The sequence below is a fragment of the Nyctereutes procyonoides genome, unplaced genomic scaffold (genome assembly GCF_905146905.1).
Source record: "Nyctereutes procyonoides isolate TBG_1078 unplaced genomic scaffold, NYPRO_anot_genome, whole genome shotgun sequence".
Classification (NCBI taxonomy): domain Eukaryota; kingdom Metazoa; phylum Chordata; class Mammalia; order Carnivora; family Canidae; genus Nyctereutes; species Nyctereutes procyonoides.
In genome coordinates this window covers 47757151-47963136 of record NW_026575140.1, presented here as the reverse complement: position 1 = coordinate 47963136, position 205986 = coordinate 47757151, and the positions used below count along the sequence as shown (strand labels likewise).

Below are 205986 nucleotides of genomic sequence, written 5' to 3'. Positions count from 1 at the left end.
CCAACCCCCCCCCCCATCACTAATCTCCCAAGCAGCCTATGGAGAAGCATCACCAAGCTCCAGGTAGAGCTGATGCAATTGAGGACAAGAGTTGGCCCGACAGCCCACAGCAGGTCATCAGAGCTATCACTCCAACAGATCTGTCTTGTTCTAAAGAGCAATCTAGGAAGTGAGGTTTGTCCAGGCCCCAGCCCCCTCCAGCTCCTGGACAGGCCCTGTCCCGGAGCTTCACCCAGCCCCCTTGCTTGGTGTTGGGAGAAACTGAGGCCCAGAGAAGGCTCAAGGCCTGCCCGCGCGCCCCCGCTGCAGTGGGCCAGACGCGGCTGTGCCAGGGGTCGGATAAAAGGAATGATTGGAGGGCGCACTGGCGGAGGGGCCGGTTGCGGGTAGGTCTGCGAGGCGGAGGGGCCGGTTGCGGGTAGGTCTGCGAGGCGGAGGGGCCGGTTGCGGGTAGGTCTGCGAGCCCGACCCCGGAGCCGGGTCCCAGCAATCTCCAGGTGGGGTGGGGCCCGTCTACCCCGGGGGCGGGGCCTATCGGCAGGGCCCCGCCCCCGCCCCCGCCCCGCCCTCCCTGCAGAGCCACAGCGGGGGAACCCAGTTTCCGAGGAACTTTTCGCGGGCGCCGGGAGGCCACCGGGGCCGGGCGGGGACGCGGACGCGCGCAGCGGCGGCAGCGGGCCGGGGCCGGGGGACGCGGCGCTCCCTGCGAAAGTCCGTACGCGGCGGCGGCGGGCCCGGCGGGCGGCCCGGAGGAGGCGACTGCGCCATGGACGAGCCGCCCTTCAGCGACGCGGCCCTGGAGCAGGCGCTGGCCGAGCCGTGCGAGCTGGACGCGGCGCTGCTGACCGACATCGAAGGTACGTCAAGGGCCGGCTGGGCTCCGCGCGAGCGTGGCGCGCCGGCGGCGTGGGGCTTTGTCTCCCGGGGCGCGGGGTCGGGCACCGGTCCCGGCTCTGTGCTTGTGCGCGGGGCTTCCCCGTGCCTCTGGGCTGCGCGCCGTGGGCCCCGTTGTGCAGACCGCGCCGACCCCCCCCCGCGCCTCCCCCCCCGGCCTCTCGGGCCGCGCCTCGCCGGGTCTCTTGGAGGCTCCGGGCCGGGCACGTGCGCCTCTGGGCGTCCGGGGCCCCGCGCGGCGCGGCCAGGGAGTCCTCGGTCCAGGGGCGGCCGCCGCGAGCCCCGGAGACCTGGGCGGTTCCGAGGCCCCGCCCCCGCCCCGGCCCTGACGTAAGCGCGGGGTTACTCACGGTCATTCCCTCCGGCGAAGAGTTCAGCTCGGCGCGGAGCTCACGCGCATGCGCGCAGCGCTTCCCCTGGCCCCTCCTCCCGCTCCTTTTCGCCCCCGGCGAGTGCTCCCGGTCCCGGCGCAAACGTTTAGTGAGCATCTACTGAATACCAGGCCGTGTACTAGGCATCGGGGGTTCACAGGTCGACCTGGGCTCCTCCTTTTCTTGGGAGCACGGAAATTCTCAAGAAAACTCGCAAACGGATATTTAGTTGCCCGGTGGTGGTGCAGGGGTGGGGGAGACCTCTTTTTTTTTTTTTTTTAAGATTTTATTTATTTATTCATGAGAGACACAGAGAGAGGCAGACACACAGGCAGAGGGAGAAGCAGGCTCCATGGAGGGAGCCCGATGTGGAACTCGATCCCAGGACTCCAGGATCATGCCCTGGGCTGAAGGCAGGCATTAAACTCCTGAGCCACCCAGGGGTCCCTGGGGGAGATCTCTTTGAGCAGACGTTTGAGCTGAGACTTGAAGGTCAGGTCAGGACCCCCTGGGAAGGATGTTTTCCCAGTCCGCCGAGGGCTCAGCACGGGCCAAGGCCCCGAATTTGAGGAGTTAAGAGGAAGGCACAGGAGGGGAGGTTGGGACAGTTGGCAAAAAAGAGGATCCTCTGCGCCAGAGGGCAGAGCTGTGGTGGAGCTGCTGAGCAGAGCCGGTGTACTCACCCCTTCAAAAGTATCTTGTTTGCTAGACAGAGAAGGGGTTTGAGAATGGTGCGGCAGGTCCCAGTTGGGAGGCTGTTGCCCCATTGTGTAGAGAGGACAAACCACAGCCCCCAGCAAATGGCCCTCCATGGTTGCTCTGCAGTTTCGGCATCACTGGCCAAGTGTCACTTGGTCGATGGGGAACTTGAAGCCAAGAGCACAGGACACAGACCTCCGACTACCTGGACAGTAGTGTCCATGGAGCTTGTGGCCACCTGGGGTTAACAAACAGACACTTCTAACTCACTCACTCCTGCCCTACCGAGGCGGTGCATATGAGCCCAGCTGGCTGCCAGCCTGGGGCCTTATCAGCTTGCCTTCCCCGAGGACCAGGCAAGGGGAGGGTGTGGGAGGAGAGACTTAAATTGTGGGGCTTTCCCAAAGCAGCCTTCCTCTTGGCCCTGCCCTGGAGTGATGAACCCCAAATCCCAGGCCCTGGAGAAATCCAAGCCTAACTCAACCAACAATTCCAAAAGCCCTGGACCCAGTGGGTACAGCTTGAAAGGCACATGACCAGGTGGTGAGTTCCTGGGCTTTGGGGTCGGGACTTGAATCTGGACACTACTCACTTACTTTGCCATCCTGCCCAAGCTCTCTGAATCTCTGAGCCTGTTTCCCACTCGGGATATGAATGCTTCCCTTCCTAGGGGAGTTGGGGCAGTAGAATCAGGGCAGGTGTATCAGGGCCACAGGTCTGGCATAGACTTTTCTCACGGACTCATTTGCAGAAGCATTATGTCCTGAGGCCCAAGGGGTTGTTTGGGGTTGGGGGCAATTAAGCACCAGCTCTAAAGAATTTTTTTTTTAATTTATTCATGAGAGACACAGAGTGAGAAGCAGAGACATAGGCAGAGGGAGAGGCAGAGGCAGGCTCCTTGCAGGGAGCCTGATGCGGAACTCCATCCCAGGACCCTGGGATCACGACCTGAACTGAAGGCAGACGCTCAACCACTGAGCCACCCAGGTGCCCCTAGGCACCAGCTCTAATCTGGGAGAGACGGCAGACAACTGCAGCCTCTTGCTGGGGTGGCCATGAAGTTTGCCTACCACGGCAGGGTGTTTCTTGGTTTTTATCCAAACTTTCTTTTTTCCTCCCAATTACACAACAAATCTCTTTGCATTGTAAAAAAATTAGAAAGTTCAAGTGAGCAAAAAGAGAAAATAAAATCTTCCTTAAACCGGTCATGCAGAGATAAGCTCTGTTAATTATGTGCGGGATTGGATTGTTTCCTGGTGTGTGTGTGTGTGTGTGTGTGTGTGTGTGTGTAATGACTATACACTCATGATCCACCTTTTAAAAAACAACACCTTCAAGGTATCATTTACCTGCTATAAGATTGATCCAGTTTGGGATCTCTGGGTGGCGCAGCGGTTTGGCGCCTGCCTTTGGCCCAGGGCGCGATCCTGGAGGCCCAGGATCGAATCCCACGTCGGGCTCCTGGTGCATGGAGCCTGCTTCTCCCTCTGCCTATGTCTCTGCCTCTCTCTCTCTCTGTGACTATCAGAAATAAATAAAAATTAAAAAAAAAAAAAAAGATTGATCCAGTTTAAGTGTACAGTAAGTTTTTACGTTGACTAAGTTGTGTGACCATCACCAGTTAGTTCTAGAGCATTTTCATCACCACAGTAAGATCCCTCTTGCCTGTTCACAACCACTCTCTGGTCCACACTCAGTCCCAGGCAACCGCTAATCTATACTTTTATAATTTAGAATAGGGTCCATTGGCTCACAACAGATTGTAACCTGCTTTGTTCCATGTCAACAGCCAGACAACAATCAAGTTCCCTGGTTTGCTCACAGATGGACATCCATGTTGTTTTGTTCTTATAAACTGCACTGCAGTAGACACCCCAGGCCAGTCTTTGCTTGGATGGATCCTCTGTTAGTTTCATAGGTGGAAGCTCTGGGAGGGGAATTTGATGCTCAGAGGATAGGCCTAATTTTGAGACTTTTACCCTGCCTTTGGAGTGAGGCTGATTCAAGGTCTAGAGAGAAGTGAGTTGGGGGTGGGACGGGCAGGGCCCGAAGGTTTCCAGGTCCCCTAAGAGGAAAGACGGTTGTGAGGTGGGCCAGGCAGGCCTCAAACTACTGGAGGGGTAGATGGACTGGGTCCAGAGGCAGTGGGGAGTTTTGAGGGCATGGGGGCAGGGCAGTGCTATGCTTGGGTTATATGTTGGAAGCTCCCCCTGGCAGCTGAGGTAGAGGATCACAACAGAGGATCACAACTGTATCCTAGGCTTCTAGCTGACCAGTGAGCCCTCCTGACAACCCTAAGTGGGTAGACTTAAGATCTTCATCTTACAGATGAGTTCCTTGAGGCACACAGAGAGGTCAAGTGACTTGCCTGAGGTCACACAGCCAGAACATGGCAGGGCCAAGATTCATACTTAGGCGGTGGACTCCAGAGCCCATGCTCTTATCTGCTCAGCTCCTAAGAGTGGGGTAGGGGTAGAAAGCGATAGAAGAGGGAACCCCGGGTATCTGGGTGGCCCAGTCGGCTGAGTGTCTCTTGATTTCGGCTTAGGGTCGTGATCTCAGAGTTGTGAGATGCATTGGGCTCTGTGCTCAGCAGAGAGTTGGCTTTTCTCCCTCTGCCCCTCCCCTCACTCGAGTGCGCATGTGTGTGTACGCTCTCTCTCTCAAGTAAATTTTAAAATCTTAAAAAAAAAAAAAAAAAAGAACAGACAACCCAGGAGGCAGCTCCACGTGGGGCTATGCTGGGGGCCTGGGAGTAGGTCACAGAGGTCAGAGGCCAAGCCGCCGCTTCCCCCTCCCAGTCCAGTGTGGCCTTTGAGTCATGAGACTGAGACTGTCACCAGGGAGCAAGGCTAAGGGCCTTGGGCCCCACCCAACCCTGCTGCCTGCCTTTGCCAAACCCTCTGTCATGTGAACGGGTATTGGGGTGGAGCTGCCAGCACAGCCCTTAGCTCTGTGGGTGAAGGCACTGACCTGGCTCCAGCCCCATGACCTCTGGTATGTCCTGTGCTTTGGGGTCCCTGTGGCTATGGGTGGAGGGGACCTGAGTGCAGCCCTGTGCCATGTTTGGGATTATTGTTAAGCCCGAGGCAGGCATCCCCTCTTTGCTGATTAATATATCAGATGTCGCACCTGCTTTAAGTGCAGAAGAGGCGAACGGAGATGGGGTTCTGACTGGGCCCTCCCCACCTATGGGGTTGCAGGGGGATGCTGGCCTGGCTGAGGAGTCGCCCTGGGGACTGTGGTTTATCTGAAGCGTTTGGTAGGACGGTCCATCTGTCCTCTGCCTGGATGCCCCCACCTTCACTGTTTGTGTAGCCAGGGTAGCCTTGCCAGGTCTCACTCCTCCCCACCGCAGCTCGGCCCAGGCAGTGCTTTCTGGGGCTCTCGCAGCCCTGTGGTCCCTCCCAGGCGCCTAGATAAACCACAGGAGGGCCTGCTCCCAGGGCCTGTGCCTGTCTGGCACTTTTCTGGGTCCAGGCCAGTCCTGATGGAGAGAACCCACTGGGGGCCATTCAGCCAGCCCCCGCCTCTCCCCATGGCATCTCACGCCCAGTCCTTTCCCCAGTGGGAAAAGCTTGGGCTCTTCTTAGAAAACACGGCTCAAGGGGTGCCTGATGGCTCAGTCAGTTAAGATTCTGACTCTTGGTTTCAGCTCAGGCCATGATCTCAGGATTGTGAGATCGAGCCCTGACATGGGCTCCATGCTGGGTGTGGAACCTGCTTAAGATTCTTTCTCTCTCCCTCTGCCCGTGCGCCACCTCCCCACCCCCCGCATGCATGCACACTGCCACACACTCTCTAAATAAAAAAGAAAAGAAAAAGGAAACACAGTTTGTGCTTACTGCTCAGCTCCCAGCTCTGGGCATAGAACTCCTCAGTTCCCAGGGATCCCTGGGTGGCACAGCGGTTTGGCGCCTGCCTTTGGCCCAGGGCGCGATCCTGGAGACCCGGGATCGAGTCCCACGTCAGGCTCCCGGTGCATGGAGCCTGCTTCTCCCTCTGCCTGTGTCTCTGCCTCTCTTTCTCTCTCTGTGTGTGACTATCATAAATAAATAAAAATTAAAAAAAAAATTAATGGGATCCCTGGGTGGCGCAGCGGTTTGGCGCCTGCCTTTGGCCCAGGGCGCGATCCTAGAGACCCGGGATCGAGTCCCACGTCGGGCTCCCGGTGCATGGAGCCTGCTTCTCCCTCTGCCTGTGTCTCTGTCTCTCTCTCTCTGTGTGTGTGTGTGACTATCATGAATAAATAAATAAAATCTTTAAAAAAAAAAAAATTAAAAAAAAAAAAAAGAACTCCTCAGTTCCCAAATGACCATGGCTCCCCAGTGCCCCCAAGATAATGTTCCCGTGTCTCAGCATTGCATTCCAGACCTGCAGGGTTTGCCGGACCTGTCTCTTTGGGGGATGGAGAGAAGCATGCTGGGAGTAGGTTGAGATGTCTGGGAGTTACCTCCTGTCCGATGGTCACCTCTCTGGACACAAACATCCTGAGTGACCTGGTCAGCCCAGGTAGGGTCACCATTAGACAGAAGCCTGGCATCTGGACTTTGCCCTGCCAACAGGTGCAACTCAGGTGGGAATGGCAGTGCTGGCCAGAGGAAGTATCTCTGGCTTTGTCTCTTGCCAGCCACAGGCCCTGTGGATGTGACCTTTGAACCCCAGACCTGACTGGGATGGCATACTTCTGAGACCTATGTCCCATGTGGCTACACGAAGAGGGTTGTGTGAGGGCAGGGGAGAGAGGCTCAGAAATGGGTTTGGGGCTCCTGGAAGGGGGGTTGAGGCTGGGTCCAGTTGTGTGTGGTTCCCCAGCTGGGTCTAGGACTTGGAGGGAGGTGGGGCAGGCATGGGAGTCCATCCCACCTGGAAGAGTTGGTGGCCTAGAAAGGCCCATCCTGACCTGGAACACTGCTCAAGCTCACCCTTTCCTCCTAAATGACCCCCCAGTTATCTCCCAGCAAGGCTGCCCCCTCCTAGGGCTCTGGGGTTCCCGTTGGAGCCCAGGGTCTTCAGATTCAACCCCTGTTGTGTGACCATGAACAAGTGGCTTAACCTCTCTGGCCTTCAGGTACTACGAATAATAGTAGAATCATCTTCTTGGAGTTTTGGGCATCAGATGAGCTCATTTAGGTCAAGGGCTTAAGCAGCACATGGCCAATAGTAGCCCTCAACCAATTTAGATCACTTAACTAGGACCTGGCACCTAATATGTTCAGCTTAACAAATGTTAGCAGACTATCCAAGGAGCCTATGTTGAAAGTTTCTATGGGCTATGGTTTCAAGTCCTGAGTGGCCACCATTTGATTCTGGGTCTCTGCTTGGGAGAGAAGGTGGGGCTGGTCAGGGCTAGTTGGGCGCCCCTCCCCCTCCCCCTGCCTGACCCCTAGGTGAGCAAGCACCCTGTCCTTAGCTATCATTAAAGATAAAGAGAGTAGAGCTGGAAGGACACTTCTTCTTCTTTTTTAAAAATATTTTATTTATTCATTCATGAGAGACATAGGCAGAGAGAGAAGCAGGCTCCATGCAGGGAGCCTGATGTGGGACTCAGTCCTGGGACTCCAGGATCATACCCTGGGCTGAAGGCAGATGCTTAACCGCTGAGCCACCCAGGCTTCCCTGGAAGGAGACTTCGAGATACCTTGTCACCTCCTCACCCAGCAGTACAAATGAGAAAGAGGTTTTTGTTGTTATTGTTGTTTTTTTATACTTTATTTATTAGAGAGAGAGCACAAGCAGTGGGGAGAGGGAGAAGCAGACTCCCCATTGAGCAGGGAGCCCCACACTGGACTTGATCCCAAGGCCCTGGGAATATGACCTGAGCCGAAGGCAGATGCTCAACCACTGAGCCACCCAGGCATCCTGGATCAGAGATCTTGAAACACCTGACTCACCATAGTTCCCTAGCTGCCCAACCTGTGGCTCAAGCCAGGTGGTAACTTAGGGGTATGAAGGAGTTAGAGACCTGTAGAAGCAGCAGGAAGGCCAGACCCAGCAAGGATTGCTTCCCAGGCAGAAGAATCTGCTGAAGAAGCTTTGTTTCTAGCTGGCAGAGGAGGGTGGGGGCACAGCAGGTGTTTGTGAGCCTCTGCTCATGTGATAGTTTGTTGCACAAAACATCTCAAGGCAGCCTTGGAAATACAAATTAAAGCACCTTTGAGGTTCCAGTCACACAGTTCCCAGGGCTAAACAAAGCAACCAAAAGTAAATAAAAATTATAACACCCAGTGCTGGTGATGCAATGAGGAAATGGGACACATTGCAGGGGAGGTTGTAAAGGGTGTCTCTCTTTGCCAGGGAGCAGCCCATACTAAGCCCACTTCAGGTTTAAAATGGGCTGCAGGGGAAAAACTCAAAAAGGGGAAATAGATGTAATTTATATAAAGAAATGTGCAACACTACTATTTAGACCGGGAACAGTTGCTCAGCAATAGGACACAACTCCCAGATTGCCACTGTTCAGTCCCATGGGTTGGTTTTCAGCTGCCCGAATGATAAGTATGTGACCTGAGCCCATACCTATGACAAGATGTCCGAATTGGTGCTGACCAGCATCTTGCTCAATGGCCATCTTACAGGTCATGTGCAGGGTCATTTGGTCTGGGTGAAGGGGAGCTAGTGTGTGGGGTGACACAGATGAGGGGAGACTCTGAGAAGGCAACATCAGAGCAAGTTTTGAAAGAGGAGCAGGAATTTGCTAGGTAGACAAAGGATAATGGGAAGGACATTTCTGGCAGAGGGAGCAGCCTGGGCGAACGTATGGTGGCACTGAATTGCATGATCACAGTGATCGTGAGTCACAGCGAGGGCCCATGGCTAGAGACCAGTGGGGGGGGGGTGGCTATGTGGACCCCTGACTCTGGTCCCCTCTGTGCTCTGCCTTGTGCTGAGTGCTGCTGGTGTCATGAGCTGGTCGAGCCCTAGCCCTGCCTTGAGGGGTTCCCAGCCAAGGCCTGGCCGCTAACAGTGGTCAGGAAGGCCCGGGAAGGGGCAGTGTCAGAGCTGAGCCTCCACACACACCTTGTGGTTGAGATGCACACTGCCAGCAGGCTGGGGCAGAGCCAGGCTGGGGCTGGGGCTGTCTCCTGTCCTGGGCAGGCTGGAGCTGATGAGTGTGGGCTCGGGTCGGTTGACCCGGGTTTGAGTCCTAGATTCTCTACTTGGCAGTGGTGGGCCCTTGGACACGCGGCCTCTCTCTGAGCCTGTTTCCTTGTTCATCTAGAGGGCTCATGCCCAGGTACACCTGGGGCTCCAGCCATGGGCCCATCCCATTCCAGGAAGAGGCACTTGTCCCCCCCAGGAGGCCCTGAGTACACAAAGGCAGTCTGTCTCTGTTGCATACATGACTGGCTGAAGACATGCAAACCTGCTGACCTGAGTCCTCAGGAGGATCGAGGAGGCATGGGTAGGAGCAGCAGGGATGAGTGGCAGGCAGGGCATAGCCCTGGCTTCCCAGGATGCTGGGTGAACGCCCACCCCTGCTCTGAGCCCATCCCGAAGCGGGCAGAGGCAACGCTCCAGGGGTCCCATAAGCCCTGCCCATGCCCTCTCCTGCGCTGGTGCTGCTTTTATACTGTTCCCTGTTCTTCACACTTGTGCCACCCTTTGTGATTTGCATTGCGCTGGGCAGTTTGCACACCCCTTTCCTGCCCATTTCCTGGAGTATTGGTGTCCTTGGCTCAGGAGACAGACAAACTCCTGTTGGAATCCCAGCTCCTTGGCTGCCTCCCTGACTTCTGTCTCCACCTTTGTTCCTTCTGCTCCAGCCACCCTGGGCTCCTTGCCGTCTCATCAGCCTCATGCCAAGCTTGTTCCCACCTCAGGGCCTTTGCACTTGCTGTCCCTTCTGCCCGAAGCCTTCCTTCCTCCTGGCCCCCTCCCTTGTTTCATTCAGGCATCTACTCAGATGTTGCCTCTTCAGGGAGTCTGGCTGCTGATCTCATCGGTAGTGGCCCCTCACCCTCTCTTCATACTGCCTCGGTTTCTCTGTGGTGCCCATCAGCATCTGCACCCACATTCTTCCAGGTATTTGCTGACTGTTGGTCACCGGAATGTAAGCTTCATGAGGGAAGGTCTCTGTGCAGTGTCCCTGTAGCCCCAGTGCCTGGCACAGGCCTAATACACAATAGACGCTTAAGAAAAGGCAGTAGTGGGGCACCTGGGTGGCCCAGTCAGTTGAGTATCCATCTCTTGATTTCAGTGCAGGTCATGATCTCAGGGTCGTGAGATGGAGCCCTGGGTCCAGCTCTGTGCTCAGCATAGAGTCTGCTTAGAACTCTCTCTCCCTCTCCCCCTCCCCATCAGCTTTCTCTCTGTGTCTTTCAAATAAATAAATCTTAAAAAAAGAAAAAAAGAAGAAGAAGAAAAAGAAAAGACGTAGATATTGTCAAGAGAGACAAATCTAGGCATCATGGACCAGGCCATGAGAGGGAGGTGGTGAGCTCCCTATCCTGAGAGGCATGCAAACATAGCCTGTTTGAGGTTCAAGGCCCATACAGGCTGGATGGGAGGGAGGCTCCTGTGATGATCAGAGCTGGGGTCCTGCCAGTTTGTGGTGCTGGGTCCTCCCAAGATTTGCATCCTGGCCTCACAGAATAAACAGGCCAGAGAATAAAAGCCTGTCCCATATCTGCCTTCCAAAGGTGGTTTGAAGGTAGAGCCAAGGAAGGAAGGGGGTCAGGTTTCCTGTTGGGCCCTGATAGAATCAGGGCAGGACTGGAAAGGAGAGCATAAAGGAGGAATCCAGGCTTGCGGAGGAGGTGCAGAAGGTGAGCGATTGGAGGGGTGTGAGGTGGGCCCACTGAGGCTCAGAGTCTATGCCTCTTCTTCCTTGTTCTCTGGGGAGTGCATGCAGGAGCCACACTGAGTCCCTCTCTGCTGGAAGGCCAGGGCTCAGCTCACGAGAATCATCCATGAGATGGGAGCCGTGGGGCCTTGGGGGCCATGTCTTGGCTTCCAGGGCTGGCGTGGGTACCTCTCCTGCCTCACTCCAGTCCCAGCCTGATTTTCTCTCCATAAAACAAGCTCCATTGTCTATGGAGTTCCGACTTGAACATTGCAAGTGTTGGGCCACTCACTACCTGCCTTAACATTTCTAGACCATTCCATTTGCTGTACAGGGACTAATCCCCCCCCCCTTTTTCCCCCTTTTACAAATATTTTATTTATTTATTTGTGAGAGACACACGCAGAGAGAGAGGCAGAGACACAGGCAGAGGGAGAAGCAGGCTCCCTGCGGGGAGCCCAATGCGGCACTCTATCCCAAGATCAGGACCTGAGCCAAAGGCAGACCCTCAACCACTAAGCCACCCAGGCATCCCAAGGGACTAATCTTTATTGAGATCTTGCTGAATGCTGGGTGCTTCATACACTTGCTCTTCTTGGGGGGCAGAGGAGGGAGAGAGTGAGAGTGAGAGCATGAGCTGGGGACAGGGGCAGGAGCAGAGGGCAGAGAGAGAGAGAATCTTAAGCAGGTTCCACATCCAGCATGAAGCCCAGTGCTGGGCTTGATCTGACGGCCCTAAGGTCATGACCAAAGCCAAAATCAAGAGTTGAACACTTAACCCACTGAGCCACCCAGGTGCCCTGATATATTTGTTGTTTGTTTTTTTTTTTAAAGATTTTATTTATTTATTCATGAGGGACACAGAGAGGGAGAGGCAGAGGGAGAAGCAGACTCCATGCAGGGAGCCCGGTGTGGGACTTGATCCCAGGTCTCCAGGATCATCCCCTGAGCTGAAGGCAGGCGCTTAACTGCTGAGCCACCCAGACATCCCTACATTTGCTTTTATTATTTTATTTTACTTTCATTTTTTAAAGTTAACATGCAGTGTTATGAGTTTTAGGGGTACAGTATGGTGTGTCAGCAACTCTATACATTACCCAGCACTCACCATGCTAAGGGTACTCTTGATCCCCATCTCACCTACCTCACCCATCCCCCACCCACTTCCCCTCTGCTCACCACCAGTTTGTTCTCTAGAGTTAAAAGTCTGTTTTTTGGCTTGTCTCTTTTTCCTTTGTTTATTTTTTTTAAATTCCACATATGCATGAAATCATATGGTATTTGTCTTTCTCTGACTTACTTCACTTAGCATTACACCTTGTAGCCCTGTAGATCTATCCATGGTGTCGCAAATGTCAAGACTTCATTCTTTTTTATGGTTGAGTAATACTCCAGAGTGAGAGTGTGTGTGTGTGTGAGTGTGTGTGTGTCTACACTGTATCTTCTTCATCCGTTCATTGTTGATGGACAACCTAGGCTGCTTGCATAATTTGGCTGTCATAAATAATGCTGCAGTAGACACACTTGTCCTTCTAGAACCTCACTGGTGTCACCTCTGGAGACATGGGGTGGAGGCTCAGAGAAAGGGAGTGATTTGCCTGAGATGACATGGCAAGTGAGGCACAGGGGGCAGGTCTGCCCCCTGGATGGATGGGGGAAGGGGGCTGTGGGGTTTGCTCTCACATTTCCAACCCCAGTCTTAGATCTGGCACCCAGCTTCTGCTGGCAGATTAAGCTCCAGAGGAGAGAGATGGGGGGCTGCTCAGGCCAAGTTCAGGGAAAGGCTGGCCCCTTATATGCCACCAGGTGCCTCGTGGCACCCAGGCCCTCTTTCTCGCTGCATCTCAGAAGCCTTCCCTGACTCGGGCTACCCTCAGGGGGACATAGACCAACCATTCTCCCTCCTACCTCAGGATGAAATGGGGGCAAAGCATAAAGATGTGAGGAATGGAAACAGGCAAGAAAATGTGGTGAAGGGAAGAGAAGGATGAGTCAGGAAGGGGGTGGCCCAGGCTTATACTCTCAGGGCTGCCTCTGGCCCTGGTCCACTTGCAGGTCCTGCCACAGTATGGGCTGCACAAGTGGGGACCATGGTAAGAAAAAACAGAGCTGTGAGGGTCTGCTTTTGAAACTCGTGCCTGGAATTCAGGCCTTGGTGTCTAACCCGTTTTTGGTTACTCTGGTGAGGTCAGAGCCTTTTCAACAGCAGTGCTTTGTTTTTTTGTGGGGGGGAGTTGAGGGAAAGTGTGAGCACCCACAAGCTGAGGAGAGAGGGAGATGGAGGTGCTGGAGAAGTTCTTTATCCTTGGCACCCCCTAAAAGGCATGGAAAGGTCTAGAAAGATTGGGAATTGGATGTGTGTGAGGGAGATGAGGCAGTTTCTTTGTTTAGGCTGGTGGAGAGGGAGAGAACTTGGGGCTGGAGTCCCTCTTGGCCCATGCTGCTCGGTTGGCATACCTGCCTGCCCAGGCTTCATCCTCCCTCTGAGGCCACAGGGGCCTGGGAACCAGAGGCTGGGGCAGGACTTGCTAGTGGTCTGTTTGGCCACAAGAGCTCAAGGTGACAACCTGGGCAGCTGGCCATACTTTGTTCATCTGTATGTGTCGAACTTTGACCTTACTCAGAGGTACTGCCTAGGGGAGGCACTCCTAGGTACCTCCTCAAAAGACCCCCAGAGCCTGTCACCCTAGGGCTGCACCCCTGCGTCCCAGGGATTAGGCTGTCTCCTGGCCTCCCAGGACCCTACAGGCAATAAGTGAGCCAGGTTTGGCCCTCAGGGACTGCTGGGAGCAGGCTGTGAGACCTCAGGGGCTGGAGCTGACTTTGCAGACCCCCTCCCCCCATCCCAGACCCTGGTCTCTCGGCAAAAGGATATCTGCACAGAGAGACAGGAATCAGGTGCAAGGATTATGGGAATGTGTACTTTGGGAGGAGGGGATCCCTCACTCTGGGCCTCAGTTTCCTGGCAGTGACCTGTTCTTAGGCGTCCATGTGGTGGGGGGTGCCCCAGGAAGAGGAGGTCCCCACATCCACCACCAGCAGCCCTTGGCGGTAATTCAGCGCTTCGTGGTCCTGAGCGCTGCACCCATGTTCTTTTTCACTTCTCCCATTCGAGGCCAGAGAGATGTGATGATCCCGTTATCTAGAGAAGTAAACTGAGGCCTAGCGGTGGAGACCTGCTCAGAGCGCCAGCGGTGTGTGAAGAGTGTTGGGGCATCCGTGCCGGGGCCTCCCGGTCCCGCGTCCACTCCGCAGCCCTCCTCTGAAGTGCTAACGGAGGTGGTTGGAGCTGGGGGCGTGGCGGGGCTGTGACCGCCAGTAACCCCGGCGGCTGTCGGCGCCGAGCGGGTTAAGGGCCCTCGCCCGCGAGTAACCCCGGCCCCATTCAGCGCCGCGGGGTGAAACCCGAGCTCGAGCCGCCGTCGGGGGTGGGGCGGGGGCAGGGGCGGGGCCCTAGTGAGGCAGCGGCGCGGCCGCTGATTGGCCGCGCGCGCTCACCCCATGCCCGGCCCGCGGCCCCGAGGGGCGGGGCCTGCGGGGGCGGGGCCTGCGGGGGGCGGGGCGCTCCGCGGGCTTTATAGCGCGGCGGAGCCCTGACAGGTGAAGTCGGCGCCGCGCGGAGACCGGCAGGCCAGCCGCCGGGGCGCCCCGAAGGGGCGGCGGGCGCGGGCCACGGAGCCATGGATTGCACATTCGAAGGTATTTTTTTGGAGGACTCCCCACCCCTTTATCACAGAGCCTCCACCTCCGCGGCGGGGTCACCATCCCCGGTTTCCTCAGAGGGGGGCGTGTGTGCAGCGGCGGTGGACTCCCTGCAGAAAGAGCTGGTTCCCGAGGGGCGGGGGCGGCTGCCAGCTCCCGGCGCCCACTGGAGTTGGCGGGCCGCCCCCACCCTCAGTAGTTACCCCCACCCCGGCGTCTGGAGTGAGAGAGCGGCTTTCCAACGACCTCGGCCCGCTCTGAGGCAGCGGGGGCAGAAGCAGGGAGGAGGCCACTTGTCCCCTGTCCCTCGGAACCAAATCTGGGACCCCAGTCCTGGATTGAGTCAGCTTTGCTTTCAGGGCCTCAGTTTCCCCCATCTTGTCAGAGGGGCTCATGAGGGTGGGGGTGAGGGATCAGGGCCCCGCCAATGAAAGTGCTATAAGCCTTTAGGCTGGGCTTGGACTCGAAGGGCCCACAAGGTGTTTGCCCTGGAGGGCCCAGGGGGACTGAGCCTGGCACCCCCATCACGGGCTCTGGGAGGCCGGAGGAAGGTCCCCTCCTGCATAAACTGCCCTGCGTGGCCACCTGTCAGTAGGCAGGAGGCAGGCAACCGTGAGGCCTGCTGCGGGCCAGCTTCCTGCTCTGCCAAGCCTCGCAGCAGCCCTGCCATGAAGGGCTTCATCTTGTTTTGTTGTACAGATGAGGAAACTGAGGCTCAGTGAGAGGAGGCAGTTGGCCCAGGCCAACTGGGGATCTTGTGGAGCACTTTAACCCAGTGGGTGGCTGTCCCTAGTGGGTTAGAGGGCCTCAGGCCAACAGCCAGGCAGCTAGTCGTCACCTGCCAGCTAGGGGAGAGGCTGAAGCAGTCGCTGGGAGTGTGTCCCAGTCTGTACGAGGAGGAAGGAGTCGGTACGGCCAGCATTCTGTTTTATAGGGGGGAAACTGAAGCCTTGAATAGCTTGGTCCTGAGGCTGCTTGGCCATAGACGTGGTCTGGGCTCGTGCCCAGAACATGGAGGGACACACTGGTTGGCACATACGTGGCCGGCAGCTGGGTCAGCCCTAAGCCTCGGTCTGTTCCACGGAGGAATGGGTTGGTGTTGGCAGCTCTCAAGTCAGCCGTCTAGAGCCCAGACCCCAATTCTGCCTCAGCATAGGTGTGGGGCAAGGTAATGGGCCTCATGGGGTGCTGACCTCGTCGGGCTGTTGTACAGGCTGTTTGATACATGCGAAGCACCAGGCACTGCTCCAGATGTCACAGGTGCCCAAGAAAGGGCTTTATGTCTGGGAGCACGGGCTCATGTGGGTGGCTTTCTATTTCTGCATCATTGCCCCACATATCCAGCTGTGTGGACAAGAGGCATGCAGTGTGTGATGCCCTGTACTGGGGCCATCCCCCTGCCCCACTGTCACTCACTCAGCCTCTTCTTCTTTCTCCAGACATGCTTCAGCTCATCAACAACCAAGACAGCGACTTCCCGGGCCTGTTCGACCCACCCTATGCCGGGGGTGGGGCAGGGGGCACAGACCCTGCCAGTCCTGATGCCAGCTCCCCAGGCAGCTTGTCCCCATCTCCTGCCACAATGAGCTCTCCACTGGATGGATTCCTGGGGGGACCCAAGGCGACACCTCCACCCTCGTCCCCTCCCCAGCCTGCCCCCACCTCACTGAAGATGTACCCACCTGGGCCTGCTTTCTCCCCTGGGCCTGGCATCAAGGAGGAGCCACTGCCGCTGACTATCCTGCAGCCCCCAACCCCGCAGCCCCTGCCAGGGTCCCTCCTGCCCCAGAGCTTCCCGGCTCCAGCCCCACCACAGTTCAGCTCTGCCCCTGCATTGGGCTATCCCGGCCCCACTGGAGGCTTCTCCACAGGTAAGGGTGTGTGTGTGGGGACAACAGGAGTACAGAGAGGAGGGTCTACTATGGCCTCCATAGAGGAATTTGCAGGTTTTAGAGATCGGGCCTTTGCTCTACTGCCTCAGACGCCCCCGTTACTAGCGGTTCTTGTGTTCTTGCTATTGTTGGGTGAAGCACTGCCTCCCATTCTGTCGGGGTGTCCACATCAGTGCTGCCCTTCCAGAGACAAGTGCGTGGCTGGAATGCTAGCACATTTGCATCAGAGCTCTAGGCAGGGGTTGTCCCCACAGGAAACTGAAGCGTGAGGGGTGATGACTCATCACAGGTCATAGGGTGATAGGGTCCTGAGGGGTGGGTTGAAAGGGGTTAGGGTAGCCTGTGTCCGCAGCCCCAGCCTTTATCTCTGCAGGGACCCCTCCAGGGAGCACCCCGCAGCCGCTGCCTGGCCTGCCACTGGCTTCCCTGCCAGGGGTCCCGCCCGTCTCCTTGCACACCCAGGTCCAGAATGCGGCCCCCCAGCCGCTGTTGACAGCCACAGCCAACCCCACAGCAGCCCCCGGAACAACCACTGTGACCTCGCAGATCCAGCAGGTCCCGGTGAGGAGGTCTGGCCAGGTGTCGGGGAGGTAGCAGCCCCTAGTGCAGACTCACAGCTCTTGGCTAAGGCCTCTCCCACTCCCAGGTCCTGCTGCAGCCCCACTTCATCAAGGCTGACTCTTTGCTTCTGACAACCATGAAAACAGACATGGCAACCACTGTGAAGGCGGCGGGTATCAGCTCCCTGGCCCCTGGCACGGCTGTACAAACGGGGCCCTTGCAGGTGGGTAACATGGGGAGGGCAGGAAGTCAGGGCTCTGTGCATGAGCATGCCCAGCTGTTAACCTGTGCCTGGCCCTTCAGACCCTGGTGAGCGGAGGAACTATCCTGGCGACGGTACCACTGGTAGTGGACACTGAGAAGCTGCCCATCAACCGGCTAGCAGCTGGTGGCAAGGCCCTGGGCTCGGCTCAGAACCGTGGTGAGAAGCGGACAGCCCACAACGCCATTGAGAAGCGCTACCGTTCCTCCATCAATGACAAAATCGTGGAGCTCAAGGACCTGGTGGTGGGCACTGAAGCAAAGGTGCGGGCCGAGGCGTTCAGAGACACTCTGGGCTGACCCCGGGGAAGGAGGGGACCGGAAGAACCAGGACTGAGCCTGGGCCATGGGCTTAAGCAACTCTTTGGGCCTGGCCAGTGCCATTGATTCGGCTGAACCTTATGGAGGGTGCCCTGTGTCCCAGGGGCTAATCTGGATCCTGGGGATACAGCAGTGAACAGACAGACAAAAATCCTGCTGTCTGGAGACTGATATTCTAGTGGGGATCTAGTGGGGGATGTGACAGGGGGGCGGTGGTGTGTGATGATCAACAGGATAAATAAGTAAGCATTAGAGCTGCCCGATGGGGATAAGTGCTGTGGAGGAAAACAAAGCAGGAAGAGGGGCGGTGAGAGCTGCACATCTGAAGCACCTCAGAAAGGTGATGTTACATAAGCAAAGACCTGGAGGAGGTGAGGGAGTTAGCCAGATGCTGTTGGATGTCTTTGATGTATTAATTCTTATGCCTATCCAGGGAGATAGGTTCTACTAGGGGAAGAATATTCCATGTAGAGGGAACAGCAGGTGCAAGGGTCCTGAGGTAGCAGTATTGTGAGGCAGCCCCACTCCCCCTTGCCTTGGTGCCCACTTGCCAGGCCTGACTGGCCCCTGTTCTCTCTCCCTCCCACCCCCTGCAGCTGAATAAGTCTGCTGTCTTGCGCAAGGCCATCGATTACATCCGCTTCCTACAACAGAGCAACCAGAAGCTCAAGCAGGAGAACCTGAGTCTCCGCACTGCTGCCCACAAAAGCAGTGAGTCCTGGCATCACCCTGCCCCTGGCTCTGCACTGCCCCACCCCAACTCTCATGCCTGCCCCTTCAGCTCTGACCCCCGGGCCCCGATGTGGGCCCCAGCTTGGCCCTCAAGAGCTAGACCGACTCCCAGTTCCGCCCTCTCCAGGGCCCTAAGCTGTTTTGGGGTGGGGTATCTAGCCTTCACCCCCGGCCCTGTTCCTTTTGGGCCTGCAGAGTCACTGAAGGACCTGGTATCAGTCTGTGGCGGAGGAGGAAATACAGACGTGTCCATGGAGAGCGGGAAGCCTGAGGTGGTGGACACACTTAGCCCGCCACCCTCGGACGCCGGCTCACCGTCTCAGAGCAGCCCCTTGTCCCTGGGAGGCAAGAGCGGTGGCAGTGCCGGCAGTGGCAGTGACTCGGAGCCTGACAGCCCAGTCTTTGAGGATAGCCAGGTTGGGCCCTGCTGTGTCCCCCCGTCTGTCTCCCCCTCAATCTCTGAGCCCCAGGATGGGTGTAGGAAGCAGCCCCTAATGTATCCCATCTCCCATGTGACAGAAAAACCGGCCTGTAGCCATGTAGGGGGCTCCCACAGTGAGGCTGGGTAGGGTGCCCATCCCTCCCTCCTGTTGCATCCTCTCTGGGCACCTTGTGCCCTGCCCTGGCGAACCTGCCCACCCCTTCCAGGTGAAGCCGGAGCAGCTGCTGTCCCCCCACAGCCGGGGTATGCTGGACCGCTCCCGCCTGGCCCTGTGCACCCTTGTCTTCCTCTGCCTCTCCTGCAACCCCCTGGCCTCCTTGCTGGGCAGCTGGGGTCCCCCCAGCCCCTCGGATGCCGGCAGCACCTACCATGGTCCTGGCCGCAATGTGCTGGGCACCGAGGGCAGAGGTAGGATAGGCCCAGTCCAGGTTATCCCTGGGGTGGGGGGAAGGGGTACTCGGGTATCTATCCAAAGCCTATGGAGCCAGGTCCCCAGCCCTTCTGTCTGCCCCTAGATGGCCCTGGCTGGACCCCGTGGCTGCTGCCCCCGCTGATCTGGCTAACCAATGGGCTGCTGGTGCTCACCTCCTTGGCGCTTCTCTTCATCTATGGAGAGCCGGTCACGCGGCCCCACTCTGGCCCTGCTGTGCGCTTCTGGAGGCATCGCAAACAGGCTGACCTGGACCTGGCCCGGGTAAGGGGCTGGATCCAGGGACTGGGGGTTGGGAGATTGGGCGGGACCGGGACCTGGGGTGGCACTTGGGCAGGGGCTGGGTGGCACTCCTCTTCCCTGCCCCATACTCCCTGCTCTTGTCTACCCTGCAGACTCCTGCTGACTGGGGGACACCAGGGTCATGGTGGGGAGCCCAAGGTGGGAGGATCTTCAGAGCAGGAGGGGTATGGTGTGCTCAGATGCTCTGACCCTCCATTGCTCACCTGGAAAACCCCATCCCAGGGAGACTTTCCTCAAGCTGCACAGCAGCTGTGGCTGGCCCTGCGGGCCCTGGGCCGGCCGCTCCCCACCTCCCACCTGGACCTGGCCTGTAGCCTACTCTGGAACCTCATCCGCCACCTGCTGCAGCGTCTCTGGGTGGGCCGATGGCTGGCAGGCCGGGCAGGGGGCCTGCAGAGGGACTGTGCCCTGCAGGCGGACGCCCGCACGAGCGCCCGGGACGCGGCACTCGTCTACCACAAGCTGCACCAGCTGCATACCATGGGTATAAAGGATGGGGGGCTGGGCTGGAGGGGCTCCCGCTGCCCTGACACCATACCCCTGCCTTATGGCCTGCCCATCTTTCAGGGAAGTACACAGGCGGGCACCTCACTGCCGCCAATCTGGCACTGAGTGCCCTCAACCTGGCGGAATGTGCAGGGGATGCTGTGTCCGTGGCCACGCTGGCTGAGATCTATGTGGCCGCTGCGCTGAGGGTCAAGACCAGTCTCCCGAGGGCCTTGCATTTTCTGACAGTGAGTGGGTGGTGGGCTGGTGGGGGCAGGACTGGGGACTTGTCTTTGCAGCTCTTTCCAGTGGCTCCCTGGGCAAGGGGCTGCCCAAGAGGAGGCAGTGGGTTCCAGATGGTCTCCAGGCCCAGCTGGGCTCAGCCCTCGGTCTGGTCTGGGTTTGGAGTCCCTGTCTGGGTCCCTTGTGACAGCCCAGCTCCCTTCCCTCACAGCGCTTCTTCCTGAGTAGTGCCCGCCAGGCCTGCCTGGCACAGAGCGGGTCGGTGCCTCTTGCCATGCAGTGGCTATGCCACCCTGTGGGCCACCGTTTCTTCGTGGATGGGGACTGGGCCGTGTGCAGTTCCCCAAGGGAGAGCCTGTACAGCTTGGCCGGCAACCCAGGTGCTCTCCCATCCCCATGCCCATCCCCTGACCCCCTACCTCCTTTGTTCCCCTTTCCCCTTCCTCATCCTCATTCCTGTCCCGTCCCTTATCCCTGCGTCTCTGATGTCCCCCTCCCATCTGTTGTTACTGTGGAGGGGCTTCAGGAACAGGAAGGCTGGGTCTGTCTCAGTTGGGGCTCTTCAGAAGCAAAGAGGGAGACAGGAATTTGGGGGCAGGTGGTTGATTGGAGAGGTGATCCTAGGCAAGACCATTGTACAGTAAGGAGATCAAATGGAGAGAACAGAGCTGCTAAAGGCATTTTATTAAGTAGATTATACTGTCCAGGGTTGGTTATCCTATCCAAGGGCAGGCCGGGAAGATTTATCTGTCCCACCCACGTGCCCAGGAAAGAGCCCTTGGTGTGGAGAGGTAAATGTGGAGAGGAGGGGTAGGGCCCTTCCTGCCAGCCCGCTCACCCACTCCTTCCCACAGTGGACCCCTTGGCCCAGGTGACCCAGCTGTTCCGTGAACATCTCTTGGAGAGGGCACTGAATTGTGTGGCTCAGCCCAGTCCCAGCCCTGGATCAGCTGACGGGGACAGGTGAGTGTCCCTGTGCTCCCCTACCAGGCAAGCGCCCTCCACGGGAGAGTCTGAGAGTGGCTATGTACCGGGCCGCGTGTGAGTGGCCGCGTGTGAGTGGCGGGAGCTGGGCTATTGACCACACGCTGTGTGGCCTCAGGAGCATCTCACTTCCCCCTGGGGTCTGTTTTCCCACCAGCTTGCCAAGAAGAGACACAGAGCTGGGAGGTCAGGCTGTGCTCTGGTGGGGGGTGAGGAGGGCTGAGGCTTTCCCAGGACCCCCCCCCACCTGTCCTGACAGCCAGGCCTCTCTTCTGACACAGGGAGTTCTCTGATGCCCTTGGGTACCTACAGCTGCTAAACACCTGTTCTGATGCTGCCGGGGCTCCTGCTTGCAGCTTCTCCATCAGCTCCAGCATGGCCACCACCACTGGTGAGCCCCCAGACCCCTGCCCCGGGGACCCCCGGCTTGGCCCCAGCTCTACACCAATTCAGCTTGGTGCAGGGTGGCTGAGTTCCTGGGAGCCTCCCCACCTACACCCCTTGCTCCCTGCAGGCACAGACCCCATGGCCAAGTGGTGGGCCTCACTGACCACCATGGTGATCCACTGGCTGCGGCGCGATGAGGAGGCAGCCGAGCGGCTATACCCGCTGGTGGAGCACCTGCCCCGTGCCCTGCAGGAGTCTGAGTGAGTACAGGCCAGATTCTCCCGGACTCTCCAGCCTTCTGTGCAGTCAGGGTCACCACCCTTGAAGCCAGAACCAGGGCAGTGGGGAGTGTAGTGAGGGCCTGGGCCATGTCTGACCATCAGTCCTCTGCCCTGGCCCCAACAGGAGACCCTTGCCCCGGGCAGCTCTGCACTCCTTCAAGGCTGCTCGGGCCCTGCTGGGCCGCGGGAAGGCAGAGTCTGGCCCAGCCAGCCTGGCCATCTGTGAGAAGGCCAGTGGGTACCTGCAGGACAGCCTGGCGACCACACCAGCTGGGAGCTCCATTGACAAGGTGAGGGGTGGTGCCAGGGGCCTGGTAGGTCTGGGGTGGGGGTCCCTGCCTTGCCATCCCCTGGATGTTCGCCCTTGGGCTGCAGAAGATGCTGGGGTCAGCCTGACAGTAGGGGTTGGGGCCCTGGCCAGCCTTGTCTCTCTGGCTAAGGCTTGGGTCCCGGTGGAAGAGCGGCTGCCACCCTCGGGTCCCAGTCTCCCCCCACAGGAGGACGGGTGGTGTGAGGGGTCTGGCAGAGGCCTCTTCCGAGGCCGCTTCCCAGCAGGCGGCAGGCGTGGGGGCCTGGAGAGGCGGGCGGCCCCGCGGTGCATTGCTGTTGCATTGCACGTGAGTGACGCGGGTGCAGTGCCTCGGCAGTGCAGCCCGGAGCCGGCCCCTGGCACCGCGGGCCCCCACCCGTCCCCTCCCACAGCCGGAGCCCACCCCCGTGACCCCTGCCCTGCCCCCCACCCCAGGCCATGCAGCTGCTCCTGTGTGACTTGCTCCTGGTGGCACGAACTAGTCTGTGGCGGCGGCAGCAGCCGCCCGCACCCACCCAGGCCTCGCAGGGCCCGGGCACCGGGGCCCAGGCTTCTGCCCTCGAACTGCGTGGCTTCCAGCGGGACCTGAGCGGCCTGAGGCGTCTGGCACAGAGCTTCCGGCCCGCCATGCGGAGGGTGAGTGCCCATGGGGCCCCTCGGCTCCCAGTGGGGATGTGAGGCAGCAGGGGAGGGAGGGGAGGCCCGGCGCAAACCCCAACTCTCCTGGCCCCCTCCTGCCCAGGTGTTCCTGCACGAGGCCACGGCCCGGCTAATGGCAGGGGCCAGCCCCACGCGGACGCACCAGCTCCTGGACCGCAGCCTGCGGAGGAGGACAGGCCCCTGCGGCAAAGGTGCGCGGGGCCAGGGTGGCGCTGCTCCGGGGCTGGGGGCGGGGAAAGCCCGAACAAACGGTGATGGATGCCCAGCGCTACTGTGTCTGCGGCAGAGACCCAGGGACTTGGTGGTGGTTGCCTGATGGCGATATCCTACCCGAGAAAGTCCACGGGGTCCACCGTCACCCGTGGGATGGGCGACTATGCGCGAGTCCGGTGGATGCGACAGGTCCTGCCTGTGCGCCGGTGGGCGGAGCCAGCCTCCCTAGCCCCGCCCCTGACATCCTGCGGTGTGCGCAGGCGCAGTGGCCGAGCTGGAGCCACGGCCCACGCGGCGGGAGCACGCCGAGGCCCTGCTGCTGGCCTCCTGCTACTTGCCTCCCGGCTTCCTGTCGGCGCCCGGGCAGCGCGTGGGCATGCTGGCCGAGGCGGCGCGCACGCTCGAGAAGCTCGGCGATCGCCGCCTGCTGCACGACTGCCAGCAAATGCTCATGCGCCTGGGCGGCGGGACCACGGTCACCTCCAGCTAGATCCCCGTCCGCGGCCCCGCCGGGCCGGAGCCTCGACGGCCAGAGGCAGCGCTGGAGACCCCGAGTGTCCACGGTGCAGCTACGTACCGCACTGTCTGCGGGGGCAGGGGGGTTGGGAGGCATATAGGGGCTTTTGCTGCCTCTTGACCTGGTTCGCCGGAGGGGGCGCGACCCCACCCCCCCACTGCACCCCAACCCGACGAGCGGCGGCCAGCGTGGTGCTGACCTCTGGTGGCCGATCGGGGGATTGCAGGGGCTCCTTGCCCTGCAGGCACCAAGTGGCTTTTCCCTCTCCCGCGTCAGGGAGGGGTACATTTCACTGAGCTGAGGGGGGCCTACTCCAAGGCGCCTCTCTCCCTTCTGGAGAGACTTGTACATAGTGTAGATCAGGGTGCACCAGCCTCCTGACCTCTGAGGCTCAAGTGTTACGTTGCCTTTTGCAAACTTTATTTTCATAGGTTGAGAAGTTTTGTACAGAGAATAAAAAATGAAATTATTTATAATCTGGGTTTTGTTTCTTGGGGGAGGAGGGTGTGTGTTTTAGCTGATAGACTAGGGGACCAGAGGGTCCTTTGGGCCTCCCCCTCCTGGCTTCCCCAGCACCAAGACAGAGGTTTCCACTGCCATCAGTCCTAACGGCCAGAAACTTCCCCTTCCATGTGGGAGTCCTGTCCGTTTAGGACCTCCAGGTGACCGGGATTCCACCCATTTCTGGGCCACAGGGTTGGGCTGTATCAACCCTTAATCCTTAAGGGCTATTGTGGGCTCAGCTGCCCCTTCCCACCTCCCTGCTTGTACTCCCATCAGTGCCCAGGCTGGCAGGCAGGGATGACATGGTGGCCTTAGGGATCTATTGTGATAGGAGCTACAGTCTGGTATCCCCATGTCTGGGTCATTCGCCTCACCTCCTCCACTCCACCTGTCCTGGGTTCTTGGGGAAGTCTTCCCCGCCCCCATCACAACCTAAGACCCTGAGGCCACACACAGGGAGTGTGGTGGATCGGTGTCCACATAGCAGGGGCTTGTCTCCTGTACCTGCAGTGACAACCAGAATCCATGACTGCCCACGTGTGCCCTGATGAACCTTCCTCTCCAGCCCCCCAGTCCCCACCCCCCCACCTAAGGCCCGGCCCCTTTTCCCAGCGGAATCTGGTTAGAATCCACGGGCTGCAAACTTCCAAAACAATCGTTGTATCTTTATTGACTTTTTTTTTTTTTCTGAATGCAATGACTGTTTTTTACTCTTAAGGAAAATAAACATCTTTTAGAAACAGCTCGATACACACAATCTTCAGTGTGAAGCAATATACTAATAAGAACACTAGTCGTCTTAACATTTACAGTCTTCATATATATTATATATATGTATATGTATACATATATATACACTATATAACGAGGCCAGATATAATACACACGTTTACCATTTTACAGTCATATGTACAGGAAGTTGCTAGGGCGGCCCCGGTCTGGGGGCTGCGTCAGGCCTATCGAAGCGTGGACAGAGCTGAGGACACGGACGGACAGGCGGACGGACTGGCGGGGACTGGCTTGGGCCCGCGGTGGCTGCATGGGGAAGGCGGGCATCGCCGCGGCCCCCTTCCCGGCAAGGGCCCCGTGCTGAGGGACGCACGACGCGTGGCGGCGGCGACACACGGGAGAAGCGAGCATGTTCCCAACATATATACATTCTATGTAACATATATATAGAGGGGTACACAGGTTTGTACACGAATCTAGCGCTGTCTCTGCTCCCGTGCCGAGTGGGCGCTGCGGTCCCCGGAGACGGGTGGTCCTGCAGAGGGATGGTCACGCGTCCACCGGAGGCGCGCTCTGCTCGCCACTCCTTTCCTTCGTGTTGGGGGGGGCGCTCCAGGGGTGGGGCGGAGGACTGGAAAGGGGACGACACAAGCCAAGGGGGTGCCCCAGCCCCGCCCACCCCCGGGGAGCCCGCACCCCCTGAGCATGGGTCTGGGACTTCCCCGGCTCTGCCCAACCCACGCCAAGTGGTGGCCGAGGCTGGGCGGGTGGGAAAGGGCGCTGGCACGCGATTGGAAAGGTTCCTTCCCAAGCCCCCGGCCTCCTACCCTACGCGGCCGGCCTAGTCCTCTCCAGAAAGGCTGGGGCTCCTTCCCCACCCCCACCCCTCGCCTCGGAGCCTGGAGCCGCCCTCCGCCACTTCTGGGGCCCTTCGGACCCCCACCCCCACCCCCAGGGCGCCCAGCTGCAGGCCACGCCGGCTGCGGCGGCGGCAGCACCCACGTGGAATGTGTGCCACGTCGTCTTGGAACCGCCAGGGGAGAAGCGTGTCCCCAGGTTAAAGGCGTCTCCAATCCCCGCCGGAGCCTGGGTGCCCCAAGGAGTCTGGCCGCTCCGCGGGCTCCCCCTCTCCAAGCCTGGCCCGGGGTGTGGGCGGGAACGCCCTGTGTCGTCCTGTTCCGGGAGCAGGCGGCTCCGGAACGTGTTTTCTTCCCAACCCGGGACCGCAAGTTTCAGCTCTAGGCGGCCAGATCCAAGATCCGGAATCCGGATCAAGGATCGGCTCTGGACCCGCGCTGGGAGCAGCTCAAAGGCCCAGGGGCTGCGCAGGCGGCTCCTCTCCTCGGCGGCGGCGGGCGGGCGGCAGGCGGGCTTCGGCGGCTTCTCTGGCCGTTGGGGTCGATTACAACGGCAGCCTCTGCGGGAGAAGAGACGCCCGAGCGCGGGTTATCCCGGGCGGCGGACACGTGCTCGGGGCTAATTCCTCCCAGCCCCGCCCCCGGCGTAGCTCCGCCCCCGCACGAGGCCCGGCCCCGGGCGGGAGCCTCCCTGGGAGGCCGCAGGCCTCTGGTCAGGCCCAACGTTTCTCTACCCCACCCTGCCTCCGTCGCCTCCGTGCCCATCGTCCCGTGCCCCTGCCTGCCCCTCCTGTCCCTCACCCGGGGTGGCTCCCTCCTTCAGGACCTGTTTCGTTATAAGGCGGTCTTTATGATCAGCGTGTGCCAACCTGCCCCAAAGGCTGCAGATAAACCGCGAATAATAAGGTTTTGGGGGTGGACAGGTGGGGGCTGGGTCCTGCTGCGGGTCCCCAGGGCAGGGTGGGGAGAGGGGAGGGGCTCCCCTCCAGCCAGGACCCCCTCCAGGGAAGGCTTGAGGTCACCTACCTTATGTTTGGGACACTTCAAAGAAAAGTTCTCTTCCATGAATATGCAACCTGCCACCAAAAAGAAGTTTGGGTGGTTAGGGCGGCTGCTGGTGTCTGGTCAGGGGGCCAGGCGGGGAGGGGACCCAGTGCCTGTGAGACTCTGGGCTATAGAGCTTCTTTGCAAAAAGTAAAGCAGACTCTGCTTGAACTTTTCCAAGGTCTAAACTCCCGTCACGGCTGAAGGTGGCCTCCACCTGCCTCCTGCCCCACCGGCCGGTGGGTGCTTGCTCTCCTCTCACTGGAAGGTCACTCGGGAGGACAGCCCTGACTCCCTGGCTACAGCAGACCCCCCCACACCTATCTCTCTCCCGCCCCTGCCCCACCATCCTCGCTTGGCTGCACTTGTCACTTCCTCCTAGAAGTCTCTATTCTGGTTACTTGCTCATGGTCTCTGGCCCACGGGAAGGCAAGCTTCGTGCCTTTGTGCCAGCTCTGCCTTTTGCCCCGGATGCATGCCCAGCGCCTAGAAGGCCTTGATACCCAGTGGGTTGATGGACGGGGCAGAGCAGTCACCGGTCTGGATTCAAGTGTTAGCTACTTCTTTGAGCTTGCTCTCCACATCTGTAAAATGAGCCCGATGCCACCTGTGTCTCTAGCATGGGGACTGAGGAGGGCAACGTATATAAGCCACCTGCACGTGTGTGACTCAGCGTGTGCACTCAGGTCGTGGGTTTGTCCCTGGCAGGGAGGGGGCGAGAAGGGGAGGCAGACCTGAGTCTGGGGGCAGGGGGAAGACTGGGGACTTGGGTCTGAGTGAATCCCAGCTGGCCCTGGTCAGCCCAGGGGAACAGAGGATGGCTGAACATGGCCAGTTCCTGCCGCCCACTTTGGCCCAGGGGTGCGCTGTTATCCCAGCCAGTCCCCACTCCACTGCTTGCTGCCACCTCGGGAGGCCCTGACTTCTGCCCCAGGAGGCCCGTCTGCCAGTCGCCTTCTGGGCTCACCCCCCTCCCTCCCATGCCCTACTGGCTGGCCATTGTTCTGAACAAACCCCAAACCCATAAATAGCCAGAGGCCTGAGCTGGCCAAGCAGGTCCTCCCCTTCCAGCACATTCCTCCTGCTCAGGCTGTGGCTCTGTGCCGGGCATCAGGACAGCCTGGTGGCTGGTGAGCAGGGTGGGGAGGCAAGGGCAGATTCACGGACCGAGGGCAGGGCTGGGAAGGCTCCAGGCCTGCGGCTGTCCCCCCTTTTTTCCAACCAACCCCTGCCAGAAGCTGGGGAGCCTCAGACTGGAAACTGCCTGTGAGTTTCTGCACTTTAGGGCGAGTGGCTGGAGATAGATCATGAGTTTTTCCTCTTCCCTGTGCTCGGGCAAGCCCAAAGCGGTTGTGAACTCACAGCCTCCGCAGAGCACTGAGCTATAAAACCCGGCCTGCTGCACACGTGGTGTCCCCGCCCCCCACCCCACTGCAGGCCCTACCTCAAGGGCTGGGGTATCCGCAAGGGGAGGGCAGGAGGTCACCGCTTCCAAAGCCGGCCTGCTGGGCAACCCCCAACACCCACCCTGGACATGCTGAGGGGAGCCGGAGGGAAGGGCCAGGTCATCCATTCCTGGTGCCTGTCCTGGTGTCTGCACCTGGGGAGCCTGGGGCCCCACTGCCCAAGTGGCCCCAGGCCCCGAGTGTGGAAAGGCTGAGACAGGCCCCGTGGCATGCGGGCTTCTGCCCACGGTTCTGAGTCACTGAGCCCCAGAGAGGTGCTCCGCAATGGGATTGAATGGACTGGGTTTGCGGGGTGGGGGCTGGGCAGGAGAGGGTAGAGGGGGTGCCTGAGGTGCCCTGAGGTCTGAAAGCCTGACACCTGGAGAGCCCCACGGACCTCTGTTTGGCAGATCCCGGGCTTGGGTAGGTGCACGGGGCTGATGAAGGCCTGGGGCTCCCGCCTGCCAGACACTGGATGGCTTGCCCAGCCCAGGCCCTCAGATCCTCTGCTCTCCCGCCCCTCCTGCTTGGCCATGGGCGCCCTCCCAAGGGCGCCCTCCTTGCCACCCTGGAGCGCCCGGTCACCTTGCCTTCCGGCTGCCTGGCTCACTTTCTCCCAGCTTGTCTGGCTGGTGCCCCCACCCTGAATCGCCGGCCTCTGCAAAGCGGCTTGGGAGCTCCTCCGGGGCAGAGTGGAGTCTCCAGGGCGCTGAGTTGTGTGGTGTGCAGCCTAGCCCACGGGGCATGAGTGCCCACAGGGAGCTGGAGGGGCTGGCCAGTGGGGCCGGAGCCCAGGAGCTCCTATAGCCTCAGCACAGCCCGGTCCTGCCTCATAGCCGCCCCCCAGCATGCAGAGGTCGGGCATCTGGCCCCATACCTCCCTCTGTCTCCCCCAGCCTCAGGCCAGAGCATTCAGTGCCCCTGAAGTCTCCACAGCAGCGAGCCTCTTCCCCACCGGGGTGGCTGCTGTATGCCATCAGCTGTGATCGAGTCAGTGTCTCACGTGGCCAGCTTCCAGGCCCCCTTCCTGAACCAACCCCTGGGGCTCTATGGACATCCCTATTATATGGGGGGATCCTTCGAAGATGTCATTTCAAACAGCCTGGTATGTACGTTCCACCACTAACCAGCTGCTGTGCACCTCCTCTGACCTGGCCGGGCCTGGCACCAATGTCACCTCCTCCTCCAAGAAGCCCTCCTAGATTCCCTCCCAGCTCAGACAGGATGTGTCTCTCCCATGGCACATGCACACTCCACCCTGTCTGGTCTCCAGAACTGTGGGCAAGGATCATGAGTTTCCTGTCCTTCCCAATCATACGTGAGACCCCAAGGGGCTGGACAGTACTGGGCTGAGAGAGAGGGCACGGCCTGGTCTGTCCGTGCTGCTCGGTGCGGCCACGGGTAATGCGGCCTGTCTGTAAAGAGGCAACAGGGATCGTGCAGGGGCCTGGCACGGACTGGGGGCTACATTAATCATGGCAGAGGGAGGGATGCGACTCGTGGGAGCTGTCACTGGGGTAAGGGCACGTGTCTGGGGAGGTGGCCGAGTCCACGTTAAGATCTGGTCCATCTGGTCCATGCTGCTCAGAGCGGCAGGGCAGCCAATGAGGAGCCTCACATCCTGCTCTAGCCAGCCCCTCACCGCTCGGAGCTAGCAGGTCACCCCGGCCAAAGAACTGTCACCGCTTGGTCCTGATGTGCTCCTGCGGATGGCTTAGTTGGGGCCACTGCTGGCCCCGGACCAAGCGGGCAGGTGGGGTGGCACAGGGAGGGGTTCCTTTGGCCTGGGGCACAGCCAGCAGGCACTCAGTTGCGGAGGAGGGGTCCCCAGGCCGTGGGAGAGCCTGCTGGAAGCGGTCTCCGCTCTGCCATACATGAGGCGGGGGCAGGGGGGCAGGGGGAAGCGGCCAGAGTTGGGGTGGGGGCTGGCCCCAACAAGACTGGGTCTGCACAGCCTGGGCGGTGTTGGCTGTACTGCTCCCTGCTCCCAAGAGCCCCAGCAAGAAGAGATGAACGAGCTGGGGAGCCGAGTGCACAGGCATCATGAACCCGCCCAAATCCTCGGTAAGGACAGCCCGGGCCTTGAATCCGGGCCAGAGCGGCCTCGCACGCCACCCAAGACAGGCCCTCGTCAGGACCACGATTCAGCAGATGTAGTCTGTTTTTTGAATGAAGTAAGGACTGTGTGTGAGCTTGGGTTTTCCTGTGTGGCCGATGAGGCTTGGGACTCCCGGATCTCTCCGGCCCGTGCGATCCGCCATTCCGTGCGCCTGGTGATAGCAGGTGCTCGGTGAAGGCTGTGCTACAGGTGAGAGTGAGTGGGAGGAGAGGACGAGGGGGAGAGAGGGTGTGGGGAGGCCTGGTTCGGCCTCCAGACCCCATGGCCGGTCAACCCCTGCAACTAATATTGCCTGTAGCCAACCGGACTGAACCTCCCCTCCTCCTACCTCATTTGGTTTTTGTTGAAGTCTATTTTTACCCAGTGAACTATTCAGTCTTCAAAGGCCCGGCCCCAGTACCCCTTCCTCTCTGAGGCCTGAGAGCCTCCCCAGCCCCTGGCACTCCTAAGCACTCCTAAGCTCCTGGCTCTTGGGCTACCCTCCAGCCTGCACTGGGTGCCTTTGGGTGTTCCTAGAGCGGGTGGCTTGAGACTGATGAATCTCCTGCAGTATAGGTCGCAGTCGAGAGAGGTCCCTAAGAATTGGGGCAGGAGAGGAGGGAAGCCGAGGGGGTCAGATGGGGAGATTTCAGGGGGCAGTGCCCAGGGTCCCCTCTAGGGCCTTCCTGGCCCTGGGGCCCGGCTCTTACCCGCATCGCTGGCACACGGGTAATGGTAGGTGTGGGTGCATCCTTTGTGGCAGCACCCGATGGTGGCCCCGGCTTCTTGGCAGCTGGAACAGGTCTGGGGAGGAGAGAGGGAAGATGGGGTGAGTCTGTGGCTGAGGAGACTGGCAGGCCCCTCATGGACCCCCACCTCCTTTCCCTGAGAGGGTCCCTGGGGATCCCTACCGGGCACAAGTGCCCCGGGGGCTGACTCTGTGGCAGCCCCAGGCTAGCACCTTGGATGAGGGGACCCTGTTGGTGCGGGGAATGTCAAACCTCGCCAATAAATGTCTAACCTCATGGGTTCAAATCCCAGCTCTGCCATTCTGCGTCGCGTGACCTCAGCTGGTCAAACTCTCCATCCCACCTGTGCAGGGGGGCCCGCCTCCCCCGGCAGGACAGTCGCGAAGAGCAAGGGGGAGACGCCACGTGCCCAGCAGATGAGGCGAAGCTGGCTGTGGCTACAGCGGGTGCTGAGGGGGGTTCTGTGTGCAGGGCACCGGGGTGTCCCTCCCACAGGCTCCGCCCCATAGCCCTCGAGGCGGTAGGAGTCAGGAACCGCACTCTAGACGGTGAAACTGAGGCTTCCATTCCAGGCGAGCATGAACGCAATCGTCATCATCTTCTACCCTTTCTGGCACCACACAAGCACTGAGCCCAGAATGGAGCTGTCCCACCTGCCGAGAGGCCACCCACTCCCCAGGTCCATGAAGGAGAGGACACAGTCTCCCAACAGGCCGAGCTGACGTGCCCCAGGCCTAGCCCAGCTGTCTGAAGAGGGACGCAGCCGGGACAGCTGGGCAGGGCCAAGGTGGGCCCCTGAAGAGCAAGACAAAATCTGTGGCCTGGAGAGGGACAGGCAGGGCCCCAAATCACACAGACTCCAGAACTGCAGCCTCGCTGTACGGGCCGGGGAGTAGATACAGCGGGGAGCAGGGCAGTGGCAGGCCCAGGCCCCGGAGCTAAGCCACTGGGACGGGTAGTTCAGGATGTGCCCCACGTGCCTGGAAGCAGCCTCCTCATAACCAGATGATGTTGATACTATCATAATTCCACCCAGGTTACCAATGAGAGCTCAGAGAGGCTGAGCAACCTGCCTGAGGGCACACAGCTCACGTAAGTGGCTGAGCTGGACTTTGAGCTGGCAACCACCACCTCGTACTGCTCCAGGGGGGGGGTGGGCTCCATCGCTGGGGGAGTGGGGAGGTGCAGGGAGGTGGGGGGGTTGGTATATTCTGGAACATCAGATTTTCATACAATGCCTTTAGATGGGCCGCTTCCTTCTGGTCAAGGCTGAGACCTCCTGGGGCAACTATTCACTCAATTTCTGGCCCACAAAGGGGCAATAAAGCGGGAGTGGGGGCCCAGACCAGGGCCAAGCCCTCAGGTGGTTTGTTGGGGAACAGCCAGAGGAGCAGCTTTATGCCACCCCACTTGCACTGAGGCCCCCCCACAACCCATGAGCGGCATTCCAGACACGAAGAAATCGAGGTACAGAGACAGAGGTCTTGCACCCTTCCGACCCCAGCACCCGGGCTCTGAGCCCCTGCTCCCCTCAGGGCTTGTGGACCTGCCGTAGATCCCAGGCTGGTGGAGGGGTGTTGCTACCCACTTCCTAATAAATATGCCTGCATCGCTGGCATCCATGGGCAGGCCTCACCCGGAGAGGAGATGGGGTGCACAGTAGTTCTGGGTGAGGGGCAGCAGGTTTGTGGGGGTTCTCAGGAGTGGATAGAGAAGAAAGAGGGCTGTCTCCGCAGAGAGCAAAAGTGAGGCCAAGGTACTAACAAGCATGCCAGGACTGGGCCCCTCCTGTGCACTGGGGAGGTGGCCCTGCGGCCTTTCTGATGGGGTGTGGCCATCCAAGGCCCCCAGAGTGCAGTGACTTGCTGGAGTCACAGAACACACCCTCAGCAGAGCTGAGATTTGAACCCGGGTCTGTGTGTCTCCAAGGGAGCGTGCAGCCACTGAGCTGTCAAGGCAAGGAACAGCCGTAAGGAGGCCGAGGCTGCAGGAGGGGAGGGCACAGAGTCCTGACCCTCAGGATTCCCAGAGCCAGCCCACCTCTCCAGGATGTTCTGGGGCCATGGTCTGCTCCTCTGGGTGGGGAGACGCTGCTTTAATGTGCCCCTCTGAGGCTCACACCCTGGCCCCAGCCCTAGCCCAGGACCATCTCTGGAGGGCAGCCTGTTAGATTCCATTTGAGCTGCCTCAGGCGAGGTAGGAAGATGCAGGGGGTGAGCGGGGAGGCCTGCTGGGGTGTGTCTTCCCTCTACCCCAACCCCACGGACCTTCCCGGGGGATGCCCCCAGGGGCGGGAGGCCACTAGGCCACTTCTGACATAGGATGCAGCAGACCGAGATGGGCCACCTGGGCGGAGTTCCAGCTCCAGCACGCAAGGGCTGTGTGACACCTGGAAAGCACGGTGCCACTCTGACCTTCGGCTCTCTCATCAGTCCAGCAGAATGTGAGTGCAGGTCCCTGAGGTGAGACCAGAGCACCCAGAACAGGCTGGGGCAGGTGAGCAGCTTATTAGCCCATCACGATGGGTACAGGTGACTTGGAAAAGACTGGATCGAGCCCCGGCTCAGAGAAGCATATAGAAGCAACCCAGCCTGGCCCAGAGCCCTGGAGGCAGGGAAGGCCCTGGATGTGGGGCCTGGTGGGGCGCCTGTCGGAGGAGGGAACTGGTGATCTGAGGCTATCACTTTTTAATGATGGAGGAGACTTGAGCCTATTTCAGGATGGCTGGGAAGGAGCCAAGAGCCAGTGACAGAGAGGGAGAGAGAGAGAGAGAGAGAGAAACGGGGGTGGGGGGAGGAGAAGCATGAAAGTAGTAGGTGTCCTGTTGGAAGTAGGGTTTCCTCTGTCAGGCTAGGGGCCACTGGGCAGGACATCTGGGCAGGGAGAAGTCAGTGGAAGGTCGGTGCAGGAAACCAGGGGAGACCGAGGCCCTCAGGTACAGGAGCTGGTCCCAAGGGGAGGGGGGATGCAGGAGGTGGGATGGGCGGAGCGGGTGGGGGCAGGGACGAGATGGCAGAGGAGGCGCTGCAGAGCCAGGGAACATCACATCACAGGAGTGGCCATCAGTGTGTGTGTGTGTGGGGGGCAAGAGCACAGGCCCAGGGAGAGGATGCTGAGCCCCCATCCGGTCCCAGCTGCCTGCACCCTCCGGCCATCTGCACCCCTAAGGGAGAGTAAAGAGCAAGGTGGTGCCCCGGCACCTGGAATGGCTAGCGTGCCGCAGCTTGGCCGCTGTTACGGGTTCTAGCAGGGGACCGTTGCTAAGCGCTCAGGCAGGCCAGCTTCCCAGGGGCAGGACCTCACTGAGCCCCGACAGCCCCTGTGCACCAGGAGGCACCGTGCCCACCAGAGATGAGGATGTGCAGGTTCAGAGCGGTGAGCCCGCGCCCAGAGGCGCACGGTGGGTGATGGGCAGTGCGGGAATCTGAGCCAGAGGCTGCCTGAGGTCTTGCTCATGGACCTCCATGACTGGAGGGCCTTCCTGAGCATTCTGTGACGGTTGGTTAGAGGTCCCCAGACCACCCTGCCCAAGGGGCCGCAATCTGACCACGTGCTGGGAGGTTTTCTCTCTAAGCCCAAGCTCCACCTCAGTGGCCAAGCAGACAGGTGAGCACTGGAAATGGGGTGCCCTACCTTTTTAGGCCCTCCTGATGTTCGATTTTGGGAGGCCGCCCGTTCTTTGGGGCCTTGGCATGTCAGCTGGTGGCACAGGGCAGAGTCAGGTGGGCAGTGGGTGGGGGGCACTGGAGCAGGAAGGTGCAGGGTGTGTGTGTGCTGGGTGCCAGGCCGGGCAGGCCAAGGGGCTGAAGAGGGAAGTCGGGCCCAGGGGTGGGCAGGCGTGTCCTGCCTCAGCCTCAACTCCACCCCAAAACTCCCCAGACGGGTATTTGTGATCGTAGGTGTGTCTGGCCCAGACCATGGCTCTGGAAAGATGAGGGAGCTTCCCAATGGTCCACCTGCCTGCCTGCCTGCCCGTCACGTAGACCCCGAGCTCCCCACCCCAGCTGGGCTGGACTCTTACCATGTCCACGGCCACCTTCATGGCCTCCTGCAGCCCAAAGAGCTTCCCAGCTACCAGGTAGACCCCGCCCGTCCACACGGCGCAGGCCTCGTGCACCCAGTGCTCCTGGGTGTCCCCGCTGGGCTCAGCCAGTGGCTCCTTGCTGCATTCGTGCTTGCGGCTCTTGTCGGCCGGGGCTGCCTCCTCGCCACCGTCCCCCCGAGCGTCACAGCAGTAGCAGCTCTGTAGCCGCCGCGACAGGCCCCGGGCACTGGTGCGCAGTGAGCCCTGCTTGGCGGGGTCGGCCGGGCCCTCGGGCCTCGGGGGTTTGCCAGCGGCGGTGGCGCCGGTGGCGGCCACACACTCGAGGTCTTTGAGTGTTCTCTCGAGGGGCGGCGAGGCCTCCTCGCAGGTGCCCTCCGGCCGCACCTTCTCCTTGAGTTTTGGCTTCTTTTTGGGGAGGCAGTGTTCGGGGTAGTAGGGCCCACAGAGGTCCCCGAGGTCCTTGAAGTTGGCCGGGTTTTGGCAGAGGCAGCAAACAAGGCAAGAGGTACTCAAGGCCTTGGAGACCACGGGCCCCAGATGCATGGTGGAAGAGAGGGGCAGGGAGGGCCGTGGCTGCAGGACAGAGGCTCCAGGGAGCGTGGCCAAGGAGGCCCCGGTCGCATCCAAGGAGAACGAGCATGAGGATGAGGAAGAGGAGGCAGAGGAGGAAGGCTTCCTGTGGGGCTTGGGCTCCTCCCCTGGGGAATTGACAACAGTGCATATGGTGGTGAACGCGTCTCGCTTCTCCACCCGCACAAAGGGTGAGAAGGCTGGGGTGCGGCTGTCCGCTCGAAGCCGCTTGCAGGAGGAAATGTACTTGAGGCGGATTTCAGGCTCTGCAGGATCCAGGGGCAGCACCTGCTGCTGCCGCCGCCGCTTGGCACGGCCCTTACAGGGTGAGGAGGTGGTGTTCTTGGCCCGGCCCCGGGTGAGTCGCTTTCGCTTGGAATAGCTGCTGTAGTTGGCATGGCCTGGCTGCTTCTGTGCCCTTGTCTGGGGCTGACAGGGCCGGCCCTCAGGGGACTGGGAGGTCAGGCCCAGCTCCTCCGTCTTTGGCTTCTTGCCTCCTCCACCAGAGCTGTCCTCCCCACCCCCCTGAGCGCCGTTGGCCCTGTCTCGGGGGGTCAGGAGCAGAGCCGGGCCTAGATGGGGCCGCTTCTCCAGGGGACCTTTGGGGAGTCCAAGGGCTCCAGCCCTGCCTTTCCGGCTTCTCTTCTTAGGCGCCAGGGCAGTCCCCCCAGGCAACAGGGCCTCCGGGGACGTGAAGGCCTCAGTTTTGAAACAGTCAGTCGAGGACAGTTTCTTACTGTTTAGGAGTTTGCCTTTTAAGGATCTGTTGGTCGGATTTCTGCATAACAGGTCGGCCCCAGGGGCTGCTGGGAGCTTCTGCCCAGCGCCCACATTTAAGAGACCTTCTCCTGCCCCAACTGGGCTGCCCCCGGCACTCTTGAGCCCACGGTCCTTCTCAGGGAGAGCTGGGCTCACAGGGTTACCCGGAGGGGCCCCCGGCGCTTTGCACGCAAACTTCTTCAGGCTGGGCGAGGTGATCTTCTGCACGATGGCCTCCAGCTTCAGGCCGCGGCCCTTCCGGGGCGGAAGCACCTTGGTCTTCATCGCCCCCTGGAAGGCCGCCCTTGAGGCCAGCTTCAGGCAGGCGTCGGGGGCCTCTGGGGGTGGGGGCTTCACAGCGGGCTCACTGTTGCCCTTGGGGGGCTTAGCCTTCTTGGGAGAAGACATCCTCTTGAAGAGGCTGGAGGGGTCCTCGGCCCCCTCCTCCTTCACGTCCCCCCCACTGCCGCTCCGTAAGACCAGGTTCCGCTTCTTGGTGGGGACAGGCGCCAGGAAGGACGACTTCCTTTTGAGCGCATGGAGGGGCCGATCGGAGAGCTTGCTGCCCGCCCCTGGCTTGGGGACCCTTGCCCGCTGGCCGGCCCTGCCCTCCTTCTGGGGGCTGCCCGAGACCTTGAACGTGGCCGGCAGGTGGTTGTTGGCCAGGAGCTTCTTGGTGGCTCGGCAGTTGGGGAGCCGGCTCTCTGAGGGCCGCCGCCTCTTGGAGTGGAACACCTCCTGGGTTTTGGTGCGGGACCGCAGGATCATAGAGCGCTGGTCCTTGCCCGGGGTGCCGGGAGAGTCTGTCTCCTTGGTCTTGGAGCCCATGGGGCTGCTATCCGAGGCCACCGGCAGGGCGGCCGGGTTACTGGGGCTGGACGCCGCCTTGGGTGATGGCTTGCCCACCCGCTTGCCAGACTTGAAGGCGGCTCGCTGCTTGCCTCCCAGTTTGTCCGGGGGGGCAGGTGTGGTGGTCAGGCCTGGGGGCCCGGGTGTGCGGGGCTCGCTCAGGGCGGTGAAAGAGCGCGTGCACATCCTGGGGAGCCCTTCCGAGGCCCCCCGTCCTGGGGCTCCTGCTCCCTCCATCTGCCCCTGTGGGGGCCCTGTGCAGGATTCAGGGAGCAAGAGGTCTTTGGGCAGCACTGGAGCCCTGCATGGGGAGTCCTCGGCCTCGGGCAGACCCCGATGTACCCGCCGGCTCCGTAAGCTTTTGCCGCGTGGCACGGGCTCTTTCTTAGCAATGGGGGCCTCGGGCACAGCAGGCTTGTTCGGCTTCTGGGCCAGGGAGGCATCCGGGGCCAGGGTGGCTGAGTCCCCCGGAGCTAGCACACTGTCAGGGCCTTCTTCGCCCGGCTTCATGTGGGACAGGGAGGACTCAAACCAGCTCTGGACCTTTGACTCGGCGCCCACAGTCGGGCCCAGCAAGATGACAGAGTCCCCAGAGAGGTGGCACGGGGGGCCCCAGCCAGTCTTGCTGTCCAGCACCTCCTCTGCTTCCTCCTTGGTGCACATCAGTGGGGCCTTGGGCGACAGCGGGTCCTGCAGGCCAGGCCTCTGCTCAGGGCTGCCCAGGAGCTCACACAGGGAGGAGTACTCCTCCTCCGCCTCCAGGTCCTCTTTCCGACCGGTGGGAGGCAGTAGGGGCAGGTCCCCAAAATCGGTGGCAGAGCAGCAGTGGCGGCTGTCGTCCAGCCACCGGTCGGCCTTGGCCACCTCGGGGCACTGCAGCAGCCCACCCACCTCCTCCTTCACCCCGCCCGCCTCCTCCTGCTCCGAGTCCCGAGGCACAGTGGCCTTCTCCCCCGGGGGCTCCTCCTCCTGGAAGCCTGGGCAGGCCGAAGCCTCGTGGGCACTCTCCTTGCCCACGCCATCCGCGGCCTTCCCACCCTGCTCCAGGCCCTTGGTGAGCTCACTGGGGTGCAGGCCCCACCGGGGACACGCATCCCCCAGGTTCTCCTCGGGCCAGGCAAAGGGGTTGGCGCTGTCCGCCGAGCTGGCGGTGGTCGTGTCCGGGAAGCAGTCAAAAGCGGCTGCGGCGGGGTCTGCCGTGGCTGCCCCGAGGGTAGACTTGGTGCCGAAAGAGAGGGCCCCGGTTGTCTTCTTGGGGTCAGGGGCGGCAAAGCCCACAGAAGGGTCTTCAAACAGCCCTGGGCTGAAGTCCTTGGCGCTGCCACCCTTGTCCAGCTGCAAGGACTCAGGCAGGGCCTCTGGCTCCCCTGGCCGTGACCACGCATTCTTGGCCACTGAGTCCAGGCAGGCGCTGTGGTTCTCCAGCGAGAAGGGAGGCTTGCTGGCGTCCTTGGCCAGGCTGGGCGCCTCGGCCCAGGCCTTATCAGCCTTCTCGCCAATGGCCTCCTGCAGCCCGAGGATCTCAGAGGCCAGGTCCTCCTGGGCCAGGGCGCTGAGCAGCAGCCGCGGGCAGTCCCGCTCACCTGCCACAAACTTGGAAAAGCTGTCGAGCGGCAGGGTGCTGTGCAGGCTCTGGAAGGAGTCATCGGATTTGGTGGACATGTCGTCAGGGGAGGTCACGGAGCAGGTGGACACTGACTCGGGCTTGGCCTTGGAGTTGCTGTTGACCCTGGCGGGGCTGCTGCGGGCCTGGTTGCAGTAGAGGAAGCTGCGCTCCAGCGGGTCCTCGGAGCCGCTCAGGTAGTCGGCCTCGGGCGGCTCGGCATGCGTGGACTGCGGCGTGCTGCTCAGCGGTTCAGACAGCGGCGTGCCGGCCGGCTCGGCTGAGTAGCCGCTGCCCTCAGGGCTGCAGTGCTGGCTTTTGTGCTGTTCTGGTGTCCTGGACACCAGGTTCTTGACGCTCTTTTTCTGTGGCGCCGCGGTCTTGGAGAGCAGCAGCTGCTGGACGGTGTTGGATATGTTCTCTACCTGGGATGTCAGAGCTGTGAGGCTCTGCAGGCTGAGGTCCGAGAGCAGGTTCTCAGGGAGCTTGTCCTTCTGCAGCGGCTTGCAGTTGCCAGCCTGGGTGTCCACCGAGCTAGCAGCGTCGGTCGGGGACGGGTTGAGCAGGGGCATGAAGTGGCTGTGGTCCGTGATGCCCGCGGGGAAGGCCCCAGTGCTGAGTGGCTGCTGGTTGTAGGGAAAGTTCTCCAGGTTGGGCATCAGCGGTGACGGGGTGGAGCTGTAGGAGGGCGAGCGGCCCACAGAGCGTGCGGGCGAGTGGCTGGAGCTGGGGCTGAAGGTCTGGTAGTACTGCTCTGGAGTCCTGACGGCCGCGTCCGGCTGACAGTAACCCGGGCCCTGCTGCCCGTAGTGTTGGTACTTGGCAAGGTTTTGGTAATGGAGGGTTTCCTGGGCATGGTGCCGGCTCTGGAGGGCCTGCTGCTGCTGCTGCTGCTGCTGCTGCTGCTTCTGCTGATCGTAGCTCAGGCGGCCAGACTGGTAGGCGTGAAGGTTCTGGACCCGCTGCCCAGGGGCCAGGCTGGCATTGGCGGCCAGTGGCCTGTCGTGGGGCTGGGTGGATGGTGCGGTGCAGCTCTTGTAGGAGTGGGTGCCCTGCCCGCTGCCCTGGCCCCCCTGGCCACTGGATGAGTAGGTGGAGGAAGCAGGGAAAGACTGTGAGTGCTGGGGGAAGTGGCCACCCTGGGGGAAGGGCAGAGGCGATGCCATGTCGTTCTGCAGTTTTTGCCTCTGGAGTTTGGGGTATGCCAGGGGCTGCTGGGGCTGTGGCAGCTGCTGCTGGACATGCAGGGAGTGAGTCCGAAAGGGCAGCTGGGCGCCCTGCTCTGGGTATTGCCTGCCAGGGGGCACTGCGGCCTTTTTCATCAAGTTGTCATCATATTTGCCCACGCCCCCTGGCAGGGGCTGCGGCTGGGGGGGCGGCGGCTGGGGGGCCCCCCAGGCCTGCAGGCTCTCCTCGCCCGAGTAGCGGCCGGGGTACGGGCTGCTGTCCTGCACGCTGTAGCCAGAGAAGGCCGGCCTGCCCTGCAGGGACTGCTGGGAGGGCAGGCCCTTGCTGCCCCGCGCGGGGCCCGCCGGTGTGCCGGCGCTGCCGCCCTCGTAGCCGGGGTACGGCTGCGGGTTATAATAGTCCTTGGCCAGCAGCCGCTGCCGATCGCAGCTCAGCCCGGCCTGGCTCGGCTGTCTGTAATTCTCCAGGCGAGATGTCTCCTGTGAGGTCTGCTGGTAGTTCTGTTGTTTGCCATGGAAACCACACCTTTCTCGAAAAGACTGCATGACTCGGGCTGGTTATCTGTGAAAAGAGAAAGGGAGAGAGGGAGGGGGAGGGGAGGGGGCGGGGGCGGGGAGGAGGAAGGAGAGGGGGAGCGATTCAGACGGGCCATTTCCCTTCCGCTAGGAGAGCCTGCCTCCCACCCCTCTCCCCGCAGCTCTAAACGGTCTCCCCTTTGCCTGAGCCTCCCCACCAGCTGTGCACATATTGACAACTTCTGTGTCAGGGAGGTGTGCGCTGTAATTCCCGCTCCGACATCACCCCGCTGCCAGCTGAGCCTGGCCAAGGATGGCCGCGGGAGGCGCCTAAACCCACTGCCCTGTGCCCCGTCGCCCCCCTGGGAGCCGCCACCCCACCCTGCTCCAGGCCAGCTCCTCCCCTGCACCCCACCCACCACTCCCAGCGCTTCCCTGCCAGCAGAAGCATTTAGCTGAGCGATTCCCGCTCCCCTGTCCCCCGGGGCCAGCTGGGTCCTGCAATGGAGTCCCAGTGCGGCGGTGTTCAAGCTTGATCCAGCCAAGCCAGGAGAGAGGAAGGTTCGTCCCTGCCCCGAGAAGCCACTCACCAAAGCCCGTGGAGAGCGCGTACGTACACACACACACACACACACACACACACAGGCACACGCACAAGCACACACAGGCATACAAGCAAGCCCGCGCACAGGCGCGTGCCCTTGTGTGTGTGCGCGCGTGCGCGCGCGCGCGCGCGCGCGCGCTCACACACTCACACACACACACACACACACACACACACACACACACACCTCCTCTATCACTGCCATGCCATCTGGAATCTGTCTGTTCCTTCTAGCAGACGTCGATTAGGGGCTGTGGAGCCATTGTAGGCATAAAACGTCCCCTTCTCTGACTCCCAGTAACGCAGGACAGCGGCACCTGCCTCCTGTTTTGATATCATAGGTGCGTAAACAGATTACGTGGCCCAGAGTGAGGGAGTGCATGCTAATGGGGGACGGAGCCGCAGTCCCTTGGCCACAGAGGAGAGCTCCACAGTTGGGTGGGAAGCAGCCCTAGCCCTCCTGGGCAGCCCCTCCCGTCTCCATCTCCACGGGGTCAGGACCAGGGCACACCAGGCCAAGAGCCCATCTGTTTATGATTTTAGGGGCTCGGGGCCCCTGGCGAGGTCTAACCAGCCCCAAAGCAGGATCTTGGATCAGGAAATGACCCCGGCGAGGGGGAGGGCCCTTTGGGGCAGAGCAACTGGATTCACAAAACAGGCTGGCCTACAGTGTCCAGGCTAAGAGGTTCCCCTAACTGACTGACTGGCCAAGTCACCCTAGAAGGCCCTCAAAGGGGGGGGGGGGCAAGGAACGTTTCAGGATCATGAGAAATCACATCGAAGAGTTTGGCAGTCAGCCAGAGAGGCCCAGGGAGATCAGGATTTACCCACAATCATGCTGCTGGTGGGTGAGCCAAGGGGCAGAAAGCAAGGCCCAGGCCCCCAGGAGGGTACCTGGGACTTTACAGTTCCCAGCTGTTCCCAACACCAAAAGGGGAAGGGGTGGCCTGCCTCCCACAACATTCTGGGGCTATAGGAGGGACAAGAAAGGAATGAAGAGAAACAGAAGAGAGACATACATAGATATGAGAAAGAGGGGGCTCCCCCAAGAGGTCCAGCTCACTCTTCTCTTTCCTTTCTCAAGCACTGGGGCTGACCAGGGAGGGACAGGGGAGGGGTTCCATCCAGCTGAGTGGGGCAAGTCCAGGGCAGCCAGAAGCCCCCAGGAGCCCTGTTAGCACAGCCCGGGCCCACCTTCCCTGACCTCGGCAGTCAGCTGACCCGGACTCAGGCACAGAAACACTGGGGTTGCTGCGAGAGGGGACCAGGGACCCACAAGGCCAGCCCCTGCCCACCAAGCTCGTCAAAGCCAGCAGGCCCCACGACAAGCACAGCTCGGTGGCCTTCCCGCCCGCCTCTCCTGGGTTTTATCACAGGCATCCCCAACAAGGAGAAATGTGCCCGCCCTTCTGACCCACTTCAGTCCCATCCCTGGCGGCTTGGATCAAACATTACAGGAGGCGCCTGCTGCGACACGCCAGCCCAGAGGAGCTGGAGGCGGCGCTCGGCTCTGGCCTGGTGGCTCCCAGCCAGGTAGGCAGCCCCGTGCCTCCCGACCTCCGACCTCCACAGAGGAGGGTGCAGGCCAGACTGCCCGGGCCGGGCCGCTCGGGAGGGCGGGCGGCCCCCTTCCACCCTGGGGCAGAGGAAATGAGCAGGCGTACAACCTGGCTGGCAGTGGAAGTCACATTTATTAGGGTGTCACTGGCTGGCGGGCAGGGTCAGCAGCAGCCCCTGGCAGGGAGGGCCTGCTCCAGAGGACGCAGCGCCGCACTCCGCCTCCCGGCCCGTGTTTATGAGCCCAGAATGCGCAAACCCAGGCCCGCTCTGGTGGCGCAGCCTCGTATATCTGCACAAATTACATTTCGGCTTTTATGAGTCCCAGGTCGCTCCCATTTCCTGCTGAGTGTCCTGTGGATATCATTAACATTTCTACAGCTTTTTCTTTTATTTTTTATTTTTCTTCACATTCTCCAAAATGCATTACCAAAAACATCACTTAAAAAGAGAGAGTGCTATGACCAGTGTCCTCTCCCCACCCCCCTTAATCAGTCCAGCTGCTGCATCTTTTAATTTAGCCGAGCGGTATTAAAGGCGGGTTTCCCAATACACACGAGCAGCTGGATGCGGTGAAAGCATCTATCTCTAAGAAAAGACAGTTCAATTAAAATACAAGGAGCCCAGTGCCTGATGGAGAACTCAGGCAAAAATGCTCACCCCAACATCACCCTCCAACCCCAGGCGGCGGGGAGGGGGGTGAGGGAGGGTTGCAGGAACAAAGGCATGGCATCAAAGCCAGGATCTCCGCCCAGTTCTGGCTCTGGGAGCCAAGGGGGTCGACAGCTCTGCCAGGAGAAAATGGGGCTCTGCCTCTTTAAGAGCTGCCTCAGGCCTGCCACAGGCTCTGTTGTTATTAATTATTATGATTATGAAAAAAATAAAAATAAAAAAAATATTATGATTATGATTACTTTTCAAGAGCACTAGGACAGGATGAGGAGTGGGGAGACAGGCAGGCAGCAGGCAAGGGTGGGCAGCAGCAGGAGAGGGGCCCCAAAGAAGCCCCATTAGCAGAGATGGTGACCTTTGAATCTAGGGAGGGGGCAGAGGGGACAGACTGGGAGTTTGGCCTCAGTGGGTTCAGCTGGAGGGAGATGTTAGGGGCACCCCCTAATGCACCCTCATGGGGCTCCTTCGGGTCCAGTCTAGCCTCCCCATCCTTGCTTACCCCACCTGCCCTTGTGGACACTTGGGCAAGGGCTGAGCCCCCGAGTTCTTGAGGGGAGGGGGGGTAAGTCAGCCTGGAGTGTCCTCTAGATAGCAGGTGAAATGCTTAGGACAGAAGTCCCTTAGGACAACTCCTGGAAGACAAGTCTTGCCAGGCCCCCGGCCCGTAGGGAGCAGAGCAGGCTCAGACAGACATGCTCTCAGGGCCGCACACAGCACAGAGCGGGTTCAGGGCCCTAGGACTTCCTTCAGCACTGCAATGGGGCTCACTGCCGCTCCCCCTCCATCTCCTCAGCCAGGAAATGGGGGTGGGGAGCCAGGGTGAGCCTAGCCCTCTGCCCTCCCGTCAAAGGCACTGGTGGGGGGGGCACCCTTGGCTGGGAGTGCTTACTGGGTACAGCTTTGCTCAGTTAGCACTTTGACTATTCTGGCCTTCTGGAGGAAAAGGTGAGGTTTGGAGGGCAAGAGACCTACCTTGAAGGCCACCCACAGTGCAGTTCCTCTCTCTAGGTGACCAGACCCAGAGAGTGTACCTCCCCTCCCCTGGACCCCACACCAAGAACTCCCACTCAGAGGAAGGCACTGGAGGAAGACAGCAAGAAGGTGATTGAAGGGGAGGGCAGAGATCTCTGTAGCCTCTGAGGCCCTGAAGGCCAGGTCACCCTCTTTTATTTGGGACCAGGGAGGACCCAGTCAGGGAGGTCCACTCATGAGCAGCAGTGGTCACTGGCCACTTACTGTCACCCCTTAACTGCTGTCCCTGGGCCCACAGTCCCTCCAGTGCCCCGGGTCAGGGAAATGGGCGTGGGGGCGGGGGGCAGAGCTGCCGCAGCTCCCACAGGCCACCAGTGGAGCCCAGCTAGGGCTGGAGGTTTTCCTGAGAGAGGGGCAGGGTAGGAGACAAAGAAGAAGACAGAGGGAGGAAGGAAAAGAGTGGACTGGGAGAAAGAAGGTTTCTGTCCCCAAGCAGTGGCTGTGAGGCCACTGGTTCCATCCCATCCACTTACCCAAGGTTGTTTTATGACCCGGTTTCCTGATTTGTAGCTGTAGGGGAAAATGTAAAAACCCAACCACTCCAGGCCTGCAAACTACAGGGAAAGAGAAAGTTGCCTGGGTCAGGAGGCTAGGGATGGGGCCCGGGGGTGTCCAGGGAGGAGTGAAGGAGGCAGGATCACCTGGAGCCTCCCCTATCAGTGTGAGTGATGAATACCAAGTAGGAAACCTCGAATAAAATAATAAATCACTAGCCAGCTTTCCTGCTGTCCTGTGGGGTCTCCATTGAATCCTAAGGGCCTGGCTCGAAGATGGGAAGGGATGAGCTTCCAGAGTCCACAAAACAGACAGCCAGGCCCTGCAGGTCCCAGAGACAGGTTAGGGTCTTTGGCCCTAGGGGCTGATGGGGAGGTGAGCCAGTGGGAAGAGCCCTGCTTGGGGCAGAGGGGGACCATCCTGGGGCATAAAGACTCCCAGAGAGCAAGACAGTCCCCATCTCAAAGGAGGGCCTCTCAGGACCACCGCATACAGGCAATAGCCCCAACACACTCAACATGCAGCCCTCCTCACTTGTGGGCCCCCATGTGTGCCCCACGGGAGAACTCCATGGGAGTCCAGCATGCACCTCTACAGGGCCTTGGAGAGGGGGACCTGGGGGCTGGAGGTCCTGAACACTGAGGGGCAGGCTAAGGGGTGAGAAGTGCAAGAAGCCAGAAGACGGCCTCAGCACTCTCTCCAGATGTGGGGCAGGCCCCAGGCCAGGCTCTGGGGCTGAGGCTAGGAACCCCAGGTGAGGCAGGATCTCAGAGCTCTTTAGAGGAAGTCTGAATGAGGAGCAGAGGCTTCTGGGCTCTCCAGATGTTTGGAAAGCCTTCCTTGGAAGCCTACCAACGCTATCTCCTCCAAGGTTCCAACTGCAAAGGCCTCAGAGACCCTCCTAAGGCTGGTGAAGGTCCTGTTCTCAGGGGTCTAACCCACGAGGAGGATGCCTCACCCCTGGGGCATCCACAGGGTGTACGAGCACGAGTGCGCTGGTTTCTGGAAGTGCCAGGCCCAGTTAGGAAGCCACAACACCATTTCCAGGAGTAACCTGCGGGAGTCCCACAGCCCATAGACTGGGCAACAGCACCCATATCTCAACTTGGGTGCCTGCCTTCTAAAGTTGAGCCCATTCTGCAGCCACACCCCACTGCCGAGCTGTGTGGGTTCTGAGATGTGGTGGTCAATGGGCCCCCAGACCTGGGCCTTCGGAGCCAGAGGGGCCCCGCGGTCCAGGTGGCCAGCCAGGCATTCCCCTGTTGGGAGTTGTGGGGTAGCAAGAGGGGACTCAGCAGCAGCCACACTATTGCAATTCCAGAGCCCCCCCTGGGGGCCGGGGAGACTCACCTATTATCCCCTCCATACTCAACCAATCTCTTACAGACAGTAATTGGTTTTAGATAATTTTATTCACCATTCCAGAAATAAGCAATCACCTCTCCCCATTGCTGTCAAAATGCGGACAAGGTGGTGGGGCGGTCCTGAGTGCTGAGAAGTCATGAGCTAGGAGGCCTGCAGTTTGATGGCCTACATATTTGGGACCTCAGGTCAGCAAACCAACAGGCTGGCTCAGAGGCTGCCATGGGCATCTGAGGGGACCCACTAGGGGCCTCCCGAGATGTTCCTGGCCTTGTAGGCAGCTGCACAATGAGGATAGGACAAGATCTGTGTGTCCGCTGCCTGAGCGGAGGCAAAGGAGAGAGCCGAACCTCCCCCCCCAGCTGTCCCTGTGCGCTACCCCACGGGCCCCGAGGGACCATGACTGCTCTGCCAAAATGGCTTCATAAGCTAGTGGCCTGTCTGGCTGCTTCCTCCGCTGGGAACAGTATTCTGGTATTTCCACGGCTTGCTTCCTCAGCTCGAAGGCTTTGCTCATGTCACCTCCTCAGGTACCCCTCCCCAGCCACCGTGTTTGGAAGACCACCCCCTGTACTACTCCTCCCCTATTTCTATCAAGTGCTCACTTCCCTGTAATAAGCCATGTGGCTGGCTGGCTTTATGACTGGTCTCTCCTCTTTAGAACTACAGTGCCATGGGAGCAGGCATTTTGGCCGGTTTTGTTCACAGCTATATCCCCATATCCCAGAACAATAAATATTAATTGAATGAATAATGCGTAAATGTCATATTAACCCTATGAAAATATCCAGAACAAGCTGTCGATGGCAGTAAAGAGAACGGGTGGGTGGGCATGGGGGCTTATTGCCACAACTCCTCACGCATTTGACAAAGAACCATCTCCTTTGGGCCTGGCTGGTGAGGCACCCAAGTGAAACGAGCGGGTAGGGATGGAGGCAAAGCGAGGGCCCCCGGTCCCAAGTAAAGTGAGGGGGAGCCCCACGGAACTCCAGCAGGCTGCTGCCTCATGGGAATGCGAGCGCCAGAGCCTCTGAGGGCATTTTGGTTTTTGATTTTTTTTCTTAATAAAAAAAAATAAGTCTCTCATCTTAATGCTACTGACCAAATAAAAAGTTTAACACCCTAGGGTTGAAGAGAACCCGTCTGTGGGCTGCAGCTCATCACAAGCTCCCAGGTGTCAAATACTGATGTAACTGGTGCACAGCGATCTTTGCAAGGGCAGAGCCAGGGCCTTGTCAGGAGGAGAATCTGAGCACCTAGCAGGTTGTCAGTGACCCAGAACCTTCCCTGAGCCCTGGAAGGAGTCCCGAGACCAGCAGGAACCAGTGAAGCCATGGAATGGAGCAGCTCGGTGAACGCCTGTGGCCCTGGGGGAAGGTAAAGCTCAGAGGTGCCCAGAGGTGGAGGAGCCACAAGGCAGGGAGGCAGGAGACCTGAGGGCCCCAGGGGTGGTAAGAACCTTTGGAATATTCCACCCCAGGCACCAGATGAGGGCCTGCCCTCACCCCCCCCCGACCCCCACCCCTGGGCACTTTGCTGGGTCCCTGCAGGGCTCCTTGGTGCCACTTATCACAGTGGTAATTACATAATTAATGGTATAATGAGCTGTTTTACAAGTGCCTCCCTCACCAGAATGTAGCCTGATGAGGGCAGGGGCTTCTTCATCTGTTTGGTCCTAACCTCCAAGTGCAGAAACTGTCTCGAGTAGGGGCCAGTTAAACGTTGCCTGGACATCTGGGCAGATGGGATGGATGAGGGGCTCAGCTCTGGTCTGGGTGCACTGTTTAACCTCACCACAGCTCCAAGGGCAGCTGCTCAAAGAGAAGTGTGATGATGACAGTCCTGAAGGCCATCCAGGACACGTACAGTAGCCAATCAGGAAGAAAAGTCCAAGCTTCCGCTCTGTCCTCCACACCCCCGGGTCACAATTCCTCCCTCCCTCCTTCGTCAAGCCCATTTCTGTTCAGCTTACAGTTGGGTGGGGTGGGGTGGGGTGCTGAGGATCCAGAGGAAAAAGTGGCATGACCCCTGCCCTCCCGGAGCAGGCAGGCAGGCAGACAGAAGCTTAAGAGGCTGCAGGGTGAGAGTGGAGGTGGTCCAGGGAGGCTGGCAGGAGGGGGCATAATGATCTGAGGAAGGGTGAGGGCCCACCAGGTGGAAGAAATAGCCTGAAGCTGGACGCAGGACACAGCAAGTGGGGGCACCTGCACTTATCTTCTGTCCACCACCTCAGGTGACCCGGATGCCAATGGTCAGATGCCCTCTACTCTCATGGCACCAACCCCTGGGCAATCCTGCAAAGTCACCTGGATTTGTTAGCTGCCTGTACGGCTGCTGGGGAGCCGGTACTTTTCCATGTGCCTCTGGGGCCCACCCCATCTACGGCCCAAGCTGGAGAGGGGTCTCTGACCTGGTGCTGCCCACATCTCCCTCTGCCTCTCACCCACGAGTCCAGCTGCTTAGCAGCAGTGAGCCACCAGAAGGCACTTTCTATAGAGCATATTCTAGGTCAGACTGCCCCCTCGTTTTGCAGAGGGATTCACAGAAGCCCAGGGAGGGTCAGTGACTTGTCCAGGAGGTCCAGCGGGGCTGAGGTCCCTCTACAGCTCTGCACCCCTTGGTCAACCAGAAAATGAACTCAAGAGCTGGAAGCCAAAAGGCATAGGGGTCAAGGTTCTCCTGTTGGACACCCCAGATCTCCGGAGGAGCCAGGCAGTGCTCCCCCCTTCCCTAGCCTGGGTGGGAACAACCCCTCCCTTCCCTGCCTTTCGACACCCCTGACACCCCTTCGCGCAGCACCCTGACAGTTGGAGAGGCGCAGCCCGCCAGCCCCTCCCGGCCCGTTCCACCTGGGGGAGCCAGGGAATTGGCGCCCCCTCCCCCCAGCCCCCAGGGGAGGAAGCCGCCTGTCAGGCCGCCACGGCGTGTCAAATCCTCTTGCTGCCTAATTGTGAGACGGCGGCGTTTAAAGAAACGCTTTTCTGGCCGCCTGCCACACCGCAAACTGCTTGGTATAATTTTATTATTAAGGAGAGAGAAAAAGAGGGAGGGGGGTTGGGAGAGAGAGAGAGAGGGAGGGAGAGAGAGAGAGAGAAAGGGAGAGAGGAGGAAATTGCTTAGTCCAAGTCAGCTGGTGGAGTATTCTGCTCAATGTGAAGCGGGGACGGCTTTCCAGTTGGCAAGCTGACTCCGTTAATTGCGCATTCAGTCTCTACTTAGGGTAATTGAAACGAAGCGGGGCCCAGGTCTGACAATTAGGGTCTGCGACTAGGCCATTAACCCTTTCCGCCGCCGCCGCCGCCTCCGCCTCCGCCTCCGCCGCCCCCGGTGGGCTGCACGCAGCCCTGCAAGCGCGGGGAGGGCGGCCGGGCACCCCCGAGACGCGGGGCCGGGGCGGGGGCGGGGGCGCGCACTGCGGCAGGGGCTGCGGGCGGGCGCCCAGCGCGCGCAGGGTTAACGCGGTGCCGCCGCGTCCGGGAGCCCGGCGGGGGCCGAGCTGGGGCTGGGGGCGCCGCGCGGGGTGTGTGGGGGTTGTTTGCGGCCTCGCCGCCCCTCTGCAACAGATGTTTCAGCCGTGTAAGACAAAGGCAGAGCGCCTGCTGCTGCCGGGAGAAAATCCGCAGGACTCCCTCAGGGGCAGGTAAAATTTCACCTTCTATTTGTGTTCCCCCCTCACACCCCCGCCCGCCCCCGCCCGCTCCCCGGTCTCTGCGCCAATCCGGAAAGCGCCACCAAAGACGCCGCGCCGCCTCCTCCGCAGCCCAGCCCGCTGACCCCAGCAAGGTCACGGCGACCTCGGGCTCCGCCGGCAGCGCGCCCGCCCGTCCTCCGCTGGCGAGGGGTGCCTCTCCGCGCCCGGCCCCCTCCCGGGGTGCCTCTCCGCGCCCGGCCCCCCGTCCGAGACGCGCGACGATCGGCGGCGCAGGGAGAGGCAGGAAGGGGGCGCTGCGCTCGCCACGAGGCGGAGGCGGCGCCGGACGCCGCGCGCCTCCCTCCTGCCTGCGCCGGGACCCCGGGGGGCTCTGCCCCCCCAGCCCCCATCATTCATCTCCCTGATTCCCGCTGTATCCGCCCTCGGAAGTCAGCCGAGTGAAGCAGCTGTTCCTTGCACACTCCACTTGACCAGAGATGATGATAAATGAGGCCCGGGCTGCGTCGGGGACGCGGCGGCGGCCGCCAGGGGCGCGCAGGGCGGGGCGTGCGGCCCGCAGCCCCCTCCCCGCGCCCCGGAGAGGCCGAGGACGCGGAGGACGGAGGCCGAGGGGCACGACCCGAGGGCCGCACTAACCTCGCGGCGCCCGGCGCGGCCCCCGCACCCCGCTGCCAGCGGGCGGCGGCGGAGGGGCGCGGGGCACGCGGGGTCCGGCGCGAGGCCCTGTCCTCCCCGCCGCCCGCGCCGCAGTCCCGCCCCGCCCTGCCCCCACCCCTTCCCCGAAGGCCGCGGTCCCCACGGCGCCCTCGCCCCCTCCACCCCCGTGCCTCAAACCTATTAACGCTCGTAAATAATGAATAATGGAGCGCTTCCCTCCAGCCGCGCGGGGCTGCGGGCGGGGGCCGCTGCCAGCTGCGCCCGGACCTGGGGAGGGGGCGCCCCCCGGCCGGGTGCAGGGGGCCCGGGCGCGCGGCCCCGCACACGTGCAGCCGCGGCGCGCAGGCGGGCACCCCGCCCCGCGGAGGAGGGGGAATCCCGCGCTGCCCTCCCCAACGCCACCTCCCCTGGAGTCCTCTGGCACCGAACGAGGCGAGAGAGCGCGCGCGAGCTTCCCAGCCGGAGAGGGTTATTTTTAACCTGCCCCCCTTTCTATATCTGCCTCTCGGGTTTGCGCGCCCGCCCGCCCGCTCCACCAGCCGAGGACGCGGGCTCCTCACCTCGCGCGGCGGCTCCGGCCTCTGAGCGCCTCCCCCGGCCCGCGGCCCCCGCCCCTGCGCGGGCATCGCGCGGCTAAATCTCAGCCTGGAAAGGACCGATTAGGAGCCGCGTGCCTTTCTGCGAAATATTGGAACCGGGTGGGGTGGGGGCGGGGAGCCCGGCGCTCTCGTCCCCTCGCCTCCCTCCCCGCTCGCCGTGACTGCGAGAGGCGGCTCCGGCGCTCCCTCCGCAAAACAGGGGGCGGCCAGGCCGGGGCGCCGAGCCCCCCTCTGCTTTTCGCCCTTCGCTCCCCAACGCCCACCCTTCAGTCATCGACAAAGCTGGAGCTTCTAACGCACCGACCCTCCGGCGGCGGCGGCGCCAAGCGGGGCGCTGCCTCCCCCATCTCGGCCTCCTCCCTGAGCCACTCCAAACAAACACACCATTTAAACGGCAGCGGGCTTGCACACCAACTTCAAGGCGGACCCCGCCCGCGCCCGTGCCCAAGGCACACCGGGGGGCCCCCTTCCCCGGCCTGCTCTCCCTCCCCTCGGCCTTGGCCTCCTCAGCCCGCCCCCCCCCGCGCCCCTCCCTCCCATCCCCTTCGCGCCCAGCAGCCCAGACCCCCGCTCCACCCCTCTTCCTCAGGGGAGCGAGGCGGCAGGAAGTTCACGTCCATTCCCATTACCTTGCTCTCCGAAAGGCCACCCACCCAAACCCCAGCCTGTCCTTACCCCCAAAGGAGGGGGCAGCAGAGGAGCTGGCTGGGCTCAGAAACCCCCTCCAGGCTTTGACTGGATCAGTCACTTGACATTTTCCAGACTCTGCTCACGCCCAATCCTGGAGACCCACAGGCACAGGGCCCCCTTAGGAACCCCCCCCTCCTGAATGAGGTGGGGTGAAAGACATAGGCTACAAAATACAGGGGAAAACTGTGGAGGGAGTGGTGGGCTGAGGAGGAAGGGCGTTCCAGCGGCAAGGAGCTGCCTGGCTTAGTGGCAGGAAAGAACACAGAGTATTTGGGAATCTGAGCCGGATTTCTCTCCCCAGCTTAGCTGGAGGGTGGGGGAGGGCCCGGCCCCCACCCCAAGGGAGCCACCCCTGGCGGGGATTATGGTAAGAAGCCTGGCAGGCTGGGAGGGAGGGGATGGGGAGGAGGGTGTGAAGATGCCTGTGGATTACAGATGTGAGGATAGCAGGTGCCACCGGGTTTATCTGATGATACCTTTGGGCCAGTGGCTGAAGCTGGGGGGCCCAGCCTGCCCTGGAGGTGAGGCAGGTCCAGAGGGCAGGAGAGAGAGGGCCCCCTACCACATGCAGGCTCTGGCAGGGCAGAGTGGGGGTTCTCAAGGAGCTTCACCCCTCCCACCCCAGCCAGCCTAGATACTGAGCCTGGGGCCATCCTCAGATCTAGAAAGTTCTTGGTAACCTCAGACTATCTGATTGGGTATAATAGCAGCTGCAGCAGACAGCATGCTGTCTGGCCCCCTCCTATGGCCAAGGTGCCTTGATAGATTTTACTTCTAACCCTCAAATTGCCTTTCTAGGGGATGACGTCACCTCTCATTTCACAGCCCTGGAAACTGAGCTCTAGAGCACGGAAGGGGCCATCCTGGGGGCCTTTCCCAGACCCCCTGTGGGCAGGGCCTCGACCTGGTTTGCTCTGCTTCCCGGCAGCTGGGCATCATGGAGGTGCCTAGGGGTTTTAGGGTGCAAGATCATGAGGTCCTGGTTTGCCCCCTGGGAAATTTCAGGAAACTGGTTTTCTCGAGAGAAAGAAAGGAGAGGGAGTTGGTGTGGTGGGGAGCTGGAGAGAGGAGTCACAGTGCCCACCACCACCAACTCCTCGGGGCAGATCTGGTTACCCAAGGCGCCAGGCTCCCTGGTGAGGGTCCCCAGGTGGGGGTTTGGCTCCTGGGGCTGCAGGGTTATTGTCAGTGAGGCCTGGAGTCCCCATGGCGTCGTGTATTCATCTGTAGCCCAAACACAAATCTCACACACTGTACCACTGCTCTTCTAATGAGTACAGCTGTTGTGATGGATAGGTCACAAACTCATTGAGGGCCTAGCAGCTCTGGGTGGTTATACCCCCCTGACCCCAAGAATACACTAACAGCTCCTATTTTGATAGGACAGGCATCTCCAGCCCGCCACTGGGTGCAGAGTAGGGGACCTCTACGGATGAACTGGAATGACGGGGCCACCCCATCCTCCTGGCTACCACTAACCTCCCCTCCACTGCCCTGGCTGCCCCCCATTGCCAGGAAGGGAGCTTCTACTTCTGGGCAAGTTTGGATGGATGGCCTGCTGCCCCCCCCCCCCTGCAATCCCTGGTGGGGGACGGGGAGACCTGGCCGGCCCCTCAGACATGTAGCCTGGTGACCAGAAGCACTGACCTTTGGGGAAAGTGAACCACCAGTCACTGCCCCAGAGGCTGGGCTGGCGGCAGCCTGGGCCTGCTTGCCTCAGGATGGAAAGTATTTGCCTTTGGTTTTCAGCCGCCGCCTCCCTCTGCCTGATTTCCTTCTATTCCACACAATCATGAAATGTGAAGGTACTTAAGGGTAAAAATGAAGAGGGGCAGCTGTCGGAGGCCAGTGGCCGGCCGTTTTGAGCAGCATTATTTTTCTCCCAAGGTGGACGGAAGACTCTCTGCCGCCAGCCTGGGCGCTGAGCTCCTGCACCCAGAGTCCCCGGCCTTGGCCCACCCTCCTCGGGCCTCCCCTCCAGCCGCACCAGGCCCTGCCAGAACTGCCCCCCCTGCTGGCCCCCAGTCCCTCAGCATCTGGGGGAGAGAGCCGCTTCCAGCTGTACACCAACTCTGCCTGACCCCGGCGCTGTCTTGTTCTGGAAAGTTGCAGGAGAATCCTTCCCGGCTTGTTCTGTGGTAGTGGTGACTGCGTGGGGAGCGGCAGGCCTCTCTTGCTCCCCAGGGATGTCAGATTCTCAAGGGCCAGGCCAGCCAACTGTGGGGGCTCACAGGCGGCTGGCCGTGTGGCTCTGGGGTGCAGGGAGGCACATCTTCCCTCAGCTCCACCCCGACTGTAAATGCCTCTGCCCTGATGCCACACAGCTCTGGGTTCAAATCCCACTTCTGCACGCGATCTGCTGGCTGGCCCTGGCGATTCACTTAACTGCTCTGCGTGTTCCTCAGCTGAAACCTTACTAACACCACACGTATAGGGTTAACACGAAGACAGGACGATACGCTGTGCTTGGCACCTGGTAGCTGCCCAAGGACGGGAAGTAACTTGCAGCGCCTCTGGCACCGTCCATGGGGGCAAGGGCCAAGTGTACTCTGTCTCCCGGGGAGCTGTGTGTGTCTGAGACAGAGCAGGTCCTCTGGCAGGTAGGGCTTTATGGGGAATAATGATTACCGCCCCCCTCAAGCTGGGAGGCTTCTGGGAACTGATAATTAAGGTTTGTCCCCAGACTGTGTCATGTCCCCCATGGTGGGTTATCTTCCCAGCTGGAGTTCCGGTGTTTCTCATATACTATGGCACACATCTCCACACATCTTACTAAGAGGCAGATTTTATTGCAGTGGGCCAGGGGTGGGGCTGGGGTCCTGCAATCAAACAGGGTCCTGGGCCACTCTAGCTAGAATGAGATCCCAGTCCTCGGACACTCTTGGTCCCACTGAGTCCTGGAGGCTGGACTCTGTGAGAGCTATACGTCCTGTCCTGTCCTCCTGAGGACCCAGGACCAGGTTCTGGTTCCGCAGCTCTGAGCCCCACGTCTCAGAGCTGAGTCCCTGCAGGGGCGAGAGCAGCCCCCAGGACTCTGCATTTGGCATCACTTCCCAGCAGCAATACACTGATAAAAGGCAGCTTCACGTTGCTAAGCTCAAGACCACTTCAAGGCCAGGCTTCCTGGGCCCCAGAGTTCCCATCGGCGCAGTGGGAAGCACAGATAAAGTGATTCTACACTTCCCATCGATGGTTCCCCATGCCCTCTTCAGTTCCCTGACCCCTTCCAAAGGTACAAGTCTCAACCCTAGCACCAACCCCAGGGGCAGACCCCCTAGGGTTGGCAGTCCTGGGGATACAGAGGTCACCCAGCCTGACGATGAACAGCACCCAGTTCTTGCTGGCTGCCCTTTTGTGCCAGGCACTATCCCAATATGCACTTTGCATCTACACATCTCATCCTCATGACAGCCTGGTTGGGGCTGAGGGGGAAGTACCATTATCACCCTTGTTTTATGGATGACACTGGGGCTCAGATTGCTGAAACCCACCTTATGAGGTCCCACCACTGGTCAGGGGTTCAGGGTCTGCAGTGACTGGACTCCCATCCTTTCCAGCCTGCCCCTGCCACCCTCCAAACATACATAGCCTTTGAGGATTTCCTTATGGGGAAGAGCAATTAGATTTTCTAGGCCTGGAGCAGGTGTGGATGGGGTACACTGCATCTACCCGGCCAGTTCAGGTGTGGGAAGCAAGGCAGTACAGTCTCTCCGGAGAGTTTTTCAGCAATACAGACCCAAATGAAAACTGCATGTGCTCTCTGCCCTGCAGTCTTGCTTGCAGCCTGGCCCAGAGAGTTCTGCACAGGGAGGCAGTGAAAGCCTGGAGATCCCCTAAAGTGTCCATATGAGGAGGATGAGGGACATGTACTTGGGGAATTCCACACAGTGCAGTCTAGAGAGTAAGGAAGGGCTCCGTGTGCTGATGGGGCACAGTCTGCAAGTTGGGGAGAAAAGCCCAGGATTGAAAGTTGTGAGATGCTACGCTGTATAAAAGGGAGGAGTGTATTTGACTTTGTTTTCCATGAGCATGTCACCCTCACAAAATGATTTTAACACTTATATGGATAAATCTCCACCCCCTGGGCTTTGCGAGGTGGCTGAAGGAGCCTGGTTTGGGGCTCTGGTCTGGCATGGCTCTGTGCCAGCTGTTGGGTGCTCGTCCAGAGGGTCATGTGACCTCCACTTCCTCATCAGGAGGATGGCATGAGGCCCAGCTGCCAAGAGGAGTCAGCACCCCATGTCCTGCACTGGGCACTGGGCACGATGGGGATCATTCCCCCACTTCACAGGTGGCTCCAAGTGGTCGGGGAACAAACTTGAATCCCCTGTAGTTGGTGTTATTTCTGGGTGCGTGGCCTTGGGGGACACACAGGCCAGGACTGGCTCTGGCTCGAGCCATGACAGTGGCTGCTGCCACCAGGGCTGCTGATCAACCCCCAGCACACAACCACTCCTGGTGCTACGTGTCCCTGAATGTTCCAGTCCATTTCCACCCACAGCGTGCATCCTTTAATCGCCAGAACGAAGGCAACACACATAAAACTTAGAAGCAAAGGCCAATCTTTCACGGCCCAAAGACTCGGCCACAAGGGCCTGGCTGAGAGGGGAGCAGCCTGGGAGAGTGTGGGGCTGAATTCTGGCCTGGATACCATTGAGCTGTGGGCCCTGGCAGGCGACTCTAGCACCGTGCCTCAGTTTCCTCAGGAGGAAGCAGGAGGAAAAGTAAGTGCCCCAAAGGGTGGGTAAGAATTAAATGAGAAAGTCAACAGTTGTTCAAGCCATGCCTGGCAAAGGAGGGCCCAACAAGTGAGCTGTTATTTCTAAAGGGTAAATATTTATATAATTTTTTATAACAGAGGGAAAGTTCAGGAAAATCCCTGACTGGTCCTAGTTGGCTTGGAGGTGGGGCCAGAGGGGGGCAGGAGCTCCTGGGAGTGACCAGAACCTAGCTCTGGCGCCCCGGCCCCAGGAGCAGCTGATCCCTGCGCGGGCAGGCGGACACAGTGTCCTAGCACAGGCAGGCAGTGGCCAGAGCAGGGCCAGCCGTCTGTGTTCCCTCGCTGGCAGGTCGGGTGGAACAGACTTGGCCAGAGGCCCCTACAGCCCTGGGCCCGTGGAGCGAGGGCTCAGAAAGGGCCCTGTGTTCCACCCTGCTCTGGGGCTGGCTTTTTCCAGACCAGAGCCTCATGAGTCTCTGGGAAGAACATCCAGTCCCGGGGGCCCTGCACTGACTTTTCTGTGTGACCCCAGGTGAGTCACCGCACCTCTCTGGGCCTTTGTTTCTTTACCGGTTAAATGTGGATAGTGATAGCACCCTCCTCATGGGGCCCAAGAGGAAAATGGACATGAAAGTGCTCTGTCATCACCATCCTCACGATTAATCTGCACAGGGTGCTTATGTGTGCAGGACCCTGTTTTAAGAAGCAGTCTATGGGGGCAGCCCGAGTGGCTCAGTAGTTTAGCGCCACCTTCGGCCCAGGGCGTGATCCTGGAGACCGGAGATCAGGTCCTGCATCGGGCTCCCTGCATGGAGCCTGCTTCTCCCTCTGCCTGTCTCTCTGTGTTCTCGTGAATAAATGAATGAAATCTTAAAAAAAAAAAAAAAAAAAAAAAAGGAAGCAGTCTATGGGGGCGCTTGGGTGGCTCAGCCTGTTAAGCGCCTGCCTTTAGGTCAGGTCATGATCCCAGGGTCCTGGGATAGAGCCCTGCATTGGGCTCCCTGCTCAGCATGGAGCCTGCTTCTCACTCCCTCTGCCTGCCACTCTGCTACTCTACTTGTGCTCTCTTCCTATCAAATAAATAAAATCCTTAAAAAAAATTTTTTATAAAGAAGCAGTCTACATATTTTAACTCATCTTACAGATGAGACAACAGAAGCACAGAGAGGTTAGATCACTTGTCCAAAGTCACACAGCTTATAAGGAGCCAGAAGTACTACAGTAGGTCAATAAGGGGAAGTCAAACACTATTATTATAATCCATGGCTGTGAGGGTCTAGGATCTGGAAGCTTTGAGCTCAGTGTCTGGAGGCAGCTTTGGCCAGGGAAGGAGGGCCCAGGAAGGAGCCCTGTGTTGTGGTTGGCTGTGATGTTCATGCCAGGCGCTGGGGCAGAAGGTGCTGTCCCAGGCAATGGGATTTTAATTCTCATATTTCCTGGGTGCCCTCCATAAGCTGGGCATTGACAGAAGTGCCCTGCCTGCCACATCATTTTAATTCCAAGAGTAACTGCAAGCAACACGTGGGCACCCCCATTTTGCTGACTGGCACAATTAAGGCCTGGAAGCAAAGGGAATTTCTTGGTGAGAAGCAACATTTGGACTTAAACTCAGCTCATCTGCATCTAAGCCTGCTATGCAGGGCAAGGATCCTGGTCAAAAGCAAGAGCAGTGGGCACCAGACACTCCCCTGAAGAAGGGAGACTTTTGGAACCTGCAGGGGCCCCACAACACTTGTTCCATCCCATGCACTGACCTTGGAGCATCTGATCTGCTGCGCCTGGGCCGATGCCTTCACTTCTGCTCACCCTGAGCCTCCTGACTAGCCACAGGTACTGTAGGGTGACCGACAGGGTCCACAGGGTAGACCATTTTACAGGCAGGGAAACTGAGGCCCACTGAGGGGTGGGGATTTGCTCCATGGCTCAGAACTACTTTCTGGTACCTATGGGCTCCCCTCACGGACCACAAGATCCCTTCATTCACCCTCACGCCCATCCATCCATCCATCCATCCATCCATCCATCCATCCAAGTAGTCACTGAGAGCCCCCAGCATGCCACAGAAGTGCTAGGGGCAGAGACAGCTGTGGGTTTCAGAAGCAGTAAGTGCCAAAGCCCAGGAAGGGCCTCTAGATCATACCAGAGTGGGAATAGGGGATTAGAAAAGACTTCACAAAAAAAAATAATAATAATAATAAAAACACAAAAAAATAAAAAATAATAAATAATAAAAAAGAAAAGAAAAGACTTCACAAAGGAAGAGAGGGATGGTGAAGGTAATAAAAATGTGACCATGGCTTTTGTAAGTTGAATGTGGGTGAGGGGCGAGGGATGAGAAACGGGCAGGGTCCATGTGCCATAGCCCTTGTGGGCCATGTGAAGATCTCGGGCCTTGTGCCCAGGACAATGGGGAGCCATGGGGGCTAGCAAAGGAGTGAGTGACACTATCGGACACATGTGCTGTAAGTTCCCAGCACTACAGTGATGGATGATGGACTGGTGAAGGTGGGGAGACGGAGGCAGGAGGCTAGGGGAGGGGAGCCAGCCAGAGGAGCAGGTATTCCAAATGCTGCTGGGGGAGAAGAGGTGACAACCCTGGGGTTTGTCCAGAGCCCATTCTCCCACTAAGCAATGGTGGCCTCCTGCACCGGGAGGCACGGCCTTTCCCGCTCACCCGGGCCGGCCCCACAGAAGCTCTGCGGTGCGCACGGCCAGCCCGAGCCTGGTGCACGGCGACTGGCGAGTCAGAGCTGGTCAGACCTGAGGGGGCAGAGCGTGTGGCTGAGTCCCAACAACAGCAAGGCGGCCAGGCAGCGCAGCGGCTCCAGGCCCACGTGGCCAGCCTCTTCCCTGTGCTCTCATCGGGGACAGCGCAGCATCCGAGGCTGCCCTGGCGCTGCTGTCTGGTGCCGTGGGCCCAGCTCGTGGCACGGTGCTGGAAGGCCAGTGCTGGCGACTTGGGAGGGAGTGTGGTTCCCGTGGGACAGGGGTGACTCTGGGCCCTAGCCCCCTACAGGCCAGCTTTCCTGGCAGGTAAGTGCCAGCCAGCTCCTCGGGCACCTGCCCCTCATTGGGAAACAGGCGGTGGGCAGTGGCCGTGTGCTAACACGAGCAGGGAAGGCCCCAAGCAGCCTTCCTTGCCGCCCTTCTGCGCAGGCACTATCTTTACTCCTGTCCTTCCTTTTCAGGCCAACACGCTCCTCTCCAGGGTTGGATGGGCCATGAGATCCATGCAACATGCCCCCATCCCCTGAGCTCCTTTGTCACTTTCCCAGCCACCCTCAGAGCCACCGCTGGAAAGATTTCATCTTCTCAAACAAACTGAGTTTACAGATCACCCACTTGTTCTCTCTTATGGGGCTCCAACAGCTAATTGGGGCCTTCGATGGATGTGAGCAAGCCAGGGATTCACGGGCCGCAGGTCTGTTGAATTGAACAAGGGAGTGGGTGGATGGATGGATGGGTGGGTGGGTGGGTGTTGGTTTGGTGGGTGGATGGATGGGTGGGTGGGTGGGAGGTGGGTGGAATGGAATGCCAGCCCCTAAGTAAAGCCATTGCTATTTTTGTTAGCTTGAGCAAAACACGATTTCACTAAGTTGTGCTACCTTTCATGATCCCTGGGGCTGGGAAACAGAGAGGGGAGCAGCCCTGCCAGGCCACACAGGGAGGGGCCGCTGGACACCCTGGCTCCTTCCTCCCCACGTTGTGTCATCCCACCTCCTCCAAAGTCCCATTTTCTTGCGCCCTGCCTGCCTTGAGGTTCCCACAGACCCCTGGGAATTCCCCTGACCTGTACATGTCCCCAGGCCCGGGGTCCCAGGGGGCCCCTCCTTGGGGACCAGAAGGGCGGGTGAGGAAGGAGGGGAAGCTGCCTGCCACAGCCCGCCCAGCAGCTTTGCAGAGCGGGGGAGAGCAGGGCGTTTGTCATCTGCTGAGGACGGTGGGGATGGTTTAAGGTGAAATTTAAGCCCATTAGTGCTTGGCTAATGACATCAGCAGAAAGGCGAAAATGAAGGCAGGGTGTGTGAGCGCCCATAAATTGTCAGAGCTGGCGCCGCCTCCGTCCTTGGGCCTGGCTCCCCGGCCCCTCCGCCGGCCTGGGCCGAGTCCCCACACCCCCCACCCCAGCCGGTCCCTGTGTCCCCGGCGGGCCCTGCCCCGGCCAGGCCAGGCCAGGCCATGCAGGCCGGTGCCCCGGGGTCAACGTGCGGCTGGGGCCTCCGCCAGGGCGTGAGAAAGGAATCGGCCAGGGAGCCCAAGCGTGCAGGCAGCATCTTCTTAATCTCCCTCCTTTTATAACTTCTGTCTTTTTTATGCACACGCAAGGATCCCGGCTCAGCCGCTGGCATCTCTTCCCCGGGCTAATCCCTGACAGCTCTGTTTATGTCTCCCATAATTCTCCAGTTTTATGGGTTTTTTTCGGGGCCATTAAGCTCCCAGCCACAAGCTCCTTCCCCTGCCCCCGCCTGTCTTTGTCCTTGAGGCCTGGCAGCCCCACCGCCCTTTGGGAGACAGGCTGTCCTCCCCCAGCAGGTAGACAAGGACCTCGGCCAGAGGACTCGCTCAGGATGGCCCTGGAGATGCAGACTTCTGGTCCACAGGCCCTCCTGACACTGACTCCCCTGTCCCTCCCATCACAATCGTGTCCCTTCTGGCCACACCAGGGTCCCAGAGGGTCTAGCAAAGGGCTCTGGCCCTGGGCCACACCCACCTCCCCAGGGTCACTGTTCCTCAATCCCATCCCTTGCTTTCTGCCCCATGTCCTTCTGTGGTCTGTCTCTGAGGCTTCAGAGTCCTCAGAGCGGGGGTGGGGGTTGGGGCTGGGCGTACCCTGCCCCAGGGTTCCTCATCAGACCCCCCTTCCCATCCTCATAGCCATAGCCTAGAATCTGGCCTCATCACCTCCTGCAAGGAAGTCCGTGACCATCTCCAAGCTGGGTTTCCAGGTTCCCAGCCTCAGCCCTGTGTGGTCTGTCACAAGCTCTGCTCAGGGCACTCCCCTATGATACAGCCTTCAGTGGCTCCTCGGTACTTTCACCTGCCTGAGTTCCCATTCTCAGTGTGGTGCTCAGGCCTCTCCATCCCCAGCGCCCTGCAGACAGCTCCTGCTGCCCTGCACTGCAGTCTGAGATCAGACCTCAGCTGTCCCCAACAGGCACTGTCCCAGCATCAAGCCAGTTCACGCCTCCCGGCTGCCCTTTCCCAACCCTGCAGGTCCATATGCAAGGCAGCAGAGGTCCCTGAGAGCCTTCCTTGCCCCTGGATCCACACAGCCCCTTTCTATAACTCCTACATCTTGTGGGTGCCTTGTCCCCTCAGATTGGACACCTGGCTTCCTGCGTCAGCGTCACCCCACAAAGGCCGACAGGAGATGTTTAAAGGCAGAGCCTTTCCTTGACTCCCTCTGATTGCTGGGTACACCTCCTGCCGATCTCACTCTGGGGCCAGCACCCTCAGCAGGGAGACTGCAGGCACTCTGATACCCTGGCTCATTCCCCTCATGAAGGCACAGGAAGTACTCCCTCCCTCTCTGTTCTTCCTCTGCTCCCTCTTTTCCCTTCTGCTGAGCTGCCTTTACAGCCAGAGGCCCCCAGCCCCGCTGTTTTGCCTGTGGTGTCCCAGATGTCCCTTCCCTGTGCACGCAGGTGGCCCAAGTCCCACCTGTGCTGGGGCTGCTGCCCTGCCCCCACCCCAAGCCCCTGGCCTCCTGCACAGCACATGGCCCGGACCCCGCTCCTCTCCTCTCCCTGCACGGATGGGTGCTGTGGGGGACCCGTGGGGGGAGACCCTCTCCTGCTCACGTGTGCTCGGGTGGCCCGAGTGCTTGGCTCACTTTCAATCGATTCCAACCTGAGTCGTCTTGCGTCTCCCCAGTGTGTCTGGCCGCAGCTCGGCAGGCCCCCTGCTCTGCCCCTGCCTGCCCTGGCTGGCGTTCCACCCAGACGACTTCCTGTCCTTGGCAGCCTTTCACGCTGCACTAGCAGCCCCCGGTGTGACAGTCGGGGCCCTCCTCGGCGCTTGGCTCCGTGTGTGCCCCGGGCACAGCCCCAGACCTCACAGGGCTGCATGCTCCTCTGAACAGGGATCGGGAGGGGGCGTCCTGGCCCTGACTGTACCTCACAAAGAGCCCTGAGCACAGACAAACCGTGGGGTGCCAAGCCAGGCAAGCCCATGGGCTAGTGTGAAGAAGCCCATGAAGAACAGGGCACGCTTACGAGCAAGGCACCTGCTCCAAAAGAGCGTATCTCAAGACAGTGACCGCAGAGCACCAGAGTGAGCCTGGGGCATTTCTGAGTGCAGGCCCACGAAGCCAGGCCTGGTGAGCAGACTGTCACTGCACCAGCAACCACCCCCTGGCCACGTCCCCCAGGCCCCAACACTGCAGGAAAGTTATGATTTAATCCACAAGCCACACCCGAGAGGTCACAGATACCCTGACTCGTAATAGTAACAACAGTTCCCGTTTACTGAGCACTTACTATGTGCTAAGTGCTTGGCGCTGTTAAGCCAACAAACTGTCACAGCTACCCCGTTCTATAGCTTGTGAGATCTTTGCCCAAGATCATGCAGTGAGAAAGGCTGGAAGCAGCAGTGAGCCCAAGCTGCCTCGACTCCAGGGGCCAGCTCCCAACAGCACCGCACGGCAGGCAGGAGCGCCAGCCCCGTGCCCACTCTGCCACAAACATCACTGGGCTCTCCTGGGGCACGAGCCCGGAGCAGACAGGCTACCGTGGCAGGTAAAACACCTACACTCCTGATAAGGGCTCTGAGTGCAGCCCAACCCACCGCCCTCAATCGCTCCTTGTGGAGATGCAGAAGCAGGCTCAGGTAGGGTGACCCACTCTCAAAAGGTCATGTGGCACAGCAGCACCCCTAAGTCCCGGCCCCCAGCAGCCCTGCTTCCAAAGACCCTTCTCCACCCCTCAGGCAAATGCTCACGATCTGATGCATAATGAAAAAGGCAGGATGCAAAAGCGGATGTTCAACATGATCCTAATTTTGTTCAACAAACTGGGTGGAAATGCATAAAAATGCTTCACACCAGCGTCTCCTCCTCAGAGGGGCTGGAGGGGACTTGTTTCCTTCTCATTCGCTCTGTGGTATTTTCTGTATTTTCTCCAGTGAGATAAGATTTTTTTTTTTTTAAAAAAAAAAAAAGACCAACAGCTCTGAGTTTTTAGAATGAACAGGGAATAGGAGTCTGTGGAACCAAGTTCTGGTTAATAGAGAGTTGCCATAGATACCAAGCAGGGATTTACATACTCCCCAAGAACCAGAGCACAGCAGGCTAGTTTTGGGGCCCAAGCTGGTCTGGGTGTCTCTTTGCTTCACTGTGGAAGGCTCAGAAGGTTCTGCAGGCCCGGGAGGCCTGGGATTATTCCTGGGCTGTCCCTGCCTGGTTCCCCAGGGAAGCCTGAGTGTTCTGGGTGGTGTGGGCTCCAGGAGCTAGGAGTCTAGTTGGCTATGATGCGTGCCCCAGTGTGTACCTGGTCTGCAACTCTGGCCCTCACTATCCCCACCTCATTCTGTCCTCCTATCCTGGAGGCCTCCCTCAACCTCGAATCCCACCCACATCACAGTCTATCAGACCCCCATGACCCCAAGATCCACAAGACCAGCCTCCTGCTCACTCCCCAACAGCTGACCCTCCTTGCTACCCTTTCTGGCCTCAAGCCAATGCCCCTAGTGTTGTCTGGGCCTCAGAGATCACGGCTCCTTCCCTGTCTCCACAGCTTTGCACCTTCCCTGTCTGAACACCTTCCCTCGAACCTGCTCGGCCCAGAGCAGGTGGCTGTGTCAATCCTTCTAGGTCCCCAACCCCCCGGGGCCCAGTGCAGTGCTCCAAGAATCCATCAACAGTCCCCCGTGCCCTTCGGAGGTGGGGCCCCCAGCAACCCTCTGCTGACGCTGGGCCTTCTGCAGACAGCTCCGAGCCACCTCCTGCCCAGAGAGCCCCCTGGGTCTCCGGCCTGAGAAGAGCTGACAGCTCCTTAATAAAAGTGGGCCACAGACGCGCCTGAGTGACATCGTGCCAGGCCGAGAGGCGGCGGCTTGCATCAAAGCCTCATTTTTCTCCTTCCTGTTAGGCACTGAAACAATTTACATAAAGAGCCCCACATGTGTCGGTGACAAAGATTCATTTCTTCTCATGACTGGCCAATGTCCCCCTCTCTGTCCACTGCTTCCCCAGGCACCCCCCTTGGGCGCCTGGCCCACTTCCCCAGGGGTGGGGGGGTGTCCGAGACCACCTCTGGGTCACCCAGACGCCAGGCCAGGGGAGGCCACCCAAGAGAGTGACCGTGCCATATCTTTATTAGAACAGACACCCACCAACCCTTCAGGGCTTAGGGGTGGGGCCGTCTGGACAACCAGACGGGTCTCAGGATCTCAGCAGAGCCTTGTTCTGATCTCAGAGGAATAACAGGGTTCTGGCAGGACAAGGGTTGGCCACACACAGCAGCTTCACATGCACCTGTGTATGTTCATGTGTGACACAGCCCCACCGAGCAAATCACCCACCCAGCATTGCACACCAGGTCTAGAACCAGGTCTTCCCAGCACTGAGGCCTGAGCTCTCAGCCTCCAGGTGTAGGTCCCCCCTCTGCTCAGCTCTTGTGAATGAGGGCTGGCCAGGCAGAGAGACCTGGGTGGGTGGACTCCAGACCTGGGTGGGTAAAGCTCCCAAACGGTCCTGTCTCCCAGTGGCTGAAGCCTAAACCCCCCCTTCTCCTGGCTTCATTTTGGGCAAAGAATTACCCTCTCTTGACTTCTCTGTTAAGAAGTGCAACCCCAAGAAGTAACACAGCAGGTCTCAGCATCCTGTGAGCCTGTGACCCTGGCCCCTTGGTCCTGTGCAGCCAGGAGCAGGGAGTAGGGGGAGGCTCAATGAGCTGGGCTCCCCTGGGAGTCCCCTCTGCTGACTCACTGGATGGCCTCAGGCTTCCTGCATGTCAGGTGGGCGAGGAGGCATCAGGTGGGCAAGGAGGCACAACTGGATGACTGGGGGGCGGGGGTGCTCTTCACACATGCGCCTGGCAGATGTGAGTGCCATGCGCTAAAATATGATACGATTATTCTTGCCTGCGTACTAGAACGTGCTATGTCACTGCATGACTCACATGGCTAAGGCCTGCAGGCTATCGTCTGGGGCTGAGCACGTGGCTCCATGGCAGGGGGGAGGCCTTTTTTTACGGGATTTTAGGGGGTACCAACAATACAGGATTTTCACCTTACATTCACAATATAGACGGCCCAGTCCGGCAGACGATGAGGCTGCACTGGGGACGTTTCCGGATTCTGAGGTTCAGGGGGCTGAGGGCCTGGCCCACCCTTCGTACCTCTATTCATTCCTGGCCTGGCTCACTCTCTTGGGGTCCCCCTGCTGCCCACAGGAGCCACCATGACTACGAGACCACTACAATTCCATTTCCAGGCAAACGGCTCATGTGAATGCTATGCAGGGGCACATCCCCCCTCCCCCCCGCCACACAGAATGTTCTAGAATGTTCATGGCAGGTTTACTCATAAGATCCTTAAACTGTAAACTACCCAAATGGTCACCAAAGGTGAAGGCATGAACACCCTGGCAGTTGTGCACAACGGGATACTATACAGCAATGGCAAAGACGAGGGCTGTACACAACATGGGCAAGACCGCTTGCCGAGTGGAAGAACATGGGCAGATGAGATTGCCTAGGGATGAAATCTGCAAGCTGACGAACGGATCCTGGGCAGGCGATGCCTGGTGGGGGCACTGGGGGCTTTTCGGGAGCTGGTGCTGCTCTTTCTCTTGCCGTGAGTGCCGGTGATATACAAGCTGTGTTCAGGTTGTAGCACTTCGTTGCCTGTTCATTTGTGCCCTTCTCTAAGCCAGTCAATAAAAAGTTCAGCATTAAAACAGAGGAGACTTCAGCCTCCTTTCCTCAGTGCCTCCCGAGGCTCCTCACGTGGCGTGGGGTGAAGCACGGGATCCGTTTTGGCTTGTGTGGTCAATGTCCGCACACCAGCAAATATCTATCTCCTGGTCCTCTGGGCCACAGGTGGCATGTGCACCTGCCCCCCATAAGTCAGGGTGGGTGCAGCCCGCTCTGGTCAGTGGAATTCAAGTGACAGGGACAAGTGCTGCTCTAGGGAAGAGCTGCCCAAGTCCATATGGCTCTGTCTCTCCCTCAGTGACGTGCCAGTGTTCCAGAAGGCTGCTGCTCCGTCTGCTTGGATCCCTCGGTGACAGCAGTGAGTAGTCCCTCTGCTGCCTGGTCACAGACAATGCGCTGGCGAGGAATAAGCCCCGTTTTAAGGTGCTAATATTTCGGGGGATGTTCGTTATGCGGCACAACTAGCCCATCCTGCCTGGTATACCAGGCGTTCAAGGCTCTTTGTAGCCTGTCCCAACAACCTCTCTGGCTTTGTGAATTAGAAACATTCTGGCTGTGAGCATGCTGGGACATCATTGTACAAATGCACCCGGTTTTTTCATGTCCTGTGCCCTTGGCACTCCATGGCATCCCTCCCCTGTCCTGCCTCCCGGGCTGACTGCCACTTGTGGCAGCTCCCCCTTCTGGATCCCGCGGCCCCAGCTGAATCACCCCCTCTTGCTGCTGTCAGCGGCTCCTTGAAGGCAGGTGTCGAGCCAGTGAGCAATCATTATTTCCCACAAAAACAAGCAAGGAGGGGAGTAAAGACACACAGGCTTGACCTCCAGCTCCTCAGGAGGGACGCGAAAGGCGGCTCCCTCGTGAGGGATCACAAAGCCATGTGCAGCCGGGAGGGAGCCGGGTGCATCTCTAGGCCCCCTCCAGCAGTGTCCAAGCTCCTCCGCCAACTCCTGCCGCTTGGGGCGGCTTGTCTTACACCCCTCCCCGCTACTCACCTTTCTACAGGCCTCCCCCACCCCTGCCTGCCTGAGGGGAAGTTTGGGGTACAAGGAAGGAAACAGTGCTGCTGATTAACCTATTTTACATGATACAGATTGGAACCCCAGGGAAAGAACATCCCCCCTCCCGCCCCCCCCAAGGCCTCCATTTGAGGCCACGTGACAAGGGATCCCAGCTCAGCACCGCCTCGGATTCCCAGCTACAAATGCTGCCAGGGAACCTCCCAGAGCAGCAGGGTTTCTGAGTGGCCAATCACTGGGTAGCCCTGGGGGAACCTCAGTTGTGTCTTGCTCCAGCCGGTGACAGCAGAGGGCTGAACGGGAGCCACACAGGACAGGAGTCTGGGGGTGCATCAGGGAGCCAGTCAGCCGCAGAAGCAAGGGCCTCCTGGACCCTGTGTCCCTAGGGCTCTGGATCCACTGAGTTGTCTCCACCTGCTCTCCTCCCCACGGTCCCAAATGCCCAGCCAGTCACAGCAGGGAGGGCTCCAAGCAGGCACCTGTCTTTCTCTGTGTTACCACAGGGGAGCTTGGAAGCCCAGACAGGGTGGGCCATTTGCTCTAAATCACACAGGAAAGCTACTACAGTGGGCTGGCTTTCCCGCCTTGGCAGAGGGCTCCCTGGCTGCCGGGGGTGTAGAACTTGCCCTCAGACCAGACTGAACCCCATGGCTTAGCCTGCGCTGTTCTGGGAAGCCACCCCTCTCCAGCTTCATCTCCCACTCTGTCCCACGTGTTCTCAGCCACTGGCTCCCACTGGCTCCTCGTGCACATCAGGCCCCTATCTCCAGGCCTTTGCATACACCCTTCCCTCTGCCCAGGTCCCTAAATCCTTCTCTGCTCAAAAGCTGCCTCTTCCCGGAAGCCCTCCTTGACTGCCCGCCTGAGTGAGCCCTCTACCCCCATAGTTCTTACCACTCTCTGAAATCACCTCCCTTGGGTATTTGTTGGCCCTCACTTTGTTTTTTTTTTTTTTTTTTAAGATTTTATTTATTTATTCATAGAGACACACAAACAGAGAGAGAGAGAGAGAGAGAGAGGCAGAGACACAGGCAGAGGGAGAAGCAGGCTCCATGCAGGCAGCCCGACGTGGGACTCGATCCAGGGTCTCCAGGATCACATGCTGGGCTGCAGGCAGCGCCAAACCGCTGCACCACCAGGGCTGCCCTCCCTTGGGTATTTGTTGACTCACTTTTTGTCTGTCTGCCCCAAGGATTGTAAGCTCCACGAGGCAGGGTCCTCGATACCGTGAGGAGCTACCTGCACCTACGGGCTCTTTCATGCCCCCCAACCCTCGAACATAGTGGCTGCGATCCTGGGGTGTGCCTCCCTGCTCTTGGCTGCCCGGCAAAATGCTAGCAGGCCTCCTCACCTCAGCTCAAGATCAGCAGCTCTCAACTCTCACTGTGACTTTGCAACAAACACCTTCCTGGCTTCCCTCCCAGCCCCTTGCCACTGCCCACCGTCGCGCTGGTCACTTGCCTGTCAGGATCTGCAGCTGTCTGCCTCCCAGCGAGCTGCAGCTTCCAGTTCCCTCACTACACCCCAGTGCTGGGCACACAGTAGGTGCTCAGAGAAAGCCAAGGACGTGGGCGGATGGCTGGACTGGTGCCATGTGATTCCAGGGGCCGATGCTGGTGGCTGGACATGTGCCAGGGACCTATGGGACAGCTTTTGCGAGCTTGCTAGGCACCAGGCACTGTGCTCAGGCTGTTCACATATGGATCCCCTCTCTCAACACTCAAGACAACACGGGTGTTGTCACCACCCTCAATGCAGAGATAAGGACGCTGAGTACGGAGAGGACGAGGCATCAGCCCAAGGTAACACAGCCAGGAAGTGGGGAAGCCCGGACTTGAACCCAGGTCTGTTTGACTCCAAAACATGTGCTCTAGTGTGCCGAGGGCCACTGCCATCCAAGCACGTAGTTCTAGGACACTCCAGGGGCTCTGGGCACAGGACTCCTCCTGAACTCCTATTCCATCTGCCTACAGACATACCTTGTTGCTAAACCGCTCCTCCCAGAAGTCAATCCCCAAATTCTGGGAGGTGAGGGCTTCTTCCTGGAGCTTTCCTCAGTATGGCCCTGGGCTGCTGCCACGCAGGGTGGACAGAGCCATCATTTGGCACCTTAGGAAACCAAGGCTCAGAGAGGTTAAGGGATCTGCCTCTGGACACACAGCTGGATCCCAACTCCGGCTCTGAGAAGTCATATGGCTTCTGGGTGGGGGTGGGGGCTCTGGGAGTGGGACTGAGCTGCATGGGCCCCTCTCCAGGGCAGAGAAGCCTGGAGCCAGGGCAGCGACAGAGCTGCCGTCAACCCCCAGCATCTAGAAGCTACCAAAAGGCCAAGGGGTACTGGACTGAGCCAAACTTTTGGGTATAGTCTGGATGGTTTTGGCCTTGATGCCAAGCCTCCTCTGGGTCTCTGGTTTCTAGAGCCTTTCTCAGGTTTGCTGGACCGTCACTGTCTACCCCTTTCTTTCTTTCTTTTCTTCTTTCTTTCTTTCTCTTTCTTTCTTTCTTTTTTCTTTCTTTCTTTCTTTCTTTCTTTCTTTCTTTCTTTCTTTCTTTCTTTCTTTCTTTCTTTCAGATTTTACTTATTTATTCATGAGAGACACAGAGAGACAGAGAGAGAGGCAGAGACATAGGCAGAGGGAGAAGCAGGCTCCATGCAGGGAGCCCGATGTGGGACTGGATCCCAGGTCTCCAGGATCACACCCTGGGCTGAAGGCGGCGCTAAACCGCTGAGCCACCCAGGCTGCCCACCTCCCTTTTGATCATTGTAGTGTTGAACACATACCCACATGTCCTGAGCACTTGTCCGTGTCTCCCCCAAGCATGGCAGCACTGTGGGGGCAGAACCCTATCAAGATCTCCAGGGCTGCCTACACAGGGTTCTGACCAGGTGGGATCCCTTAGCAAATGTCTGTTAGATAAGTGAACGGACCGTTATGCATTTACTTCCCTTCTGTAATGTTGCACAGGCTGCCTCCTCCTTGTTTTTTAAAAAAGATTTTATTTATTTATTCATGAGAGACCCAGAGAGAGAGAGAGAGAGAGAGAGAGAGAGGCAGAGACATAGAGGGAGAAGCAGGCTCCATGCAGGGAGCCCAATGTGGGACTCAATCCCAGGACTCCAGGATCATGCCCTGGGCCGAAGGCAGACGCTAAACTGCTGAGCCACCCAGGCATTCCTTAGGAAGCCCTCCTTGAACACCCTACCCCCTCCACCCTAACCAGTGGGAGCCCTTAGTAAGCACAGATCTCACCTCAAGTCTCAATTTAACCCCAGAGAGCTAAATCGCAGAATCCCTGTGGGCTCCACCCAACTTCGGCTCACTCACCTTTGGGGATGGAGTGCTCACTTCTTTCTCTAATTCTTCATTCAGCACCTACTGGGTGCTAGCCTCTGTGCGGGGTGCAGGGTGCAGCAGCAGGACAGCCATGGCTTCTGCCCCGGAACAAGCACCAACATTCTAGGTCAGCTGGGTCCCCTCCGGGTGGCTCAGCTCCTGGCAAACTTCACCCCTGGATATGTGAGGACATGGGGAACTATTCCCGATGCATTAAGTGAGAAAAGCAGGTCACCACAGGGATACAGAAGGAATATGGTGCCACTTCTGTCTTAAAAAATGTATAACTGCCTGGTTCTGGAGCAACTAGGCCCAAAATGTGACCCGGCCATCAGTAGGTGGTAAGATCCCAGGGGAGCCTTATTTTCTTGCAACTCTTGTCTATCTGCTGAATTTTCCACAATGAACGTATATTATTCGTCACTAGGGGGGACTTCTGCCAATCGACGCCTCCTCTTGGCTGGGCTGAAGTCTGCGTCCCGGTTTGTGTCCTGCTTTCTGGAGCAGCACAGAGTAAGTGAGAGAACTTGTAGGAAGGGGTCTGCAGGCTCCCTGCCTGGGGGCCTGTCCTTCTCCTGGGGATCTGTCCTTCACCCAACCCTCACCGGGGCCCTCACCGGCCCCAAGAGCAGAGGCCTCACATCCTGCCAGTGCTTTGCTTCCCACGTGGAGCCTGTACTCATCTGGCCCCCCTCTGTGACCACAAGTTCCCCAGGGCAGAGACCACAGGCCCAACATGGGGCTGGGCATACAGTAAGTGCGTAATAACAGCTTGCACAGAGTGGCCTCTGCTTCATGCCTGGCGAGTGGTCTCACCTCTCCAGGACAATGAATGTGCTAACGACAGCATCTGCAAACGGTAGCGATTTGCCCACCCCAACATCCCTAAACTGGAACCAGAGAGATGACATCTATGGCTCTTCTGCAAGCCCAAATCTGTCTTTGTTCCTCCCCAGTCTAAATCTCCCATAGCTCCCCAATGTCCTGAAATAAAACCCCCTGCCCCAAGTTTGCAACTAAAGTCTTATGCCCTCTGGCTCCTGGTCCCTCCCCAGGTCCTCTCCTCCACCAAAACAGGTCAGCCTATAATGCACCTGCCAAAGGGTCTGCTTCATGCCCCTGGGCCTTTGCATATGCTAGTCTCTCTATCCAGAAGAGCCAGACCCACCCCTACTCATCCTTCAAAACCCTGCTCAGGTGGCGGCTCCCGTGAAGAGTCCTTCCTGATCCCTTACCCTGCCCCAGATCTGGTGAATCGCCCCTCCTGCTCCTGCTCTTCAAACACACATTGATTATCGCACTCAATGCAATTAGGGGTTGACAAGTCTGTCTCCTACCAAACCGGATGCGACGGGGACTGGGCCTTTTTGTCTTTGTTTTAAATCCCCGGTGCCCAGATACCGCCTGCAGACAAATAGGCACTCAGGAGTGTCTCACTGACAGGTGGGTGAGTCGGTAAACAACATCTGCACGGCCCTTTACAGTTTACGAAGCCTTTTCCCGTCCTCCCATCTCACTGGGCTCCTCTCGCCAGGGTGGTGGGGAGGGAGGCTCCTGCTGCATTAAAGGGCCTTGGGGGCCCCTCTCGTGGCCAGGGCTGGAGTTTGAGGTTTGCCGGGCACCTCCCGCAGGGCTCACAGAGAGCGGCCGGACCCCCTTTCAGCAGGAAGCTGACTGTTTCCCCAGTGGGGAGGGGGCTGCCACCCACCCCCAGGGAGCCGCCGGCAGGTGCCCAGGTGGGGCCAGGTCAGGGAGAGGCTGGGGTGAGGCCGCCAGCCCGCCCGGAGCTGTGGGATGCGGAGGGCTGGAGCAGCTCCACCAGCGAGTCTTGGTAACAGTTGCTATGTAAAACGCTCGGAGGGGGAATTTACTGTCAGCGTTAATAATAGATGAAGGTTTCAGAATTTTTGATGCCTTACGTTCTAAGCCGTTTGATTTATAATGTCTCTGGAAAGGGAGAGCTGAGGGTGGGGGCGACGGAGGAGGCCCAGAGGCGTGAGCCGGGAGCTCATGTCCCCGCCACCTTCGCCAGGCCGGGAGGGAAGCCGAGGCCCACGGGGAGGAGCCCCAGGATCCAGATGCCCGACGCTGCCCCGGTCCACGGGAGGAGAAACTAAGTCTCAGCCCCTCCCGCCCTGCGCCTGGGGTTGTTTTGGTGGATTACTGCTTCTCCTTTTAGCGCGAGCAGGTGTATCTCAAGTAGTCTCCGGAAGCGGCACTGATGGGCGCCTGTGGCGGGGGCTGTGTGGGGCTGATTACAGGCGCTAGGAAGGCAAAATGCAAGTCCCAACTTCCCTTCTGCTTAGCTGCAAGCTGCGGCTGTTGTTGAGTCGGGGGAAAAATATCCTCCCTCAGAGAGCAGGCAGCACGGCTGGGCAGGAAGCAGGGCCCGTTTGCTGGGCTCCTCAGAGCCTGGCAGGGGGTGGAGAGGGGAGCCAGGAGGGGGCAAGGGCATGAGGGGCTGTTTTCTGATGCAGGAGGACAGGCCCCTCTGTGGCCACTGGGTCTGCCATTCAGTCCCCCAGACATACACCCGCACATGCACTTGAGCGTGGGCTCAGGCCACCCCCACCTGTGGCGAGGCCGCTCCCCTGCTGGGGTGACCCTAAACTGAACTGGTTTTAGAGAGGGTGCCTTCCCTTTGGGCTTTCCCACCAAGCCTTTGCCCACGCTGGTCTTTTCATCTAGACTTCTCTCATGCCTGTCCTAACCCTCTTTGACCTCTCACCCCAGGCTAGGAAATCTTTCCTGATTCGGCAGCCAGATGGGCTCTCTCCTCCCTGGATCTCTAAGCACCTGATCTGAGGGCCAGAGAAACTGGGCCTGGGCACCCAACACCCTCTCACCTTGACAGCTCTGTCCCGAAAGTCATGTCATCTCCCACCTAGAAATATAGGTGTGTCTGGGCTCATTCCTCAGGCCCTGAACACTTCCAGGAGCCCACCCTGACCACCACTGCAAGCAGGTGGGAGAAGCCTGCCCCTCTCTGGCCTCTGTTTCCCCTTGCAGGGGTCTGGTGCCCTGTGTTCACCACAGGCCTGGTGCAGACCCACAGGCAGCCGTGGGGCTGGTAGCAGAGTGACACCCTCTCCCCCACAGACATCCTCTTGGGGCAACACGTGAGGACCCAAAACCTCTGAGGAGCTGTGGGCATGCTGTTAAGAATCGTAACTGTGACCAGAAAACCTTCCTTACTGGCTAAGCCCCTCACCACACAGAGAGAAGCCTGCTCCAACCACATCAACAGCAGCCCCCTCCCTGGCTCCCCATCCTGCCTCCCTGCTTCATCACTGATTGGCTCACCTGCTTTTGTCAGTGCCTCTCATTCACACATGAGCTTCACAAACAAGGGTTTTTGTCTGTGTTGGCCACCACTGTGCCCTCAGCACCTGGGATAGCCTGGCATACAGCGGGTGCTCACCAGGCGCTGAGCTGAATGCATAAAGAAAGGAAGAAAGGAATGAACACTGCCTGAGCCCTCACATAAACCGGGGCCGGCCTGAGGGCATGGGGCTCAGCAGCAGGGTGCAAGGGCCTGGGTACACAGGCTTGCCCCTTACCCCCAGCACTTTTTCATCCTGCATGCATGCACCCAAGCTGCACCCAGGCGTCCCTGGACACCCCCTACCCCAGTGCCTGCGCTGGGCTCTCAAGTGTCCCAGGCTCCAGAGTGCCCTCAAGTGGGAACACTGGAACTGCCATCCCAAGGGGAGCCAGGGCACACAGATCCACCCACAGGCTCTGAAATAATCACCTCTGCCACAAATGGAGGCCGCCCTGGCCCTCCTGACCCTCCAGAGCTGCTGGGACTCATGCAAGGACTGGGGCATGGAGGGCTTCCCAGGGTTGGCAGCGCTGCTGGGCACCGTGCCTGGGGGCAGAGGCTTCTCCTGGGAGATAGGCCTCCTGCCTGCCTGGGAGAGCTCTGCCTGGCTGGACCCCACCCTACTCCCATGTCACATTCCTCCAGGAAGTCAGCCCCTGCAGGAACTATGGGTATCACTCACTCACCAAATACTATAAGGCCCTCCTCTGAGCCAGGCCCTGTGGGGTACATGCTGGGGACACCGAGGAACCAGACACAGCCTCCAGCTGGAGGGCACCCCAAGAGACACACTGGTTATCTGTGTGAGAGGGTGTGGGGCAGGTCTGCGGTATGCCAGGTGCAGGGTAGGAGCTGGGCTTTGTTTGGGGAGCCACGAGGTGACTCAGTCATATCTGCAGGTGAAGGGCTTGGGGGACAGCATGGCTAGGCCCCGGCTAAGAGGGATGAGCAGAAAAGGAGATGGGGGAGGGGATGATGCCCCTTTCCTGGCTCAGGAAAGCACCCCCTGAGAGTGCTGCCTGGGGAGGGGACTTTAAGCAATCAGGGACCCCAGACATCTTCAGGGTCCTTTGTCCTCAGAGGGCAGGGGTCCCTGAGGAGGCTGTGTGTGGCCCATTAGGTGGGGAGGGTCTGATGGTCTCCAGGAGAGGGGACCCCAGTGTGGAGAGCTCTGTTTCAGTGTCTGGCAGCCTCTGACCTCCCGGAGCTTCATGGTCTGGGCTCTGTGGCCCTTTGGCAGGCTGAGCTGGGATGGCAGGTCACCGAGGGTGGCCGCAGGGACCTTGGCAAACAGGAAATGCCAACTCACCCTTCGAGTCGGCTCCAGGAGCTGATGCTCCCCTTGGCCTGTCTGTCTAACCCCAGGCCTACGCCTCTCCTTCCTGCTCCAGCTCCTCCCACCCCCAGGCCTCCCAGTCTTGCTGCTTTCACCCACCCCACTCCTATGATGGTCTAGAAGTAGAGCCGCTAGGAGCCTAGAGCCCACTTCATCAGCCACTCATCACGCGTCCCTTCATTCAACAAAGCTGCATTTTATGCTGCCAGGCCCTGCATCTAGGGCTCTCAGTTCAGCATTGGGGTGCTGCCAGGCTGTTGGGGAGACAGTGCATCCTCAGGCCTGCCAGACTAGGGTGGCAGCACTGTGACAGGAAAGCCCAGGCTCTGTGAGCCGAGAGGAGGCCTCTAACCAGTCCAAAGGTCAGGGAAGGCTTCCAGGAGGCCAGCTGCATGGTGTGAGGTAGTGTCGGGTATGGCTTGAGCGATTGCGTCTCACCCTCCTTGGCCTCCTTTCTGTTCCAGTTGAGCTTCTGTTCATCAAGTCTGCCTGATAGGTAGATCTCGACTCCCAGTACCAGCTGCCTCAGAGCCTCTGTTTTTCCGGCATATAGAATGGACCCAATGAGTCACTCAGGTCAACTGGGTAAATATTTACATAGTAGGTGCTCCCCTACCTACTATTCTTCTCCCCTACTCTGTGCTGAGACACAGGCCCAGGTGCCTTGACCACTTTCCTATCCCAACTGAAGCCTGTGGGCAACCCCCAATGCCTGGTAAAAGCCCAGGATTCTAGAAGGACCAAAAGCCAAGCCTCAGTGGGTGAGGGCTGCTGGGTCATTCGTTGTGGCTTTAATAATGAGGTTTACGGAAGGTTTTCTAGTCAGCAATAACGTGCATAATTTTTGTGACTTCATTAGTGCCACTAACCTGAGTTGTCATGGGAGGCAGGAGGGCAAGTGAAGATGGGGGTTAGGGTGTGCAATTATGATGCTTTTGTACAAAATAGGAAAAGACATCCCAGGTACCAGGCTGCACAGCTTAGCTAGTGGAGTATAGGCTGGATTTCTGCCAGGAACCCTTGTGCAATGTACAACGCATACAATTGTGCCCTTTGGCCCTAGGTTCAGGTGTCAACATGGAGGCCTTTCCCCAAACAGGTCTGTCCTGCTTTTCAGACCACTCAAACCAGGTGTGAGAAATCAGAGCTTCCTGAAATCAGATGCAAAGTCTGTGTGTATGTGGGTGCACAAGCACATTTTTTTCTGAAGACGATGCAGAACTGTTTCCTAATTCTCAAAGGGTTCAGAGTCCCTAAAGTCTAGACTTGAATCTGGGTCCAGGATCTGGGATACAGAGTCATAGAGGGGTCTTGCTGGAGCCTGGGAAGGGATTTGAATGTGTTCAGGGAGACAAACATTTGTCATTCTGTTTCTCAAAAACTGACTTAAGGTTTTTTTAAGGATTTCATCTTTTTTTTTTTTTTTAATTTATTTACGATAGTCATACAGAGAGAGAGAGAGAGGCAGAGACACAGGCAGAGGGAGAAGCAGGCTCCATGCACCGGGAGCCCGACGTGGGATTCGATCCCGGGTCGCCAGGATTGCGCCCTGGGCCAAAGGCAGGCGCCAAACCGCTGCGCCACCCAGGGATCCCTTTTTTTTTTTTTTTTTTTGATGAGTGGAGGGGCAGAGGGAGAAGGAGAGAGAGAATCTTTTTTTTTTTTTTAAGATTTTATTTATTTATTCATAGAGACAGAGAGACAGGCAGAGACACAGGCAGAGGGAGAAGCAGGCATCATATAGAGAGCCTGACGGGGGACTCGATCCAGGGTCTCCAGGATCACGCCCTGGGCTGCGGCGGCGCTAAACCGCTGCGCCACCGGGGCTGCCGGAGAGAGAGAATCTTAAGCAGGTTCCATGCCACTCTGCCCAGAGCCCAACCCTGGAGATCATGATCTGAGAGGAAATCAAGAGTCAGATGCTGGACAGCCCCGGTGCAGCCCCATGCAGAGTCCTGCTTCTAACTTCTGCCTCTCTCTCTGTGTGTGTCTCTCATGAATAAATAAATGAAATCTTAAAAAAAAAAAAAAAAAAAGTCAGATGCTTAACTGACTGAGCCACCCTGGACTTAAGAAAGATTCTGAGCATCAAAACCACACAGTCTTGGAAAAGGGATGATTCCTGGGCCCCACCCCTTAAGATATGTGATTTGGGGTGGCCCGACCCCAGGAATTTGCCCCTGATGCGAACTCCAAAGCTGCTGAGGCTCTGATTTAATACCAGCTTGTTGGCTCTGCTGTAAGTTGTTATTTTTTCTTTCGGTATTGGTAGGGAACAATATATACACCCTGAAGTCCATCAAAACCCCACAAAGGATATCCATGGATAACTGTAACTCAATCCGTGACTTCAACTCCCTCTTCATTGCCAGAGTGGGGTAGGAACTGCGGAGGTTTTGTCGCTCCCACCCCCTCAAGCCAGGGAAGGGCATGGTGAGAGTTCCACAAAGGAGAAGTCAGATGGCTGGGCCTCCCAGGAGTTTCTGGCCCCAACGGGTGCTGCACAGCCCTCACCAGCTCATGTCTATTTCATGCCTGCCTCCCCGGGCCAGCCCCAGGGCTCCCCATCTGGCCAACACAGTGGGCCATTCACCAGGGGCACACACCAACCCAGGCTCCTCCGGCCTGGGGTCCAGGCCAGACACTCACCCCATGGCCTGGCCTTGGACACAAGCTCTTCTGTGTCTGGGAGTGAAGGAGCATCTGTCTCCCTGTCTCCCAAGTCCCAGAATCCAGCACTGGGCCTGCCAAGGAGGCCTTTGGGCCGGTCGATGAATGAATTCATTCAACAATACAAATTGAGCACCTACTGTGCGCCAGGCAGCAGGCAGCTCCCGCCCCCGCCCCCGCCCTGCGTCCCGTGTGGGAGGAGGAGGTGCAGACAGAGGTACAAGTTTGAGGGAGAGGACAGGAGCTGTTAAACACTGCTGGGCGAGTGGTGTACGTGGGAAGCTCCCTGCGGAGGGAGGAATGAGCCGGGGAAAGGGAAGTAGGGCGTCGAGGGGCAGAGAACGGGGTGCGGGCCGGCGTTAAGGATGGTGGTCAGCCCCTGGGCCCGGGCCGGTCTGCAGGCCTGGACCACCACGTGCTGGCCCCGTCGGGCCGCTCACGCTCAGCCCCGGGGGGACCACAGGAAACTACAGCCGCAGGCACGAGGCGCCCTTTGTCGGGGGCCGCCATCATGGCGCACTCACCCCCAAACCCAGCTCCCGGGGCTGCGGTTCCGGAAGCCCCGCCCTTCTCCAGCAGCGCTCGCCAGCCTGTTAATCACGGGCCGCGCGCGCCCGAGGAGCGACACGCCTCGCCCGGGTGCCCCGCCCACGCGAGTTGGCCCCGCCCACTTCCGGAGCCGGGCGGGGCTCCCGGGCGGCCCCGCCCCCCGCAGCGTGACGGCTAATCAGGGACGGCGGCCCGGGTTGGGGGCTGGGGCTCGTGCGAACACAAAAGGCAGGAAATACAAGGCGTCTGTGGCGCTGTAACCATGACTACCCGCGCCCTCGCGCCGCCCCGCGCCCCGTCGTGGGACCGGCCCTCCGACAAGGAGTGCAGGGTGCTAGAGATTGGCAGAGAGCCTCCCGCACTCCGCTGGGCCGCCCCCCACCACGTGGCCGCGGGACCCGGGGCCTCCACTCCTTCATCAGTGAAATGGGGTCACAGTCTGCCCAGGGCTGAATTCACTCAACACTTATTGAGTACCAACTGTCTTGATCTAGAGATCCACCAGAGATCCCTACATAGGACAGCTTAAAACAAAAAGTCTGGGGCACCTGGCTGGCTCCGCTGGTAGATCTCTTGACTCTTGCTCTTAGGGTGGGATTATACTGTGGGAGGGGCGGGAGGGAAGGAGGCAGCCAATAAGCAAAAATATATATGGGTAAAGTGTACAGGACATTAGGAGGTGACTAAGTGCTTTGGTGGAAACAGATTGGAGTAAGAAGAGTGGGAATGTGACGGAGACGGTTTGTAGTTTTTAAATAGGGTGATCTGGTAGGTCTTATCCAGGTGACACTTGAGGGTAGGCTAAAGGGGAGAGCGAATCAGCTGCACGGCTACCTGCCATGAGAGCACTGGAATCAGAGCCAGAGCAAACAGCCAGTACGAAGGCCCTACGGCATCAGTGTGTATGATGGAGAACAAGGAGGCTATGGTGTCCACAGCTGAGTGAACAACCAGAGAGGAGGAGACGAGGCCTGAGGTGACAGGAAAAAGATCCAGGCCCCTTCAGGGCCTCAGCAGGTGCTAAGACTAGTCAATATTTGCTCCTTTTCCCTTCTCACCTTCTTCCTTTTATGTCCTTTCCTCCTCCTTCCTCTTCTTCTCTTTCCATGCCTCCTCTCCTCCTCCTCCACAGACTAGGAGACATTCCCTCTTCAGCATAGGTTGGAAGGACCTGGGTCACTGGTCTGGGCAACAAACCTGGCTCTAGGGGCAAAGGCAGAGACAGGAGCAAAGAAGCCAGACTTCCTCAGCCTTTCACAAGCTGTTACCCCTGCCTGGAATGCCCTTCCCATCTCTCAATCTGAAAAACTAGCACCTTAGCCTTCAAGGGACAATCAAATGTCACCTCCTCCGGGAAGCCTGGGCTACCTGGCTTGGGAAGATGCCACTCCCCAGAGCTATCCTCCATACAGACTAGATCGCAGGACTGACCAACATCCCCCTGCAACTTTCCCATTAGGGGCATTTGTCCTCTCTTCGCATGATGTGAGAGGCAGGGGGCTGCTAAGTGGCAGAAAGGCCAGCAGGAGAGCACCTGCCAATCGTAAGGGGTTGAGAGACAAAACCAGAGTGGACAGCCAATAGTTGGTAGACACGTGTGTGTCTTCCCAGTGTGTGGGAGGGCCAGTCCTGCCTTACCCCAGTAGCCATAGATGGGGCCTGGCAGAGGTCCAGAGCTGGGAAGGGGGTGAGGAACAGAAGCCCTCCAAAAAATGGACAGCTAAAGTGATGGAAGAGTGCTGAGCCCTCAGAGGGATGGACCCCTCCACCTCCCCGGGCAAGGGCAAAACCTTCACAGACCAGGACAAAGGGAAGCCAGCAACTGCTACTCAGCTTGCAGGCAGTTTATTTCTTCTGGACACTGGCCTGCTCCCTTAAATACCTGTGCAGAGGCTTGAGAGTGAGACACCGGTGGTGTGTTTCTAGGAACTACTTCGGACAGTACTTGGGACTTCCTTGAGTCCGCTCTAGCCCTTCACAGTCATCTGAGACCCAGCCCCCTCATTTGTGAACAGGAACAACGATAATACTCGCCTGGCATGGTTGTTATGCAAACTAAATGTGCCAGTGTGAGACCTCCGTAAAGACTCCGTAAAGGCTGGCTCTGGTGGTTAGAGACCAATATAGTAACCCGAACGCCAAGCTTCGGAGTCATCAAAACCGGGATACACAATTGGACTACATTTCCCAGCCTCCCTTGCAACTGGGCATGGTCACATGACTTGAGTTCTAGCCAATGGAATGTGAGCAGGAGTGACGCACCTATTCCAGGCTTGAGAACCACGGTGAGGTCACAGGGTAAGGCTAAGGCCTGTCACCCCGGGGGCAAACCATCCACCAACCAGAAACTCTCGCTATCCTCACGCATGGCGAATAAACTTCTAGAAATGTTAAGGTTTGCCTGTTACTGCAACCAGCCTTATTCTAAGTAGGACAGGGGTTCACTTACCCATTTGCTCATTTACTCATTTAATAAGTATTTTTGAAGGCCTGTATGTCACATATTAGGTGCTAGGGAAGCAGGGGGTGGTGAGTCCTGCCGTTGTGGAGCTTACTTAGTGTGCAGAGGAAGGCTGTCCTCAGTAAATACTAAGGGCAGGGATACTGGGACAGGGAGGCTTCCCTTAGATGAGATCTAAAAGAGACGAGAGAGGGGAGGGTAGAGCTCAAGGTAGAGAAAGTAGCAGTGGTGAAGGTCCTGCGGGTGTAAGGGAACGCAGGCCACTTCCTGGAACGGAGAGGAGGAAAGATCGACGACTCCCTTCTGAGCCTCAATATTCTCATCTTTAAAATGGAAGCCACGCTAGTAACAGTCTCTCACAGGGCATCTCTGGATCTCAGAGGAGAAAGCACCACAGGCAAGGTTCTGCTGGGTGCTTGTTCATTCTGGATTTTACTGACAGTGGGCAGAAAGGCCTCTGCCTGATATCTGGGGGCGGGAGGGAGGCTGAGCAGGGCTGTCTCTGGGGCTCAGGAGGCAGAAGCAGGGAGGGAGAGTTGCTGATATTAAAGCTCCTGCTACTCGGGCTAAATATCAAGGATGTCTCCAGCCGGGAGAGCCATTAGGCAGCAGCCAAAGTGCTGGCTCTCTGGGGAGGCGGGCAGGACTGTCCCGGGAGGCAGCTCAGTGAGCTGGTGCTAAGAGCGGGAACTCTGTTAACGGGCAGATGCTGGCTGCCATTCAACCTCTTTATGGACAGGGACACTGAGACGTGCATTGCAGGATTTGTGGAGAGGTCCAGGAGGCCCCCGGGGCCTGATGTGTTGGGCATTTCCCTGATGCTTGATGCCGGCCTGACTGCTGTCTCCCAGGGTCAAAAGCAAGAAAACACATACCAGATCTTGGAAATATGCCTGATGCCAGGTACCTAGAGACAAGCAGGTGGGGGTGGAAGGTGAGGGGAGTGTGGGCAGGGGAGCTGAGCCCCCACAGTGAGACCACTGGAGCTCCTTGCAGTGGGACATCACCCCACCTCACATACCTGCTGTGGCTCCCTAGCTTTCTGCTGCCAGCATTCAAGGCTCTCCATGACTCAGGCCCACCTCTGCTTACCCTGGCATTACAGACCTTCATGCCCCAGCTGCTCCCACTGCCATGCTTTTGCATTTGCTGTTTCTGCCAGGTATGCCAGACTCACCTCCCATCCTCTAACATCTTTTCTGTCATCTTTTAAGAACCACTTGGAGTTCTAATCCTGGCTGAGTGAGTTGGCCAAGCAGCCTCCCCTCTGATACTTAGCTTACTCATCGAGAACATGCGGAAGCTATTTCCTACCTCACAGAGTTGTTGGTGCAAATTAAACACGACAACGTATGTGAAAAGCACCTAATGGCATGTGGCACAAAGCAGTTATTTAAAAAGCAGACAAAAAAAAAAATTTAACCAGTGGCACTTAGCAATAGCACCTCTTCCAGGAAGGCTTCCCTGACCACACAGCCTGGTTTGGGTTAGGTGCCTTCTTGTTGGTCCCTACCTTCCCGGGCAACCTGTGGCTTGACACCACACAGTACAGCAGCGACTTATTTGGGCATCTGCCTGTGTCCCGACTAGACTGCAAACACCTCCAGATCAGGGGCATCCCTGGTGGATGCCAGGCCACAAAGTCAGTGTTGGATGAGTGGGTAAAAAAGGGGTAGATGGCACTGGCCCAACCTCAGGCTGCTCATGTATCCCAAGAACTAAAAACAAGCCTAGATTGCCCCTGGGAGGTGAGAGGATAAGCATCTCAAATGCCCCGGAACCCCAAGATTGCCAGCATCTGTGCCTAGGACCAGCTTGCCAGGACATTGCTCTGTCAAGCTGCCCTCCAGCTCTGCCCAGAGCAGTCCTGACCTCACCCCAGGCTCCCATCTCCTACCCGGGTTGCCACTAATGGCAGCTTCCAGAGATGGGGACAAGCCTACTCCTTCTCCCTCATCCTCTGCCAAGCTGCCGGTCAGCCAGTGGCCAAGTGCCAAGCAGCCAGCCTGAGCTCAGGGCTGGCTGGAGAGGGGGTGATAAAACATCCCAGGTGGCCCCAGGGGCTTGGAGAGGCGATGTGTGTGGGGTCCATGAGCTGTCTCTATTTCTTCTAGAAACCTCAGGGGTACTGTGCATTTACCCAAATGAGGCCACAGTGACACAAATCTAGCAGCGCCCCTTCTCTGGGCCAGAAGGCTGCCAGCTCGAGGCCCTGCTGGCTATCTTCCCCACCCAAAGCTCGGATAGGCAGTTATGGATGTCTTTGATTAATAAGAAATGGGGGCAATGAATTAATCATTATGTAATAAATGCAGTTTGTTTGGCAGCGGTATCTTTCAAAAACATGGCTTGTGTGTATGAGAAATAATGAAGGGGTCCCTCGATAAACACATATGGCACTCTGGGGGAGGCTACAGTTTTTGCCCTAGATGTCCCTGTACTTGGGGGGGGGGGCGGTGACAGCCACAGGCACCTAAGGGGTGACCAGAAGTCCATAGAGAGACAGAGGCAGGCCGGCCGGCCAGGCGGCAGCAGGTGGGTGGGCATCGGGCAGAGAACGGTGGCGTAGGACAGGGGTCCTGGGCTCAGCCACGTGCTCCACCCTCCTGCCCGGCGCCACGGACAAAACCGGCGGCTTCCCTCGTCCTGGGTCGGCCGCCCGCCTCTCTCTGAAAGGGGAGGCATGAACAGATGTTTCCTTGAATCAGGAAAATAACGTTGGCTCCCAGATGGGCCGCGTCGCGGAAGCGCGTCCTCTCCCTCCCTCCCTTTGTGACAAAGTCTTTCTTTCTGGGGAGCAGCTGAGCGTCAGAGGGTGGTGGGTGGCGGCAGTGGCACCAGCGGGGCATCTGCGGCTCGGTCATCACCCGCGTCCCCGGAGGAGGACTTGGAAAGCACAAAGGCCTCCGCTCGCTGCCGTGTGCAGCGCCGGTCGCCAGGTGCTGGCGGAGGGCGCGCTGCCCGGAGAGGGGGAACGCGGGCCTGCGGCGCCGGCGCTCCGCGAGCCGAGAGTCCGCGGGGGCCGGGAGGCGGGAGGCGCGGGCCCCGCCCCCCCGCGCGGCCGCCCACGTCAGGAGCCGCGCACCGTCCGTCCCGGGGGCGCGCCCCGGGCCCCGCCCTCCCCGCCCGCGTCCAATCGCCGCGGGCGCAGGCGCAGCCGCCCCCGCCCCCGCCCCCGCCGCCGGGCCCGCCCTCCCCTCCCGCCACGTCCCGGCCCCCGGCGCTGCTCCGCGGCGCCCCGACCTCCGCGCGAGTCTCCGGGGGCGGGGGAGGCTGTGGGGGGCTCCCTGACCCCTCCCGCTCCCCCTCCTGCAAGGTCTCCTGGGCGGAGGCCGCGGCCAACCACCCACACCGGGCCGGGTCACTTCTAGGCCTCAAAGCCCGCGGTGGCTCCCATTTCAGAAGCAAGTAGAGACTCCGGCCCAGGCGTCCAGCCCCCCCGCCCCCCGCGCACACACGCTGCGCGCCGCCGCCCAGCTCTCACGGGTGGCTTCGATCTCGCAGTCCTGCCGGGATCCCAAAGCGCCTGTTGTTCCCCAACGACCCCCCCCCTCGAGTGCATTTCCCGCTCCCCTTCTCCTTTTCTCTCCCTAACACTTACAAGCGTTTGTACAGGCCCAGTTCAAACCCCACGGCCCTGTCGAGCCCCTCCTGACTCCCGACCCTGGCAATTAACTCACTCCTTGGTGCACCCCCTCTCACCTCATCAAAGGGTAATTTATCAGGTTCCCAGCAGAACCCAGAGCGCCCCCTAAAGGCAGAGCCGAAGCCTGAGTCGTCTCTAAATGCTAGGAGTTCTGCACACAGTAGGTGCTCTATGAAGATTTACGTGTTTGTGTGCGTGTGTGTGTGTGTGTGTGTGTGTGTGCGCGCGCACAAATGCTCCGGCACGAGCACACAGAATTCAAAGCCCCACGTTACACGAGGAAAAGTATTGGCCTCCAAGGAAACCTCAGTGCAGACGAACTCTGACCTATTCGTGTACCTCCCACATTTCTTCCTTTTCTATTTACAACCATCATGTCTCTCCTTTTGTCATTAATTTTAAGATTTTTATTTATTTATTCATGAGAGACACACAGAGAGAGGCAGAGACATAGGCAGAGGGAAAAGCAGATTCCCTGTGGGGAACCCCATGCAGGACTCAATACCGGGACTCACACCCTGAGTCCAAGGCAGATGCTCAACCACTGAGCTACCCAGGTGTCCCTCTCCAAAATGATCCGGAATGAGAACCACACCAAGCCCACTCTGGGGACATGAGCTGGTATGGACCTGTTCTCTGTAAGGGCTTGCCTTCCTGGCTGCTAACACGCCTGGCCACCCTGGGTGTGCCAAGATGATCTGGCCCAGGTTACAGGGCAGCCAACAGAGGCTCAGGGCAGGGAAGGTCATCCAGGGCAGAGGAGCTGGCATTTGAACCATGGAGAACCTGAAACCCATGATACCCCAGACTGCAGCTGGGTCTCCCCCAGACAAGCTGGCTGTCAATGAGAAAGTGGGGCTGATCCTGGCAGGCCTACAGGGACTCCAAAGTCAGCACGGGCACAAGTGCCACTATTCATGAAGTCATTCGTGTCTCAAAGGTGACCTATCTCACTGCTCAATTGAGAATCTTAGGAACCAACCTCTCCTGCTGATCCCCTCACCCATTCCCACTTCCCTACCCACCCCAAGCCCATCAGCTCTCCCACTGCCCAGCTGCAGAAAGGACCAGCCCCCCAGCCAGCCTAAAGAACATCCCTGATATTGCTAAGCCTGGTAATGGTTCCCAGTCCTGGCTGGCATACAGTGGTACCTGAGGGGCTTGTTATAGTTCCAAATCCTGACCACCCCCAGGGACTGTGTGATTCAGGCAGGCCCAAGGGCAATATGCTGGGTATTTCTGTGTGTCTCTTCCCAAGTGCCCAACTGGATGAGCCCCAGGCTGCTCCCACATCTGCTGGCTGAAGTGCAGAGGCACAGTGCCTGGGAGTTGGACATGGGGCAGGGGCGGGAGGGGTGGGGAGCTGCCTCCATGCCTCCACACTGGGGTCAGTCCCAGAAAGCATGCTGTGTGTGAGATCTGCTATCCTACATGCCCTGACATTTCCAGTGGCATAAATCAGTCTGACAGTGCCCAGGTGCCAGCAGTGACAAATTGCTGGGGGGCAGGGCAGCTGTGCCCCTGCATGTATTTGCTTGGGGGCCTCCTCACCCCCGAGCAACACTGGAACTGTGGGGGTCCCTGGCACACAGAAGGGGCACAAGGGATGTTTGGGGGCATGGAACCGAGTACAGAGTCCTTCCAAATCATAAAGGCTACCTACCATTTATCACATGCCCACCTATGGTAAGTATTCTGCCTACATGAGCTTGCTTAAAAACTGGGACTGGAGGGATCCCTGGGTGGCGCAGCGGTTTGGCGCCTGCCTTTGGCCCAGGGTGCGATTCTGGAGACCCCGGATCGAATCCCACGTCGGGCTCCCGGTGCATGGAGCCTGCTTCTCCCTCTGCCTATGTCTCTGCCTCTTTCTCTCTCTCTCTCTCTGTGTGACTATCATAAAATAAATAAAAATTTAAAAAAAGACAGGGCACTTATGTAAGGCCCTACTGCGTGCTTCTGTGGCCCAGGTAGGACAGCAGGCAGGGGGATGACTCAGGAGCCCCACAGTGCTACAGGGCAGTGTGTGTGGAAGGGTCCCCCCTGGACTAAAGCCTGAACTGGACCTATGGCACAAAATTCCCAGTGACAGGAGGAAGGGCTAAAGAATGCCCCCCCCCGCCCCCCTGACTCTGGGGACTCAGGCATGGAGCTGTGGGGACAGAAACTCCCAATTTTACACACTTCTGTTCTGTCTTGCTTTAAAAAATAACAACAAAACACATGTTTTAAAAAGAGATGGATTCTTGGCCAAGCTTCCAGTGAAACCAGTGCCAGGGGTGGTTGGGGGGGGGGGCGGGGGACAGGGAGCAGGACGGGGTTTGTAAATCCTTCCAGATAGGTGACTTCAGACTCTGGAGAGCATGGATTCATGCATGCAGTCATGCGTTCATTCATTCGACAAAGATCCGACCCTCTGAGCATGCTGCCAGCTACCCCAGGCCTGAGCACTAAGAATTCATGCATTCATTCATGCCACAAATATTTATTAGGTGTCTGCTATGAGTCTTGGGGCCTCAGTGGTGAGCCTGGAACCACCCCCAGCCCAGGGCAGGGTGGGCAGGGCAGGCAGGGCAAAGCCACGTGGCACTGCCTGCAGTCTGCCCCAAAGTCCCTGTCCAGCAGCATCACCTGTGGCCACGGAAGCCCTCCCCCCCGCCCCCCATTCCCAAGCCGGCAGGCACCCAAGATGGGAATTATGGTCTCTACAAGAGACACTGACACGAAGTTGGTTACTGCCTTTTCAGCAAACGTAATTCCTTTTTATTAGAAAATTAAAGGGTAGGACCAGCTTGCCAAAAGCCAAAAGAGCTGAAATGTGCTTTCCTAAGATATGCAGCGTCTGATAAAACGGATTTGCTTGTCTCTCTCCTTTTCCACCGTCATCTCCCCTTGGCCAGCCTCGCCTCCATTCACTCCCCTTCTACTGGCACCGAAGCAATGGCCGTGAGCTTGGCGGAGGCCAGGAGGTCCAGCACCCGGGGGAAGGGATGTGGGGAGTGTGCCTTTGTTTCCCAGGCACAGGACAGGAACCAGGTGCTCTGTGCTGAGCCCCACTACCCGGGATTAAGCCTTTCTAGAATCACCTTGGGGATTCTTGAGCTTTCCTGAGATGCAAAGGCTGCCTGTGGCCTCTTCTAAACTCACGGTGTCAGGAGGGAAAGGCAGGAACAATAAAGGACGAGGCTCCTGAGAAACAAGCTCATCCATCTGGAGACCTGGGAGCAGGCGGCTCCAGACGGAGCAGCGGAGGGAGGCGGGCAGGGCAGGGCGCAGTGGAGAGGACCGGTCCCTCCCTGCCACACAAAAAGCAACTATTCAAAACCACCCAGGGAGTTCTCTCTTATTGAAAAGTCCTTGATTCTTCCTTTTCTGCTGCAGAACTCAGGAACAAGGGGCCCCGTCTTATTAATGGGGTGATGGAGGGGCCCAGGAGGGAGGGTCCTCTTGCCCAGGAAAGTGGCCGAACCCGCCCCACGAGTCATTAGAGCTGGTAACTAAGGTAACTCCAGAATCGGATTTTCTTCCCCCTAATCTCTTTTTCTCCTTTTCCCTTTCTTCTCCTTTATTCCTCTGCTTCCTGGCTTGGAGGGGACCTCAGAGGGTGGTGGGGAAGATGCAAGTGCAGGAGTGCGTCTGAGTGTGTGTATGTGTGTGCGTACGTGTCTGTGCGCCTGCACACGCCGAATACTAAAATGACCACCACGCTCTTGGCTTTTGATGCTCTCAGGGTAGGGACCTCAAGGTCTAGTCTCAGGTGCGGCTGCTCCTGCCCTATCTTTGAGCACATGCCCCCCACCCTCAGCCCCACCCCCCAGCCCATTCCGCTTTGCCTCTTCCCTGTTGCCAAGGGCAGATCCATCCCCTGCACTCCCACCTTGAGTAACAAAAGGCCGAGATGGAGTTCCCGTTCACCTGATCTGAGTGAAGTCTTTGCTTTGGCCTGTCTAGTAGTGGCCACTTTGTTCTGGGGAAAACCCAGAGAGGGTCTGCCTTGAGGCCTGTCAAAGTGGGCAAAGGGGTAGGGGGTCAGAAATAATTGCAAAAAAATAGCATTGTCTCAGAGGTCTGTGCTGCCTGGACCTCTCTGCTTGGGAGCTGTTGTCTGCGGGGGCCAGTCCGCACCCCAGCCTGGCCACTGATGGCCATGTGCCTAGTGCAAGTTCTTTTACTCTCTGGCCAGGCTTTCCTGCTTTACGTGCAGAGAGGTAGGAAGCCCCTGACGCAGTATCAGGTCTCTCCCCAAGCTGGCCATCTCCAGGGCTGAGAGGGGACATTCCACTTTTCCAACAGAGTGGATGTGAAGCACGGTGGGGGGGGGGGGCGCATGACCCCAATTCTCCAGGGGCAGTCATGGTAGGGCTCAGAGCCTCTGGAAGGTGTTTCAGAGGAAGAGAGCTCAGCACTGGCCCCCGGGACCCAGGGTTTCTCCAGGATGAGGAGGAGCTGGGAGCCCCTGGCCCCAGGACTGCAAAAGTCTGCATGTTTCTGTACACCCCCTTTCCTCCTAAACACAGAGGTCCCAAAGGGTCTCCCAAGGCTGTAGGTGGACACCAGGGCAGCACGGGGTCTGACCCACGTAGGTGAGCAATGCCCAGTGGCTGAGGGCTGCAGCACCAGGAGGTTTCCTGTTTCCCCCAGTGGCGAGAGGGAGTTGTCTGTACAGTAAGGTGAGTCATGTCAGCTTTGCTGGCTCTGTGCATGTGGGTGTGGGGCTGCCCTCCCTCTGGACCCGAGGTGACAAGGTCAGCTCAGCAGCCGACTGACAGGGGCTGGACTGGCGCCTGGGACCCACCCAGGTGGCCTCTGGGGTGCCCTCGCTGCTGCTCCAGGCCCCTCCAACCCCCACTGTCCAGAGAACCAAGCCCAACAACTGGCGGGTGGTGGCCGAAGGCCTCAAAATCCCCAAGCAGTGGGGCAAGGAGGGCCATTGTGGCAGCGAGAGGTCAGGGGAAGGGGCAGGTATTGGAGTATGTCTGGAGCTGAGCCAGAACAGAGCTCCCTAAGTGTTGCAGGCGGAGGGGGCCTCGGCCCAGGCAAGCGGCTGACATTCTCAGTGGGGTCAAGCTCAGGCCCCAAGGCCCCCCAATCCTGGCTGTGAGATCATCTCTGGCATCCTCATCCCTCCCCGTGTCTGTCCTCCTCCCCTCCCTCCAGTCACAGGACTACAAATGCACTGGTGCCTTCCTCTCTTCCCCAGCTCCTGGAGCTGACCTGTCCCTTCCATGCATCTATCTCTGTCCCTCTTCTCCTTGGAGGGCACCCGCAGCCCACCCTTCCCTCCAAAGATGGGCGTGAGCTTCGAGATCCAGGGGTCAGGCGAGCTGCAGTGACATGGCCTCGTTGAGCATGGCTCTCACCTCAATGGGTTTTCCAGAGAGCTCTTAATGGATGCGTGATGCTCAGTGTGTGTGCGTGGGAGCCGCATGTGCGGAGGAGGCAGCCACCTCTGGATCCCTCTCCCCACCCTGTCTTTACTCCAGAAGGCCTTAGTCTACCTTGTCACAAAACCTGGCCACCCAGGGGTGGAGAAGGCCCCAGGCAGGGAGCTCCCTTGACAGACAGTTTTGGATGCTGGGAAAGCACCGTCTCAGTCACAACACTGACATCACTGCCATTCCCTGAGCTCCTACTGCGTGCAGGGTGCTGGCCTGGGCCTGCTCAGGTTTCAGCACACTTATTCATAACCACAGAGACAGGGACAGCCTGGGCCTGCAGCCTTGAGCACCTGGCAGCTTATTTCAGCCCTGAAAACTCCCATCAAGCTGACCACAAATCCCATTTCTCATTTGGGGAAGACTGAGACCCTGAGGGCAAGCACCAGGGCCTGGGAGCAGCAGGGGTGGGGGTGAAGGAACAGAATGACCACAGTTGCTCCCGTGTGATGGGACCTGAGTTGGCCTGAGTCTGGACGGAAGCCTGTACATTTAGTCCAAGCACCTCAGAGCTGCCACTCAGAAGCTCACGGAAGGCTGGACCCTTGGTCTGTCTGGAGCCCATGGCTTTTCCCAGCTTCCTACTGGCCCCTGGAGTCTTCTGCTTCCACCAGCAGACAGGCCTCAGGCCCTGTGGGGTGGCAGGGACCACCCAGGTAGAGAAAGAGAGAGAGAGAGGCAGAGGGAGAAGAAGGGGGGGAGAGGTAGTGTGTGTGTGTGTGTGTTGTGTGTGTGTGTGTGCGTGTGTGTGTGTGTGTGTGTGTGTGTGGTGACCCAGCGCCCAGCCCGGATGCTCCGCCCAGCCTGACCGCAGCTGGGAAAACAGCCTCCTCAGCTGCCCCCACCAGCCACAGCCCACCCCACCCCACCAGGCCAGCTGCCTCACCCAGCCCTGAACCAGGAACTGGGCCTGCCGCCATTGTGGCCTGCTCTGCCTGAGTCACGGCCCCCCAGGCCACCTCCTCGGATCCCCGCCAGATGTGGGAGGAGGCAGTGGCTCTCCTGGCTGCCCATTCCCTCATGCTACCCTGGCTCACAATCCCCCAGCACAGGCTGCCCCCAATGGTACACCTGCCTTGAGCCATCTTCTTCCTCTCCATCTCAGAGCAGGTGAAAGGTTCAGCTTTTTAACTGCAGTTTGCCAGAACTGACCCAAACCACAGTCCACCCTTGCCCCTCATCTCTTTGAGAGGCGGCCCTCCACCCTGTGCCCACCACCAGTTTGGGGCCTGTAGGCTGGCACTGCCTCCGGCCTTCTAGGGGCCACGGAGGGGGCTCCCCGCCCTCTCCCACCCTACCAGGCTCCCTCCCCCACCTCACACTTCTAAGGCAGGATCACTGAGGCTGAAATTTCAATTAAGGAAGAGAAATAATTACTCTGGGGCTCCAGGCCGGCTCAAGTGGCGACAGGCCTCTCTATAGCCGGTTCCTTGGAGTTGGGGGGAGGTGCCTGGCACCCCCCACTCCCCGCACCCCTGGTCAGCTGGGGCCTGAGCAGGGACCTGGGCCTTCACCATGTGTAGCCTTGGAACCCCCTTCCCTTCTGTTAAAGCAAGGCCAACCTCAGGGCTGCTCCAAGGTGGGAGGTGGTGGTGGGGGCAGATACTGGCTTGAGAGAGGGTGGAGGAGGCTCCTGGCAGAGGGGGCTGGGGAGCAAGCCTCAGATGGCTCCAAAGAAATTGAATTAAATTAAATTTAACCATTCAGTCACTGCCTGTTCCTGCAGTGAGCCTGGAGGCTGCCAGGCCCCCACACGGATGGGGGCAGGGACCCCAAGAACAGGACTCACAGGCCCTGTCCTCCCCTGGGGAGGATTCCGAAAGAGGCCCAGAAGGGGTGGCTCTGGAAGGTCCCCAGAAGGCCTGCTCTGCCCCTTATAGGAGGAGTGGGCCTGGGCAGGAGCGTCCCCTCTGGACCTCAGACCCATCTCCTATAAGACAAGGGTCACAGGTAGGGGGGTGTTCCTGGCCCACCATGAGACCCTCCCCCACCTACTACTCAAGAGGCTAACAGCCAGCTTTATTTAGCAATGGCAACCTCATCTCCCAGAAAACACCATCTCCAGAAATATCCCATCTTCAATCCTTTCCTGAGAATGACACGTTTCTCTCCAGAAATGCTTGGTTTGAATCCAGAAATTCTCAGCTCCAGAACGTTCCATCTCCAGAAATGTCTCATCTTATCTCCAGAAATCCTCTCTCATCTTCAAATACAATCCATCTCCACAAATGCCAGTGCTCTCTATAAAGGCTCCATCTTAGTTCCAAGAATGTTCTACTTCCAGAAATATCACATCCCATCTCTAGAGATGTTCCATTTCAGCTCCAAAAATACCTCAAATCCAGAAATGCCCTATTTTATTCCCAGAAATACTCCTGCATCATCTTAAAAAACACTACACTTCCAGAGGTACTACAGTTTACCTCTAGAAATAGCCTATTTCCAGAAATGTTTCATCTCTAGCAATGTTTGGAATCCAGAAAGGCCTCATCGTTACTCCAGAAAAATGCCCTCCCCCCTCCAGAAATGTTCATACTTCATCTCCCAAAATGCCATTTCATCTTCAAAACTGTTCCTCCTCCAGAAATGCTTTCCATCTCCTCTCTAGAAATGTCCTAATCCTGTCCCCAGCCGTGCTGTGTCTCATGTTCTAAAGACATTCCAACTCTGGAAATGTCCCTGCTTGTATCTGGAAATGCCCGTGGCAGCTCCAGGAAGGTCTCCCTGTCTGGCCCAGATGCTGTAGAAACTTAGAAACCCACTTCGTTCAGGATGTTCTGGGGAGGGGCTGTGCAGTGACCAGGAGGCCTCCTCTTGCTCTCCCTCCCTTATCCCTATGGTCCCCTGGGGATCTCTCAGCCACATGCTGGGCCTGCTTTTGTGCCAGGAGCAAGGATGAGGTCAAGACCTGGACTGGTAGGGGTCAAGTTCCTGTAAGTGGGGGTGTTGGTGGTCAGGGTTTGGGGCAACTGGGAGCCCCTGAGGTCTGGCCTGGGGCAAAGGTGGTGATGGGGGTCTGGGGTGGGGAGAAATGGACCAGGAAGGAGTTGGTGGGGGTCTTGGCACAGCCCCCCAACAGATATACCCTGGCCAGAAACACATTCACCAACCCAAGTGCACTCATTCACATTTGTTTTTTTGTTTGGTTTTTGTTTTTAAGATTTTATTTATTTATTCATGAGAGACACACAGAGAGAGGCAGAGACACAGGCAGAGGGAGAAGCAGGCTCTATGCCGGGAGCCTGATGTGAGATTCGATCTCGGGACCCCGAGATCATGCCCTGAGCCAGAGGCAGACGCTCAACCACTGAGCCACTCAGACATCCCACTCATGCACATTTGATGGCCAATCCCCACACAGCGCACACATGCATACTCCCAGCCTGCCTCCTGCCACTCTGAGCCACACACATTACACACTCTCAACATGCATACCACGCTCAGCACTTGCAGCCCTGCCCATGCAAGAACACAGAACATCTACAAGTGCATACACACAATGCAGACACACAGATGAGTCCACCATCACACTACATACACTGTGACACACTACCATCCTCATCCTCACTCCCTGGGGCTCTCTGAACGAAGTTCCGGGGACACCAAGGTGCAGAAGCCCGCTGTCAGTCCCTCTGGCCAGTCTAGATTGGCAAGATGGAGAAGCCTCAGTGATTGCTGCATGTCAACTGGTGTGTGTGTGTGTGTGTGTGTGTGTGTGTGTGTGAGAGAGAGACTCCCAGGGCTAAGACTTGGGCTTAGAAGGAACTGCAAAAGATAGGAAAGTACACATTTGGCCTCTACTAAAAAGCTGTTAAGATGGGACACTCCTTGCCCCTTGGAATAGCCACTCTAAATGACAGAAGTTCCTCTTTGGATAGGGCCAAAATCTTGCACTGTCACCTCTGTCCCCACAGCATTGTGTTCTGGAGTCACAAAGTCCATGCCCTGCTGACGCCACCTGGGAGACTCTTCTTTCTGCCCCTTGACAGGCAGGGAGGTAAGGGGACCTGGAGATGGCTGAGTGGAGGATGACTCAGTACCAGCATGCGTGCGCACGCATGCGTGCGCGCGCGCACACACACACACTACACCTCCATGCCCTGAACGCACACACAGCAAGGGAGGAGATGGCCCCTGGTCCCTACCAGGTCTGTCCCTGACACCTCTGTGGGTGGAAGTTCTCAGAGCCTCTAGGTGTGTGGGAGGGAAAAGGGGCCCTGAATCCACGATCTGTGTTCCCAGAAGTGTTGGTAGCTCTGGTCTGCTCCCACAGGACAGTAATTACCATTTATTAAGCCTCCCGATTTAGAATCAGCCTCAATTAACTGAAGCCTCCCGAGCCCCCTTTTGGGATCCTTTGGGCCCAAGGGCAAATGCTGAATAGAGCTTGAAGGTGCCCTTTGATGTGCCCTCAGCACGGGTCCCTTTGTCTACCATCTCGTCAACTGGCCAGCTCTTGCCTACCAATGGGGCTCCCATGTCTGTCCCACCATCCCGCTTGCAGTCCCTCTAGGTCCTGGACACTGTTCCTCTCTCTCCCTAGACCTCCTCCTCTAGCAACTGAGATTTTCACTCAAAAATGTGAGGGAATAAAAAAAGCCAAATAGTCCAGCATGATCCAAATGAACACGTGGTCCCAGGGCCCAGGATGGGAAAGAGCTTGCAGGCCTGGCCCCCCTCCCCCGCCCTGCCCCTGCCGGGTATCCCAGCTCCCAGGAGCAGCGGGCCTTCTGGAGAGGTCTGCATTGGTATTCTCTGTCCCTCACAGCCCAAATTACACCAGCTCTCCTGGGACCCTTTTATAGCACGTTGTCGCTTCAGCAAAAGGTTATGTACGAGAACATCGAAATCCCTCCCGCATATTAACTAAAAGAGCATTTTTAAAAAAATGCACAGGAAAAGGCAGCTCACCTAAGAGCCATTTTTTATGGTATTTTAGGTCAGAATGTGCACTGGACCTGTGGTCAAGAATTGGATCCTTGTCAGAATCCCGGCCTCGCTGGGACCCAGGGCATGTCACCTCACCTCTCTGCCCTCTGCTTTTCTCCGTCCACTAGCGTGAGAAGAAAAGCCCCCACAATGGTGCTCTAGTCAGGGATGCTCTGAGGGGCATATGAACGATTGGAATGAAGGAATCTTGTTATGGAATCAGCAGAGTCCAACTGGTGTCATCGCTCAGGCTTCAGCCTGCTCGTAGGTAGCAGGCAAGGAGACCTCCGTATTTCTCAAGTACTCTGTGCCCTCCTTGCACCTCCCTGTTTTTCCCCGGCAGTTCCTACACCTGGGGGCACCCTTTCCTTTTTTTTTTTTTTTTTTTCCCTGCCTGGAGAATTTCTGGAAAACATCTTCAAAACACAGTTTGGAATCAGTTCCCTGGTTCTGACATTTCACAGATGAGGTCCAAAGCTGTAATGTGCCCAAGATTGGTGGGCAGGGGTGCCAGGATGAGAACCGAGGGCTATGCAGGGGGCGGGGCAGACTCGATGGCATAGGGACTACACAGAAATGGGCAGAAGGTGGTAGCCCATCTCAGCTCTGCCTGCAGCCCCCTGTGGGCATGTGGATTTCTAGTTTGAGAGATGGGAAGAGTAGGATTTTTATGTGAAATCTCAAGTTATATTTAAAACCCTGGGGCGCCTGGTGGCGCAGCTGGTTGAGCATCTGACTCTTGGTTTCGGCTCAGGTCATGATCTCAGGGTCATGGGATCAAGCCCCGCATGGGGCTCAGGGCAGAGTCGGCCTGGGGTTCTCTCTCCCTCGCCTCTCCCCTACCCCGCATGCGCGCTCTCTCTCTCATAAATAAATCAATAAATCTTTAAAACCATGTGCTGGTCAAACTGTGCCCATTTGAGGGAGGGGTACAGCCAACAGTCTCTGGTTTGGGGTCTCAAGCCCTGGTCTCTCCACCTCTTCCTGGAGGAAGGGAGGTGAGCGTATAGAAGAGGTAGTGGAATGGGGAGTAGAGGAGTTAGGGCAGGGGTGAATGCTGGGCAGTGACCTCTTTGGGCCTCTGTGTGCTCTTCTGTCACACAAAGATGATACCAGAAGCCTTCCTCTAGCATGTGAAAGCTGAAGCCCCCCCTAACATGACAAAGTGCTCACAAGGTACTTCTAGGATGAATGAGGGAGGGCGTGGGAATTCTCAAGGGTTACTTACCTCCACTGTCAGGATTTGTCCTACTGGCCAACCCGACTGTTGGGGCTACAAGGAACCCTAACATAATCTGAGCCCTTTACAGATGAGGAGATGCCCTGAGAAGAGCAGCTCTTGACTGGCATCACCAACCAGGTAAGTGAACGACAGCGTCAGTCTGGGATGACCAGACTTCCACTCCCCAAGGCAGTGGTATCCACTATCTTCCTGCTCCTCCCACAAACAGAAGACCCCAAACATGAGGAATGTCCAGAGGGGTGCAGGAAGGTCTGCCCTGCTGGGCCTTCCACCACAAACATCCAGCAAGGAGGGCTATACTCAAACACAGCCCTGGGTTCATCCCCGGCCCACCTTTTTAGAGCCCAGAGGGCCTGGAGCCAGAGGTAATTGACTTCTTCAAGCCTTGATTTCTTCATCTTGAAATGGGAGATGGCGGGATCTTCCCCCAGCAGGAAAGGGTTGAAGATTGGAAATAATAAAGTGCTCAGGGCCCAGCATGGGGGTGGGGGTCCGGGCCTCACTGAAAGTCCACTCTGAATACCAGGATTCCAGATGTTATTCATGTCACCCCGGACTCCAGGCTGCCCTTGTCCCCAGTGCTCCTCTTCCTGTCTTCTGTGGGGCTCTGGGTACCACTCCTCCCTCTGTGCTGAGCCTTCTTTTAGGGAATTACAATCTGTTGGGCTTTAATTACTGGTCCCCAAGGAATTCCACCTCTTCCCCCAGCAAGAGGTAATAATCCCTCCCAGGGTTCAGACACCGCATGCCTGGGCGGAGCTGCAGCCCAAGCAGGAGTTGGGGAGCAGGACCAGGCCCCAGCTTCCCGGGAGCAGGTCCCATAATGGCTCTGAGCAAGGAGGGAGGATGCCCAGCATTTAGAATCAGAGGCCCCAGTTCTGAGAGAGGACACTGGGCCCTTGAGATGCTCACCGAAGGCCAAAGGTCATGCAGCCCCACCTGGGGTCTTTTCTGATTCTCTCCAGCTTTTCTCCTCATTGGCTCATTTTCCACCTCCAGCCTGGGCTCCAGCTGTGTCCCCTGCTTTGAGGATAAAACGTTTCCCACTTCTCCCTTCCTGGCAGTCAAGGCTTCAGACTCCTTTTCAGCCTCCACTCCTGCCTCTGCCTCCCCAGTTTCTAACCTCTGACTTTCTAGAGCTCTCCTGGCTCTCTCATGCCTCCAGGCCTCCTGGCATGCTGTGTAGCACTGCAGTCCTTCCTGGGGTCAAATTCTTCCCCTTCCAGAGCCAGGGCCCATGTTCTCTCCATCAGGAGGCCCACCCTGACTCTCCCTGGGCCTGGCCTCAATGTGCCTCCCCTGGGCTGTCAGCGAACATCTGCTGAGTGCTGCATGAAGGACTGAAGTAATGAAACTCGACTTATAAACCAGGTGCCCGTCAGATGCCTGCTGCTCCCCTCCCTCCCCACCAAGCCCCGGCAACAGCAGCAGCTGTGGGAATTCAGCCGTGCGTGTAGAAGACGGGTCAGGCCACGGTGAGCCACACAGCCAGGGTCAGGCTGACCTGTTCCAGTAGAGTCCCCGCACCCCTGTGCGTGAGTCCTCTGCTCTCATACTCTCACTCCTAAGACCACTAGCCAGGGCCAGGGTGAGGCTGGCACCGCGCACAGTTCTCAGGGCCCTGCAGGCTGAGGTTCAAGGACAGGTGTAGTGGCTCCTGGGTAACAGCTATTCAGCTGAGAGGCTCCAAACTAGTGGCTGGAGTGTGTGTGTGTGTGTGTGTGTGAATTTGGCCACAGGTGGGTCACTAGATTCGGCGACAAGAGGAACAAACCAGGAAATGTGATGTAAACATCTGAATCCTGGGCACCCTGGGCTGCATCTCCATCTGCCGCCCTGGTGGAGCTGAGCTGCTGTACCCCACAAAGGCCAGCCAGGCCCCCACACCCTCATTAGTTTTGCCCACTGGCCCCCGCGGGACTGAGAGGTTGCCGGCCCCTGCATTATGCAAACATGAGTACAGCTTCTGATCACTACGGCGAGGTAATAGGTTTGCATTTTAAGCAAGGCTTTCAGTGCTTTGACCCTTGGCTGTGACCAAAGAAGTCGTTTCAGGCCTTGGGAAAGGATTTTTGGGAAAGCAGATATCCTATGGGTCAAGGTGCCCCTGGGAGGTGGCACCTTGCAGGGATGACCTGGGGTCTCTGTCTGTTTCAGCTCAAGGGGCTTTTTGTGGGATGAGCAACATCTGCCTGCTCTCTTCAGATTCTGACCTTGGGAACAGGTGGATGCTGACTTTTTGGGTCCCACCTGCCTCTCTAATTCCTCATGACATCATTTCTGGTCCCAGAACCCTCCCTTTGGTCAAGGTCCCCCTAAGAATGTGGAACTTGCTCCAGGAGGAACATCCCCTCCCTCTTCCCAGACTCTACCTTTGATCATGCTTCAGGGGGTTGTCCTATGAAATTCTTAGCTCCTTGGAGGTTTCTACCGAAATGACAGTCACCTCAACCCCAGAATGTCTCCCAGAAAGCATGGGAAGAGTACAGCATGTCTCCCTCCCTAGAAGCCAGCAAACCCCAGGCCCCTGCCGTGCCAACACACAGGTGCCCTAAACAGACAGGGTGCACGGATGAACACTTAATGAGCCCCTCTGTGTGTCCCGAAGCTGCTAAACACTTGAACAAACTTGACCTGGTTTTCCTTACTCTTCTGACAGTCCTGTTAGGAAAGAACCACGATCCCCATTACCCAAAGGGGATCTTTTCAGGTAATGAAGACGAAGACAAAGACCTTGCTTGTGGCCAGCATTCTCGTGTGCTTTTGGGTGTGGCAACCTGAAGTGGGGTCTCCTCCTCTCTGAGAAGCCTGGCCTGGGAAACAGCAGTATCGAACAGGAAGGGAGAGGGCAGTGAGCCATGCTTTTGGACAGCTGAGTCCCCACACATGCTGAGCTAAGCCAGTTCACCCACGCACCTATCACTTATGAACCATGACAACACTTGATTCTGGGCTGTAAGTTGAGGGCCACCTGGTTTATTATTTTTATGGCTATGTTCTACTACTGCAGTCTTTGCGAGGCTGACTGGGGGCAAGATAACCAGAGAAGGCAGAGTGTGACCAGGCCCAGATTCTTTTTCCAGAAAGTTCTTGGTGGCATATACCCAGGAGTACGAGTACACAGTGGCCAGCAGGGACTAAGGGGCACCTGTGGCTGGTCTGCTATGGAACTGCCTGCCACTTCATGGGGGACAGTGGGACGGAGAGGGAGGAGGCCCTGCCTAGGATGGCAAAGGTGACAAGCATCAGACCAGAGCTGCCCAGGGGCAGCGAGTCATCCGGTTCCCCACACACATGGACACCACGGCCTTATGCCCTGTGTGGCTTGGACCTCAAAAAGGAATAATCTCAGGGGTGCGATGGAGGATGAGAAGGCCTGTCCTTGAGGGGCCTGCAGAAGGAGGACCCCTCATCATGGGAGTCAGGGGCAGCTGGGAGCTAGGGAGGGGGGCTCTCAGGCTTAGAGTCAGAGATGGGTCCAGCCTGGGGTGCCTAACTTCTGGCTCCATGATCTCATGCAGGTCACTCGTCTTTAACACCAGAACCACAAACGCTGACTTTCAGGATCTGGTAAACAACAGGTCCAGCGCCTAGCACGCAAGTAGGTATCCATGGAACCTGGTGGCTGCCAACCAGCTCCCAGGACCTCACAGAGCACCACCTGGGGGCTGGGGGAGGCAGGGTGGTAGTGGTGGCAGCCTTTAAAATTCAAAGAAGCAACTCAAATCTGCCTTGGGCATATACCCCCAACACCTGGTCCCTCAGCACCCCTCCCTCCCCAGGTGCACTCCCCTCCAGGGGCTGTGCCCTGCAGCCAGACCCTGTCCCATTCTCCATCCTCTGGTCTCAGTCTCAGCCTTCCCAGCCGGGGGATGTGAGCAGGAATGGCTCAATCAGGATATAATCGTTTTTAATTAACGTGCGGATCATTTCACAGGCTGATCTCCTTGGAGACCAGAGGGAAGACGGTCTTTTAAGATTTTCTTTTGCCTCCCCCCCACCCCGCTTCCCAGTAGAAGGCCGCCCCCCCTCTTCACCCACCCAGCCGCAACCTTGAAAGCAGCACAAAAGCCTGCTGCCTGGATACCTCTTGGGGCCATTAGGAGGAAAGTGTGTGCTCACACACAGACAAACATCCACGTGCCCAAGCTCCAGGGCACGCTCTCCCCCCACCGGAAATGCACAAATGGGAGCAGAGACTCACAGACATATGCACACACCCACAGACATAGCACATGCAGGGATACACACAGATTCACGCATGCACACACAAACACATGCATGCATGCATGCACACGTGCCCAGGCTGGAAGACACACAGACCCCTTAAGGAATATACAAACAGGGTCCAAGGCATACAGACATGGGCACACACACACACCCGGGCTGGCAGCAAACTGACCCCCACACAAACAGGATCAGACACACAGACATAGGCACACACAGGCACACATGGATGTGTACACATGCACAGTGATGCATCCAAGCACAGACACACACAGACATACACTACAGAAATGCCCAGACAACCCATGCTCATGGGAGGTCTGTGCTTAACTACAACAGCCAGCCAGTGTGCCAGCAGTGGGGAAGAAGTCCCTGTCCTTGGAAGGAAAGTCAGAGCCATGATCACCTTGCCCCCATAGGCACCCATGGCCCTAGCTCCCTCCCTAGGGGTACCTTGCCACCTGCCCCACCGGAAACCCAGGAACAGAAAAGCCACAGACTTCTTACCTCCCTGCCACCCACCTGGTCTGGATCCTTCTGATCCCAGAGCCCCTCAAACAGCTGCTTCACTCAGCCCTCAGAGCTCACCCGGGACATCCAGCCTTTCCTGGCCACCCAGCACAGGCTAGCTTGACAGGTGCACTGGTAGGGCTGTCCCCCCACCCTCTGGGGCACCTCTGGGTACTGAGTGAGGTGGGGGGGGGAGGGAACTTGCTCTCCTTTCTTCATTTTTGCATTTTCTTCCCTTCTGACCTCCCCTCCCACTTTTCTAATCCCCCCCCCATCTCCCCTTCTGTTCCTCTCTCTCTACCCTTTCCCTGTCTCCCCTTCCTCCCCAGGGGCCCTCCTGAGGTCAATCTAAGATCAGAATAAGTTTAAGAAGACACAGGTCCTTCCCCACTCCTCCATGGTAGCTATCTGTGCCAACACCTGCCCCTTGCTCCTGAACTAGGAAAAGTAAACTGAGGCACAGGCATAAGGGCACAACCACTGGGATCTGCAGTCCCATCCCTCTTACTGCACCTACTTTGGATCCTCTATTCTCCTTCTGGAGAATGGGATGGCAAAGAGGAAGGAGTTGTTTTGAGGAGGTACAACAGGAAGCCCACGGCTGGCCAACCATAGTTTAGTGATTTTGGCGGCCCCAGAATCCATGGACAGGGCCAGTGTGCATGACACAAAGTATGAGACAGGCTTAGGAGCCTATCTGGTGCTGAACTTGGTGATGCCATGGGCAGGCTGGGTGCTTCTCCTCTCTTGGGGTCTTGGGGTCCTTTCATCTGTGTAATAGATTAGGTCAGCCTAAAAGATCCCTAGAAACTCTTCCCACAAGTAGAAATCAAGATGGCAGATTAGTAGCTGGCTCTTGGCTGCTGCAAGGCCCAGCAACTGTTGTGTGACCTTGGGACTCACTTCCCCTCTCTGGGCCCCGGTTTCCTCCTCTGTCAAAGGAGGAGGCTCACACAGGTGATTCATTGCCAAGGCTCTTTTTCAGTTCTGACAGAAGGTTCTAGATTGGGAGGGAGGAAGGAGAATAGTTTCCCACTTCTGGAAAAATGAGAAGCCCATTTCTTCCACTGCAGGCATGCCGGAGTCTTCAGGATCAGCAACGTCATTTTGAGGAAATCATCTTAAACATCAGGGGAAAAAAAAGTGCTCTGTGCAAAATATAATCGCTACCTCGTTCATCAGGAGAATCCAGAATGTTGAACAAAAGGGGAATATTAAGTAAATGATGGCACATCCCCCCCCCCCAGTTGGAAAAGCCTGAAGATATTAACCAGGGTGTTTATGAAGAGTTGGTTACAAAACAGGAAAAGGCTCCTGTTAGCACCAAGGAAGAAAGCAGGATATACATCTGAATACAGAGAATGGCCACAAAGTCTTTAAAAAACAAACCACACACGGACTGTGAACAACATCAAAATATTAACATTGTCATAGCCTGCTGTCAAGTAACCTTGTTTCTCTTTCTCTCTGTTTCAGATTTTCTCTGAACCTCATTTTAAAATGTGTACGTCTGAGAAGTTTCTTTCTTTCTTTTCTTTTTAATGGCTAAATGCCTCCAATTGAGAAACTTTCCCCTTTTTTTCATTCATTCATTTATTCATTCATTCATCACTGATTCATCCACTCCTGCGTTTGTCCTGCCAAAGCTGAGTGCCCGGGCATGTGCCAGGCCCCAGAGCTCTCCGATCTGCAGGGAACGCTTCTCACCTGCAGGAAACAAATGAGTGTGTGGTGGGGGTTGGAGGGAGGGAGGCAGCCCCACAAATAACTCGACACCAAGGCACTTGTCCGGTCATGGGGCCCTCTGAGGGAACACAAATCAATCCTGCCGGTTTCAGCCCTGCCTCCTCCCTGGCCTCGGTCAGCCCTGCCCTCAACTGCTAGGGTCTCAGAGTCTAGGCTATGGGTTAGAAACGCACCCTTAACGCCCGACCCTCCAGCTGTGGGTGGGAAGGGTTGAGGTGGGGAGCCGGGCAAAGTGTGAACCACCCTCCCCAGACCCCAGGGTGATTCCACTTCAAGTTCCCTAACCCTGGACCCTAACCCCTTTCTCCTCAGGGCCACAGGGCGGCTACCTGGCTGTTGTACCTTCCCTGGCTCTGATTTCTCCTTCCCCCGAGGCCCCTGACCGAGGCACCACCCAGCCAGGTCCTGTCCCGCCGCCTGTGGCTGCTGAGAAGGGAAGCACAGAGTATGGAATCTGCTAGCTCCTGTCAGCCAGTGTCACGCTGTTAGCACGTCAAAGGGTCCGACAGTGTGTCCCTGCTGTGTGGGGGCTGACAGATTTCTGGGGAGGGTTAACTCTTTATATTCCTGGACCGAGCCACAGAACAGCCTGTAAGCAGCCCGCCACCGCCCCCCCAAGGTGCATCCCCTCTCCCCCAGGAATCCCCTTTTTAAGTCGGGAGAAGGATTTCCTTCTCCTGCCTGGGTTGCCAGCTTGGGGTCCCTGGAAGAGAAAGAGGAGGAGCCCCCTTTGGCTCCCTCCGATGCTCGCCTGGGAATCCAATTAAGGCAGATTTCCATCGACTCTTCTCGGTCCCCACTCCTGTTCCAACCAGCCCCTTCACCCGCTCCACACCCCCTCCCACGAAAGGATCTAGGCGCTTTGAGTGCCGAGAAGCTTCTGACTCGGCGACCCCTACTTTGCGTTGTGCGCCCCCCCTCCAGGACTGCGGTACCCAGAAAATCTCTGGGCTAGCATTCCCCTCCCAGGGCCCCAGTGGGAAAAGAAGTTCCCACCACTCCCCTCCCCCTTTCTTTCCCTCCCCGCCCCCACCGCGGAGGGAGGGGGCGAGGCGTCCGGATCTCCGGGTCACCGGAGCAGCGTCTGCTGTGGATCGCCGGAGACAAACACTCCGTCACACACACACACATCACCCTCGGGATCACCTCTGAAGCCCGCATTGTACAGAAGGGGAGGAGGCCCAGTTGCGGGGAGGAGGCTGAGGTTGGGGGGGGCCCCTCCGACGTGCCTCAAGTCACCAGCCAATCAGCAAGCCCAAGAGGGGCTAGAATCCACGACCCCCGGCCGAGAACCCCACCTTGCCCCCGCCCCCTCCCCCGCACAGCGCCATCGGACGTCAACGTCTCTAACCCAAACAAGCCCCTCCCCCAAGAAGTCTTCCCTCCCCCTCCCCTCCCCCTCCCCCCCCCCCCGCCCTGGGTCAGCAGCCCCCAGAAAGACCCAGCTACGACCCCCACCCCCGACAGCAAGGCGCGAGATTTCATTGTCAGCCTGGCCACTCAGGCGCGCGTGAGGCGGGGGTGCAGGGCAGGGGGGCTGTGTGGCAGGCTACGGCGCGGGGAGTGGGGAGGGGTCTCCAGGGGAAGTGTTTGAAGCTGCTCCTCCAGTTCTGTCCAGATCCGGAAGCCGCCGGGGGAGGGAGGAAGGCGGGGGTGGGGAGAGCGCGACCTTAAGCGCTCGCAGGCGGCAAGGAGGGGCCGCGGCGGCCGGAGGAAGCGCCGGGAGGCGTCGGGGGCGCCAAGTCCCCGGGGAGGCAGCGCTCGCGGGAAGTTTCCCACCGGTTGCCTGGAGCAGGACAGGGTGCGCAGACGGCCCTCCCCGGCCTGACCGGCTCCGGCGCGCAGATTGCGAACTTGAGCAAAAGTCCTTCCGTCTCCGGCGTCCCTCACCTTCCCATCGGCGGCCACCAGCCCCGCCATCTCAGCCCCCTGCCTTCCACCATGCCACAGTCGCCAAGACCTCTCACCAGTGTAATGTGGAGGCAAGGGGAGGGGGAAGTCCCCAACACAACCAAACTGCGGCCACCAAAAAAAAAGGGGGGGGAGAGGGAGAGGGGAAAAAAAGAGAGAAGAAACAAACAAAAAAAAGGGGGGGGGAGAAAGAAATTCCTTCTCTCGAGACCGATTCCTTCAACTGGCGTGGAAAACCCCCAAATAGGCAAATCTGCAACTCCAGCCAGGATCGCGGCGCGGCGGGAGGGGTGCCCGCGGCCGGCGGCCACCACCGCCGGCGGCCCCGGGTTCGGGGCAGGTTCGAGCGCGGCGGCAGCCCGGGGGCTCCGGGAGCCCTCGCGCCCCGGCACGGCCCCCAGAAGACACAAAGCTCTGCCGCCAACAATACCTGCGGGCTCCTCCTGGATCTCCCGGGCGCCGGCGCTGCGCGTCTCGCCGTCTCCCTTTCCCCGCGCCGTCTCTCTCTCCTCCTCTCGCGCGCGCTCTCCCCCTCGCCTCTTCAAGAACGCGGCGGCCAGATGAGATCCTTGGGAGAAAAAAATGTGAGCGCTCGCACGATTCCTTTCTCTCCGCCCGCCGCTCGCGGCGGCACCGGGCTCGCTCCTTTCTCCCTCGCGCTCCCGCGCGCGCCGCGCCTCTCGCGCCCCGCGTTTCCTTCTCAACAGCCCCTGCGAGCGCCCTCAGTAGCCATTATTCACGGGCCACCGGGGGACAGGAGGTAATTAGAGACCGCCCCGTGGCCGCATCCACTCGGCAAGCGCGGTGCGGGCGCGGGGTGCGCGCGGGGAGGGGCGCGCGACGAGGGGGCTTGGCTGCGCGCAGCCCGCGCCCCAGACGCGGGGGAGGGGAGGAGGAGGAGGGGGCAGGGAGGGAGGAGGCGAGGGGAGGAGTGGTGAGCTCGGGTAGGGAGCGGGAGGGGGCGCCGGGGAGACGCTCCCGCGGCTCTCACCGCGGGGGCTCGGGGTCACCGGCTAGGAGGCTCCAAGGCGCTTTGGGGGTGGGGGTGAGTGTCCCCTGTGTGTGTGTGTGTGTGTGTGTGTGTGTGTGTCTGTGTATACGCGAGCACGCGCGCGCGTGTCAGAGACAGAAGAAGAGGGAGGGAAACGCTTTAATATTTTTCCAGTGACTTACGAGCCCTCGGGTGAGCTCTTGGCTGCGCGATTAGGTCCGTGCGTGCATCGGTGTGGCTGTGTATATCTGTTCTGCCCTACGTGTGAATGTCATGGGGTTTGGGGGCCTGGCTACGAGCTTGTGAGTGTGTTGCTGGGTCTCGGAGGAACTGAGTGATGCGGTGCCTGCGTGGAGTTGTGTTTGTGCGCGATCGTTTTATGGGGGACTGTGTGACTGCGTGGGTGGCACTGCGTCCATGTGGGGGGTGTGTGTCCGAGGGGCTGTGTGCCTGTGTAAGGTGGTGTGTACAGGATTGTGTCTCGAGGCTATTGTGGATCTGTGTGCGCTTGTTTGTGAGTGGGATTGCGGTTGTTGGGGTTGTGGAGCTGGCGTGTAGGGGGCAGTACGCCTGTGCAGGGCTGTGGGTCGCCGGGAGGCTGTGGTGTGTGTCTGTCTGCAGGCGGTCTGGTGTGTGGCTGCGTAGGGCTGTGTTCTGCGTGCCGGTATGAGGCCTGGCGGGCGCGGGGGGCGGGAGAGGGGCTCCGCGTGGTGTCGGGGATAGCACCGCCGCAGAAGAGCCGCTTAAGGCGCGAGCGGGCTGCGCTGGGGTCGGGGCGCAGCGCAACGAGTAGTGGCGGAGGAGGGGCGGGGAGAGAAGGCGGAGACCAGGGGGCCTTCATCCCGCGCCCCCCCCCCCCCGCCCCCGCCCCCGCCCCGCACCGGAGACGCAGCTTGGAGATCCTGGTACTTGCCGGCTTCGCGGTCCTAGAGGCGCTGGGTTTAGGGGACCCTGCTGGGCGGGGGAGAAGCCTAGGGCCTGGGGGCAGTGGAACGGAGACTCGGAGATCCGGAGCAGCCCAGAAGTGCGCGGCAAGGGCCGCCTGAAGAGGCGGGGAGCGGTCTGGAGACAGCAGAGGACTGGGCCAAGACAAAGAGCGGGTCCGGGGCCTCGAGGCGGGACCGCACCTCCAGGCTCCCCCGGCGGCGGAGGGACAGCCCAGCCTGAGCGCTAACGGCCGTGGCGCGGAGCCCCGCGGCGGTGGCACAGCCCTTCTGCGCCCTAGTCCGGGAGCCGCCACAGGGAGCAGCTCCAGAGCCCCCGGGGCATGGAATTACGCGCCCCGGGAGGGGCCGCGGTCGGCGGAGGGTGGTGGGGGTGTGGGAGGTGTTCAGAGCGTACAGGCGGGCGCCGCGCCCCCGGGCTGTGATTGAGCGCTCCACTGGCCCGCCCCTCGCCAGGCTGCTCACCGCCCACGCAGCCATTCATTCATTCATCTCTGCGTCTCTCCATCTACCCACCCTTCTATCCATACACGTGTCCGACCTATCGTCCGCTCACCCAATTATCGCGCCAGGGATCACACAGACGTGTCAGCCCTGGCTCCCTCCACTTTCTCCTGCTTGCCAGTCTTGTTTGTCTCACTCTCCTTGCCCCCCTCCCCCCATGCTCCCCACTCAGGCCCCTCTCCGCTCTGCCAAGGGGAGGAGAGCACCCACGACCTCTATCACACTTAGGTTTCGCTGTTCAGTGATTGCCGGACTTCCTCTATTAACCCCCCACCCTGCCGCTGCTAACCTCTCCATACATCCCACACTCCACTCCTGCAGCAACTGGGTGTGGGGAGCCTTCTCCCCGCCCTGCCTGGCCCTTCCTGAGGCCTGGTGGCTCCTTAGAGCCTGGTGGCAGGCAACACATCTCTCCCCACTGCCTCCTCCAGGCTGGGCTTCGGGAAGAGGGGAGTGGGGAGTAGAAGTAGAAGGAGTTTCATAGATTGCTGTGCCTCAAGGTCTTGGCTAAGGGCTCAGGGGAGGGTGGCACAGGGGAACACCAGTGGCTTGAATAGTCACTCCCAATCCTACCATTTGTAGTGTCAGATGGGAAACTAAAAAGCACAGATTCCTGAGCTCTGGCACAGACCTAACCAATTCAAGTGCCCAGAACCTTTGCACATGCTGTTCCCTCTGCCTAGGAATCAACAGCTTACAGCCAGGCTGGGCAATCACTGGCCTGCAGCATCTTACAGCCTACCCAGACTCCTGAGTGTGGCTGTGCAGGGGCACAGGGCAGGCCTCTCTTCCAGAAATGGACCCTAATGTGCCCTCTGGGCTGACCGCTAGCTCACCAGGTAAGGATGCAGCAAAAACAAGCAACAGTGGGCACCTACTCCCAGCCAGCCAGCCCTGGGCAGCCCAGCTCCTCTGTGGGCTCTAGTCTCCCCGTCTTTAGAATGGAGGCTATTTGGTGCCTGTCTTCAATGATCTGGCCTAGGAACCAGGGTCAATCAGTCCTGAGGCTGAGGAGAGGCCCAACATGTGCACCAGTAGACAAAAAAAGCCCATATCCCTGCTGGGGACCACCAACCCAGCCACAGACTGGACTGCAATCCCCATCATAGTGCTGCCTGACAACCCTCAGCCTCAAATTGTCCCTGTCACATCCTGACTCAGCTGCCTCCTCCACACAGCCAGCCGCAAGGTCAAGATCAGAAGGTAGGGGTGTGAGGATGGTAGCATGTGCCCCCTTCACCAGCGGGCAGGGACAGGCTCCCCTCCCCAGTTTCAGAGTGATCACACAATCAGGCCCCTCCCTTACTCACCACTTGGGTCTTCTAGATGTTCCTTGAATTCACCAGCACAGGGTTTTTGCACTTGCATGTCCCTCTGCCTGGAATGCTCACCCCCACCTTCTAATGTATCATATAATGTATTTATTTAGGTATTTTGTGCTTAGTTTTGTCTGTGTGCTCAATGGTGCACCTCTCTACCTGGATTGTGCCTAACACACGTTCAGTAAGTGCTTGTTGAATGAATAAATGAGTAAATGAATGAATGAAGCTGACCCAGCCCAGGGCTTTCTCCTCTTTGAACCACTAGCCCTTTGGAGAGGAATGGGGGGAGGGGATAGAGAGCATCTGAGCAAGGACAGGCCATGTGGCTGACTCATCTGTGGTCACTCTGGGAGCACCCTTCATGGATTCTGGATTCTGGGCACATGTCCTAGGGGGGTTTGGAGGAATGACTCCGTGGTGGGATGGCTTGTCCCAAAGGACAGCCGAGCCCTTCATCTGTTCCAGGGACCTCTCTGTCATTCTGGGGGCAATGTGGCAGAGGGGTCCAGATTCACACCTGCCAAAGGGGAATAGAAACCCCTACCTAGCCAGGGCCTATCCACAAGTGTTATCGTGGATGGTCATCAAGATAGCCCCTGCCCAGGGGGAATCTGCTCATCTCTGAGAGGAGAAATCCAGGCTGAGAGAACACAAAGGACTCAGCAAGAGTACACAGGCAGACAATCTGATCCTCACCTAAGTTTCTAGAGCAGTCTCGCTCACCTCTGCCTGGCACAGAGCAGGTGCTCAAGATGCATTTAGCAAATGAATGAATAAAGAAGACACAGTGTCAAAATTCAAACTTAGGTCTATATGGCCTCTGAACCCCTTGCTTGTTCCATTAGACCCTCCTGGCAGGATTCCAGGGATCATGGTGGCAGCACCCAGCACCAGGCAGGTACTCCATAGATGCTGAAGGAATGACTGGCAGGCGAGGCTGCCTGTTTGGCAGGCTCCCTGCTCCTGCCAGGGGTTTGACTCCACTGCTCACCACGTGAGTCCTGTCCCAGGCTCAGTGTCGAGAGGGGATCCCCTAAGGCTTGGCTGGCGGGAGAGTTTTATGGGCCAGCATGGTACTCACAGGTTTCAAAGGACCAGATGCTTCCTGGGGAGGTGCGGCTGTGTTCAGGAGAGCCTGGCCTGGACAGGTCACCCTGTTGTTCACCTAGCACAATCTGAATAGCTGCTTTCCTGCAAAGTGTGTGTCCAAATACCATTCTAGTGTTGAAAAATAAACAGGGGCCAGTGAGGAGACCCCAGGCAGGGGCCTGGGGAGTGCAGGCAATGGGGGTCAGTGGAGCTGCTAGACATTAGGCTCCCTGACAGACCACCAAGAACAGGGCTTAGTCAGGGGCCACCCAGGTAGACACAAGAGGCAGAAAAGAGGGGCCTGGACTTCACCTACCAGCAAGGCAGGTACCATTAAGACAAAGTCACATTCAAGCTCAGCCCTGGTCTGGGAACCCCCAGACCCTCCTGGCTTTGAGATGTCATGGCTCTCCAAGGAGAGGACAGACCGCCTGGCACTTGACCTGCAAGTCTGCAAGCCACAGGTCAGAGGTGGTCCAGGCAGTTTTCAACATCTATTTTACACATATTTACAGAGTAGTCAGCCAGCGATTTCAAAACTCTTCTCTTTCCCTCACATCAGTCACACACTACCCTCATTTCAAAGACTGGGTCACTGAGATCCAACCAATTGACTTGCCTAAGATCACAGAACTTGTGTGTAACAGAAGTATTTGCCTGGCAAATATTTATTGAGCACCTACTATGTTCTAGGCACTGTTCTGTGTGTTAAGGATTCAGAGCAATGAGCAAGACAAAGCCTCTGTTCTTTGTGGTCATGAGTCAGACAAGAAACAGAATGAATGGGCAAATTATATAGTAATGTTACATTTAGGCGAAAAAATAAATAAAGCCAGGGAAGGGGACTGGGAGCATCTGGGGAAAGGCTGGGTCAGAGAACTTGCACTTGAAAACATTTGAGAACACACTTGAAAGGCTAAGGTGGTAGGGTATGCAGCTGTGTGGGGGGAACACTGCAGGCAGACGGAACAGGTACAAAGGTCCTGTGGCAGAAGCAGGGTGAGTTTTCATGGAATAGCAGAGGCTCCTGTGGCTGGAGCAGAGTGAGCAAGAGAGCAAGTGGGACGAAATGGAGACAGAGAGGTGCCTGGAACTACACCATAGGACCTTGTACACCTTAGAAAGAACTTTGGCTTTTATCCGGGAGTAAGATGAGGTATCTCTGCAGTGTTCTGAACAGAAGAGGGACATGATCTCCCTGAGGTCCTCACAATATCTCCAGCTGCTGTTGAAGAACATGGTCATGGGGCTAGGGCAGGAGCAGGGAGGCCAGTGAGGCGGCCCCTGCACTGGTCCAGGTGGAGGAGGACAGGGCCTGGCCCGGGTGGGGAGTGTGAAGAGCCGAGGAGGTGCAGGATTCCGTATTTTATTTGGAGACAGGGCTGACAGGACCAGCTGGCGCATTTGGCTCGGCCAACCAGAAGGATGGAGCAGCCAGTCTTGCTAGGTGAATGGTCTGGGGCAGGTTCCCCAGGATGAGGGGAAGGCAAGCCCTTAGGAAGGGACAAACCTGTCCCATCTGATGGGTTAACAAATATCATACCAATACGTTAGCTTAGACAGCTGCTGAAGAAGCCCCATTTTATCGGGTGTACCAGAAGCAGTGCCCTGCCAAGTTAGTTCCCCACACCAAGCCTCAGTTTCCCCTTTTAACGAGCATGTCGGTCCAGGGCAGCAGCTGAGGGCCGTATTTGCCTTTCCTCCTTTGTGGCTGCTGTACTCCCCAACTGCCTGAGTGAACCCACTCTACAAATCTCTGCTCTGGGCTGCATATCTAGGGGTTCCCACCAAGGGCCGGGCATTGTTGGGGGGCACAAGGGAGATAGCAGGGAGCAAAACAGCCGGCCCCCCCCTGCCCTTGTGGGCCGGTTGTGGTCACTAAGCAATTCTAGTACTGTTACTTTCTCTCCCACACCAAAACCCTCTACCGCGGAGCACTTCCTAAGAGCCAGGCCACCATGTGAGACCAAGAGCAAAACACTTGAGAAAATGTTTTTCTTTGTAAGCAAAGAACTTGATGTTTCAGCTGGGGGTGGGGGGTGGGGGGTGGATCAACATTATAAATATCCAAGTTCCCTTAAAGTTTCAAAACTTCTTCTTTTCTTTCTTTTTTTTTTTTTCAGAACTTTTTCAAACACGAGGTGTGCCCCCCACCCCTGATCCCAGGGAAGGCAGTGGAGGTCAGAGGGAGATCTGGGGTCTCCTTCTATAGGTTCCAGCCAGAGCCAGGGCAGGAGAAAGGCCTGGGGACAGGGGGCACTCTTCCCTTTTTGATCTGCCTTGGGCTGGCCCTGTGGCCCTACAGGGGCTGGGGAGGTGTGGGGGTGTCTGCCCAACAGGGTCCTCAGAGACCAAACCAGATCCTGCCTTTGATCTGCATGACCTTTCATGTCTGCTATCTGTGGCTTTCTCTGCCATCTGTCTATCCATCCATCCTTCTTTACTAGGCTGTGGGAGGCCACCAGATGAGGTCACATAGCTTCAGGCTCAGGCAGGGTACACCACACTCCGCATTACAGGATCCCCTTCACTGGCTGTGAGCTTCAGGGGAGCATCGTAGCCCCTCAGCCTCCATCTCCGGGGTGCTTGCTCTGAGCCTAGGCAGCCTCAGCACCCCTGCCTTGCCTGGCCCCCATGGGCAGTCACCTCCTTGTCTCAGCATCTGAATGCCCTAGAAGGTGCTGAGCTTGGGTCCCTGAGCTCAGAGGAGGTAAGGTCCTGCATTCAGAATGTGGCAGCTGAAGGCAGGGGTGGGGGGCTGGGAATAAGTGGGGAGAAGAGAAGGGTCGGGGAGCAGGAAAGACAGCAGGGACAGCAGGAAGGAAGAAGGGAAGGGACTGAGGAGTAGGAGAGGAGTGGAGGCTACCAGAGCAAGTACAGGGGAGAGGGAGGAAGGGATGACAGAGCATCAGGGATGAGGGGAGGACAGGGCACCAGGACTGCCAGGCAGCATCTGTTCAGCCTGTGGGTCTGCCCCTGCTCTGCATTCTCCTCTGCAGTCTGGGTCCAGAGGACACCCCTTGGTTCCAGCTGTGATCCATGCTGCCAACTCCCAGCACATGTGGCCTACCTGGGATCCTGTCATGGCCATGGAAGCCACCCACGGCAGTCAGGCGACCTCTTGAGTAGCTACAACCCAGGGTTCAAAGCCATCTTCTTGGCCAAGGAGCCAAGAAGGGGCTGGGGGGTCTGCCCTGCCCTCTGCCTCAATACAGATGGCCCCCTGACCCTAGCCCCTGATTAACCCTTAGCCACAGCCCCAGAGTGAGCCCCCTGCCCTGACCCCAGTCCTAGACTGACCCCTGCCCTCTGCTGTGAATGGACTTCTGGCCCCAGCCATGGTCCCTAGCCACAGACCAACATCTGGCCCTTGCTCTAGACTGGCCTGTGACTCCAGGCCCAGCCTAAGCCTGAACCCTGATCCTGGCAGAGGCACTCTGTCATTCTGGTGACGATCTCCTGGACACATTCCACCAGGCCACTGGGGACCACATGGGAAGGAGAAGGGGCCCAGCTCAGAACCATCCAGCCCCCGAGGTAAGGAGCACCATCAACCCCATACATGGCCCACGCTGAGGCCTTAGGGTCACGGGGTGACCAAGGAGGGCCCGAGGCCACTGACACTTTCCCCACGCAGAGTTCACTGGTGCTGAGCAGGAGGCCTGCCGGGGCCAGAGCAAGCAGGCCAGACAAACACACAGACACACTCAGAGCCTGACAGACCTACACACACAGTCAGACCCGCCAGCCCAGCCCCTGAGATCCTCATACACAAAAACACACATGCAAAGACACACACAGCCTGAGATGCACAGGCATCAGCACACAGACGCAAACCAAAGACACACAACCAGACAGGCACAGGCACACACAGACTGTCCCCACCCCCTGCACAGCACCTCCAGCCCAGGCTCCGTGGCTCCCTAGGTGCCCAAGAGTGGGAATGACAACAGCTCCTTCCAAGAGGATGTGGAACCTACTCTGAGTCCCAGTGGCTTCCTCTGCCTGCCTGGAAGAGAACTGGGCAAGAGGGCAAGTTCAGTCCCTCCCCCAAACTCAGGGTGGTTGCTGCTGCCACTTTTTTGCAGAGAGGGCCTGGCCCCATGCCGCATAGGAGATGGGGAGGGAGGACAGGACCTGCATAAACACACAGGCTCAGAGCACCTGGCTGGGTCAGTGGTTGAGCGCCTGCCTTGGGCTTGGTCATGATCATGGGGTCCTGGGATAGAGTCCCACATCAGGCTCCCTGCATGGAGCCTGCTTCTTCCTCTGCCTCTGTCTCTCTATCTGTCATGAATAAATAAATAAATAATCTTTTAAAAAAAACAAACACAGGCTCCCCTGGGGGAGATACACGGGCACACACATTCATGTATACGCACACTCACAAAATCAGAGACTCATTTGTGTCTCTATATGCATGCAAGAAAATGTATGCAGGGATATACACAAATGTGCTTGCATAAAAGTGACACAGCGCACACGTCAGGAGACACAGAGACTCCTCTATGGCACACTTGCATACACCTCTGGGTAGCAGCCATCTGCCTCCACACATCATTTGTTCTCTGAGCCCAGGCAGTCCCCAGGGCCCCTAGGTATCTCTGGGTGGCTCAACCACTCCTCAGGTAACCCCTCTAGGCCCTTTCCAGCTCAACTCAGAGCTCTGTGGGCCTCTGCCCTCCCTCTACCTGGTGGCCCGGGGATGGGGATGCTGTCCCCAGGGCTTCTCTTGGCTTCCAGCTCCCGACCCCACCCAGGTGAGGACCCCTGAAGTCCACCTTCCATCATCCAGTCTGATGGCTGCAGCTCCCACTCAGGCCTGGGTTGGCCATGGCATGCCCTTTGTCTTCAGCACAAGTAGGCCAACTCCCTCCCTGCTAAGGGACAAACCAGTCCTGTCAGCTGCAGTGGCCTGTCAGCTGCAGACTGGGTCAAGAGACCCAAGCCCAGCTTAGTGCCTCCCAGGGCAGGGGAGTCCCAAGTAACATTCAAATGGAAAGCCCTTTTCAGGGGTGCCTGAATCTGCAGAAATCACTGCTGGAAGGAGAGAGAAGAAAGTGCTGATCAAGAAGGAGAGGAGGGATGCTAATTGTGCTGTGTGAATTTTTCATCACCTGAGTGTGTGAGAAGGAGAAGGGGAGCTGGGAGGAGGGGAAGGAGGGCAGAGAAGGAGGAGGAGGGGATTATTGTTATTCTTTTCCTCCCAGTTTGGCTTCATCCCCAAATTCCCCAGTGGAACCCAGGTGACTGTGCCACGGGGCAGGGGTGGCATGTGGAGAGGGTGCTAACTCTGCTAAGCACCCCCATGGAAAGCACCCACAGAATCCTCTGTGGGAGGTGCCCCCCCTTTTTTAAGATTTTATTTATTTATTAGAGGGAGAGGGAGAAAGAGAGAGAGCACGCTAGTGAATGAGTGAGCAGGAGTGGGGGAGGAGCAGACAGAGAGGGAGAAGCAGAAGCCTGAAGACTATGTGGGGCTCAATCCCAAGACCCCAGGATCACGAACTGAGCTGAAGGTAAATGCTTAACCAACTGAGCCACCCAGGTGGCCAGAGGGAGGTGTCTTTAGCCCATTTTAGAGATGTACAAACAGCCTCAAAGAGTAGAGGCTAGAGCACAGGTCTGAGTGGCTTTGAGGGAGCCTGAACTACTGCCTTGTCTCAGGAGCTGTTCTCATTCACCTGTTAAGACCCCGAGGCCCAGCTCAGAGCAGTCTAGCCTGGGCACACATTTGGAGGAAGGAAGTTGAACCCCTGGCTTCAGATGCCTGCCTCAGCTCTGACCTCCAGGAGAGTTACTGGGTTATGAAGTCATGACTACCATCCTCCCCACACATCCTAAACCAGGCGCTGCCTCTGCCCTCCCTCACGGCAAGTCCAGCCCTGCCCTTGGCTGTGTGTGTCTAGGAGGCTCTGCACCCTCTCTGAGAGGAGAGGTGATGTTTCTGATCCTGCTTCCCTCACGGGGTCAGGGTAGGGGGCAGTGATATGGGCTGGAAAGCAGCCTTCTGAGCTGTACTCATTCTCCCTAAATAGCACCAAATTCACAGTGTGACACCAGGAGAATCCTCCCAAGCCCAGCCCCCCAATGAGGTAGCTACAAAGGACCTTCACTCGACCAACTGACAGGACCAAGAGCCAAGTCCAACCAACCCCAAGAAGGATGTCCTTCCAGGCCTATTTGCATACATTTCTATGGTGGCGAGGACTGCAGTCAACTTTCTTAGATGATCCATACCACTCCTAAAATGTGAGGATCCATACAACTCCCAAAATGTGTGACAGCAGACTCACAGTCAGCCGCTTCACATCATATTTCTGAGCCTCAGATTCCATCACCTTTAGAATGGTGGAGTGGCAGGGCCTGGGCTGTGTTAAGGATTAATGGAAATGTGTATGTGAAAGTCACTACGGGGTCGTCAGCTGCGTCATGCGCCCCTGACAAATGTTAGGTCTGATGGTTATTATTCCCTCCTGCTCTTCAGAGAGATGTGAGTTTTCGATCGCTGGGATGAGTACCAAGTTCCAATTTCATGGTGGTGGTCTGAGCATTTAATTCAGAAATCCTGCTTGGTTGTGCTGCTGGGGCAAAGGCCCACCTGTGCTTTGTTCCTGGTACTCAATGACCACTAACATGTGCTCTGGGCTACTGTCCCCAGATCCCTTTACAACCTCCCAACAGCCAAGTAAGGGGCCTGGGAGCCCTGTGCTGCAGACCCAGAAACCGGGGCTCAGAGAGGGAGCTTAGGAGGAGTAGATGCAACAGGAAGACAGATTTCACCTCCATATAAGGAAGAGCTTGCTAACAGGCAGAGCTGCCCAGAAATGGAATGAGTGAGCTGCCTTGGGAGGTGGTGAGCAACCCGTGGCTAAAGGCGTGCAAGCAGAGAAAGGGGGTCTCTGGGTGGCAAGGCCACGGAGGCAGCTCAGACACTAGACAGGGGAGGACCACTGGGATCTCTGGTCCTGTGACTTGACCAAGGCCATGTGAGCAGGAATGGAATTCCAGAAGGTCAAAGCTGGGGGCCAGAGCAAGCGCTCTCCTGCTCCAAACCTGCCACGTGAAAGCCCAGCAGACAGAGCTCAGTGGGGTGGAGCGAGAGGCCTAGCCCTCTGAACCAATTCCCTGCCTGCCCCCCAGATCACATAGCATTGATTTCTCAGAAAGAAAGGCCTGCTTTTTAATTTAAAAGTTGGAAATAGACACAAGTAGAAAGGAAAGAAATCCCAAGTCCCCTTGACCCTGTGACAATTATCACTAATATTCCCTTCCAGTTGTCTCTGTGGGCATCCATTTTGGTTAGAAGTCCCGGCACGATCTAAGATGTTTCCTTACTGAGATACAATCCGCATATTATACAATTCACCCTGTAAACGTGGTTCTCGGTACATTCAGAGAGTCGTACAGCTGTCACCACTATCTAATTTCAGAATGTTTTCTTGCCCCCCCCCCAACCCATACCCATTACCAGTCACTCCCCACCCCTCTGCCACACCGCAGCCCCTGTCAACCACTATCTACTCTTGTTTTTATGGACAAGTGTAGTGGCCCCTTCTCAGCCTCCCTGCGCCCACTTCTGCCCCCCTCAGACGTTATGGCGGCCAGAGGAAGCCTGCCGAAACCCAAGTCAGATCCATCCTCCTCTCACTTGGAACCCTCCATGCCTCCCACCTCACACAAGACTTAAAACCAAACTTGTACTACAGCCTGCAATCACCTACCCAATCAGACCTCTACTACCTTGACCCCCGCCCCTCCCATTCTCCGCCCCCCCCCTTCCTGCTCCAGCCACACCAGCAGCTCCTCAAACACCTCAAGCATGGTCCGGCCTCAGGGCCTTTGCACTGGCTGTTCCTTCTACCTACAACATGCTTCTCTTAGATGTCTGCTCAGCTCTTCCAACCACTAGTCCTGCTTTTTCTTCATTACTCTTATCATCTGACATGTCTGTCTTTCTGTCCTCTGTCTTCTCCTCCACTAAGATGGCAGCACCATCGCCTGGTGTCTTGTTTGCACCTAGCATGGAGTTGCAGTTCAGTGAATATTTGCACTGTCTCCAATAAAGTAAGCAACATAAAAGGAACAAATGCAAAAAACCAAGCACCCCACAGAGCAGACGTTATGAACGAGGCCCTCTGCCTGTGGACATGTGTGGTTTAAACCACACTGTGCCTTTTGTTAATTGAGCCAGGAGAGTTCACATAAAAATCCAAATTCCGGTTTCTCTTGAAAACACCGATCTGGTCATCTAGGGCCGCACAGCTGCGTGACAACTGTCAGCAGGCACTGAGAGGTGGAGCCCAGGGGTGCTGGGGTCCTGGATCTGGGGTCTGGGGCCAGGCCTGGGGCTGCCTCTGCCAGGTGGCCCTCCCCAGGTCGGAGGCTGGGAGGTCCCAGGAGGTGAATGCCTTGTGGTTCCTCAGGGATGCCCAGCTGTGCTGCCTGGAGGGTGGCCTCCCTCCGTGAGAGACTCGAGTCCTCTGCTGTGGCTGCTCCCCAGCATCTGGGGCCCTGACTCATTCCCTGACACCAGCCTCATTTCCCACCCACCTTTTACATGCCAAACGGGTCAACCAGCGACACGTACCCGGGCTCGCCAAGCTCCGTCACTGCTCACAGCCAGTGTGCCCCGTGCCTGCCCTCAGCTTCATCCTTATGTCTGTCTTGGGGCCTCACCTGCCCCCAGAGGCCCACTGAGGCCCCCCTCTACACACCTCCCCCTCTGACTCTGAGACAGGGCAGCAGGGGGGTGGCACCTGCTCATCCCAGCCTCCCCAGCCCTGGGCATTGCCAGGGCACAGTAGGCCCTCGGGAAGCTTGGCCAGAGGACTAGATGAGTGGCACCTGCCCCTGTGGGCTGGGAAATTAAGGGATATAACATGTGCACCTAGAAGGGTCCGACTTGGGTCCTGCTCCAAGCCATCGTGCACTTGTCAATCACCTACTGTGATTCCAACAAAGGCGGAAAAGCTTGGGAAGGCCTGCAGTGGGGAGGCTGGTCCAGGGAGAAGGCGGCTCGGCTGGAGCTGAGTGTGCTGCAGTTGTGCGTGTGTGCGTGCGTGCGTGCGTGTGCGAACGCGTGCCTGTTCATGCTGATGAAGGAGGGCTCTACAGCAGGCAGTGTCCAACGTTCTCCCCAGGCCTCAGTCTCCCCACCTGCATGCAGGGCTCCCCTGATCACCAGTCCCTCTGGCCCCACGGTTCAGGCCTGCCTCCCCACCCTGGGGAGGTTTCAGGGTACTGCAGCCCTGCCTCCCCATCCATCAGGATTTTGCTGCATTCCTGTGAGTCATTCTCCAAACAAACCCCTGCGTGCAAAGGAGAGAAGGGAGCAGGGGAGGGGGAGAGGGGAGGCTGGATGCAAACCCAGCCCCGCCTCCTCCCTCTCGCCTGCTCCCCCTCCATGCCCCCTCCCAGGCACACTTGAAGCCCAGCCCCTGGTCCCAGGAGAGCTCTGGAATAAGAGTCTGGTCAGCTTGTACCATGGACTTGCTGTGTGACCTTGGGCAAGACCCTGCCCTCTCTGGGTCTCAGGAGAGGATGACCCTGAAGGTCTCTACCTACAGGATGCCTAGGCTTCCAAGGCATATTCTGTCTCAAATGAAGCAGGGTGTGGGGTGACGGTATGCATGGGTGTCCTCAAACCAGCCTCTGCATGGACTGCTTTGTCTCAGTTTCCCCATCTCTGAAGTGAGGAGAAGGCAAGTCCCTGGTAGCACAGGTGCAGCAAGGCAGGGGTCCTCAACATGGGCCAGCAGCTGGTGCCCACCAATCACAGGACCCAGGCCAGCCTCCAGCCCTGAAGCAGGGTGGGGGAAGGGGAGGGGGCTCCCACCGGAAGTCCCAGTCTCCTGCACTGGGGCCTCACAGTGCAGGCATTTCCCTGGGGGAGGCGGGGTGTGGGAGGTGTGGGGGGGTTGTAGAGGGCATCTCTGAGTCACAGAGCCAGGGGCCAGGCCAGGAGGAATGTCTTTATGGGCGGACCCCAGCTATGGGAGTGGGGGATGAAACACTGCTGGAAATAAAGGAGGAAAATTCCCCATACCAGCAGTGAGAAGTAAAATGGCTGTGGCCGCGTGCCCGTGTGTGTGCACGTGGGTGCATGGGTGTGCATGCATGTGTGCTCCACAGGATGGGGAGGCAGGTCCCACAGGTGTCTGGTCATGCAGCTCAGGTGCTAGGGCCCGGTAGTCCAAATCATTAAGGACTGTGTAAACATCTGTGTGCCAGTACATGTCTGCCTGCATGGCACATGAGGGAAGGGCAGAGAGTGCAGAGGGTCTCCCCAAAATGCTTTCTCTTGGGGCTAAAGTGTCCTTTGGGCTCTGTTTCTTTGGGAAAATCCGGCTTCCTAGTCAGCCTCCCTGCAGCCATCATCTTTGCCAGGTGGGTGTATGCACCAGCCTGTGTGCCCCTCATACATGTGTCTGTGTGTGCTTGTGTGCCCTCAGAGCTCCAAAGTGCTGTGAGTGGTCATGCGGCTGCAGGCTGGCTGGCAGGGGACAGTGTGTGTGTGTGTGTGTGTGTGTGTGTGTGTGTGTGTGACAGATTTTGGAGAGTGTGAGAAGGGGGTGTGAGTGTCCATGAATGTGACCACAAGTGGCAGGGGTGCGTGGGTGTGTCTGAGTGTGGGTGTGTATCGGTAGTGCCACAGAAGGCTGGCATCTAGGGATGAGCGTGCGTGCAAGAGGATTTCCGCCTGAAATACCAACTCCTGGAACGGCCCCAGCCAGTCCCCAGCTCCGCCTCGGCCCAGGCTGAGCCGCCTCCTTAGCACTCTCATTCTCTCTGGCTCCATGAAAAGCAGGTTTCCAGAGCCCCAAGAGCTATACCCACGCGTGAGCACACCCCCGCCACAGGGCTCTCATCTGTGGGGCCCCTAAGATTCAGAGCAGAGCTCCAGCCCTCTGCCCACACAAGTGCCCTGACACACTTCACTATGGATCTGGTATTGGGGTTCAGGGAGCCCAGGCAGGGGTTCCACCTGTCAAGGCCCATTGGGCATGGAGGCCACACAGGAGGGAGAGGAAGGCCAGAGTGAGGCCAGGGGCCTGGATGGGCTGCCAGATAGGCATCTCACCACAGCACGCCCAGTGGGGCTGTGGCCACCTGGGGGCAGGAGAGGAGCCCACCCGCCTGGAACAGCCCACAGGACACGGTGGGCGGACAGGCGGGTGGTCGGGCCGACCTGGCTACGGTGAGCTCAGAGCCTGGGCAGCCTCCCAGCTCTGCCTTCAGCAGCCTGAGCCACCTGCTCAGCCTCAGCCGCCCCCTCCACTGAACGCGGACCTTGTCTTCCTGAGAGGCGCAGCAGGGGGCTGGCACGCTGCAGGCCCAGAAGCTGTCACTCTTGTTACGGCAATGGTCCCCTGGCTGCTATGAGAACAGGTGGGAAGAACACCAGGCTGTGGGTTCCTCTCATGCACCGAGTAGACTTGCTCTAAGTCCTTTCTGCTTACTGAGACTCAGTCTTTCTACCTGTAAAGTGGGGTGATGGGGTAACGCACCCCATAGCACCTGAGGGTAGGAAAGACCTATGGAAGAGGACTCTAGGACAAACTGCTCCCTCTGTGTCCAGAGTGAGGCCAGCAAGGGTCCCCAGCACAGGGTTCAACCTGGCAGTTGCAGAGCTGGTCAGCTCTCGGTGTTTCCATGGGGGGTAAGCATTTGCACACCGAGACGATGGGCTCTTGTTAGCGGACGCCTGGCCTGAGACAGGGATGTGGTCTTCAGTCTCTGGGCCACTGCTCTGTGCCCTCACCATGCATGGAATCCCTCAGTTGTCAGAACGGGTAGACAGGTAAGAGAGGGCCATTGCTGAGGGATGGGCACATGGGGCATCCCAGTCTCAAACGACAAGGGACAAGCTGCCTGGGGACATCACAGGAGGCATGCAAGGAGGTGCCAGGGTGGGGCAGCCCAGGTGGCTCAGTGGTTTAGTGCCACCTTTGGCCCAGGGCCTGATCCTGGAGACCTGGGACTGAGTCTGGAATCGGGCTCCTTGCATGGACCTGCTTCTCCCTCTGCCTGTGTCTGTGCCTCTCTCTGTGTGTGTGTGTCTCTCATGAATAAATAAATAAAATCTTAAAAAAAAAATGAGGTGCTGACGATAGTGATCCGCTCACCCACAGAGTCCAGGCCCAACCCAGGGAACTCTGAGATTTCAAGATTCCATAATGAGGGAATCTTTCTACATGGCCTCCCAGCCTCGCTGATGAGAACAGCCCAGGGGAAGGCCACCAGAGCCAATTCCTTTCTCCTTCTATCTAGGCTCATGAGCCCTTGTATTGCTAGAGCAAACAAGGGGCTTACTAAGCACCCAGCTTCTTGGAATTCATCAAAGGGTCTCCTCCTGGGGAGGGGGCTGGCCCCCACCCCCTACTGCCACCTCCAGGTCTGTCAACACTTGGGAGAGGACCCAGAGAGACCCAGGGGCTGAGGAATCATTACAGGGAAGCAGGTGGGTAGCAGAGCGAGCGGAGGAGAGCATGGGGCAGGGACAAGGATGGCAGGGGTGGCACCTGAGAGGCTGGGAGATGGCATGGGGTGGGGGTTAGGGGTGCAGCCTAGCCCATATGATGGCAGCCTGATGTACCTTCTCCTACCCTCCATACTGTGTGTGCCTGGGCCCCTCAAGTGCTCAGGGAGCCTGAAAGCTCCTGAACCACTCAGGACTCGCCTCTGCTCGCCCCTCTATTGGCTCCCAATGGGCTCAGAATGAAAGCTGAAGTCCTGGCCTGGCCTGCAGGTTGTGCAGGGGCCCTTACCCCTCCCCTTCACTGTTTCTGGGACACTCAGGCTTCGGCAGGGCCCTTCCCCCAGACAGCCACGAGGTTCACTTGCCTCCCTCACACATCACCTGTTCAGGAGGCCTTCCCCGATTCTCTAATTTAAAACTGCAAACATCTCCCAATTCCCGAGCCTCTTCTCTGGTCTGCTGTTCCCTCGGTGCATTTGCTGCCTTCTAGCACACTCTGTAGTACTGTCTCCCAGTGGAACCCAAGTTCCGCCAGGGCAGGGATCTCTGCTTTCTTCCCTGACGTCGAACCTATAACCATGCCAGGCACATAGTAGGGGATCAATAACCGTGTGTGGAATGAAGAGCACACCTGGTTATTCAAGAAAGAAAAGCCTCCGAGGCCTGAGCTCTTTCAAAGCCTTCCCCTGTGGGAGTTTCAATTCTTTTTTTCTCCTAAGAAAGCACAGAGAGGAAACTTTGCACCACCACTTGGCTCAGGCCCCGCCCCCAAATCAATGGTTCCCTCTTGACGACAGGGGTGCTTCTCGTTTCTCTTCAGTGTTCAGTCCAATAAGCAGCCCACTTCCTGGATAGCTCCCCTGGTGTTGCTTGGGCACTGGTTCAGCAGTGAGGATCCCAGACCTCCGCTGTCCCCGAACTTCCTTTGCAAACCCCTGTGTGGTCCTTGTCTCCGTAGATCTTGGCCTGGCCTCCTCCCCACCTCCTACCGCTGATCCTTCCTTTCACTGGGTTTTGCCCTCACCCTTCTGCCCAGGTATGAGGCCAAAGGGCAGAGTCCCTTTAGCCTGGGAAGACTCACCTGCCACCCCTCAGACTTTTCTCAAGCAGGGGTCCGGAATGCCGGTCCTTCCCTGTGCCCAGCTCTGCAAGTCTGATGCCAACACCTGCCCCTTTTGGCATTCCCCTCTCCCAGCCCCTGTGGGGCTGGGGGAAGGCCCGGGAGGCTGGCCCGGTCCCCCAGGGCCACCTGAAGCAGCTCTGCAGAACAATGGCTACCTCCCCCTGGGTTTCTGAAACAGGTGCTCAAGAGACTTTTGACAAATGAATGAATGAATGAATGAATGATGCCAACAAATTAGCAAGAAGGTGAATAAATGAGTGAGAGTCTGAGTGGAATGATTCTCGAAGTAGGTCAGCAATGAAGTTGTATTTTTTGGGCAGGCCTCCTCTACGCTCATGGTTCTCTTGTGGGGACCCCTGGTGTGGGGGGCATCTGGGTGATAACGATGACATCGGTAGTCTAATCAGTCAGTCTAGGTGAGGTTATCTTGCTACAACAAAACCCCCAAATCTCAAGAGCTTAAAACAACAAAAATTTATTTCTCGTTCACACCACACATCCTCCCCGGCTGGGAGGCTCCTGCTCAATAAGCGTTCCCACTTCGGGCTGTCAGAGGGAAAGAGTGTCCTGGCATATCGCCCTCGGCAGTGAAATGCTCAGCCTGGAAGAGCTGTGCAGGTCACTGGGCAGACCTGGTCATGTGACCCGACCCACCGCAAGCCGTCCAGGAAGCATGATCCTACCGCGGCCTTGGGAGGTTGAGGAACTGGAAGTTTCGGCCAACAGCTCTAATGACACCTCCAAAGATACCAACAACAGAATGAACAGCAGAGACCACTAATGGAGCCGTCCCTGTGTCCTAGACACTGGGCTTAGGACTTGAAGTGGGGTTTCACTTAGTCTGCATGGAATCATCCTGAGTTCTGAGGCTACTGCTGGGAATATTTTCATTTTCCAGATGAGGTAACTGAAGTCCACACAGTGAAGCGACTCACCAAGGTGACACAGCTTGTAAGCAGTGATGCAGAGATCAGAACTCACAGCTGTGGTTCCAGGCCCTCATGGACCCCATTGCCTGGCTCGGGCTCTTAGCTTCCTCCACTGAGGCTGCCCAGGGGGTCAAGGCTGGCCCTCAGACCAGAAGTGCCCCACACAGAGGGCCATGCTGACCAGTCCTACCAGAAACTGCCACATCCCATTCATTCCAAAGATGTCTCCAACACTGGAACCCCTACAGTGGGTGAGGCGAGTCCCAGGTTTTACTGAGAGAGAAAAAGGCTCAGAGGGAGTGATGACCGAACCAAGGTCACTGTGCAGGGCTGAGACAAGATCACAAAATGGGGTTGTGATCACAATTACAGATGACATGGCCCATACCTGACACCCAGTACATGCTCAACAAACACTGTAGCTCTTAGGATTGTAAATGGCATTTATTTTTGCACCCCATGTCCCTCTCCTCCCATTCCAAATCTGAGCCGCAGACTATGATTAACCCTTTCTGAGCTACAGTGGGGCCCCAAGACCAGAAAGCCTATGGCTAAAGACTCTTGCTCTGGCTGCCCTAAGAATGCATTTCACTCCCATAGGCAGTCCCTTGTCCCAAAGATTTTATGCCTAGAAGTTTGACCAGAATGAGCCCCCACCCTGTGCCCAAACCCTGCTTCGCATCCATACCCCAAGCAGTGTCAGCGACTCACAGGGTAGTAGGCCCCAGCAGTCAGACTCCAAGGGCAGCCGTCCTCCTAATGTGGACAGGTCAGAGCCTTCCCAGACTGCTTTGAGTGCACCCTCCGCTAAGAAGCCTGGAGTTTCCAAGTCTCCTTACCCTTTTGTCCCCTGTGCTCAGCTCCTAGAGCCTTCCCACTGCCTGTGAATTCTACTCATAGTTCACTGTCCCAATCATCCAGTCCAAAAGCATTTATTGAGCATTACTCCACACAGAGCATTGCCAACCACCATGAGAGAGGTGGAGTTGAAAGGGCATGGCCCCACCTTCCTGTGAGCCCAGAGTGTAGCAGGAACATATGCATTCATGATGCCCCACAGCCCAGGGGTTGCTAACACAGGTTTTGAAGTTGCACAGAGATGGTTCCAGGCCCAGCCCTGCTACTTCCCAGCTGAGAGACTGTGGAAACTCTGTATCATCTCCACTGACCTTAGTGTCTCTATCTGCAGAATGAGATAGTAACAGAATCTACCTCCTGGGTGGTAACAGTTACTGAGTACCAAGAGCTTTGCGCAGAGCCTGGCACATAGTAGGAGCTCACCTCTACTGTAATCCTTATTCCTCGCCTTGACAGGACAAGGGCAGAGTCCCGAGGCATGCCAAAATAGACCTCCCTCCGGGCTTCCACCACCTCATTAATAAGAAAGGACTGTCCACCAGGCTAGGATGCCACCTGACGCCCCTGGCAGCCTGCCCATTCACCTCCATCTTGTCTGCAAGGACATCTGGGGATGGGGATGGAGCATGCCAACTTCTGGCTGAAGGCCAGGCATGCAGGGACCCCAGCAAACCAGAAGAGACCCACCCAGCAGGCCCCACTGCCATTGAGCTCACATAAGGTCATTGCAACACACCACACACCACACACACACACACACACACACACACACACACACTGTATGCACACAGTAGGTCCACAATAAACATCCTACATGGGGCTGAGGCTAAGTGGTGCCCTAAGGTGAGGCAGGTAGTTAAAGTCTGCAGTCCGAGGGGACTGAATTTGATGTCTCAGCAGTAGGGAGCCACTGAAGGTTGCAACTGGCCAGTAGAGGGACCTCTGCCTCCCCAGCCTCAGGTCCCCCCACCCTCTAGGAAGCTGGAGCTTTTATGTGGTGTCCCTTACTCCCCCCACCACCAATATGAGTCAGTGTTCTGCCCCAGGCCTTTGCTTCAAATGTTCTTCCCACCTAGAAAACTGTTCCCAGCCCCTCTGATTAGCTCAGGTATATCCTCCTTCCAAGCTGGGCTCAGAAGCCTCTCCAGACCTTCCCGGTGTGGGCTCAAAATCCGTTCTCTGCTTCCTGCAAAGTGGTCCTTTTTACATTAGAGCACAAGTATTTCCTTCTCAGGCCACCTCACCCAGACAGGAGTCCTTGGAGAGCAGGGTCCTGATGTGACTACCCTCTGTGCCCCAGCACTGCCTGACACAGGACAGGGCAGGGATCGGTGGCTTCATGATGGACATCACCATAGGCTTCAAAATTCTGTCTCAGAGATGGCACAATGGAGGATGGAGAAGCCCACTGGGTGAAATGATATCCTTGGTGCACCTGCTCCCTCTCCCCTTTCTCCTTCCTTCTGCAGAGAGTTGAGAGGGGGAGAGGGGCAGGACTAGGAGAGAGACAAGGGGGTGCAGGTCTAGGCCGCAGGCCCCTCCCAGTGGCTCACTGGGTGGGGTGCAGAAGAGCACAGGCAGGTCCCACAGAGAACACCTGAAATCTCCATGTGTCCTGACCTTCCCATCATTCCCTACAGCCCCTAGGGCCCTCACTCTGGCCAGAGGGCTCGGGGCAGCACTGCAGTCCACAACTCATGCCATTCCCAGGCATGCTGGGACAGTCAGACCAGACTGACCTCAAGGAACTGTCTGTCGGGGGAAGCAGGACACACCAGGTCACCCCTCATCCTAGGCAGCCCCTTCCTCCAACAGAGGGAGCAGGAAGACAGAGGCTGCCTTGTTGGAGGGGACAGGGGTGGATTTCGGGGCGGGTGGCAGAGGCAGGAGACGGGCCTTTGTTCCAGGCAGCGGGAACAGCTTCTTGAAAGGCAAGGGAGGTGAGGCAGAAAAAGACAGGCATCTGGGGGGCGGGGGCGGGGGCTCCTAGAGGTCGCCCTGGACGCCCTCCGGGACCCTCGGCCCACGCTGAGCGACCCCCATTGTTGTCGGCGCGGGGCGGCGTGGCGGCGGCCGGGCCAGGGGGCAGCGGTCGTCCCGGAGGGCCTTGAACGCCAAGCCCAAGATGGCCCAGCCGGCGGCGGCGGGCGGGCCGGAGGGAGCGCCGAGGCCGCCGGCGGAGCAGGTCTCCGAGGCAGGGCGATAAATTAATTAAATGAACCTGCCACGCCAGCCTCTCCCCACCCGCGCCGCACTCCGGGATGAGCGGGGCCGGGCCGCGCCCGCCGAGGCCCCCCGCCCCTCCCTCGGTCCCTTCCCCGCCGGGCGCCGTTTTCCAGGTAATTAAGGCCGTGCGGGCAGGCGCGCAGCTGCTTCCGCGGCCGGCCGCGCCTCCGGCCCGGGCAGGTGCAATTAAACCCGCGCGTTCGCGGCCATTAAGCATTAATGCAGCTCATTAGCATAAGAACGAGAAGACGCTTTGATGGCGGCAACCCCGCAGGGGCGGCGGGCGAGCGCCGTAGGGGTGGCGGGGGGCGGGCGCGCGAGCCGGGCGGGAGCCCCGGACCCAGCCCCGGCCACAAGCCGCCCCGCATGCGAAGGGACCGGAGCCTCCGTCCCGGCCCCCGCCCCCGCCCGGGTCCCAAGGAGGGCGGGGCAGGAGGCCCACCAGCGAGGGTAGGGGTCTCTTTCCCAAAGGCACCGCAGGGTAAACTGAGGCCCGCAGGTGCCATGTGACTTGCACAGGGGGTCCCACTGCCAGGGAGCCAGAACCCACCTCTCTGCCTGCAAGAGGTTCCGTTATTAACAATAGCAATCCACACTTAAGCCCTGTTTCTGAGCACTTAGAGGAGACTGTCACTTAATCCCACCTCCTCCACCCAGCAACCCCAGGGGCCAGTGGGTACTTAGAATTGTGATCCCCATTTTACAGAGGAGGGAACTGAGGCTTGAGAGAGACTGTAATTCACCGCAGGTCCCATGGTGGTAAAAAGCCAACGGGAGGATTTGAACCTGGGCAGTCTGGCTCCGGAGGCTGGGCTGAGAACCAGGAAACCACAGCATGATGGTGACACAGGCGGGAGGGGCAGAGGCTGTGGTTAGGTGCAGGCGGTGTCATCCCACCCCAACTGGGTGTCAGACCACGGCCAGTGCCATCAATCATGGCCTTGGGAGAAGCAGGTAATAATCCAGAGTAGCAGTAAACTGGGGGTGAAAATGCCCAAGGATTACTCACTGGCAATTTGTTTTGTGTCCCCCACCCAAACACTTGGTGGGCCTTCAAAATGGGTCTGGGCCAGATGTGGCGGGAGGACAACCAGCTTGCCACTTTGGTCTAATACCTGGCAATTAGTAGTTCAAGAAACACTATAGCTGAGCAAATGAAAAGTGAATGCCTGAATACACGCTTCCCTCCACAATGGGATGGGGGTGGGGTGGGGTGGGGTGGGGGATCAGGGACTGATTCTCAGATTTCATCTCTTTCAGGCTTCCTTTGGCCGGGGAGGTGGCTCTGTGAGAGCAAAAGGGCTAAGAAGAAATGGCAGGTGGGGCCTGAGACAGCCTTGCTGTGCCGTGGCTCCCGGCGTCCCCTGGGGCAGTGCCTCGGGCATTCCAAAGTCAAGGTTGTTGCTGAAAGATGTCTTGAGGGCCCTGGTGGGGAAGGCAAAGAGCACAGGAAGAGGAGACACAGGCTGCCAGAGGTGATGGAACTTGAAGGAAACTTCCAGCCCCTGAACAACTCAGAGAAGGTAGGCAGTTGCCTGGGGCCACACAGCAAACCCTCCCAACTCATTCAGTCCTAGATGTGCCTTTAGCAGGTGTCCAGAGCAGCCTGCAGCTGAGACGGGACTCCGCGCTCCATGAGAAGCTCATGCAATGCATTCTTCCAGCCTCTGCCTTGGCTTGCGATAAATGTGCATTCCCATACATGAATGTATAATGACACCAATAATATGATTATTTGATTACTGTCTTTCCCCCTTGGCCGCACATCCCAGGGGCAGGGATTACGGAACACCCAGATCATGGCTGATTCAGTGCTGGACCACAGTAGGCTTGCAAACGTATCCGTCCACCAGATTAAGTATTATTAGGACAAACAGTCACAATGCCAAAGAAAAACGCATGCCTGAGTGGGGGCTTTCTTGCCTCGCCAAGTCCTCAGATACCCGCTACACACACATCCGTACACAGCTGGCTTTATGGATCTGGACTGGCCTCGATGCCTCCACAGGCAGGAGAGGGGCTTGGCCCCCCTCTTCCCAACCTGACCCTGAGGCCAGCCCACCCCCTCAGCTGCCAGGCTGGCCTGCAAAGGTATCTGTCCCAGGGGGGCCCTCAGAAGCCTCATTAGGAAAGTAGTGACAGACGCATTAGCTGCTGAGGGTGTGTGTGTGGTGGTGGTGGTGGGGGGGAGCACTGAGGGCTGTCACAAGGCTGAGGAAAACCAAATGCCTGCCACTTCCTGAGCCTCTGGGCCCCATCTGTGCCAGGGGAAGGGATGGAGACAATGGCCCAAGGACAGACTTGCCCCCTGGGACTCACCCTGGGTCTCAGAGCCCAAGGCAGAGATGTCCCAGCCATTCCTTACCGTTCTTGCTGTCTGCTTCCTGGCCAGACTCAACTCACTGAGTGATGCTTGACAAAGCCCTGCCTCCTCTGTGCCTGGGTCATTATGGTTCCAATGCTCTGTCTCAGGGGAACGCAGGGACCTGGGAACCCACTCCCATGTAACAGAAGAGGAAACTGAGGCTCAGGGTGCTGCCCCAAAGCACAGTACTAGAGTGGGGGCTAGGCTCTCCTGAAGGTCCTGGCTTGGCCACTAACAGGCTATGTGGCCTCTGGACCTCAGAAATGCAAGCCTGGGCCACAGTGACCCTGGAGATCCCTCTGACCTCTGAGCCAGCCAAGGTCTGGGAAAGCCCGGTTCTGCTGGAAGAGGGTCAGGGATTATCAGTGTCCCCTCAGCCCCCAATGCCAGTCCTTCCTGGACCTGAGGTGCAGCCACACACAGAGGTGACCAAACCCTGACTCCCAGGGCACTGAGTTCTGTCCAGCAACCCAGTGAGTGACCATTGTCTCTACCATTGATAAAAAGCAGGTGGGTAAAGTCCTATACCACACTCCACATGCACACATAACAGGCCTCACACCACAGGATATACACAGAAACAAGAAGACAGATACCCAGCCACACACACAGGTCCTCTGCCCACAAATACAGACATGGAAACCACATACACACAGAGGAGCACAGTCCCCCACATTGTACCACTGCACATACAAGTACCTGAGACATGATCAGACAAATCAACCCCTTCATCTCATTCCTCCAACCCAGACACACACACATACACACCACAACCACACATACAACCACAAGTTGGTCCCAGTCACAAAGACACCCACTATACGTACAAATCACATACACAGGTGCATACTTAGCAACCCAACACAGACGGACTCATCCACGTGCCTGGATGCAGCAACCATGGAAGAAGCATCACCCCCTCCACGTACAGAAATACCCCCTCCCCATCCATGGACACAGCCACATGCTGCACGCACAGGCTCCCAAGGCCAGGAACGCACACGGATACACACTCATCTTGCCACTCGGTTAAATTCCACACGGCAGGCGGTGCCCAACCCAGAAGAGAAAATCCAGATAAATAAATCATGTTCAGAGCATCAATCCCGGCCCCAACCTGGCTGCCTCCTTGCTGCAGGTAAAGCGAAACAGGTCTTAAATATTTTATAAATGAATAAACCTGTTAAGAGAATATAATTTACAGGGCCATTGGCTGTAGGCTCACAACATCCCTCCCACATCTTTTCATTTTGGAGAACACGTGGTGGTGGCAGGTGGTGGCCACTGGGGCATGATGTCTGGTGCCCCACCCGCTGCCCTTCTGCCAGGGGTGCTATTCCCAGGGAAAGGGGCATTCTGTGATTTTCCATCCACTAAATCCAGCTGCTGCTCAGAGACAGGGCCCTGCATTCTCTTGTCTCTTCAGCTCCACCCCCACCCCCCAAGCCTTGGATGCCTTTTAAATGCCAATCCATCCCTGGCAACTGTGATTTCCCAAGGCCTGTTTCACACAGGGCTTGGATGTGTTAGAACTGAACTGTTCAGGGAAGGGAAGAAGATAAGTCCTGGCAGGAGGGATAAGTGGGGAGCAAGGACAGCTTGTAGCTAGGCCTGAGGGGCAGCTGGGCATAGGGAGGCTGTGCCTGGTGCCAGGCCCACACACCCCCAGGGAGAGGCTGAGCAGCTTAGGGCAACGAAGCCTCCTAAGATGTAGACAGGGAACAGAAGGTGGGTCCCAGGACCAACAGAGGGTCTTTGGGTCTGAGCATAGCTCAGACAACGGAGGCTGGACTGAGGCTGAGGTCTGAGCCTTCGCTGAAGCCTTATGCAGCTGGGGCCAATTAAAGCCCCTTTCTGCTGGGACCTGAGTCTCAGCTGGGGCCTCGAGTCTTCCATGTCCCTGAGCAGGCGAGGTGGCTCCTGGGTCCCCAGCTGGCAGGATCCTCTGGCCCAAGCTGCTTTTATCTGAGGTTAGTGGCAATGAAGAAGGGCTCCTGAGGGTCTTTGAACAAAGTTAGAAAGGGATCGTCTAGTCAGGCTCTTCTGAAGCTCTCACAAGAATGTGGTTCCGGTTCTCTCAAAACTCCCACAGACTCAGGAGAAAGGAGAGTGTTACACAACATTAAGTGAAAAGAGCAGGATATCAAATGGTACACACAGGAGGAATGATGGCATGCTTAAACAACAACAAAAACCCCCACAAACGGGGCAAAGTCAAACGTGGCTGCCTTTGGAGACTCGAAGTATGGGTGAATTGTTTTTCTTTTAACTTGCCATAATTTCCAGAAGTCTATAATAAGCCTGTCCTCCTTTTATAGTGAGAAAAAAAAACCCTACCAAGTGCCTTACAAAACCAAATATATAGACTGGTCCTATATTTTACACTTATCTATCATATATTCTTTATGTCTATAAAAAATGTTGACAGTGGTTATGCAGGGGTAGGGGTAGAAACACAGGGGATTTTTACTTATTTCAACATAAGTAGATTTAGATTTTTCTCAGTTCAACATAATAACATGATAAACATCAAAAACAAAATGCATGGGATGCCTGGGTGGCTCAGTGGTATAGCGTCTGCCTTTGCCCAAGGGCGTGATCCTGGAGACCCACGATCGATCAAGTCCCACATCAGGCTCTCTGTGTGGAGCCTGCTTCTCCCTCTGCCTGTGTCTCTGCCTCTCTGTGTGTGTCTCTCATGAATAAATAAATAAAATCTTTTTAAAAATGCTTAGGACTGGGAAATTATTTTGATACAAAGTCTGAGGAGTGTCTCCCGCTGCATCTGAAAGCCCCTTCTCACTCTCCCTCCCAGTGCGCGTGCATCGGCTGAGGCTTGAGAAAAGCCAAAGGACAGTTGCTCAACAGGCACACAGCTTTCCTTCCAAGACCGAAGGGCTGGCATCACATTTTGCTGCCTGCCCGATCCAGGTAGGAGGGGACAGAGGGTCAGCTGAGTCGGTGCCTCTGAAAAGACTGGGGGAGAGAAGGCAGCCCTGGAGTGACCGGTCAGGGACTTAAGGCACTAGGAGGAAGGAGGGGTGGAGGAAGGGCTGGGTTGGCAGCAAAGTTCCGGAAGGGGCTGCCCCCAGGGTAGGCGGGGTGCCCGGGCTCAGGAGGTAGGAATGCGTCTCCGGGCCAGACAGCCCGACCGCTGGCAACCAGGGGAGGCCCGTGCTCCTGGGCCGGAGGGAGGCCGTCTGGGTGGCGGGGTCCAGGCTAGGTCCCTCCTCTCTCGGGCCCACGGGCAGCACCAGCGAGGTGGCAGTGCTGGAGGGCTCCGGGACAGCGTGCCCTGGAGGCCGGCCCCTGCTTTCAACGCCTTCCCTGCCGCGGGAGGGAGGGGTGCAGCCTCCCTCCCCAGGTCCGGCCCCGGGAGGCTCTGCCTGCTGCCCCTGAGGTGGGGATGCGCGGCTCTGAGAGCAGAGCCCGTCCCGAAGCCAAACCGCACAGGATCCGGTCGCACCGGGAGCCTGGAGCCGCAGCCCCCGGTTCCCGGAAAGACTCGGGCTCGGCGGGGGCGGGGCGTCGGCGGCCCCGCCCAGCGGCCCCGCGGAGCACGCCGGGACGGGGCGCTGCCATGGCGACGGGAGCGGGCCGCCCCGCCCCGCCCCGCCCCGCCCCCCGTGCGGCCTCCGCGCCTCGAGGCTCCGACCCCTCCCGGCGTCGCCGGCCCGCCGGCCGGGGCTTGTCAGGCAGGACGCGGCGGAGGAGGCCCCGGCGCGGCCAAGATGGTGGGCGCCGCGGGAGGGGAGCGGAGGGGAGGGCAGGAAGCGCGGGCGTTTGCCCTCTCGCCGCCCCCTCTCGAGGTTGAGCAGAGGAGAGGAAATGGCCCCGGAGGCGATAATCGAGCTGCCAGTGTGTCTGGCCTGACAGCTCCTACCTAAGCAACTCCCCCCTCGCCCCCCCCCCCCCCCCCCCCCCCGCCCAGGCCTGCCCTGCCCGCGCCGGGATCATCCAGGACTTGACACCGCCCCCCCGCCCCGCCTTCCGGGCCCTCCCCCAGCCTAGTGAGCCTGCACCCCCGCCAAGGGGCATCGTTGGGTTTCCCAGGCCCGGCCCGGACAGGCCGACCTCTGCCACCCACACCCCGGGCATCGGCTCTTGGACAGCGAGAACCTGCTTCCCCTCCGTAGGGCTGCTGAGGCTCTGAGCAGCCCTCCCTGCCCTCCCTGGAGACCCTAAGCTGACAACTTACCCCGAGGGGGTGGGGGGGTGGTCCCCTCTTACCTCGTGCTCTCCCAGCAACAAGGGGGCACACGAGTAATGGGAACTCACACTGACTGGGCCAGGCCAGTCGGGCTGGATGACTTATCTTCCCGAGTCCTGCATGTGAGTGACTCTGCCCAGGCTCCGTGGGCAAACAAGCCCAGATCTGTTAAGGAGTGAAGTGGCAGGGCTGGGACGCAGCCAGGCTGTGCCTCCGGACGCTTGTCCATACACAGTGGCACTCCCTGCTCCCTGGCCACCCAGCCTGGGCTGGTCCAGCCGCCTATCTCTGGCCCAGAGCAGTGGCCTGGCCTCCCAGGCCCTCCTCCCAACGACCACAGGCCTGGCTTCCCTTCTGAGACGCCAATCTGCAGCCACACAAAGCCCTGTTTGTTTGCTTTCTCTGCTGCTCCCCCTGGATCCGATGTCTTTCTCTGCTACCTGCCGGCCTGGCTTCCTCTCCAAGCTGCCCTCCCAGCCAGCTGAAGGGAAGGAGGGGGCGGCTATTCCAGCAAGCCCTGCCTCACAGCCACCCCAACATTCCTCAAATCCACCTCCCCGGTGCCAGGGCACCCAGCTGGGGCAGCCTGACCCACAATGGCTTTGCAGCCCCCTTGCTGCCTCTCAGAATATAAGGTGCCAGCTGGGTGGAACAGGAAAGATGCCTGCAGCCAGGGGCTGGGGCAGGGGGAGGGGAGCCCAAGAGGCCCAGCCAACCTCCCCTCTCCTTTTGTGAGCAAGGCTTGTTTTGTTCGTCAATCAGGAAGGCAGCCCCTGACTTCCCAGCAACCCACGGGCTGCCAGGAGATAAGGAGATGAATGGGGCCAGGAGGGCTGAATTGGAGGAGGCAGAGGGACACCCTGGTTTTATGGCCCTCCCCCACCCCTGTTTTTCTGGGAGTTCTGGGTCTCCCAGGCTCTAGGACGGACAAGGGCTTACAGGCTGTGCTGCGAGCCTTTGGTGCTAGGTGCCCTCTCTGTGCCCACTGTGGGCAGGCACCTAAATAGATCCCTCTGCATGGTGGGCACCCCAGAGTGTGCAGCCTCAGGCACCCTCTGCAGTGTCTGGGGAAGCCTCATCGGCCTGAGCTGAAACAGGGCTTTCACAGGCAAAGAAAAATAAACACCCGCATTCCACACCACCTTCTCTACCTGCAGAGTGGGGGCTGCCCTCTCTCCCCGTTCAAATAAAGAAACCCAATACTGATACTGCACAAGATCCTACAATCTCTCCCAGTTCCCTCTACCCAGGGCTCTTTTATTGTACCCCGCCACACTGGGTGGCCCAGGGCAGGTCCTAACCTCCCGGGGCCTCCCTCTTCCCCTTCCTGTCCCCTCCATGCAGAGTTTAACCCTTACACCAACTTAGGATAAAGGCATGATTGTGCCCACTTGACAAATGGCAGGAGGCTCATGGGACAAAGTCACAGAGACAAACTGCCCCAGACAGGATTCAAGCTCATTTCTGTCTGACTCGAAGCCCTAAAAACTTCCCACCAGGTTGCAGTATCATTTCACAGCCAGTGATTTTCTGCTGATTGGAGGAGTGACCACCATGAGGAGGTGAGGGAGGAGCAGGTACAGCTGGCAGATGCTGTTTCCAATCTCAGCACTGCCACTTGGGTGCTGTTTGACCTCAAACAGGTCACTTAACCTCTCTGAGCTTCAGTTTCCTTGACAATCTGTATAGGGTGGTTGGTAAGGCTTAGAGAGGACAGACTACCCAATGCCCATTAAAATAGCAGGCACTCATTGAATGATGGCTTTTCTCTATGATCCCTTCCAGCATCCAGAGAGACGGGCATTTATTTCTTAGAGGCAGGCAAGAATTCTACCACTGAACCACCCATGCTATTTATTTCTTAGAGGAACCAGACCTCTTCCACCTCTGCTTTCACCCATCCGGCCCTGTTGCCAGTTGTCCCCCTAGTCACCATCTCCTGCCCTCTGGAACGCTCAGGCTAAGGCTGAGGGCTGCCAAGCTGAGCTCCCCAGGCCCCGGTCTTGCTCAGGAGACCAGGGCCTCTCTGTTTAATCAGCCAGGGCAAGGGCCCCAGGGGACAATGTCACCCTAAGGGAATGAAGCCAGCTCCGTCCACATCCTGCTGGACTCAAGAAAAGAGAACCACTCAATTAAGTCTGATTTGCCAAAACGTCTGTTTTTAGTGCTATTTTGGGCCACGGTGGGGATTTTCTGTACTTGTCTCAAAGGTATCCTAAACCAGATTCCTTCCTACCTCCCCCACTCCCACTGTGTTTGAAATGAAAATATGTTCTTCCTCTTCTCTCTCTGTTTTTTCCTGCTTCTCTTTCCCACCTATCAGAGGGATGCAAATAAGAGAAAAGGGTGGAGGCTGGGCCCCGACAGGAGGACAGCACCCCCCACTCACTAGGCCTGGGCAGGCCCCCTCAACTCAGTCTCCCAGAGTACAGCACACTGGCAACTATGGTTTCCTCAAACCAGCCTGCATGTGAGAGCATCTTGGGTCTTTATCTTCTCCCCCCCTGGAAGCCTCTGAAGCTTGATCATTTTCTGCTGTCTCCCTAGACACACACCAGGCATCTGCCCTTCCCTCCACACACCCTTGTCTTCTGCCTCTGAGCTTTTGCTTGGGCTGAGCACCTCCCCCAAGGTCTCCATGCACTTTACCTTCTTAGCTTGCAACACAATTATAGTTAAATCCACATCTATGCAATCATGTCATTTTTACTTTTTTTTTAAAGATTTTATTTATTTATTCATAGATACACACAGAGAGAGAGAGGCAGAGACACAGGCAGAGGGAGAAGCAGGCTCCCTGCAGGGAGCCCTATGTGCGACTGGATTCCCAGGACCCCGGGATCACAAACTGAGCTGAAGGCAGACGTTCAACCACTGAGCCACCCAGGTGCCCCTAATCATGTCTTTTTTTTTTTTTAAGATTTGTTTTACGGATTTTATTTATTTATTCATAGATACACACACAGAGAGAGAGGCAGAGACACAGGCAGAGGGAGAAGCAGGCTCCATGCAGGGAGCCCGACGTGGGACTCAATCCAGGGTCTCCAGGATCATGCCCTGGGCTGCAGGCGGCGCTAAACCGCTGTGCCACTGGGGCTGCCCTAATCATGTCTTTAATGTCTGCCAATCTACCAGACTATAAGCTTCATGAGGGCAGGGGCAGCATCTGCTTGGCCAGTACTGATCCTCCAGGGCAGGCTGTCAACCTCCCTTGGCACTGCTGACGTTTGGGGCCAGATAACTTGTCGCAGGGGCTATGCCCATGCATCCCAGGATGTGTAGCAGGATCCCAAGCCTCTACCCACCAGATGCCAGCACCTCCCCAGTTGAGACAACCAAAAATGTCTCCACACATGGCCCACATGTCTCCAGAGGGTAGAACTTGCCCCCAGTTGAGAACCACTGCTCTAAAGCCTGGAAAATGCCTTCCCCAAATGAATGAATGCATGACTCCTCTTCCCTTCCCACCAGAGGGATTCTTATGTCTTTATCTCTCTCTTTTTTAAAGATTTTATTTATTTATTCATGAGAGACAGAGAGAGAGAGAGAGAGAGAGAGAGAGAGAGAGAGAGGCAGAGACACAGGCAGAAGGAGAAGCAGGCTCCATGCAGGGAGCCCGATGTGGGACTCGATCCCTGTCTCCAGGATCATGCCCTGAGCCAAAGGCAGATGCTCAAACGCTGAGCCACCCAGGGATCCCTGTCTTTACGTCTTATCATAATCTTGTGCAAATTTAATTTTCCCTATCAGACCAGAAGCTTCCAGAAGACAGGCCCATGTGACCTTAGGTGTAGATCAATGCTGATTGCCCATAACTATTCGCCGGAAGAATAACTCTCAAAGCATCAGAGCGCACCAGACGAAGCCTAGTTCTGGTGCCCCCTCGCCAATGCTTTGGATTACTGTGTGACTTTGCTATGCTAGCTAAACTTCTCTGGGTGTCAGGGTCTCTCCAGTCACTGCAACAATTCTTTGTCCTATGGGGCTCATGGAAGCCCCCAAGAAGAATCTTTCAGGTGGTTTTCAATTTACATTTTCTGTGAAATTTTACAGAAATTTTTTTTACAGGTAAATCAGTGTCACCTAATCGTAATTAGGTGAGATACTGATTCACCACTTTGCAATGGGCCAGGTATAGCTGAGTGCTTTAGAGGCACTATCTCATTTAATCCTCCTAAAAACAAAACTATGAAATAGGTACTATTATTTTCGTTTCTTGAGAGGGGAGGGTCCTTCACTGGGAAGGCCTCACCTGCTGAGCTCTCCTGGCAGAGAATGAGCTCTCCTCACCAGGGGTCCAACAAGGCCCAGAGGTAGTGACTGAGGATTCAAGAAGTAGGCCTGCCTCAGAGGGGCTTGGAGGAGTGGCTACTCTCCACTCCTCTTCCCTTCCCGGGTGTTATCCCTCCCAGGAAAGCTCTGGCTGGAACACACTTTCCCCAGCACAGAGCCACTCTGTGAGATTCTTCAGGGCTCGAATCAAAGATAAGGAGGAACCATCTTATAGATACTTCTATGTACCAGGCGCTGTTTTAAGTCTCTAATGTGCATTAACTCATTAACTCTCCCAACAATCCTAGGAGGTAGATGCTATTATTTTCTCTGCCTTACAGGTGAGGCTACTGAGCAAAGAAGATAGGTCACTCATCCCTGGTTAGGAAGTGGCAGAGCTGAGGTCTGAACCAGCGCGGCTGAGCTCCAAATACAAGTGCGGGGCCTCAATGCCATATCAGAGATGCCTCACACACACAGGGCTGTGTTCCCAGCCCCCTGGTATGTGACAGGGCCCGCATGTGTGACTTAGGGATGAGTGAGCATGTGGTTGCACGGCCACATCCACGGTTGGCCAAGTCCTGGGATCCACACCCAGCATTGGGGGAGAGACCCTCTGGACACAGAAGCTCTGACCAGGATACTGATTCTCACCTGCCCTGCTGTGTAACAAACACTCTCTCCATCCATCTTTCCCTGGCTGAAGAAGAAACTTGGGAAGGATTAGAGGCAAACTGGCACAAACCTGTGCAGAGTCCATTAGCACCAAGAGCAATAGCTGCATGTGCTGCATGCCATCAAGCGGGGCCGCTGATGATGCCCGCTGATGATGCCCGTTTTAAAGGCAGGGGGATGGAGCCTCGGAGAGAGTGGCCAGCACCCGGATTTTACCCCAGTTCGCCTAACCCCAGGTTCTGGAGCACCTTGCTTCTCAGATTGCAAAACACCCCCACACTGGCATCACATTTAATGCTTGCCACCACTCCCATCTTTGACGGGAGGGGGAGGACAGGCCTGGAGCAGCAGCTGGCACTAAACCTTTGCCTAATGCTGAACCCGGGCTTCCAGGGCTCCCCCACCATGCTGCCCTCCCTGTGTGAGGCCTTCAGGAAGGGATCCTGGGGGAGGGGGGCCATGCTCCTCTCCTGTCTGCAGGTCCCTTGGATTCCCCCCACCCCCCACCCCGTGTGCTGAGTGAGGCCCTTGTCCCCGTCCTGACACCTCTCTCCACTAGGCCTTGAGGTGGGGACTCCAGCTGACATGCTGCAGTCTGAAATATACAGCAAAAGGCAGAGGAAGATGTCCCCACAACTCCTGTCCAGTCCCAAGGCTCCCTCCCTCTGTTTCCCCCTCATAAGATTCTCTCCTGCCCTCCATGGCACCCCTGGGCACTGGCTCCCCTGAGCCTGATCACTTCATATGGAGAATGGGTATTCACTGCCCACCTGGCCCTTGGACTTGGGAGGGTCTGGAGGCCAGACCACATGCTGGTTTGGCTCTAGGGCCCAGGGTGAGCACGGGGCGAGGGCAGCACCCTGAGGGAGTATCTGCTGAGGGAGGGAAGGAAGGAGAAAGGGAAAGGGAAAGGGAAAGGGAAAGGGAAAGGGAAGAAAAGGAAAGGAAAGAGGGAGGGAGGAAGGAGGGAGAAGGAGGGAGGAGGAAAGAGGGAGGGAGGGGGGAAGAAGGGAGGGGGAGGGAGGAAGGAAAGAGGAAGGAAGGAGGGAGGGAAGAAAGGAAAGAAGAAGGAGGGAGTAATGAGGGAGCGAAGGAAGGAAAGAAGGAAGGAAGGAGGAGGGAGTAGGGAGGGAGGGAAGGAAGGAGGGAGGGAGGAAAGGAAGGATGGAAGGAGAGAGGAAGGAGGGAGAAGGGAGGGAGGGAAGAAAGGAAAGAAGGAAGGAGGGAGGGAGGGAGGAAAGGCAGGCAGACAGGCTGGCTCAATGTCAGAAGGAGCCCTAGTGCTCCTGGATATTTCCTTTCCTAATTCTGAGCACACTATTTAGCAACAAAACCATCTCCTTCCCTCCTCCCTCCACAGCTCTCTTTGCCCCCCTTCTCCTGCCTCACCTCCCTTTCTTCCCTCCCTCTATCCTGCCACCACGCACGCAGGCACTGTTGCACTGTTTACTCGGGCTCAAGAACGAGCAGAACGAATTCTCTCCTTTGCCAGCAGAGCCCCACTCCTTGCCTCCAGCCCTGGCACTCACCCTCCCTGTGTGCACCCCCCCCACCCCCCCATGTCACATTCCAGTCTCAGATCCCCAGTGACCCACCCAGGCACAGGGCACAGCTCTGCCTCAAACAGTCTCCTCAATCCCTGGGGAAACAGGATGAGCCAGTTTCTCCTCAGCCCCCTCGGGGAGCAGCCTGGGGGGTGCTGGGCCCCTCTCCGGCCTCACTTGTCTCTCAGAAGTCTGAACGAACAGAAGCCACTGAGCAGGGAATCTGAGAAGGTCTGAGAATCTGCAAAGGTCTGGCAGGCAGCGGCCAGGGATCTCAGGGGCCCACGAAACCGTGTCAGGGGCTCCCACCCGGCCCGCAGCACCTAGCCCTTCCTGCCAGGAAGCACTTCCAAGCGTCTCCCGTGTTCCAGGCCTCGCCCTTGGCACTGGGGCCAGGGGAGGAGGGAGGTGTGCTCTCGGGCCTAGATGCTCCGGCCTTGTGGGGAGGACACTGACAGAATTACCGATAATTCCATGATAAACGCTCTGCCATGGGTATAGACAAAGGGAGATGACTCAGTCTGCCTCACAGGTCAGAGAAGGAGGAGACAGGACATCTGTTTTGGTCTTGGGAGGCAGGGAGGAAAGTGAAGGGCATCCTAGGTGGAAGCAGCAGCCTGGGCAAGTGCGCGGAGGCAGGGATGTACGTGGCTGAATCCTGAAGGCTGTGCTGTGGGGAGGGAAGGGAAGGGGGCTCTACAGCACAGCAGGCAAAGGACCCTAAAAGGGCGCTGTCATATGGGAAGGACCACGGACAGGACCTGTATTCTGACAGCAGCAGGAGCCCCTAGAAGTATCTGCTGTGGTTGAGAAAGATCACTCTGGTAGTGTGGCCCATGCTGGGAGGGGGCAGGATGGAGGCAGGGAGGCCAGGGAGGCCCAGCCTCTTCCGTCACCATTCTTTCTGAGCTAGCTCCTCCTATCTTGGCCACTGTACATGCCACATCCGTTCCAAGCTCCAAACACTTGCTAGTACGTTCCCTCTGGCAGGAGTGCCCCCTCTTTTTCTTACTTACCCATGCTGGAAGCACCTGCTCCAAGCTCCCTCTTCCGTGAAGCCCCTGCCTCCATAAGGCTCCCAACTCTGGTCAAGACTGAATCCTAAGGCTCAAGTTATCTGTCCCACTCATCTCGGAAATGGATTGTACACTGTCTCCCTCTGCTCTTCTTCACATGGACAAGTCTTACCACAGATGCTGCCCTACGCTCTCTTTTTTTTTTTTAAATTTATTTACGATAGTCATACAGAGAGAGAGAGAGAGAGAGAGAGGCAGAGACACAGGCAGAGGGAGAAGCAGGCTCCATGCACCGGGAGCCCGACGTGGGATTCGATCCCGGGTCTCCAGGATCGTGCCCTGGGCCAAAGGCAGGTGCCAAACCGCTGCGCCACCCAGGGATCCCCCTACGCTCTCTTGATCTTATTATCCCCATAACACCTTCATGAACTGGAGGACCTGTTTTCTGCCTGAAACTTGGCTCAGGCTCCCATGACAATACTAGTTCCCTTGAGTATTACCTGGGTCTCAGTCACCCACCAGACTATAACCCTTTTGGAGGCAGATGCATGAAGCACAGGACTTCAGAAATGGTGGGTCCTTGGAAAATATCTGTTCCCTTGGAGCTAGTGAGCCCAGGTACCTCTCCCACAGAGACAGTGCCCATGGTCCACTGCTCCACCCTGTCCTTCCCTCTGGGGCCACACATTTGAAAGTGTGTGTGGGAGGGGCATCAGGGCCACAGGTGGCTATTTCCTTAAGATTTTATGTAATTATACATGAGAGAAAGAAAGAGAGAGAGAGAGAGAGAGAGAGGTAGAGATATAGGCAGAGGGAGAAGCAGGCTCCATACAGGGAGCCCGACGAGGGACTCAATCCCTGGTCTCCAAGATCACACCCTGAGCTGAAGGCAGTGCTAAACCGCTGAGCCACCCAGGGCTGCCCCACAGGTGGCTATTAAAAGCAACAAGATGGGGCGCCTGGGTGGCTCAGTTGGTTGAGTGTCCAACTCTTAAATTTGGCTCAGGTCATGATCAGGGTGGTGGGATGGAGTTCCGGGTCAGGTTCCATGCTCAGCAAGGAATCTGTTTGAGGATTCCCTCTCTCCCTCTCCCTCTCCCTCTGGCCCTTCTGCATGCTCAAATAAATAAATAAATAAATAAATAAATAAATAAATAAAGTGCAACAAGATGCATCCATGCACTGCCACGGGGATAAACCAGTATTAATAATGGTGACAGTGCCAACTGGCATTTATTGGGACAAGTACTATTCTAAGCTTTTGCATGTTTACATGGACTACTTCATCAAATCTTCAGTAGAGTCCTATGAGACCAGTACTCTTATCATTCCCAATGTACAGACAGGACACTGAGATACAGAGAGGTAACTCATTCACTATGTAGTAGAGCTGGGGGTTACCCCAAAGCCTTGCCCTGGAGCACCTCACCCTATGGCTTCTCAAAGACAAATGGAAAGGAAAAGAGAAGGTAAAGAGTAAGAATCTGAGATTCTCCTTTGGGGTAAAAGAAAACTAAGTATTGGCATATATGATACACGTATACTTCAGCGAGTAGCAAAAACCTCCAGGAGGATACATTCAAACTCTGAACTGGGGTTACCTGTGTGGGGAGGTGCGGAGGACACTTTTACTTTTACCCTATATACTTCTGGGTTATTTGCATTTTTCACAATAAGAATGAATCCAGGTGTTACTTGAGTAATTAAAAAAGAAAGAACTTGTCAGGGCTTCGATTAATGTTTGTGGAATGACTAAAAGGCAGATTCATTTCGTAGGACTGTTTTTTCAAACTCTGGGTATGACCCATTAGTGGATTGTGAAATCAATATAGTGGGTTGCAACCAGCATTTAAAAAAATAAAAAAAATCAAATAGGCTAGAACAGAAAGTATCAGCTCAGCAGACAAAGTAGAGAAAAAGAGTTATTTCACTCAACTTTTGTTTCAGCTTTATATAGTGGTGGTGAAGAGAATTGTGACCTAAAATGTATTTCTTACTAGAGGTCTCCCTTAGAGTTTGAAAGCCATCCATCTAGACTTGGAGGTCTAAGAGGAATGGGGAAGAGGGGCTCCTGCAAGGGTGGCTTGGTCCAGTGGAAGAGAGATGGGTTTTTCCAAGTGGGTGCATTCCCTCCATTTAGGAAGAAGCCAGAGGGGCCCCTGGCTCTGGGGAAACGTTCTATTTATTAGCCCACTCTAGAGTTGGCTTCTGGGGCCTGGGTCATCTCTTGATAACTGCTTTCCTCCAAGGCTCTTTGCCTGGGAGAGCCTTCACCAGGGTTCTGAGATGGAGCCGCCCCCAGCCCAGAAGGTCTGCCTGGCTCCTCTGTGTCACCCAAAGCTTCTAAGATCGCTCCTGGGGTGCCCTATGCCCCCTCCACTGTCGAAGGGGCGGGGTGGGAAACGAGATTCCTTTCCAGCAGCTTCCACATCCCCAGAGCCACATCCCAGGGAAGCCTCTGGAAACACAGCTGTGTGGTCAGTCCGGAGGGGGCTCCACGGAGTCTGCAGCGAGAGCTGCCCCCAGCCTGGGTGAGCCTGACCCAGGCGGAGCAAGGTCTGCATGGAGGATGGGATGGAGGGAAGAGCAGCAGATCCCCCAGCGCGGGGCTCCCACGGCGCTGGCGCCTCCACTTAGGAGCTCGCCGAACCCACCCCCGCCTCCCCTCCCAGGGCAGCAGACAACTAAAAAAAGATAAAATAAAAAGAAGTAATTCCCCTGCTCTGACGTCAGCGCGAGGTTTTAACAGCCCGGCAGCGGCCTGAAACCGGATTGCAACCAGATGTAATGCCCTTGAATCCTGCACACACCGCTGCCTTGGGAGAGAAATGGAGCGGGGGCGGGGGCGGGGGCGGGGGCGGGGGGGCGGCCCTCGGGGTGGGAGGGAGCCGGGCGGGTCCCGCGTGGGGCCTTTGCATCGCAGCCTCTGCTGGGAGCACGGGCCAGGCGCTGCGGGAGCGAGTGCGGCGAGCGGGGAGGCTCAGGGCCCGGGTCCGCCATTCAGGCGCGCGGCCTCCCCTCCCCCAGCCCCCCAACAGCGCATTGTTACACTCGGTTTTGTCCACTCCCCGCCGCCGCCGCCGCCGCCCGATCGCGGGCTCCCCGGAGGGCACGGCTCCCGTCCGCACTCCGGCCCTGGGCGGGGAGCGGAGGACTACGAGAGCCCCGAGAAGGGAAACGGGCGCCCCAGGAAGCGGGGGCCGCGGCGGCCTCGGCCTCCCTCCTGTTTCGCTTCCCCTCCGCCCCTCCGCCCCTCCTCCGAGGCCCCCGGCGCGACCGAGGCCCGAATGTCGCCCCCGCCGCCCGCCGCCCGCCGCCCGCCGCCGGGCCCCGCGTCCTCCCCCCGGGGGCGCCTGCCTGCGGGGCGCGGGGCCCGGCGGCGGGCGGCTTGGCGCGGTCGGCGCGCCGGGGCGCTCGGGGCTCGCGGGTCCGGTGCCCCCGCCGTGACGTCACCCCCGAAGGGCCCGCGCCCCCGGGGCCTGGCCGCGTCGGGGCTCCGAGGCTCGGGGCCGCTTCCTGCCGGGTCGCGGGGCCTCTGCGCACAGGCCCGGGCGCCGCCGCCCGCGTGGGGAGGCCCCGAGAGCCCCGCGCCCCCCGCGCCGCCCCCGCGCGCTCCGGGCTCCCCCCGCCGCGGGCGCACTCCCACAGCTCCCTCCCGCCCCGGCGCCCGCCGGGCGCCCCCCGCGCCCGCGCCCCGCGCCCCGCGCGGAGCTCCCCCGGCCGCACGGACAGCGCCGCGGGCCGCCCCCAGACGGCCATCCGGTGACCTCGCGGCCCCCCGCGCCGCCCCCCGCGCCGCCCCGGCCCGGCCCGGCCCGGCCCCGGCCCCCGCGGCGCCCCCCGCGCCCCGGCGCCCAGTGCTCACCTCGGCGCCCGCGCTCGCTCGCTCGCTCGCTCGCACTCGGGGGCCCTGGGTCTGGCGCGGCGACTTGGCGGCCCGCAGGCCCGGGCGGCCATGGGGGTCAGGGCGCGGCGGCCCGGCAGGAAGGAGGTGGGCCGCGGCGCCCCCTCCTCGCGCCGGCGCTCGGGCGGCGGGCAGGGCGGCCTGCTCCGCTCGCTGTCGCCCTCGCCGCCGCCGCCTCGCTCTCCGCCTCGACTCTCGGAGCCCGGCCGCGGCGGGGGCGGCGCCCGGGGGCGCGGGGAGCCGGCGGCGGGGGAGCGGGCCCTGGCCGCGCACCCGGCCGGGCCTGCCTGGTGTCCGCGGAGCCGCGGGGAAATGCGATCCCCTCCGCACAGGAAGAGCGGACGGGCGGGCGGGCGGGCGGGCGGCGCGCGGGGGGAGAAGGAGAGCGAGAGCGGGAGGGAAAAAGTTCCCGGGCGGCCTGGCTGCGCTCGCTCGAGGCCCCGGGCGCCAGGTGGGCCGTGCGCGCCCCGACAGCACCCCCTGGCGGCCCGCGCGCCCCACTGCGCGGCCCCCGCCCGCTAGCCCGCCGGCCTGGGGGGCGGGGGACCGCGCCAGGAGTGAGGTCCAGGTGGAGCGCTCCGGGATCGCACGCCCCGCGGGGGGCCGCGGGGGCCGCGGGGGGCGGGGGGGGCGGGGGCTGGAACCTCTGGCGGAGCATCTGGACTTGCGTCCTGCCCTCAGATGCCTCCGGTCTCTGGCCTGGTTCCTAGGCGGGCTCCCACCTTCACCCCGCCGTCAGCAGGACCTCCTCTTTACAGTTTGGGAAACATTCTTCTGAACTCACTAGGCCGGACAGAAATTTCTCCACTTACCAGGTTCCCGGCATCTTGTTGGGCGCTGGGGAATCAACAGAGACAAATGGTCCCTGCTGCCACAGAGCTGACACCCTGTTAGGGACAGGCAGACAGACCACAAATGTTTACACATACATAAAGAAGATAATTTCAGGGAGTCATGAGTTCTGGGAGGCCAAATAGCAGGTGAAGTGATGGACAGGGGCTATTTAGCTGGAAGTAAGAAAGGGAGGCCTGTCTGAGCAGAGAACTGAGCAGAGCAGGAAGGAAACCTGCAGTGAATAGAGCAGGGGAAGAGCATCCCCCCCCCACACACACACACAGAGGGAAGAGCAAGTGCAAAGGCCCTGGGACAGGGGAGAGCTTGGTGCTTAAAAAGCCAGGAGACCAGTTCTCACGACACTGAAGGCAGAACCCCAAGGGAAGGCCTCTGTCTTCAGCACTGCAGAGGGCCTGATGAGGAATTCCGATGTAAAGTTCTGGTGTTCTTGGGAAGGAAGCCACTGGCAGAGCTTAAGCAGAGGAATACTGAATAAATGAGTGAGTGAATAAGCCTAGGAACTTACAGACTCCCTGAGCAATGGCTGCCCCAAGGCTTTGACTCACCAGGGTTCAGGCAGAAATCCACAGCCACCTGCCCTGCGAGCCTCCCTCCACCTCACCCCCCAACAGCCTCTGGAGTCTGGTGGGCCCCTGGAGAGGAGGGGGGAGCATCAGAGCTCCCAGGCGCCCTGTGACTAGTGAGGTCTCCTATCAAACCCCAGCTTCCTCATGGGTAGAGCAGGCTCTGCAGTAGGTACAGTGACTTTACTCGGTACGAGACCCTGTCCCTCTTTCTGTGGGTTGTCTCACTGGATCCTGGCAGCCCCTCTGTGAGGCAGGCTCATTCATCACATTTTGTTCACGAGGAAATGGAGGCACAGAGTGGCGAAATCACCTGTCCAGGTCCTCGAGCTAAAGGAACAGAGCCAAGACCCGCACTCAGGGCCCTTCACTGAGCTCGGCTTCCTGTCTCCCGCGGAGAATGGTAAGAGCAGAGCAGAGGCTGGATCAATCCACCAAGCGAGCTACCCTGTTTTAAGCTAGCTCTCAGGACTTATTCTTGGGTTGGGGAAGGCAGACCTGGTTTCAAAATCTGGGTCCTTTGTGCCAGCTTTGGGCAAACCTCTTGACTGGCGGAGTGTCCGTTGCCTCCTCCGTAAAATGGGGATACCAGCAGTTACCTACTTCCTGGGATTGTTCAGAGGGTTGAATTAACTAAGGCGTGTGAAGCGTTTAGCCCGGAGCCTGGCATGCTGTGGACGCTTTTACTGTTCTAGGTCAAATACTAGCTGAGTGGGAATGGTCTCTTTCATCCATCCAGGGGCATTCTACCCCCCACGTCCAGCCTCCTGTGTGCCCTGCCCGCCCTCCTTCTGGAAGAGCCTGACACCAGGAACACCAGTGGGCTGCTAGAAGAGGAGGCCTCTCTGGAGGAAGGAGATTGTGTGGGGTCCAACTGGTAGCAACTGCCATTGTTGAGCACCTGCGATAACGAATGAACGTGTAACCAAGGACCACAACTGTAGTGGCTTCAAACAGCGCACACTCGTTCTTTACAGTCTACAGGTCAGAAAACCCTGAAATCAGTTCCACAGGGTGGAAGTCAAAGTGTTGGCAGGCCTGGCTCCTTCTGGAGACTCTGGGGGAAGAATCTTCCCAGTGTTTCCTAGCTTCTGGAGATCAACTGCATTTCATGGCTTGTGACGCGTGGTGACCTCCAGAAGCTAGAAGAGACAAGAAGACAATAACTTCTGTTGTCCTATCTTCTCCCTTGACCTTTCTGCCTCCTCTTCTAGGGACCTGTGTGCTGACGTGAGGGGGCACCTGGATAATCCAGGATAATCTCCCATCTCAAGACCCTTGATTTAATCACACCTGCAAGGAACCCCTCCCCCCTTTTTTTTGCCATGGAAGAGAATAGGCACAGGTTCTGGGGATTTACACCTGTATATCTTTGTGAGCCACTCTTCAACCTCACATTCCATACCCTCTCTGAATGCTCCCTCATCATAATGCAGTTTACCGATAAGAAAATTGAGGCTCAGAAGAGATAAAGTCACTTGTCCGAAGGTCATACAGCTGATAAGTTTATTCACCTAGTCCATGGGTATTTACTGAGTGCCCACATCAGATTAAGACTCTGGGTTACAATGTAAAATAAAGGTTTCCCTGGAAAAGTGTGCTGTGGGGCACAGGTATGAAGTGTAATGACCTAGTCCTGTTGAGGAATTCAGAGAAGGCTTCCTGGAGGAAGTGACCTATGAGCTGGGATCTGAAGAGGGATTCCCCCCCCCCCGGGGGGGCTGCTTTGTTTATTTATTTATTTTAAAGACTTTATTTATTTGTTCATGAGAGACACACAGAGAGATGCAAGAGACATAGGCAGAGGGAGAAGCATCCTCCTCACAGGGATCCCAATGTGGGACTTGATCCCAGGATCCCGGGATCACGTCCTGAGTCGAAGGCTCAACCACCGCAAAGCCGGCCAGGCGTCCCTCCCCGGGGCTGCTTTAGTCAGGGGAGGACCTGGGGCTTCTCAGAAAAGAACTGGGAACTGATCAGGGGTCACCGTCAGCAAAGCCAGTGCCCAAGAGATTTCTGCTGAGAACTTGCTTGTCATTCTTAGCCGGATGCAGTCAAGAGGGCCAGGAAGGAGGGGACCCACCGTGCAACAGACCCTTGTTAAAGACAGTGTAGGTACAAAAGTCTTAAAGTTGCAGCTTGAATGTGGAATCCGGGGTGCTGGGTTTGTGTTGACTGAAGAACAGAGCAGTGTTTGCAAATTTGGAGTTGAATACCTCTAAGGAATCTAAGTTCTTGCAAAGTTGAAATACCTTTAAGGAATGTAAATTCTACGTATTGTTTTATACCCACATTTAAATCACCCAGCTGACACCCCCCCCCCCAAAGCATTTGAGTTTGGAATAGCCTTCCCCTCCCCCAGGGGTCTTAAGACCCTGTTTTGCTTCTGTGTGGCCTTGACCTTGAGCTCCCCCTTAGTTTTCTCATAGGTTGAAAGGAGACAAAAACCTCTATTAGGGAGAGAGAGAGAGAGAGCCTTATGGGCTGGAGGGCAGGAAAGGGGAAGGGATCTATCTCAAGATAGGATCAAGTTTCCTGAGAATAGGCTTATCAGTGCTCACTCAATAGAATAGGAAGGCAGCATTTCACTAAGCCTCCACCTTGTTGGGTAGACATCCCCATTCCAATCACCCCCTGGTTCACACAAGGAAACTGAGGCCAGGGAGATGAAGTACATAGAGCGGAAAAGCACATAGCGAGATTCAGCTGTATCCAAGAGCCCAGTCGGAGCTGCCCCACTCTGCCAGCCTGCCTCCTCTGGACCAAAGCTCCTGGGGGCTCTGGGCTGTTGTCACACAACACACCTTTGGTAGTCCCTGCAGAGTGCAGGGTACGCAGTAGGACTCCCATTAGCAAGTACGTAGCCAGCAGCTATTGAGCACTTACTGGGTGCCAGGCCCTGTGTGTTTTAGTCTTTGAGGTAGAGGCTCACTATCTGCTCACTCCTGCAGATGAGTAAATAGAGGCCGGGAGAGGGGAGGAAACGTTCTCAGAGTTGGTCGGCTCAGTGTTATGTAGCTGTCAGCTAGGCTGACAGTAACCAGGGGAGCAGAACGGAAGGGCAGAGGGGAAGGCCCGTCCCAGCTGTGCCAACAGCGTGAACCCCAGGCGGCTGCCGTGCCCTCCTCGAGCCCATCATATCCCCAGGGGGAGTGCAGCGATGCCCACCTCAAGGGCTTATCGAGAGAAGTTTAAAAAGCCAGATGCTGTGGAGGTCTGCATGGCTGCCAAGGCCTTCCCCTCTCAGCCTCTGTGAAGTGTACCCATCATGCTCCACCACCCCTATGTGAAAGACAAAAGTGAGCAGAGCCATTTCTCACAAAAGTCTTGCCGGTGTTGAGAGAGCTTGAGAGGAAGGCAGGCCAGGAAGGAGAGATGGGGATGTCCATTGCGGGGTGGGTGCTGTCAGTAATGGGGGGGGCATAGCAGGGAGAGACCACTGGGCTTCCCACAAGGCCTCTGACCTCCTGCCGGAAGACCAGAAGGAGGAAGTTTCCTTCTGGCCCTGTTTCCCTCCAGGTGAGTTTGAGCAAAGTCAGGGGGACCCTGTCCAGTCTAGGATGTCCCTTAAAGGGACTCAGAGCAGCTGGTCCGGGGCTAGATAGGATCCTCTATTCACTCACACATTCACTCACTCACTCATTCATTCATTCATTGAATACACATTAGTTAAGGGAAGCCCCCTTCTAGATTCCATCCCCAGATTCCCCCTTCCGTATGGTGATGCAACCTCCCCCCCCCCAGCCCCAACGCAACACCCATGACTGCTGAGCAAGATGGACACTGGACCTGTTCTGAAGGCCTTGTTATCACAAGAGGAAGGCTGCTTTGGCCACATATTCTCTTATATTGGGAACCCACATTTCTTAGTATATTGGAGAAAAAAAAGTCTACTTTGAATTTTATTTTGTTTTTGTTTTTTTTTAAATATTTTATTTATTTATTCATGAGAGACACAGAGAGGGAGAGAGGGGCAGAGACACAGGCAGAGGGAGAAGCAGGCTCCATGTAGGGAGCCCGACGTGGGACTCGATCCCAGGTCTCCAGGATCACACCCTGGGATGCAGGCGGTGCTAAACCGCTGTGCCACCGGGGCTGCCCTTGAATTTTATTTTGAAAAAAAATAAAAGTAGAGACACCTGGCTGGCTCAGTTGGAAGAGAGTGCGACTCTTGATCTCAGGGTTGTGAGTTCAAGCCCCACACTGGGTATAGAGATTCCTTAAATAAATGAAACTTAAAAAAAAATAAAATGAAATTAAAGCTCAGAAAATACATAGACAATATGTACATGTTATCTTTTCTGCAACAAAGTCTAGCTTAACATACTCATTCTTAGATTAATGCGCTCGTACTTGGAATGCAAAAAAAGTGAATTTGGAGAGGTATATTTCTTCCCATAAATTCACCTGATGGCCTTTACTAGACCCTCTGGGCATGCTTTATCAGGTCCTTGCACTCTTCAGGTCACGGGGTTCTATGGCTTTCAACTGCTGTCTTGGGGGCACCTGGGTGGCTCAGTCGTTTGAGCATCCAACTCTTGTTCTCAGCTCAGGTCTTGATCTCAGGGTCATGAGATCCTGTCCTGAAACACTTCTTCAACTTTGGGATTTTCATTGTTTAGATGGGGCTGACCCATCCAGGGGAGCCTTGATGTGTCAGCCACTGTACATGGAACCCCAGGAATTCTCCAGCTCACCTCTCACCAACTTTGTGAAATTCTACAGCTTTTGGTTAAGATTTAAAGATTTCCTTCGCCATCAACTTGTGTTAAGCGAGCCTGACAGAAAGGATGCCAACGGGAGAGGTAGGGGGAGAGCCAATGCAACACACAGCGGGATGTTTGAGCAAGGACTAAGTTTGTAAGTGGCCAGGGCAGTAGCGAATCTGGTCACGTTGTAACAACCTTTCCTTCCAATGCAGATAACAAATGCTCAGCTGCGGGGGACCTCCATCATCAGGATTAGCCAGAAAAGCCGGGGGAATGGTTGCATCAAGAATTACGTGAGGGAGGGCTTAGGTCCCATCTTGTCTCAGCCCTTGTAGACCTCTTTCCAGAACCTTTGTCCCATCTAATACAACTTGTCTTTTGGTGGTAATAACACATTGATTTTCCTCTGGGGAACATTCATTCAGCCTAGGCTGACCCTACCTCCGAGATACAGAGATGGTCATATGAGTCAGATTTAGGCAATCAAAATGCCCTATTTGCCTGGCCAGTGATTGGTTTAGGAATGGCCACGGGACCCATGGCCTCTGGGGGTTTTGCTGAGGGTGTTGAGCTTTGCTGGCCCCTCCAGGGGTTGTTAAGCTGGTTGGCTGTGGGCCTGAGAGAATAAAACCAATATGGAAAAGAGCTGTATGGAGACAAACCTAGAGATACCATCTGGGCACATGAATCCAGCTATACTTGAAGCTTAGAAAATCCTAGACTTTCAGTTACATAACCAATAAATTCACCTGTTTGTGTAAATAAATTAATTTGAATTGATTTTCTGTCACTTGTTTTGAAGAGCACTGAAGCTGCTTTACGTGAAGAAGGAAAATTAGGAATGTGAGAATAGGAGCATGACCACTATCTCCAAATATCTGAAGGGCTGCCCTGGCCTTGAATACTAGCATATAGATGGTATGGTTCCACTGGGTGGGAGGACCTGGAGCAGGATGTTGACTCCAGGAGGAAGAACTTTTCCCACAGTTAGAGCTGTTCAAAGAGGACCATGTACCACCTTGAGAGAGAGTAAGCTTCCTGTCTCTGGGGGTATGCAACAGAAGCAGGATGTGGTGAAGGGATTCAGGCTGGCAACGACAGCAATCCTGTAATTGAATATGACTCTGTACCTCAGACTGGCTGTAGCAGAGAGCTGGAGAATACCAGTCGCCCCTGGTTTTTCTTTGTAAAATATTTAAAATATTCCAGAAGATGAAAGAATAAGGTGATGGCCCCTGAATACATTCTTGTCAGCTCAAGAAGTAAACCTTCGCCAATACAGCAGCGTTCTTGATCATAGACTCCCCCCAACCCCCAGCCCTCCACCCACCCCTGTCCCTTTGCTCGTCTTTAAGCTTTTACTAGGAAAGCACCATCCCAAGGGCTACTTGGTTCACAGGTCTCTTAAACAGAGGGGTTGGAATTGCCATATTTTCGGGCCCTACAGATTTTTTTGTTATTGCCAGTGGTGAAAATAAAAGTGCTTAGCTACCCATAAAACATGTATTTTCCTTCTTCCTTTTTTTAATAATAGAAAAATATTACAAAAGCAGTCCCCAAACAGTTTTTCATCTTGTTTTTGTAAAAGCGACTCCATGACCTCCCCTCACCACCTCCCCATGCCCCAGCCTCCTCTGCCTCCCCAGGTCGGGTGTTCTGAGCTCCAGCCCCCACTCTGCCCTGTGAGGAGAATCATGGTTTCTGAGCTTGGGAGTTGAGACCAATATAAAGCATAGCAAGCACTTGCCCATTCCCCGAGCATGCAGTAAGTGCTCAGTTATGGCTGTAGAGTTATGGAATTGACACAGGGCTCTATCCCAGGACCCTGGGATCATGACCTGAGCGAAGGCAGACGCCTCAAAAACCGAGCCCCCAAGGTGCCCCGCTGGTCTCATGTGTTCAATTTCAAGCCCCTACATCCACCCTCTGCACAGTGGCCCCAAAGTTGTTCCTTTCCAGTGAGTTACTCCCTGCCTTGTCCCCTGCAACACACCCCAAGCCTGGCTGGGCCCTTACTGGTCCTTCCTTGCAGAATGACTTGCAGCTCAGGGCACCTGGGTGGCTCAGTGATTGAGTGTCTGCCTTCAGCTCAGGTCAGGATCCCTGGCTGGGCTCTCTGATGGAGTTCCGCATTGAGCTCCCTGCAGGGAGCCTGCTTCTCCCTCTGCCTATGTCTCTGCCTCCCTCTGTGTGTCTCATGAATGAATGAATGAATGAATGAATGAATGAATGAAATAAATAAATAAATAAATAAATAAATAAAATCTTAAAAAAAATGACTTGCAGCTCAGCTCCCCTGAATGCCTCATCCCTTACTCCACTGAGCATCCCTACATGCTATTCTCTCTGCCTGAGGCACCTTTCTCTTTTTCTCTGTCTGGCTGCTCCCTCCACACCCTTAGAGGCTCAATTTAAGACGGGGCTCCTCCGGGGTGCCCTCCCAGAGCTCCTTGTGCAAACCAGGGCTTTGCTCCCTCAACTGTGCACCTGGACCCTACTGTCTGTCCTATGGCATTCTCAGTGATCCCTGTGTTTTATGAGTCTCCCTTGCTCCAAGTAGAGAGTTTCTTGAGGGCAGGAGTGCTGTCCTCTTCAGGGCTTGGCAGATAGTTTTTGCACAGCAATGATTAAAAACAGTACAATTTACTTTTCTAAACCCTTTGCACCTACCAACTCATTTAAACCTCACAAGAGCCCTGGGAAGGGAAATACTCTATCAGCCCATTTTGCAGATGAGCAGGCAGGCCTGAGGAGGGCGTGTGAATTGCCTGTGGCTGCCCTAACAAATCACCACTAACTTGGCAGCTGAAAACTATACACATTGTTCTCTGACTGTCCGGGAGGTCGGGAGTCCAGAATCAGTAACTCTGGGCAGAGCTGATTCCTTCTGGAGGCTCGGGGTGGGGGGTGGGGGGGGTGGGGACTGTGACCTTGTCTTTTCAGATTCTGGGGGCTGCCTGCATTCCTCAGCCTGTGGCCCCTTCCTCACGCCAGGACTACCTCTTGCTTCTGTTGTCACTTCCCTTGCTCCTCTCTGTCACATCTCCTGCCTCTGTCTTACAGGACACTCATGATGACCTTGGGCCCACCAGATAAGCGAGTCCTCTCCCATCCCAACATCCTCGCCTTAATCACATCTGCAGGGGCCCTTTTGCCAGCTAAGGTCACAGGCACAGGTTCTGGGGATTGGGACTGTCTTTGGGGGCCGTTATTCAGCTGACACAGAGGTGCTCCCAAGTGGCAGAGCTGAGATTCAGGCTCCAGAGGTCTGGCTCCAAATCTCAGTGCTGTGATGCCTCCAGTTTGGAGAGATTCACTGACTGGCTGACTGGCCACATGGGGCAAAGAATTCTAGGCAGAAGGAAAATGGTGAGGCCTGGCCTGGGGGCCAGTGAGACAGAGGCTGCCTGGGAGGAGAGTTCACACAGCCTTGCAGCAGGGTGGGGAGGGCATGGCTTACTCGACCTGAGGAGGCCACTGCCACAAGACCCTCCAAGGGCAGGGAACAGGGGTTCCTCCCACCTCCTCCCCATCTCCACACCCCGGGTGGTCAGAGGGGCCCAGACCAGGGTCCTTCCTGACGATTCGGTGTTTAGAATGTGCCTGGTAGTGGATCAAAGTGTTCCCAACTCTCATTTAATGTTTACTGGTTCATTGATTGATTGATTGAGAGAGAGAGAGAGAGAGTGGGGCGGGGGGGGGGAGTGGGCAGAGGGAGAGAATCTTAAGCAAACTCCACACTCAGTGCAGAGCCCCATGCACAGCTGGATCTCATGACCCTGAGATCATGACTGGAGCCCAAATCAAGAGTCGAACGCTTGCTTACCTGACTGAACCACCCAGGTGCCCCCATCTCATTTAGTCTTTACAACCATAATCCCTCAAGCCCATTCTATGGATGTGCACATTGAGGCTTACCAATGATAGCTGGTATTTCTTGAGCATTGACTGTTGACCATGGCCATGGCCATGCTCAACCCTGTGCACTGTACTTCATGGGTTCATGCTCAGCTGGTCCTCACAGCGGTCCTATAAGGGAGGTACTGGGATCCCCATGATCTTACAGAGAGGAAACCGAGCTTAATAGTGCAGTGAGTAGGCATTAGAACAGTGAGGACTTTGGGGGACGAAGCTGAGCCGGGCTCCAGAGCTGTAGTTCAGAGTGGAAATGGAGGGTGGGCAAGGTCTGGTCTACATAGGCAGCCCCCAGGCCACTCCCTCTCAGGCTTACAGAACAGCCATGCTGCAGCTGAGAGGTGCACAGGGCTCTGTCCAGCTGCCAGGCAGCGGGGTGGGAGATGATGCTGGTCCTGGGCTGTGGGGTGGAGGCGAGGGGAATGTGGGGATGGGGAGTAGGGAGAGGGTGGAAAGTGGGGAGTGGGGTACAGAGGAATGGGAGGTGGGCAGTGGGACAGGTGGTGGAGGGGGATGGGGAAGGAGTGGTGAGTGAGGGGATAGAGGGAGTGGGAGGTGGGGGAGGGGAAGGAGGGGGTGGGTGGGAGGGGAGGTGGGGTGGGATGAGGGAAGGAGAGGAGGGATTAGGAAGGCAGGAGAGGGGAGGGGGGAGGGGCGGGAGGGACTCAGGGAGGTCCAGGAGGGTCGCCATAGTAACGGGAGCCTGCGCTGCTCTGAGGCTGAGCTGCCCCTGGGGAAGGAGATAAAATGTTTTCTATCGATCTCTGTCGGGAAAGTCATCAGTGATAAGCTCCTCCAGCCAACATGGGGCTGGAGGGGCCCGGCTGGTGGGAGCGTGCGTGGCGGCTGCACACCCCTGTACCGTGGTACCCAGGGTGACACCCCCGGGACGGGGTCGGAGTGGGAAGTGACAGCCCCCCACCACCCCCCACCACCCCCGCCGCGGGCCTGGGCCTTCTGCCTTGCCTCCTTTCCTGCTCAGTGGCGCAGGGACACCTGGGCCGGCTCCCCGCTCTCTCAGGGCTGCAAGGAGTCAGCGATGGAGAGGCAGGAAGAGGAGACAGGGGCTGGGGATCCGCTGGTGTGGAAACTCTTGTGCTCTTCTCTGTGCCTGGAGGTCCAGCTGCAGGGAGCTTGTCCTTTCCCTTCAGGGAACCAGCAAGGTTAGTCAGGTGCCCACTGGCGGCATCGGCAGCCACGTCTCAGGCAGGACTCAGTGGCCTCGGGGGGAGGTGGGGGGCAGACACTCCAGCTGCCTCTGCCGCCAGGGCCAGGCCTCACTGGACCCGGAGCAGCCTCGGGTCTCACAGTCCCATGTGTCCCTGCCGGTCTCCACGAGTGTGCACCTGGGTCTGTCTCTGTGGTTCCTTCACCCCGCTGATGTTAGCAACTGCAATGACCCGGGGGCTGGGCTGGGACAAGGGTGACCAATGCAGACACAACTCCTCCTCCTCAGAGTCCATTTTTGGGGGTGGAAAGTCAGACAAAGAAAATAAAGAAATATATACGCAGTCTATGGATGAAGATGCGTCGGTGGGGAGGTTAGGAGGCAGCAGGAGCATGGGGAAGTGGCTTCTTGGTTGTATAAGGAAGTCGTGGAGCATGAAAGAAGAGCATGCCTGGCCCGGGGAAATAAGTGCAAAGGCCCTGAGGCAGAGAGTGCTGGGACCGTTAGCCCCTGTGGGGCTGGAGTGGATTCAGGGTCCAGAGAAGGTCAGGAAGGGCTTGAGGGGACATGGTGAGACCTCTGACTCTGACTCTGAGTGAGGAGCATGATCTCCCCGAGGTCCTCACAGCAGCTGAGGGGTGATGTGAAGAGAGCAGACCTGGGCCATGGCAGCAGCAGGGAGGCTGGCGAGGCGGCCACTGCACACGTCCAGATGGGCATCACTGGCCAGGTGTGTGGGCAGATAGAGGCCCTCAGCCAAGGGCCGCCAGATGTGGGCCAGGAGGAGACAGGAGGGAGAGGAAACAGAGGGATGGAGGGGCTATGGCAGGTCTTTGAGAAACATTTATGGGTAAGAATCCATCTACCAAAAAAAAAAAAAAGAATCCATCTACCTCCCTGGGGTCCGCCAGTCAGTGGTGTCTGTCCTGGAGGCCCTGAGAGGAGACACCTGCCCAATAGCAGAGACACTGGTCCCCACCCAGCAAGTCTTCTCCTTCCGGAAGCCAGAGAGAATCCCATTGGTCTGTTCAGCTTTGAGAATTCATCTACCTTCTTTCTCCACACCTCCAAATCCTGTCCACCCCCCAAGACTGGATCACACTCTGGCTTCAAGGAGTCTGATGAAACACCTGGAAGGTGGGTACATGAGTCAGCCAGAGGGTACTTTTTTAAAAAAGATTTTATTTATTTATTCATAGACACAGAGAGAGGCAGAGGGAGAGGGAGAAGCAGGGTCAATGCAGGGAGCCCGAGGTGGGCTCGATCCCGGGTCTCCAGGATCACACCCCAGGCTGCAGGCGGCGCCAAACCGCTGCACCACCAGGGTTGCCCCAGCCAGAGGGTACTTAAGCCTGTCATCTGTTACTGTGTGACCTGGGGCAAGTCACTCTGGCTCTCTGAGCCGACATTCTTCCCTGTGTAACTCAGAGCTGATAGCACCTGTTCCATGGGGTTGTTCAGCCTTTATCTCTGTGAGCCTTAGTTTCCTAATCTGTCAAGGAGGGCTGAGGGAGGATAAAATGGACTCTGTCGGTGGGGGTCCTCACTCTGTGCCTGGGCCATGGTATACCTATCCCCACATTCATTCCTTTCTCCTCTCCCAGAACCTAGCCTCGTCTCCCTGTCTCCCCACTCTGCTTCTCTGGAGCTACCCCCACCCCAGTTCTAGGGAGTGCTCACCAGGCTGTGACCACAGCCCACGACGCCCATGACATCAGTACCAGAAAGGGTCTCCAAAGGTTGTTGCCACACCACATGGCCTTACTTGGTCACCCAACTGGTCAAAGCCAGAGCTGGCTTTTGGAGCTGGCCACTGAGCATCGGGGGCCCCGGCTCAGATCCCATGTGGCTCACTGTGGCAGCCTGAACATGACCCCCCAAGTAACCTCTATCCTAAACTCTGGAACTTGTAGCCCCAAAAGGGTCTTTGCACGTCCTCCAAGTTAAAGACCTTGAGATGGGGAAATTGTCCAGGATTATCTGGGTGGACCCTAATTCCATCACAAGTGTCCTTCTAAGAGAGGTAGAGGGAGATGTGACATACCCCAGGGAGGCGGTTTTGGGGACATCACGCATGTCATGGGCCCCGAGCCAGGGAGGACCAGAGCCACCAGAAGCTGGCAGGGAGCAGGAATGAATCCTGCCGGCAGAGCCTCTGGAGGGAGCATGCCCTGCTTACACCTGCATGTCAGCCCACTGATACCGATTTCAGACTTCTGGCCTCCAGAACTGAAAGAATCAATGTCCGTGCTTTAAGCCACCAAATTTATGGTGATTGCTTACGGCGGCCACAGGAAACTTGTGTGTGTATGTTTTAGGATGTCTTGACTGCCGCCCTGACCCCCCTGCCTGCCCACTGCTCACCCAGAGCTGGACGTGAGGGGGTGGGTGTTTGTCACTCCTGCAGACCAGGAGGGGCCGTGGGGGTGGTGGGGGCAGGGCAGCTGTGGGGCGCAGGAGGTGACCGGGCTCCAGGAGTCGGGACCATGTGGCTGGCTGTTCTGTGAACTGCAGGACCCTCGGCTCCGCCTGGGGCTCCCCAGAGATGCTGGGTGCAGTGGCTGCGCTGGCCTGGCCTGTCGATCTCTGACAGCTCCTTTGTGGGTTGGAGTGGAGCTGAGGCCTTCCCTGGAGAGGCCACGGTTCCCATCAGCCTCAGACCAGAGGGCGCAGGAAGTCATTGCCCGTGGACGCAGGCATGCGCAGGGAGCATGGGAGGCAGAAGGCCACAGTGCGGGTGGTGGCCGCCTGTGTGTCCACATATATCAGTATGTGTGTGTGTTTGGGGGGAGGGTTGGTGCATGCACATATGGTGGGCACATTGGTAGGGAGCAAGTATGTCTGCACGCGATATGGACCCAGTTGAAGACCCCAGTGTGCCAGAAACAACTCACTTCTTCGTTTTCTTTAAATCAACTTAAATCCTATTCTAAGCCCCCATTCTGCGGGCGGGGGGAAGTTTGCATCTCAGCCATTACGGAGACTCTTTTTCCCCTCCAGAGTGATGCAAAGGTCCTGGACCACACAGTCTGGCCCCCACCTCTGGCCGGACAGGTAACTGACACTTCCTGGCTGGCAGAGAGACCAGTGAAGCTCCCTTAGAAAGAAAATGCCACGAGCCTGAATTGGAGCCTAGGGTAGGGTGGGGTAAAAATAGAACAAAATCCAAATTAATACTTCATATTCATCTCGAACTCCAGAGTTGCACTGCTGAATATGGGTGTTGTTAGCCACATGTGGCTATTTGAATTTCAATTAATTAAAATGAAACCAAAAAAATATAATGTAGTTCCTAAGTCATGTGGCTATATATTTCAAATTTGCACATGGGTGTGATGGAGGACATCATAGAAAGTTCTACCACTGACATGAATACTACCCTCTTGCATGGAGTAATTGCCCATCTTACAGATGGGAACGCTTGGGCTAGACAGGCCACAAAGACGGGCCTGTCTTTGTTTAGAAGTACAGCCTCCTGAGCTTGGCTTGTCAAGGAGCTGTGTGGCTCTAAGCCCTGTCTCAGGCATGATGCTTCACTCTTTTATGACTCAGTTTCCCCATCCATGAGATGGAGATTATGACAACCTCATAAGGATGCCGTGTAATTTCTGTGAGTTAATATTGGTAAAATGCGGGATGCCTGGGTGGCTTAGCGGTTGAGCGTCTGCCTTTGGCTCAGGGCGTGATCCCGAGGTCCTGGGATAGAGTCCCGCATTGGGCTCCCTGCATGGAGCCTGCTTCATGCAGCCTGTGTCTCTGCCTCTCTGTGTGTCTTAAGTGAATAAATAAATAAAATCTTTAAAAATATATTTGTAAAGTACTCAGGACACTGCCAGGTACACAGTATGTGCCAAGTCACAGTATTTGACCACTGGCTGCCTGGGATCCTCTCCCAGGGGCGGAGGCTGGGATTCACTTAGACTTAGCCCCTCAGTCTTGTGCTTCTAGCATTCACTTGACGAACTCTCATTGAACTTGCTTTTGGGGGCTGATAAGCTTGTATAATATAAATCTGGAGCTGTGGGGGCCACCTGGGGTGGGGAGGGAAAACTGATCTGAGAATGAAGTGAGCCCAGTGGAAGGTTCCTGTTGAAATCTGAGAGCTGGATCCAGCTGGTCCTGAAGCTAGCATCTTTCCAGTTATGTTTGCCAATATTTTTTTCCTGTCATTTGCAACTCAAAGACTGATGTGGGGCCATCTCATCTAATTCCTTGCTCCCTAATGCCTGATCCTTCTCCGTAGCAGCTCTGACAGCTTCTTCTTGAATGCTGCTCACAGTGGGGATTTCACTACTTATCAAGCTCCACAAGGGTAGTACCGATTCTGTCACTAGCAAGGGCTGATAATTGATTGCTCCTGTCTGGAAAGGGTGTGTGAGAAAAGACAAGATATGGGGATGGCCGGGCTGCTCCTGAGGAAGCCCTGCTGGCTCAAATACAGTGCAGGGCGGTGGAAAGAAGACCCTTCATAGTCTGACAGACCCTGGTTCCGATTTTTGCTCTGCTCGTGGTTTGCTGTGTGACCCTGAGAAAGAGACTTTCCCTCTCTGATCCTCAGTTTCACCACCTGCAAAATGAGTTCCCTGGAAGGATTCCCCTGGCAGGACAGTGTGAGAATTAGGGAGGGAGGAGTGTGTGTGAAGCTGCTGGGCACGGGGCTGCGCCTGGCACACAGCGGGCACGCGGGGGCGAGAGCCACACCTTTTATGTGGATGACAACAGTGCATGTTCTACACACACCTGAGGGTGTCTGCTCAGTGCCTGTGACGGGCTGGCACTAGGGGTCTCGAGGAAGCCTAGGTTGCTCTTGCTCCGGGAAGCATCCGCCGCAGTGGTGATGCACACCCTTCCCCTGGCCGCTGCGTGCAGCCGGAGATGCAGGAGCTGTCTGTTGTCATGGTGACAGAGGCCCATTGCTGTCCCGGGCAGTCAGTCACCTAGGCCTGCTGCTGTGGGCACGTGGGCACAAGGGCGTGGGAGGTATTATTCGTGTGCCTGTGTGTGAGTGGAATTCCCGAGTGTGCAAGGCTGTGTGCCTGTGTCTATGAGTGTGTGAAGAGAATTCCTGAGCGTGGAGGCCATGTGCCCGCATGTGGGTGTGTGAACAGAATTCCTGCCTATGTGGGGCTGGGCGCGCCGTCACTGTTGGCAACTCTATGTAGGTGGCATTTGGGTTGCGTGTGGTCTGTGTGTTTGGAGTGTGTATGTCTGTGATGCTGGCCCCGGGGCAGGGTTGGCAGGAGGGTGGCTCGGGGGAGGAGGGGTGTGGGCTCAGGTGTCCTTTGCTCTGACCGTGTGGCCCTCGTGGCTCACTGTGCCTTTCTGAGCCTTGGTTTCTTCCTCTGGAAGCACAGCAGGGTGTGAAGGGCAGTCACAGTCCTCGTGAGTCCTGTGCTAGCAAATTTATTTATGCAACATATATTTATTGAGGGCTGACGATGTGCCAGGCCCTGGGGTTGCAGTGTGGTCAAAATTCCTTCAGTCAGGAATCTTCAGCGTGATGGACAATGTACATGGAAGCTAATAGAAGCACAGAGACGTTAAGTATTTGCTGTAAGAGCCAGATGAGGGCACGTAGAGGTGAGGGTGAATTCTGAAGATGACGTGGTCCAGGAGGTGACCTTTGAGCAGAGGCCTGATGGGAGGAGGACAAAGTCATGCAATGGAAGAGCATTGCAAGCAGAGAAAACAAGTGCAAAGGCCCTGAGGCAGGGCCGGAGTTCGGGTGTCTGTCGGACAGTAGATGTGTTCGAACTATGTGGGCTCCATAGTCAGATAACGGGAGGTAGACAGAGGGAGAAGGAAGAGTGGGGCTCTGCACATGGCCTAGGAAGGTCAGGGACTTGGATGCTGGTCCCAAGGATGGGATTTAGGGCCAAGAAATCCTGGACAGCTCTTCACATTGGAAAAGCCCAATAGGTCTGGGGACTGGTGTTGAAGTGCACAAAGGGCCCTGGAGGCAGGTGCATTCGTGGCAGCTGACACCCCTCCCCTCCTCTACAGAGTGATTGGGCTCTGGCCTCCCTGCATGCTCTGCCTGGCAAAGCAAATCTAGAATTCTCACCTATTGGTGATAAGACAACAACCCAATCAAAAGGAGCAGAAGATGGGATGCCTGGGTGGCTCAGCAGCTGGGCGTCTGCCTTTGGCTCAGGGCATGATCCTGGAGTCCCGGATCGAGTCCCGCGTCGGGCTCCCTGCATAGAGCCTGCTTGTCCCTCTGCCTGTGTCTGCCTCTCTCTGTGTCTCTCAGGAATAAATAAAATCTTAAAAAAAAAAAAAAAAAAGAGTGAAAGATCTGAATTGACACTTCCCCCAAAGATGTCCCAAGGGTCTATAAGGATTTGGAAAGTGGCTCAGCACCAGTCAGCACTAGGGAAATCAAGTCAAAACTACCACGGGTTGCCACCATGTCCCCACTAGGCTGGCCAACATGTAAAAAGTGGATAATACCAAGTACTGGTAAAGATACGGACGATGGGAACTCTCAGACAGGAGTTGTGACAGTGTGAAATAGTACAGTCACTGGGAAGCCTGGGAGCTTCTTATGCAGCTAAATATTCACTTGCCATATGATGGAGGCTTTCTGCTCCTAGGTGTTTAACCGCAGAGAAATGAAAACAGACGTCCACACATATGCTCATGGCGGTTTTATTCATAATTGCCCCAAACTGAAAACAACCCGAATGTGCATCAGCTGATGAACAGATAAGCAAAATGTCATACAACCATACAATGAAATATTATTTGGTAATTAAAAGGAAATGATTCGCTTCCAACAGTGAGGCTCCCTGTCCTTGACAGGCGAGGAGGGAGTGAGCAAGAGCCTGCCTAGCTTGCTGAGGAGTTTGTGTGTGTGTGCGTGCATGTGTGCGTGTGTGCGCGTGTGAGAGAGGGGAGGGTTTCTGTGTGGAATATGGTGATTCCGTGGCAGCTAGGAGCATTTTTTCTCCTCCTAGCACCAGGCAAGATAGGATCCCTGCTTACTTTGACGTCGGGGGTGGTAGGTGACTTGCTCTGGCCAATGAAATGCGAGCAAAAGTGAGGACGTCACCTCTAGGCAGCAGCTTGGAGAGCTGGTGTGCAATTCTTCTTCCCTTTTCCTTTGCTCTGACCGGCTGACCCCCGTCAAGACGGGGTCTTGGGCAGCCTGGACCGCGGAGAGTCACTCTGAGAGGCTCTCCTGTGTGGTGTCTTCTGGTTCCCCTGGTCAGATATGTGGCATGAGCAAGACAAGTTCACTTTTCCTTCCTTCCTTCCTCCTTGACTTCATTTTTTAGAGCATTAAAAAAAAAAAAGATTTCGTTATAAATTTGAGAGAGAGAGAGAGAGAGAGAGAGAGAGAGAGCAGGGGAGAGGCCAAGGGAGAAGGAGAGAGAGAATCTCAAGCAGACTCCTCCGGGAGCATGGGGCCTGACACAGGCAGGGCTTGATCTCAGGACCCTGAGATCATGATCTGAACAAAAACCAAGAGTCAGACGCTTAGCTGACTGCACCATCCAGGCGCTCCTAGAACAGTTTTAGGTTCACAGCAAAATGGAATGGGAAGGAGAGAGATTTCCTGTGTATCCCTCCCCCCAGCCTTCCTCAGCACCCCCATCCCTCACCACCAGGCATGTGCTACAGCTGATGGACATGCATTGACACGTTGTTATCACCCAAAGTCTGTGGTTTACATTAGGGTTCATGCCTGGTGGGGCACATTCTAAGGGTTTTGAGAAATGCAGAGTGGCATGGCTGCCTTATAATAGGACCCCACAGAATGCTTTCACTGCCCCGAAAGTTCTCCTTGCTCTGCCGATCCTCCTTCCCTTCCAAGCCCCGGCAACCCCTGATCTTACTGTCTCTATAGTTTTGTTTTTTCCAGAATGCCATACAGTTGGAGTCATAGAGTATGCAGCCCATCCAGATTGGCTTCTTCCACTTAGTGATCTGCATTTAACTTCTCCCCATGTCTTCTCATGGCTTGCGAGCCCGTTTCCATTTAGCACTGAATCATATTCCATCACATGGTTGGACCATAGCCTGTTCATCTATTCACCTGCCCAAGGACATCTTACTTGCAATTTATGAATAAAGCCCCTATAGCCATCGTGTGCAGGTTTTTGGGTGGGCATAGGTTTTCTTTTCTTTTTTGCAATGTAATTTATTTTATTATATTTAAAAATGTTAAAAAATTTTGAATTCAATTTGCCAACATATAGTATAACACCCAGTATTCATCCCATCAAGTGCCCTCCTTAGTGCCTGTCACCAGTCACCTGTCCCCCCACCCACCCTCCCTGGGCATAAGTTTTCAAGTTATGTGGATCAATACCAAGGAATGTGATGGCCGGATTGCACGGTAAATTATGTTTTATTTTGTTAAGAAACAGTCTGTCTTAGTCAGCTGGGGCCACCATAACACAATAGGACAGACTGGGTGGCTTGTACAATAGCTATTTCTTTTTCAAAGTTCCAGAGGCACACCTTCTTGGTGTGACTTAATGTGGTAGGGGCGGGAGAGAGAATGAGAGAGAGAGAGAGAGAGAGAGAGAGAGAGAGTGAATAGAGGGAGGGAGAGAGATGGAGGTGGAGGAGAGAGGGAGAGAGAGAGAGGACTCTGTAGTGTCTCTTCTTACAAGGATATGAATCTACTGAATCAGGGCCCCTTCCCTGATTACCTCATTTAATCTTAATTATCTCCATAAAGGCTCTATCTCCAAATATAGTCACATTGGGGGTCGGTGCTTCCACGTAGGAATTTTTCAAGGACACAAACTATTCAATCTGTAACACCGCTAAACTGCCTTCCCCAAGTGGCTGCGTTCTCATGGACAGAGAATAATAGTTCTCGTGGCTCCATGCCCTTGTCAACATCTGATACCTGATGCCTGTGCAGTGGAGTATTTGTCTGTTTATTTGACTATTTAAAATTTTTGTTTTTAAAAAAGATTTTATTTATTTATTTGAGAGAGAGAGAGAGAGAGAGAGAGAGAGAGAGAGAGAGGTGGGAGGTGCAGAGAGAGGGGGAGAGAATCTTCAAGCAGATTCTCTGCTGAGCAGGGAGCCCAACACGGGGCTTGAACTCACGACCCTGGGATCATGACCTGAGTGGAAATCAAGACTTGGACACTTAACCGACTGAGCCACCCAGGCACCCCTAAAGATTTCCTTGTTTCAGTGATCTCTACCCGCAGTGTGGGGCTGGGACCTACAACCCCGAAGTGCAAGAGTCATATACGCTCCACCAGTTAAGCCTGCCACCACCCCCTGTGTTGTGAATTTTAGCATTCTAATGAGTGTGTTGTCTCAATTTGCATTCATCTAATGCTGTATGGTGTGGAACACCTTTCCACATGTTTATTTTCCATCTGTGTGTCTTTGGTGAGGCGTCTGTTCAGATATCCTGACCATTTTTTTTAAAGATTTTATTTATTCATGAGAGACACAGAGAGAGAGAGAGGCAGAGACACAGGCAGAGGGAGAAGCAGGCTTCATGCAGGGAGCCGGACGTGGGACTCAATCCCAGGTCTCCAGGATTAGGCCCTGGGCTGAAGGCGACGCTAAACTGCTGAGCCACCCGGGCTGCCCAACTTGACCTTTTTTTTTTTTTTATTGTTGAGTTTTAAGAGTTCCGTGTGTGTGTGTGTGTGTGTGTGTGTGTGTGTATGTCTTTATAAGAGTTCCTTGTATATTTTTGATAATAGTCCTTTCTCAAATATTTCCACTGTAAATATCTTCTCCCAGTCTGTGGTTTGTCTTCTCATTCCCGTGACAGTGTCTTCTATAGAGCAGAAATGTTAAATTTTCATGGGGTCCAACCTACTGACTCTTCGTTGGATGGATCATGCCTTTAGTGTTGTATGTAAAAAATTGTTGCTCAGTTGTTCTTTAAAGGCTTAAAAACCACTGAGCTGTTGGGAATGCTCGCTACCACAGCATAACCTTGACGGGCCTGGCTAACGCAATGACGAACGATAGCATTGTTGCTTGGCTGGCAGAAAAAGGAGGGCTGTTAGCTCTGCTACCATCTGGATGGTGGGGTATCAGGAACTAGCCCTGTGGCCAAGTCAGGGTGCTGCCACCACCAGAGCAACTGCTCAATATTCACAAAGCAGGACCCTGGAGCCTGCGATCACCTCCCCAGCAGGGAGACGCCCCTCTCTCACACCCTCCTTCCTGGTCTTGTGTGAATGGCAGTGCATCAAGAAACAATTTCCTGTACTAGTTGCAAGAGATCCAGGAACATGCTTCCAGCTTTCCAGCCTCACCATCCAGAGAGACATAGGAGAAGGAAATGGGCATGAGTGTTAAGGGCCACTTGACCATGATCAACTAAATGAGGGGTGGGATGGGGGCACCCCTGTGGAATGAGAAGAGGCAGAGAAGGTTGGGGGAGAGGAGGTTCAAGGTGGGCAGAGGGGCGAAAAGAAGGGGTGGCCAAGGGGAAGGGCAGGGCTGACATTGGCATTGGAGAGGGAGAGGATTAGGGAAGGAGGAGAGGTGGGCTCTGGTTTGATCTCAGCTATATTGGGTTGCATAGTGTCTCCCAAGATTCACATCCACTGGGCCTTTCAGAACATGACCTTATTGGGAAGTAAGGTCTTTGCAGATTGGATGAGTTAAGGATCCCAAGGCAAAATCAATCTGGATTTACAGTGGGCCCTAAATCCAGTGACTGGTGCCCTTACAAGACAAGGAGAGGACACAGAGGCCCATGGGAGGAGGCCATGTGAAGACAGGGACAGAGATCTGAGGGATGTGTCTGCAGGCCTGGGAATAGCAGGAGCCTCCAGGATGAGAGGAGGGGAGGAGGAACCCTCCCCTAGAGCCTCTGGAGGGAGCACAGCCCTGTAGATTCCTTGAGTTCAGACTTCCCGCCTCCAGAAGTCAGAGAGAAAGCATTTCTGCCTTTGGAGCTCCCCAGTCTAGTTGCTTTGTTACAGCAGCATGGAGAATACAGAGGCTGGATCCCAAGCTTCCTTACCCAGGAGGCTGGGAGGCTGGGAGGGCAGGCCCAGGGTGGCCTGGGGGAGGAAGAGGGGTGTAGAGGGCGCCCTAGGGGAGGTCATGAGCATCCCGCTGGTCCCTGGGGGCAGAGAGCGCTGACTGAGCCAGCGATCGCAGGACCCACCAGGTGACTGGGTTTGAGTGTGGGGCTGGGTCATCTTGCTCCTGGTGGCAGGAGGGCAGGTGGAAGGGGAGGTGGAGGCTGTCCCTGGGACTCCAGCTTCATCCCTCCCTGGGAGTCTACTGCCCAGCCCCTGCCAGCTGGTGCAGGGGGGGTGAGTCCAGACACCTATGAGCTGGAGTCTGCGGGCTGTGATGGGCTGGGAGGTACATGTGCAAGACCATTGCTGGGAACTAATGTGTCTGTTCTTAAGGGGTTGGCTTGGCCTGGGCTCCTCCCAACGTGACTTTTCCTAACTTGCTGTGTGCAGGTGGATGAGTCACAGCCCTACTGGGCCACTGGGAAGACCCAGTGTGATAAGGCTGGACTGGCCTTTGGAAGTCCTGAGGGTGAGGCAGGGCTGAGAGATGTGGTCACTGTTATTCCTGAGGGGAGGATGAGGGAAACTATGCTGCTCGCATGGTGGAATTTGGGGAAACTGAGGAATTCTTCCAGAATCCTGGCTTCCATGGTCTGGGAATTCTTATAAGGGAAGAGAACGCTTCCTTCCCTGGTCCAAATTGAGGGATAAGTAGCGTGACCATTTAATTTGGGGGTCAGCAAACTGTTGGCTACCATCCGAATTCAGCCTGCCACCCATTTTGTGAATAAAGTTTTATTGGTGGGGATCCCTGGGTGGCTCGGTGGTTTAGCACCTGCCTTTGGCCCAGGGTGTGATCCTGGAGTCCCGGGATCGAGTCCCGCGTCCGGCTCCCTGCATGGAGCCTGCTTCTCCCTCTGCCTGTGTCTCTGCCCCACCTCCCGCTCTCTATCATGAATAAATAAATAAAATCTTTTAAAAAATAAAATTTTATTGGCACCAGCCCCACTCACTCATCTACACACTATATGTGGCCTCATTAGGAGGAAGGGAAGAGGAAAGGGGGCTTACCAGTGTCTGTAGGCCTGAGGGGCAGGGCCTGGGCACAGTGCTGCGGAAGGTCCTGGGGGTTTGGAGTCTGTGATGCCTCCTTCTGCCCCCCTGCCCTGTGCCGTGTTCATCCATGAAGTCCTGCCTGCTTACCTGCAAATGAGGTAGGTCCCTAACCCGTCACTGTCAGTATCCTGCTGCCATCACCATTCACACCCTCAGGATTGTGGTGTTTCTATCTTCCTCCAACAGTCCACACAACAGCCAAAGGGCTTAAAAATTCAAACAGGCCACATCACTCCCCTACTCAAAACCTCATGCTGCCCACCCCATTTCCTATCATCCTTAAAATAAAAGCCCCATCTCCCCTGTGGCCAATAGACCTGGGTGACTCAGCCCCGCCTACTCTCTCACCTCATCACCCCCTATAATCCCCCTTTCTTTACTACCTTAGTTTTCGTTGCTGGTTCTGTAAATTGCTAAGCTTGCTCCTGCCTCAGGCCATTTGCACAGACTGATCCCTCTGCCTTCCCCTGGGCTGGCTCCTTCTCAGCCTTCATCTCTCAGCTCAGGTGCCATCTCTTCAGAGTGATTTTGCTGACCAACTTTGCTAAAGCTCCTGGAATTCTTTTTTTTTTTTCTTTTTAAGATTTTATTTACTTGAGAGAGAGCACACATGAGCAGGGGAGGGGCGGAGGGAGAGGGAGAAGCAGGCTCCCCACTGAGCAAGGAGCCTGACTTGGGGCTCCATCCTGGGACCCTGAGATCATGACCTGAGTTGAAGGCAGGCACTTAACCGACTGAGTCACCCAGGTGCCTCTATACTTTAACTTTTATTTCAAAATTATGCATGCCTGTAGTTTAAGGAGTACAATATTTTTTAAAGGTTTATTAGGAACAAGGGCTGTCTCTCTTCCCTTCCTTAAATTGCCTCTTTCCCCAGAGATAGCCCCTCCCATCACTTTTTAGCAGGTCCTTTTTCTGTTCATCTCCATGCCTCTAAATAACCTGCTCACGTTGCTGTTTCTTGGCTTTTCAGCCTTTTCAGTATTATCTATTGACTTCCTGCCCTTGAGAATGAACATCTGGGCTCTCCCCTCCTCCCCTTCAACACCTGTATGGGCCCTCCTGACCTCTCACCCCCTATCAGAATTAGTCATGACTTGGATCAAAGTGTCAACCTGGGAGGCACACTGCTCGCAGTGCCCTTCAAGACAGAGCTTGTTTTGCTACGAGGAGCATGGTCCTGCTGCGGTGCCCCTAGGATTCGGGGCAGCATGTGAATTGAAGCAATGCTCCTCTGGAAAGCTCGCAGTCACATCCTGAACACAGGGATAGAGGCGGGGGCGGGGCACATGCCCTGGAGCCAGTTCTGCCCAACACAGGACTCCCGAAATGGGCAGGCTTTGCTCTGGAGCTCCTGATCAGGTTGGGCAAGACTTTCAGATTTGCCTTGGGGTCAAGTGCCCTCCCTGCCTGGTTCTGCTTCTCTTCCTTTTATTTCTCATAGGCATTACTCCCCAACAAAGTGCTCTCACATCATCTCAGTGGCTGTCCCCCACCCCCCTGGAGAACCTGAGCTGACACAAGCCACACTCGCTGTGGACATTATCACCCCCAAGTCAATGGCGCTCCCAGCTGGGCCGTGCAGTCTATGAAGATAAAATGCGCTTTCCTGCACAGCGCTTTGCTCTTCCCCGCAACTAGAATGAAGAGGTTTAGCTTTGTTTTGTGTGTACTTATCATGAACTCAACCCCCAGCCTCCACCATTTGTCTAAATCAACTTTCACTTCTTATATATCATGTGTGCCATCAGTTTTATTTTGAAGAAATGCCTCCAGAGCCTGCTGCCCTGCCCTAATCCGGTCTGGCCACCCTTTCTGCCTGGTGCACAGTGTAGATCACCTTCAAGTCACTTCTTACCTCTCTCCCCAGGTGGATTTCCTGTATCCATGATTTCCTCTTTCTTGTTTATTTTTTCTCCCATCTTATTTTGGCAGAGCACATCTTCCATCCTTCCCGAGAAAGAGTTTGTAGGAAGTACATTTATTGAGACTTTTTACATCCAAAAGTGCCTTTATATTTTGTTTATTTATTTTTTTTAGAGGAGGGAAGGGCAGAGGGAGAAGGAGAGTGAGAAAGAGAAAGAGAATCTTAAGCAGACTCTGTGCCCAGGGCAGAACCTGATATGGGGCTCAATCTCACAATCCCGAGATCACAATCTGAGCCAAAATCAGGAGTCGGACGTTCAACCGACTGAGCCGCCCAGGCTTCCCTGAAAATGCCTTTAACTTACTTGGTTTCTAGTTTAGCTGGGTATGAAATTGCAGGTTGGAAGTAGTTCGTTTCCAAGTTCTAGGGCACTATTTCATCACCCTAGGGTTTCCAGGGCTGCTATTGCAAAGTCTGAAGAGAGTCTGATTTCTGATCCTTTGTATGCATCACCTACCCCTCTCTCTCTCCTCTCCCTGGAACTTGTACATCACTCATCTTCACAATTATGCTTTGGTGTGACTCTATTTTCATCCATTGTTTGGGTCCTTGGTGAGCCCTTTCACTCTGCAAAGGACAGAAAAAGTCCTTTCCATCTGAGACATTTTCTTAACTTATATGATTGATGATTTCTTTGCTCTTCTTTTTCCTGTTTTAATCTTTCTTTCTTTCTTTCTTTTTTTAAAAAGATTTTTATCTATTTATTCATGAGAGACACACGGAGAGAGGCAGAGATACAGGCAGAGGGAGAAGCAGGCTCCCCACAAGGAGCCTGATGTGGAACTTGATCCCAGATCCCAGGATCATGCCCTGAGCCAAAGGCAGATGCTCAACCGCTGAGCCATCCAGGCATCCCTCTGTTTTTACTTTCTGGAACTCCCTGTAATTCAGATGTTGATGCTCCTACATGGATCTGGTACATTTTCTTATCTTTTCTTTTTTTTTTTAATTAATTAATTATTTATTTATTTATTTATGATAGTCACAGAGAGAGAGAGAGAGAGAGAGAGAGAGAGAGAGAGAGGCAGAGACACAGGCAGAGGGAGAAGCAGGCTCCATGCACCGGGAGCCCGATGTGGGATTCGATCCCGAGTCTCCAGGATCGCGCCCTGGGCCAAAGGCAGGCGCCAAACCGCTGCGCCACCCAGGGATCCTGATGTTTAAATTTCTTTAAGTATGTATGTGGGTATATATGCACATATATACATATATATATGGTCTATAAGATAACATGTATTACATAATACATTATAAATATATTTTATCAATAATATGATATATAATATTAATATAATATATAGATATAATTTTCATGGACTCCTTTCTGTTCTCTGAAGATTCTTTTTTTGCCACATCCTGTTCCTGTTTTATAATTGTAGTTCTTTTATCTCTTTGAGGATGTTAATGAGGTTGTTACTCACTTAGTTAATTAATTAATGATTTTCTTTATTTATTTGAGAGAGAGAGAGAGAGAGAGAACATGAGAGGCAGACTCTCCACTGAGCAGGGAGCCCGAAGTGGGGCTTGACCCCAGGACCCTAAGATCATGACCTGAGCCGAAGGCGGATGCTTAACCAACTGAGCCACCCAGGCACCCCTGTTGTTACTCATTTTTAAAGTTTTCTTCTTCCTGTAGGTCTGTTTCTCTTTTGATTTCTCATGTTTTTTGATTTGGGTGTCTGTCTTTCTCCTCAGAGGCTCTCCCCAGATTTCTGGTGGTATCTGGAATGTTTACAGGCAGCGCTGAGTCCGCTCCTGATGTGGTTTGCTGGGGCTGCCATAATGATGTAGCACAGGCTTGGGGCTTCAGCAACAGACATTTCTCTCTCACAGTTCTGATCTTGGGCTGGCAGTATGAGATCAAGCTATCAGCAGGGTTGGTCTCTCCTGAGGCCTCCCTCCTTGCCTTGTGCAGAGCCAGCTTCTCCCTGTGTCTTTTCACGGTCTTCCTTCTGTTGTGTTTGTGTTCTCATTCCCTCTCATAAGCACACCAGTCAGATTGGATAGAATGAACTCTAACAGCCTCACTCCACCTTACTCACCTGTTTAAAGATTACCCCCAAATGCAGTCACATTCTGAAGGACTGAGGTTTAGGAGTTCAAAACATGGAAGGTGGTGTCACAACTTAAACCATAACATCTCCTGTGCTCCTGAACCCCAGAACTTGGCCCAGTTCCCACCACTTCATGGAAACAGTTTCCCCCAGAGTCGACAACCACCTTCTCATTACCTGTCCACTGGGCAGAGGCTACTCTGTCCCTATCCAGCTGGGCTTTCTGCAACATTTGATTTTTAAAAAAATATTTATTTGACAGAGCACAAGCAGGGGGAGCAGCAGGCAGAGGTAGAAGGAGAAGCAGGCTTTCTGTGGAGCAGGGAGCCTGGTGTGGGACTCAATCTCAAGACCCTGAGATCAAGACCCTAGCTGAAGGCAGATGCCTAACAGACTGAGCCACCCAGGTGCCCCTGCAGCATTTGATTCTATGGCTCACATGCTTCTCCTTGAAATTCCACCCCTCTCACTCATGCTTTGCTTTTCTTCCTTGCCCTTCTTACTTTGGGGATCCTCAGGGCTCTTTCATCCCCCCCTTTTTTTTCATCCCCCTTTGGCACTGACAGGACTGTGTGGCCCGGTGACCATCCATCTGCATGGGGATGATGCTGGGTGGGCAGCTAGGATGCTAGTTAAAAAGCCAGGTTGGCAGGTCTCATCAGAAGCTATCCAACCTGGACTGTGTGAGCATGGAGTCCAGGAAGCTTCCTCTTTCATCAGCTCCCAAAGTGATCGTCTGACACGTTGCAGAGTAGCTGAAATTTCCTATGTGATTAGCAGGTGCCCATCTCAGCACTCTGATGTCCATGTTAGCTCACTGAGTCCTCCCAAACCTGTGACGGGAACCGTGACTACAAGCAGGGAACAAGGCTCAGAGAGATTAAGGCCACACAGCTCATAAACGGCGGTGCTCAGGGTTAAATATATTGGAATTACAAAGAAAATAAAAAGCAATGTTCAGATTTGAGCCCAGGCCATGTGGTTTCAGAGCTCATGGTACAAACCACCCCTGTGGGTTGTCACAAGGTTTCAGAGCTGCTGTCCCAGGTAATCTCCATCTCATGGTCTTATTCCCTAGACGGGCTTCCCTGGGCTGCGGTCATCTGCCCAGACCTTCTTGGGTCCAGTCTCGGATGTTTCTTAGGCATCTCTGAGCCAACATATATGGACCTACTCATCTTCCTCCCAGAGTGCCCCTGCCCTGGTGCTCCCCACCTGGGTAGTGTCACACAACCTTGAACTTGCTGGCAGCCTGAGTCCTCTCTGTCTCCCTCACCTTTCACCACAGTGTCCTCCCGGCCCTAGCCTCTGACAGGCCTCACTTCTCCTGTGGTCCTGCTGCCGTCCCCCCCAGACTTGGGGTCCCTCACCCTCATAGCCCCTCACCCTCTCCTACCTGCAAGCCCAGCTGCTTCCTTACTTAAGACCCACCATGACTGCCCACCAGTGCCGGACTCAGCCCTAACCCCCTTCCCTGGCTCTCCGGGTCACACACCGACCTTCTCTCTTGCCATCCACCCTGCACAGTTCAACTTCTAGAAGACAACCTGCAGCTTCAAGTCTCGAGGCCTTTGATTTTACTCTTTCCCTTGCCTGCTAGGCCCTTTCTGCCTTTATTTTCTTTAAAAAATTTTTATTCAGTGATATTTAGTATATTTGCAATGTATAACTACCACTATCTAGTTCCAGAACATTTCAACACCCTGGAAAAGAAAACCAGTGCCTCCCCATTGCCCTGCCCATCCACAGCCTGGGAACCACTAATCTACTTTTGGTCTCTATGGATTTGCCTGTTCAGGACCTTTCATATAAATGGAATTATGTGACCTTTTGTGTCTGTTTCTTCTGCTTAGGACAGTGTTTTGTGTTATTATTATTATTATTATTTTTTAATTTTAATTTTTTTATTTTAAAAGATTTTATTCATTTATTCATAGACACAGAGAGAGAGAGGCAGAGACACAGACAGAGGGAGAAGCAGGTTCCGTGCAGGGAGCCCGACATGGGACTCAATCCCGGGGCCCCAGGATCACACCCCAGGCTGCAGGTGGTGCCAAACCGCTGCGCCACCAGGGCTGCCCGTGTTTTGTGTTTTTAGCAAAGATTTATTTATTGGGTGCCTGAGTGGCTCAGTCAGTTCAACGGCTGTCTTTGGTTCAGTTTATGATCCTGGGGTCTCAGGCTCAAGCCCTGAATCAGGCTCCCTGCTCAGCAGGGAGTGTGCTTCTTCCTCTGCCCCTCCCCCTGCTCCTGCTCTTTCTCTCGCAAATAAATCTAAATCTAAATAAAAATTAAAGATTTATTATTTATTTGAGAGAGAGTGAACATGCAGAGGGGAAGGGCAGAGGGAGAAAGAGAGAGAAAGAACCTCAAGCAGACTCCTTGCCAAGTGCCAGAGCCTCATGCAGGACCCAATCCTAGGACCCTGAGATCACAACCTGAGCCAACCAAGAGTTGGATGCCCAACCAACCCAGCCATCCAGGTGCTCTCCACCCCCCAGCCCTGTTGTAGAGTGTGTCAGTACTTGATTCTTTTTTATGACTGCATAATATTCCACTTGTGGACACGCACATGTTGCTTATCCATTCATCCATTGAGGGACACTTGGGTTGTTGGGAACAGTGCTGCCAAGAACATTCAGGTATGTTTTTGTATGGACACTGCTTTCAATTCTCTTGAGTATACACTCAGGGGTAGAATTGCTGGATCATGTGGTAACTATATCACTCAGGCCACTGTGTCCAGGGGGCCATGGGATGGGGGCTTGTTTTAACCCTTTCTTGAGTTCAGAGACTTGAGTTTGTGGCCTGGTTGTGGGCAAACAAGTCATTCCTACCTCCAGGCTTGGGTTTCTCATGTGTTAGTGGGGATCTGCACTCCTGCCCATGGTGGTTTCTGTAGATGCCTGTGTGAGCTTCTGGGGCCCGCCAAAGCAGACTGCTATGGGCTGGGGCTTAAACAACAGAAGCTTCCTGTCTGATGGTTCTGGAGGCCAGAAGTCCCATGAAGGTGCCAGCGGGCTGGTTCCTTCTGAGTTGTGAGGGATGAGCCCGGCCTGTTCCAGGTCTCTCCCCTTGGCTTGCAGGTGGCTATCCTCTCCCTGTCTCTTCATATTGCCTTCCATCTGGGTATGTCTGTCCAAATTTCTTCTTTTTATAAGGACATCAGTCATATTGGAATAGGGCCTGCCCTCATGGCCTCATTATGACTGATGAAATTATAACTAATGACTTGATCACCTCTATAAAGAGACCCAGCCTCCAAATAAGGTCTCATTCTGAGGTGCTTGGGTTTAGGATTTCAACATATGAATTTTGGGGGACACCATTTAACCCATAATAACCTCACAAATTAACTGCTGCTCTCAGATCCTTGTCTCAGGGTCTACTTCTGGGGCACCCTGCTGGAGACTTGGGGAGACTCAAGTGAGCAAGTGCAGTGTTTATGGGTCCTCTGCTATCCCCAGGGCCCCAGACTCAGCACCTAACATGGCAGACAAGGCCCTTGACATTGTGAGGTTCATGGCCCAGGATAGTGGTGGAGGGGGGCAGATGGCAAACATACAATCTAATTGTAGATAGCAAGAAGTCTCTGAAGGATATCAAGCAGGGAATTGACAGAAGCATGACTGGGGAGGCTATTTTAGCCTGGAGAGGTTGTGGGGAAGGCCTTGATGAGTAGGTGACATCTCAGCTGAGATCTGAATGGGGAAGATTCCAGTCTTGGGAGGTGTTGGGGGAAGAGCATGCCAGTTAGAGGGAACAGCCAGATGGTAGTGGGCCTGCTGCCCACTTCCCACCCCCTAAATACCAGTACTTAACATGAGGAAAGCAATGTTGGGGAGAAGAGCCGGGGTTAGGTCCCAGGAGTGATGATGGAGGACGCTTAGCCTAAGTGGGGATTCTTTTGGACTTCTGAGGAGCTCTTAGAAAGGAGGGGGTCAAAAAAAAAAGAAAGGAGGGGGTCAGATGAACTCTTTATGGAAGTAAGAGGAGGAGCAAAATGTGGATGTTATAGGGACAGAAGAAGATAAACTTTGTAAAGAGGACACACAGAGAGTGAGCGCCCCATCCTGGGAGGTATTTAAGTCCAGGCAGCATGATCTCTTGGCAGGAGACTGTGGGGGGAAACTCAAGAGTTGCGCTGGATACTTGAGCACCTCGAAATCTCAGCTTCACTGTCAGAAGCACCCAGGAGGGACCAGCCCTCTGATTTTCATCTGCGGTAATACACTGGGCCCTCTCTCCTATCCCTTTTGTGAACTCAAAGGGAACAACTGCACTTGACCCTGGGACCGGTCCCCAAGGCGCTCCAAGTGCCTGTAGTGTCTTTGTCTTCCACCAGGTGGCACTGTTCGCCCGGCATTGGGGCCGCACTGACAGGGGCATTTTTTGCAGCGGGGCAACAAACGGGGAGAGGCTGGGGTTTCAGGTCTCAAGGATGGCGGGAGTGTGGGAAATCCTCCGGACACCAGCCGTGCGCTCAGGTGTGAGTGGGCCAGAGCAGATCCGAAGGCCGCACTCAGCTCTGCCAGCTTCTAGCCGCGTGATCCTGAGCGAGCCGCCTCTGGGAGTCTGTTTCCTCCCCCGTAAGTCAGGAACTGGTACTGTCTTGCAGTCTTGCTGCGAGGATTGCAATCAGTCCGCAGTGCTTGGCCTGGAGCAGGCGGTCGGTGAAACGTGCCTGAGGTCGTAATGGTAAGGTCCGCTCCCTGGGCGCGCGCTGCAGCCCTACCAAGTTCTCCAGAGACAACTTCTCAACGTCTAAATGATTCCCAGGAGCCTTCAGTGGCGCCTTCTCTTATCTGAGACCCTCAGTCCTGCGGTGGGACCTTAGATCGCGTAAAATATACAGGTTCTTAAATTCCTCCAACCGGACAGCCCCGGTGGCCCAGCGGTTTGGCGCCTCCTTCAGCCCAGGGCGTGATCCTGGAGACCCGGAATCGAGTCCCACATCCCGCTCCCTGCAGGGAGCCTGCTTCTCCCTCTGCCTGTGCCTCTGCCTCTCTGGGTGTCTCTCATGAATGAATAAATAAAATCTTAAAAAAAAAAAAGTCCTCCAAGCGCTTACTGTAGAACATGGAGCCTTCCATACCTGGTTAGTTCCATTCGCAGTGATAGGTCCTCTTAGTAAGTTGCTATGGATTTCCTCAGGACTTCCTTTAAAAAGATTTCTGTATTTGTCTCAGTCTTTGTTTCAGAGAGAGAGAGAGAGAGAGAGAGAGAGAGAGCACAAGGAGAGGGAGAGACAATCCTCAGGCAGACTCTCCACTGAGTGCAGAGCCCCATGCGGGACTCAATCTCATGACACTGAGATCATGACCTGAGCCGAAACCAAGAGTCAGATGCTTTAACTGACTGAGCCACCCACACACCCTCTCAGGACTTTTTTTTTTTTTTCCTAAGCATGCACCTAAGCTCACATTTATATGAAAATTATTACTACATTTAAGAAGCGAAAACATACCTGTTCATCCCCTGAGGCATACAGGCACCTGTCCTGTGCAGGCCGCTGCTCGCCCTGGGGCACAGCAGCAAAGGAGGCACTTAGAGTTCTGCCCTGTGGAGCTTCCGTTCTCGTCAGGAATGACAGACACCGATAAAGAATAATATATGGGGGTGCCTGGGTGGCTCAGCGGTTGAGCATCTGCCTTTGGCTTAAGTCATGATCCCTGGGTCCCTGGATCAAGTCCCTCATCAAGCTCCCTGCGTGGAGCCTGCTTCACCCTCTGCCTGTGTCTCTGCTTCTCTCTTGTGTGTCTCTCATGAATAAATAACATCTTTAAAAAAAAGAATAGCATATGATGGTGATTGATAAAGAAGAATAAGGGGCTAGAGAGTGTGTATGTTCCTGCTATAACACTTTGCCATAAGCAGCAGAAATGTATCCTGTGGCAGTTATGGAGGCCAGAACCCCAAATCAGTATTGCCAGGCCAAATGAGGTGTCCACACGGCCGTGCTGCCTCCAGATGCTCTAGGGGAGAATCTGTCCCTCACCTCTTCCAGCTTCTGGTGGCCACCACCTTCCTCTTCTAGCTTCTGGTGGCCACCACCTTCCTCTTTCAGCTTCTGGTGACCACCACCTTCCAGCTGAGGAAGGTCACATCAACCCCAGTCTTCAAAGCCAGGGTCTTCTCATCCCCCCTGTCTCCCTATTATAATGACACATGTGACTGCATGAGGGTGCACCCCAATAATCCAGGACCATCTCTCCACACACCTGCAAAGCCCCCCTTTTTTTGTCATACAAGGTGACCTTCCCAGGTTGCAAGAATTAGGATGCAGACAACTTCTGGGGGCCACTTTTCAGCCTGTCCAGAGAATGTCCGAGAGGGTGGAGGTGCTCTTTCAGGAAGGGGGATGTTGAGGCAGAGGCCTGAGGGCAATGATGGGCAGCTGTGCAAGCCTCAGCCTCAGCCTGATACGTGGTGCACACGGCTAATTGGCTCATCATCGTTCAATCACTAGGAAAGTGAAAGAGATGACAGATCGTGCTCTGAGAACATAAGCGTGTGCATGGTGAGTGTCGAATACTGGCTCCCATCCCAAACAGCAAGGATTTGCTGCTGCTTCTGTTTTTCTGGCTAAAGCTGCACATCTGACAGCTCAGGGTGGAAGCTGGTGTTTGCCAGTGGCTCCTCTCCTTGGCTGTGGGCGCCCCTGTGTCAACCCTACATGGTTACCAGGACTGAAGGATGACCCCCAGCAGGCATGCGGAGGTCAGGGGAAGCAGAGGGGACATGGTGCTGGCAGGACCTGGCTTCTGTCCTCGTTGCATGGCGCACTGAGGGTCTTTCCCCTCCGGCATTGAGTGTCAACACCCTCCCAGGCTGGGGTCTCAGTGATGCGGAAGCAGCAGAGTCAGGAATGGGGCTGGGCCTGCCTGCATCCAGAGCTATCCTCCTCATGCACCTGGCCCATATGTTCCCTGGGATTCTCTAAGCCTGTGAGAGGGGCAGGCCTAGAAACCAGGAGCTCTAAGGCAGCTGGGGGAGAGGGTCCCCTCCCAAATAAATCACTGCTCTGGCATCCTCATCTCAGGGTCTGCTTCTGAGGAGACTCAGCCTGAGACACCGCTGAGCCCACAGGGGCCAGACCCGGTGCTGGCTGCTGGTGTACCTGGTGTCATTTACTTCTCCAGCAGTCTGTGGGGCATTCACAGCCCTGTGCCACCATCCAGAACAGGCGTCGACCTGTGTCCGTGTGCTGGAGATCGTCACACAGCTATAAGGCAGCAGGTTGGACCTCAAAAAGCTGCAAGCCTGGCTGTGTGGCTCCTGCTACTGCCCCCCTGCCCCCACCATATCTGTAGTCCTTGGACCAGATCCCCCAGAATGTGCTCAGGATGTATGGGCTCAGCAGGACGAGTGCTCTGGGCGGGCTGGGCTGGGCAGTCCAGTGACCGTGGACTCTCCTGAGGGCCAGACGTAGCAGGGCGAGGTGCCCCAGGGCACTGAGGGGCGGGGGGAACCCCCCATTGTTCCAGGCCTGAGCCCAAGGCCACTTCTCTTCCCAGAAGAGGTTCTTCTTGACAGGTGCTGGGAGCCAAGGTCGGCTCAAGCTATTACACCCTGGAGGCCCCTTTTGAGGGCCAGCTGAGACCCACTGTGCCTGTCCCTGCCAGACAATGCTTCAGCAGAGAGAGCACTAGGCTCTTGGCTCAGCTGGCACAACACTGGAAACTGCTTTCTTGAGGGCATCTCTCCACCTGCTCAGCCATGCAGCAGCCAGATGGCGAGGCCAGACCCAAGACACCCTTCTGTGGTGCCTCCCATCCCTGTGTTCTTTCCCACTGGGCAGGCCACTTGCCTATGTGACCCTGGAGGTCAAAGCTGCTGAGGGATGAGCATGGGGCATGGGATGGGGAGATCCCTGGTTCTTCAGGGTGCTGTGGGGGTGTGAGTTTCATTGATGTAAGGACACCTGCTTGCAGGGTTAGGTGTCTCTTTTTATGTGTATCAGAAAAAAAAATATATCTAGCATCAAATGTGATCATAGGGGTGTCATAGCCAGGCAGGAGGCTCAATTTTAAGAAATGAATCAGATGAAAAAAGTATTATTCTGTGACTCTAGGACCATTTTCTGTGTGCTAGATTGGAAGAGATGAAGAGGTCTGATGATGCCAGGCGTCAGCAAGGATGCTGAGCCACGGGGACTCCCATCCGCTCCTGGTGGGGGTGCAGATTGGTGTACCCTCTCGGGAAGACAACTTGGCCTTATTTGGTAGAGTCAAAGCTGTGCATCTCTGCCTCAAGGAATTGGACTTCATCTGTAAAATGAGGATAATAGTGGCTCCTAACCTTGGAATGCCTGAATGGTGACCATGCTCAGCAGGGTCCCCAGTTACCCCCAGCCACCCTGCCCTGCGGTGGGGCCTCCATTTCTCCCCTGGCCAAGTCGAGGGGGGCATGAGATGGCTTGGGTAGGTCCTCCAGGCTCCTGACAACCCTGGCTCTGCATTGGCACAGCCCCAGTGCCCAGGGGCTCATGGAGATGGCTCACCCTGGAAAGCAGATGTCCCTGAATTCGGGGCTAGGCCCAGGCACAGGCAGGTCAGGGTTCATTGGGGGGGCTGACGTGACATCTTCACCAGCCTGCCCTCTGCCTGTCGCCCTGTTCTGGCCACATTCTGCCTTTGGCCTCAGTCTGGGGATCAGCCCTGGCCCAGAGAACCCAGGCCTGGAGCTGTGGCCCTGGGCAGGCCCAGGGTGGTCTGCAGGGAGGGGCCCCAGGCTGGGGTGGGAGGTGTGGCTCCAGGCCAGCTCACTGGGTTCAGCCTTACTATGGCCTTAATTTCAACATCAGTAAAACAGTCAGTGCTCTAGGGGTCCTTCTTCAGCAGTAAAATTGATCCCCTGGTGTGATTTTTTGGAAGCAAGTTAAGCCTTGGCCCCATGACCAGTCTGGTTGGTTGGGAAAACAGGCCTCATTTGCCTCCCACACCTGGAGAGTCCATCCTCCCACATTTGGGGCCTCAGATGAGGCTGTGGTGTCTCTGGAGCACCTTGTGTTGACTGAGGCCATCTGTCCCACACTTTGGATGTCTTGCCATGCAAGAGTCAAGTCCTGGCACATTATTATCATGGGTCCATTGGAGATCACCTCTCATTTCATCTCAGTGTGTGATGTGTTCCCTTGTATCTCCAACCCCCCTGCATCTCCCCCAACCAAGGCTCTCCCGTAAGAAAACTGGTTTTTCATCTGTAGCTGTGTTTCTGTCCTCGTAAAAATATATCATTTGGTTTTCAAGCAGTGCCATGCTACATCTTGTGCTGTTCTTTATCTCTTTAACTGAGCATCATGATCTATGACCGGTACTATGAGGATTCCTAGTTCACTGCTTTTCAGGGCGACATGGACCACCCCCTCCACCTGGTACATCCATTCTCATGCAAAGGGATGTTATGGACATCTAGGTGAGATCACAGAGCTGGGAGAAGGATGGTGTGGTTAATGAAGGGGGATGGTTCAGCTTATGGAACAAGGTGGATCCCACTTTACAGAAAAGCAAAGGAAGGGCCCAGTGATTTAAAGATCCAACTCTAGGGCAGCCCTGGTGGCTCAGCAATTTGGCGCCGCAGATCCTGGAGACCCGGGATCAAGTCCCGCATCAGGCTCCCTGCATGGAGCCTGCTTCTCCCTCTGCCTGTGTCTCCTCTCTATCTCAAATAAATAAATAAAATATTTTTTAAAAAAGATCCAACTCTAAAAGGCAAACTGTATATATGGTATTTAAGAGGTGAAGCAAATAGAAGTAAATGTTGGTTGATAGCTTTGTGATCGTGGGATGGGGCAGATGAATCCCAAATGTCCCAAACATAAAATGTGTTCCTATGCCTGATAGAGAGAGAGAGAGAGAGACAGAGAGAGAGAGAGAACACATCTGTGCAAAGGAGAGAGCAGAGAATCTGACTAGAGGAAAATGAGAGATTCTGCCTCATGAAGGACAATACAAAAACATTAACAAACAAATGACAGACTGGGAGAAAAAAATTTTTAAAGTTTTATTTATTTAAGTAATCTCTACACCCTATGAGGGTCTCAAGCCTACGACCCCGAGATCAAAAGTCGCACACTCTTCTGACTGAGCTAACCAAGTGCTCTGAGAAAATATTTTTGATAATTGGAAACAACAAGGACAAATGTTGAAAGACATGGAGGACGACACAAACAAATGAGAAGGGATCGGGTATTCATGGGTTTGGAGGCTTAGTGTGTCAGGATGGCGATCTACAGATGTGATGCAAACCCTATCCAAATCCCAATAGCCTTTTTTGCAGAAATGGAATAGCCAACCCTCAAATTCATAGGGAGATGCAAGTGGCCTTGAATAGCCAAAAATAATCTTGACAAAGAAGAATAAAGTCAAAGGACTCACACTTCTTGATTTTAAAACTGACAACAAAGCTATAGCAATCAACACAGATGTACTGGCACAGATAGACATGTAGACCTACAGAATAGAACTGAAAGTCTGTAGTTGATTGATTTTTTAAAAAAATTATTTATTTATTTTAGAAAAGGAGAGAGAAAGAGAGAGAGAGAGAGAGAGAGAGAGAGAGAGAGAGACCGCGGTGGGTGGGGGGAGAGGGAGGGAGAGTCCCAGGCAGTCTTTCCATTGAGCATGGAGGCTGACATTGGGCTGGATCTCTTGACCCTGAGATCATGACCTGAGCTGAAACCAAGAGGTGGACACTCAGACGACTACACCACCCAGGTGCCTCTAGCTGATTTTTGACAAAATGCCAGGAACACTCTGTAGTAGAAAGACTAGATCCATCAACAAATGGTGCGGGGACCACCAGATAGTCACATGTGAAGGAATGAAGATGGGCCCCTACCTCACACCATAGGTAAAATTCAGCTCAAAATGGATCAAAGATCTAAACTTAAAAGCTAAAATGAGAAAACTCTTAGAAGAAAATATAGGAGTGAATCTTCATGACTTTGGACTTGGCAAAGGATTTTTAGATATGACACCAAAAGTTCAAGTAACAAAAGGAAAAATAGACACATTTAATTCCATCAAAATTAAAAAGTTTTGTATATCAAAGAACAGCATCAAGAAAGTGAAAAACCAAAAATAAAATGAAAAGGCAGCCTACATAATGGGAGAAAATATCTTTGAATTCTATTTCTGATAAGAGTCTAGAATCCAGAATGCATACAGAACTCCTACACCATACGAACAAAAAGACAATCCAATCTAACAAAGGGCAAATGCCACCAAAGCAGATACACAAATAGACAATAAGTACATGAAAAGATGCTCAGCATCATTATTCATTAGGGAAACACAAAGCAAAACCCTCACTGAATACCACCTCACACTTCCTGGGATGCCTGTCATTTTAATACAGGGGAAATAGTAAGTGTTGGCAAGTATGTGGAGAAACTAGAGCCCTCATACGCAGCTGGTGGGGTTGTTGTAAAATGGTGCAGCCACTGAGGGAAAGGATTGGCCAGTCAGAAAGTTAAACAGAATTCCTAGAGAAGCCGGCAACTCCACACCTAGATGTATGCCCTGAAGAATTGACAAGTACTCAAACAAATGCCTGGATGTGAATATTTATGGAGCACTATTCACAATAAACAAAAGATGAAGACAACTCATATGCCCAGCCATGGAATAACGAGTGTGGTCTGTACATACAATGAATTTTATTCAACCATATAAAGGTACTGACTCATGCTACAACCTCAAAAAATTGTGCTAAGTGAAAGAAGCCAAGTCATGAAAGGCTATCCTTTCTGTGGTTCCATTTACAGGAAATGTCCAGAAGAGGTGAATCCAGAGGGATAGAAAGCTGGCTGTTGGTTGCCAGGGGCTGGGGGAAGAAGGGAATAAGGATTGAAGTGATCTCTTAATGGGTCTAGCTTTTCTTTTGGAGTGATGAAAATGTTTTGGAAGTAAATAGAGGCACTGTGAAGGGTCCAGGTGTCACTGAATTGTACACTTTCAAATGGTTCATTTCATTGTATGTGAATTTCCCAACAAACAATTTCAATAAGGAATCTGTATACAGCATTTTCCAAGAACTTGCAAATCTACAAGGAAAAAAAAAAGCTGGAAACCCAATAGAAAAATGGGCAAGACACATGAATGGGCACTTTATAGAAGGGAACCCATGCTGACTGATGAGTGTATGAGAAGGTGCTGGAGCTCATGATTAACCAGAGAAGTGCAAGCCGAGACAGCAGTGGGGCCCTTCTTTCTCCCACCAGACTGGAGCCACCAGGGGTAGATGACAGCCATGGTGAGTGGGTGTGTAGGAGGATGGGAATCATCTTCCACACCAGGCACTCCACTGCTCCTTGCCCCTGAACAGTAGAGAGAGAGAGAAAGTGAGCAGGAAGGAGTGAGAGAGGAAGGAAGAAAGGGAGTGAGGGATCGAGGGAGGACATTCTGCTCTCAGGAGATTGGCTGTGTGGAGATGGGAAGGGGACCCGGGCACAGGAGGGCTCAGAGTTTCCCCCGGGGTGCAGGGCCTGGGCTGGGGTTGGGGGAGGAAGGGGCAGTGGGGAGCCCAAGGGCACAACCCCACTGCAGAGACAGGCAGAGGCAGCAAGGCAGGGAGTGTAAGGCTTTGCAGAGAACAGTAACCACTCCACCACTGCCAGCTAGCCATGAACTGGCATGGGATGGTCGAGGGGTGTCATTCGGATGTGACAGATCAGGAAACCAAGAAAACCAGGGAGACGGCTCTTCAGCATAGCTATGACAGGGTGAGGCCTGTGGCCCTACTGGCACCTTGAGAGGCCTGGGCTGGACCCTAGGGGCCTGTTTGCTCTGACCTTGCCAGCTCACCCAAGTGAGGTGCTACCTTCCAGGGGGCCTCCTGTGGGGTTTGGGGCCTTCCAGAGGAGGGGCCTTTCTCCCCCAGGGGAACAGAGATGAGGGAACTTCATGGCTGCATCCTGCAGCTTTAGCAGAAAGGTGCTCTCCCACCGGTTCCTGGGAGATGAGGGTGGTGGCAGGACCCCCAGTGCCTCAGCTCTATTGCCCTTCCTGAGAAGCAGGAACATGTGATGCTGAGTTCCTGTCCTCCTGTCCTCCTGTCCTCTTCTGTCTGAGACAGCCATGGGGGCTGCTCCTTCTGCCTCCTGCAACCCACAGACCCTCCATTCCTCATGGAAGTCAGAGGAAGCCCCCGGGGTTCAGGGGAATGAGGAAAAGGTGAGGCGAGAGGGCCTTGCTTCTAGCCAAGCTCATCCCTGCCATCCACAGATGCCTGCCTGGCAAGACCCCACTGTGCAATGGCAAAGGGTTGCTTATTCCTTCCACTGTTCTGTATTTTAGAGATCTTTCTTGAAAAAGGAAGAATAAAAGAATCGGTGAGAGTTCCTGGCTAAGGATGCGTGTTTAGAGGATTTTGGAACCTGGCTAGGATTCTGCGTGTGTAGGTGAGCGTGCGAATGGCTGTATGTTAGTTCTCCCCTTGCCTCCCCGAGAATGAGTACAGAGATCGTGACAAAGGTTGTCAGAGCCCAGACCCTAGGATCAGCCAGGGACCCTCTGCACCCTTCCAGCAGCCCCAGCATGTCCCCCACTTTGCAGAAGCAGAAACTGAGGCTCAGAGAAGTGAAGTGACTTGCCTAAAGTCGCACAGCCAGCCAGCCAGCCAGGGGCAGAGCTGGGATTTGAGGCCCGGTCTGGGGCTTTCCTGACCTGCACCACAAAGCTGCCAGAGGGCAGGTCCAGTTTACATGGCTACAGGATCCCTGACGTGCAGCCCACCTGGCCCAGCATGGCGCAGCATGGGAGGTTCTGTCTGTTGGTCCCACAACTGAACAAAGTAGGAGTCCTCACTGACCTGAGAGGAGCCAGGTCCTGTGTGTGTGTGACTTGAGGAGCCTCCCACTGCCCCAGAGAACATGGTGACATAGCACAGCTCATCAGTGGCTGGCGTGTGTGAGCCAGCTGGGCGTACCTCAGAGTTGACATTTCCCTGGCCAAGCTTTTCTTCTTAGTAAGAAAACACAGGATATAGGGCAACTGCAGCAGCTGTGTTTAAATGCCAGAGTTCATTTGACCTTCAGAAGCAGAGAAAACTCATGTTTCTCACAAACATTCCCATCTCTTCTCAGGGGAAGCCTGGTATTTACAAACACAGCCTTTCCACAATAATCATGACCTCCAGGCAGCACTGTGTAGGTTGCGGACTACCTAGCTCTAGGAACAATACCAGTCTGTGTAAACGTACCCTTTTGGTGTCACCTAGTGCTCAACCTGTGCAACAGGGCATGGTGGCCTTGAGCCTCCAAAAACATTTCCGCTAGGTGGACAGGTGAATGGGTCCCCTGAAGCTTTGAGAGGGCAAGGGTGCTTACCTTCTTGTTGAGATGCATCCCCTTGAGCAGGAGAAACTGGCCAGTTCCACCCAAGGGACCCGGAGGTGGATGGCTCCCCTCATCGATGAGCATTGTGCATGTCCTCAGCACAGCATCTCACTCACGTCCCCCTCCTCCCACCCCACGCTGATGTTTACATTCCAGACTTGGTTTGTGTTAAACGTTTCTGCAGCAAACCTTCTCCTATAGCCGACCCTAAAATTCTTTTTTTTTTAAAAATATTTTATTTATTTATTCATAGAGATGGAGAGAGAGATGCAGAGACACAGGCAGAGGGAGAAGCAGGCATCATGCAGAGAGCCCGACGTGGGACTCAATCCAGGGTCTCCAGGATCACACCCTGGGCTGTAGGCAGCGCCAAACCGCTGCACTACCGGGGCTGCCCTGGACCCTAAAATTCCTGAGGGGGCTTTCGATTTACTCACCCCTGTGTCTTCCGCCTCCTCTCCCAGTCTCCACCATCCCACTCTGCCACCACGGTGGTCCTCCCTGACTCCTCGCTGTCCCTGCCTGCCATGGCCCAGCTACAGGAAGTCCCTGTGGCCTTGCCTCCGAGATGCACTTGGCTCCCCAGTCGCCCTCACCGTCACCCTGAGTGCCCGAGTGGGGCCCCCAGGCTTCAGCACCCCTGGCCCCCAGCGGGCTTCTCCTCTGCATATTCACGGGCTCCTCCTGCAGGCTGTGCGGGGCTCCTCCCTCCCCTCTCCTTCCCTATCTCTGAGCCTGCACCCCTGTCTCCTCCTCAGCCTGGACCACAGACCACCCTTCCCACCCACTTCCCATTCCCGGGCCCTGATCTACCCTAAGCTCTCAACAGTACTTGAAATGATCGTGTTATTTCTAGCTTGACCGGCCAGTTCGCACTCTCCAGATGAGAGATTCATCCACCGGCGGGCAGGGGCTTTGCTTGCATCTCTGCTGCTGACTCCTGAGTGCCTGGCACCAAGTGGTGGCCCTTGCGGGGCCGGATGAAGGGAATATGCCAGCTGAGGGGGCTGCTCCTGCCCACGGGGCTTCTGGCTGCTGCCTCACTGGGGCCTCCGGCCGCCGGCCAGTCCTTGTCCTCCTGCAGGCCTCCCAGAGCGGAGGCTGAGCGTGGCCTCCCCAGAGGCAGCCCGGCTTCCTCTCTGCCCTTCAGAATCCTCTCTTCTTCGGAAGGTTCGTCCCTTTGGCACCAGCAGTGTCGGTTTCTGCCTCACTGCTTTCTGCTTCTGAAAATCCTCTGGGCTCTGGGCCCCTCCCTGCTCATACCTGTGCCCTTGAACTTGTGACTTCTGGCCTCGGAGCGGGGCTGTCCAGAGCACCGGGACGGCACCCACGCTCCGCACAGGCCACGGTGGACAATGGGGCTCCTCCCACCCAGGCCAGCAGTCAGCCGTGGGTGGGAGGGGCAGCGCTGGCACTTGTTCTGAAATGTCCCTAGCTGGAGGTCAGAGACATCCGTACTTCGTCAGCTGCTATGACCACTTCTATATGCCCTCAACATTTTTACCCAGAAGTCACCTTCTCAATGAGGGGACCTCCTTACTTAGCATTGCACCCTCGCATCCCCCTCCTGCCTCATTTGTTTTCAGAGCCCTCATCACCATCTGATGCCCTGATCTTTTAACCATTCATCTCTTTAGTACCTGCTTGCCCCACAAATGCAGGGATTTCTCCCCCCCCCCCACTGCCCTTGTGACAACTAAAAATGTCCCCAGATGTTGCCAAAAATCCCCCAGGAGGCAGAACCTTTCTTGGTCGAGACATATCCTTTCCTTTCATGGATAATTTCAAGCAGATAAACAGGGAGAACAGTGTGAAGAACCCCCTCCCCTCCCCTGGAAGCTGTACAGTTAGCAACCCCTGGTCAATCTTGTTTCATCCCAGTTCCTACCCATCCCTAGCATTTTGTTAATTTGAAGCAAATCCCAGACATCATATTATTTCATTTGTAATTATTTCAACATTCACATCTAAAAGACTGAGGGCGCCTGGTTGGCTCAGTCGGTAGAGCATATGACTCTTGATCTTGGGGTTGTGGGGTTAAGTCCTGTGGTGGATGGGGATTTACTTTAAAAAATAAAAGAAAAAAATAAAAGGCAAAGACTCTGCTTTTATCAAAATAACTATGCACACAGTTGTTGTTGCTTAGTTTGCTTGAATTGGGGTCCAAATAAGGCCCAGTATTGCAATTAATGATATTGGTGTGTCTTTTTTGGGGGGAGGTACAGAGCGAGAGGGAGAGAGAGAATCTTAAGCAGATTCCATGCTCAGCGCAGAGCCCAATGTGGGGCTCAATCTCACACCCTGAGATCATGACCTGAGCTGAAATCACAAGTTGGACGCTTAACTGACCGAGCCACCCAGGCGCCCCTTGGTGTGTCTCTTTGTCTGATCCATTGCAATTGATTTTCTGGACAAACCAATTACTGGTCCCACAGAGTCTCCACAGTTTGGATTTTTCCTGACTGTTTGACTGTGGTAGCATTTGGAATATTCTGTCGCCAGAGTTTCCTGAAATTTGATGCGTGGGTCTAGTGCTTGTGCAGATTCAGGTTGGATTGTTTTCACTGCGAATGGTTCAGAGGCGATGCTGAGTGCTTCCATCAGGAAATGCGCGGTGTCTGGTTTTCCTGTCTGATGTTAGCAGCTGCCTGCCTGCCTTAATTCCTGGCAGGCTGTGTCTCTGGCTGCCCCGCGCCTGCCTTGACCTGCCCCTGGCTTGTTGCAGGACCATGTTGCTTGCCTGGGAGACATTTCTTGGGGCTTCTGGGGTGGGGTGGGGTGGAGGTGGAGGCAGGTTCTCAAAGGCTGTGCTTGGTCTCCCTGGCACTGTGGATTCTCCAGCTGAGCTGGCAGGATTCGTCCCTTGAAGGCTGTGCTGTGGGCCTCAAGAGGGCTCTGGCCAGGACTCCATCTCCCAGAAGTCAGAGGTGAAGACTTCTCTCTCCACCATGAAGAAGGAGTAGTGGTGCGACGATGTTGATGGGAGAAGGGGCACCGGAGGCAGGAGAAATGGCTGGGTGAAGGGACAGGGGGAGAGGAGCACACAGGGCACATCTGGGACCAGAGACTGGTGGATGTGGTGGGTCGAGGAGCAGCCCCACGAAAATTCATCTCCTTGAGGTCAAACCACAAGCATCGAAGCCACCCTGGAAGTACATTGATTGGAAAAAACAAATCCCTGACTCCATGGGGTTTATCGTAGTCTGTAGAGTAAGCATCTTAGCTTTATCATCTGACATGTTTTGTCCGTACCTTGGTGGTTGTGTTGTGGTGTTTGAAGCCGGCTGCCTTCGAGCGGGCTGGCATGCTCTCCATCATCCAGTGATGCAGGGCTGTGCCCCTCCCTTTGTCTCAAGACACCTAAAGGTGTTTGAGTTTGAGCTCCCTGCCTTGGTGGGAGACTATACAAACATAAGGGTGATCTGGGGGCTGTGAGATCAAAGATGAGTGGTTTGGAAGGGTCCAAGGGAAGAGGAAGCCACTGTGGGAGTGGGTAACACCCACAGAGGTGGTGGGAACTAGCAAGTCTGGGCTACTTTACGTGGATTATCTTATCCATCCTGTGAGGATGGAAATATTATTGACATTTAACAGATAAACAAAATGAGGCTTAGAGTGATCGGTGATCGACTCTAGTCATGTAAGTGGTAGAGGCGTAATTTAAACCCAGTTCTGGATGACTCTAAAGGTGAAATCTAACTGGCATTTAGTAAGAGATAACTGATTATAGTCCCTTAAGCAAATTAGGGATTGATTTACACATTAAAGATGACTGGAGTTAGGGTCGAGGGCTGGCTTGGCAGCTCTGCAAAATCATCAGAGACCCAGGGTCCATCGTCCTCAGTTTGTGGCTTCCATCTCCAAAGTCACCTCACAGTCTAAGAAGGCTGCTGGAGCTCCAGCCATTTCATCTGTTTTATGGGCAAAAAGAAGAAAGGAGAAGGAGCAAAAAGACCTGACTCCTAGTTTAATTGGTTCTTTAAAGAGGGTCTTTCTTAGTCCTACTTAAAGGCTTCCAGATCATTGACCACACCAACTCTAAAGAAGTTTGGGAAATGTAGCCTTTGAGTTGGCCACATTGCTGAGCTCCATGAGTGAGGAAGAAGAAGAAGATTATGTTACAAATCCCCCCCCTTACCACTCCCCCAGAGGAGCCATGCCCTCTAGTCTCTCCAGAGCAGTGTGTTCCAGGATTTATTCCAGGCCCACTGATGAAAACCAGTGCTTTGAACTGCTTTGCTGGGGGACGCAGGCTCAAAGAGGCACATCCGGGGCCGTGTGCCACAAAATGAAGTGTTATGGTCTCACTGCTCACCATGGGCTTTGCCTGTGGTACTAAGGGGGACCCATTGCACTGTCTGATGTGTGTAGAATCTGCTCTCTTGTTTAACCCGCCTGTGGCTTGTGCTTGTTGGCGTCAGGCTGCGTTGTTGGTGGTTTAGAGTGTGGGTGCTGGTGTCGGAGAGACCTAGCTTTGACCCTTGGCTCCACCTTTTACTGGTCGTATGACTGTGGAGGCAAATGCATAATTGTTCATGAATTTCTGTCCCCATACCTGTAAAATGGGCATCACGATCATGATACTTGCACACATGCATCAAGGGTTTATTTTGTGTCAGCGCTTCTGAATTCTCTACACACACTGGTATATTGAGCTTTTCAAGTGAGGTTGGTACTACTGTCATTCCCATTGTATAGATGACAGAATTGAGCTACAAGGAGTTTAAGTACAGCTGAGGAATGAGCCAGCTGGAAAAGAGACCAGATCTGACCAGAGCTCACATTCCAGGCATTACCCTGTGAGCCTCAGTTTCACTGCTTGTAGAATAAAATAGGCGAGATGATAGTACTTCCTTGGTCTGACTTGAAGACCCAATAAGATACCAACGTTTGTGATGTGTTCCAATTAGCACCTAGTGTATAGCAGGTGCTTGGCATATGCTGGCTAATATTACCCTGTTCCCCATCCTCTGGGCTCCTCCCCTTGGTTCCCACATTTGGCTAAACGTTGTCTGCCTGGCTCTTCCAAGTTCCATTCCCTCCCCTGGCTATTTTTATTTCAATTTCCTTGGAATTTGAGACTATACGTGAGACTCAGTGGTTATTTGCAGCTTGCATGGGAAGTCTAGGACTTTGGGGAAATGCAACAGCTTCCCAAATGGGAGTAACTACACTGACCCAGTTGCCTTTTCTGGGAGAGTGACCCATGGACTCTCCTTCCATCTCCTGGGGACAGAGTCTAGCTTCTCCAGAGTGACTGAGATAGTGTCTGCTGGGAGAGGTCATCTGGACAGGGTGTGGCGTCTCTGCTGAAGGTTTCCTGAGAAGAAGCACCGGGACAGAACAGCAGGCGAATATGAGGGAATCGGCAAAGAAGCCATGAACCCTCCTGCCATTTTATCGTCACAAAGCCTCAGACCTGGAGAAGGCCAGGCATTGTGGCCCTCTTGGTCCTAAGAGAATAGAACTTTCATTTTTTTAAATTTTTTTTTAATTTTATGATAGTCACACACAGAGAGAGAGAGGCAGAGACACAGGCAGAGGGAGAAGCAGGCATCATGCAGAGAGCCCGACGTGGGACTCAATCCAGGGTCTCCAGGATCACGCCCTGGGCCAAAGGCAGGCGCCAAACCGCTGCGCCACCCAGGGATCCCCAGAATAGAACTTTCTAATAACAGCCCCAGAAACAGGACCAGGAATTGAGGCAGACAGTGTTAGCCAATTTTCTAAGACCTAGTCTCTTTGTCCTAATAAAACATCAATTGTTTTTTTAATCAATGTTCTAAGCCAGTCGTGACCATTGTGTTACCAAATTTCCCAGCCTCTCATGCTGATCATGTGACCCAGATCCCCATATCCCACCAGTCAGTCCTAAAGTGGGAGGTCTGCTGGGGACATTTCTGGGAAAGCTTCTGATGAAGAGACAGGAGAAGCTCAAGATAGGAAAGGCCCTTGACCTTTCCCTCACCTTGCACTTGTCTTGTACCCAAGTGTGAGGACTAGAGTGATGGCAGTCATCTTGTGACTCTGAGGCCAAAACATGAGGATGGAGAGTGAATTATATTAGGGAAGGTGGAACCACGGTCCCTGATGCTAGCAACCATCTGCCTCTAGTTACGTTATGTGAAAAAAAGAACCCTCTATCCATTTGGTTGGATATGGATTATCTAACCATAGTTGTTTTAGAGATTATTTATTTATTTGACAGAGAGAGGGAGGGAGGGAGAGAGAGAGAGAGAGAGAGAGAGAGAGAGAGAGAGAGAGAGAAAGAGAGAGAACAAGCAGGGGGAGCAGCAGGGAGAGAGAGAGAAGCAGATTCTCTGCTGAACAGGGAGCAAGACATGGGGCTCAATCCCAGGACCCTGGGATCATGACCTGAGTTGAAGGCAGATGCTTAACCAACTAAGCCACCCAGGTGCCCCTGGATTTTGTTTTTGGCAGGTGAATGTGTTCCTAACTCAATACAGACATGAAGGCAGAGCACGGACACCTCCCCCCAATCAGGGACACTGCATGTTCAGAGATGCCTGTTAACTGTTCCTAGGGACTGCTGCATGCTAAAGCCTTTGCCAGGTCTTGGTGACATCCAGCAAATCAAGCCAAGACCCTCCCCTCAAGGGGGTCACAATCCACCAAAAAGGATGACACAGACTTTCCACTGGTACAAACTGTCACATAATTCTCAGGGTGTAAGAAATCCCTTCCCTTTCCGAAGTCAGATGAAACCCCACCTGAGGGACCACATGCCAAGCTTGGCAAAACCTAGACAAGAGTATAAGGGGGGCAGGAGGAATTGTTCAGGGTCACTGGAGGACTTGGTCAGCCCTACAATTATTGAAAGGGAATTTTGCCTGCCACCTTTTATATTTCTTCTGACCCCATCTGATTTTAGGTAAATAAGATAAACTGCTATGACAAGTAAACCCTTAAGTGTCAGGGTTTGTTCATGTCTGTTGATGTGGGCTGATGGGGGCCGATGATTGTGTGGGGTCTGCTTCTTGCAGTCACTCAAGGACCTAGGCCCCTTCCATCTTGTGGCTCTGCCTTCCTCTATAGACAGGCCTTCTGAGTCCTCTGATTCAGCAGGGAGATGGGGAAAGAGAGATGAGGGTAGCACATAGGAGGGTCTTCGCACCAGGCCTGGGAGCGATGGTGTCACTTCCTCTCACATTCCATTGGCTGGAACTCTGTCATGTTGTCATACCTAACAGCAAAGGGGGCTGGGAAATGGAGTCTCATTGTGTGCCCAGAGGTCCTGTGGACACCTGCTGGCCCGCAGAGGTGGTGGGCTGCAGGGTCCCTTCCTTGTCTGTCCAGTGCCCTATCTACAGCTGTTTCTCCTCGCAGAGCAGCCAGCCAATGCCCTTGAAACACCTAGACCTTCCCAACCTAAAAACCTGAGCATAGGCCATCTCGAGGAAGCCTGCCTGACTCAAGCAGGGCCCTCTTATCCTGAAGCACAAGCACCTAGGTTTAGACCAAGGAAATTCAACCTTGTTACTATTCTATGTTGGGCTAGAGGATTTTTGGTTATGGTGCTGTCCTGCATGTTGAGGGTTGCAGACAGCATCCCTGACCTCTACCCATGGGACGTCCAGGGCACCTTCCAGCTATGACCAAAAATGTCTCCAGACATCACCCAATGTCCCTGGGTGTGTGTGTGGCAAAATTGCCCCTGTCTGAGAATGCTGTATTAGTAGATGCCAGAACTTTAGATAGGAAAGACCACCTTCTCCTTGGTGGAGGTCTGAGGTGAAGGAGGAGGAGACACACGTTGTGTTCTGGTTGTGTGTATAGCAGCCAAAAGTAAAACCAAGATGACAACTCATTTACCAGAAAATCGTAGTTAGAATAACAACTGGGTGAGACTAACATTGTAATGACATCTCTGCAGGACTATCAGGTCAACTCTGCGCAGGGTCAGGGTGCCTCATAAAGAAGGGGACACTTCAATCAGGTCACGATGGCTGGAGGAATTTGCCCAAAGTTTGGGCATGGGGGGGTGGCCCTTCATTATGTTTGTAAAGGCAGTCCAGTGCATTCTGGGAATTGGAGGTAATCTGATGTGATGAGCAGGACTGAGTACTGAGGAGCCACATCTTCTAAGAATCTGCCTTCAAGATGGTTTTAGTCCCTTCCTCTCTGTCCCCATTGCTCACCTACAGGCCCATTGGATTGCTGGTCACCCTGCAATCATTTGCTCCTCCTCAAAGTCTTGTCTTTTGTTCCACTGTATCCTAGTGCCTTGCACATGTAGTAGGTGCTCAGGCAATTGCATGAGTGAAGCAATAAATACATGAAGGAATTGATTTGGGAAGAGTGTACCTATACCAGGCAGGAGAATTGGATTCTGGTCTGTGCAGAAAGGAACCATTGCAGGGTTTTGAGCAGGAGAGTCCACTGGCTGTTGGGTTGAGGCTGTTCTGGGGACGATGGAGGCAGGGAAGCCAGCCATGGTGACTGTCCAGGTGGGAGCTGGTGAACTGATGAGGCTTGAGCAGAGCTCTTTCAGAGGAACAATTATTGTTGTTGATGACTGACTGGTTGTGACAGGGAGGGAGAGTGGAGGGAAGAATCTGGGTGGTGCAGGAAGTGCGGGCCTCAAGTCACGAACTAGGAGTGGATGGGGCTGGGGCGAGGTGTCTGGAAGACCAACCCCACCCTCACCCCTGTGCCATGGGGAGGACTTCAGCAGGTGGAAGCAGTCTGGAGCCTGAAAGGGAAGTTTAAATGAGAAATAGAAAATTAGGAGTCATTCATGTGTAGTGCCTGGAAGAAAAACCACATAATTCTATTTTTCAGAAGCTGGCGGTAGCTATTTCTGCATACATACAAGGCAGCAGCACTGATGTTTAGAGAAAGAGCAGCTTCTGTCTGGAAAAACACTCTAAAGAGCTCTTGATTGGGTGAAAGGTCTTGGGCTTGCCTGGAAGCAATTTCGCAGGGGAAGGAGTGCTCCATTTTCCCCAGAGATGGGGAGTGGGGGTATGTGCAAACAGTGGTGGTGCAGGCCCTTAGACAGGGACAGGGCTGACACCCTCGAGAAGCTGAGGGGGCCCACATTCCATTTTAAATGTCTCCTCGTGTATAATTACCCTTTATCTTAGAACTCGACAATAGAAAGGTAAATAACCCAAATAAAAATGGGCAAAGGATCTGAACAGATATTTCTCCAAAGAAGATAAACAGATGGCCAAGAGCACAGGGAAAGATGCTCAACATCATTAGCCGTCGGGAAAATTCAAGTCAAAACCGCAATGAGACACTGCTTCACACCTATGAAGATGGCCAGTATCGAAAAGACAGGAGAGAACAAGTGTTGAGGCTGTGGAGAAGCTGGAGCCCTCATGAACTGCTAGTGGGAGTGTAAAATGGCACAGCCACTGTGCAAAAACAGTCTGGAAATTTCTCAAAAGCCTAAGTATAGAGTTACCATATGACTCAACAGTTTCACGCTAGAGAACGCCCAAGAGAAATGAAAAGTGAATCCATTAAAAAACAACAGCAACCTGGGGAGCGCCTGGCTGGCTCTGTCAGTAGAGCATGCGACCCTTGATTTCAAGGTGGTGAGTTCAAGCCCCACACTGGGTGTGGATCCTACTTAAAAAAATACTAAGCTTGGGACCCCTGGGGTGGCTCAGCAGTTGAGCGTCTGCCTTTGGCTCAGGGTCTGATCCTGGATTCCTGGGATAGAGTCCCACATCGGGCTCCCTGCCTGGAGCCTGCTTCTCCCTCTGCTTGTGTCTCTGCCTCTCTTTCTGTGTCTCTCATGAATAAATAAATAAAATCTTTTAAAAAATACTAAATAAAAAAAACCCAACCTATACATGAAATGTCCACAGCATCATTATTCATAACAGCCAAAATATGGAAACAACCCAAGTGTCCATCAACAGACGAACAGACGAACAAAATTTGGTTTGACCATACAATGGAACCTTATTCAGTCATAGAAAGGCACAAAGTACTGATATGCGCTACAGCATGGATGGACCTCAAAAACAGGCTGAGTGAAAGAAGCCGGACACAAAAGGTCACACAAACTTTATGATTCTTTCAGAAAACACAAATCCATAGAGGCAGAATGGGTTAGTGGTTGCCAGGGGCTGGGGTGGCAGGGTACAGAGCAACAGCTAATGGGTACAGGGTTTCTCTGTGGGGTGATGGAGATGTCCTGGAATTAGATCATGATATGGTCATAGGACATCATGAATGTGACTAAAAACCACTGAAGTATATGCTGTAAAATGGTTAAAATAACTTTTGGGGGAAGACGCAGTGGCAGCTGTAGTGGAGGTGGGGTTCCCTGCTCCAGTTCTTGCCACCCCGCTCTTCCCTCTCCTTGAGGAATGAGGAAAGAGGAAGTGTTTGGGCAGGAGGCCACACCACTGCCGTTGCTTCTTAAGAACCTGAAAGACAGCCATGGGACCAGAGGTGGCAAGGTTCACCGAATCAGAATGACTCTAAGCAGCCACGTTGGAAAAACCTTCGATGAGGGTACTCGCTGACCTGATCAGAGGCCAGAGGTGAAGAGTCTCAATGTGAAGCAACCAGTTCCGATGCCTACCAACACTGGGAGAATTACTGCAGACCCAGGGCTAAAGGGTCTAAGATTTGGGATCTTTGCCAGATGAAGACCCACAAGCAACTCATTCATTGGCACTGTCCTTCTGTGGTTGCTCAGTGGTTGACCTCCATCAGTAGTGAGCCAGGGGTCAGGGTTGAAGTCATCATCACTGATGCTTCAAGTGACCTTCTCATACATTGATTACCAATTGTTGAAACATAAAAGAAAATAAGATGGTTAAAATAATGAAATTTATCTTAATATGATTTGTTTTAAGTAGGCTCCATGCCCAAGTGGGGCTCAAGCTCATGACCCTGAGATCAAGAGTTCCATGCTCTACTGACGGAGCCAGCTAGGTGCCCCTCAAAGTTTTTTAAGTATACGGGAACTCTCTCTACTCTCTGTTCACTTTCCCTAGAAAGCTACAGTACTTTAAAGTGTATTAATTAAAAAAACAAAACAGAAAACATGAAATGGCCATGAGGAGATGAAATCTGTGACCTTGGGTCCCCTGGTGTCACCTGCAAGCTGCTAGGCCTTGGGAACCCTCCCTGCACCTTCACTATCATCACTGCCAGCCTGCACCTCCCTGGCCTCTCCACAGCTCACCACTTCCTCTTTCTGAATGACTGAACTTCTTATAGGTCAGTAGAGGCTGCCTACGGAGAGCCGGTCAAAGGGCTTGTTGCCTTTGACCCTCATGATCAGCCCACAAGGAACTGGAGGCTCAAGGAAGCTGGAACATTTGTCTAGGATGACTTAGTGGGTAAGTGGCAGAGCCGGAATGGGACCTCAGGTGTGTCTGGCCCCAGTGTGTGCAGGAAAGGATCACCTCCCAGGCAGCCTCTGGACAACAATGCTCTGAGTCTGGAGATAATGCATTCACAGCCCTGGAAACTCAGACACACAACACACACTTACATGGACACATACTCCTCCCTATGCCGGTCACACATACACACACCCACTGGCACCCACACACAAGCAAACACCCATAGACACACATCCCCTCACTCTGAAACAGTCACATTCACACACACACTGTGAACTAGACACACACACTCACATGGATCTGCACACACATTCTCACACCTGGAAATACACACCCACACCCGCACACACTCAGAAAGAGACCCAAACACTGACATACTCACATGAGGGACTGGGCTGTGTAGCTGGGCTCTGGCCTGTCATTTGAAAGTGCCGGTTATCTAAGTCTTGGGCTGAAGGAGGGGAAAGAGGCTGGTTCTGAGCTTCGCATGGCTCATGGGTCACTTTGACCTGGCTGGGCCTCACCAGCAGGTACTTAGCCATCTGGTCCCCAAGCAGTCCACTCTAGATGCTCACTGGGGGAGGACAGTCCTGGGGACTTCCCTTAACGTAGGGCCAACTTCCTTTCCAATTCATTAACCTCAGACTGTCCAAGTCCTTGAGGATGGAGGTTAGGGCTCCTTACTGGATCCTGATGGTCGCCCCTATGGGTAATGGTAGCCACAGTGACAGTAGTAATGAATAACAAACATTTACTAAATACTTTCTAGGTACCAGGCACCGTGCCAAGAGCATTATCGCCTTTGACCCTCACAATAAGAGTATAAGATCAGTTCCAGTATGGTGCCATTATACTGACAAGGACACAAAGGTCTTCAGATGCCTCTAGGACCTGCCCACGCTGGTCCTAGAACCAGATTATATCAGGTAGCTCTCACCATTATAGTGCTGCATAACAAACCACCCCAGACTCAGTGGCTTACAGCTAATGTTTGTGCTCATGTATGGGTCTGCAGGGTGAGGGTAAGTTGCTGGTCTAGTTTGAACTTGATTGGGCAGCTCCACTTAGGTCTGGGGTCACCTGGGCTGACCTGAATTCAGGTCTCCCCTCTGTGCATTTGTTCTGTGGCTCAGGCTAAAACGAGAGCAGTCACCCAGGATATGTGCTTTGTATCAAGTCAAAGCAAACCACAGGAGCACATCTGAGGACTCTGCTTACATGATGCCCATTCCCATTCCATTAGCCAAAGCAAGTTACATGGGCCCAAAGTCAATAGCGCAGGGCAGTCTGCTCCACCTACAACCGAAGGGGAGAAAGGGGTGATTGTTTGCCGAGCAACAATTCAATCTCTTGCTCAGGTTTAACACAGAAATCTGAGCTCACAACCAATGTGTGACATTGCCTCTGTCAGTGGACAGCCTTGAACAGGGTGGGGCATTAAGGGTCTGGCCTACTGGGATGGAAGTCCTGGCACCAACGCTTCCTGACTATTGCTTAAGCTTTTTGGGCCTGGCTTTTCTCATCTGTAAAATGAATTGTTTGCAAGATCAGTGGGATAGTGTATATCAAGTGCATGGTACAAGGTCAGCACATAGGAAGTCCTCAATACAGGGCACCTGGATGGCTCAGTGGTTGAGCATCTGCCTTTGGCTCAGGTCGTGATCCTGGGGTCCTGGGATCGAGTCCTGCATCGGGCTCCCTGCATGGAGCCTGCTTCTCCCTCTGCCTATGTCTCTGCCTCTCTCTGTGTGTCTCTCATGAACAAATAAAATCTTCAAAGAAAAGGAAGTCCTCAATTCATAGTAGCTAATACGATTAGCTGTCACCTCTAGCAATTCTCAACTGGAGGCCATAACCCCTTTCTCGGAGCCATTTGGACATGTGTATGGGGTGTTTCAGGTTGGGGATATATTTCAAGGTGAGGGCCAAGGACACTCAAGGTTTGCAAGACCAGCCCACACCACAAAAAATGGTCCCACTCAAATGCTAAGTGCCCTCACCAAGAAACCTAACAGGTTCTAACCCTGGCACTTCTTGTTGCAAATAGAGAGGCTGAGGCCTGAGGAGGGGTGGAGCCTAGACCAGGAGGTGGCCCTGGGGTCCTCCAAAAATACAGCTCTGATGCCAGGACACAAGGACTCGAGGACCAGGCAGCAGGGCCCATTGGGCAGGGGCTGGGATGACAGGTTACCCTGCTGGTCACCTGGGCACCGTGGGGAAGCTGGCTGCCCCTGGGCTGCCCTCTTGAGCTGGAGCTATAAAGCCCCAGTTTTATGAAAGCAAGAACAACATACCAGCGGGCAATGACAGACCAGTAATTTAGAAGAAAGAACATAGCTGAACCCTGCACACCTCTGTGGAGCAGAGATCTGATGCTTGCAGTGATCAAAGCTCAGACACCAGGATGGGCAGCTCGATATCACATCTCACATCACACGCTGGAGGATGCAGTGGCACTTCGGTGATGTTCCGGCCTCCAGAGGCACAGCCTGTAGGGAATTGTGAGACACTAAACCTGCCAGAGGAGCCCTCTGCAAAATCCCCTGTGCTCTCCCAAAATGTCAGTGCTCTGAAAGACAGAGTTAAGTAATGTTGCACATTAAAGCCAGATGCAGGCAACAAGTGATCCTGCATTGGAGTCTGGATCTGATGACAAAACACACCAGAAGGACGTTCTCTGGGCAGTTGGTGAAATGCAATCCTGCCATATATGTTAGATACGCTCCTGTAGCAACAATAATCTTCCTGATTTGGGTCATTGTTTTGAGGTTTTGGAGGAAAACGTCTTTTTTTTAGGAAATATCCACTGAAGTATTTAGGGTGAAGAGCCTGCAACTTACTTTCAAACAGTTGATATAATAATAATTATATATAAACAGATAAAGCAAATGCTGGGAAATGATCATCAGGAAACCCGAGTGGAGGATATGTGGGTTTGTTGTATAGTTCTTGCAAGTTTTTGGTGGGTTGGAAAATCTTCCAAGTAAAGAAGTTTTTAATCACTTAAAGCTGACAGCAGCCTGATTCATTTCATTAAGTAGGTTCAAGAGATGGCTGAGACAGGCTCCTGAGTCTTTTTGGAAGAGGCACCGGAGGTGCATTGGTAAATAGTGCGAATAAAACACTATTCCAGTCAAAACGGAAAGGGCATGGAGAAATGTCCAATATCACAAATAACGAGGGAAAAAAGGCAAATTAAATAAAGTCTAATTATTCAACTATTAAATTGATATAACTATATTTGGAATTATAATACTCTCTGCTAGCAAGTCTGAGAAATGGAAACTTCATCCTTCTGTGGAGGCATAGAGCTTTATTTTTTATTTTTTTTAGAGCTTTATTTTTTAATGAAGTATGGCTGGCACACAGTGTTATATTAGTTTTGGGGGTACGACAGAGTGATTGGACAAGTGGGTACATTACACCACTAGCCTGGCTACGGTCAGTCACCACGCTTTAACAATAGAATGGGCTATGTTCCCTATGCTGTGCCTCTGGTCCATCCCTGTGACTTGTTCATTCCAGGGTTGAATTAGTTCTCCCTCGTCCCTTCCCCGCTTTTGCCTCATTGACCCCCACCTCCCTCTCCCCTCTGGCAACCATCAATTTGTTCTGTCTTCATGGATCTGTTTCTGCTTTTTGTTGATTTGTTCATTGCTTCGTTTTTTTTTTTTTGTTGTTGTTGTTGTTTTGATTCGACATACGAGTGCAATCCTACGGTATTTGTCTGTCTCTGCCTGACTCATTCCACTTAGATCAATAGCTTCTAGGTTCATCTGTGTCATTGCACATGGTGCTGAGTGTGACTGGATTCTCTGCTTCGGAGGTCTATCCTAAGGAGATAATCCTATATGAGATTCCACATGTTAAAGTCACCCGTGTGCCACAAGAGGCAGTGTCTTTGCTGGAACCCCTCAATCTCTAGTCTTTTTTTTTTTTTTTTAAGATTTTTTTTATTTATTTATCTGAGAGAGATTCCGAGAGCATGAGCAGTAGAAGGTGGGCAGAGGGATGCTCAGCGGTTAAGCGTCTGCCTTCGGCCCAGGGCATGATCCTGGAGTGCAGGGATCAAGTCCCGCATTGGCTTCCCTGTATGGAGCCTGCTTCTCCCTCTGCCTGTGTCTCTGCCTCTCTCTCTCTCTCTCTCTCTCTCTCTCTGTGTGTGTGTGTGTCTAATGAATAAATAAAATCTTTTTTAAAAAAAGATTGTATTTATCTATTCATGAGAGACACAGAGAGAGAGAGAGAGAGAGAGAGAGAGAGAGAGGCAGAGACACAGGCAGAGGGAGAAGCAGACTCCATGCAGGGAGCTCGACGTGGGACTCGATCCCGGGTCTCCAGGATCACTCCCTGGGCTGAAGGCAGCACTAAACTGCTGGGCCACCGGGGCTCCCAAGATAAATAAAATCTTAAAAAAAAAAAAAAAAGAATGTATGTTCTGCACTTGTTGGGAGGACTGTTCTGAGGCGATCATGGTATAGGGTTGGTTCATCATGTAGCCCTATGGGATTTTTCCTACCTTTTCTCTTTCTTTCTTTAAAGGTTTATTTATTTATTCATTCAGAGAGAGCGAAGAGAGAGAGGCAGAGACAGGCAGAGGGAGAAGCAGGCTCCATGCAGAAAGCCTGATGTGGGACTCGATCCCGGGTCTCCAGGATCACACCCTGGGCTGCAGGCGGCGCTAAACCACTGCGCCACTGGGGCTGCCCTTTCCTACCTTTTCTGTCAGTTACTGAGATAAACATTTATTTATTTATTTTTTAAAGATTTATTTATTTATTTATTTATTTATTTATTTATTTATTTATGATAGACATAGAGAGAGAGAGAGAGGCAGAGACACAGGCAGAGGGAGGAGCAGGCTCCATGCCGGGAGCCCGACACAGGGCTTGATCCCGGGACTCCAGGACCGTGCCCTGGGCCAAAGGCAGGTGCTAAACCGCTGAGCCACCCAGGGATCCCCCGAGATAAACATTTAAACCCCATGAGATCTTTTTATTCTTATAAATATCTAAGACTTGTTCAGATTTACCTTTCCCATTGCTCTCATTCCTTCCCTATTCCTGGGCTTCTGACTGGGGCCATTTTCCTCCTACCTGCTGGTGATGAATCCTCTTAGCCATTGTTTGTCTGAAAATATTATTACTTTGTTTCCATTTTTGACAGATAACTGGACCAAAATTCAGTTTTGGCTTTCCTTCACTCATTGATTTGTTTGGTAAACTTGATGAATGCCTGATAGATGCTGGTGTGCTAGATGCCAGAGGTGCAGGAGATGCTCCTCTGAGAAAAGAAGGGAAGAGAGTGCCTGACAGGGAATGGGAGCTGCAAAGGCCCTGTGGCTGGAGGCAATTGAGGTCAGTGTGGCTGGAATTCAGGGAGGAGGGCTGGAATGGTGGGCTGCATCTGGGCCATATGGGACCTCAGGGGCCACAGTGAGGAAGAATACTTTGCCTTAGTCCTTATAGGAATAGTCAGGCTCCTCAGAGAAGATGAAGCTTTAACTGGACCTCAAAGGGTAGATGTGATGAAAAGAAGCAGAGAATGTTACAGAAACATGATGTGTGTGTGTGTGTTTAAGATTTTATTTATTTATTTGTGAGAGACACACACAGAGAGAGAGGCAGAGACATAGGCAGACAGAGAAGCAGGGTCCATGCAGGGAGCTCGATGTGCCACTCAATCTGGGGACTCCAGGCTCACGCCCTGAGCCAAAGGCAGACGCTCAACCACTGAGCCACCCAGGCATCCCAACACAATGTGTTTTGAACGCTGAATATTTGAATAAGTGCTGAGCCTTCACTGGACCACGTGCTGGGCTTTTTATGTCATTTCCTCCACCCTAGGGAGGCAGGATTGCATAGTGGTAAAAGGCCAGGCATGGGTTTAGGCTGGCTGGCTTGAAGCACACTACTTACTCAGCTGTCTGCCTACAGGCCAGTCCCTTCCACAGAAGTCACTTCCCTCATTGGGAAAGCCAGAATAACACTCCCCACTTTGCAGGGCAGTTTGGGGGCTTATAAGGAACTGGTGCTGAGAGCTGAGCCTACAGCTTTGCAAGAGCTCAAATAGCTATTTGTTTTGATGGGTAGAATTTTCTCTTCTGCTGTGCGACAGAGAGGGTAAGTCACCTGCCCCAGACCCATGGCCAGCAGGTGTTGGGGTGGGGACTTCATGGCTTACTGGTTGCTATGATTTTGTACTCATTGATCCTGTCAACCTCCCCTTTCTGCATGCAGGGTCATTGAGGCCCAGAGAAGTGCTTTGTCCAAGGATACCCCAAATTTGGGAGTAGTAGGACAATTCATTCATTCATTCATTCATTCATTCATTCATTCATTCCTTATTGAATGCTTCTTTATGCCAGGCATGATGCAGGTGCCATGGAGTTGTGTATAAAGGGATAAAAGAACCCTGTCCTCCTGAAGCTCACATTGTACTGGGGGAGGCTGACACTACACTAGATAAATAAGTAAACTGAGTCAATGTGTTAGATGACAATAAGAGCTGTGGAGGGAAATAAGGTGGGGAAGAGGATGGAGAGTGGAGGGGGCGGTTGACATGTTCCACAGAGCAGAAAGATAACCCCACACCTAAAGGAGTTGAGGGAGGGAGCTGAGAGGACTTTTCAGGGAAGAGCGTTCCCCGCAGAAGGCGCAGCAGCATGTACAAAGGCCCTGAAGGTGAGGGTGTGCCTGGGGTGTTCAGGGGACAGCAAAGGGGCCAGGGGAAGGCAGACATTGACTGCTCTGTGGAACGAGGGGTCCGGGGTGGGGGGGGCCCTGGCCAGTACTCATTCCTTGCTGGTGTTGCTAGGATCTTAAATGGCTGGATTCAGGTGAGTCTACCACTGAGCCCTCTTCCCAGCAATAGGAGGTCACTGGGGGAGAGGCTCCTTCCTCAGTCTGGGGAGGATGGGAGGGTTTCCTCATCATCTGCATGACTGCCCTGCTCAGTTCCCTCCCTGGCTCCTGCTGAACCTACTTTTCTCTCCTTCCTGTACCCTGCTTGGGCCAAGGGGGGGCAATGGGCCATGAATATAGGAGGGAGGTGCTGGGCATTGTGGCTGCAACTCTTCATTACCCTCCTGGTTTTATTTCTTTATTTTTAAAATTTTATTTAAATTCAATTTGCCAACATACAGTATTTCCTCCTGGTTTTATTTTTTATTTTAAAAAAAATATTTTATTTATTTATTCATGACTGACACACACACACACACACACACACACACACACACACAGGCAGAGACACAGGCAGAGGGAGAAGCAGGCTCCACGCCGGAAGCCCGACACGGGACTCGATCCGCGCCTGGGCCAAAGGCAGGCGCCAAACCGCTAAGCCACCTAGGGATTCCCTTCTCCTGGTTTTAAAGAACACCTGATAATGTGGTTTTTGGTGACCTGCAGTGCATGCTGCCCAGCCTTCCCCTGCTCCCTGCACACTGCTGGCTCCCCCTACCCACCAGGCCATCTGCTCATGCAAGCTTCTCAACCCCTGTCTTCCCAGTAACTCAGTGGGCCCCTGAGCTGGGCTGGCCCTAGACCCCAGCATGCCTGTGAGTGTCATGAGTGTGATCTTAACTGCTGAGTCTGTTCTATACAAGAGAGGAAGAGAAACATTTATGAAGAATCCACTGTGTGCTGGGCACATTTGTGCATGTTGCTAACTCTAATCCTTATTTCAGCCTTGCTCAAGAAATATCACTATCCCCTTTCATGAACAGTAAATAGATTCAGAGTAGGAAAAGGTTTAGGTTTTACCCAAAGCCGCCCAATAAGCAAAAGGTAATTTTCATAACGAAAGCCCATTTTAGTGATTGCTGGGAGCCAGGCAGCCAGATCCAAAGCCAGTGGAGGCTGAGGGAGAGGATCTCCTCATACCAAGTGT

General features: G+C 55.9%; 2 protein-coding genes across 6 annotated transcripts; one reads left to right on the top strand and one right to left on the bottom strand.

Annotated features, from left to right (window-relative positions):
• Positions 1–597: 597 nt before the first annotated feature.
• Positions 598–23950, top strand: SREBF1 (sterol regulatory element binding transcription factor 1). 3 transcript variants are annotated; one of them, XM_055305722.1, is made up of 20 exons: positions 599–857; positions 14350–14448; positions 15891–16322; positions 16717–16904; positions 16990–17127; positions 17208–17429; positions 18083–18197; positions 18414–18634; positions 18867–19068; positions 19176–19354; positions 19616–19877; positions 19961–20127; positions 20334–20502; positions 20977–21085; positions 21388–21497; positions 21621–21753; positions 21899–22064; positions 22520–22720; positions 22827–22935; positions 23218–23950. In XM_055305722.1, the coding sequence occupies exons 1-20, from the start codon at positions 767–769 to the stop codon at positions 23445–23447; spliced, it is 3543 nt and encodes a 1180-aa protein (XP_055161697.1). In that variant the 5' UTR covers positions 599–766; the 3' UTR covers positions 23448–23950. The 3 variants fall into 3 exon arrangements, with proteins under 3 accessions (XP_055161695.1, XP_055161697.1, XP_055161696.1); XM_055305721.1 differs by lacking the exon at positions 14350–14448 and having other exon boundaries at positions 600–857; XM_055305720.1 differs by lacking the exon at positions 14350–14448 and having other exon boundaries at positions 598–857; positions 21388–21753.
• A 672-nt stretch (positions 23951–24622) lies between these two features.
• Positions 24623–145318, bottom strand: RAI1 (retinoic acid induced 1). Of its 3 annotated transcripts, none has more exons than XM_055305718.1 (7): positions 145098–145318; positions 105114–105251; positions 70690–71196; positions 34922–40475; positions 30862–30955; positions 26591–26640; positions 24623–26124 (listed from the first exon to the last, which is right to left on the bottom strand). In XM_055305718.1, the coding sequence occupies exons 4-7, from the start codon at positions 40457–40459 to the stop codon at positions 26110–26112; spliced, it is 5697 nt and encodes a 1898-aa protein (XP_055161693.1). In that variant the 5' UTR covers positions 40460–40475; positions 70690–71196; positions 105114–105251; positions 145098–145318; the 3' UTR covers positions 24623–26109. The 3 variants fall into 3 exon arrangements, with proteins under 3 accessions (XP_055161693.1, XP_055161694.1, XP_055161692.1); XM_055305719.1 differs by having other exon boundaries at positions 70690–70873; XM_055305717.1 differs by lacking the exon at positions 70690–71196 and having other exon boundaries at positions 145098–145317.
• Between the last annotated feature and the right edge of the window lie 60668 nt (positions 145319–205986).

Excerpts from the sequence above, each read along its gene's own strand:
- SREBF1 (XM_055305720.1), top strand. The coding sequence starts at position 767 with ATGGACGAGCCGCCCTTCAGCGACGCGGCCCTGGAGCAGGCGCTGGCC. Across the intron at positions 20,503-20,976 it reads CAGCTTGGCCGGCAACCCAG|TGGACCCCTTGGCCCAGGTG; the intron begins GTGCTCTCCCAT and ends TCCTTCCCACAG. Across the intron at positions 22,936-23,217 it reads GACAGGCCCCTGCGGCAAAG|GCGCAGTGGCCGAGCTGGAG; the intron begins GTGCGCGGGGCC and ends CGGTGTGCGCAG.
- RAI1 (XM_055305718.1), bottom strand. The coding sequence starts at position 40,459 with ATGCAGTCTTTTCGAGAAAGGTGTGGTTTCCATGGCAAACAACAGAAC. Across the intron at positions 30,956-34,921 it reads TGAAGGTGGCCGTGGACATG|ACCTGTTCCAGCTGCCAAGA; the intron begins GTAAGAGTCCAG and ends TCTCCTCCCCAG. Across the intron at positions 26,641-30,861 it reads CCCGTGTGCCAGCGATGCGG|GTTGCATATTCATGGAAGAG; the intron begins GTAAGAGCCGGG and ends TTTTGGTGGCAG.